This window comes from Homo sapiens, chromosome 8 (assembly GCF_000001405.40).
Source record: "Homo sapiens chromosome 8, GRCh38.p14 Primary Assembly".
Taxonomy (NCBI): Eukaryota; Metazoa; Chordata; class Mammalia; order Primates; family Hominidae; genus Homo; species Homo sapiens.
The window spans coordinates 30,980,769-31,269,126 of record NC_000008.11 but is presented as its reverse complement, the minus strand read 5'-3'; the positions used below and the strand labels follow the sequence as shown (position 1 = coordinate 31,269,126).

Below are 288,358 nucleotides of genomic sequence, written 5' to 3'. Positions count from 1 at the left end.
CAATGACTGCAGACTGCACAAACATCCCCAGGAGAAAGTGTAACTTTTGGTGGAGCATCTCCCTTCAGCCCACAACTCCCAAAAAGAGAGGGAGTTGGGAGCTGTGACCAGCCAGCACTCCCAGCAGCTGGGAAAATGAGGGCCTTGGTACAGAAGCGGGGGATCTGAAAGTGCATGCCAGCATTCACCACAGCAGCATACATTTGAGGAATGGTTAAAAAAAAATACATATATATGTATATAGTTCTTTAGAGGGTAGGAGAACAAAGAAATGCCTTTTTTTTTTTTAAAAGAAAAATTGAATTACACTCTAGCTCAAGCCAGCTAAAGCCATTTCCACAAAGTTAACAAATAAACAAATTCAGGAGATTAGGCACATAGTTCCGAAGTAGTCATTTAATAACTCCCAAGGCAGGAAACTTTCTGTGATATTGTGATTTATAATAAGAAATACACATTTGATCTTCATCTAGGTTCCAAATTTCAGAAGTGATACATGTCTTTTCGTACGTTAATGAGATGATTGATGGTGGGGGGGGACCCTTGGTAGCCTCGGGATGAGGGTTGATTGCCAGGGGAGCCAACCAAGTGATTGGAGGGTTGGAACTTTCAGCCCCACCCCTTTACCCCCAGGAGACGAGAGGAGCTGAAGGTTGAGTTGATCGCCAATCACCAATGATTTAATCAACCATGCCTATGCAATGAAGCCTCCATCAAAACCCAAAAGGGCAGGGCCAGGAGAGCTTCTGGGTTGCTGAACATATCCATATTCCGGAAGAGTGGTGCACCCCAGCTCCACGGGGACAGAAGCTCCTGTGTTCTAGACCTTCTGAACCTCTCCTATGTATCCCTTCATCTGGCTGTCCCTTTGTATCCTTTAAAATATCCTTCATAATAAATCAGCAATAGTAAGTAGAGTGTTTCCCTGAGTTTTGAGCCACTCTAGCAAGTGTAAATCCGAGGAAGGGGTGATGGGAACCTCCAATTTATAGTTAGTTGTCAGAATTTGCAATTGGCATCAGAAGTGGGAGGCAGCCTTGTGGGACAGATCCCTTAACCTGTGGTTTCTGACTCTCTAGGTAGGTAGTGTCAGAGCTGAATTACACTGTAGGACACTCAGTGTCAGAGAATCAGTTGGTGTGGAAGAAAAACCCGACACATCCAGCTCTGTGTTGAGTATGAGAGTAGCAAAAACAATCTAGTTTCTCCTGTCTCCTGGACCTTTTCTGGGTACATTCTTTCACTTCAGCTTTATGAAGAACTAGGGTATTTGGATTGCACACTGGGTGCCCTAAAAGTCCAAAGATGTCCACAGATGTATTTTGATTGGCACACAGTGTGTTTTCCAAAAATTTAATTTGTTGCAGTTAAAATCAGTAAATCTTTAAAATATGATTGTTGATTTCTCTTGAAAAATGGCAGCTCTAGGAACACTGGTCCAACAAGAGTACATTTTGAGGAGTAGGCTGCCCTCTCCCCAGTGTTATACTCAATGGCCAGCACCCAGCCAAGCTGGCCAGTCCCTGCTGGTGAAAGCTCTTTTGATTGCCCAGGGCATAACAGATCGGAGTTGGCAGAGCTTCAGGCTGCAATGAGTTTGTACCACTGAGCAGCCAAGAGCCTGGAGTATATTTTTTTTTATTTCCTAGGCTTGCAAAGCATCCCTAATAGAATTTGCAAACACTTAGATCCATCTAATTCTTTAAAACCTCTAATCTCTAAAGGCCAACCATGTAAACAGACAGAGGCTGAGACAACATGCCAAGGTTAAAAGAGAACTGATCACATTTTTGGACAGTCCACAATATCCTCCTTTAAATGTAGTAGTAAACAGAAATTATGCTGTATTCCATAATGCTGGCTTCTGGGCCAGATTTTTTTTTAATTTCCCCCAGATTATCTCCCACTCTACCATTTAGTATTAAAAGGTATGTTGTAAGAACTTTTCCATCTTAAATATGAGCATCTTTATGAAACGAGGAGTAGGACAATCCTCCTGCTCAAAAGAAGGTTGTCACTGGACGCAAAGCATGCTACGGCATTCAGATTCCTGAGATTCATAACTGTGTTGCATAATATGTACAGTTGACCAACGAATTTTGAGTGACCATGTACTCCAATAGACAGCAAGCACCTTGCCAAAAGAAAAATTTAAACGTTAAGAGCAACCACATCTAAACGACGGGGTAACCAAGTAAGAAATGGCATGCACAGATTCCCATCATTTAAGACTGGGATTGGGACGCAGCCTTATTAATGTGAACAGGGAAAATTGTGGTTACTTTTATTTCTAACAAAGTGTGTTGGGTTTTCTTCCCTCATCACAGAGAGGGACAAAGTTCAAAACCTTGACCATGGTCTGAAACACAAATCTCTTGAAATGAATAGCACTCAGAAAACAAAGAGTGGCTCACGCCTGTAATCCCAACACTTCAGGAGGCCAAGGTGGGAGGATCATTTGAGAAGAGGAGTTTCAGATCAGCCAGGGAAACATAATCAGACCCCCGTCTCTACAAAAAATTTAAAAAATTAGCAGGGCATGGTGGTGCATGCCTGTAGTCCTAGCTACTGGGGAGACTAAGACAAGAGGATCGCTTGAGCCCAGGAGTTCAAGGCTACAGTGAGCTATGATTGCACCACTGCACTCCTGGCTGGGTGACAAAGTGAGACCCTGTCTCTAAAAATAAATAAATAAAAATAAAAGAAAAAAATAAAAACAAGCCATCAGGATCTTTATATACAAACCCCAAATGGTGACTAGTAAAGTCTTCCTCCTAAGGGTCAGGTAGGTGTTTCCTAATAACCCTGTTTCTTTGGTAATAATGGATTTGGCTGATGCAAGCAGAACAAGGAGAAATATGATGTGATGCCCTGGGAAAACCAGGAAGGATCCCGACATTGGACACTTTCCAGTGGTAAGATGAATCCATCTCACTGCAGTCTTGTGGGAATGAAGTAATCAAAATTATGCTATGGCCTATTATGCATAGAATGATGAACAGATGTTTTTGATCTCCTCGGAGGAGCCAGCACATAGGAAAGGGCACACACGGCATGCAGTCATGTTTCTGCAGCCTTAATGTGCATCATCATCACCCACGGAGTCAGTCTGTCAGGGTGGGGCCCAGGAATTCACATTTTTTGGCAAACAGTGTAGGTGACTCAAATAGAGGTGGTCTGTGGACCCTGTTTGCATAAACCTTGCATATAAGTGAACCAGAAAGAACTTTCTAGAAATTGGGAGCTAAATCTCTAGAGCTTTCCTAGTGACCTGCACAGTGTCTGGAAAGCAGAGGAAGGGGATTTGAGACAAAGTGGCTTGGTTTTTTGAGACAGGGTCTGGCTCTGTTGCTCAGGCTGGAGTGCAGTGCACCATCACGGCTCACCGCAGCCTTGAACTCCCTAGCCAAAGCGATCCTCCTGCCTGGACCTCCCAAAGCAGTGGGATTACAGGCATGAGTCACCACACCCAGCCTCAAAGTAGCTCTTTTTTTTTAGAATAAAACCTAATTGGCTACATCAGCAGGAGACCAAGAAGTAAAAATTATTTTGGAAAGAGGTCTAGAGTAAGAATAATGTTGTTGGAGTTCTTGTCTCCCATCAACTCTGACAGAGTAAACTTCGACAAATCATGTTACTATTTGTGTTTCTTTGGACATGATTTTCCACATGAATAAAATGAGATTGGCCTACAATATTTAGGTGCCCCATCTTTATTTTCTATTGCTTCCTAACAAATTACCACAAAATTAATGGCTTGTGTATTAGTCCGTTCTCACACTGCTAGTAAAGACATACCAAAGACTGGGTAATTTATAACGAAAAAGAGGTTTAATGGACTCATAGTTCCACATGGCTGAGGAGGCCTCACAATCATGGCAGAAGGCGAAGCAGGAGCAAAGGCATGTCCTACATGGCAGCAGGCAAGAGAGCATGTGCAGGGGAACTGCCCTATATAAAACCATCAGATCTCGTGAGACTTATTCACTTTCACAAGAACAACACAGCAAAACCCACCCCCATGATTCAGTTACCTCCCACAGGGTCTCTCCCATGACACGTGGGGACTATGGAGCTACAATTCAATATGAGATTTGGGTGGGGACACAGCCAAACAATATCAGCTTGAAACAGCAAAAGTATATTATCTCACAGATTCTGGTGGCCAGAAGTCTGGGCTTGGCAAGGCTGGGTTATCTGCTCAGAGTCTCACTGAGCTGAAATCAAGGTGTCAGCCTGGGCTGCCAACCTGAATTCTAATCTAGAGTTCAGGGTCTTCTTCTGTTATGGACTGAATTGTGTTCCCCCAAAATCCATACATTGAAACCCCAGCTCCCAACGTAACTTTTATTTGGAGATAGGACCTACAATGAAAAGGACTGGTGTTCTTATACGAAGAGGCAGCGGCCAGATGTGATGGCTGATGTCTGTAATCCCAGCACTTTGGGAGGCTAAGGCAGGAGGATCACTTGAGGCCAGGAAGACTTTGAGGTTACAGTGACCTATGATCACACCACTACACTCCAGCCTGGGTGACAGAGTGAGACTCTGTCTCTAAATAAAACATAAATATTAATACTTTTTAGAAATAAAAATAAAAAGTGGAGGCGATGCCAAAAATAATCTCTCCCCCTTCACTCCCACATGCTACATGCAAAGGAAAGGCTGCAGGAGGGCATAGCGAGACGGTGTCTGACTGCAAGCCGGGAAGAGAAGCCTCACCAGAAATCAACACTGCCAGCACCTTGATTTTGTACTTCCAGCCTCCAGAACTGTGAATAAACAAATTCCTGTTGTCCAGGCCACCCAGTCTACGATATCTTGTTATGGAATCCCAAGCAGACTAATACATCTTTGAAGCTCACATGGTTGTGGCATAATTCAGTCCCTTGTGGCTGTAAGACTGAGGTTCTGTTTCTGTGCTGGCTGTCAGCCAGGAGCTGCCCTCAACCCCTAGAAGGCACCCACATTCCTCACCAGGGTCCCCTGCCTCTTCAAGTCAGCAATGGAGAAATTCCCACACACTGAATCCTCTTGGTGCTTCACAACTTTGTCTTCCTCTGTCTCTGACCTCTGTATCTTGATCTAGATCTAGATTTAAAAAGCTCATGTGGTTAGGTAAGTCTCACTCTGATAATCTGTCCACTTTAAGGTCAGCTGATATGGGACCTTAATTACATCTGGACATATCTCTCTAAGCAGTCCATACATTCATGTTTAATTAAACAATGGGGAAGAGGTGTGGGTGCACCAGGGTGCAGGAATCTTGGGGGCCAAGTTAGAATTCTGCCTACCATATACCTTCCAAAAAAATCAGCTAAGCTCTAATATTGTATAGTTTTATAATGTAAAGAAATTTCATTATTTTTTATTTCATTTATAATGTCATATTTCTAGCAAATCTGGACATACTATAGAGTACCACTGTAAAGTTTCTAATCTTATGTTTTTCTCCTCAAAAAAATAACATCTGTGGTCATTGGCTTTTCTAAAACTTTTTATTTTGTATTTTCTTGGGTACATAGGTGTATATATTTATGGGGTACATGAGATGTTTTGATACAGGCATGCAATGTGAAATAAACACATCATGAAGAATGGGGCATCCATCCCCCCAAGCATTTACCCTATGAGTTGCAAATAATCCCATTACACTCTTTAGGTTATTTTTAAATGTATAGCTATTATTCACTATAGTCACCCTGATGTGCTATCAGATAGGTCTTATTCATTCTTTCTAATTTTTTGTACCCATTAACCATTCCCACCTCCCCAACAGCTCTTACTATCCTTCCAGCCTCTGGTAACTATCCTACTTTCTATATCCACAAGTTCAATTGTTCTGATTTTCAGATCCCACAAATAAATGAGAACATGCGACGTTTGTCTTTCTGTGCCTGACTTATTTCACTTAATGATTTCCAGTTCCATCCATGTTGTTGCAAATGACTGGATCTCATTCATTTTTTATGCCTGAATAGTACTCCATTGTGTATATGTATCACATTTTCTTTATCCACACATCTGTTGATGGACACTTAGGTTGCTTCCAAATCTTAGCTATTGCTTTTTTATTAAAGAGGTTAACCAGAGTAGAGATTAAAGGTTAGTAGGTTTTTCTTCCCAAAACCTCAAAAATAAGCAGAGAAATACATTTGGTCTACTAATTTCCATCTTTAAAAGGATAAAACTGAAGATATTTAAAATCATTTGATCTACTAGTTTTAAAATATTTCTTTAGCTGAGGTATTCTCTAATCAAGTGAAATCCTACATAGAACCACAGATAACAATTAGGCCATTCTGCTGAAGTAAAAAATGGAGTTCCACTTGGTCCACAGTAAATATAAAAGCACATCTGTGCCTAAAAATCATTTGAAAGTCACCAATGTAATTCTACTCCCCTGCTATACTGAGACTTTCAAGTGTAGAGACAGGATATGTCTTGTCAAGAGAAGACTATATTTTAAAATCAGAGGTAAAGTCAAACCTGGAACTCAGATTTCCCAAGTCTTGATTTCATGTCCTTTACAGTCAGCATGTGTAGTAAACTCTGGATCTTTCCCTGAATCTTTTCCCCCTCCTCAGCTTCATGTATCCATCATATAATTATTGGAAAGGTATGTTAAGTCCACTTACAGGGAGAGAGCCTGGTTATTTGAACCTAATCAAGGTAGTCCCTTTACAGTTAACTGGTTAAGGTAAACCAGACCTAAGCCACTGTATAAATAGCATTCCTTGGGCCAACATGATTGTGTCAGAAATTAGCATATAACCCCATACAGGCCATTTAATCCTGAAGGGAACTTTACTGCCAAAGAAAATCCCTGGCTGAGTGCAGTGGCTCACGCCTGTAACCACAACACTTTGGTAGGCTGAGTCAGGAAGAATTATTTGAGCCCAGGAGTTTGAGACCAGCCCAGGCAACATGGTAAAACTCTTATCTCTACAAAAAATATAAAAAATTAGCTAGGCAGGGTGGCACACGCCCATAGCCCCAGTTTCCTGAGAGACTGAGGTAGGAGAATCACCTGAGCCTGGGTGGTTGAGGCTGCGGTGAGCCATGACTGCACCACTGCACTCCAGCCTGGGCAACAGACATAGACCCTCTCTAAAAAAAAAAAAGAAAAAAAAATTCCTCAGCCTCTTGAATCAGTAAAAGCCAGTCCTCACGAAGATTGATGCTGAGCTTTGAAACATCTCAGTATCTAACTGGATTAAGGTAATCAGCCCATCCTGCATATCTTCCAGAAGCAAAAGTAAATCATCATGACCTGAGAAAGACAACAATGCCCAGCCTCAACTTTTTATTATAATTTTTCATACACCACATAGAGCATTCAACCTAAATTTGCCAGACATCAAACAGACAAGAATTGTCTGTGGTTAAGAAATAAACAGACAACAGAAACAAACCTATGGAAAACCCAGATATTTTACTTGTTAGACACAAAATTTAAAATAACTGTGGTTGATATATTCAATTTAATAAGGCATGATGGAAATTCTCACAACTGAAAAGTATTTTAAAAATTGAATGAAAATTTTGAAACTGAAAACCACAATTATTTATATGACTCAACTGAAGATAGAATGACAAAAAGATAATTCATAAGAAAATATCTGGAATGGATTATAGAGAGAAAAAAACTGGAAAATACAAAAAGAGTTTAAGAAATCTAAGGAATATGATTAAAATGTATAACAAATATAATTGGGCTTCCAGGATATGAGAGAAGAATGGGAATTAAGTGATATTTTATGTCATAGTGCTAAGGATTTTCCAAAAATAATGAAAGACATCAATCCACAAATTCAAAAGGAACTATAAACCCTAAGTAGGATAAATACAAAGAAAGTCATATCTAGGTACATCAAAGTAAAACTGCTGAAAATCAAAGGAGAAAATTTTTAAAGAAACCAAAGTTTAAAACAAAATTGACTGGGTGCAGTGGCTCATACCTGTAATTCCAGGACTTTGGGAAGCCAAGTGGGTGGATCATGAGATCAAGAGATTGAGACCATCCTATCTAACATGGTGAAACCCCATCTCTACTAAAAATACAAAAAAATTAGCTGGGCATGGTGGCATGCGCCTGTAGTCCCAGCTACTCAGGAGGCTGAGGCAGGAGAATCTCTTGAACCCGGGCGGCGGAGGTGGCAGTGAGCCGAGATCGCACCACTGCTCTCCAGCCTGGGTAACAGACTGAGACTCTGTCTTAAAAAAAAAAAAAAAAAAAATTACCTTCAAAGGAAAAAACAGTAAGACTTGGGCTAACTTTTCAGAAAAAAGAATGAAAGCCAAAAGATGATGGGATATCTTCAAGTGCTCTAACATAACATTTTATACACAATAAAAATACCTTTTAAAAGTGAAATTCAATAAACTTATGCCTAAACAAATGAGAATTGAGAAATTTCACTACCAGCAGACCCATAAAACAGGAAAATAGAGAGGGAGAAAGAGTTAATTGGAAAAATATAAAACAAAGAAGATGCTAGATTTAAACACAAATATTTAAGTAGTTATACTAAATTCACTCTGACTACTCTAGGAGACAAACATTAGATATATAGATAAACATATAGATTTAAAAAACAATATAAAAAACTTATCTCTATACTCCTTATAAGAGATACATCTTAAGTATAACAACATAAAAGGCTTAAAGCAAATGTTGTAATAAGATGCACTATGCAAATATTAGTATTTGCCAAATAGTAGTAACCAAAGGAGAGTTTGTATACCTATACAAATACCATACGAAGGCGACATTCTGGCAATAAGAATAATTACAGGTGTATAATAACAAAGAGACCATTTTAGCAGGAAGTTGTAACAATTTTAAATGTGTACACACCTATTGATATAACCTAAAAATAAATAAATAAAAGCTTGACAGAACTAAAAGAAGGAAGTAGACAAATACACAATCATGATGAGATTAACATACCTTTCTGAATCGTCGATAGGACAAGCAGACAAAAAATAATCAAAGATAGAAAAGTTTGAACACAATTAAATGTATCTACTAATATAGAACACTGACCTTAGCAACCACAGAAAACTCATGGAAGACTTACCAAAATTAAACATAAGCTGGGTCATAGAGCAAGTCTCAAAAATTTCAAAGGATTAAAATCAATCAATGTGTTCTCTGGTTATAATGAAATTAAACTGGGACTCAATAACAGAAATGCAACTAGAAATTACTCACGTTTTTCAAATTAAATAACACATTTCAAAATTACCCATGAGTCAAAGAAGAAATGACAAAGTTAGAAAATACTTTTAGCTAAATTAATAATGTTCACAAAGATGCAAACAATAAAAATTGTGACAAACAGCTAAAACCATACTTAGAAAGAAATTTTTAGCCTTAAATAAATATCAGAAAATAAAAGAGACCAAAAATCAATTATCTTATCCATACAAGGACCCCAGCCATTGAACTTTAGATCCACCCTCATTTGATGTGACCTCATTTTGACTTAATTATTATATCTGCAAAGAACCTATTTCAACTAAGGTAATATTCACAGGTATGGGGGTTAAAACTTCCACATATCTTTTGGGGTAACATCATTCAACTCACAATACTTAATTGAAAATATGGCCTTTCTATCACATTTGTGTATAGATTTAATGCTCTCTCAATCAAAATTGGGGCAGATTTGCTGTGGAAATTGACAAGATGATTCTACAATTATATGGAAATAAAAGCACCAAGAATAATCAAGGCAATTTGAAAGAAAAAAAAGTCAAAGAGCTTACACACATTCTACAATATCTAAAATGAAAACATTGACATTGACAAGCATTAGCAAGAATGGAAGCAAGGGGAGCCCTCATACGCTACTGTTGGAAGGATAAATTGGAACTATCACTGTGGAAGATTGCTTGGTAGTGAGATAACACAAAGAATTGAAAAATCACGCTTCAAAGATTCAGAGATCTTACCCCACCATCAACAAATAATCACAAGGATATAGGTAATTGTGAGACACAGGAAAAGCAAGACAAGATGGTTGATTACCAATGCCACTCTCCAGTTTCTTACTTGTCATGTTAGGGGGCCTATAAGCAATGCATATGTGGCATCATGTTTACAAATAGAAGCTATTTCAGTTAAGAAACATCTATACTTCATATACTTTTTTTTTTTTTTTTTTTTTTTTTTTTTTTGTGAGACAGAGTCTCACTCTGTCGCCCAGGCTGGAGTGCAGTGGCGCGATCTCGGCTCACTGCAAGCTCCGCCTCCCGGGTTCACGCCATTCTCCTGCCTCAGCCTCCCGAGTAGCTGGGACTACAGGCGCCCGCCAACACGCCCGGCTAATTTTTTTTTGTATTTTTAGTAGAGAGGGGGTTTCACCATGTTAGCCAGGATGGCCTCGATCTCCTGGCCTTGTGATCAGCCCGCCTAGGCCTCCCAAAGTGCTGGGATTACAGGCGTGAGCCACCGCGCCCGGCCTATAGTTTATATTCTAATAATTACATTGCTTGGTTGACATTTTCCTGGAATCTATGTTCTGTAAAGACATGCATTCCAGGTACATTCACAAAAAGCAACATGAACTGTTCTAGTATATCCTGCTAAAAAGAATTCCCTAGATAACGATTCTGCCACCAGTAATTACCATTAATGTCTTTGCCAGGAGGTCTTTCATTAGTGCATTTACTAGATGATTTACCTGAGTCACTTTTCTTTTTTTCCAAGGCATCCCCAATAAAGGGAGAAAACTGATTGCAGAATTGCTGCCAACTCTTTCCTTCCCAGGTAGCATTTATGAAAGCTGAACATATGCACAACCTGAATGCTCAGTATTTCCACTCCTATATCCTATTCAACAGTAGTTAATTATATGGGCACCAAAACACATGTAGCATGCTTTATATAACAATCCCACTTGTGGTAGCCTAAACTGGAAGCAACCCAAATGTCTATCAACAATAAAAAAGAAAAATAAATTGTGGTATATTCATAGATGGAACACTAAATAGCAATGCAAATTAATGAATTATTTCTATACCTAACAACATGGATGAATCTTGAAAACACAATCTTGAGTAAAAGAAAGGAAGCATCAAAGAGTGCACACTATATTATACCATTCAAATAAAGCACCCATAAAAGGCCAAATTAAACTACGGTGTTGTAAGTCAGGTGATGGTTACTTTAAAGAGTATTAGCAAATTGTTAGGGGAATGGTAAGAGTTTCTAGGGTGCTAGTAGTATTCCATTTCTTTATATGAGTGGTAGTTACATGAGTGGAATTTCACTTTGTAACAATTTATTGACCAGTATAGATATGATTTGTGTGCTTTTCTGTATGCATTTTAACATTTAATTTTAAAGTTTGTTTCTTAAATTCCTCATTCTTCCCCAACCTGCCTGAACACCCACCATCTCATTGTGAGTAGATGATTTTGGATGCTACTTCACAGAGAAAAGAGAGGGCATTGGTAGGAATGCTTCGACTTTCTGGCTGCCTGATCTATCACTCTCCCTGCCAAACTCTTCTGCCTCTAAACCTAATCCAGCTTCCTCTCCAGGGACAGTGGAAGAACTAGACGATGCTTGCTCAAAAAAAAAAAAAAACTGCTCTCTCTGTATTCAAGGTTGCCTCCTTGGGAACTTCATGCCATGCCCTGGTCTCCTCCTCGCATCTTTTCCCACTGTTTTGTTTTTCCCAATAGCATCTACACTTATCAATTAGGAAAAACAGACTATGGTCTTAGGTCTTCCTCTTATTCTCCTTCCCCCATACAGCTTCATGAAAGACCTATCTGTGTTTGCCTTATCTATTTCATTATCTTACATTTGCTATCACATCAATGCAATCTAATTTCATTCATGCCATTCTACAAGATGTGCCCAGACCCCATTTGCTAGATTATAAAACTGGTATTTCTCATCCCTTGTTGTACTTTATTTCTATGAAGCGTTTGGCATCTTCCTCTTTAAAAGCCACTGCACATTCTTCTCTCCACATTTCTTTACTACACAGAAAGCTCACAACTAGGTTGTTTGCATGTTCAATGTCAACAGGAGAGTGTCAGCTGCTACTGTTCTCTTTTAAAGGCTACCTAATTAGTGCAGACCCACTCAGAACAATCTCCCTTTTGATTAACTCAAAGTCAACTGATTAGGAACCTCAATTACATCTGCAAAATTCTTCTACCTTTTCCATACAATGTAACATAATCAAAGGAGTGATATCACGTCATATTCGTAGATTTGCCTGCACTCAAGAGGAAGAGATTATACAAGATCATGGGTCACTGGGGGTCACCTTGAAATGCTGCCAACCACAAGGGCCATGACTGGGAAAGACCTTCTAGGGAATGAATTTTTTATGGGGAACTTGTAGAATGAATATGAGATTTCACCAGTATGATGGTTAATTTATGTGTCAGCTTGGCTGGGCTACAGTGTCCAGATAAATGGCCAAACATTATTCTGGATGTTTCTGTGGCTGTGTGTTTTTTAAGCAATTAGTATGTAAATCAGTGGACATTGAGTAAAGGAGATTATCCTCCCTAATGTGGAAGGGCATTATCCAATCATTTGAAGGCCTGAATAGAACAAGACTGACTCCCTCAAACAAGAGAGAATTCTGCAGCAGATGGCCTTCAGATGGCAAAATCAGCTCTTCCTTGGATCTCCAGCCTGTGCTGCAGATTTTGGACTTGCAAGTCTTCACAATCGCATGAGCCACTTCTTTAAAATACAGCTTTCTATATACACACATTGCTATAGCCTGATTGCTTCCTCCCAAAATGCAGAAGTTGAAACTTAATCACCAATGTGATAGTATTAAGAGGTGGGACAGAGCCCTCAGGAATGAGATTAATGATATTGTAGAAGAGGTGCAAGGGAGCTGTTTGGTCCTTTTGCTCTTCTGTCCTTTCCACCATGTGATGACATGGCATTCGTCCCTTCTGGAGGATGCAGCAGCAAGGCATCACTTTGAGAGCAGAGAGCAGCCCTCACCAGACATCAAATGTGTTGGTGCCTTGATCTTGGAACTTCCCAGCCTCCAGAACTGTGAGAAATAAATGTCTGTTCTTTATGAATTACCCAGTCTTAGGTATTTTGTTATAGCAGCACAAATGTGCTAAGACACACATCCTAGTGGTTCTGTTTCTCTGGAGAACCCTAATACAACCAGAAAATAAGTCAAGGGAAGGATTGTGGATAGAGAGAACAGCAAATTCAAATACTAGAAGGTAAAAAGAAATATGGTTCTATTGCTTATAAAACAGCAGAGTTCAGTGTGGATGAAAAATAAGCATTCTATGGGGAGCCATGCTGTTATAAGATACAGGGTTTTGTCCACAGTTCCTGGTTCAGAACTCCCATATCCCTTGTTACAGTCTTTTGTTATTATGTTGAGTGTATTAGGCCTCAGGGGCAGACCTCAGGAATCTCTTGGGCCTTCTCCTGCCTTCTTTTTCACCTGCCCCAAGGCAGGACTCTAATCTTCCCCCACCTTTCTGATTATGGGTCTTAAGACCCTTCCCTGAGAGGGTCCTTCCTCATACCCCAGGGGAAAGAATGCTGACACCATGAAGCTTCCATAAAAATCCAAGAGGACTGGGTTTGGAGAGCTTCCGGACAGCTGAACACATGTAGATTCCTGGAGGGTAGTGCCCAGGGAGGGCATGGAAGCTCCACGTTCCTTTCCCCATACCTCACCCCAGACATCTCTTCATCTATATCCTTTGTCATGTTAAAAATTGGTAAACCTAAATAAGTGTTTCCCTGAGTTCTGTGAGCCACAGCAGCAGATTAATTGAACCCAAAGAAGGGTCATGGGAACCCCAACTTTGAGCTGGTTGGTCAGAAGTTCTGGAGGCCTGGACTTGTAACTGGTGTCTGGGAGGTGGTGGGGGGCAGTCTTGGGGACTGAGTTTCCAACCAGTGAGCTCCCGACCTGTGTTGAATTGGAGGACGCCTAGCTGGTGTCCACTGCATGATGTGTGGGGAAAAACTCCCCGACATTTGGGTCATGGAAGTCGTCTTCTATTTTGATGATTGTTGTGGTAGTGGTGTGAGAGCAAAGGAAGACACAGTTTGAGAAAGGTCTTCCCTACACCTTTCTCAAACAGCAGCAAAAAGATGGGCAACATGGAGAAAACACGACTCTACTAAAAATACAAAAATTGGACGGGCATGGTGGCATGTGCCTGTAGTCCCAACTACTTAGGAACCTGAGGCAGAAGAATTTCTTGAACAGAGTGGGACTGCCAGGGAAGGGAAAGGGAGGGAATGGGAGGGGAGGGGAGGGGAGGCTACACAATTTAACCAGAGCTTAGTTATGGGGGATTTTGCCTTCAGACTAAAGAGCTTGGACTTTGTTATTTAGACCAGTGTTCCCCACCATTTGTCTCATCATGAAAAATACGGAAAATAATATTTGAGTAACAGAATGGAGAAAGCTGCTCCAGCTTCCCCAGATCCCATTCAGTTGCTCAGAGTTTGCTGAGAGGATCGTTTTCTTTCCACCCTTAACAGCCACCACAAGTCCCAAAGTGCCTTGTCACAGGGCTGGGAAGTCGTGCCTTCGGCAATGACTAGCCTTTGGATGGGAAACGTTCCCCTCAAAGCAATGCCCAGGGAGTGGGGAATGGGCAGGGGGTCAGGGAATCAAACTCTAGAAAAGAATGTGAGGGATTTTTTTAAAAATACATTCCTCAAAAGGACTCGTGGGTTTGGAAAAATTGAGAAATGTTGCATTCGATATTTTTGCAGAAATACATAAATGCTTACTCAAATCTAAGTGAGAGGGGGATAGCATCAAAGCAAGGGCAGAGGATTGAGCTCAGGAGAGCTCCTGCAGCCGCCCACCCACCGCTTCCTCCCCAAGGCCGAGCAGTGTCCCAGGCATAATGGGCGACAGTATCAGCTGCCGGTTATGGAGCTCCTACTAAGCAGTCTGCACTGGGCATAGAGCTTGATGCAAGCTTGTTGTAGCCTCCCAGCAACAACAGGAGGTAAATCATGATCGTCAGCAGCTTGTAGGTGAGGAAACTCATAAAGTAAGTTGTCCAAAAATACCAGCTAGTGAGTGACTTTGCTGGATTTAGCCTGCATTTGTCTGACCCCAGAGGTTGCATTCTTAAATCTGATGCCAGATCCCTACCAAATAATCCCAAGCACCAGCTCTGTGCCTCACAAGTCTAAAGGCTTGATGGCATCATTTCATTCATGCCTCCAGACAGCTCCATGTGTAGACAGCAGGGCTATGTTACAGTTAAGAAGACAGCACCTTCCCCAAAGATGTGAGTGCCAAAATCAGACCTCAAATTCTGATCTCCCTAAAGTCAAAGTCTGAATTATTTCCATGTTTAGAGTCTTCCTTTTGTAAGTGAGAAAAAAAATAAAAACCAAAATCTGGAGGCTACTAAGCAGACCTGGACTTGCTAATTACAAAGGTGAGAGTTTGTCCTATGTCTCCCGCCTTTCTCCACATCCTTCCTCACATTTAGCCTTTTATCTTACCCCATCCCAGACTCATTTCCTTGAAGCACCTACATGCAAAACAACTCATCTAATCCCAGCTACTCGGAAAGCTGAGGGAAGATCACTTGAGCCCAGGAGTTCAAGGCTGCAGTGAGCTATGCTTGCACCACTGCACTGTAGCCTGGGCAACAGAGTGAAACCCCACCCGTAAAAAATTAAAATTTTAAATAATCCGTCTTTTACACCTTGGTATACACTTAAGACAATACTTCACCTTTCTAGAGATATTCAATTTTAAGCCTCATTTCCAAACTGTGGAATAAACAGCCTCTCCCCCTGTTAGTTAGGGAATTTTAGGCAAAGATAGGTAGAAATTGATAAGAAAGATTCCAGAAGTTTTGCCATCGATTGTCAACTCACATTTCTCTGGCTCTCTGCAATTGGCTGTCTAATAATTTTCTAAATAAGAATACTTATTATACATAACAGAAGTTTTGTTTTGTTTCTTTTCAGGACAATTGGGAATAATGAGAAAAAAAATATTATCTAGTCTTCTGTGTTAGGGCTTCAACTCCCCCAGTATCATTGAAATAATCCTGAAACATTCACCAAAACAAAACCCTGTTACTCTGCCCTTGGACACAACTTAGGCCTGTGCTGTTTTCTACACTGGTACAACTTCTAGAAATTTTTCTAAACAGAGAAATGTTGGGTGTTCCGAGCTACATTGGAAAATATCAGCCTTCCAGAATGCTGGCATCTTCTCTTCTCGTTCTGCTTTAGAGACATCATCATCACCTTCAGCATGATTTGCCCTTACTGAGAGTCAGGCATTCAATGCACACAACCTTTCATCCTCACGCGCCAGAGCAACCTCCGGAATTACGAATTAGCTCATTTTATAACGAGGAATCTGAGACTCCTGCCTTGAGAACCTGCCCCCTCTTCCACCTCTGTCTCACCTCACTCCAGACTAAGGGGCACATTAGATACGGGGCTCTCAGGGGAAAAAGCAACTTGCCTAATTAAGGAACAAAATTTGATCACTGTAGTTATTTGGCACCTGGTTGTCTAAATGAAGCTTTATTGACTGAAATCTCAAATCAAGTGTCCTGGAGGGGGAGGGCATAAAAAGGCACTAAGCTTGTGTAAGACACACATCACACAGTAAATGCCCAAACTGATTATTCAAAACAAAGGGTAATTCTTTTTACGTTTCCATCCTCTCATTTATGCATAGAGGCTAATATTTGCTTCTATTTCCTCCTTTTTATATTCTATTATATATTTACATATTTATAGAATATATTTTTCTATTCTGTTTCCTTGTTATATTGCTTCTTTTTGATAACAATGTCAGAGAAGGAAACGTCTGGTGAGTTGGTTTGCGCATTTGTGAATTGAGCCTGCCCTCCAGTGGTGAACATAGAAACTGCAGACACACATAGGGTACGGTACGAGGTTAGGGCATGATAGTTAAGCCTGATTTTCCCAGAGCCATTTCTCCTTGTGTCTGCTAATTGCAACTTCCAGCTCCAAGACAAGAAATCATTTCTGGAAAACAGTTCCTTTAATCCCAAAGTACATTTACCTTTGACTTTGTTGAGCAGAAGAGAGAAAGCAGATGGAGAGCGGGGTTTAACGGATAGAGATGTCGGTGGAGAGAGACTCAGTGCCAAATTTTAGGTTTCCCTTTCGGCCCCAAACCCTCCTGATACGGCTTGGCTGTGTCCCCACCCAAATCTCATCCCCAATTGTAGCTGCCATAATTCCCATGTGCTGTGGGAGGAACCCGATGGGAGATAATTGAATCATGAGGGTAGTTTCCCCCATACTGTTCTCGTGGTGGCGAATAATTCTCACAAGATCTGATTTTTTAAGGGGAAACCCATTTCACTTGGTTCTCATTCTTTCTTGCCTGCTGCCATGTAAGATGTGCCTTTCCCCTTCCGCCGTGACTGAGGTCTCCCCTGCCATGTGGAGCTATGAGTCCATTAAACCTTTTTTCTTTATAAATTATCCAGTCTCAGGTATGTCTTTATTAGCAGCTTGAGAACAGACTAATAATACACCTCCCTCACTTCTGCCATCTCCATGCACTGAGGGTGTCAGCAGATGCCTGTCTGTCCAAAACTTCCACCTGCTGCCAAACTTCACCCACCGCCAACCTCCACCCACCACTGCCAGTGCTGCCCGAACAATCGTTCCCTCACTCAATTCCTTGTAAGCACACAGAGCTCAAATCCGCCAAGCTCATTATCTTTTCCCCAAAACTCATTCCTTCACTGGGGTTTGCTCTCTCAGCAAATGGCACCACCATCTGGTCACCCCATGACCTAGACATCTTCCTGTCCCACGGCGCTCCCATCTGACCGGCACGAATCCAGCCCAGGGGCCACTAGACTGTCCCCAGTTTCCCCATACCTCTCTTTTGCCACTATTAGTAAAGCCCTAAATGATCTTTCTGTCCCTATTCCTCTCCCATATGCATCCCTCACTCTGTTCTCTAGGTTGCTATCCAATCAACTTTGTGCAATCTGTGTTCCTTCTGTCTAACCATATTAGACAATGCAGCTAGGTATAATTTAAGGGGGGGAACAAAATATTTCTCACAATATGTATGAGATCAACCAAAAAAGTGAAAATGTAGATGATAGATGCATGTGTGTATGTGCGGTACATATGCACACACAGACTCACACATAGGTGCATCAGAGTGGAAAAGACCTTTCTTAACATAATACAAATACAGAAGCCATAGGAGAAGACCAATAAACTTGACTGCAGACCAATTTTAAAATTTAATAAAGAAAAATTATATAATAAAGGTATGTGAGGGATTTCTTGGCCAAATATCAGAGGATATGCCCTTTCCTTTGGTACATTTTAATATAAATATATGGCAATAAAAAAAATCAGAATTCTAAAAGGCATCAGTCAAAATCTAGTACTCAAATGATTAATATCTACTCAAATTATTATTAAGCAATAATCAGGTATCACAAAAGCTGCTTTCTCAAACTTCTGCTGAGAGGGGGTCTTTCTTTTCATCGATATGTCTGGATGATGGAGACCTCCCTCCACCCATCTTAAGAAGGACCAACGGAGAGGTTTGTCCACCACCTAAGCCCCAAGGATGAGAATGGTTTCTTCTTACCCAACAGTAAAGTTACCCAACCCCCTTTTAGATTCAAGTGGATAAGGAGGATGAGATGAAATTATAGCTCTTCTTACTAGGCTCACTTAAACCTGCCTGAGCTTTCTCTAACAGTGATATTACAGAGTAATAATTCCTCAGTGAGCAAAAGACTTTAGGAATTTGGAGTATATTTTATTCTTCTGTTATTTTCTCTTCTTATAACTTGAGTAAATTTATTTTTCAGAATGAAATTGCTCAGGTCTTGCTCTAAGAACAAAAAATGACAGTCTGTGAAGACTGTCTCTCTCTCCAGGGAAAAAAAGACTGTCAAGTGTATAATAAGGCAAAGAAATGTAAAAGGCCAATACCGTATGCCCTGGCCATGCAGGATTTTTCCAGAAAGAGTCTCCTCACACAAATACCAAATTGTCAGCTTGAATAACAACCTTTCCATGAGCCCTGAAGGCCCCAGGAGAGGTCTGACCTGACTTAACTACCTACAGACGTAACACTGAGAAGTTAAAACACAGGAGAGTGCAGAACAGGGAAACCTGTGACACCAAACTGAGAAGACAAAGCTTAGTAAAAAGCTCTGTAGGAGCCGGGGACAGGAAACTATGCCATGCTTGAGCAGTGACCTCTGGGTAACTTAACCTCTCCTGACAGAAACACTTGATCCCAACAAGATGAGCCCCTCCCTGAAAGCAGGAATGGTGGAGGAGAAATTCCCTTCATAACAGCAAAAATTACAATGGAGAAGCCTTCCCTTCACCACTACCACCAGTAGCACCTCCCAATTCACACATGCATACACAGATGCACACACACACGCACACATACACGCACACAGCCTTTCCTCTTTTACCTCAGCACCGTAACAACCAAATTCAACATGGCTTCCTCTCTCGGGGGAGGAAGCCCACAGCATGTCAAGGAACTCTTGCTTCCTCTTTCAATCGACCTCTCCATCCATACCTAACCCTGATTCCTTGGGCTCATGTGGTTGAGATTTGTGTACTTAAAGGCTCTGAAATGGCCCAAACTGAATGTTTACTAAATTAACTTCAAGGCCAAACTGCACCCTGAGCCAAAACACCCTACACCTCTTTCCCATCTCAGATCATGCCTTGCTGCATGGTCTAATCTACCTCACCAAAAAGTGTGCAAGGAACACAAAAGACATTTTTAAATCCCCAAATTCTTTAGCAACTATATAACAGAATGTACCAAATTGAAACAATATGAAGCCTTTCAAGTAGTAAATGGATAGAGAGAAATCGGGCTCCAGAAATAAGTCCTCTTATATATTATAGCTGAAAAAAATCAATCCCAAAATTTTCACCCTCTCTAAAATTCTTATTCTGCTTAGCCTTAGACAGTGAGTCTCACATTGATGCCTGGGAGGGTCAGGCCTCTGCTTCAGGAGACACAGCCTGAAATGTCACAAAATAAGCACCTTCATCACTTCCCAAGTTGAATTAACCAAACTCAAGTCTCTCCCCTTAAACTACTTATCCAAAGAATCAAAGTAAATAGAAAAATAAGACAGCAAGCCCTACCACCCCAGGCACAAACTGTAGAGAACACAAACAAATAACCAAGCCCCACCGTAGTTACTCCAAACAAATTATCTTCCCAAAATCTGGTATTTAACACAATCCAGAATCACATTAGGAGAAATATACCATAAAAAAGCTAACTGTGGCCGGGCACAGTGGCTCACATCTGTAGTGCCAGCACTTTGGGAGGCTGAGGCAGGAGGATGACTTGAGCCCAGGAGTTCAAGACCAGTCTGGACAAAATGGAGAGATCCTATCTCTACAAAAAAATTAAAAAATAAAGCTAATTGTGATGGGATGCACACCTTTTGCTAGGTAAAATAATTCACCTATACATACTGCACCCTCTCCCAGAAGGACGTTTGAAACATCTCTGCCTTCTAGCAAAATACAGATATTTTTAAGGTGGTGCCTCCAAGTCTCCCGGTCTTCTCTGAGACTTCACTCTCCCAGCAATGCCCACCTTATCTATTTTAAAGCCTTTTTTTTTTTTTTTTTTCTCGGAGACAGATCCTTGCTGTCTTGCCTAGGCTGGAGTGCAGTGGCGCAATCTCAGCTCACTGCAACCTCTGCCTCCCGAGTTCAAGCAATTCTCCCTGCCTCAGCCTCTCGAGTAGCTGGGATTACAGGCACCCACCATCACACCCAGCTATTTTTATATTTTTTAGTAGAGACAGGGTTTCGCCATGTTAGCCAGGCTGGTCTTGAACTCCTAAACTCAGGCAATCTGCCCACCTCGGCCTACCAAAGTACTGGGATTAGAGGTAATGAGCCCCCAAGCCCGGCCTATTTTAAAGCCTTTTAATGTCCAGTTTCCCTTTGAGCCTTGTGTTCATACCACCTTCATACCTAATTGGTTCAGAATTCAGACAGGGAACAGTGACATTTATAAATGGGCTGCCCTTCAAACAACAATCTATTAACCATAATAAGATCCCCCTTCCCAAGCCCCATCTGTAAAGAAACACAGATATGACATATTTCATATCTGTCTGACCTGACTTGTAAGACCTCAGCTTGTCTCCTAAGAAAATTCTTTCCTTCCTCCAGCTCAATTAACAACCTTTCCTTAGTTTTCCTTTCACTTCCCAAGTATTTCCATTCTCAAGTCAAACCCAAAGCCTCATTTTTAAACCATCCTATTTCTCCTTCAGTTTCAAGACAAACCTGATTCTTCCATTTCCTTTCATTTCCTTCTAAATTTTAGAGTAATTCAAATGAATTTATTCTCGGCAGGGCATCGTGGCTCATGCCTGTAATCCCAACACTTTGGGAGGCTGAGGAGAAAAGATTGCTTGAAGCCAGGAGTTCAAGACCAGCCTGGGCATCATAGCAAGACGTTGTCTATACAAAAAATAAAAAAATTAGGCATGGTGGCACGCATCTGTAGTCCTAGCTACTTGAGAGGCTGAGGTAGGAGAATCACTTAAGCCCAGGAGTTTGAGGCTGCAGTAAGCTATGATGGCACCACTGTACTCCAGCCTGGGCAACAGAGCAAGACTCTGCCTCTTAAAAAATTTTTTTAATTTTAAAAAATTTACTCTCATCGTCAGCATAAAAAGATGAGGTAACCCCTATACTTCAATGACCTTCAGTGACCCTTGAGTTTATAACATTTGACACAAAACAATTGTAAAATGCGATGGTAACAGTAATTAAAGGAAATATGTGGGTTGTATGAGACCCGGCATCTCAAGAGGTAGTTTTGATCCACAAATCAGTTTGTGCATATTTTTTTCCTCTAGAATTGATGGATCGCTTAAGCATATTTATACTGTCCTTCCTCAAAGGAAAGATCAGTATCTTCCTTCTTTTTTATTCCCAGCTTTAAGCATAATATCCTACATGTAGAAAAGGCTCTGTGGAGTCAAGCACAGTGGCTCATGCCTGTAATCCCAGCACTCTGGGAGGCTGAGGCAGGTGAATCACTTGAGTTCAGGAGTTCAAGACCAGCCTGGCCAACATGGCAAAACCTTGTCTCTACTAAAAATACAAAAATTAGCCAGGTATGGTGGCAGGCACCTGTAATCCCAGCTACTTGGGAGGCTGAGAGAGGAGAATTGCTTGAACCCAGAAGGCAGAGGTTGCAGTCAGCCGAGGCCGTGCCACTCTACTCCAGACTGGGTGACAGACTGAGACTCCATCTCAAAAAAAAAAAAAAAAAAAAAAAAATGCTCTGTGGACCAGGCATGGTGGCTCACAGCAAGATTACAGGTGTGAGCCACCACGCCCAGCCCACAGCACTTTGGGAGGCTGAGGTAGGAGGATCGCTTGAGTACAGAAGGTTGAGGCTGCAGTGAGCTAAGATGGTGCCACTGTGTTTCAGCCTGGGTGACAGAGCAAGGCCCTGTCTCAAAAAAAAAATAAAAAGGAAATAAGAAAGGGCTCCGTGACTTGGGAAGCACTCCTATGCCTCCTAACAACAACTAAAATCTGAGTCCTATATTCTGTTGTGACCAATTTTCCCTGCACTTGTCTCTGAGCCAAGAGAGCAGGGTCTGGTTTCTGCCTAGGCAGTAAGTGGTTGCATAACTCTGGAGGGTGCTTTCACCTCAGCAGGGCTTGCTTGCCTCAGTTATGAAATGAGTGGATGGAACTTGAACTATCTCCAACATCTCTTCCAGCTCTGTGTTGCCATAAGAATTACTCTTCCATCTTTTAAAGAAGTGGGTGTTATGTTTGGTTTTGTTTTAACAGAATCTCGCTCTGTCACCAGGCTAGAGTGCAGTGGCGAGATCTCAGCTCATTGCAACCTCTGCCTCCCGGGTTCAAGTGATTCTCCTGCCTCAGCATCCCGAGTAGCTGGGACTACAGACGTGCTGCACCAGGCCCAGCTAATTTTTGTATTTTCAGTAGAGACAGGGTTTCACCATGTTGGCCAGGCTAGTCTCTAACTCCTGACCTCAAGTGATCCACCTGTCTCGGCCTCCCAAACTGCTAGGGTTATAGGCATGAGCCACCATACCAGGCCAGAAGTGTGCATTTTGACAGTTAAGATGTTATACCTGTGGGAAGAATATAAGTCATTGTGGAACACACATAGAAGAACTAACTTGATTGTTCACGTAGAGCAGTTAGCAGAGCTTCAAAAAGTACATATGTCATTAGACAGGGAAATACTGAGTTTAAAGTAGGAAAAAGTGGTACATGAATCTACCCTTCAGTAGAATCGTCAGCAGGCAGCAGGCAGCCTGAGGCGCCCAGTGCTTCAGAAGGCTTATCCACAGAGGCAGAGGCTCTCAGGGGAAGGTAGCATGGAGACCTGGGCCATCCTCATGCTTGGCACAAGTCTACCAAGGGGCAGCCTTAGTTCTGCAAAGAAGAGGGAGTCGAACTGATTATTTACCTCTGACATGACCCAGGAAGCTAGCATTTGCAGATTCCCTTCCTTTTTTTTTTTAGATAGGTCAATAATTCTTTCATAACTGCTTTTCTGTCTTGGGTTCCTGCACTTTATTGGATCTGACTGTTGCCTTTAATAATTCAGCCCACAGTGGCATCCTCACACAGCTGGGTTCTCTCTAAGTGTTCTATAAATGGACATACTAATATCTATGGGGCTTCTCACAGCACATCTGCTTCCTTGGACTTTCAAACACCCCACCTTGGTGAGAATGCCCTCTCTTCCAATAAAGGACTAGGTGTCACGGCATTTCAAAATACAAGTCCTGGACACACACAGCACACTGTTGGTTCAGGATATCAAAGGGGCTACTGGGGAGAAAAGCTATTAGGGACAGCTGGCGGGCCTGATTCTATAAAACAGCAGGGTTAATGGCACATTTATCCAACAGCTAAGATCAGGAATTAAACCTTAATACTCTATAAGAAAAGCAAACAGAAACTCGATCAGGCTTAAAGAAAAATTGTGTATCACTGAGAAGTGAAAAATAAATCAATTCTTCAATCACATTCACAAAGTTTCCCAGGGAGAAACTCAGTGTTTTTTTGTTTTTGTGTTTTTGTTTTTGTTTTTTTAATCTATAGGCCCAAATTCTACTCACTGTACTCACCATGCACAAACACACAGACATGGACACATTCACGTACACAGAGCTACAAAATATTTAAATCCCACCAATTTCATTTACATACTTAATTATACCAATCAACATTTTAGTGCTGATAAATGCACAAAATTGTGTTTCAAATTTTTTTTATTCTATTTCTTCTTGCAACATTAAGCACACTGAATGGTGTTTTTGTTTTGTTTTGGTTTGGTTTTTTGAGACAGTCTCTCTCTGTCACTCAGGATGGAGTGCAGTGGAGTGATCACGGCTCACTGCAGCCTCCACCTCCTAGTGAGAGATGACAGCCTGCTGGCAGCCCTCGCTCACTCTTGGCGCCTCCTCGGCCTTGGCGCCCACTCTGGCCACGCTTGAGGAGCCCTTCAGCCCACCACTGCACTGTGGGAGCCCCTTTCTGGGCTGGCCAAGGCCGGAGCCGGCTCCCTCAGCTTGCGGGGAGGTGTGGAGGGAGAGGCGGGAGCGGGAACCGGGGCTGTGCGCGGCGCTTGCTGGCCAGCGTGAGTTCCGGGTGGGCGTGGGCTCGGTGGGCCCCGCACTTGGAGCTGCCGGCCGCCCGACCGGCCCTGGGCAGTGAGGGGCTTAGCACCTGGGCCAGCAGCTGCCGTGCTCGATTTCTCACTGGGCCTTAGCTGTCTCCCCATGGGGCAGGGCTGGGGACCTGCAGCCCACCATGCCTGAGCCTCCCCCACCATGCCGTGGGCTCCTGCGCGGCCCGAGCCTCCCCAACGAGCACTGCTCCCTGCTCCACAGAGCCCAGTCCTATCGACCACCCAAGGGCTGAGGAGTGCGGGCTAACGGCTGGGACTGGCAGGCAGCTCCACCTGCCACACTGGTGCGGGATCCACTGGGTGAAGCCAGCTGGGCTCCTGAGTCTAGTGGGGACTTGGAGAACCTTTATAAAGTCTAGCTAAGGGATTGTAAACACACCAGTCAGCACGCTGTGTCTAGCTCAGGGTTTGTAAATGCACCAATCGGCACTCTATATCTAGTTAATCTGGTGGGGACTTGGAGAATCTTTGTCTAGCTAAGGGATTGTGAATGCACCAATAGACACTCTGTATCTAGCTAATCTAGTGGAGAGGTGGAGAACTTTTGTGTCTAGGTCAGGGACTGTAAATGCACCAATCAGCACCCTGTCAAAATGGACCAATCAGCTCTCTGTAAAACACACCAATCGGCTCTCTGTAAAATGGACCAATCAGCAGGATGTGGGTGGGGCCAGATAAGGGAATAAAAGCAGGCTGTGCCAGCCAGAAGTGGCAACCCGCTGGGGTCTCCTTCTACACTTTGGAAGCTTTGTTCTTACGCTCTTTAAAATAAATCTTGCTGCTGCTCACTCATTGGGTCCACACTGCCTTTATGAGCTGTAGCACTCACCATGAAGGTCTGCAACTTCACTCCTGAAGCCAGCGAGACCACGAACCCACCAGAAGGAAGAAACTCTGAACACATCTGAACATCAGAAGGAACAAACTCCAGACACGCCGCCTTTAAGAACTGTAACACTCACTGCGAGGGTCCGCGGCTTTATTCTTGAAGTCAGTGAGACCAAGACCCTACCAATTCCGGACACACTAGGCTTAAGGGATCCTCCCACCTCAGCCTCCTAAGTAGCTGGGACTACCGGTGCACCACCCTACCCAGCTAATTTTTTATTTTTATACAGATGAGGCCCCACTTTGCTTCCCTGGCTGGTCTGGACCTCATGGGCTCAACAATCCTCCTACCTCAGCCTCCCAAAGTGCTAAGATGACAGGTGTGAGACATGGCGCCCAGCTGAGTGGTGTTTTTTTAACCTCACTGAATACTCAAATCATAGGTCCCTCATCTTCATCAATAAGTCAGACCACATTTTTTCCATATAACCAATAGCTCTCAATTTAGTGTCCTAGATTACTTCTTATAACCAAAAACTTCTCACCGGAAGAGGTTTTCTGTTAGCTTTAGACTTCACATAAAGTTTTCCCAAAACTCTGATGGAAGTTCCAAGACAACGTAGAAAGTGTCTTTCTCCATGTAGGAGATGGGGTCACTTGGAAAGGATACCTGTTAGATGAGAATCTTCATATTGAGGCTTTTACTGTGAGACAGGGGAAAGGAAAAATGCTAAACACAACACTCTAAGAGCCCTTCAAAGCAATAAACCCTCTAAACATAAAAAGTCACACAACCGGGCTGGGCACGGTGGCTCGCGCCTACAGTCCCAGCGCTTTGGGAGGCTGAGACAGGCAGATCACGAGGTTAGGGGTTCGAGACCAGCCTGACCAACATGGTGAAACCCCATCTCTACTAAAAATACAAAATTTAGTCAGGCGTGGTGGTGCGCACCTATAATCCCAGCTAATCAGGAGGCTGAGGCAGGAGAATCACTTGATGCTGGTAGGCAGAAGTTGCAGTGAGCCGAGATCTCGCCACTGCACTCCAGCCTGGGTGACAGAGCAAGCCTCTCTCAAATAAAGGTCACACAACCATGTGCAATAACCAGGACACACACAGGAATAATCCTACACCAACTGTTCCCAATCGCGCATCCATCCACCACCTCAACTCCTTCCTCATGTCCCATCCACTTGCAAAGACGTGACTGCCATCTGGTATGAGAAGACAATTATGATCTTGATTCCTCCTGGTACCTTCATACAGCTAGGTTCCTTCCATGTTTTCCATGAGTAACACACAGATATCCATGGAACTTGCCAGCCACTCGCAGCCAACTCCCTCAACCATTGTACATCAGTGCAAAACACTCAGGACTTGACTTCACTCACTTCCTAGTAGTCAATCACATGCTGGAGGTAGGATCTTTAAGCCTGCTTATGAAAATAACACCATGGTTTGAACTATTCTGGGCTGAGGAACCCAGGAAAAGTAATCTCTTTTGCAACTTGTTAACTGGTTAACATAAAACTTGCATTTTAGATATCATAGGATTGGGTATAAAACAATAAAGTTAATATTTAAACATTGATGCTCTTACAATCATAAGTAGTCTGACTACCTTATTTTTTTTTTAAAGTCCCCCAGGCTGGAGTGCAGTGGCACCATCATAGCTCACCACAGCCTTGAACCCCTGTCTTCAAGCAATCTTCCCACTCATACCCCAAACTAGCCAGGAGTACAGGCACATGCCACCATGCCTAACTACAGGGATTCACTACATTGCCCAGGCTGGTCTCAAATGCCTGGGCTCACGTGATCCACCCACCTCAGCTTCCCAAAGTGCTGGAATTACAGGTATGAGCCACCACGTCCACCTGTTTCTTTTCTTTTGGCTTATAAGTACACACCTTATCTTTTTACAAAACAAGTAGCAGAATAGAAGTAATTCTTAAGCTATATGTTAGTTATATCCGCATGCGTGTAAATCAAGTTACAAACAAATAATTTTAAGTGGTCTCACAAGAAGGTTTTTTTTGAAAGCAAACACCTATAATTTGTGATACAATGATGCCCCTAAATTTATACCATTGATAAATTTCTATCTTTATTTCCTAAGATATTATCTTAAAGTGAAACCTGCTTCTATCAACTAAAAAATAAGAACTAATAATGAACTAGGACCTCTGACAAGAATAGAAAATTCATCTCTCTTATCCTCCACTGCTGGCAGTCATCTCAGATAAAATGTTTTTGGATTTTAGGTGTAAGAAAATATAGGAAGGCCAAGGCAGGAGGATTGCTTGAGGCCAGGAGTTCCAGACCAGCCTGGGCAACATAGCAAGACCTTGTTTCCACAAAGAAACAATTTTTGATTAGCTAGGTATGGTGGCATGCAACTGTAGTCCCAGTTGCTCAGGAGGCTACAGCAGGAGGATCATTTGACCCAAGAAGTTCAAGGATACAGTGAGCTATGAACACACCACTGCACTCCAGCTTGGGCAACACGGCAAGACCCTGTCTCAAAAAAAAAAAGAAAGAAAGAAAAAAAGAAAAAGAAAATATATGTAACTCTACTTTTTGCAACTAAAGATACAACAGGAACTTCCCCTGGAGAGCTTCGTCACAGTAACACTCCACTAGCAGAAACGCCCACCATTCTGAGCCTCACGGAAACTGAGAAAGACCTGAAGGATAGTTCCCACCTTGTTGCTGTGAAAGGCTAAAAGAAATAAAAATAAAAAGCAAAGTTCTGGATCTCCCACCCTCACTTCTTTCTATGGCCTCTTAAAAAGAAGCTCCTTAAGACGTTTTCCCACTTTAAAACTTTTAATAGTAAATGTTATTTAAAGTTATTTTAGGCCAGGTACAGTGACTCATGCCTGTAATGCTAGCACTTTGCGGGGCTGAGGCAGTCATATCACTTGAGTTGAAGAGTTCAAGACTAGCCTGGACAACATGGCGAAACCCCATCTCTAGAGAATATACAAAAATTAGCCAGGTGTGGTGGCACGTGCCCGTAGTCCCAGCTACTTGGTAGGCTCAAGTGAGAGAATCACTTTGAGCCCAGGAGGTCAAGGCTGAGTGAGCCATGGTTGTGTCACTGCACTCCAGCCTGGGTAACAGAGCAAGACTCTACCTCAAAAAATAGTAATAAAATAAAAATAAAGCTATTTTAGAGCACTGTCAGAAGGAACAAAGCTACTGTTTTCACTGCTGCAACTTTCAGAGGCATTCGAACCAGAGCGACTCAATTTTGAGTGAGGGCTAGGAAAATGAGGCTGAGATTTGCTGGGCTGCGTTCCCAGAAAATTAGGTATTCCTAGCCTCTAGATGTTTGTGGTTAAGGGAACAAATTTATAATGTTTACTAAAACAGACCCAGACTTGGGAGTGTCCAGATATTTCGATATCTGGAGAACAAAGGCATTCCTAATTTTGCTTTAAAGATAATAATATTGATTCTTACAGAATATAGTAATTAAGAAAATTAATCCTTTATCACATCACCCTTGCAGCAGAACACATCTCTGCATATATACAAGTATTGTACCTAGGGTGGACACATTCCTCCTCTTACTTTCAGGAACGTCCTACTCTGTCTATGGAGTAGCTGTCCTTTCACCACTTTACTTCCTTAATAAACTTGCTTTTACTTTGCACTGCAGACTCGCCTTGAATTCTTTCTTGTGCAAGATCCAAGAACCTTCTCTTGGGGTCTGGATCAGGACTCCTTTCCTGTAACACAACTGCTGTTCTGAAGCAACAAGCAGGGGTAGCTGAAGGTGACCTCGAACCGTGTGTTGCTTGAGATCACAGGTTCTGGCTTTGTAAGGTATGGCATGTTAAACCTTAAAGCAGATGGCCTGGACAATGTCACATCTGCTGAAGACTTTTCCAGTCATCAGTTCAGAGACTAAAGTGTCCATCCAAGAAACGTAAGTTCCAACGCTCTTGGGAAGTGAACCTTCTGGTGACCCTGAGTGAGTGCCAAAATGGAAATTTGTTCTGCAGACAGATTCTCTTCTCATTGCTTTCCTCATGACCTTCCCAGGAAAGCGTTTGGAGTTTGGATTGATACTCACAAGCTATTGAACAATTGGTGGGTTTCAAAGATGTGGAGGTTGGTGACTTACCACTATCTGAGAGAACATTAGTCTATGCTACGTAAACACCCTGGAAAATAGGAGACATCCACAAAGAAGCCTAAGAAACAAGCAGTAAAAGGCAGAAGCCTGCTTTTCCCCAAGAAGTGGGAACTTGTTTGAAAGAGAATGAGTCGTTCAGAAATAAAGATGACTTTCAGATGGAGTCTGAGGGGTTCCCCTGGAATCTGCTTAAGAAAGCTTGAGTGCCTTAAAAGTGGCCCCAGAAAAGGGCGTGAGTCACTCATTTCTCTCATAGATTAAGCACAAGGAAAGCCCTGGCAGGCACCATTTATCATGACAAAAGGCAAGAAAGCCTCTGCTAATTACAGCCCTGGAGGGAGGCAGCACTTCCTGCCTCTACACTGGGCTGTCACACAAGTGAATCACCCTCTGCTGTAGCCACCCTGGGAAGCAGCTCAGGGCCTCCTGGAACTGCACTATCTGGAATAGCCTAAGACCAAACGGTGACTGAAGTGTGCCCCTCATATCCCCGCAAAGTGCCCTTTCCCTCCTGCTTTTGGCTCCTGAGCAGAAGAAGAACAGTAGCTCCTCTCACCTGAGATATAGAGCTTTTCTAGTTTGCCTTATTCCTAGGACATTTCTGGAAAAAAAAAAAAATAGCCTAACTTCCACCTCTATACACTTCACAAGAACAGCTCCAATCCCAATCTACTTCTCTAGCCTGGAACCCACTCCTGAATTCCCGATTCTCTCTCCTGTTTCCAAAGGCAGTCTCTTCTACATTGCTATCTGGATATCTTTTGGTGGTGGAGGGTTGTTGAGGTTTGTATGATTGTTTTGTTTTGTTTTGTTTTTGTAGAGACAGGGTCTCCCTATGTTGCCCAGGCTGGCCTCGAACTCCTGAGGCTCAAGTGATCATCCGCCTCAGCCTCCCGAAGTGCTGGGATTACAGGCATGAGCCACTGCACATGCAGTCAAAAATCCACATGTAATTTTTGACTCTCCAAAAACCTAACTACTAGTAGTCTGACTAGAAGCCTTACTAATAACATGAACAGTCCATTAACAGATTTTGTGCATTATATGTATTATATACTGTGTTCTTACAATAAAGCAAGCTAGAAAAAAGAAAATGTTACTAAGAAAATCCTAAGAAAGAGAAAATGTAATTACCATTCATTAAGTGGAAGTGGATCATCCTACAGGTCTTCACGCTCATTGTCTTCACATTGAGTATGCAGAAGAGGAAGAGGAAGAGGGGTTGGTTTTGCTGTCTCGGGGTGACAGAGGCAGAAGGAAATTCAATTATGAGTGGACCCTCACAGCTCAAACTTGTGTTGTTCAAGGGTCAACCACATATCATAAATCTGGAAGAAATTTGACACTCATGTCTACCAGGCAGGCCAGCACTTGACACCATGTTGCAGTTAGGGCCTAGGCTGGATATCTTCTACTTGTTCTATTATATTTACTCTCAATCTTTCCCCATACCAATTGAGCTCAGGAGATTGACCCCCATGAGACAACATCAATGGGATCCTTTGTCTTCTGGCTTGTGAGAGGATGTGACCAGTGGAAGGCACTCGGGAGTAATAGGGGAGAGAAATAAAAAGGGGTTTGCCACTGCATGTTCTCACTCATAAGTGGGACTTGAACTATGAAAACACATGGACACAGGGAAGGGAACATCACATACCGGGGCCTGTCGAGGGGTAGAGGGCAAGGGGAGGGAGAGCATTAGGACAAATACCGAATGCATGTGGGGTTTAAAACCTAGATTGAGGAGTTGATAGGTGCAGCAAACCACCACGGCACATGTATACCTATGTAACAAACATATACATTCAGCACATGTATCCCAGAACTTAAAGTAAAATTAAATAAAAATAAAAAAAGAAAGATGGACAAAGGGCCCTAGGCAGTTAATTAGCACAAATAAACTACACACTGCCAATAAACAGAATAAATATGAAAGAAAGAAAGAGAGACAGAGAAAAAAGAAAGAGAGAGAAAAGGTCTGTGGGGGGGGGCGGGGTGGAGCCAAGATGGCCGAATAGGAACAGCTCCAGTCTACAGCTCCCAGCGTGAGCAACGCAGAAGACGGGTGATTTCTGCATTTCCAACTGAGATACTGGGTTCATCTCACTGGGGACTGTAGGGAAGTGGATGCAGAACAGTGGGTGCAATGCACTGAGAGTAAGCCAAAGCAGGACGAGGCATCGCCTCACCCGGGAAGTGCAAGGGGTCAGGGAATTCCCTTTCCTAGTCAAAGAAAGGGGTAAGAGATGGCACCTGGAAAATCAGGTCACTCCCACCCTAATACTGTGCTTTTCTAACGGGCTTAAAAATGGCACACCAGGAGGTTATATCCTGTGCCTGGCTCAGAGGGACCTATGCCCACGGAGCCACGGAGCCATGCTCATTGCTAGCACAGCAGTCTGAGATCAAACTGCAGGGCGGCAGCAAGGCTAGGGGAGGGCGCCCACCATTTCCGAGGCTTGAGTAGGTAAACAAAGCAGCCAGGAAGCTCGAACTGGGTGGAGCCCACCGCAGCTCAAGGAGGCCTGCCTGCCTCTGTAGACTCCACCTCTGGGGGCAGGGCATAGCCAAACAAAAGGCAGCAGAATCCTCTGCAGACTTAAATGTCCCTGTCTGACAGCTTTGAAGAGAGTAGTGGTTCTCCCAGCACGCAGCTGGAGATCTGAGAATGGACAGACTGCCTCCTCAAGTGCGTCCCTGACCCCCGAGTAGCCTAACTGGGAAGCACCCCTCAGTAGGGGCAGACTGATACCTCACACAGCTGAGTACTCCTCTGAGACAAAACTTCCAGAGGAACGATCAGGCAGCAACATTTGCTGCTCACCAATATCTGCTGTTCTGCAGCCTCTGCTGCTGATACCCAAGCAAACAGGGTCTGGAGTGGACCTCCAGCAAACTCCAACAGACCTGCAGCTGAGGGTCCTGACTGTTAGAAGGAAAACTAACAAACAGAAAGGACATCCATACCGAAATCCCATCTGTACGTCACCATCATCAAAGACCAAGGGTAGATAAAACCACCAAGATGGGGAAAAAACAAAGCAGAAAACCTGGAAACTCTAAAAATCAGAGTGCCTCTCCTCCTCCAAAGGAACTCAGCTCCTCACCAGCAACGGAACAAAGCTGGATGGAGAATGACTATGACGAGTTGAGAGAAGAAGGCTTCAGACTATCAAACTACTCCGAGCTAAAGGAGGAAGTTCGAACCCATGGCAAAGAAGTTAAAAACCTTGAAAAAAGATTAGACGAATGGCTAACTAGAATAACCAATGCAGAGAAGTCCTTAAAAAACCTGATGGAGCTGAAAACCATGGCACAAGAACTACGTGATGAATGCACAAGTCTCAGCAGCTGATTCGATCAACTGGAAGAAAGGATATCAGTGATGGAAGATCAAATGAATGAAATGAAATGAGAAGAGAAGTTTAGAGAAAAAAAAATAAAAAGAAATGAACAAAGCCTCCAAGAAATATGGGACTATGTGAAAAAACCAAATCTACGTCTGATTGGTGTACCTGAAATCGACGGGGAGAATGGAACCAAGTTGGAAATCACTCCGCAGGATATTATCCAGGAGAACTTCCCCAATCTAGCAAGGCAGGCCAACATTCAGATTCAGGAAATACAGAGAACACCACAAAGATACTCCTCGAGAAAAGCAACTCCAAGACAAATAATTGTCAGATTCACCAAAGTTGAAATGAAGGAAAAAATGTTAAGGGCAGCCAGAGAGAAAGGTTGGGTTACCCACAAAGGGAAGTCCTTCAGACTAACAGCTGATCTCTCAGCAGAAACTCTACAAGCCAGAAGAGAGTGGGGGCCAATATTCAACATTCTTAAAGAAAAGAATTTTCAACCCAGATTTTCATATCCTGCCAAACTAAGCTTCATAAGTGAAGGAGAAATAAAATCCTTTACGGACAAGCAAATGCTGAGAGATTTTGTCACCACCAGGCCTGCCCTACAAGAGCTCCTGAAGGAAGCACTAAACATGGAAAGGAACAACTGGTACCAGCCACTGCAAAAACATGACAAATTGTAAAGACCATTGATGCTAGGAAGAAACTACATTCACTAATGTGCAAAATAACCAGCTAACATCATAATGACAGGATCAAATTCACACATAACAATATTAATCTTAAATGTCAATGGGCTAAATGCTCCAATTAAAAGACACAGACTGCCAGACTGGATAAAGAGTCAAGACCCATCAGTGTGCTGTATTCAGGAAACCCATCTCACGTGCAGAGACACATATAGGCTCAAAATAAAGGGATGGAGGAAGATCTACCAAGCAAATGGAAAACAAAAAAAGGCAGGGGTTGCAATCCTAGTCTCTGATAAAACAGACTTTAAACCAACAAAGATCAAAAGAGACAAAGAAGGCCATTACATGACGGTAAAGGGATCAATTCAACAAGAAGAGCTAACTATCCTAAATATATATGCACCCAATACAGGAGCACCCAAATTCATAAAGCAAGTCCTTAGAGACCTACAAAGAGACTTAGACTCCCAAGCAATAATAATGGGAGACTTTAACACCCCACTGTCAACATTAGACAGATCAATGAGACAGAAAGTTAACAAGGATATCCAGGATTTGAACTCAGCTCTGCACCAAGCGGACCTAATAGACATCTACAGAACTCTCCACCCCAAATCAATAGAATGTACATTCTTTACAGCACCACACCACACTTATTCCAAAATTGACCACATAGTTGGAAGTAAAGCACTCCTCAGCAAATGTAAAAGAACAGAAATTATAACAAACTGTCTCTCAGACCACAGTGCAATCAAACTAGAACTCAGGATTAAGAAACTCACTCAAAACCACTCAACTACATGGAAACTGAACAACCTGCTCCTGAATGACTACTGGGTACATAACGAAATGAAGGCAGAAATAAAGATGTTCTTTGAAACCAATGAGAACAAAGACACAACATACCAGAATCTCTGGGACACATTCAAAGCAGTGTGTAGAGGGAAATTTATAGCACTAAATGCCCACAAGAGAAAGCAGGAAAGATCTAAAATTGACACCCTAACATCACAATTAAAGGAACTAGAGAAGCAAGAGCAAACACATTCAAAAGCTAGCAGAAGGCAAGAAATAACTAAGATCAGAGCAGAACTGAAGGAGATAGAGACACAAAAAACCCTTCAAAAAATCAATGAATCCAGGAGCTGGTTTTTTGAAATGATCAACAAAATGGATAGACCACTAGCAAGACTAATAAAGAAGAAAAGAGAGAAGGATCAAATAGATGCAAGAAAAAATGATAAAGGGGATATCACCACCAATCCCACAGAAATACAAACTACCATCAGAGAATACTATAAACACCCCTACACAAATAAACTAGAAAATCTAGAAGAAATGGATAAATTCCTGGACACATACACACTCCCAAGACTAAACCAGGAAGAAGTTGAATCTCTGAATAGACCAGTAACAGGCTCTGAAATTGAGGCAATAATTAATAGCTTACCAACTAAAAAAAGTCCAGGACCAGATGGATTCACAGCCAAATTCCACCAGAGGTACAAGAAGGAGCTGGTACCATTCGTTCTGAAACTATTCCAATCAATAGAAAAAGAGAGAATCCTCCCTAACTCATTTTATGAGGCCAGCATCATCCAGATACCAAAGCCTGGCAGAGACACAACAAAAAAAGAGAATTTTAGGCCAATATCCCTGATGAACATCGATGCACAAATCCTCAACAAAATACTGGCAAACTGAATCCAGCAGCACATCAAAAAGCTTATCCACCATGATCAAGTGGGCTTCATCCCTGGGATGCAAGGCTGGTTCAACATACAAAAATCAATAAACATAATCTAGCATATAAACAGAACCAATGACACAAACCACATGATTGTCTCAATAGATGCAGAAAAGGCCTTTGACAAAATTCAACAATGCTTCATGCTAAAAACTCTCAATAAATTAGGTATTGATGGGATGTATCTCAAAATAATAAGAGCTATCTATGACAAACCCACAGCCAGTATCATACTGAATGGCAAAAACTGGAAGCATTCCCTTTGAAAACTGGCACAAGACAGTGATGCCCTCTCTCACCACTCCTATTCAACATAGTGTTGGAAGTTCTGGCCAGGGCAATCAGGCAGAAGAAGGAAATAAAGAGTATTCAATGAGGAAAATAGGAAGTCAAATTGTCCCTATTTGCAGATGACATGATTGTATATCTAGAAAACCCCATCCTCTCAGCCCAAAGTCTCCTTAAGCTGATAGGCAACTTCAGCAAGTCTCAGGATACAAAATCAATGTGCAAAAATCACAAGCATTCTTATACACCAAAAACAGACAAACAGAGAGCCAAATGATGAGTGAACTCCCATTCACAATTGCTTCAAAGAGAATAAAATACCTAGGAATTCAACTTACAAAGGATGTGAAAGACCTCTTCAAGGAGAACTACAAACCACTGCTTAATGAAATAAAAGAGGATACAAACCAATGGAAGAACATTCCATGCTCACAGGTAGGAAGAATCAATATTATGAAAATGGCCATACTGCCCAAGGTAATTTATAGATTCAATGCCATTCCCATCAAGCTACCAATGACTTGCTTCACAGAATTGGAAAAAACTACTTTAAAGTTCATATGGAACCAGAAAAGAGCCTGCATTGCCAAGTCAATCCTAAGCCAAAAGAACAAAGCTGGAGGCATCACACTACCTGACTTCAAACTATACTACAAGCCTACAGTAACCAAAACAGCATGGTACTGGTACCAAAACAGAGATATAGACCAATGGAACAGAACAGAGTCCTCAGAAATAATGCCACATATCTACAACTATCTGATCTTTGACAAACCTGACAAAAACAAGGAATGGGGAAAGGATTCCTATTTAACAAATGGTGCTGGGAAAACTGGCTAGCCATATATAGAAAGCTGAAACTGGATCCCTTCCTTACACCTTATACAAAAATTAATTCAAGATGGATTAAAGACTTACATGTTAGACCTAAAACCATAAAAACCCTAGAAGAAAACCTAGGCAATACCATTCAGGACATAGGCACAGGCAAGGACTTCATGTCTAAAATACCAAAAGCAATGGTAACAAAAGCCAAAATTGACAAATGGGATCTAATTAAATTAAAGAGCTTCTGCACAGCAAAAGAAACTACCATCAGAGTGAACAGACAACCTACAGAATGGAAGAAAATTTTTGCAATCCACTCACCTGACAAAGAGCTAATATCCAGAATCTACAATGAACTCCAACAAATTTACAAGAAAAAACAAACAACCCCATCAAACAGTGGGCGAAGGATATGAACAGACACTTCTCAAAAGAAGACATTTATGCAGCCAAAAGACATATGAAAAAATGCTCATCATCACTGGCCATCAGACAAATGCAAATCAAAACCACAATGAGATACCATCTCACACCAGTTAGAATGGCGATCATTAAGAAGTCAGGAAACAACAGGTGCTGGAGAGGATGTGGAGAAATAGGAACACTTTTACACTGTTGGTGGGACTGTAAACTAGTTCAACCATTGTGGAAGTCAGTGTGGCGATTCTTCAGGGATCCAGAACTAGAAATACCATTTGACCCAGCAATCCCATTACTAGGTATATACCCAAAGGATTATAAATCATGCTGCTATAAAGACACATGCACACGTATGTTTATTGCGGCACTATTCACAATAGCAAAGACTTGGAACCAACACAAATGTCCAACAATGATAGATTGGATTAAGAAAATGTGGCACATATACACCATGGAATACTATGCAGCCATAAAAAATTATGAGTTCATGTCCTTTGTAGGGACATGGATGAAGCTGGAAACCATCATTCTCAGCAAACTATCACAAGGACAAAAAACCAAACACTGCATGTTCTCACTCATAGATGGGAATTGAACAATGAGAACACATGGACACAGGAAGAGGAACATCACACACCGGGGCCTGTTGTGGGGTCAGGGGAGAGGGGAGGGATAGCATTAGGAGGTATATCTAATGTTAAATGATGAGTTAATGGGTGCAGCACACCAGCATGGCACATGTATACTTATGTAACTAACCTGCACATTGTGCACATGTACCCTAAAACTTAAGGTATAATTTAAAAAAAAAAGAAAGAGAAAAGAAAAAGTAAAAAACAAAAATGAAAATAAAAAAGGTCAAAGGGTTTGTTTTCCCTGCTACCTCCTTTGAGTAGCTTCCTCCTTCTCCCAAAGGCCAAGCTTTGACAGGCAGGTATCTGCCCAGAGCTTGCCTCTCCAGATCCAGGACCATCCTCCCATTGCCTCTTCCAGCCGGTGCTGTCAACTTCCCACAGTTACTAACCTGTAGTCCTATAATTGCATCAGCTAGCTTCCTCAAACCTTACCTGCACCTCTAGGCATAGTCCCCTATTAAATCCTCTTCCAAATAACTAGTTTGGGCATGCCATTTGTTTCTTGACAGGACCCTGACTGATAGAGTCATTGTTGCCTAGAGTGAAACTAGGAAAAAGACTTTCAAAACGGGATTCTTGGTTGAGCTTATCATACATATTTGAGAAGCTCGCAAATAACCTCCTTGTTAAACTCCTTGTTAAAAGGAAGTGGGGTTCTAGTAACCCATGGCATGTGTTGGCATCACCATTACTTAGATCATCACAGGTAGGGATGGGATGAACTGCAGGTAGGAGGCAAGTTGCTGAAAAATAAACTGTCTGGGATATATCATTGCTATGGCAACAACAGTACTTATAAAACATGTAGGGCTGATTATAAAGATTATGGGACCAGCTGGCTTTTTCTGATTTCCCTAGAGAGGATACCTAGGGGAAAGAAGAAATTGGAGTTGGTAATCATTCAACTCAAAACAAACATAGAAAACCAGGCCAGGCACAGTGGCTCACACCTGTAATCCCAACACCTTGGGAAGGCAGGAGGCTCACTTGAGCCCAGGAGTTCAAAACCAGCCTAGGCAATGTAGACCCTGGCTCTACCAAAAAAAAAAAAAAAAGTTTTTAATTAGTCAGTTATGGTGGTGCATACCTGTGGTCCCAGCTACTCAGGAGGCTGAGGTGGGAGGATTGCTTGAGCCCAAGAATTCAAGGCTGCAGTGAGCCATGATTGTACCACTGCACTCCAGCCTGGGTGACAGAATGAGATTCTGTCTCAGTAGGAAAGAAAGAAGGAAGGAAGGAAGGAAGGAAGGAAGGAAGGAAGGAAGGAAGGAAGGAAGGAAGGAAGGAAGGAAAGAAGGAAGGAAGGAAGGAAGGTAGGTAGATTGGTTAAGAGTCCTTTGTCTTACGCAGTAACAGAATAAATAGCTGAGGCCCAAGAGCAAGCCTGTTTTTAGGAGACATAGAGTTGAAAAACCCACTAAGTGGTCAGCACTGTCATGTCTGTTCACCACGATAAGGGTATTGGTTGGTGATGAAGGAGGGGAAGCCTGAGATAGGGAAGAGGTCATCTGAGCAATCAGAAATGAGGCTGAGTGTGTTGAACCCCCAGATCTTTTTGGACCTTCCTTGAAAGCGGAATCAATCCCTCTCCACTCTGAGTTTCGCTGCCTTTTTCCTGGGGCAGAAAAAAATTTTCAATGATTGTACCGGGGGTAGTTGCTTCAAAAATGAATGTTTCTTATGCTCAGGACCTGGCCAGACCCTCAACCATTCTTGTCTCCAAGTTCATGATGAGAGTTTGAGCCTAACAGAGATAGGACAAGGAAGTGCAATGTCCCCTACAGGATTCTGAAGGATATGTATGGGAGCAATTTGAAGGGCATGGCACCAGGAAACTGAAATATATAAAGCTGTTTGGACTGCATGTATTGATATGGGTATGTGTAACCCAGAATTAGAATTTAATAAACTGGCTTCAGTGCCAGGGAGTAGTGTTACCAGTCTACTGGATTGGTTAACTGAAGCCTGGACTCAAGAGTGAGAAGCAGTCAATGAGGTTAACATGCTAAAAATCCTCTGGTTTACTGTAGAAGAAGGAATCCAAAAGCTCAGTGAGGTGGAGATGTTGAAACAGATATATTATGAGCGACCTCCATAGCCACTCCTACCCTTACCCACTAGAAGGACCTGAGGACACTGCCTTCACCAAGACATTAGGAAATTAAGTAATTCATTGATGAGAGGGGAAGACATTTGTTGGTGGGAAAGGCAGTAATCGGCATCTTTTAAAGGTCTGCAGTAGCTCTTCTCCATAAGCCGATGATGATAGAGGGAAACGCTGCAGAAGAACCAACGCTCCCTGGCTTTGGTGGGGAAATGGGATCCTAGTGTACTGGAGGACAGGCAGCAACCCTGACCACCACAGGCGAGGAGGGCACAATGATCACTAAAGCCATAAGAACTAAGTTGTTATCGGAGGGTTTAGACTCGCAGGATTCCGGGGTTGTCTAATAGATCGTGGAATCCCTGTCAATGAAAGGGGTGGACAGACTACAAGGATGCTGCTTGGTAATTATAAATGGAAGAATTCCAGGTCTGCTGGGCAGACACCTCACTCTAGCTGCTGCAGCAAGGAATTCACGGCCTCTTAACTAGTTTCCACACCTAAGTGAGTTCACCTGGCCGGCCCAGTGGCTCATACTTGTAATCTCTGTGCTTTGGGAGGCCAAGGGGTAGGAGGATCCGTTGAGCCCAGGAGTTTGAGGCTGCAGTGAGCTTCGATTGCATCACTGCACTCCAGCCTGGGCAAGAGAGGGAGACCCTGACTCTAAAAAACAAATACATAGTATATACACCCAAAACCCTTTGACTGAGCAAGAACTTTGAGGAAGGATCCTGCAATGCGGCCACAGATATTCACCCTAAATCATCCCCCAGGGCTTTCCCAGAGGGTCCTACTGCCATTTAAGAGACTATCTGAATATTGGGGAAAGTGAAATACCTGACCTTCTGCGTTATTAGATATTGGCTGTGAAGACCAGAGACCCATTCTATCTACGGTCATTTCCCTAACCTCAGAATGTACAGTGGGAATAGATACATTTAGTAATTGGTAGACTCCCTACTTTGGTTCTCTGGTCAGCGAAGTGAGGGCTATTTGGGTAGGAAGGGCAGAGTAGAAACTTCTGGAACTGCTTCAGCCTTTACTGAGATAGTAAACCACAAACAATGCTACATCCCCATGATAATTGCAGCAATAATTGCCACCATCAAATATTTGAGAAATGCAGTGATAATTCTTTGATTGTTGTTTTGCTTTCAAAAAAATTATAAAAAACACATAACATAATTTACCATCTTACCCAATTTTAAGCACACAGTTCAGTCGTGTTATATATATTCACATTGTGTGATGGATCTCCAGAACATTTTCATCTTGCAAAATTCAAACTCTACACCCATAAACAACAACTCCCTATCTCCCCATTTTCCCAGCCCTTGGAAACCACCATTCTACTTTGTTTCTGTGAATTTGACTACTTTAGACACCCAGGGTGATAATTCTCAACACAACACCATTAAATGCATCTGTTTTCCCAATGCCAAAGCCAGAAAGGGCACAAAGATGACTACAGACTGTCACAAACAGTAGCAGATGGTGACGCCAACCACTGCTGCAATGCAAATGTGGTATCTTCACTAGAGAAAATTAACACAGCTCCTGGAAATTAGTGTGCACTTAGCAATTTTTTCCATCCTTATTAGCAATATAATCAGAGGTAGTTGCCTTCATATAGTAGAAAGAACAGTATACCTTTACTATCTAGCCTCAGGGCTATATATATTTATAGATAGATATAGATACCAACATTCAATAGACAGGGAATGAAAAGACACAGAAATTAAATATGAAAAATACAATTTAGTAAAAAAAGAAAGGATCCATCAGGAGATCTAAATCAGAAAAATAGAAATTCTTTGTAAAAAAAGGAAATAGAAAATAAATTATCTAAAAAGAATTTTTTAACATTCAGATTAAATAACATGAATTTCTCAATTTAAAATATCCACAATTTTTCATCCACACCGTGAATTTTTTTAGGAAAACATGCACTAAAGCACATCATCATGAAATTTCAGAAGCCTGGGGATACAGAGAAGATCTTAAAAGCCTCCAGAAGGACAAAACAGTTCAATACACAGGATTTGTAATGAGGATGGTCTCAGACGTCTCAAAATCACTGAATGCTAGAAGGTAATGGAAACTTGCCTTCAAAATTTTAAGGAAAAAAATAATTGTAATCCCTAGCCCCCAGTGTGGCTATGTTTGGAGATCCAGCCTCTAAGAAAGTAATTGAGGTTAAATGAGGTCATTTAGATAGAGCACTGATGTGATAAGATTAGTGTACTTCTAAAAAGAGACACCAGAGAGCTCACTCTTGCTCTCTGTCCCTGTGTCCACTCATGGAAGAAAGGCTTTGTGAGGACACAGCAAGAAGGCGGCCATCTGCAAGCCAGGAAGAGAGCCCTCACCAGAAACAGAATCAGCTGGAATTTTGACCTTGGACTTCCAGCCTCCAGAACTGTGAGAAAATAAATAAATGTCTGTTGTTTAAAACACCCCGTCTGTGGTATTCTGTTAAGGCAGCCCAAGCTGACTAATGCAGAGTTGAAACTCATTCAAGTGTAAGAGTAGAATAAAAATATGTTCAAACGTGGAAAATCTCAAAAAATTAACCTGTGATGTGCCCTTTTACATGAGTACCCTTTTACGAAAAGTTTCAGGGGGATGTGCTTGACCAAGTATAGCAATAAACCAAGAAAGGAGAAGGCATGGAATCCAATTCAGGAAAGAGGCAAAGGAAATTTCCACGGTGACAGTAGAAGGAAAACCAGTACTCAGACATCTTCCTGGAGAGAACTCATCCAGGTTGGGGCAGAGGAATCTGGGGCTACAGAATGAATGTCACCAGTTGGGGAAATGAAAAAAGAGAGAAAAGGGAGAGAGGAAAAAAGGGACGGTAAGAGGAAGGGAGGGAGGGAGGAAGGGCAGGCAGGCAGGCAGGCAGGCCTGCCCACTACATTTGAATGTATTGTGGGGAAATTTATATTTTAACAGATACAGTTTGGGACTAAATTAAGTAGGTAAGGCCAAGCATGGTGGCTCACACCTGTAATCCCAGCGCTTTGGGAGGCTGAGGTGGGCAGATCACTTGAGGTCAAGAGTTCAAGACCAGCCTGGCCAACATGGTGAAACCCCCTCTCTACTAAAAATACAAAAATTAGCTGGGGGTTGTGGTGGATATCTGTAATCCCAGCTACTCAGGAGGCTGAGTCAGGAGAATCTCTTGAACCCGGGAGGCAGAGGTTGCGGTGAGCCAAGATCGTGCCACTGCACTCCAGCCTGGGTAACAGAGAAAGACTCCGCCTCAAAAAAAAAAAAAAATTAAACAGGTAAATAGAAAGGTTGAAAATGTAAAATAAATAGTATACTTGATCTATAGAAAGCAAAAAGTTGAATAAAAGTAAATGGAATTATAATACACTAGAAGGCACAGCAATGGATACTATTTACATAGTCATAACAAATATTGATTTATCAAGTATCTAGTAATATTGGTAGAATAGGGTGTTACGTGTGTGGAGGGGCAGGGGGAAACTGTAAAAGTATGAAATCCTCACCTTCCATCTTGGAAATTGGTGGGAAAGAAGGAAGAAGAAATAGTGATGTCTATGCATTATTTAGAAATATGGGGGTGAACAGCAAAAAGAATAGCTAAAAGACGGAAAAAGAGAAGGTAAGGTGGAAAGCAGTTGGGACTTGCCAACTGTTTTAATTTACATACTCTGGGCTTTTTTTGTTTTTAAATGTAATAATAATTATAATAGAGCACCAAAGAAAGAGAATCTTCCTTCAGAATTATCAAACAACAATTTTTAATGGTAGAATCTAATCCTTCCTCTTTAAGTTCTAACAGGAACAACGTAGTTGATGGCAATTTTCTAAAAAGAGTAACTCTTTGAGTCCCAATGATTCTTTTACTTAAATAAGTGAGAAGTTTAGCTTTTAGGATTTTTTATTTCAGATATTAAAACATCAGCACAAACACTTGTATTTTTTTTAATGGGAAAAAAAGAAAAAGGAATTCCCTCTGGTGAATTGTATGGCTTTAATGTCACAGATCAGGAGTGACAATAATATATACTTGGCCCTGCTATATATTGCTATCAGAAGGTGTTACTCAAGATCACCTATTCCAAAACAAAATCTGAGGTTTTTGTTCCATGTCTAAAAATCCCACATTGCAAGACTATTTGGTTACTGAGAGGTATTTAATATAATCACTTCACCTTGAAGGATTCACCAAAAGCTAATATTACTTTAATTTAGATGTCTTCTTTTTCCCACTTATATTGGAAAGACTAAGGATATCATGATTATACTATATTGTATAGAAACATGGAATTAATCGTCCCATTTGTTTTTGTATTGGAAAAACACCGGCATTTTTTTATTTTATAAATAAGAATAAAACTACATCAAAATGGAATAAACAATGCGCTTCATCCATGAAAACAACTTTTCTGAATTTGACATCTGGCTATGCCCACTGCAACTATCTAATAAAGTGTATATATCTTCCCCAAATTGGAAACCTAAAACACCATCCATTGAGAATTTGTAAGAGTATAATCTCACTATTCTGTCATCCAGAATATTGATCACAAGCTCAGTATCAAAGCATGATTTCATGGGAGAGACCATTATTTCCTGATGATCAGAGAACTAGATACCAGGACCACATCACTTTTAATCCTCATAGAATGACAAACACTGAATTGTGCAGTGGCATTGTGCCAGCTGCTTGCTTTGAAAGCTATAATAAGCAGCTACACAGAAGTCCTTATAATATCCATTTAACAAACTCTTGATCAGCACGTATTTGTTATAAACCTCCTGATTCTGAAATATTTTTCTAAAAAATATATAAACAACTTGCTCTAGTATACCGTTCCTGTATTTTCCCAATGTTCTGCATGCTATGATAAATTCTTAGGCAGTAAGAGTTGGCCCAACTCATGGTACCATCCACTCTCAGCCAATGAGCTCTAGCACACCACACTGCATCATTTAGTCAATGAGGGTGCTATCTGTGTTGTTATTCCATCTACTTTGTGTTCTAATGAACGGTTTTGACTCATGACAAAAATTGTGCAAGAGGCAGCGCTCAACACTTCTGAAAGAAACAAAGGAAGACTATTATGGTGGATGTTAAAAGGGCAATTGCAGGCCAAGCATGGTGGCTTCTGCCTGTAATCCCAGTGCTGTGGGAGGATCTCGAGGCCAGGAGTTTAAGACTAGCCTGGGCAAGACAGTAAGACCCCCGCATCTTCCAAATATGTATACATATATATATATATGTATATGCATATGTGTATATATATATGTATATGCATATGTATATGTATATATATCCGGCTGCAGTGGTGTGTGCCTGTAGTCCCAGTTACTCTGGAGGCTTAGGTGAGAGGATCCCTTGAGCCTAGGAATTTGAGACTGTAGTGAGCTATGTTCACACCACTGCACTACAGCCTGTGCAACAGAAAAAGGCATTGTCTATGGGAAAAAAAAAAAAAAAAAAAACTTCATTGCATCTTAAGTGCTTTCAAAGAAACAACAACAAAAAAATAGAAAGACTGATATATAATCAGAGGTTGCTGAATGCCCTCTTACATTTGCAGTGAATTATAATCATGACCATAGGACTGACCAAAAATCATCAGCAGAGAATCAAGGCTTGTCATGGCTTCATGGCTTCCAGAAAATCTGAAGCAGCCCGATGAGCTATTGCCAGTGAATAATGGAGGGAAAAATGCATCTCCAGAGACCGTGTTATAATAATCCTGTCTGCCACTGACCAGGTTAGCGCTACCAAATTCAAAAAATTAATTTCCTACTACTCTCCAAAAGACAGATACCCAGACAGCGGTGTGAAGAGTGAATTAAGGGTGGCAAGACTGGAGGCATGATTAACAGTTTGGCTGATTTTTAAAATAGGTTTACAATAGGGCTTTTATTAATCAGGGGAGGTTAACATATGCTGCAGTAATGAACTCCAAAATCTCTGTGATTGAACAAGATAAGGATTAATTTCTCGCTCATAAAAAGTCCAAAGTGTGTTGAAGTTCACACCACTTAAAACTGATGCCTTCCAAGATCTATGCAAAGGGGAAGGAAGAGTTGGAAGACTGAAATAGATGACATCACATCCATGACATTCCAATAGCCCGTGCCCCACTGGCCTAACTAAAAAGAAGACTGGAAAATATAGTCCTCCTGTGAGCACAGGAAGGACAAATGGGGTTCGTGAGCTTCCATCAGCCTGTATCACATCGATGTTGCTGAGGACATTAACACTAAGTCAATGCACTACTCTCTTTGTAAATCTCAGTACCAGGAATGGGCAACCCACTTTTAGTAGGGGGACTTACATTTTCTTTTCCTTTTTTTTTTTTTTTTTTTTGAGAAGGAATCTCACTCTATCACCCAGGCTGGAGTGCAGTGGCACAATCTTGGCTCACTGCCACCTCCGCCTCCCAGGTTCAAGCAATTCTCGTGCCTCAGCCTCCTGAGTAGCTGGGACTATAGGCGCCCACCAGCATGCCTGGCTAATTTTTTGTATTTTAGCAGAGACAAGGTTTCACCATGTTGCCCAGGCTGGTCTCGAACTCCTGACCTCAAGTGATCTGTCTGCCTTGGCCTCCCAAAGTGCTGGGATTATAGGCCTAAGCCACCGCGCCCTGCCTGGGACATGCATTTTAATGTATAATTTTACCCCAAGAGTCCTCTTTCTCTCCCTATCTACCCCCCAATTTCTTCATAAAATGCTTTGTTCTCTTGCTCTTTATTTTTATAAAGTATTTTAAGTTCTTTGGGGATGAGGTTAAATACCAATGATTTTTTTTTTTTTAATAAGCCAAACTGTTAATCCTGCCTCCATTCTTGTCACCCTTAATCCACTCTTCATACAGCCATCTGGGTGACATTTTCTAAGAAGCACATTTTCTAGTAAGCTGTTCAGTGGGTGGCTCCCTACAAAGTACAGGATCAAGTGTCAAGTCCTCGGCATGGCATTTCCAGTCCCGGTGATCCAGCATCAGCCTCCCCTTTCCACCCTTATCTACTGTCATTCCTAATTTTGAACCCTGTGCTTCATCCATACACACTAATCTTCCCAAGTGGTCTAGAGGTTGGGATAAAAAAAATTCTTTCCTTTTTTAAATTTTTATTTTTATTTTAAGTTCTGGGGTACATGTGCAGGATTGTTACATAAACATGTGCCATGGTGGTTTGCTGTACCATCAACCCATCACCTAGGTATTACGCCCCCCATGCATTAGCTACTTTTTCTAATGCTCTTCCTCCCCCGACCCCACCCTCCAACAGGCCCCAGTGTGTGTTGTTCCCTTCCCTGTGTCCCTGTGTTCTCATTGTTCAGCTCCCACTTTTAAGTGAGAACATGCAGTGTTTGGTCTTCTGTTCCTGCGTGGGTTTGCTGAGGATAATGGCTTCCAGCTCCATCCATATCCCTGCAAAGGACATGATCTCTTTCCTTTTTATGGCTGCATAGTATCTCATGGTGTATATGTACCACCTTTTCTTTATCCAATCTATCAATTATGGGCATTGAGGTTGATTCCATGTCTTTGGTATTATGAATAGTGCTGCAATAAACACACATGTGGATGTATCTTTGTAACAGAATAAATCTTGCAGTTTCTAATCATGACATGCAGCCATACCTCCACATTTCCCCATCATAATCTCTCTCCCTGGAGTACCCCCTTCTGCTTTTTTCCAACTTCAAGACTCATATCTCTTCAAAGATTTTTTTTTCCAACCACTCTTTGCACTTTTACTACACCTCTAAGGTAGCAGCTAGCACACTCTACTGGCTATTATTTGTCTACAGACTTTTATCCCATACTAGACAGTGAGCTGCAAAGTCAATGGACAATATTGTACCCATCTTAGAGCCTAAGATTTATTAAACAAAGAAACTGTTTAATAAATGTCTGGGGAATGAATGAATGAATGAAATATAAATGAGGGGAATATACTTATAAAACCTTGAGGATAAAGTACCTGACCTGAGAATAAACCTTGAAGTAGTTGAGATTCAACCACTTGAGGTGCCATTTTGTTATTTACAATAAACCCAAAAATATAAGAGAACCATTAGGCAGTTGTTACAAGTCAGTTAATCACAATGCTTTCAATGTATGTTCTGTTTAGCTCATTAATCTTGGTAATACCATTAGAAGAAAGCGGGTGTGTGTGTGGTATTCTCCAAGGGCAGGAAGGTGGCAAAGGGAGGCGAATCCGAGAGGGTAGAGGGAGGGGAAGGGCGGAAGGAGAAAAAGGTGGGAGGAGGACCAGGTGGGAGGGTGGCGGCTCACTCAGGACCCAGCAGGGGCAGCGCGATGAGGCGGGTGGCCCTGTTCCTGAATGGCAGCCCCAAGAACGGAAGATCCTCAGGCAGATTCTAAGCCTCCTGAAGGATTGTTAGGATTCCACACAGACTGGCTGACATTAAATGTTGGAGGGGCGGTACTTTACAACTACACGGAGCACTTCAGTGAATAAAGAACCTGACAGTATGCTGGTCCACATGTTTAAGGACAAAGGTGTCTGGGGAAATAAGCAAGATCATAGAGGAGCTTTCTTAATTGACCGAAGTCCTGTGTACTTTGAACCCATTTTGAATTACTTGCTTTGTGGACAGCTCATTGTAAATAATGGCATTAATTTATTGGGTGTGTTAGAAGCAGCAAGATTTTTTGAAATTTATTCATTGATTGAACACCTAGAAGTGGCAATAAAGAATTCTCAACCACCGGAGGATCATTCACCAATACCCCGAAAGGAATTTGTCCAATTTTTGCTAGCAACTCCAACCAAGTCAGAACTGCGATGCCAGGGTTTGAACTTCAGTGGTGCTGATCTTTCTTGTTTGGACCTTCGATACATTAACTTCAAAATTGCCAGTTTAAGCCGCTGCAGTCTTGCACATGCAAATCTTTGCTGTGCAAATCTTGAACGAGCTGATCTCTCTGGATCAGTGCTTGACTGTGCAAATCTCCAGGGAGTCAAGATGCTCTGTTCTAATGCAGAAGGAGCATCCCTGAAACTGTGTAATTTTGAGGATCCTTCTGCTCTTAAAGCCAATTTAGAAGGTGCTAATCTGAAAGGTGCTGATATGGAAGGAAGTCAGATGACAGGAATTAACCTGAGAGTGGCTACCTTAAAAAAATCCAAAGTTGAAGAACTGTAACTTCAGAGGAGCAACTCTGGCAGGCACTGATTTAGAGAACTGTGATCTGTCTGGGTGTGATCTTCAAGAAGCCAACCTCAGAGGGTCCAACGTGAAGGGAGCTATATTTGAAGAGATGCTGACACCATTACACATGTCACAAAGTGTCAGATGAGAATTTTAGGGGCTGGAGGAAGATGTAGAAAATGAAAATGTTTTCCTTATCACTTTTCTTTCTCTACCCACTCAGTTGTCTAGAAGAAACAACACTGTAAGGAAATTTTTTAAAAAAACATTTAGAGGATTATGCTTGTTCTCAGCGGTACATAAGAGAAAAAACTGACCTTTTTTTCCATATTCTGATTTGTAACACAAAAGCACTCATTCAATATATGTAGGGAAACTAGATGTTTCTGCCTTTTGAACGGGGTAGGGTGGTTTACCTGGTTTTATGGCCAGGAATAGTATCTATTATGTTTGCTTTTAAATAGGCATGATGTGGAAATACCATCCTGGTTTGAGAGGCATTTGAGGATTTTAATTTATGGAAAGCACAACATATGCAATTATATTTATTGAATACCTAGATGCAGTATAGATATTTAAATTGTTAAAACTTTATGAAAACTTGAAAAACATTGTTCAGGTTCATAAATAGCTTTAGTGATGCCTCCCCTCTTTAAATACCTGTCACACCGTATGAATATGGTGAGATCAGACTCCCTAAGACTCTTTTCAGGCTCATTTTCATAATGTTTACTTTTTAGGGCAAAACAGTAGCTAAATTAAAGTAATAGCCAGTTCTTACTGATTGAGACAGAGTGGAAAGAAAGACATCATTGTACATCACTGTCATTCCAAAGGTACAGTGGAACTCCGGATGGATGAAGAACTTACCTATCACTACAACACTTATAAATGAGAATTTCTCAGAATTTCATTCTAGACAAGTTCCACGCAACACCAGACCAAGCAATTCTATCTATTTACAATATTAGCCTAGTTTTCTCATACAATCATCACAAGCATAGGAAGATACTTCAAAACCAAAAAACCAAGGTCTGTCATTAATATTCATTTAATTCAAATACCAAATAGTTTATATAGGGCCAGCTTAGAAATAGATACTAAATCCAGAGCTACTGCAATCAAAGCTTATATGAATGAAGATGGTAGAGTTGCCTGTTAAAAGGCAATGTAATATAATTGCAGCTAGAACCCCACAGTTGGGAATGAGGAATTTTAAACACATTTGATTACAGCCACCAAAAAATATATATAAAGTAAAAATAAAGGCATTTGGCTGGTCCAAGATGTAATACCAATCAGTCAGCACCTGTGATTCTTTTACTTATTTTTTAGGTTTTTTTTTTTTAAACAAATTTTAGCCTAGTTTTCTCGAGTCATTACCTCTCTGCAGCAGCAGAGGAAGGGCCTGTACCTCCCTACCAGTGACCTGGTGTCCTTATTTCTACCGCAAGAGCAGGGATATTAGCTGTGTCCAAATGGGTTCTGAATTCTACAGACTCATCAACATGAGGCAAGGAATCATTGAAAAACCCGTGTCTCCTTTGGGAGAATGACATATCTTTAGTATTTATGTAGCTTATTCTTCTATATCTACATATGCAAAGCTTTCCTTAACAGTAAAGGGTACATATGCATAGTGGGAGGAGATCAGACCTTTACAAGTGAAGGAAAGCAACTTCAGAAATGAATTATTTGCTTTGCTTTATTATTTTTACCAAGACAGAGAAGTATTGTATTGAGAAATAATCTATTTTCATAATCAATATGTGCCCAAATTATATTTAAATTATTTCACTCTATATTTTCAGGAATTATAGAATGTGTTATTTATTCACTTAAAGGTACCTCTGTAGAAATAACCTAAAACTGCAGAAGGATCTGAAAGATCTAAACATAGTGTGCTTAGAAACTACAGATTTTAGATCTAACGTATACTGCATTAATAAATGATATAAAGTGTTAAAAAAAAAAAAAAAGAAGAAGAAGAAGAAGAAAGCCAGCACCTGTTCACAGAATACTAGGTGACTGTAGCTGGTCTTGAATTCCCTAAAAAGCAGAAATCTGATTCCCAGGGCTGACCGTGAAGAATGTTACAAGGGGGGAAATGACTGTTGTCAGCATCAGATACCCCCCTGCCTTCTCACTCCCTTGTGGAATGATGCTAAATGATGCTAAGTGTTGGAGAAGGAATGCACTTGACCATCCAAGTCAGCCCAGCACTGCATTCTAGTCTCTGCCTTTCTCCAGCAACTGGCCGTGTGGGATCAAGGAGGTTACTTCTCCCTGGGCCTATTTTTCTCCCCTTAGAATGAAAGGTGCACTAGAAATCTAATTCAAAATGCCAATTTTTACAGCCACACACCCAAATCTTTCTTTGTATTCTCTTTGACAGCAGACTCCTTCCTTGTGTCTCCCTGGAGGGCATTCATTTCACACTGATTTCTTGCTTCCGTAGGTTTCTTGCCAGGTGGAGCTGAGCACATGGTTGCAATGCCTCTCTGCTTTCTGTCCACCTCCCCCAAACCCTGAGCCCCTTACTTACTCCCTTATTTAAAATCCCTTTTCACTGAATACCATGATAATCTTAGTGATCAGTTTCCATGATGAAAACAATTGCGTTCTGTTTCTTAAAGGTTTGGTCCTGTTCATTTTAAAATTTAAGTCAATATTCGATCAGGTCTCTTTCTCTCCTTTGTGGCTCCAGTGGCTGAGGGTGAGAGGGTGGGGGATGCTGTAGGGGACACAGTCTGGGGTCTGTTCTCATGCACCTCCCCTTCCCTCTTTCTCTTCCTTGTACCTGCTCCTTTGGTCTTGGGGTAAAAAGAGGAACAAGAGTGAACTTGGCATTCTCTCCCAAGGGCCATTAACTGCCCTCCTAGATCTCTGGTCTTTAGTGTCAGGTAGGCGGGTAGACACTCCACAGGCCCCTCGGAGGGAGGGCTCATTCCCAAACAGATGGTGACTCTTAGAGTGACTGGGCCAATCGCTGCTGGCTTTAATGTGCATTAATTTATGCCATAATGTAGCAGCCCAGGGCCTCTGTAGCCCCAATCTCTTCTTCCCTCATGGCCAATTCTTCAGCCAGTAGGCCCTTGTAATATCCAACTTCCGTAGTTGGCAATAACCTGAAGCCTGAGGCAAGGAAACATTGACTTCCTTCCCACCTGCCACAGATCTCTCCCCAGAAAGCCTTTGTCCTGTTCCAGTAACACAGCAGCAGCCCAGCAAGTCTGCTAGATGAGCAGATGCCCGCTTAGAGACCCTACTGTATGTTACTTAACTTGTTATTAACTGAACTGTTCATAAGAATACAAGGCAGCTCCTTCACTAATGGTTCTCTTGGGGGCTTCCCTGCCTTGGCTTTGGAAAGAAAAAATCCCCACTTTCCCTCCAGCTTGAGAAGGAAAAGAATAGCTTCACATCTCAAACACTGCTGTCCTCCAAAAGGCGGCATTCCTCTTCCCCCTCCAGGCCCTCTTCTCATATCCAGAGGAGGGGGGTCAGGTGTTGTGGGAGGCATTTGGGTCTGTTCTCTGAGTGCTTCCCAAGAAGTCCTGAGTGGTGTGGCTGGTCCAGAGCACTAATTGTCCCTCCAACTTAGAGTACAGAATGCTTGCTGTGGTTTTTCCTTATTGTGAGCCTTAGTAATAAAATTGAGAAAACAGGATCCCGTTCAGCACCCTACAGCATCTTGTTACATATTCGTGTGTGTTCATACTGCATTAATATCTGGCCAGGCCTGGCAGCTCACACTGATAATCCCAACACTTTGGGAGGCCAAGACAGGAGGATCACTTGCGGCCAGGAGTTGGAGACCAGCCTGGGCAACATAGCAAAACTCTGTCTCTACAAATTTAAAATAAATAGTGGTCCCAGCAGTAGTCCCAGCTACCCAGGAGGCTGAGGCAGGAGGACCCCTTGAGGCCAGGAGTTCAAGACTGCAGTTAACTATGACCACACCACTGCACTCCAGCCTAGGCGACAGAGTGAGACCCTGTCTCTAATAAATAAATAATTTTTACAATATTTCATTAATATCTGTCTTCCCTGCTATACTATAAGGCCATGACAACAAGACCCATGTATGTATGCTTTGCTCAAGATTGAACTCCAGCTACTTAGAATACCTGGCCAAAACAAAATTTTTTGATGTTCAATATTTATTGAATGAATGACAGAATAAAACTCCTCTTACAGTCATTTTGCCCCCATGACCACAGCTGATTGGACAAGAGCTGGGGACATGACCTAAGAAGAACCAATACATGCCAATACCAATACTATGAGCCAAGCAAATGATGTCATGAGAGAACTGGATCCAAAAGACAGGAGGACCAGACAGCCTGTACTGAGTTCTTATTGAGTATCTAGAAGGCTACATGCAGCTTGGATGGGACAGCCATGTGCATGCTAAAATAGAAAATGCTGATCTAGGGCCAGGCACAGTAGTTTCCGCCTATAATTTCAGCACTTTGGGAGGCCAAGGCAGGAGGATCACTTGAGGCCAGGAGTTCTAGACCAGGCTGGGCAACATTACAAGGCCCTGACTCTATAAAAAATAGGAAAAAAAAAAAAGATCCGGGCATGGTGGTTCATGCCTTTAACCTCAGCACTTTCGGAGGCTGAAGCAGGCGGATTGTCTGAGGTCAGGAGTTCAAGACCAGCCTGGCCAACATGACAAAACCCCATCTCTACTAAAAATACAAAAATCAGCCCGGCGCAGTAGCATCCGCCTGTAATCCCAGCCACTTGAGAAGCTGAGGCAGGAGAATCACTTGAACCCGGGAGTTGGAGGTTGCAGTGAGCCCAGATTGCACCACTGCACTCCAGCCTGGCCAACAGAGTGAGACTCTGTCTCAAAAAAAAAAAAAAAAACATCAACCAGTTGTGTTAGCACATGCCTGAGTGTAGTTTCAGCTCCTTAGGGGGCTGAGCCAGGAAGATCACTTTAGTCCATGCATTATAGGTTACAGTGAGCTATGATCATGCCACTTCACTCCAGCCTGGGTGATAGAACAAGACCCTGTCTCAAAAAAATAAAAAAGAAAAGAAAATGCCAATCATGAATCAGGGAGATTAAGAAAAGCAAAGAAAATAGACTACCTGGCTTCAGAGAAGAAGAGAGAATTCTCCTTCCTGACCCTCTAAGTTATTGGTTTTAGCATCTATGAGGCCCATACCTACTTTCTCATTTCCTGAGAGAGCCCAGTATCCTTCCAGTGATTTCTCTTTCAACCTAGTTCGATGGAACTATGGTCCTTGCAACAGATCTTGACACTGAGAAATGGTGCTCCATGTCAGTGAATTCTCTAGGTTATTGAACTTGTTATTACTTGAATTGTTTGTAATAATCTGGTCTTTGTAAATGCATCCTATAGATGTATTCTTAGAATTTGTAAAATATAATATTTTTCTTCATGACTCAGAGTCACCTGTTAAAGAAATAGTCCTTCGGTCTCCAAATTTGCTGTCAGCTGTCACTAGCAGAGCACCTTTTCTCTTAAAATTGTCCTTCTAATTCATTGCAAAGCTTTTCTTTTGAGGAACCAGCTCTGCAAGCTGATTCTACATGGGTGGAGACTCCAACAGGCCACTCTAAGGAAGGGTTTGCTTCCAAATGGATGGTGGTTCTTGGCAACATTGGGCTACCAGCTGCATGCCACAGCTTTCAAGCCACACTATCACTGTTCTAAACCATGTCTGATCACCTCCTTCTAGTCCTTCTTCCATTACAAACTTGTTACCTACATGCTCTTTTGCTTTGACTATTAAGAACTCACATACTGGCTGGGCACAGTGGCTCACGGCTGTAATCCCAGCACTTTGGGAGGTTGAGGTGGGCAGATCACTTGAGGTCAGGAGTTCGAGACTAGCCTGGCCAACATAGTGAAACCCCTAATCTACCAAAAATATTATTTTTAAAAAATTAGCCAGGTGTGGTGGCACATGCCTGTAATCCCAGCTACTTGGGAGGCTGAGGCAGGAGAATCGCTTGAACCCAGGAGGAGGAGGTAGCAGTGAGCTGAGATCATGCCACTGCACTCCAGCCTGAGTGACAGGGTGAGAATCCATCTCAAACCAAAAAAAAAGAAAAGAAAAGTATTCAAACACTGTTAAAGTTCTTTTCTTCAATATCAACCTCCTTTCAATGAAGAGTTGATCTCACTTTCCCAAGGGGCCACCTGGTTGTCTACAGAGAGCAAAGCCCAAACCCTAATGCCTCCCTTTCAGAGTCCAAGCTTGATGCCAGCTGGCCTGCCATTAGGCTGCTCAGGTCAGAGATTAATTTTCCCTCCAACCAGCATGAAACTAAGTCCACTAGACATGCTTGCTTAAAAAAAAAAAAATGAATAGAGATGCCAAATCCAAACAAATCCTCGAGCTTCTAGGGGCAAAATTAAGTCAAGCTCATTAGCAATGAACTAGGCTCATCCCAACAAGGCTCCTGTTTTCTGATGGGTAGCTTGAGGAAATAAGCTCAAGTACAGCTCAGGACCACCAGGGATAATCTGAAGGCCAGGCCAGGACCCTGACCTCTAGTGTGGTCCTAAAGTCTACACTCCTTGAAGATCCGGGATATCAGTTATCAGAACCAAGGGCTCCAGGACCCAGGGAAATTAGAGCATCAGTGGCCCATCTTAAACCCCTCCAGAAACACTTTTACCAGTGTCCACTTTCCATAGGATCCACGATAATGTGAAAACAGGGCCAGTCTCCTAGAGCGCCCACATCAGCCACCATTTTCAGCAGTGTCTGTGCACAAGCTTATATGTCTAGCTGAGCTGGATTTTCTGCTATCTAGACCATAGGGGAAAAAGTCAGGAACTCATTTCTGCCAATATCACAGCATAATCTGACCATATCAAGGGAAAGAAAATTCAGAGCCACTAATTGGAACTAAACTGGAATTCATACATATTCCCATAAACCCCCAAGTCACCAGTCTTAAATTCCATGCCATCACCCTCCAGGTCAGAACTGGCCCTGTATAAGCGGCTGGTACAGACAACCAAAAGCAAAAGAATAAGCCTCAATGTGCTCAGGACACCAGAAGACCCAGGACAATCTGAAACCTAGACATGCCAGTTTTCTGAAGTAAAATTTTGACCTTTTTCGAGGCCAAGGACAAGGCCTCATTTTGCCCCTAAGTCCCAGTCTGGAACACTGAAACAGATCAAGAGTAACTCAATGGGCCAAGAGCCAAAGTTTCTGCCTGCTATAATCTGGAAGTAGAAACCAGAGTTGCAAATTTCTCTACATATCTAGGTATTTTATAGGATAATTCTGGTAGGCTAATAGATCAGAGATATAAATGGGCATATATAGAATTTTATTGGTGTATGTAGAATTTCCTGGAGGAATTTTCCCATCAGACAAGGCTGAAAAGGATAGTGTAATTGACATGTGAACATGGCATCATGATGGATAAAAGTAGATTATGGGATCCACAAAATAGTACAACATGGGAAGAGAGCCTTCCAGAACCAAGGGTCTTGGGCCCAGAAGACAGATAGAATCAAAGGCATCAATAGGACACTTGAGAAATTAACACCAGAACCTACAGAGATGGGGTGTTGAAAAAGCCCTCCTGGAAGCCATCTGGAGCAAAGGAAGGGACACCTGTCAGGCCTGGTGTCTGCTATAGAACCCTCTACCGACTACGTAGGTCAATTTCTCCACTTAAGAACTTCTGAAAATCAGGAGTCCTCAGAAATAAAAGTGGATTAGGGCCAGGCGTGGTGTCTCATGCCTGTAATTCCAGCACTCTGGGAGGACAAGGCAGGTGGACCGCCTGAGGTCAGGAGTTTGAGACCAGCCTGGCCAACATGGTGAAACCCCGTTTCTACTAAAAATACAAAATTAGCTGGGCATGGTGGTGTGCACCTGTAATCCCAGCTACTCGGGAGACTGAGGCAGGAGAATTGCTTAAACCCAGGAGGCGGAAGTTGCAGTGAGCCAAGATCGTGCCACTGCACTCCAGCCTGAGCAACAGAGCTAGACTCCATCTCAAAAAAAAAAAATGATTAATTAATTAAAGTGGATTCATATAATAAAAAATACAGTATTAAACAAAACATGTGAGGAAATTATTAAGTCTGGGTATCACCTCTAAACCATGATCTGCTACTTATTTTACTTTAAAGTATTATATAGCATTATGTGCCAGGCACTGTTTCCAAGTGGTTTACAAATGTTAACCCATTCACTCATTAACTGTGGAAATAAACAAGACCACCCAAATGAGAAAGCAAATGTAATTCCTGTGATTTGAATGTCCCCTCCAAAACTCACGTTGAAATTGTATTGCCATTGTAACAGTGTTATGAGGTGACACCTTTAAGAGGCTGTTAAGTCATGAGGGCTCTGCCCTCCTGAATGGATTAACACCGTTATGGTGGGAGTGGGTTAGTTATCGCAGGAGTTTGGCCCCCTTTATCTGTCTCACCCTCTTTTGTCCTCCTTTGCCATGTGATGCTCTCCACTATGTTATAATGCAACAGAAAGGTCTCTCCAAGATGCGGCCCCTCAAACCTGGGCTTCCCAGCCTCCAGGACTGTGAGCCAAATAAACTTCTCTTCTTTATAAATTACACAGTCTGTGCTATTCTAACAGCAGAAAATGGACAAAGACATCTATTTATTCAAAGCTTGCTATAGCAAGGGAGTCAACCACTATCACGTGTTTTGGCAGAGACTCAAAGGCAGGCAGAAAAATGGGAAAGCTTCATAGTAGAAAGAAGGGACAGCTTCTGGTATGTTCTGATTGAAGGACGTTGGTATGGGGAAGCTGTGGGTGGGCTGACTAGGAGCAGAGCATCCTATAGGGAGCATATTTAACTTTCCCTGGTTGGTTGCATATTGGAATCAGGAACAAAAACTGGGGAAGCTGTCAGTCATTTATCAAGTCCTGGCCACTTGGGGCCAGTTGTTACAGCAGTTATTGTTTGACTTCCTGGACTGTTTGTTAGAGATTGTGGTCTGATTTCATACAAAGCTGACTTGTAGGCAGGCTAGCTTCATGGGCTTAATGGGTTGGTTTTTGGGCTAGTTGCTGCAGACCGTAAGGGTACTATTTCTGCATATGGTCTGGCCATTGTCTATTTGTACATTCAGTCTCTCATAACCCTATAAAGTACCACTACTGTTCTCATTTTACAAATGAGAGGAGTATGGCATGGAGACACAGTGACTAGCAGAGCCAGAATGCAAACTAAGGTATTCTGTCCACAGAGTCTATCCCCTTAGCCCCTGCATGAAGGTGCCTCCGATGTAGCTTGGTATTGAGTCAGTTCTGGAAATTTCTTTTCTATGAGAAAGTCTGAATCTCTGTTCTTCTACCCAGTTGTTTGGGGTTCTACCCACCCATTCTTGTAGCCCAGCCAAAGAGAATGAGAACTTGACCTTGGCATGCTAAAGCACCAGCCTGTGTAATGTATTGTAATGCCAGTAATTTATGAGACTTTTTCTGTTTGGAGGGTTTTTACTTTTGTGCATGATTGTCTTCCCTGGCAAGATTAAGAAAAGATAATTTTTACGGGTTAGGTTCCCTGGAGAGACTCTGAAACAGGGATTCACACGCAGCACATTTATTAGAGAATGCTCGTGGGATTAAGCCCTGTGAAAGGAAGGAGAAGGGACCAGGACTGAGAAAGAGAAGCTGAGCAGTGATACAGCCTCAACAAAGGCTTCAGCCCACTCCATGTATTACCAGTGGAGGGTGTCCAGGTTCTTGGCATTTTGAACAAAGAATTGGACAAAACGCACAAAGCAAGGAAAGAATGAAGCAACAAAAGCAGAGCTGTACTGAAAATGAAAGTACACTCCACTGAGGGGGAGCCGGCTCAAGAGTTCTCCTTACAGAATTTTCTGGGGTTTAAACACCCTCTAAAGGTTTCATTGGTTACTTGGTGTACACCCTAAGTAAATGAAGTAGTGGTCTGCAATCAGAGGCTGAAGTTACAAAGGTTACACCCTAAACAAGTGTCTGATTGGTTGTAGAAAGCAAGGGGGGGATGGGGGACGGGGGTAGCGACGTTGCAAAGTAAGTAGCCTCTGGTCCTTTTGTTACTTAGGTGTGGAAAGTCGGGGCTTTCCTTTTATTTCTAGGAAGTTGGCATGAATTGGCCTTGGTTTCCCTGCCTCCAGACCCTATTGTCCTGCCTCACATGGAGGCACAATAAAGCCAAAATGGACCTTCAGAATTGTCCTGCGTGGCAGCAGGAGCACCTGGCCTTAGATTCCTCCTAAGTTAGTCACTAATGCAAGCTGCCTCCACCAAGAACAGCCATGGGCAGTTTCCAGAGGGAGCTGCCAGCTGAGGGCTATCTTCTGACAACGTTACAGAAAACAGGTGTGGAGTATGTTTATGTCCTGAAAACATCATTCTCAGAAAGGAAAAGCTATAATTACTCCTCAGAAACTACAACTAATAAAAAAGAAAGCACCAGTTCCTGGCAGTGTATTTGGCAGCACTAAGACAGAGACAATCTCTGAGTGCTGATGTGGTAACCTCTGGGGAAAGTGAACCAAGAGAAGTATGAACTCCAAAATGTCAGGGGTGGTGGAGCGGCCAGTTGGCTTCTTGCCCCAGCCTCTTCCAAAGATGCCTTGGGTCCCAGTTTAATCCTCATTCACACCATAAACATGGTGATTTCCTTACAACCAGTACAAGTGCATGAGACTTGGTTCCTAAACTGGAATTAGACCAGAGCATGAGCCAATCAATAATTTTTTGTAATTTGTGTATCTTATCTGTGATCTCATTAAAGAGCCACTTTTCCACCTGCTCTGGGTTTAAATCTTGTGATCCCTGAGCCAGGGTCCTCTCCCTTGAACTCTGGCCAACTCAGGGGCAATCTGAAAAGAGGATGAATAATTTCCCTGAGAGGAAGAAGGAGGGACAAGGAAATGGCAGAAGGAAGGATGGAGTGGGGGGACTGAGAGGAGAAAAGGAAAAGAAGAACAGAAGGAAAATAAGACATTAAAAGACAATGCTTATGCAATGTTCTACCTGAACACGGGGGCAGATTAGAAGACATTTCAAGATTCTTTCGTCCTCGTAAGTCTAACAGTAAGTAGGCTCTGCAAGTAACTTCCAGTAGAGACCATATGCCTCTGTCCCCATCTACCAAGGCTGGTTGTGTATTTGGGAAACAAAGCATGTTTCTACCCACCAGTACCCTCCCACTAGAGAACACAGCAAAGCTTTATAATACTTTCTTCCTGTCCCTTTTAGCAGCTAATCTGCACAAAGATATAAATCACATGCTGATAAGAAACCCTCTCCACATAAAATAAAGAAAATGGGCCAGGCGCAGTTGTTCGCGTCTGTAATCCTGGCATTTTGAGAGGCCGAGGCAGGCAGATCATCTGAGGTCAGGAGTTCTAGACCAGCCTGACCAACATGGTGAAACCCCGTCTCTACTAAAAACACAAAAAAAATTAGCTAGGCATTGTGGTGCACGCCTGTAATCCCAGCTACTCAGGAAGATGAGGCATGAGAATCGCTTGAACCTTGGAGGCAGAGGTTGCAGTGAGCCAAGAGCGCACCACTGCACTCCAGCCTGGGCAACAGAAGAAGACTTCGTGTCAAAAAAAAAAAAAAAAGAAGAAGAAGAAAGAAAGAAAGAAAGAAAAGTAAAGTAAAAGAATAAGAAAACGGCCGGGAGACAAGCCAGAAAGAGTGATACCCCATAACAACTGAGTAGTGAAAGCTGAAAGTATTTTTCAACTCACATTGCAAGTAAGACTATGAAAAAGAATCTTCTTTTCAAGTGATTTGCTCTTTATAACAAAGTGTTAAACACACACACAGAAAATGCTTAACAGCTCAGAAAATAGCTTTGAAAGTTCATTCATATAGGAGTATTTTCATTTTCTCAAAACATTATCTATAAAAAAAACTGTATACCATTTGTTGGAGAAAACAGGCTATTTTTAAATGTTGCAGAGCCTGACATATACATCTCACTTTCTAAGTATCCTGATAGAAAATCCTTCTATTTTCTGAAAGATCCTTGCAGAATGTTAAGCATATGTTTCTTCCAAAAGCACATGATTTTGAACTTGGAATTTTTCCAGTCTCACAGGTCTTTTAGCAAAACATTCAGGTTCTCTTGGCCTCCTGCTGAGGTAGACAGCTGAAGCCTTTATAGGCTAAGGCAGGTTTTAGAAATTTGCTTTTTGCACTTACGAGACAGTTAATCCCATTATTAATTTGTAATATGTCATTCTTACACAGATTTAGCTAAAACTCAGAAAACCCGAAATTCACACACTAGAAGGATGTTATAAAGTGTACAAGAACAATTTATAACTCGTTTTATGCAACACGATAATTTCTTCCTCTTAGTTTTATTGTTTGGAGTTCAGCTTATAAAAGCTTAGAATATATGAATTCCTACAATGATTAAAAGTAACTCAGATGTGTCAAAGATTTGGCAACCAATTAAATATTACTTATTTATTCCAAGTTGTTAATTGTGGTCACCTCTGGAGAGAAGGTTTTTCATTTTCCTTTATTTTGCTGTTAAAAGTCTATTTGTTCATTTTCACCTGGCTATAAAGATAGCAAGACTGGATAATTTATAAAGGAAAAAGTTTTAATTTACTCACAGTTCCACATGGTTGGGGAGGCCTCAGGAAACTTACACGCATGGCAGAAGGCGAAGGAGAAACACATACCTTCCTCACAAGGCAACAAGAGAAAGAGTGACGGGGAAAGAGCCCCTTATAAAACCGTCAGATCTCGTGAGAACTCACTCACTATCACGAGAACAGCATGGGGGAAACCGCCCCTATGATCCAGTTACCTCCCACGAGGACCCTTCCTCCACATGTGGGGATTATGGGGATTACAATTTGCAGTGAGATTTGGGTGGGGACAGAGAGCCAAACCAAGTCAAGACCCTCTTTCCTTTTTGCAGGGGAACTTTGATTTTTCTTATTAAGCCATTGAAGTGTTATTTACATACATAAACTGGAAATTTCACTAAAGAAATTTGTAAGGTTAAAGCATTTAGCTAAGAATGTGCTCTAAGTTTTCACTGAAGGGGGAAAATATCAACAATTCATAATCCCCTTTTCTTTTAACACCATACTTTTTTTCTCTTTTCTTTTTCTTTTTTTTCCTTGAAACAGAGTCTTGCTTTGTTGCCCAGGCTGGAGTGCAGTGGTGCAATCACTGCTCACTGCACCCTCTGCCTCCCAGGCTCAGGTGACCCTCCCACCTCAGCCTCCTGAGTAGCTGGAACTACAGGCACACGACACCATGTCCGGCTAATTTTTGTATTTTTTGTAGAGATGGGGTTTCGCCATGTTGCCCAGTCTGGTCTCAAACTCCTGAGCTCATGCAATCCACCTGCCTCAGCCTCCTACCATACTTTATTTCTAACACCATCACTAAGTCTGCCTCAGCTGGGGATAATACCATCACTTTCTAAATGTAGCACATTTTGCTCCTCTTTATTTAGTGTTAGATGATAGTTATGTTGCTATTCCCCTAGACATAAAAAATGAGTTCACTTAGGCAACTCCATTTCCCAGACACCATAAAATATTACATAAGAAAAACATACTAGTTCCATCAATATTCTGGGACCCTGGGATTTCACATCATGGTGTCTCCAATTTAGCAACTTCTCCTTCTCAACAATGTCCTGAAATTTTATATGACCTATAACTTGTTCCATTTTGTGCAGTTTTATGTATCCCCTGACAGATATCCCCTGGCAGGAAGGGGCCCTCAGAATAAAATAAAGTACTGTATCACCAGGAAGGCAAGCTCTGCAGAAAACGCAGGGATAATCAGCACATGCAGTCTGTCACAGGCAGGGAGGGTAAAGAAAGAACCGTTGCTTCAACTGTGGTCCTGTCTTCTAAATGCCAGTCTCCTAGAGGTGTGGACCTTGCTGGGTGGTTTGTGATTTCAGTTCCCGAGGATGAGATTTTAATTTTCTTTTTCATCAAGTTTTGAAATGATATTGGTCCACTTTTCCCAAGAGCACAGAGACTAATATAGATGCAAAAGAGAGAACGGGGCTGGGTGTGGCAGCTCACACCTCTAATCCCAGCACTTTGAAAGGCCAAGGTGGGAGGATCACTTGAGGTCAATAGTTCAAGACCAGCCTGGACAACATAGCAAAACTCTGTCCCTAAATAAAAATTTTAAAACTGGCCAGGCACGGTTATGCACACCTGTAGTCCCGGCTACTCAGGAGGCTGAGGTAGGACGATCCCTTGAGTCCGGGAATTCCTGGCTGCAGTGAGACATGATTACACCACTGTACTCCAGCTTGGGCAAAAGAGTAAGACCAAGTTTGTTTCATTGTTAGCAAAAAACCAAAAGAGAACAGGTTTAATTTTAGTGTTAGCAAATTATCCAAGATTTGCTTAGAATAGACTTAGTGAGATTTTGGGTAGAATTTGTGCTATTCTAAACCAATACTACAACCAAGATGCTAAGACAGTTTAGAGGGGTTAAGAAGTTTCTACTTGAGTAGATCTATGAAGGCTTCATGGCGGAGGTGATGCTGGAATTTGGCCTTGAAGAGAGAGTAGGTTTCCCTCGATGGAGAGCATTCTGGGTAGACAGAGCAGCATAAACAAAGGTCAAAAATTGAGAGGCCGCGGGCACCATGGCAGGCACGTGGCTGGGTGCAAATAGACTTGACTTTCCAAACTCCTGGAAGATACAAAATATACTTCATTCACTTTTAGTAGTAAAAATAGCCTCCATGCAAAAAAATTAAAATATCTACTGTAATCCCAGCACTTTGGGAGGCTAAGGCAGGTGGATTACTTGAGGTCAGGAGTTCGAGACCAGCCTGATCAACATGGCGAATCCCCGTCTCTACTAATTCTGGCTACTCAGGAGGCCGAGACAGGAGAATCGCTTAAACCTAGAAGGTGGAGGTTACAGTGAGCCAAGATTGTGCCACCGCACTCCAGCCTGGATACGGAGTAAGACTCTGTCTAAAAAATAATAATAATAATTAAAATATCTAGTCTCTTATAACTGTAAAAGTTCTTAAACTTGGCAGGGCCAATGGCTTACACCTGTAATCCCAGCACTTTTGGAGGCTGAGGCAGGAGAATTGCTTGAGCCCAGGAGTTTGAGACCAGCCCTGAGCAACATAGCAATACCCCATCTCTACAAAAAAAAAAAAAAAAAAGGTGAGCATGGTTGTATGTGCCTGTAGTCCCAGCTACTCAGGAGGCTGAGAAGGGAGGATTGTTTGAGCCCAGGAGGTTGAGGCTGCAGTGAGCCTTGATCATGCCAAAGTTCCAAAACTTAATTTAGCCTTATATTTTTCTCCATCCCTCAATTTTTACTGGCTTCTGTTTGGAGGTGGGGAAGGAGGGTGTGGTTCCTCTGTCCCCTTCTCTCTCCCAGCCTACTTCTCCCCCACTGGGAAGCTACAGTTCCAGACCTCTCCATGGTCAGAGCCACGTGGCAGCCAGTGAGCAAGTAAGGGATTCTTGCTGGCCTAGAATTCCCACGTGGGTCTGGCTGTTCATTGCACACAGATTATGGTGGTGCTTTCCATGGGAAATTCAGAAGTTCCCATGACCTAGAGAACCTCTTACCCACTCCTCCTTCAATCCTTGGGCATCCTCTCTCTGCTGGTCAACCCTGTCCAACAGGCCCCAAGAGGACCCCATACCAGACCTCTCCCCTACTTGGCTTAAATGTGTCCACAGGAAATGACCCCACATCCCTTTCCCTGACATTCTCTAGGAAGGCAGGCCGCACCCAGCACGGCAGCCACCCTCCCTGCTGTGTCACCGGAGCAGTTCATTGGCCCTTTTCTCACCCTCTGGAGTTCCCACACAGGTGTGAGACCCCAGTCTTCTGTGTCTCCCTGCTGTGGTAAACACATTTCAAAATGATTCCATTGGCCTCATGGAAGCCGTCACAGGTTGGGGTTAGAAAACAATACCCTCTCAGCCCTTCACCAAAGGGGCCATTTATCTGTGCACATGTATCCATTGATGGATGAATAGATACAGATTATAGATGGATAAATAGGTAAAAGAAAGGACATTTACTTAAATGGGATGACACCATTTTTAACAAAACATATTTATTTAATTTCATTTGAATTTCACAGAAGGAAAATCAACTGGAATTGTGAACATCAAATCGATGTTCTTTAGATATTATTTCTTAAAATAGCCTTCAAAGGATATGAAAAAAAGATTGAGGAAAACTTAGTTTTCAGTCATTAGGGTCTTTTTTCTTACATGTTTCCATTTTAAAGAATATTAACTAATTCCCTACTATGAAAGAACACATCCTCCCGTATCCTCTCTCCAAACTCCTTAGTTTTTTTTTTTTAGATATATTGTTATTTACATTGTTTAGATTTATGGCACTTACTTCATTGTCTAATTATGACCCTTAGTGATTTTAGTAAGAGATATATATTTAAATGGACTCAATGAACCCTCAAGTCATTTTATTACAGCTTCCCTATTCATTATTTTGAATCAATTCTTATTTTTCTAGATTCATTGGCAAAAAAATTTCATGGAGGTTGTATTTTCTTCATGCTTTTATATTTATATTTTTAAGGTAACATACACCAGAAGTCTTTAGTTAAAGGACGTCTTTGGCCAGACAAGGTGGCTCACGCCTGTAATCCCAGCACTTTGGGAGGCCAAAGCGGGCAGATCACCTGAAGTCTGGAGTTCAAGACCAGACGGGCCAACATGGTGAAACCCCATCTTTACCAAAAAAAAAAAAAAAAAATTAGCTAGGTGTGGTGGTGAGTACCTATAGTCCCAGCTATTCAGGAGGCTGCAGCAGGAGAATCACTTTAACCCAGGAGGCAGAGGTTGCAGTGAGCCGAGATCGCACCACTGCACTCCAAACTGGGAGACAGAGAGAGACTCCATCTCAAAAAAAATTAATTTAATAAATAAATAAAGGACATCTTCACTGAGTATATAATCTTGAGTCAAAATGTCTCCCCTCAGAATTTCATGGACATTGGAATTTCATTCCATTGTCACGGCATTCAATATTGGGGGCAGTGGAGATGTGGGGAAAGCAGCAGGGACCAGTCTGACTTTCCCTTCTAGGTGATTGGCTTTTTCTGTTAGGATGCAAAATAGAGATAAAGAAACAGGCATAAAGTTTGTCTGAAAAGAATAATTTGAAAGCTATCACAGGTGCTGGGAAAGACAAGGGTCTTCACACTACAGCATCACCAGGGAATGGCTGTTGGTCTAGGCAGGCCCGAGGCATCCTTCACCTCTGTTCTAGGCTGTCTTCCTACAGAGGAGCAAAGTCCTGCAGAAATATCACCCCAGGGCAAGTCAGTGCCTCTCAGACCCTTCTGGCTGGTGGGGACAGCCCAGACAGAAATCTCTCCCTTTCTGAAAGTTCTAACACATGCAGACTACTGTAAATAGAATTTAAAAAGAAAATGAAGAACATTTCAATCAAGGCCTACTGAATATCTCTCAATGGGAATATCCAATTCATCAGAATGATACAGTCTTTAAACATTTGGGACAAATATCACTAAAACTAAAGCAGAAGTTTCTTTGATTCAGGCTTGATTTGAAGAAAATAATGCATATATACCCTCATGAGCCTAAAATTTACCAGTACACTTTATTCAAGGAAAAAAAATGGGGCCAGGTGTGCAGTGGCTCACGTCTGAAATCCCAACACCTTGGGAGGCTGAGGCGGGAGGATTGATTGAAGCCAGGAATTCAAGACCAGCCTGGGCAACACAGTGAGACCTTGTCTCTACAAAAAAAAATAAAGAAAATTAGCCACACATGGGTGGCGTGCACCTATAGTCCCACCTACTCAGGAGGCTGAGGTAGCAGGATCGTTTGAGCCCAGGAGTTGGAGGCTACAGTGAGTTATGATTGTCCCACTGCACTCCTGCTTGACAGAGCAAGACCATGTCTCAAAAAAGAAAAAAGAAAACAATGAGATCTAGGTAGTAGTAATTTTTAATAAGATTTATAAATTGAAATATTGTAATGAATTTCTAATGCAGCTCAAGAAAAAAATCAAGATTAAATAAAAATTGATTCAATATCTACAGTGAACAATATCTACTTATTATAAAAATAAGTCCAAGTTGGCCAGGTGCGGTGGCTCAGGCTTGTAATCTCAGCACTTTGGGAGGCCAAGGTGGGCAGATCATTTGAGGTCAGGAGTTCAAGACCAGTCTGGCCAACATGGTCAAACCCCATCTCTACTAAAAATACAAAAATTAGTTGGTGTGGTGGTGCATGCCTGTAATCCCAACTACTCAGGAAGCTGAGACATGAGAATCACTTGAACCCAGGAGGCAAAAGTTGCAGTAAGCCAAGATTGCGCCACAGCACTCTAGCCTGGGCAATAGAGTGAGACTCAGTCTCAAAAAAAAACAAAAAACAAAAAACAAAAAACAAAATCAAAGTTATTACAGTACAAGCTCTTTTACAAAAAAAGAAAAATGCTTCTTTTTGTTTTCCATGTACTTGTTTTAACCACTCAAGCTGATCCTCTCTGGAGTTACCTGTAATTCCTTGTTGTGGGTTTTCTGTTGTCAGGCCACCCTTGTCCAGTCATCTGGCCAGGAGGAAAAGGCTTTTCTTGGAGCTTTTTTCTTCTATGCGCATTGGTGACTGTAGGTTGGAGTCTTCTGCAGCTCCGTGTCCAGGATATAAGGGAGGTGATAAGGAAATCCACGGAATTCCCCACTGAGTTGTTTTCCAAGTCCTGAGGTCCCTAGGCAGTCCACCTCCTTTCACCTTTCAGAGCCTTCCGCAACTTTCTGTGCTTTGTTCAGAGTTTTTTAGTCATGAGGAAGAGGACCTGAGAAGAATGGGGTCATTCCTTCTTTGGAGCAACCAGAAGTCTGAAAATTTTTGATGTGTAAAATTTTGTTGATATGGCTTTTATATAAATAAGCATTGGTGAGAAAAAAACAATCCTGTGAGTGAAGATGCATAAAGTTAGGGAATAGCATATCATCTGCAAAATATTCCAAACAATGAATTCAAGGAATTATAAGTGAATGGAATACTACTCAGCACTATAAAGAAATTAGCTATCAAGCCATGAAAAGACATGGAGGAATCATATTACTAAGTGAAAGAAGTCAATTTCAAAAGGCTACCTACTGTATGAGTCCATCTCTATGACATCCTGGAAAAAGCAAAACAATGGAGGCAGTGAAAAGCTCAGTGGTTGCCAGGGCTTACACAGAAGGAAGGGATGAATAAGGGGAGCACAGAAGATTTTTTAAGACAGTGAAACTATCCTGTATTCTGTATGACACTATAATGGTCAATACATTTCATCATACATTTGTCAATACTCACAGAATGTAAACACCAAGAGCGAATCCTCATATAAGCTATGGAGCTTGGGAAATAACGCTGTGTTGACATAGGTTCATCGATTACAACAAACATACCAATCTGGTAGGGGATGTTGATAGGGAGTGTATTAGTCCATTCTCACACTGCTAATAAAGACATACCTGAGACTGGGTACTTTATACAGAAAAGGAGGTTTAATGGACTTACAGTTCCACATGGCTGGGGAGACCTCGCAATCATAATGGAAGATGAAGGAAGAGCAAAGGGACTTCTTACCTGGCGCCAGGCAAGAGAGGACTTGTGCAGGGGAACCCCTCTTTATAAAACCATCAGATCTCATGAGACTTATTCACTATCATGAGAACAGCATGGGAAAGATTCGCCCCCATTATCCAATTACCTCCCACTGGATCCCTCCCACAACACGTGGGAATTGTGGGAGCTACCATTCAAGATGAGATTTGGTGGGGGACACAGCCAAACAATATCAGGGAGGTTCTGCATAGGGGTACTATTTTTCTGGGCACACTCTTTACTTTCTTCTCAATTTTGCTGTGAACCTTAAACTGCTATAAAAAATAAAGTCTAGGTGTTTTTTATTTTTTATTTTTAAGTGAGCAATAAACAGATGTCAACACCAAGATGAATTAGTTACTGGAATTATATGACAAGTATTTTAAACAGATATTATAAAAGTGCTTCAACAAGTAATTACAAATTCTCTTGAAACAAGTGAAAATTTCAGCAAAAATGGAAGTCATTGAAAAATAACCAAATGGAAATTATAGAACTGAGAAATACAATAATCAAAATTAAAACTGTGTGGTTGGGCTCAATAATAGAGATGATAGAGGACAGAATCAGTGGGCTTGAAGGTAGATCAATGGAATTTACCCAATCTGAACAACAGAGAAAAGAAAGACCGAAATAAAATGAACAGAGAGTCTCAAAGACCAGTGGGACCGTAACAAAAGAGAACACGGTATCATTGGAATACTTCAGGAAGAGGAGCAAGACCATAGAACTGAAGAAATTCAGTAAAATTTGGTGGAAGACATAAACCTACAGTTTCAAAAAGTTGTGTGAACTATCATAAGCAGGATAAACTCAAAGAAATTCACACCAAGACATATCATAATTAAACTTGTAAAAACTAAAGACAAAGTCTTGAAGGCAACTAGACAGAAAACATCCATTACTTACAGGGAAATGACAGTTTGAATGAAAGTGGATTTCTCTTCTGAAACCATAAAAGACAGCAGAAAGTGGCATAACATTTTTCAAGTGCTTAGAGGAAAAAGAACTATCACTCACAAATTCCATATCAGGTGAAAATATCCTTCAGGAATGCAGGGGAAATAAAGACATTCTCAGATGAAGGAAAACTGAGAATCTGTTGCTAGTAAATCTGTCCTTAAAGAACGACTAAAGGAAGTTCTTTAAACAGAAAGGAAATGATAACAGAAGAATGCTTGAAACTTTAGAAAAGAATGAAGAACATCAAAACAGGCAAAGACAGGGGTAAACATAATAGATGATCCTATTCTCCTGAGTGTCTTAAATTATATTTGAAGGTTAAAGCCAAAATAACACTCTCTAGTGTGCTGATCAATGAATGTAGAGGGAATACTTGAGACACATGTTTTAAAAATGGGAAGAGTAAAGGAATCTAAATGGAGGTAAGTTTTCCACACTTGCCTTCAACTGGAAAAACACTGACACCAGCAGAATGTGACTCTTGACATATGTATATGGTAACACCCAGGGCAACCACTAAGAAAAGTGTACAAAGAGATGTACCCAAAATGCTACAAATAAATCAAGATGAAACCTTAAAAAATATTTAAATAATCCACCCAAAGTGAGAATAGAGGAATAAGAAACAAAGTAAACAGAAAACAAATAATAAAATGGGAGATAAGCTTTAACACATATGAAAAGACAAGCTACAAACTAGGAGAACATATTTACAAACCATGTATCCAACAAAGTACCAGTATCTAGAATATATTTCTTAAATTCTCAAAACTCAACAGTTTTTTAGAAATCCTGGGTCTTCTTTAAAGACATGAAGTATTTCACCAAGTGGATATACAGATGGCAAATAAGTACATGAAAGATATTCAACATCATTAGCACTGGTGAACTAAAAATTAAGACCACAGTGATATTGCACTACATACATATCGGATTAACTAAAATAAAAAAAATACTGAGAACATGAAATGCTGGTGAGGATGTAAAGAAACTAGATTATTCATACACTGCTAGTAGGAATACAAAATCATATAGCCACTCTGGAAAACAGTTTGGCAGTTTCTTATAAAACTAAACATACCATTGCATTCTTTGGCATTGATTCATCTCAGAGAAATGATAATATGTTCACACAAAAACCTGTACACAAATGTTCATAGCAGCTTTATTCATAATAGTTAAAAACTGGGAACAACCCTGATGTTTTCCACCAGGTGACTGATGAAACAAGCAATGCGGCATTCATACCATTGAAAACTAGGTGGCAATGAAAAGAAACAAGCTATTGATACATGCAACAACTTGGATGAAGTCTCCAGGGAATTATGCTGAGTGAAAGAGCCAATCTCAGCCGGGTGCGGTGGCTCATGCCTGTAATCCCAGCAAGTTGGGAGGCCGAGGCAGATCACCTGAGGTCAGGAGCTCGAGACCAGCTTGGCCAACATGGTGAAACCTTGTCTGTACTAAAAATACAAAAAAAAAATTAGCCGAGCGTGGTGGCAGGCACCTGTAATCCCAGCTACTTGGGAGGCTGAGGCAGGAGAATCGCTTCAACCCACAACTGGAGGCGGAGGTTGCAGTGAGCCGAGATCACACCAGTGCACTCCAGCCTGGGTGGCACAGTGAGACTCCATCTCAAAAAAACAAAGAAAAGAAAAAAAAGAAAAAAAAAACAGGAAAGAACGAATCTTAAAGATGAGAAACTGTATGATTCTGTTTACATAACATTTTTGAAACGACAAAATTGTAGAAATGGAGAACAGATTAGTGGTTGCCGGCGTGAGGGATGGGGGAGGGGAGAAGGAGGCAGGTATGGCTATAAAAGAGTAACACCAGGATCTTTGTGGTGATGAAAATGTAACTTGACTGTATCAAATGTATCAATGTCAATATCCTGGTTATTATATTTGTAAAATGCCCCCATTGGAGGAAACTGTGTAAGAGAGGACACAGGATTTGAATCTACAATTGTCTTAAAAGTAAAAGTTCAGGCTGAGCGCTGTGGCTCACACCTGTAATCCCAGAACTTTGGGAAGCTGAGGCGGGTGGATCACAAGGTCAAGAGATTGAGACCATCCTGGCCAACATGGTGAAACCTTGTCTCTAGTAAAAATACAACAATTAACTGGGCATAGTGGCACACACCTGTAGTCCCAGCTACTCAGGAGGCTGAGGCAGGAGAATCGCTTGAACCCAGGAGGCGGAGGTTGCAGTGAGCCAAGATCACGCCACTGCACTGCAGCCTGGTGACAGAGTAAGACTCCACCTCAAAAAACAAACAAAAAAAAAAAACACGATAAACAAAGTGAGACCCCTATCTCTATAAAAAAAGAAAAGACCCATGGTAGGAGTCCGAGGGCAGGAGAGGCAGAGACAGAAAGACCCAATCTTTGTACTGCCCGTAGGACAGCAAAGGTCAACCTAAGGGAAGCAAAAAGGAAGGGGATCAAAAATAACAAAAAAGAAAAAAAAAAGAAGGAAAAGAAAGAGGATCAGTAACATCTGGAAAAGACTTGACACCACATTAGAGTTTTCTGTTTTATGTCTGACTTTGGCACTTGCTTCTGCCAACAGGCTCTAATCAAACACAAACAAAATCCTCCAATTCAGAGAGGCCGGAGCTTAAGCTGATGGTAACAAGGACTCAAAGCTTGGCCCTACAAGCAACTTAGAAAACAAAATGTACAAAGAGAGAGACACAGTGCCAACCTCACTTATCGTGGGTCAAGTGGAGTTGTTGCTGTGGGAGGCTCTTAATGGGGGTGGTCCAGGCACTCAGAGCAAGAGGCATGGCATCTGCTGACCTTGGCTGCCACAATAAACATGGAAAAGAAGTCACTTGGCTCAGCTGTGAAGCTCTGGGACATTCAACTGCCTTGAGCTACAGATCTCTTGATACATCTCACAGTCAATTAGAAATTAAATGGCAAAATAAAACCACAGAAAAGATAGGCAGCCCTATTTCTCCTTTTCCTAGGACTGAAAGATTAAAACAGAGACTCATAGTTCTCTGAATCTCAAATTCTAACACTAGAAATACTGAAAATTATATACCCGTAGGATTAAACTAACAAGAGAAAGTGCCCTATTTGTGGCTTAAAAGAAGTAGACCACTGGGAAATGGAAGTATATATCCCCCTTTGAGATAACTTTTCTACAGAAAACATACAGAAACCTTCAAAATACCCTATTGCATTAACACTATAATTCAGAAGGACGTTGCATCTTAGATATAGGAGCAATTGGTTTTAGACATAAGGGAAATTGTAGGTGATATGAAATAAAATGGAAGCAGTAAATGAAGGAGTTATATATCACAGGAAAATCCTGCAGAAAATTGGCAGTCCAACTTGAGAAACTTCCCCAGAACTCAGAGGAGAAAGATATCATGATGACGGATGAAAGAAGAGATGTGAAAGGCCATATCACAGTGGCATGGACTAGTCTAGGAGTCCCTCAGGTCTGGGTTTGAATCCTGGCTCTGCCGCTTACTAAATAAGCAATCTAGGAAATTATGTAGCCTTCCTAAGCCTTATTTTCCTCATCTGTAAATCTGAATCAATAATAATAGGACAGGGGGTAGTGGTCACACCTGTAATCCCAGCACTTTGGGAAACTGAAGCAGGAAGATCACTGGAGCCCAGGAGTTTGAGGCTGCAGTGAGCTATGATTATGCCACTGCACTCCAGCCTGGGCAACAGAGCAAGATCCTGTGCCTAAAAAAAAAATAATTTTTAAAAAGAATAGTATCTGAGCAGTAGGGATTGGTGTAAGATTTAAATGACAACAACAGGGCCTGGCACTTAAAAACACTCAATAAATGTTACTGGTGATGCTGTTGTTGGTGCTGATTAAAATGATGACATGAATGACAATGAGCTTGTAAATATACTTGTAATAAGGAAAGCAGAAGGATAGAATAAAGTAGATGATGCCATAATAAATGTTTTGACTACAAGTAATAGCAAACCCACTAAAGCAACTTAACAATAAGGAAACTTGTTAACTCACACACAAAAAAGAAGTCCCAAGGGAGGGCAGCCTCTCAACCACATCAAGATCTAAATTCTTTCCATTTCTATATTCTACCAGCTCAGAGTCAGCTGCTCCCTTCAAGTTTGCCAGATGGCTTCAATAGCTACAGGCTTTATATACATCCCCCCACACCAAAATCCACACCAAGACAGGGACTTTTTCCTCACATTCCTCTTTTAGAAGCAAAGAAACCTTGACCAGAAGCACTTCTAACCTAACGGACTTCCCACGTTGTCTCATAGATCAAAATTAAGCTCCATGCTTACCCCTGAACAAAGAGAACAGAGAATCGGACTGTTGTGATGTACATTTTGCAGTCTAGGTGCTATAGCAGTTGGCATATCATTATTATTATTATTTTTATTTTTTGAGACAGAGTCTCACTCTATCGCCCAGGCTGGAGTGCAATGGCACCATCTTGGCTCACTGCAACCTCCTCCTCCTGCATTCAGGCGATTCTCCTGCCTCAGCCTCCCGTGTAGCTGGAACTACAGGCAGGAGCCACCATGCCCAGCTAATTTTTGCATTTTTAGTAGAGACGGGGGTTTGTCATGTTGGTCAGGCTGGTCTCGAACTCCTAACCTCAAGTGATCCGCCTGCCTTGGCCTCCCCAAGTGCTGGGATTACAGCTGAGGGCCACTCTGTCTGGCTGGTGTATCATGATTAACATACAAAACTAGACTTTTGGCAAGCCGTATTCTCTGGCTGCAAGGTAATGTTTACATTAGCAATGCATTCAGCCGCAAATAACAAAAAACACAGCCAGCAGCAGCTGGGCATTCATTTGACTTACATCATGATCATCAGTCTTGCTGGTACAACGATGCCATCGGGGACACAGATCCTTTCTATCTTTCTGCCCTGTCATTCTTAGCCTGTTAGATTTTATCCTTATGCTTTCCTTTTCTCGTACCTCCAGACATAACCCTTGCATGTCAGTGAGGAGGAAAGGGAAAAGGCAAATGGGTTTTCTGCTGGTAAGTCTTTGCCTTTTTGTTCAGAGGGTACTCTGTCTCCAAGGACCTGCATCTCCATCTCTCTAGACAGAGCCAGGTAACTTGCCCTAACTAGCTGCAGGAAATACTTGAGCAATTTTAGCTGGAAAACATTGAGCAGTTTTAGCCAGTAGTTTGCTGCCTTCAACAAAACCTGAGCTCAGTTACTAGAGAAAAACAGAAGAAATAGGTGAGACTTGACATCAAAAAGGAGCCTGGCACTTTTAGAAGTCAAACTTCTTGCAAATTTAAAATCAGTCTCCTTAGTAATCCCTGGATGTAAGAAGGAGTAAGAACTGTAATACCATCTATACCAATTGCAATAGTCATACTACATGCAGAAGCACATGGAAAGAATCCCACAGTACTCAGGAAAAGATTTAGGACTTTAAGAACTTTTATTATTAAGTTTTTAAAAAATGAAAATAAATTAATTGAAGAAATTAGAAAAAGAACACAAAATTAATCTATGAAAGCAGTGGTGGGAATTAGTCATGGTAAAAACAGAAAACAATTAATTGTGAAATTAAAAAGAAATAGAATTGATAAATAAATACCAAGGCTGTTCTTTGAAAAGAACAGTAAAAGACACAAATCATAGGAAAGTCTAACCAAGGAAAACTGGAATGAAATGAAAATATGATGAATGAGAAATGGAATATAATCACAGAGATAAAGGAAAATTTTCAGTTAGGAGATAATATCATTATACAATTTTTAACAATAAATGAAATGATTTTGATCGAACTAGTAATCTCTATACAGGTATAAATCATCACAACTGACTCAAGGATAAATTATTTTTCAAAACAAAAAAAAGTAGGAAATATCAATAGAGAAGAAAAAAATCTCAATTTTTTAATAGAACTGGGATAGCTATATCCCAATTTCTTTGGTTTGTACATAGGTGCATATGTATAAATATGTATGGTTTATTTGGTTTGTATATATGTATAAATATGTTCATATGTAAAATGATCATTACAAAATATATCAAAATATCACATAAATATAAATATAATTTTTAAAAATATAAATATGTGATATTTTGATATAAGCATACAAGTTGTAGTGATCAAATCAGGATAATTATGATAACCATTATCTCAAGCATTTGTCATTTCTTTGTGTGAGGAACTTCCAATTCCACTCTTTTCGTTATTTTGAAATATATAATAACCAGGCACAGTGGCTCCTGCCTGTAATCCCAGCAACTCAGGAGGCTGAGGTGGGAGGATGTCTTGAGCTCAGGAGTTCAAGACCAGCTTGGGCGAAGTAGTGAGACCTTGTATCTTAAAAAAAAAAAAAAAAAAAAATTTAATTAGCTGGGCCCACCTATAGTCCCAGCTACTTAGGAAGCTGAGGCAGGAGGATTGCTGGAGCCCAGGAGTTGAAGCCTGCAGTGAGCTATGATTGCACCACTGCACTCCTACCTGGGGGACAGAACCAGACCCTGTCTAAATAAATAAATAAATAAATTTAATTCAATACATACAATAGTAAGAGACACTTTTTTACCTATCAGCTTGGCAAAATGCAAAAAGGTGGTAACACCAAGAACTGATGAGGGTGAGGAAAAGACCACTTTCTGGAGGACAATTTGTTAGTACATATCAATAGCCATCAAATGGGAAGTTTTGACCCTGCAAGTCTATATACAGGTACTTGTACCAAGGTTTTTGTTTTTAAAAAGTATTTAAAAGGATGTCCATTGCAGCCTTGCTTCTAATAGTGAAAAGAAATAGGAAAATTCGAACTATCCAAAAATAGGACACAAGTTAGATAAAGCATGGTACATCATACAACAGAATGCTGTGTGACCATTACAAATGGCATTGGGGACATGATGAGATATCAAAACATTTTTCAAAGTTGATTTCAAAACAAAACAGCTAACGGGCGCAGTGGCTCACGCCTGTAATCCCAGCACTTTGGGAGGCCAAGGAGGGCAGATCACCCCGTCTCTACTAAAAATACAAAATTAGCTGGGCATGGTGGCGCTTGCCTGTAATCCCAGCTGCTTGGGAGGCTGAGGCGGGAGAATCACTTGAACCCGGAGGTGGAGGTTGCAGTGAGATGAGATCACGTCATTGCACTCCAGCCTGAGAGACAAGAGCAAAACTTTCTCTCAAAACAAAACAAAACAAAAAACACCAGCAAAACCCCTATTTGAAACCATGGTTAATTCTGAGTAGGCTGATTATAGAAACTCATTTTTCTAATTGAACTTTTAATTTTGTATATTGTATTTGCAACTTTTAATTTAAGGAAAATTAATGAGTACATGAATAGAAAACCCTGCTCAAAAAAAGCCTGTTGAGTCAGTTTTACAGGATGATTTGAACAATGAGAGACTCAGCATGTATTAGTCTGTTAGGGCTACCACAACGAAATACCACTGGCTGGGTGGCTTAGACAGCAGACATTTATTTTCTCACAGTTTCTAGATGCTGGAAGCCCAAGCTCAGGATGTCAGTAGGGTTGGTTTCTTCTGAGGCCTCTCTCCTTGGCTTGCAGATGGCTGTCTTCTCCCTGTGTCCTCACTCAGCCTTTCCTCTGTGTCTGTGTCTCTGTCCTAATGTCTTCTTCTAATAACACCAGGCGGGGAGTGGTGGCTCACGCCTGTAATCCCAGCACTTTGGGAGGCCAAGGCAGGCAACTCACTTGAGGTCAGGAGTTCGAGACCAGCCTGGGCAACACGATGAAACCCTGTCTCTATTTGGAAATCATCATTCTCAGTAAACTATCGCAAGAACAAAAAACCAAACACCGCATATTCTCACTCATAGGTGGGAATTGAACAATGAGAACACATGGACACAGGAAGGGGAACATCACACTCTGGGGACTGTTGTGGGTTGGGGGGAGGGGGGAGGGATAGCATTGGGAGATATACCTAATGCTAGATGACGAGTTAGTGGGTGCAGCGCACCAGCATGGCACACATATACATATGTAACTAACCTGCACGTTGTGCACATGTACCCTAAAACTTAAAGTAAAAAAATAAAATAAAATAAAAAAAGATTAAAAATAAATAAATAAAAAATAAAAACTTCAAAAAAAAATTACAAAACAATTAGCTGAATGTGGTGGCACGTGCCTGTAATCCCAGCTGCTCGGGAGGCTGAGGCAGGAGAATTGCTTGAACCTGGGAAGTGGAGGTTGCAGTGAGCCGAGGTCGTGTCACTGCACTCCAGCCTAGGTGACAGAGACTCCATCTCAAAACAAAAACAAACACAAAAACACTAGTCATACTGGATTAGGACCCACTGTAATGACGTAGTTTTATTTATTTATTTTAATTTGTAGAGATGGGATACATGTGCAATTTTGTTACATGCATAGATTGCATAGTGGTCAGGTCTAGGCTTTTAGTAATGGCCTCATCTTAATTCACTCTTTAAAGAATCTACAGTTACATCCTGAGGCACTGGGGGCTAGGACTTCAAGATCTGAACTGGGGAGAGACACAAGTCTGCCCATAACTCAGGGGTTATCCTGGGAGTGCAGTTGTCCCACCTGGGGATGGGTGGCCTGGTTCCATTCTAGGATGGTAAGCAGCATGTCACTTACCCTGAGCTTTGGAGGCGCTCTCTGCAGAAGTGCAGTTCTTTCTTCTAGGCACTTAAAAATATATATTATTATTATTTGAGACAGAGTGGAGTGCAGTAGTGCGATCTCCACTCACTGCAACCTCCACCTCCCAGGTTCAAGTGATTCTCCTCCCTCAGCCTCTGGAGTATCTGGGATTTCAGGCATGCACCACTAGGACTGGCTAATTTTTGTATGTTTTGTAGAATCAGGGTTTCGCCATGTGGGCCAGGCTGGTCTTAAACTCCTGATCTCAAGTGATCCACCCTTGCCTCAGCCTCCGATAGTGTTGGGATTACAGGCATGAGCCACTGTGTCTGGCTCTTCAAGGCACTTGGAATCCAAGTTTGAAGACTAGAGGAGGCCATGAGATTCACTGAACAAGGATTAAGCATTGCTCTCATTCTGTCTGTGAGGCTGTGGGCTGAGTTCTCTGTTGGTTAGCAGACAAGGGAATAGGGAGGAAAGTTAAAAAAAAAAAAAACCCTTTTTAGATTAGAGGGAGCCATAAAATGTTCTCACTACAGGTCAAAGGAAGTTCCAATTGAGAGCAGAGAAGTCAATTCAATTACACCCTGCACATAGGGACTGACAGATTTCGATTCCAGTTCCTGTTGCTCTATAAATGAATAAACAAATTCCAGCTTCTCGGTGGCTGGTAGAAACTGGCCCACAGTGGACATCCCTCCCGTCCCCTGCAACTCTCAACACATCAGACACATACCCGAAGCCCAGAGCCTTCTAAAGCTCTGGGGTCCTAGACTTGCATCTGTTGCCTTTAAAAGACACTATTCCTTCTACATGATGCAAAGTAGTCATTTCAGGCAAAAATATCATCCTTAACTGCACACTGCTTTAAAGGTTTTGAAATGTATTCTGAACAACAAAATCAATTATTGACAAGGCAAAGCCAGTCCTAGAACAGGAAACATTCACTTATTGACTCTTTCCCCACAAATCAATACATTCTCTCTTTCCCCCCAAAACAATGAATTTTCTCTTTCCCCACAAATCAATGAATTATCCTTATTGCATTCTGGTTTTTTTTTTTCCTGCATGTGAGCAACACAATGAATGAAGTCCACGACCTGAGAGTCAGAATTCTCTTTAACATAATAAAGGTAGAGACAGGCATCTACGAATATGATTTCCCCAAAGCCTGGAGTGTGTTTATCTGTGTGTGTATACATCTGTGCACATGTAGGTACACACGCACACACACACAAATGCTGATAACTGGAGAATTCTGCAATGGGGTGAATTTGAACAATGACTCCATGTTATCCTGGGTCTGCAGTTATTAAGGAGAGTATTTTGTTCAAGAGAGAAAAGAAGCCACTATCCTAAAGCAAGGAGATGCTAATTCTGTCCAGATTCCCAAACAAGCACTCATCTTTCTTTATCTTACTATAATGACAGCCTCACTCTGATTCACTTTCCTGTTCTTAGGAGGCAGCTCTCCTCCAGTGCGGCCTTGGAAGGAGATCCTACGGCTGCCACCAGGCGCATCGCATTCCCTCCTCTCCATCTTGATGCCGAGTCTTCCCGGGTGTGATCTGCTTATCACGCATCCCCTCTAACAGCTCTGAGACCAGCTTCCTTGACTTGCACTGTGAGACCAGTGGCTGGTCTGTTTCCGTTGAGTGGGGGCCCTCTTGACTGACACAGTTCCTTGGCCCATTCTTTCCCCTCCCCTTGAGAAGTCTACTGTCTAGGGCAGGGGTACCCAGGCCCCAGCCACAAAGCAAGAGGTGAGCGGCTTCAACTGTATTTACAGCAGTTCCCCATCCATCACATTACCACTTGAGCTCCACCCCCTGTCAGATCAGCAGCAGCGTTAGATTCTTACAGGAGCATGAGCCCTATTGTGAACTGTGTATGCGAGGGATCTAGGTTGCATGTTCCTTAAGAGAATCTAATGCCTGATGATCTGCCACTGTGTCCCATCACCCCCAGATGGGACTGTCTAGTTGCAGGAAAACAAGCTCAGGGCTCCCACTGATTAGACATTATGGTGTGTTGTATAATTATTCTATACTACAATGTAATAATAATAACAAGGTACACAATAAACGTATTATAATGCACTTGAATTATTCCAAAACCATCCCCCCCTCCCCACCCATGGTCCATGGAAAAACTGTCTCCCACAAAACCAGTCCCTGGTGCCAAAAAGGTTGGGGACCTCTGGTTTAGGGAATCAATGGAGTTCTCTCACTGAGGTTACCACAGGAGGACATCACCAAGGATGGGAGAGAGTTTCTCACAGGATAGTGCAAAGGTGGCCGTGATGGCACCCACAGGTACCTGGATCCTCCAGGGTCAGCTAGGACTGCATTTGAAGCAGCTGAACTGCTATCAACTAACTCCCTTCCCGTGTTCTAGCAGATGAGAACTGATTCCTAAATATACATGTGCACTTCTCGGGAGTCTGGAAACACTTGGGAAGGAGAATTGCAAAAAATGACAGACTTCCTGCCAGTAAGTGCTGGGGTTTCAAGCCATTGCATTGGCACCATGATCGTATTTTCTCATTTGTACTCACGACCCACGAAAGCTGCGCATGACAATGTATTCATTCATTCATTCACACGTTTGCTCACTCTACAAAGAATCACTGAGTTACTAGCATGTGCCAGAACTGATTTGTCTTAGTCTGTTTTTGCTGTTTTCATAACAAAATGCCACAGACTGGGCAATTTACAAACAACAGTAGTTTATTTCTCATAGTTCTGGAGGCTGGAGGTCCAAGATCAAGGCGCCAGTAGGTTCAGTGTCTGGTGAGGGCTGCTCTCTGCTTCCAAAATGGAGGCTTGTCGCTGTGTCCTTCAGAGGGGACACACGCTGTGTCCTCACATGGCAGAAGGGAAGGAAAGGTGAACTCTCCGTTCCTTATAGAGGACTCAAGTCCTGTTATAAGACCCTAATCCCATCCATGAGGACTCTGCCCTCATGGCCTAATTACCTTCTAAAAGGTTCTTCAACTCTTATATAGGGGATTAAGTTTCAACATACATTTTGGAAGGGACACAAACATTCAAAACATAGCAGTTATGTTCCATTCTAGGTATTCAGCTGTGAATAAGTCCAAGTCCCCACCCTCATCAAATTACATTCTAGTGGGAGAAACAGAGCTGTGCTGTCCAATACAATAGCCACCAGCCACATATGGCTATTTCTCTTTTTTTTGGACAGAGTGTCACTCTTTTGCCCAGGTTGGAGTGAAGTGGTGCAATCTCGGCTCACTGCAACCTCCACCCTCCAGGTTCAAGTGATTCTCCTGCCTCAGCCTCCCGAGTAGCTGGGATTACAGGCGCGTGCCACCACACCCGGCTAATTTTTGTATTTTTAGTAGAGATGGGGTTTCACCATGTTGGCCAGGCTGGTCCCGAACTCTTGACCTCAGGTGATCCACCCGCCTCAGCCTCCCAAAGTGCTGGGATTACAGGTGTGAGCCAAACATGTGGCTATTTCAATGTAAATTAATTTAAATTGCATTCAACTAAAATTGTAGTGTGTCAATTGCACTAGCCACATTATATAGTGCTCAATAACGACGCTATAAATACATGTGGCTCGTGGCTACCATATTGGACAGCACAGAATTATAGAACATTATCACAGAACCTCAGGACCACAGGACGTGAGAGGATAGGCTGGGATAGACGGTAGCGGCGCTGGAACCGTTTTTGGTATGGTAGTTAAGGAAGGCTTCTCTAGAGAGATGACATTTGAGTGAAGGTCTGAACTATTACACCATTAAAAAAAAATCTAATGATAACCTTAGCAAGAAATGTCAAGGACCTATATGAAAATAATGCTAAAACTTTCCTTATTGAACCGAATTTTGAAGGCCAAAGAAATCAAGAAGTGTAGCTGGTAGACCTGAAGTCTGGGCAAGGGAGAAAAATGAGTGGAAAGAAAACGAACAAGTGTGCAGGTGGGTAGCAGGATAGCAGGAAGGCCTGAGCCCCAGATCCCCACCCAGGACACCCCCTGTGCTGCTTGCTGATTCCCGATCTTGACACACCCCACTCTGGTTCAGTCAATACCTTGTTACTAGCTGGGCACGGTGGCTCACGCCTGTAATCCTAGCACTTTCGGAGGCTGAGGCGGGCAGATCATTTGAGGTCAGGAGTTCGAGACCAGCCTGGCCAACATGATGAAACCCCATCTCTACTAAAAATACAGAAATTAGCCAGGTGTGGTGGCACACGCCTGTAGTCCCAGCTACTCAGGAGGCTGAGGCAGGAGAATCGCTAGAACCCGGGAGGTAGAGGTTGCAGCGAGCCAAGATCGCGCCACTGTACTCCAAACTGGGCAACAGAGTGAGACTCCGTTTAAAAAAAAAAAAAAAAAACCTTGTTACTCCCCCGCATGCCATTCCACGCCTTTTACGCCCCTGCTCTTCTGGCCTTTCCCCTGTTCTCCATCTGGCTATTTCTTTTCTTTTTCTTTTTTCTTTTTTTTGAGGTGGAGTCTCGCTCTATCGCCCAGGCTGGAGTGCAGTGGTGTGGTCTCGGCTCACTGCAACGTCCGCCTCCCGGGTTCAAGGAATTCTCCAGTTTCAACCTCCCCAGTAGCTGGGATTACAGGCGCATGCCACCACGCCCAGCTGATTTTTTTTTTATTTTTAGTAGAGATGGGGTTTCATCATGTTGGCCATGCTGGTCTCAAACTCCTGACCTCTTCCTTTTTTCTTTCTTTTTTAAGATAGGGTCTCACTCTGTCGCCCGGGCTGGAGTGCAGCCATCACGACTCACTGCAGCCTCAACCTCTCAGGCTCAAGTGATCCTCCCACCTCAGCCTCCAGAGTAGCTGGGACTACAGGCATGCACCACCATACCCAGCTAATTTTTGTATTTTTTGTAGAGATGGGGTTTCATCATGTTGCCCCGACTGGACTCAAACTCCTGACTTTGTCAAGCGACTTGCCCGCCTCAGCCTCCCAAAGTGCTGGGATTACAGCCGTGAGCCACCATGCCTGGCGGCTATTTCTTATTTACACTCCTTAGATGGTCCAGATATCATCTTCTCAGAAGCCCTTCCTGCTCCAGCAGGCTAGGTCTGAGTTCTGTTTCCAGAAGCTGCCCTAAGCCCCAGAGCTACCAAATTTGGAGATGTGGGGGATTTGCATATTTGTCGGAAAGGGCCTCGTCTTCCCATCTATGTAACCAGAATGTCCAGCACACCACAGAGGCAGAGCTACTTTCTTCGTGCTGGTTGTCAGGTTTGCTCTTCTCCAGACCAGCTGAGGTTAGAAGCTTAAAATCGGCTGAGCTCCCCATCGTCTGTGACAGAGACATCCAATGCCCTCACCTGATTCCCCTGATTTTCACATTATTTTGTCCGCCAAAAAACCTGTATTGATAAATGGACCAAAACCAAACACAACCAAATCAAAATGCTCTTTGATTTTCCAGTGCCATAAACCCGAAATTACCAAATCTGACCAGTAGATGGTGCTCTTGAACCAAAGAGGTAAAAAGTTCAGTTCCTCTCTGTGTGAGAATGAGTCTAATTAGGGAAAAAGCCGAAAGGCTTTTGGTGGATGCTTAAAACAGTATACAATTCACGCGAGTCATTAAAAATAATAAACTGTCCCTATTAAGACCCAAAACAAAGAGAGTCTAGGGGGCTTGCCAAATCCCACCCACATCTTCTCTAAGGGTTACAGAGTTCCAGCAGCCACCGTCCTCCTTGTTCCTCTTGCAAGTTCAGCGCTTCCTCCGCATCTTAAATGTCCCTCCCCTTACTCAGTAAGCTTTGGAGGAAATTTAAAGTAATTTTTATTCTGTGACTTTCAGACTGTGATTTACCAGATAACTAATTCATGAGCCAGAATATTTCATGAACTTTCGGTTATTTGATTATTCCAGTTATGTTCTTTAAAGGTTCTGCAATGCCCATATCTTGTATCCGTTGTTCATGAAAAGCAAGCATTACTCTGGCACCTCAAGAAATCTAGCCCCGTGCCCTTAATTAAACATGAAAATTATCTAACTGCCCTTTCTTTGACCAAACCAGTAGGCAGCCTTCAGACTATAACGTGGCTTCCCGGATAGCTTTTCTATGGGCAAAGGATGAGAACAGCTGGCTTTTATTATTCCTGCGCTGTGCTAAATGCTGCACCACATTCAATTCTCCAACGACTTTAGCTAAGTTTCTATTTCCTCTTACACACAATGGTGTTAATAAAAGAGACTTACAGTGGATCGACTTGCTCAAAGTTGCAGTTACATGTGGTCAAACCCAGGCTAATTCCAGAGCTCAACCCTCACTCTCTCAGCAAGGCGTTTCCTGTCCCAAATTGAAATAGTCCAAACCCCTTCCCTGCTGTGTCCTCCTATCGCTTTACCACCATCTAAGGAAGAATGTTTCACTTTTTTTGTTCATTGCTGTATTCCAGCACCTACAACAACAGTGCCTGGCACATAGTAAGTGCTCAATAAATATTTGTTGAATATTTACTTCTGTCTCTGTCAACTTGGATAATGAGTCTGAATCTGCACCTGTAAGAAGGATCCACTTGGGGTGCTGACACCCGATTTTTAATCAAGGTCAGTAAAGGGCCACACACCGGACTGCTGTGATTTTGCCAAGTATTATCTAGAGAGACAGGCTGCTTCTCTCTGGACACCCAGCCACTGACGCTGTGCCTTTTCTGTCTGCTAATTCCATAGCGACAGCTGAGTGAATACCAACCATGTGTGACAGCAATTGTTAAATGGTCTACAGGCATTGTGTCTAATCCCAGCAACGTCTCTGCATGTTACAAACGAGGCTCAGAGTGTCTAAGTAATTTGTCCAAAGTCCCCTAGCTAGGAGATGGCAGAGCTGTGGCCTTTACTGAATGTGTGGCTGACTGCTGAGGTCCAGGGGTAGTAATAAAGGGATGCTGTGTGGGAGACCAGATACAACCTGGACATCTTAACAGAGGCCAACATGAAGGGTAACTGGTCCAAGGACCAGATGGGATTGCGGATCTCAGTGGATACCTGCCTAGGAGGCAGAGATGATGAGGGTCCCTGTGCGTCCCTAGTTGCCAAAGCTTTGACCAGAATCCCGAAGCACTTAGGCATCCCCATTCATTGATTTATTCATGTTTATTTATTCAGCAGTTATTTACTGAGTTCCTGCTGTGTGCCAGGCATTTCTCCAGGTGCTAAAGACACAGCAGTGAACAAAACAGACAAGAATCCCCGCTGTCAAGGAGCTTCCAGTCTAGTAGAGGGAGATCATCTATCAACATCATAAATAAGTATTGGAACAGGTAAGAGAGAATGGGACAAGGTATGGAGATTTTAAGTAAGTTACTCATGGTATAGTTCAATAAACTAGGAGTTGGCGGGGTTTGCCTGTGGTTATCTGGGGGAACAGCACAGCAGGTGAAAAGAGCAGTCAGGGCAAATGCATGTTACTTGGGCAGCACTAGTTGGTGAAATCACATTCTCCCCTAAGACACAGCATGCCTGGTGTCTTCCAGAAACAGTACAGGGTCTGGTATGGGTGAAGCAAAGGGAAGGACAGGGAGATGGAGTGACAGCAAGATGGTAGAAGATGAGCCCGAGAGGGACTGAGGACAGATCCCAGCAGGGCTTGCAGGCCTCTGTCGGAGCTTCAGGAGGAGGGGGAAACTTGAAGTGATCCAGCCTACCCAAAATACACCAAGATGACATTTTTTTTTTTTTTTTTTTTTTTTTTTTTTTACTATCAGGAGGAATTGGGGTTTAAAATAAGAGATTTCTGGGCAGGTATGGTGGCTCACACCTGCAATCCCGGCACTTTAGGAGGCCAAGGTGGGAGGATCACTTGAGGCCAAGAGTTCAAGACTAGCCTGGGCAGTACAGCAAGATCCTATGTCTACACAGAATTTAAAAATCAGCTAGGAGTGGTGGTATGCGCCTGTAGTCCCAGCTACTCAGGATGCTGAGATAAGAGGACTGCTTGAGCCCAGGAGTTCAAGGCTGCAGTGAGCTATGATTGTGCCACTGCAACTCCAGCTTGGGCAACAGAGCGAGACCCTATCTCTAAAAAATAAATAAAATAAAAGTGACTTCTGAGATATGGAAAGTAAAAGCAACATTTTTGAGTCGTTGAATTTGAAGCTTGTGGAATTCTATCTACCACGTACATAAAGGTAATATTTTACTTTTATTTTGCAAAATGTCTACGAGGGAAGAAAATCTTTCCCCCTACAAAATCCACACATAGCTCTGATAAGCAGTTCTAATAAGCTTGTTAGTCACGGTGTTCACTAAATAGCTTTTCGTTGTTGGGTTGTTTGGGTTTTTGTTTTGTTGCAATTTCATAAATTTAGCACCACTATGGGACGCTGGCACCAACATGTGATAAAAACATTGACTTAAGTTTCTTTTCTCATGTCTGCTTTTGCAGTTTAATAGTTTGGAATGGACACCAAATGAGTCATTAATGGATAAGTGGGGATCTCCCTCTCTGAAGAAAATGTTCATGCCTGTTATTTTGTAACAAACGAACATGGATATGAATCATGGAGAAAAACATATTGCTATGTGGCTGTTTGTCTAGACCACTGGGTCTCACCACCTGTTGAGTTGGTATTGGATCACTTGACCCCAGGAGTTTGAAACCAGCCTAGGCAACATAGTGAGACCCCGTCTCTAAAAAAAAAAAAATTGTTTTGTTTTTAATTAGCCAGGCATGGTCGTGTGCACCTGTGGTCCCAGCTACTCAGGAGGCTGAGGCAGGAAGAACATTTGAGTCCAAGAGTTTGAGACTGCAGTGAACCAAGATCATGCCACTGCACTCCAGCCTGGGTGACAGAGTGAGACCCTCTCTCCAAAAAATAAAAATAAAAAAGAGTTGGTATTGAATGAATGGTGTGTGGCTGTAGTCAGACAAACTTAGTGAGAAGATGAGGAAGGCAAAAAAACAAAAACAGTAAGCAAAAATAACGGTAAAATATATTGGTCCACTATATCAATATTGACTAAAAAAACATACATTTTTGTCTTTAAAAAGTGGAAGTAAAATTGTAAATAACAGAAAACTAGGAATTATTGTATACACAGAAAACCAGGAAGGAAACATTCAGAGAACAGTGGAAACTCGTTGAGGTCCTCGTGTCCAAGAGAACAGACAGGCCCACCTCTAATATATTTTTGGGACCCAAGACAAAGGAACAAATGGAAGCCTAAATATGAAATATATAAATATGTCAGGCTAACCCCATTTCAATACATTCTAGCCTCCTACCTAGACAAATACATAACAACCTGTAAGACCAGATTTGAATTTCAAATGCTCGGATTCCTTAGGATTCTGTCCTGTTGGTGCAGGGAGAATCAGCCCATGGACACAACCCACTCCTCCTCCTCTGGCTTCACTCTGCACCACCAAGAGGCTCCTGTGCATACGGACACTCGGCCTGGACATCAAGTCTTGTCCATAACCTCTGCAAACAACCATTCTTTGATCGTCTTTTGTTGGAGGCCGAAAGAGTGAGGGTCGTGATCAACTCAGTAAATCACTGGTGGCTGTGTAAGTAAGCAGCAAACTGTTCTCATGAAAGCAGGTTGTTAGCAAACTGACAAACTGCATCTGCCGCCCAGAAGGAATGCTGAGGGCAGTCATGCCCAGGCGCAAGTGTTTCTTGTGATCAGGCACATCTGAAGCCTGTTAGCAATAATATGAACCTGTGATCAATCCAGCAGCTGACCAATCATTACCTCCTCCTCCCTGCTCTTTCTACTCAATAAATACGAAGGGCTGTAGAAGCTCAGGGTGGCTGCCTTTGCTCATTAGAAGCAGGGAGCCCTCTTCTTCTTCCCTCGGCCCCTCTCATTAAAAGTTACTTTTGTCTTAAGTTTTCATTTCTGCATTCATCCCCCTTCATTCAGTCTCGTAGTAACTGTCACAATCTTTCAGACCAAGAAACGAACTCATCAGATGGGGAAACAAGGCCAGAAGCCCCTGCAGCCCCTGGAGGCTCACGAGTGTTTGGGCCAGGCATTCTGGGGTCCTGTGTACTGCAAGCATGGTCTAGAGGATGGAGACAGGTGTGAGCTAGTGAGCACATCCCCTGGCCCCAAGGATTCTTCATCTCATGGAAAAGGTGGAGGACGTCTTCTCTTGAAGGCTCAGCTGCTGGAGAGTTTAGCGGACGTAGGTAGTCAGGTCCATGGCAGCACCAGGATGAGCACCCACTGGTGTCATAGAGTTCTCCCAGCCTCAGTGCTGGAAAGGATTCGGTCCACCTATTCAGCTTTTCCTTGATTCTTTGGGGGCCAAGAAGATCTAACATACTCTAGGAAACCAGGACCAAAAGTTCCCTTGAGGTCCAAGAATCTCCTTAAAATCCTTCACGTTCATATCCTTGCCCTGGGGCTTTCCAGCCCTCCAGCCAGCACCCTAACATCCTGCTTGCCTGCCAGTCCTGGGCATCAAGAGATGGCTCAAGAGAGGTGTATGGAGGCTGACATTCAGAATGGAGAGAAAGCAAATGTAATGGTTGCCCATCATCCCAGAAAGCCTGGCCCACTATATATTTTTTAAAAGCAGGGCCATGTGTTGTGGCTCATGCCTGCAATCCCAGTGCTTTGGGAGGCTGAGGCCAAGAGTTTGAGACTCTTCCGGGCAACACAGGAAGACCCCATCTCTACAAAAATATTAGCTGGGTATGAAGGCACATGCCTGTCATCTCAGTACTCAGAGGCTGAGGCTAGTTGATTGCTTGAGTCCAGGAGTTTGAGACTGCAGTGAGCTATGATCACACCACTGCACTTCAGTCTAGTGAGAGTGAGACCCTGCCTCTAAAAATAAATAAACAAATAAATAGGCTGGGCATGGTGGCTCATGCCTGTAATCCCAGCTCTTTGAAAGGTCAAGGCGGGAGAATCACTTGATCCTAGGAGCTCACAACCAGCCTGGACAACATAGGAAGATCCCATCTCTATTTTTAAAAAAGTTTTTAAAATTTAAAATAATAAATGCAATATACATTTGATTTAACAGAGATTATAGAAACTTAAACAGCTGGCCCTTCCACCCTTCTAATTGAGGTGGGAGGATCACTTAATCCCAGGAGTTTGAGACCAGCCTGGGTAACAAAGGGAGTCCCTGTCTCTATTTTTTATAGAGTTCTTAAAATTTTAACTAAAAGAATAAATGCAATATATATTGATTTAAAAGACATGGAGATTATAAAAATGTAAATAGCCCTTTCCACCTTTCCAATTCCACTCCCCTAAAATAACAAATGTTAATGATTAGGAGTGTTTCAGTCCATAACTTTAAAAAAAAAAAAAGCGCAAATCTTTCACATGATCTCCTCTTTTTTTCATTCAGAGAGTCCATTTTTTCTCATATCTTATTATGTGAAGTAAATGTTTTCTTTTTTTCTTTTTTCTTTTTTTTTTTTTTGAGTCGGAGTCTCGCTCTGTTGCCCAGGCTGGAGCACAATGGCCTGATCTCAGCTCACTGCAACCTCTGCCTCCCAGGTTCAAGCGATTCTCCTGCCTCAGCCTCCTGAGTAGCTGGGATCACAGGCACACACCACCACGCCAGGCTAATTTTTGTATTTTTAGTAGAGACACAGTTTCACCATACTGGCCAGTCTGGTTTCGAACTTCTGACCTCGTGATGCACCCGCCTCGCCCTCCCAAAGTGCTGGGATTACAGGCGTAAGCCACCGCGCCCGGCTGAAGTAAATGTTTTCTTTAAAATGTTTTGTTTCTTGTAGAAAAGTTGTTTGTGGATGTTTTTTCATTGAATCTTCAGAGTAAATCTGTCCCTCTTAAGCATGAGATCTGTGTTGCATTTTCTTCCATTTATTCCATCTTTCGTGTGTCTAGCATGTTGTCTTGCATGCTACAAATGCAAATGTTTACTGAATGAAGACATAAATAAGTATAATACATACTTGTCAATTTTTAAACATTGAGTTAGAAAATAAAGCTGATTATGAGGCTAAAGTTTAATTAATTTTCTGAGACATAATTAAAGCTCTGGGTTTTAATGAATCGATATTAATAGAATATAGTAATTGTAGTAATTTAGTACTGATTAAGAGTAACCTATTAGATATCTTTCTCTTGCAAGTGAAATCTGTTTAAATACTTCTATGCAATAACAAAGTTAAACATTCATATGAAATATCTCCAATAATAAAGGCAAATACCTTTCAAATGGCAGGGTTTCTACTTAAAAATCACAAGCAGATACTAATTTTTCAATGATATATTTTACATTGGAGTCACAAGAGTAATCTGTTACTTGAGTAGGATAAATTATCTCAAGCATTACAAATGCTTAAATATCAAATATGTACTTATTAGTCCTTAATCCTAAAACATAACTACCAAAGGTTTAATTTATTCTATATTCTACTTATGTCTACATTTTCTCAAGGTTTAAACACATTTACCCAGTAAGGAAACAAGTACATTATCTCAAATGATTTAGGGATTATGTTCCCAACCAAAATCTGGTAAATAACTTTTCAGATAGCTGAGACTGCTGAAGTCAGCTACCCCATCAAGGCTATAACTAACCTTCTTCACTGTTTCTGTGGTTTTGCAATTCTTTTCCATAAGACACTTCAAGTCTATTACACTCAAAAACTACTTTGAGTTCATTCCATTGGATCGTTCATGCTCTTAATTATATGCAACCTATTTGAATAGGAAGAATCCTATATTCTTTTCTTATTCTATCTGGTAGGGCTACAGCTTTTTTGAATTCCAGGCAACAGTCAGGGCTTTGTCTGAATCTATGGTCACAGGCTACACCTGGGGAATTCGCCTTCAGCTCACCTGTTCCTGTAGTAAATATTCCGTAACGTGCCGAGGTCCTTCTGGCCCAGCTACTTGCACCTGGTGATCAGGCAGGTACAATGAGCCAGAGCCTCCAAACACACTCAGGTGGTAGGGAGCGAAACTTAGAAGATAAGTTGGTGCAAAAGTAATTGCTGTTTTTACCTTTAAAGTCCCGCCCCCGCCGGACCTGGAAAAGGATGGAGAGGGGGTCTCGTCTGACTCCGCCCCCCAAGGGGAGGGAGATTTGCCTCTGAGCATGGGAAGCATGACCAGGTTTGGATCTAGGGTGCTGGGGTCCTGGTGGAGCTCCAGTGGGCCCCCTCCCTGCACCCCTGCGATTCATCCAACCTCCCTACACCCTCAAATGACAAGTTCAGCCCCCCAAAACCCCCGGTGACGAGTCCAGCCGTGCTCCCATTCTTCACAAAGGGTGAGGACGGACTTTCAAAGACTCAGAGATCCCACGGGTGTGGGTTGGAGACCTTCCTCTACCGGTTCCCAGCTCCCTTACCTGAGCACACGACTTATGCGCCATTTAATTTTCCATAAGAAATCGCTCTCATGTACTTGTTCTGTGCCATTACTTCTAATGGCAAAAACACCAGTTACTTTTGTTACCAGTGGAGGGTGTCCAGGCTCTTGGTGTCTTGAACTAAGAACTGAACAAAATGCACAAAGCAAGGAAAGAATGAAGCAAAAAAAGCATGCATTTACTGAAAATAAAGTACCCTTCACAGGCTCCAGGACTCAAGAACCAATTAGAGGCTTAAGTGAAACAACCAATCAGAGGATGAATAAAAATTTAAATAGCCCTTCCACCCTTCCACCACTTCCACCACTTCCACCACTTTGTGAAGTCACAACAGGTACACCCTATGCAAGCATCTGATTGGTTGTGGAAAGCAACCAATCAGAGGCTAAAGTGAAGTTACAAAGTTACATTTCTATGCAGGCGACTTGGCCTGCGATCCGTCTGATTGGTTACAAAGTTACATTCCTACGCAGAAGCAACCAGAGATACTTTCAATTTTCCATGTGCCACGCAGAAAGGTGTGGGGGAGGGGCAGTTGAAAGGGAGGAGCCATCTGGTACTTTTGTTATTTAGGTCTGGAAAATTGGGGTTTTCCTTTTGATTTAGTTCTAGGAAGTCAGTGTGAATCGGCCTTAGTTTCCTTGCCTCCAGACCCTATTCTCCTGCCTCACTTTTGCACCAACCTCATACAACAACCCATACAGAACTTGAAGATCCAGGAAGCCTCTGCCTCCATCCAGGAGCCGCTTCATCCTCTACTCGGTGTAACTATCTCTGAGATTCCACATCCTTTGAGATTAAAAACACTTTACATCTTCTGGGTCTGTTGACGGGTCCTTCCACCAATCACATCGCTGTGCTTCTGTGACAACTGAACACAACTGGAAGTGAAAAACAACTCCTCATTCAAAGGGGTTTAACGTAAGTAAAGGGAAGTTAATGTCCCATGTTTCTGAAATATTCAGAGGTAGGGCTCATTTCAGGAAAGGCATGAACCAGCAGCTCAGTTGGCCACACACCTACCCCAGATCCAAACGCTGTTACTAGGGTCTAGCTCAGAAGAGGTCACAGGTGCCAATCCAATATCCAGATGGAAATTATTCTCCTTGGAACGAACCCCAACAAAAATCAAGAGTCACGAAAAATGGGGAAAGAGAGAATTTATGCTGGGAAGGCATAAAGTCCACTACAGATAACATAACAACAACAACAAAATTCTCTCTCTCCCCCTCTGGCTATGATATGGTATGAGACTATACCATATTTCATTTCAAGAATGTTCAAAGCAGCTGGGCATAGTGGTGCACGCCTATAGTCCCAGCTACTCAGGAGGCTGAAGCAGAAGTATCACATGAGCCCAGGAATTCAAGGCTATAGCATGCTATGATCATGTCTGTGAATAGCCACTGCACTCCAACCTGGGCAACACAGCAAGACCCTGACTCATTTTTTAAAAAAGGTCAAAGCAGTGCTGTTTAAAACAAAAAAACTGAAAGCAACTTTAATGTCCAACAATATGAAGTAAGGTACATAATTCATGGTACACCTTTATAATAAAACATTACATCAGCATTTCTCAATCTCTTAGGTCTGAGAACCCTTCCATACTCTTAAAAAAAAATCACTGAGGACCCCAAAGAGCTTTTATTAATATGGGTTATATCTATCACTACCACTTTAGAAATTAAAACAGACATTTAAAAATGTTTCTTGTTTTATTTAAAAATAGCAGTAGTAAACCAAGTACACATTAACATAAATACTTTTAAAAAACATATTTTTAAAAACTGAGAACAGCAGCATTGTTTACATTTTGCAAATCTCATTGTCTGGCTTAACAAAAGTGGCTGTATTCTCAGATCTACTTCTGCATTCAATCCATTTTGATATGCTGTTTTGGCTGAAGTATATGAAAAAAATCTGACTTTGCACAGGCACGTAGTTGGAAAAGAGAAGAGTATTTTAATAGCCTGTTCAGATAATGGTGGACATTGTTCTCTGAAATTTTACCAAAAAGTGGACAAGTAATAGTTTCTTAAAGATTAGTTGCAGTGTGTAATCTGAAACTATATCAATAAACTTTTTCATACTCTGTTATATTCAAATATATCAAATCCATTGGTCCATCTTGTACTCTGAACAGATCTTTTACCCAGTCATGATTTCTTTTTTTATTTTTGAGACGGAGTCTTGCTCTGTCGCCAGGCTGGGGTGCAGTGGCGCAGTCTCAGCTCACTGCAATCTCCGCCTCCTGAGTTCAAGCGATTCTCCTGCCTCAGCCTCCCGAGTAGCTGGGATTATAGGCACGCACCAACACACCCAGCTAATTTTTGTATTTTTAGTAGAGACGGGGTTTCACCATGTTGGCCAGGGTGGTCTCGATCTCCTGATCTCGTGATCCGCCCGCCTCGGCCTCCCAAAGTGCTGGGATTACAGGCGTGAGCCACCGCGCCCGGCCTCAGTCATGATTTCTTAACATCACATATTAGTCATCCAGAACATACTGATTCACTGAGTTATACGGATCTTCGAAACACAGAAAAAATCTTTATATAATATCAAAAACTCACATTTGTTAATTACTATCCATCTCATTAGAAAAGGCTTTATGTAAGGCTGTGCATGGTGGCTCACACCTGTAATCCCACTATTTTGGGGGACTGAGGCGGGAGGACTGCTTGAAAGAAAGAAAAAGAGAAAGAAAAAGAAAGAAAGAGAGAGAGAGAGAGAAAGAAAGAAAGAAAGAGAAAGAAAAAGAAAGGAGGGAGGGAGGGAGGGAGGGAGGGAGGGAGGAAGGAAGGAAGGAAGGAAGGAAGGGGAAGGGAAGGGAAGGAAGGAAAGAGAGAAAGAAGAAGAGGAAGAGGAAGAAGAAGGAGGAGGAGGAGGAAGGAAGGAAGAAGGAAGAAGGAGAAGAAGAAGAATCAGAAGAAGAATTAGTAGTAGTAGTAGTGAAAGCGAAGAGAAAGAGAAGTCTTTATGTTAAGGAAAGCTGTCAAGCTTCCAGTGGAGGAACACAACTTTTCCAAAATTATACATTTTGCTAGAAATCTCCAATTTTATCATTGGCACAACAAATACCAGTTGTTTTCCGTGAAGAGGCCAACTTAGTTCAATTTTGAGAAAATGTCTGCCAAACATCCAAATCTAATAACCAATCATCGTTTTTCATTAGTCATTCTTTTCAGTGAAAATGGCAAGCCATGAAAAAAAGCAGCAAATTCAATTGGCAACTCAAATAATCAAACAAGTGCTTCTCCTGGAGACAGCCTCGTACCTAGGCATGCAGCAGACGTGTCTGTGCGTACTTGCCACTCCATCACACAGGATATTCACAGGGTATTGCAGATGCACACACAAAAGCATGCAAATGCAGAAGCCATGGCTGGACAACAACATATCACATATTTAATAGGCGCCACTACCTTCTGGTAATGCAATGCAGAAAAATGGGAATATACGAGACTTTTATATTTTAACTAAAAACAAATGAATATAAAAAAGTCTGGTGGGATACACAAAAGAGGTTGACTGTGATTAGCTACTAGTAAAACTATGAATGATTTTTATTTTCATTTTTCTCACTTCCCTGGATTTTCTAGTTCTTCTATGACAGATATATTTGTTTCTTAACAAGTTATTTTTATTTACAAAAAAGCCAATCAAAGGCTTTGAAATGGATGGTGAACTGCTTAAAGTTAAATAATCATCGTTTACCCAACTCTGTGTCACAGTATAGGTTTTAAATTAAGTCACATGTGCTACATAAGAGAGATTAGAATCAAATTCTGACATCCTGGAAAAATAAAGGTACTTAAAATAATTAAGTAAATGAAAGCTAAAAAATATATATATAATATTCAGTATGAAAAACATTGTTTTATTACTTGAAAAATAATAGAAATTGTATATAAAATACAAAATATACACTTGCCTAGTGCAATTGGTCTCCATTTTACATTTTTTACATGTTTTTTCCCTATTTAATGGCACCCAAAATGCGGTTTCATTTTCACTGCCCTGGTCAACTAATACCATTTAACAACGTATTTAAGAACTTCTTCAAAAGACAGTAAAAACAATTTGTAAAATAACTATGCTTTCTTACATTTACAAAACAGAATTTTGATAATATATGAATATTTTATATCACATAATTACCATGTAACTACTAATCTGTTATCTATATCAAATCAGAGCACATAACATTTTCCAAATACACTGTTTTAATAAAGAGATTAGAAAACAGGACAGTAACAGTTTCTTAAAGCAATCTTACAGGAAGTCTAATTTAATATTCTGTTAGGTGATGTACTCACGTAGGCTCCCAGAAGACCCAGAAACTACATGAATTGCGGAAGGCTGATTTAAGATGCCAGTTCTTCAATAAACAGTGAACTTTGTAATTAGAATGATTTTTAAGCCAAAATACTACTCCTTACTCTTCAGAAATAAAATATAGCTATCCTCTTATAATACAGCAAGAAACATAATTGTTCTGGTAATTGCCAGCTTAACTAAAAAGACCTCCCCTTTTCGTTTTGTCCATTAATTTCTTGCTGGTATCACTTCCTTTGGCAAACCACACAGGTAATCGTCTCTTTCTCTCTGCAGATGAAGTCTGTAGGAAATAGAAAGAAAAAGAAATCAAATCTTTGTACTACTGAGAAGGGGTATTAGTTGCAAAAAAGTAACATAAGTTCCTGAATACACACCCATCCTTTCTCCCCCATCCAAACAAAATAGTGGTATCTATATAATTTATTTCTGGATCAAAAAGTAAATAAATATAAGACACACAAAATCACTACATCATTTCTTCAGGCAATTACTTGCCATCTCATCATGTAGTCTTATACACTCAACACACCTCATTCAGTAAGTAAAAATCTGGACATTATTTCAGATCTGTGTCCCATGGTGTACTTGCTTTGAGTTGACCAAAATGGTGAATTTAATGTTCTGAGGAAGGAACATGCCTGGGCATGTATACATACACAAAGAGTTATATTAGGCATGTGAAAAGAATATAGCTTCTAACATCTACAACGGTAGGTAGACAGACTGGTCCAATCAGCACCCTGTAGAGTGGCCAAGGCATAGTACGCTTAACAAACATTCGCTAAATAAATGAAAAAAATAAAAGTTTCTTGTCTCATAGACTCATCTAAGAATCACTACAGATCCACTTCCCAGAAAAAAAGAGAAACATACACGTGCACAACACTTTCACACACATTTCAGCAGCTCACGTGCCAAAGAGCCTCTAACCCTCAGGTTAAACATCCTTGAAAAAAAAATAATTTAAGGCTGGGTGAGGTGGCTCACGCCTGCAATCCCAACACTTTGGCAGGATCACTGGAGCCCAGGAGGTCAAGGCTGTAGTGAGCTATAATCACGCCACTGCACTCCAGCCTGAGCAGAGTAAGACCCTGTCTCAAAAACACACACACAGGCACACACACACACACACACAAAGGTAGTGTTTGGGTACAATACCATCTGCACATGAAAAAAAATTAAATAATTTAAGTAGCTAAGTGTTTCATAAGCCTAAAGTGTCATACACTTATGTTATCTCAGAGTACTAGATCCTCAGGATAACATGACAGAGAAATCATTCCATCATGAGTACACCCTGGAATCCAGAGTTAATTTGGTTATTATTAATAAAAGTAACTGAGGGATTTTATGAGAAGGTTGGCCTTATCTAAGGTACAAGGTGTCTGTTAGCCTAAAATACAAAAATACCATTTATTCCATTTCAATAATGAAGACTATCTAGATATTGTTCATCAGCTGCTTGCTATGTTTGATTATATTCCCTATGTTTAAAAAAGGCTTTGAAATATTTAACAGTAGGAAAACAGCAAAAGATCCTTGGCAGAAGACTCTGAAACTTTATATTTAAAAAAGGTAAAAACTTAGCTGTTCCAGCTTAAGTACAGAAATCCAGGGTAGAAAAAAGGGCTTTTCACACATCAGCAAAGGCTAAAGAAAAAACTGGCTAAGATTGCAACTTTGTTCCTAGGTACCCAATTGCAAGCAGGGAAGAGAAAATCAAAAGAACGGATGAGACTTATATACACTGTAAGATACTATGACTTAGAAATAATAAATACTGGGGATATAAGGTGGCATACAGAAAAGGCATTTTGCATCTTTCTAATGATCAGTGATGTTGAGCTTTTCTTCATATGTTTGTTGGCTACATAAATGTCTTCTTTTGAGATGTGTCTGATCAAGTCCTTTGCCCACTTTTTAATGTTTTTTTTTTTTTCTTGTAAATTTGTTTAGGTTCCTTGTAGATTCTGGATATTGGGCCTTTGTCAGATGCATAGATTGCAAAAATTTTCTCCCACTCTGCCAAAAGAGGAGTACATCTGAACAGCAATAGAGCAGAGGAAGAAACCCTAAGTCATGTTGTAGCCTAATACCATGGAGTAGCACAGACTTTGAAACCAGGCAGAACCAGGTTTGAACTTTAATTGAGCCACTTGCTAAATGTATGACCTTATTATGCGTGTTACTTAAGCTTCAACGTCTTCACAGAGAAATGGAAATAATAGTACATAACATCACTGAATTCTTTGGAGTTAAATAAGAATAAATGTAAAATAGCAAAACACATCCTGATTTCTTCTTCAAACTCATTAATTGGTAGCGAATATCATTTCAAGTCTTATCTTCTATATTTCTATAAATATGATCATCAGCATTTATAATGGAATTATAATAATGATCTTATTTCATTGGGAAAAGCGGGGAAATGCTTACTTACACTAAGTGTGTCTTTTGAGTGTCAACAATAAGTATTTGAAGTCTTCAGTATGATATCTAAGTTACCTAATAGAAACAACGCCTTCCAGTGTCTATTTCCTTCATCAGTAGAACACTAAAATTCCCAGCAACAAAATTTTAAGGGGCTCTTTACATCTTTTTAATACTCCCAACTCTGTTACCAAGCTATTACCATTAAGTTACGAATAGGAAACATCAACTCATTTGCTGATTATATGTGTACATACGGATGTAAGCAAATACAGAAATATGTAAGTTACATTCACATTTAATTTCATTTATAAACAAGATCAATCCATATATTTAGTTACCGAGCCTGATACATTTGTCATGAAAACTATTTTCATAAGTCAATTTTACCTGTGAATGAGCATCTGTAAATAAATCTTCTACAAAACAATTTGTATAAAATATTGTGTATTTTAATTTATAATCAAACTCAGCGGTCAAGCAGGAAATGTCATACATTCTCTCTTATACAGTCAAGAAAAATAAGAAGAAAAAAATGACATAGGAGGAGAGGGTACTGGGAAGAGGTGGCAGCAGCTGCAACAACAGAGCTTTTAATCTTTCTGAATTCCAGAATTAAGACAGAACTAGATAGTAAAACCCAAAATCCATTGTCGACATTTACAATAAAACCAAGTTTAAAGGTATCCTTGGGAAACTAAAACTGTAAGAATGTAGGGGCAAACCACCAACAGCAATTAAGACCTGCACAGTACTGACATCTGTACGGGAGAAAGCAGAGGCCAGCAGGGAGGTGTCTGATAACAAGAGAACCCCAAGATAGCCCACAGGCATACACTGGAAAGACAGATTAATGAGAGATTAATCTGATAATAGCATCTGAAAATGGGAGGGCTTTTGTCCAAGCCAATAGCAAGTGAGTACAAGGAATCCACAGTGGTCTCTTAGGTGAAGAGAGCAGCTGGCTACTCTGAACCCTGGGACTAGCCGAGGCTGCCTTCTAGGAGAAGGCTCCACATTCAGGAGAAACCACTGGGGTTAAATCAAAACCAAGCAGGACAGGTACAACAGAGACAAAAGGAAGAGAAAGCCCAGATAAAAATGGCAGAGTAGATCTCATAAACCAAGTTTCCATATTTTAGACATTACACAAAAACATTAGAGACAGATGTGAAATTGGGAAAGCCATCTTGAACCACGCCTTCTTTTGAAAGTACAGGAAAACTAATCTCATACGAAAATGAGCAAAAGAAAAGTATCAAGGTCAAATCTTTGACACCAGAAAGACTTGCTTAGGTACAGAATAAAACTGTAGCCTTTCCAAATGAGCTGGAAAACATTAGGAAAATTATCTAAAATACAAAAGGACATCACAAATCAAAATTAGAAAAGTTCAAAACTGAGGGGGAAAACCGAAGAAAGAATCAGAAATAAAAGAAAAAAATTATAGAAGTCTTCAGTTAATAGTGTTGCTCCTTTGGTAAAAATAAAATATGTATATATAAATAAAAAAAGAATTTTTAAATCTAAAAAACGTTTTAAAATAATTTTAAAATAAGTGAATACTAAGCTATGTGGAATACAGAAATAAATACAATTATGTTAAAAGAGAAATAGAAGGTGAAAAGGAAGAAAAAAATTTAAAGAGAAATGAAGAAATAAAAAGAATGCATGAAAAGTGAAAAATATTGAAGCTGGGTAATGAAGATCCAACATACATGTATAGCAGGAGTTCCTGAAGAAGAAATATGAAGTAATGGAATAAAACACTAAAAAGTATGATTTAAGAAAACTTTATAGAAATGAAATTTTAAAAAAACTATCATTTAAGAAAACTTTCCAGAAATAAAAGAATACTAAATATTTAAAGAATCCACCATGTACCTATGGATATTGAATCAGAATTATCAATGCCAAGACATCACCTTTCTGTTAAACAAGGACATGATTGAGCTTCCATCTTAATAACAAACACAAGAGATATAAACACAACAATACGTCAACTAATAAAAAGAATTTGTTCTAATGACTTTATCCTTTGTCATAATTATAAAATGAAATAGACTAAGGGATATAAATCAGGTCAGTAGAGAAGATGAATGTTAACATATGACAGATTCTGAAAGTAGGCCTCCAACACTCTACAGAAATCAGCTTTTCATACAGGGAGGCTAATGAAGACATATGCTTTGGATGACTTACTCACCTCTTATCTACTTCCCAGCCCCAACACCCTTGTTCCCCTAAATGGGGAAAAGGGGCCAAATAAGGTATACCTTTTAGAATCTAGCAAGCTTAGTAAAATTTCTCCCCACCCAACCCCCCCCAAAATACCCACCATTCTCTTGTTGACATGTAATGTTACTGAAATAGCGAAAAATGTTACTGAAATAGGGAAAAAGCAAAAATGGCAATATATAGTTAAAATAATATTTCACTACAAATGTGCTTCAATATTGAGAAAAAATAGTAAGTTACACCGTTTTCTATACTGACAGGTTGAAGCTGGGAAACAATAAGAGGGTCTTAGGTATCTGGTATAGATTACAGAAATAAAAGGCTGAGCATTAGAAGCTAAATTTCATTACCTCCACTCAAAATATGTTTTCTTTAATGTTCCTCTTATAGCTAGTTCAGTTATAAACAATATAAAGATTTCCAACTAATTAAGTTCCATTAGATTATCTAGGACATGACTATATATACAGACGTAACTCAAGTACAGAATTTAAAAAGATCAGTTCCCTTATTTTTAAGCAATTCAAAAAAGTAGGGGTTTAATTGCTGGACATCCTATAAAGATTACCTTAGAACTAAGTGTAATTCCTAATTCTCTAATACAAAATAATCACCACCACCTACTACCACATTGAATTTACCAACTAAGAATTGAAACAATTTTTTAGTTAATCATTTCCAAAATATTTATAATGGAGTCATATAATTTTAGACCCGGAAGATACCGAAGGTCAAATTTTCAAATTTATGCCATCATTTAATAGAGTCATATTATTAAACAATATATCTGATTGCTATTTATCTCATGCCATACACAGAGCAATTATTTTTGAAGCATTTGATTTTAATAAAACGTACCATCTAACATAATACTAAATTTGTAATCTTTCTCTCATCATGCAAAAGCACTACGAAATGCTCAGAGCCACAAGCAACAATAATCCTGGTACCTCAGATATTCAATATCATACTAACAGAGCATGAAGAATGATAGAATGATAATAAACCAGTTTGGGAGGTATTTATAATACAATTTGTTTTCACTTTCATTAACTACATAAACTGCCATATGCTTAAATCCATTAACTATACCTCCGAAAGATTTTCCAGGCTATACGGTCAATATGAGGTACAGGTAAAATTTAAGCTGACATTCTACATAATAAGCTAAACAGATGGACTAAACCTCCCTTTTACTGTCTTTTTTTTAATCACTTTTCTCAGATCATATTTATGAAAAGCAAAGGAAATGTAGCACATAGAGAAAGTAATCATATCAGAATTCATAACAGTTCAAAAAAATACAGCATTCTAGTACTAGGATATGCAAATTGAACAAACTGACACTTTATGAAAATTCTATATATAATTAATACCTCAGTATTGATGCCTACTTCTTCCTTGCTTCTCTTAGAACTTGAACAGATCTCTTCAGAACCGGGAAAACATCTCCTTTTGTTGACATCACATGAAGGTTGAAGTCCGCTGTCAGGACCATGTTTAAGGATCTCAATTGCCATGTGGATAAGGTACGTGTCAATGTTTTCAGGAACTAACATTCTGATTAGGCTAATTTTACTCATATCTGTAAACGATAAAAAAACTCCATTTCAAAATAAATTACAGAGAATATTTTAGAAAACCTATGAGCTAGAAATACTGAAATATTCTGTAGAAAGGAAGGTGGAAGGTTGCCAAAGAAAAGTTTCCTCTTTCAAATGCCTATAGCCTTACGGAATGGAAATGGAGTAAAAACTCCACTCGGGTATCACCTGAAGCCCCTGCCTCCAAGATCCAAAGTCAGGTCAGTACTATTGACACTGCATAAATTGTGTTTCAAACTGTCTTTTGTGGGCTGCCTTGAGAATCAAAACAACCATTCGTGGAATTGTTCTAAAGGAAATTGTGCTTCCAATTCCAAATATCAATTATAATTAGTTTTCTCTTAAAATAATTTATTCTGATCACTTGTTGGCCTTTTGCCTAAGATCAAGTATAAAAATAATTTATTTAAATAGAAGCTAATCGTACCTGTAAATAACATTCTAATAAAAAAGATTCTTTCAATGGCTATTATTGTAATAACAAGAGACATCAATGATTTTAAAAGCACATTAACTAGATGAGATTTCTGGGAACATATTTCTTATTTTCAGAATCAAGAAACTTTACATTTTTTGCAACTCAACAGAACTAATTCAGACTGTGTCAATTTCTTGACACCTTCTAAAATTATGTAGCACCCTCCTATAGGCAAGCCAATAATTATGTTTCAGCACTTCCTTCCAACATCACATTCTTCTGCAATGCTCCAGAGTGCGGTAAACCCAAGCAGTTTAGAACCTACTCACTCATCTTCACCTAATTTACAAAACATATCAAATATTTGACACTCAATTCAAATCAGTGATCAGAAATCAAGTATTTTTCAAATGACAACCTGAAAAGACGTTCTTTAAATTGTTAGTTTTCAGGTTTATATTTTCCTTTCTTCCAAAGATTAGCTTGCTACTCCAAGACTCCTCAAAATACTGCAGTTAAAAAGCAAAAAACAAAACAAAACAAAACAAAAAACAGGAAGAGAAAGTTACACAGCTAATAGAAACTAGGTAAGTGGGTTAACTAATTAAAGTTTCAAAATCTTAGAAAGGAAAAGATAACCTCTATACATAGTAAAATCAGCAACGTGATGATCACATCTCTCAACCAAACTAAAATTGTATTTGTCTCTTGGTCATTATATCATCCTAGTATCATCAAAATTCCCCCAATTTTACTATTTCATCATTTTTTAATGGCTCAGTATTCTGTTGTATGTATGTATCCCAATTTACTTTGAGTTCCCTTTTATTTGTCTTCAAATTTTAAAATATGTTTGGAACCACTTAGGCACATTAGTCCACGTTGTTCAACAGTAAATTTTACAAAAGCTAAACACAGATCAAGTATTTCCAGTTAAAATTTAGCATCAGAAGATTTGTTGTATATATAAAGTACATACCTGATTACAAAGGCTTATTACAGAAAAAAGTATGTAAAATATCTCATTAATAATTTTCATATTGATTACATGTTGAAATGATAAAATTTTAAATATAGTAGACTAATTAAATTATATTATCAAAATAAATTGCATCCATTTACTTTTTAAAATGTGGCTACTAGAAAATTTAAAATTGCATATGTAGCTCACATTGTATTTCTACTGACAGTGCTGTTTTAGAAAGACCATATAAATTTTCCCACACTCGAAACCAAGTAATACACAACTACATTCCATTAAATTCATTTTCTTCCATGGGTATTTAGAAATTAGATAAATAAACTATGTATGATTAATTTCTTCATACTATAAATGTAATATTTATAAACCAATTTTTTAGGGAAAAATCACACAAGCTTGAGCTATTATCATGTAATGCGCTAAACAAATTAATTTTAAAAGAAAAAGTAAGATATTTTATTCTCTTTTGAATCACTTTATTTCTAAAATTAGAATGTCTTTTGTTCATAAAATGATGATGCATAAACATCCGCTTATGGTGTTAAACCACTATTAATGATTTAAAGTTAAATGTATAAAGTTAACTTCTAGATATAAGTTAAAAATTCATATATTTTTCTAATACATTTCTATAAGTACCCTTTATATTTCTATGGTAAATTCATCCTGCGTTTTATATATATGCAAATAAGTGGCATTTAGCTTTACAGGTGCATCTTACTCTGCTCTAACTTCCCATGTAAATAAGTGCTGAAAATATCTACTGCAGAATTAATGACAACACTGGCTACACGCCTTCAGTGTTTTAAAAGAGATCATATTAACCTTACTTTTGTAGTAGATCCCTTGGAAGCCACTCTTAATTTTCCAGTTACATGCACATTAAGAATGGGGGAATAAAATTAATCAAAATACTGTCTAGGTACTTCATTCAATGCCTTAATTTATTATTTAGCATAGTTAGAATCCCAAATCCATAAACAGAGTTTAAAATTATATAAACAAGGAAAAACAAAAAGAATACAAAGGTACAAAGCTCCTTTAAATATGAACAGTTTTCCAGACAAAATCTACTTAACAAATAAGAGTATGAAATTAATAGCTATGTTTTCTCAATTCATAATTACTCTATTTTTAGGTAAATATTGTGTCATAATAAAATACAGGAAACTTCTCAATTCAGGATTGTACAAAGTTTAGATTTCAATCAAACTTGTTCTTTAAAACTCTAAATTATTGTGGCATGGCTACAGTTAAATAAAATATGAAAATAACATATCTGAATCGTTATTATAGTATGTATATCCTCATTCCTTGTTATATCATTTATAATCCAACAATGTTTTCTCCAGTAAGAGAACAAAAAGTATTTTATAAAGAAAAAATAAGAATCCAAAAGCACAATCTCACATCCAGAAATGATAGTTTAATGATTATGAGTGTACTATCAAAAGAAATAAAAGAGGGCTGGGCTCAGTGGCTCACACCTGTAATCCCAGCACTTAGGCAGGCTGAGGTGGGAGGATCGCTTAAGGCTAGGGGTTCAAGACTAGCCTGGGCAATGTAGTGAGAACTCATCTCTACAAAAATACTTAAAAATTAGCCAGGTGTGGTCCCAGCTACTTGGAAGGCTGAAGTGGAAGGCTTGCTTGAGCCCAAGAGTTCAAGGCTGCAGTAAGCTATGATTGTGCCACGGCACTCCAGCCTGGGAAACAGAGTAAGACCTTGTCTCAAAAAAAAAAAAAAAAGAGCTCATGGTTATCACAACCTTCTTAACCTCCTCTATTCTGGATTTAAAAGTAGGCTACAAAAATATACTTTTTCATATTGTATGTACAACCTACATACAGTGTATTAACCGAAGGATAAGTTTTTAGTAAGTATATCTTAAGAATTTTTCATTATTATATTCTGCTTGATTTTAATATTTCTTACTTTAAAGGTAAGGGGTATTTAAAGACACTCAATAAATAAAGATATGAAACTGATTATAAATAAGTTAATTTGTTTCACTCATCAAGTTAGAGTTTATATACCCATATCCTATATCAGGATTAGAAATTGCATATTTCTTTCTTTTAAGTTAATTGGCAGTACAACTTTAACACGAGTAAAAAGAGAAACTTGTTCAGTTATTAATCTTAGACATGGTATTAAAACAGTTTTATAACTCTCTAAGCCTCACACTCTTTCTCTCCAAAACAGGGTGGGGATAGGAAAGGGAAAGTGTAATGATTTCCAGTTTCATTTCTAAATCTAAAGTTCGATAACTTTGTGCCTACATGATTTAAAAAGCAAATTAACAGTGCTTCAATTCTTTACCATAGGCAAATAAAACAGATGCTGTCAATATGTGGCTGAATAATATAATATGAAATTTTTCTTTACCATTTCCCTCTGCCCATAATGAAGTGATGTTAGAATGTCCATTTAGGACATTCAGGAACATATGCCCAAGAATTCTTTAGTGTGAATGAGCACGCATGCGTGCGCGTGTGCACACACACACACACCCCATTACAACCTGTTTGAATTCTTAAATTGTATGCCTCTGTAAGATATATTTTGGGGAACATTCTTTCTTATATACTTATTAAGTTCATACATTCTTAAGTGCCTATTCAAAAGGACAGACTATAAAAATAATCATATTTAGAGGGTACTTTTAAGACACCATAAAATTTTACCATCTATGTCTTCAATCATCATCATCATCATCATCATATTTGCCACCACCATTTGCTATTACCAGTGTGCCAAAGCTTTCTGAACAGTATCTAATTTACAGTCATGCACCACATAATGATGTTGCAGTCAACGACGGGCAGCCAACAGGAACAAGTATCCATTAGATTATCATGGAGCTGAAAAGTTCCTACCACCTAGTGACATCATGCCATCGTAACATCACAATGCAAAGCATCACCCATGTGTTTGTGGTGGTAATGGTGTAAACAAACTCACCTTGCTGCCAGCTGTGTAAAAGTCTAGCATGTACAATTATGTACAGTATATAATACTTGAAAATGATAATAAATGACTATGTTACTATGTTTATGTGTTTGCTATACTATACATTTTATTATTTTTTAGAAGTTCACTGTAAAACACGCAGGCCCTTCTGGAGGTGTCCAGAAGAAGGCATTGTTATCACAGGAGATGACAGCCCCATGCATATGACTGCCCCTGAAGACCTGGTGGGACAAGATGTGGAGGTGGAAGATAGTGAGACTGATGATCCTGAGCCCATGTAGGCCTAGGCTGATGTGTGGGTTTTTGTCTTGGTTTTTAACAAAAAAAATGTAAAAAGTAAAAACAAATTTAACAAAATCAAAAACAGAAAAAATCTTAGAGAAGAAGGATATAAAGAAAATATATTTGTATAGCTGTACAATATGTTTGTGTTTTAAGCCAAGTGTTATTACAAAAGAGTAAAAAGATTTTAATTCATAAAGAAGAATCATTACAGTAAGCTAAGGTTAATTTATTATTGGCAAAAGAAGATAAATTTTTTAACTTTTGTTTTAGTTTCAAGGGTACATATGCAGGTACGTTATACAGTAGGTAGACTCGTATCACAGGGGTGAGTGTGGCCTAAGTGCACAGGGTTTATAAAGTCTACAGCAGTGCACAGTCCTAGGTCTTCACATTCACTCACCGCTCACTCACTGACTTACCCAGAGCAACTCCCAGGGTGCAAGCTCCATTCGTGGTAAGTGCCCTGTACAGATGTACCTTTTTATCTCTTTTTTTTTTTTTTTTTTGAGACAGAGTCTCGCTCTGTCTCCCAGGCTGAAGTGCAGTGGCACAATCTTGACTCACTGCAACCTCCACCTCCTGGGTTCAAGCAATTCTCCTGCCTCAGCCTCCTGAGTAGCTGGGATTACAGGCACCCAACACCACGCCCAGCTAATTTTTGTACTTTTAGTAGAAACGGAGTTTCATCATGTTGGCCAGGCTGGTCTTGAACTCCTGACCTCAAGTGATCTGCCTGCCTCGGCCTCCCAAAGTGCTGGGATTACAGGCGTGAGCCACCATGCCCAGCTTTTTTAAAAAATCTTTTACACTGTATTTCTACTGGGCCTTTTCTATGTTTCACTATGTTTATATATACAAATACCACTGTGTTATAATTGCCTACAGTGTTCAGTAAAGTCACATGCTGTACAGGTTTGAAGACAGGAGCTATACCGTACAGCCTAGGTGTGTAGTAGGCCATACCATCTAGGTTTGTTTAAGTCCACCCTGTGAGGTTCCCACAAAATGAAATCGCCCAACAACACATTTCTCAGAATTCATCCCCATCATCAAGCGACACATGACTATATTTCTCACAATTCTATAAGAGAGGCAATATTAACTCCCTGTCTTAGAGATGAGGAAATTGAATATTAGGGAAATTAGGTCACTTGATGGAGGTCACATAACAATGAGATGCTAGAGCCAAGGTCTAAATACAGATCTATCTATTCCCAAAGCCTTTGCTCTTACTGACTAGACCAACACCACCTGTAAGTTTCAGGATATAAAGAAGGCAGCTAAATGATAGCAAAAATGCCAACAGAAAAAAAAAAGGGGGTGGGGGGAACTGCACAAATTCTATTTTTTTTTTTTTGAGACAGAGTCTCACTCTGTTGTCCAGACTGTAGTACAATGACACAATCTTGGCTCACCACAACCTCCACCTCCCATGGGGGTTCAAGCAATTCTCCTGCCTCAGCCTCCCAAGTAGCTGGGATTACAGGTGTGTGCCACCAAGCCCAGCTAATTTTGGTATTTTTAGTAGAGACGGGGTTTCACCATGTTGGTCAGGCTCGTCTCCAACACCTGACCTCAGTGACCTGCCCGCCTCGGCCTCCCAAAGTGCTGGGATTACAGGTGTGAGCCACTGTGCCCAGCCTGCACAAATTATTTCAGAGAATATTGCCTATTACTCAATGTCTCATCGAAAGATGCAAATTGCTTTAAGCCCTGAGAGACAATACATTTCTAAAGGAAGAAAAATTCCACACGATGAGCATGAAGAAGACATCTGAGTCTTTGGCTTTCCCTAAAACGCTATCTCATTCTGCACTGGAGAAACAAAGGTTTCGACAACCATAAATCTAATCCTACAAAGTAATTACTATTTTCCTCTCTCTGCCTTGATTTCTGAAGTTAGGAAGATTAGAAGGTGACCAGGAGAGTTGGCCAGCTTTCTCATAAGATGCCTCTCTACCCTACCTTGGATGTTTTACAGCTTACTTCAGGATTTGGCTAATTTAACCTTAGCAAATGGTATTAACCAGGTTCACGAAATGCTAACTTATTAACTTACATCGTTAATTCGTAAGTATCACACAGATAAATACTCAGATTAGCATGACTACTACGTCCATTCCTTACATACAGATCTGCACGGGAAGTTATCATCAGAAAGCTAGGAAGTGATATAGAAGCAGAATTCGTTGTTAAGATACTGTCAAATATAAATTTTTCCCAATTTTTAATGCCTTTCATTTCTTCTTCTTGTTGCTCAGATGACATTAGGTAATTTTTCTCCTTTTACCCTTATTGTGTAATTAACATTTAAAGATTTTTCCAATCTTGAGTCATTCTAGCATTCCTGCACAAACTAAAACTTGTCAGGGTACAAGGTCTTTTTTTTTTTTTTTTTTTGAGACAGAGTCTCACTCTGTCACCCAGGCTGAAGTGCAGTGGCATGATCTCGGCTCACTGCAACCTCCGCCTCCCCAGTTCAAGCGATTCTCCTGCCTCAGTCTCCTGAGTAGCTGGGATTACAGGCGCATGCCACCACTGCTGGCTAATTTTTGTATTTTCAGTAGAGACAGGGTTTCACCATGTTGGCCAGGCTGGTCTTGAACTCCTGACCTCAAGTCAAGTCATCTGCCCGTCTTGGCCTCCCAAAGTGCTAGGATTATAGGCATGAGCCACAGTGCCTGGCGCAACACCTTTTTTTAATAGATATAATTTTTTGGGGGGAGGGATTTATTGTGCTTATGGGTGGCTTTGGTCTTTTAATTTTCCATCTCAGACCTTTATTTTCTGATTTTATTATAATTTTTTTAAATTATAACTTTTACTTTAGATTCAGGTAGTACATGGGCAGGTTTGTAACATTAGTATATTGCAGGATGCTGAGGTTTGAGGTACAATTGATCCCATCACCCAGATAGTGAGCATAGTACCCAACACGTAGTTTTTCAACCACTGTCCCTTCCCACCTTTTCAACCATTGTTCCTTCCCTCCCCTCAGTAGTCCCCAGCGTCTACTGTTACTTTTTTTTTTTTCTCCTTTTGAGACAGGTTCTCACTCTGGGTGTCACTCAGGCTGGAGCACAGTGGCATGATCACAGCTTATTATAACCCCAAACTCCTGAGCTCAAGCACTCCTCCTGACTCAGACTCCCAAGTAGCTGAGACTATAGGTATATGCCACCACGTCTGGCTAATTTTCTTATTTTTTGTAGAGATGGGGGTCACACTATGTTGCTCAGGCTGGTCTTGAACTCCTGAGCTCAAGCAATCCTTCCATCTAGGTCTCCCAAAGTGCTGGGATTACAGACACAAGCCACCACGCCCGGCCTGTTCTCATTTTTATATCCATATGCACCAACTTTAGCTCCTGCTTGTAAGTAAGAACATGCAGTATTTGGTTTTCTATTTCAAACATGACATTGACATAACTTATAAATAGGTTATTTATTTACTATACCTGAAGTCCCCTGGCCACTCCCCCGCATCCCTGGAACTTAGATGAGCACTACTCCAACTTGCCTCCGTGTCTGTCCTTTCCCTGTGCTTCCACCGTGATCAATGGAAGTGAAGGAGCTGTTTGTTCTTTAGACCTTCAGTCAAGTCACACTCAAGTCTAGAAATAATCCTGTCTTCTAAGTGACTTATTTTTGCTCAGATCCATTTAAGTACAGTATTGACTGTGCTTTCAGAGAGTGATCTTCCAAATTCTTGGGGGGAATTGTTCACAAGTTGTTCACAAATGGGAAAGACTTTAAGGTAGTAAAAAGTATCTTCACTGCAGCTTTGGAGATGAGGCTATTGGTATGGCCACTGCTCTATCCTAACAGTCAAAAGAAATTTATCAGATTTATTGAGTTATAAGACCCCAAGTTTGTATTTACACATCTAGGAGAGAAAATCCTCTAACGTATCTCCTATTTACTTCTGTTAAAAAAAAAAAGGATAATAATTTAAAATATTTCTACAGGGCAAGCAAAGGGGCTTGCTCTCCGCGAGCTGAGGTTCTGCAGCAAAGTGACAGGAAATCCTTCTACGTAGCGGCCCACAGAACTTGGTCTGTCCCTTCCATGTCACAGTAACTGATACCAATGACTGTGTTGATTAGAAAGGCTACTCAAGCGAAACCAATGACAAGGACTCAGAAGGATTTAGGGAAGAACTAGGAGTCAGGAAGCTACTGGGAATGAATGTGGAGAAAAATATGGTTTTTGCAAGTGATGAGATAGAAATTAGAAAAAAAATGAAAGTGCACGTTTTGGATGGTGGGGAAGTTGTAACCTTAAGCTGAAAAGGAAAATAAAAATTTCTCAGTGTATTGGCCAGGTGCCATGGCTCACACCTGTAATCGCAGCACTTTGGGAGGCTGAGGTGGGCGGATCATCAGAGGTCAGGAGTTCGAGACCTGCCTAGCCAACATGGAAAACCCTGTCTCTATCAAAAAATACAAAAAATAGCTGGGCATGGTGGCACACGCCTGTAGTCCCAGCTACTCAGGAAGCTGAGGCAAGAGAATCACTTGAACCTGGGAGATAGAGGTTGCAGCGAGCCAAGATCACGCCACTGCACTCCAGCCTAGACAAGAGAGCAAGACTCTGTCTCAAAAAACAAAACAAAACAAAAAAATTTCTCAGTATACTTTCCTCTGAGTGATAATGGGAAGAAAGATTGTTTTCCTAAAACAAGAAAAAGAATCACAAAAGTAAGGTTTTCATAATAGCATAAAGGATTAATGCTGTTAACAGTGAAAAATATAGTGGATTGCTTGTTTACTTCATCAAGTCATTAAGGGTGCAGAGCTAGGCCATGCCTCTCACCTGAGTTGACGGGAGGGTTTCGGATAACATCAGCAATAATCTTCTGAACCTCTGGAGTCAGGCCTGCTCGCTCCAAATCAAGGGGGCAGCCAGCTTTCACCGCTTGGGATAAGTGCATGCCAATTGTCATGAGAGGCAGAATCCTGCTCTCAGCTATGCTCTTCTAGAGAAAGATCAGCAAAGAACCCAGTGAGTTGTAAAAGTGTCCACTCCAGTCATGGAAATAAAATGTCCAAAACATTCAGGTAGTAAATGCTCAGTGTGAAATAAACAATGAACTAAACCTTTACTTAAGTTTTTCATTTTCAGAATTTCTTTAAAACTACCCCCATTATAGCTCTCTATAGGTTCTACTTTTTATACTTATTATACTGTATTGAATAAAACAAAATCACCCAGCTTTACCGAAGAATTCAATCCTCGCCCCTCTCTATTCACTTTAGAAAGCCGTTAGTGGCAGAGAAGTCATTCTCTGTAAGTCTAATAGTTGTCACAACCTTCTGAAAACATAGTAAACTGTAACCCAATACTATATACACTTGAAATAACACATGGTGGTTTGGTTACATGAATTTCCAAGAAGACAAATCCTAAAATGCTTAGAGATAACATAAGGCTCCAGATGCATTCTATAAAATGTTCCTGAGAAGACTCTAATAGGTGTTTGAAATTGGCTCTATTCATAAAATAATAATAACCACAGTTCCACAAGGGCTGTCAGCATTTTCCTACTATTGAACTTCACATGAACAGTGCTACATATTTATACAGTTCTTTAAACAAATGTGGCTCCAAATACATTTCAGATATTTATTAGGTAAAACATTCTTTTAAACACTCAGAAAGCTTTGTCACTCAGCTCTAACTTATTTCATGATCCTCTCTTTCAATACATTTTCAAAGTCTGAATTTAGACTGTATTTGCATAAATGTTGATACTTTCACAGAATAGAGCATTTAAGGCAATGTTTTTCATCCTTCAAAGGTAGGTTTTAAATTACTTTCATTAAATGTCTACTAGAAAAGTGTGCACCATGTGTGCATAATATCAGGGTTATTTGAAACCAGGTTTCAAATTACCTCCAACTAATTGTAGTATTGCTCCTGATTAATTAGTCCTAAGCATGTTTAATTCTGCGGTTAACTGGCAAGACCCTCTCAAACTCCTGGGAGGTAAGGATAATTATACCACCATATCACACAATAAAATACAACCAAATAATACCAAAAGACACAAATGAAGATATAACAGTCTTCACATTTTTAACCATGAATACATAAACTAACACATGAAACCCCATATTATGGCTGAGCATTAGAATACACTTAATTCAGAAAATTTGGAGCCAATAACAAATTTTCTTAGTAACTGTTTTCATTTCTACTATACATACATGGTCAAATTAGGTATATACAGGCATATTTAACATGTACATAGAAGTTATTGTTTACATAAGAAACTGAACTTAAAATTCCCATTTATTATGTGTTCTATTTCAAAAATAGTATAATGGAATTATTTGGTTTCTTGGGCAATGGCCTTTGTAAGGAACTTTAAGAAACATGACTGTCAAATTAGAGCATTTATTCAGTAAGTAAGATAAGCTATGGACTGTTTATTCTTATTTATTTTAAATGATAAAACCTGAACAAGAGGTGTGTAACACAGGCACTAGTGGATGGAACCACAGACAATAGAAAAGCAGGCATTGGACCATATCACTTGTTCCAAATCAACTTAATGTCAACAGGATGTGAACTCAAATTAAACTCAACTGTAAGCCTCATTTTGTCCCATCCCATTAAAACTTACTCTCCATTTTGTATACAAAAAACCTCAACAGCCTTAAAGATTTATCTTAGAACAATGAAGAAACATTACATATGGTCTTTTTTTTTTTTTTTTTTGGAGACCGAGTCTTGCTCGGTCGCCCAGGTTGGAATGCAGTGTCGCAATCTCAGCTCACTGCAACCTCTGCCTCCTGGGTTCATGCAAGTCCCATGTCTCCGCCTCCCAAGTATCTGGGATTACAGGCATGCGTCACTACGCCCAGCTAATTTTTGTATTTTTAGTAAAGACAGGGTCTCCCTATGTTGTCCAACTGGTCTCAAATCCCTGGCCTCAAATGATCTGCCTGCCTCAGCCTCCCGAAGTGCTGGGATTACAGGCATGAGCCACCACACCCGGCCTACGTATGGTCATTTGTTACAGCAATTAGATTGTTTTCAAAGAGCATCAAAACAGTACTAGAAGAGATAGAATGAAAAGCAAGTTTTTAAAAACATATTTCCAGTTGCTTGGCTATGCTTGCAGAGATCCAGTGTGTATTTTTTGTACACATACAAGAATATGTGACTATATAAGCATGCATATGCACACACGTTTACGTTTGTTTTTCTGTTTTGCACCTTCCTTTTTCTTAATGCATCTTGAGATTGTTTCTTAACACTGTGAATATTTATAGTTTTTAAACTGTTAGTCCCATTTTAAAATATGGCTGATGCAGTATCCCTGAGCTACAAATGTGTTTATCAGTACCCCGATACAATCTCTAGAAGATATTCATGGCCAAACTAAACTTGCTGCTATTACTTAACAGGGAGGCTTAACAGAAAAAGAAAACAACATTCTCTTTTAAAATTAAAGATAAACTGAGATTTATTGTAGGGTTGGAGGAAATTGATCCCAAGTCAGAACTTTAATACTAAAAAGCTGATAAAACACAAGTTTAAGTAAACTAAAAAAATTCCCTGTAACATGAAAGTCACACTTACCAAAGGCATCTTCTTTTCTTGGAATAAAGAGTATGTGATGGCCATAGACTGTGAAAGTGTGCATATTTTATTTTTTGCTACCAGACTCGTCTTCTGTTCTTCTTGAGGTTTTGTACTTGAAAAGAGGTCTGTCTACAGAATTTTTAATGTAGCACAAATGATCAGTAATATCAATACAATAATAGAATATATGTATGATAATTAGCCATTAAGAAAAAAATAACACAAGTTAAACCCATAAGCAACAAATAATTCCCTTTTTATGGGGAGCTCAAAAAGAAGTTGGATTTTTAACATATTGATTTTAAAAGGTAAAATAATGCTAGAGCACACAAAATTTTAATAAAATATTTGTAATAACAAACATTTCCTAGTCTTTTCTTTAACGAATAAGAAGGACTAAAAAAAGGAACTATAATGTGAACTACTCTGTCTTTAAATAAGTCCCCAATCTCCTGGAAGTGAATATTGAATGAATGAATGAATGAATGAACAGAATCACTATTCAAATTTAGGTACTATAACCACTAATATATCGTAAGGAAATATATCATAACACTCTCTCTACATATCTAATTTTAAATGATACATCCCAACTAGAAATCTAAGTATTCTATAAAATCTTAAATATGGTTCCTTAAGAAATGTTTAAAAGAAAAAATGGGAAAAACTGAAAAACAAGATTAATGAAAAAATAATGGAATCTTTTTAAAGGCTGAAATAAAGGTAAAGAGATAGAAAACTATTTTTTTAACTACACATAAAAGGTAGATGAAAACAGCATACTACAGTCATAATAAAACCTGTAACAGATGAAATTAATAATTTAAAGAAGAGCCTCGTCTCTTGATGAATGATATTGGTATCATTTTTATAGGTTATTTATCATGTGTTCTACTATATTATGTATACATATATGAGGAAATGTGTCCATGAGCTCTTCTTTTGGAAAGATTTATTTTTTGTTTCCATATTCTGTTATTAGGGAGTTTAAGAAATTTATTAGTTGAGTACTAATTTACTGCTTGGTGAGAAACATAAATGTTTCTGTTTTACTTTTTACATGCTATATATATGATGCCTAATGTTTCAATTATCTGACCCAAGGCAATAAAATGTGCTTGCCAAATACTTTGGGGGATTACATTTTACATGTGGAAGAATCTCAGAGCTAAACTCTCACATCAACACAAAAGATAATTTCAATCAAATAACCCTAGCAGTGGAGATTTCATGTTCTGAGCATACGGTGGGCCTAATAAAACAGTCCCAGGTGTTACATGTTTCTGTTTCTCTTTTACAGCTTCATAATAGCTGCATTTTGCAATTTATAGAAATCCCACCAAGACAAAATGGGTATTTACTGAGGAAGCATTGTTGGCTATTCAGACTGGTCACCCCACTATGGCAACACCATGGTCTAGGCCAGCATTTCAGTCCTCATCCTTGCAATCTCAAAAGTCTAATGTGTCTTGTTACAGGGTAGTTGGGTTTTGGGGAATAGAGCTGCACTACCCATCTATTGAGCTTGGTTTTATGTGTATGTGTGTATAAATATCAGTGTATATATTAGAAAGGAAATTCATTAATTTATGAGGCATACAACTAGACAGTTTCACTTGCCCCAACCAGTATGTTCTGTCCTATACAAGAGTTATACAGGAAGCCAGCTCACCTGAAAGTTGAGAACAAGTTTGGAATATAACAAAGACACTTTTTTTTTTTTTTTCTATCACTCAGGCTGGAGTATTGTGGCACAATGATGGCTCACTGCAGCCTCAAATCCCCGGGCTCAAGCAATCCTCCTGCCTAAGCATCCTAAATAGCTGGGATTACAGGCTAGCACCACCATGCCTGGCTAATTTTAAGAAATTGTTTTTGTAGAGGTCGGGTCTCACTATGTTTCCCAGGTTGTTTTCTAACTCCTGGCCTCAGGTAACCTGCCTGCCTTGGCCTCCCAAAGTGCTGGGATTACAGGCATGAGGGATTGCACCTTGCCATGAGGGAACTTCTGATAGTGCCTTAAGTAGTCTCTTAACAAAGATTAAGTTGAGGCATTTTCCTTGACAATTAAACTATAATATTCAAATCTAGTTAGCAAAAATGTCTTTTTATCTGAAGAGTGCTTAGGTAAGCTTTGCCAACTTTTGTCCTTATTGCCTTTTCTATTTATATCTTCCTATAATTGACCACTCATCTTTTTTTTTTTAAGGTTTATTGTGGGATATATCAAACATATACACGAGTCGAGGGAATAAGATGGGCACCACCCGGTTTCATCAACTGTCATTCATAGCCAGTATTATTTCATGAACATCCTTAGATATTTTCTAACTACCCTGTCCCTACCCCTGAATTTTTTTAAAATAAATAATATTTGTACATATTTATGCCATACATGTTCATATAGTCTTTTTTTTTTTTTGAGATGGAGTCTCGCTCTGTCGCCCAGGCTGGAGTGCAGTGGCACGATCTCGGCTTACTCCAAGCTCCGCCTCCCAGGTTCACGCCATTCTCCTGCCTCAGCCTCCCGAGTAGCTGGGACTAGAATACGATTTGATCACATTTTTGCTTACTAGAATCACATTCTTGCCCTACCTTCCTAAGAGTATTATTTCAGATTACTTTGCCAAGTATTTTGGATATCCTTAAACTCTTTAATTGTACATTTATGGATTATATCATTACTTTGTTCCAGAAATTCTCAAAATTCTCAAAAAATGTATTTATATAAAAATATTTTAGCATATTTTTCCTATTCGGCCATCTTAATGTGTTTAATATGTGTCATATTTGTAATTTTTAATGTGTATTGTGACAGCAAGAAATTTTACTTCAAAATTTAAAAAAAAAATAAAAGGCTAATGAAACTCATGAATAACAAAACTTGCTTAATAAACATTAAAGTTGTTTTTTTTTAAATAATTCATTTCAATTTGCAGAATAACCCAAGTATAATTTCTAATCACAGAAATCAGCAGTCATCTTCTCTATCCAGAAGGTTCATAAAGGTTTCATACCTATCCCTTGGGGAATTTACCTTTTCCCCTACTTCATTTTCCTCTTCTGAAGGGGAGTTAGGAGAGATCACTCATTCATTATTAAATAATATCACTAATTCATGAAAGAAGATACTACTTTCAAGTGTCCAAAGAGAGGGAACTTACTCAATTACCGCTGGTAGGTATGATATTCTTTCTCAAACTATTAAGACATTATAATTTCATTTCCAAAAACTCAGTAAGAAATAAGAATTTTCACATGATGTCTTATATAAGAGTATGAAAAAGAAAATTCAAAGTTGCCAAAGATACTCTATATCAAAAGAGGGAAATGCTACATTCAAAAAGCAGAAGGGTTTTCTACTTATAGTTAGAGAAAGATTTTTCTAAAGTAGGATCCAACTGTGCCTGCCCAAAGCTTCCAGGAGCTTCTTGGAAGTAAAAAATAATCCCTTAATATTGCCTTGAATGTGTTTAACTCTTTCAACATTTTATACTTATCCCATGTCTTCTATTTTCTAATGTCATCTGTTGTTTCCTGGATGTGGGGGAGGAAGTGTCATTTCCATTGTATAGCTGAGGAAATGGAGACCCAAGGAAATTAAAGGACATGTGCAGGTTCACCAGGTGAACAACTGTAAGGAAGAACTAAAGTCCTGATTCCGTGACTCCTAGTCTAGTAGTCTCCCCTCTACCTCCCACTGCCTCACCTTCTGCAGAGTATGCATTATAGAGTCTGCTACGTGGAGTTTAGAGAAAATCCTAAATGACATTTCTGGAAATGGTCACTTAGGGCAGAACAAGCAATAATAAAAGGATATGAAGGAAACACTATTAAAACTGAAGAGAATAATATGAAATCCACTTACTATCAAAAGACAGCATTACTGGAAGGGGAGGGAGATTAGAGAAGATGCTAAACCAAAAGAAAGTGGCTGAGCTCCTGACCAACTCATAGCAAGGATAACTTTCCAGCTTTAAATTCCAACTACCACATTTGAATGTAAAATTATAATTTATCAACCTAAAATAATGTTTCCAATTTAAAAACAAAACCTCCCAATGAAATAGAAAGACATCAGCAGCCTGGACAACTACTTTTTAGTATCATCTTTAAAAGTAGATAACTGACATGTTTTTACAACAGATTGACTGTAAAAACAATTTTAATTCATTTTCTAAGTGTCCAGTATGGAAATGCAAATAAAGTGAGCAAATGTTGCTTCTGGAGGGTACTTTTGAAATGGTTACAAAAAATGCTTATTCTCTAAGAGCTCCTGCAAACCACAGTATTTTACCTGAACACTATTTGTTTGGCAGAAATGTTTGATGACTTCCAACAGAGGGGCCAACATGGCAGCTTTGCCTTCAGAAACACCATCAATCCTTTTTACGTTTTCAACCGTAGTTGGTCTGTGTTTAACAACAACAACAACAACAACAAAAAGGTCAAGAAACCACTGAAACAGTATCACTCCAGCAATATAGCTGATGTTCAGCTTCCTAATGATTCTCTCAATAAATGTATAGTTTTTCCAACAACCAAAAACAACGTATAATACAACTAATCATGTTTTATAATTTCTTTCTTTGCTTTCCACCATTTAAAGATTTGTCTTGCCCCCATCACCACAAAAACACACTGTTAATTGGTAAACAGGACATTGTCATAAAGGAACAGGTTAACATCTCATATATTCACTTTATTACTGATTTTATTATTATTTTTATTGTCATGAAAAGGAAAAATATGAGGCTTTAACTGGGAACAACTAAGAGGCTAAGAAAATCTCAAAAGAAAGTCTCATTCATTATTTTCTTCTACAAAGTGTTTACCTGTAACAGTATATCTGCCAATTCCTTCAGACTTTTAGCTCAATATTTCTTATTGTGTCCAATATCCAAGAACCCATTCGATGCCCTCCTTCTAAAAATCTGCCTATCTAATGATTATTATTTTTCATTAAATATCTCCTCTGGGCCAGGCACTGTGGCTCACGCCTGTAATCCCAACAATTTGGGAGGCCGGGGCGGGTGGATTGCCTGAGCTCAGGAGTTCAACACCAGCCTGGACAACACAGTGAAACCTCATCTCTACTAAAATACAAAAAATTAGCCGGGGGTGGCAGCGCGCACCTGTAGTCCCAGCTATTCCGGAGGCTGAGGCAGGAGAATTGCTTGAACCCAGGAGGCGGAGGTTGCAGTGAGCCGAGATCGCGCCACTGCACTCTAGCCTAGGTGACAGAGTGAGACTCTATCACCAAAAAAAAAAAAAAAAAAAAAAAAAAAAAAAAAAAACACCTCTATTAAAGTATGGTCTTAGAATATTTATTTATTTTTATTTTTTATTTTTTTTTTAGACGGAGTCTCGCTCTGTCACCCAGGCTGGAGTGCAGTGGCGCGATCTCCGCTCACTGCAAGCTCCGCCTCCCGGGTTCACGCCATTCTCCTGCCTCAGCCGCCAGAGTAACTGGGACTACAGGCACCCGCCACCACGCCCGGCTAATTTTTTGTATTTTTAGTAGAAACGGGGTTTCACCGTGTTAGCCAGGATGGCCTCGATCTCCTAACCTCGTGATCCGCCCGCCTCGGCCTCCCAAAGTCCTGGGATTTACAAGCGTGAGCCACAGCGCCCGGCCAGAATATTTATTTTTTAACAAAAGAATTAGTGTCAGATGTAGCACTGTGTAATGTCATTAGAAAATTCTGCACTCAAGTAACATCTATTGGATGCAATTTAGTGACAGAAACAATTTTTTAAAAGGAAGTAAAAGACAAATACAATTACCAAGCAACTATTCTTGGGAAATAATTTCTTCTAAATATTTAATGATCACCTCCTGTTTATGAGGCATTGTGCTAGGTGCTACAGGAGACACACAAAAAGGTAAGGAGCTAGTATCTTTATTTGGAGTTTAAAATCTAGAAGATATAATAATACTTGTTTACCACTAATTACAAAAAAATAAAATATAGCATTGTGTGGTAAGTGCTACAGAAGCATCTTTAGAATTCATCTGAAAGTCCTCTATGAATTCAAGAGAGAGGAATTACTTTGCTGATAAGATCATGAAAGACCTTCTCATAGTCTTTACAGTAATAAAGCGAGAAATAGTAATAAAGCGAGATCTTCAAGAATTCTTAAAAGGAGTTTTGAGGAATCAAGGAAACTACAAGGAGAAGCAACACTGTAAATAAATATATGGAAGTTGAAAATGGATCTTCAACAAGTGATAAACAATCCAGGTAAGATAAACCATTTCAAATTCTGTAACTTAGAGGGAAAAGTAAGTTTAAGTTCATAAATAGAGGGCCTTGAATTCTAAGCTAGAAAAAAAACATTTAAGCAGAAGTAAGATATGATAAAGGAAGATTTAGTTTGGTACTCATATATCAGATGAAACAGAGAGAGAGAATGAAGGGTTAATAGTTAAGAGGCTTCTGCAACAGGCCAAGGGAAAACAGTCAGAATTAACGTGGTGTCATTAAGAAGGAGGAGGAAGGCATAGACAGGCAACAAGGAACCCGTTTTACAAAAGGTATGAAAAGTATTTAAATGAGAAAAAGAGGCCAGGCACAGTGGCTCACACCTGTAGTGCCAGAACTTTGGAGACTGAGGCGGGAAGATTGCTTGAGCTTAGGAGTTCAAGACCAGCCTAGGCAATATGGCAAAACCCTGTCTCTACAAAAAATACAAAAATTAGCTGAGCATGGTGGCATGTTCTGTAGTCCCAGCTACTCGGGAGGCTGAGGTGCGAGGATAGCTTGAGTCCAGGGGGTCAAGGCTGCAGTGAGCAGTGATCGCACCACTACACTCCAGCCTGGGCAACACAGTGAGACAAGTCTTCAGACAAAAAAAAAAAAAAAAATGAAGAAGAAGAAGAGGAAGACGAAGGGGTTTTATATTGGAGGAGAGAAAATTCAGATCAGAGGTTTTAAGCATTAGGAACCTCTGACTACAAATGTGATGGTAAGATAATCAAAAATAAAGAATCCAAAAAGAGGAGTTTCGGCATTTGGATAAAATGCAGGGTGGGTAAATAATGAGTTAGATTTTATAAATATTGAATATGATTGCTGAAAACGTAACTGGTTTTTATTCATACAGAAACACGGTACTAAAGCTTGGCAAAGAGATAAGCATCGCAGCAGGGGGAATCTGAGTCACCTCCCAGATGTGACAGTGGAAGCTATGGTCATATTATCAACTTAGATATATTTTCCAAATCTATTTTGTTAGAAGGAAATAAATAGAACACATGCAAAAGATAGTTTACCTCATTTTGGCCATATCCACCAGTATCTTGTTTGTTGCCAGAATAGCTGGGGGAACATCCATTTTATTGGCATGTTTCTGCCTAGCTTCTACCAATTTGCCATATAACACAATCTGAACAAAAAACAAAGAAACAACACTTTTTAAAGTGTACTTAAAAGATCTAGTCCTTTATTTTTAGAGCTTCAGATACCACATTTTTCCTTAGAATGAATATAAACTGAAATATAAACTCAGACTCTTAGCTTAAGAACAATTTTTAAAATGCTGGCAAAATACAGAATTTTAAGCATACATAGAATCATAACTATCCTATCATAAACTAATTACCTTTTTACAAAAGCCTTACCTGAGTCTCCTGCTCTTGTGCCGAAATAACAGGCTGTGAGGAACTGTAAGCTTTTTCTGGTGACTGTACCATGATACTAAAATATTTAAAAGAAAATAAATAATAAAAGCTTTTCTTTCTCCTCATTGACTTTCTATTTCATCCCCTAAATGAGAATGTCTTTCCAAATCAGTACAAACATTTATTCTTCATGATACCAGTAAGGTAATTTGTTATTTAAATGACAACAGCCTAGATTTTAAACATTTTGGATCAAATACATTCATTATAATGGTAAAGTTAAAATTGCAATTTGAGTTCATCACAAAATTGGTGTTTTAAAAAGAGCATTTGTCCCATTCTCTTCCTCAACCAACTGCTTTTGAAAGAAAATATTCTTTCATCCATACTGAAGATGACACGTTAACGTCTTTTAACTTACTGGGATACAACAGGTTTTAACCAAGGTTTCTTAACCTACTGGGAAACAATGTATGATCCTTGCTATAACATCATAGATTTTTGGCTGGTGGGGAAGAAGAAACAAGAAGAGAACAAGAAGCATTCTTAGAAATTAAAAATTTGATAACTAAAATTAAAATGTCACTAGGTAAGAGGGGATAAAAGTCAAGGAACACTCCAAATGAGTAAACAAATAATGAGAGATTGAAATAGGAAAAAAGAAAATTAGTAAAAGGAATACTCAAAACCAAGAAAATAAAACAAAGACAATCACTAACACAAGGAAAAAAATAAAGGTAGTGGTGGCCATAATAACACGGTTGGGTTAGTAGTGTGTATATAATATTTGTGTAGTTTTAATAATATAAATACAATATTATCATATTATATTAAAAATATATATAAACAAATTATTAATATGACGAAATATAATTATATTGGAGGAGGAATGAAGGAGGGGAAATCTACCATAATAGGAGATGAGTAGAAAATTTCTAAAATTGCTAAGTCAAAAAAATAGTACTCTAAGCGTGTCATTCAGAAATAAGAAGGCACACGCCAGGGAAATCAGCTGGAAGATTTGAAGATGACAGCTTCTATGAATAAGAGCAAAGTGGGTTTGGGAAGAGTGTGGGCTGGTATGCTTGTCATAAGCCACTAATTTCCAATTAACTTTTTATATCAAGTATAGGTATTATTTTAAGGAAAATTTAAATATATCTTAAAATAATATTTATTCATATATAAGCACCCTGCTCACTTCTGTACACTAAGCCCATATATTTAAATTAACTTCTGGACTACTCCACAGGTATCCCAAACTCAGTATGTCTATCACTAAACTCTTGATTTTAATAAGAATCGACTTCTTCCAAATTCCTATTAATATTGATATTCTGACCTACTCTCCTGAATCACAAATATTCTTCATGACTTCTAGAATAGTGAATATTTTCCAGAAGGTTTTCTGGAAAACCTCTTAAAAACCCATCTCTGATAATCACTATCTACAGAAGCTAAAGCATTACAAACTGTATTTCTTAAATAATAATACTTAAAAGGTTAATTTACTTCTTGATCCATGAGCTACAGAATGGATGTTAAGCGAGCAGGCATGAAAACAACGTTAGTCTCCTTGTATGTCTCCATTACGGCTCTTGGTGACTAAGTGTTGTCAATGAGCAATAACATTTTGAAAGGAATCTTTTGTCTAAGCAGGTTTCAACAATGGGCTTAAAGTATTCAGGAAACCATGCTGTAAACAGGTATCATCAAGACTTTGTTGTTACATGTATGTAGCAAAGGCAGAGTAGATATAGCATAATTCTTAAGGGCCCTAGGATTTTCAGAATGCTAATTGAGCACTGGCTTCAACTTAAAGTCACCAGCTGCATCAGCTTCTAACAAGAGAGTCAGCTTGTCCTTTGAAGCTTTGAAGCCAGGCATTGACTTCTCTCTAGCTATGAAAGTACTAGACAGCTTCTTCTTCTGGTAGAAAGCATTTGGTCTACATTCAAAGTCTGTTAGTGCAGGCACCTTCATCGATGATCTTAGCTAGATCTTCTGGATAACTTGCTACAGCTTCTATACCAGCACTTGCTGTTTCACTTTGCACTTTTATGTTATGGAGATGGCTTCTTTCCTTAAACCTCATGAACCAACCTCTGCTGGCCTCAAACTTTTATTCTGCAGCTTCCTCACCTCTCTCAGCTTTCAGAGAATTGAAGAGAGTTAGGGCTTTGCTCTGGATTAGGCTTTGGCTCAAGGGAATGTTGTGGCTGGTTTAATCTCCTATAAAGACCACTAAAACTTTCTCCATATCAGCAAAAAGCCTGCTTTGCTTTCTTATCATTGTTTTATTCACTGGGGTAGCATTTTTAATTTCCTTCAGGAACTTTTGCCTTTGCAAACTAACTGTTTGGTGCAAGGGGCCTAGCTTTTGGCCTATCTCAGCTTTCGACATGGCTTCCTCACTAAGCCTAATCACTTTTAGCTTTTGATTTAAATTGAGAGACATGTGAATCTTCCTTTCTCTTAAACACTTAGAGATGGGCCAGGCACAGCGGCTCACACCTGTAATCCCAGCACTTTGGGAGGCCAAGGCAGGCGGATCACCTGAGTTCAGGAGTTCAAGATCCACCTGACCAACACGGCAAAAACCCATCTCTACTAAAAATACAAAAATTAGCCAGACATGATCGGGGGGCGCCTGTAGTCCCAGCTACTCAGGAGGCTAAGACAGGAGAATCGCTTGAACCCGGGAGGCGAAGATTGCAGTGAGCCGAGATTGTGCTACTGCACTCCAGCCTGAACAACAGAGTGAGACTCAGTCTCGAAAAAAAAAAAAACACACTTAGAGACTATTATAGAGTTATTAATTGGCCTAATTTCAATTTTGTTGTATCTCAGGGAACAGGGAGACCCGAGGAGAGGGAGAGAAATGGTGAATGGCCAGTCAAGAACTACCAAAATATAACACAAAGACATGACAACAGAACATGCTATTGGAAAATGGGGCTAATATGACCTGTTTGACGCAGGGTTGCCACAAACCTTCAATTTATAAGAAATGCAATATCTGCAAGTCACAATAAAGCCAGGCACAATAAAACAAAGTATGCCTGTATATATTTCATACAAAGAAAAATAAATAGTGTCTTGATGCTAGAGGTAGACAAATATAGACTTGAAAGCCAGCTCGGCCATTAGCTGTATGCTCTTGAACAAGTTTGTCAACTTCTTAACCCTTGGTATCTTCAACTATAAAATGGCGATAAATAGTAACAGCTGTTAGACTCTTGTAAGAATTAAATGAGATATCACATATAAAGTTCTTAGCATTTAACATAATGCCTGACAAACAGTAATATCCAAGAAGTGTTAGCTATTAAATTAACATTATTCTTTTATAGCTCACTTTGATCATTCTAATACTGAAAAGCTTATGTTTTAAATTTAACTTCCTTTTGCCAATGAAATAGCCCAACATCTGACAGTTCTTTCTCTTTAGAAAAAAAAGTACTCATAAAGCAAGTATAGAACATAGAAATATGGAACTCTGTACCTTTTTTTAGAAATGTTACTCCCAGAAGAAATCTTATCACATGGTTTATAAGAATATAACTTCTCCAAGTTAGACTGCATTTAAACATATAAAGGTCCATTAAAAAAAGTTTCAAAAAACTTTTAAATGTGAAGAAAATAAGAAACAAAAATCTCAAAATCACAATTTTTTCTTTGCCTAATCAAGCTGTCAAATTAATCACCTGAAAATAACCTCCTAAATTATCAGTTTCTAAAGTTCTAAAGGTAGTTAGAAACGCATTCCAATGTCTTATCTCTCCCAAAACTACAGAAAATAAATCATCAAAAGAATGTTCTAAGATACAGCAAGTGCCAAAGTTATAAAAACAATTCATTTACATTCTGCATACTTCAATAAAGCAGAAAAAGTTCACCAGAAAATGTAATTCACTATGCTTGCCTATTATTCCAGTGTTCTAATTAGCTGAAGTCTGCCAGTGGATTAGTATTTAATCTGTAATAGTTATCTAAGATCTTAGGTCAAAAAAAGCAAGAAAGTACATAAGTGTGTGTGCATGTGTGTGTGTGTGAGAGAGAGAGAGAGAGAATGTGTGTGTGTGTGTGTGTGTGTGTGTGTGTCTTTAATAAGAACACTTAGGAATCAATTTTTTGATCAACTATAAGTATTATAACATGTGACTACTCTAAGCCAAATGAGTTAGCAGATAGGTTTAAAAGAACCCAAATTAATTCCTTTCTCAAATACCTCCAATTCTTTATTAGCCCCAGAAATTATATACAATAAATTTTAGTCTGTTCACATCACTTCCCTGGCCGAATTTTATGCTTTGTTATATATGCCATTTTCTCTTTAATTGGAAAGGAATTAAAATATAAAATTTTAAACAGAATTTGAATCAATAAAGAATGAAATAAATCAGAACAATTTCTTTAAAACAAACCTTCTTCTCTGTACTTAATTCAACTGGTACTTGATTATAACAATGCTCTTTGGTGCCCGAAGATACAGTTTTCGAACTAAAAAATAATAAAATTAAATTATTTCAAATGTTAAGATGCAAGTATCTAATTCATGAATCATGATACTCCATTCTCAGAAAGATGAATAAGATATTACCCTTTTAGAACTGGTGATTCTTAAAACTGATTTTTTTTTCTAGAAAAAGCTCTGGAAGCTTTAAGATGTTTGAAAGAAAAAACTCACAAGTGATCAATCACATGTAAAGGTACAAAAAAGTAAGCAACAAATGTATTCCCTTTCCACTTCTACACACCAGAAGTAAATATGATATATGGATTCCTCCGCATTGATTTCAGTACTGCTTCTTTAATCGATGAGAAAGAAGTTTTCTAAATACCATGGTCAGCTACTTCCCATCAACCAAGAAAATGTTCTGGCTGGGAGCGGTGGATCATGCCTGTAATCCCAGTAGTTTGGGAGGCTGAGGCAGGAGGATCACTTGAGCTCAGGAGTTCAAGACCAGCCTAGGAAGCACTAGAAGACCCTGTCTCTATACAAAAAATTAAAATATATTAGCTGGGCATAGTAGTGCATGTCTGTAGTCCCATCTACTCAGGTGGCTGAGGATTACTTGGGCCCACGAGATCGAGGCTGCAGTAAGCTATGATCGCACCACTGCACTCCAGCTTGAGCAACACAGAGAGACTCTGTCTCTTAAAAAAGAAAAGTGCTCTATGACTTATCCTTTCCTCACAGATCCCTTCCCCCAAACTGACTAAAATAGGCATACAAAAACAAACAGGTAATTCATTTTACTTGTGAGAGGCCTATAAACTGGTATAATTTGAATCACATAAATAGCAACAAAAAATGCAGAAGTTACAAGAAAAAAACTGAAAAATGAACCTAGGCAGAAGCAACTTCTTTGGACACAATTCTTCATTAGCTTGAAGGATGAGGCTCTGAGATTCTGTATTAGCTTTATGAAGCCAATTTCTACCCTATTAAAAGCAAAAAGGATCTTTTAATGTGGAGTGGGAAACAAAATTAAGTCAAACAGGCAGACTCCTACACCGTTTACCTTTTTCGTAAGGGCGCAAATCTTCATAAATTTGTTATACCGAGAAACTTCTACCAAGAATCCCTCAGTGATCAGCTGACGGGAAAAAGCCTTCCACCAACTCTCTGTTTGATCCTTGCCAGTGCCAAATAAACTGTGCCTGCGATATTGATCGGCAAGACGCTGAGAATTCTGAAATTAGGAATAAAATCAGTATCTAAAAATGCTAATTTAAACATATAGGTTAAGTAAAACACAGACTTGTCTATTGATTCTTTGGATTTACACTAAATTTCAACTTTAAAAACCTACAAAAATGTTATACCCATCGTGCTCATTCTGAACACTCCACTCACAAATAAATACATTATCAAAATAATGTTCCTTTTGTGTCTTAAATAATGGCAGGAAATTTCACATATAATTCAGATGCATTGCCCAGTGTATAGGTTTGGATATGTGTTTGGAACACTTAGCTTTTGTTATTTAGACCTCTTAGCAAACTCACATTATTGTTTGAAACAGTGATCAAAATCCTACAGCTCGAGACTAGAACCATGAGAATTATATAAAACGCAATGCGGCATGCCTGTAATCCTAGCACTTTGGGAGGCCAAGGCAGGCAGATCACGAGGTCAGGAGATTGAGACCATCATGGCTAACATGGTGAAACCCCGTCTCTACTAAAAATACAAAAAATTAGCCAGGTGTTGTGGCGGGCACCTGTGGTCCCAGCTGCTCGGGAGGCTGAGGCAGGAGGATGGCGTGAATCTGGGAGGCAGAGCTTGCAGTGAGCCGAGATCACGCCACTGCACTCCAGCCTGGGCAACAGAGCAAGACTCCATCTCAAAAAAACAAAACAAAACAAAACAAAAAAACGCAATGCGAACCAACAGCTATTCATCCATGAGTGCAGTGCAACAACTCACAGCTTCCAATGCATTTTTGTTTTTACTGTGCTTTTGCACATGATACACTGCAAAGTTTACTTAATCATTTACAATTTAGCTGCTTCACTGAGATATACCAGGAAAAGCAGGTGCATGCTAAACAGCTGATGGTTTTGAGGTATGTTTTCCTAAGTGAAGGGAGAATTCCTACGGGACGCTCTTCACAGCCATCAAGTTCTAGAAATATTAAGAAAGCTAGTCTGTCATATGCAATTCTGTTGTTCTCTAACAGAGAGGACTCTCCTGCTTTCACTTCATATAGAAATACTTTTTCATTCACTTTGTTCTCTTACTGCCTCTTTCATTCATCCTACACATTTAAATACTACTTTTAAATATATGTAGTATATGGGCCAGGCACAGTGGTTCATGCCTGTAATCCCAACACTTTGGGAGGATCACTTAAGCCCAGGAGTTCGAGACCATCCTGGGCAACACAGTGAGACCCACATCTCTACAAAAAATAAAAAATAAAAAATTAGCAAAGTGTGGTGGTGTGTACCTGTTGTTCCGCTACTCAGGAGGCTGAAGCAGGAGCTGAGGCAGGAGAATCGTTTGAGCTCAGGAGATCAAGACTGCAGTGAGCTATGATGACACCACTGCACTACAGACTGAGCAACAGAGTGAGACCCTGTCTCAAAAAAAAAAAAAAAAAAAAAAAAAAAAAACAAAGAAGTATACAAACATAGAGCTTTATGGCAAATTACTCTTATTTAATGTATTTGTGATGAATGTGGCCGATTGTAATTCAAGGGTCATTCTAACTTCCATCCACTATGAATTCTTCCACTGCAGAATCTGGGACAATACAAATACTAGTTCTCAAACTCCCTTTCAGCTAGGGTTCTGGGTTCTGTATATTTGCATGACAGGTATAAGCAGGAAGTGAGGCTAAGGCTACTCCTCTGCTGTTTCTGCTAGCATGCATGATTGTGGAGGTATTTAATTTTTATAAGAAAGTATTAGCAAAGAACCCAGCATACAATGATGAGCTTCGTAAGTATCAACAGGCATCCATTTTGTGGTTACAAATTACAGCAGGTTCACGTTGGTTTGCAGAGCATGCAAAGGTAGAAGCTTCCTGATTATTACAGCTTCCTACTCAATGTAGTCTGGGGTTAGGTGCTATAGTGGAAGCTTCCCAAGTTGACAGATGGCTTCTTGATCACAGAAGAGGCCACAGCTCCCTTGGTGAACTATTTTGCAGTGGAACCTTGTCAACAATATTATAAGCCATTTAATACCTAGTAATAAATACCTTTCTACTTAAATTCACTAGAATGATTATGAGCAATTTGAATTTCTATATAAAAATGCAGTATAAAATTTTAGAAAACGGTAGATTATAACTCAATATTTTTACATTTCATATATATCCTAATGAAGGTTTAATAATCAATTAAAAATCCAGGGATCAAAATTAAAAGAATATATAAAATGAGTTGCAGCAAACTTAACTAAGGCAACTATAGGGCTCTCTATTACAAACGTAATGGTTTTATTGAATTGATGAAAACATTATGATTACAGGTTTACCTTTTGGAATGTTAAAAATGCAAATACAAGCCTTCTAAAACAGAACAAGAACGACATACATAAATGTAAAGATACATTGTTTTAATATTTGAGAATCTTCCCCAGTATATGACTTGAAAACAAAAATAAATCACATCATAAATATTAATATGCTTATGTCATTTACTACTATTTCCAAGGTGTAGATTTGCCAAAAAATAGGCTAAGCAAGGGTGATCTTTCACAAAAAGGAAGCTAGGATGAAATTAGGTAAAGCAGGGTAAGTTCCCACCAGAGACAAACAGAGCAGTGCCTATACATTGGACTTAAAACATAGGCTTCTGATAGGTATAGTTAAGAGAATCTGTACCATGCTCTCCTAAATCTTAACAATAAAATAGAATAGAATTTTTTAATAGCTAAGGAATGAATTTTGGTGTCCTGATGATTATATTTATTAAAATATGATCAGAACAAGATTTAGAGAAATATAAACACCCAGGTACAATGTGGCACCTTCTACCTTGTTAACAAGTCCTGTCTGTGCTAACCCTGACTTAGGGTTGATTTGAGTAGAATGTTTAAAAGTCAAACATATGTAGCATAAACAAGTCTAGAGATCGAATGTACAACATGAGAATTACAATTAATACAACTGAACTGTATTTGGGATTCCTGCTAAATGAGTGGATTTCAGCTGCTTTTGCCACAAAAACAAAAAAATGGTTAACAATATAAGATGATGGATATGTTAATTAGTTTCATTATAGTAATCATTTTACTATAGGTAACCCATAACATCAAATTGTATACTTTAAATATACATAATATAATTTATTTTTGTAAGTAAAATAAGATAAAACATCATAGAATTTCAGAGCTGGAGGGAATGCTGGAGCTCTTTGATTTATCTTAGTCATTTTTACCCATATTGTTAACAAATTATCAGAGGTTCAAAGATGTTAAATGGTAGCCTAATGTGTCACTGTGTAGCCGTACTAAAGCTAGGACTAGAACACAGGCCTCCAGATAACTAGTTCTAATTTTTTTTTTTGGAGACAGGGTCTCTCTTTGTCACCCAAGCTGGAGTGCAGAGGTGTCATCATAGCTCACTGTAGCCTCAATCTCCTGGACTCAAGGATCCTCCCACCTCAGCGTCCCAAGCAGCTGAGACTACAGGTGTATTCCACCATGCCCGCTAATATTTTTAAAACTTTTTTTGTAGAGGTAGGGTCTCGCTATGTTGCCTAGACTGGTCTTGAACTCCTGGGGTTGAGAGATCCTCGTGCCTCGGTCTCCCAAAGTGCTGGGATTACAGGCATAAATGCTAATTTTTTCTTATTATACCACACGCATGCACAAGCACTCACACGCACCCCCTCCACACACACACCCAATATACATACATGTGGGGGCTCTTAAGCTACATTACCTGAGTTCACGTCATAGCTCTGGCAAGTTACTTATCTTCTATTTCCTCATCTAATATGCAGGTATATTCATTTTTATCTCTTGAGGATGCTGTGAAGATTAAGTCCATAACCAGGACAGAGCCTGGCTCTGTAATATTAATCTGCTTTTTATTAGTTAACAGCTGATCCTTTAACTCAACCTGAATTTCTTAATCTAAGAGTAAAAAGCATGACTTGGTATCTAGTTGGCTTTCCTTCCCTGGAACACTTGTTAATGGTACTCTACATCTGCTAGGGGTCACCTTGGTAGTAGTAGATTCTATTGCTTGCAAACTAATAACTTCAAAGGTATTAAGTTCCCTAACTAGAATCACTAGCTCTCTAAACACTAAAAATTACACTTCTGGCTTTTCCTTTCATAAGCATAAAAAAACCATTTATTAGTATGAAACAATGAGGTTTTATCTGATCAGTAGGGATTAACTGTCCCTTCCCCTCATGATCAATAACTATAAAAACTGTGTACTATTTGAATAAATTTACATTGTCTTGTTTCCATGGCAATCACCATGAAGAGGATGATATACCTTTGCTTTAAAGCAGAGTATCTTTGTTTTAAAGGAATCATATTCCCTTTTCAACTAGGAATCCAAACTAAAACAAGTAACATTAAAAAAAAAAAAAAACAGAATTAAAACAGAGTACAGTAAGAAATTTCAACAACAAATGCTTAATGATTTCTCACTCTGAACAAGGCCTCCTCTGTTAATTGTTTAAGTGTTTAGTTAATTTTGTAGGTTGTCCACTGATAAGAGTAAAAACTGCCTATGATGAAAAAGCTGCTATACAGAACATAGCTTACGGATTTGGGCATTCATTCATTCATTCATTCATTCATTCATTCATTCGAGACAGGGTATTGCTCTGTCACCCAGGCTGGAGTGCAGTGGTGTAATCATGGCTCACTGCAGTCCTGAATTCCTAGATTCAATCGATCCTCCCACCTCAACCTCCCACAAGGAGGACTACACGCACACACATCACCACTCAGCTAATTTTTAAATTTTTTTTTATAGAGACGGAGTCTCGCTATGTTGCCCAGGCTCATCTTGAACTCCTGGTCTCGAGCAATCCCCCCACCTCGGCTTCCCAAAAGTGCTGAAATTACAGGTGTGAGCTACCATGTCCATTGGGCATAAAAATACAAATTTAAAACTGTATGTTACAGCACAATAAATAGAAAAGACACTAGACTAGCAGGCAGGAAATCCATTTGCTCATCCTGACTCTGGCACAAAGTAACAGTATGACCTAGGACAGGTCATTCAGCTTTCAGTTTAACTCAATCTCAACTACAGTAAAATAAGGCAATAGGGTTAAATAGTCTTTTTACCAGTGTTAGCTCTAAGCAGGTATACTTCTGTGGGATGCCATCTCAAAAGAGAAATTTTCAGGCCGGCACAGTGGCTCATGCCTGTAATGCCAATATCTTGGGAAGCCAAGGTGGGCGGATCACTTGAGGTCAGGGGTTCAAGACCAGCCTGGGAAACATAGGGAGACCCTGTCTCTACAAAAAAGTTAGCTGGGCATGGTGGCATGCACCTGTAGTGCCACATACTCAGGAAGCCAAGGAAGTAGGATCGCTTGAACTGGAAACTTTGAGGCTGCTGTGACCTATGATCATGCCACTGTACTCCAGAGCCTGGGTGACATATCACATTCTTTCCCTTTATAAACCAGGTGGAAAAATAAGGGTCACCAAAACTGACATATCATGGAATGTGGAAATCTAACTGATCGGCTAAGTGTTAGAATAAAGAGAACTGACTGGCCAGGGTACATGACCCAACGTATCAGTTTCCGGTAAAAGCAAAGTCTTTACAACGGTATCTGACAGAGAAAAAAAGAAAAAAGAAAAAGAAGAGAGAAGAGAAGAGAAGAGAGAAGAAAAGACTTGCCACTTCTCCATATTAACTTCTTTAAAAGTCACAGTTGCTTTTTGTACTGTGAATGCCATTCTTCTCCACCATTCTTCCCTCATTCCTTCTCTGAGTGAATGTCCAAATCCACAGTATCACACCAAAATCTACTATATATTCCACAAAAATAGGAAGTTCTAGTGATACCTTCACAAAGACTCCTCTAATTTCTCTAAACACTCTCTCTCTTCAGAACTTCAACAGCATTTATATGTATTCATACGTCCCTTATCTAATTCTCTGCTACATTACACTCATTTCTTCTTAAGTAACATCTTCCATAATAGATGATGCGTCTCATCTAATTTAGCTTTGAATCCCCCCACAAAATGTAATACAGTGCCTTATACAAAAATACATGTTTAATAACTAGTGGAAAAAATAGCCATAAACTCCAACTCAAGAAATTTTAAACTCAGCCTGGCACAGTGACTCTCGGTGCTTTGGGAGGCCAAGGGTGGTGGGTATCACCTGAGAGCCCTGGAGTTTGAGACAGGCAGGGCAACATGGGGAGACCCCATACCTACAAAAAAATTAAAAAATAAAAAAAATAGCTGGGTGGGGTGGCACCTGTGGTCCCAGCTACTCTGGAGGCTGAGGTGGGAGGATTGCTTGAACCCAGGAGTTCAAGGCTGCATCAAGCTATGATCACACCACTGCATTCCAGCCTGGGCAACTCCTAAGTTCTGAAACTACAAAAAGCCCACAGCTATTGTTAAAAACACTTTAACTTTTTTTGGTGGGGGGGCTTGGGGGAGGACGGGGGTGCTTTTTCCCAGTCCCTACAGGCCAAAGAAGCTCACAGCTGCAACTTTAGAGCTTCAGAAAGTCATTGTGAACTATAATTCTATGTGCAAAATAAAACCAAAAGATGAAGTAGTGATAATTATCTCTAGGAATATATTTCATTCAGATGAAACAGTTTGTCTAGAAAACAGGATGGATAATCCTCTCCCGTTAGATAGTTTGAAAATTACAAGAGTGATTAAAACTACCAATAGTTTCAACAAATGTCTATAGTCAAATCATGTATTATCAAAACTACCGTCTAATTCTAGTGCCACGACAAGATTTGGCATTCTGCTAACGTGATCAGAAGAGAAGTTTCACTTAATCTGTCAGTTATGTAAATTAATGAGTGTGTTTTTATTTTCTAATCTATAAAATTAAGGTCATTGCATATCTTATCACATATTTATACAGAATGTTTAAAGATTTTTATACAGTAAGTTGTTCAGACAGCTAAAACGAAGTTCCTTAAGTAATAACTTCACTGTTTAATTTCTAATCAAATTTGCAGCTTCAAAACAAAATTTTAAACTCTATTCACAAACTCCTAGATAGGCTACATAACTGTTTATACTATTCAGAAAAATCTTGTGTAAGACAGAATTATATGCTGCTACTATGTTATATATTTATATACATTATCTCTTTAACTAAACTCCAATTATTCCCAGTTTAAAATGTTTATTTTACAGCTCAAAATCATGTACAAAGATATTAATTTTTCCTAAGTTGGTTAAAGGGAACATTTCACTAAATTCTCAAAGGAATTATAACGATAATTTTAAAAACAATATCCCAGGATACCAAGATCACTGAAATGGGGAGAAAAAAAAACAATGCCTTATTTTCATTGCATTTAGTGTCTACAGATTTTCATTAAGTGGTACTTTTAGAAAAGTTTTATCTAGCAAGGGTAGTGTAATATTTCACAAAGGATAGACTTCTTAATTTGAGGACTCCCAGAAGAGACTGTCAGTGTAAGTGGTCTGATTTGGTTTTTTAATAGGTGAAATCTGATCTCTCTTGTGGCCAGTTCAAGTTTGTCAAGGAGCCTACTTAGACTTATTTGTTGATACTGGATATGGCTGGATTACACCAAATTAAAACAAGAATAATTTTTATAAATTATACATTCAACTGAGATACACAGGTTCTGAAGGTGATAGAGACAGAATACATTTTCACAGATCTCAATTATATTTAAGCTGTCCCTTACAACTAAAATTCTTGTTATAAAAAATACAGTTTCACTCACAGCACCTAAAATAGTCCTTAGGCAACACTTCTACTATTAAATTTCTAATCCAACTTGTGATTTACAAACAAAATTTTAAACTCCATTTAGAATCTAAAAACATCAGTACATGAAAAATCAACAGAAGTTTTCAATATATTTCATTAAAAATATTTCACAACTAATTTAATAAATATGTTTCTTTTTTTTTTTTTATTGAGACAGAATCTTGCTCTGTCGCGCAGGCTGGAGTGCAGTGGCACAATCTCAGCTCACTGCAAGCTCCGCCTCCCACGTTCACGCCATTCTCCTGCCTCAGCCTCCAAAATGTTCCTTTCTAAAAATACAAACTCAGAAAGTATTTACATGAAGCATTCGAGTATTTCACAAATAAATGCTTACCTATTCTACATTCAATACGAGAATTTTAATCTCTATTTTAAAGTACATTTTTAATAAATATGCATATTTGCAAAGTATCCTATCTCTTGCTCTTGATTTATTCAGCCATTATCAGTGTGTAATACTTAGCTTTGCTTTATAGACTTCTAAATCAGGGGAAAAAATCATATAAAGGAAAGGACTACAGAACAAGCTCTTGGACTGCAACGGTCCTATCTTATTCACATTTGTACCCGTGGTTGTTTAGAAGAATACTGGAACATCAATCACTCCAAAAAAAAGTAACTGAATTTAATTGATTATTTATTCATTAGTAAAGGCAAAAACCACAATTTTCTTATAACTTTAAATACTTCTGATAGGAAACAGAAGGAAAAATAAATATGTCCCAAATATTGTTACTGAAATTAGACATTTAAAAAATAATCCCTATAACTAAAGTTTTCCTTGAAGAATTTAATGGTTTCCTGGACAAAAGGACAATTTTGTTCTACCTGTCCCTTGATACAATGAAAGTTAACTTTTCCTAATTATCCTAAGCAAGACTAGTCTAGGGATTCACCCAAATGCAATGTGATAAATTAACACAATGCTTCCAGACTGAGCTGCAGAGCTGAACATCGGCTTGAACATGAAAACAGCAGAAGATGCCATACACACGGGTTTTATCCAAAGTAATGAATGTAGTGTTTAACTGGAACTTAGTAAGACTCTATGAGTTCCTAGTCACCCATCTGAAGTCAAAGCTACAATCATAATACTGCAAACCTCTGAAGAAAAGTGTAATAGAAGTAAAAGAAGATCTATGAAGGGAATTCACAGATATATACTTACAGATCCTCGGAGAAATAAAATTGGAAGCCCAATTCCAAATTTTTCGCCTAAGATGTCCACAGCAGACAAAAGCTTAAATGCTTGTGGACCAAAGTCCCAGGATGTATCCTCTGAGTCATCCATGGAATAGCAATGATCCAATCTAAATAAAAATAATAACATTTGAAGAAAGCTTAGCAAAGGCATGTATCTTTAGAAATCAAAAGATTTAGCATAACAATTAGCCAAGTAAAAAATATCTCAAATGTGCCAACTGCTTCAGAAGCTATGAATAAAGTTCATTATACCCGAGTATGTAAAGTAGCTAAAATATGAAAATAAACTATTGTAGCGTAACAGATATGTTACGCTGATGGTTCTCAATCCTAGTGTCCTAGAAGCAAGTTTCATGGGAGGCACCTCAGACCACAGAAAGGAATAATGTCAATAATAGGACGAGCAAGCAGAGTTGCCATATTTATAGCTAGAACAGCTCCACTTACTTGACCAATTATATAAATATTGGACTTTAGTGTTAAAGGTGTGTTGCAAAAAAAAAAAAAAAAAAAGCCTTTCAGCTTAGAAAAAACACATCTCAGTTGCTGCCTCTTTCTTCTGCCACTCCTGGTCCTGTTTAGGGGCTCACTCATTCGGGGCAGACCTGGTACCTCTTTTGTGAAGCAGCAGCTGAGGAGACTGCCACACTCACCAGGGTCCACAAAAAGCCCAAGGAAAGTCAAGACTGAGAACAAGGATAATGTTCATTTGAAGGTTCATCTTAAACTGTGGTGCAGTTTAAGATGAACAGCCACGCACCACACCGCTTAGTAAACCAATGAAAGCCTATTGTAAGGGGCACGGTTTGCCAATGAGGCAGATCAGGTTTCAATTTGACAGGCAGCCAATCAATGAACCAGACACATCTGCACATTTGGAAGTGAGGCTTAAGACAAAACTGATGTGTTCCAGCAGCAGACATGGAGATGTCTACTAAAAGGGGGACCTGTTATTTTACTGCAGAACTCTGCTCTTCCAGACCAAGAAGACAGTCTCAATTAGAAAGCTACAATTTGGCCAGGCGCAGTGGCTCACGCCTGTAATCCCAGCACTTTGGGAGGCTGAGGCGGGTGGATCACTTGAAGTCAGGCATTCAAGACCAGCCTGGCCAACATGGTGAAAACCCATCTCTACTAAAAATACAAAAATTAGCCAGGCATGGTGGCATGCACCTGTAATCCCAGCTACTCAGAAGGCTGAGGCAGGAGAATGGCTTGAATCTGAGAGGCGGAGGTTGCAGTGAGCCAAGATTGGGCCACCACTACACTCCAGCCTGGGTGACAAGAGCAAAACTCTGTCTCAAAAAAAAAGAAAGTTGCAATTTGGTTCCACCACATCCTGACTACATAGTTTTCTCTATTCTTTCACCTTCCCCTTCCTACTCTTTTACTGCACATAAAGTAACTGGTGTATGTCCACAAGCATATTGCTTTTCTTTTCTTTCTTTTTTTAACTAAATGGCCAATAATATGTTTAGATTGACTTCGATGGAGATGGGGTGGGCAAAAGAAGCATTGGTTCTGTGAAAAGACTCCCTTTGTCCCCTAGTGGCCTGCTCATTCAGCTCTTATCTTTATACTCCAGGATGTTATTTTGCTGTCATAGTTTTAGCAAAAAACAATATAAAAATCCTTGCATACCTTGTTCAATTAGAGAATTTTAATGTTTTTCATTTATCATTGTAAAACCAAGGACAATTTTACAACTGTTTTTATGTAGCTGTTACTTGTGGGGCAATCTGTCTTTAAGTAGAAATAAATTACTCTAGTAATAATAACTCCAAGATAGTCTTCCCTTAGTCAAGTGTCTTGCTTAAATAAACTTCTTCTTTAAAATGAAAAAAAAAAAAAAACCCAAATCCTATGCTATAAATTGTTAAACGCTAACGACTGTAAAATATGACAAAAAGATTATAAACCTTTCATTTAAATAGATTTAGAAGTTAAATTCCTAAGTCACCCTTTGGGTAGATCTGAAACTATCATAAATTCAAATGAGAATTATTTAAGTAGGTTGAGAACAAAAGGACTCATTAAAGAAAATCTACTATAGAGTTCAACTACCTAATTCAATTGCTTTCCTTAGAGTAAGTATCTTTGAAATAGCAATAAGAATGCATTCAATATTCCAGATATAATAATGTTTGGGGGAAAAAAACTATGCTTAGGTTTATTCTCCTAATCTCTTTAGTGAGATGCTTAGCTGATTAATTTTCTTTTCTATTATGAGTATTTCAAGCTAATAAACTCCCACAAAGTACTATTCAATGTTGCCTCTTACCAGTTTTTTTTGTTGTTGTTATTAAAATTTTGTAGAGATGCGGTCTCGTTATGTTGCCCAGACTGGTCTTGAATCCTGGCCTCAACTGATCCTCTCTCCTCAGTCTCCCAAAGAGCTAGAATGACAGGTGTGAGCCACTGGGCCCTCTTACTAGTTTTTTTTTTTGTTTTGTTTTGTTTTTTTTTTGAGACAAGAGTGTCGCTCTGTCGCCAGGCTGGAGTGCAGTGGCCCAATCTCGGCTCACGGCAACCTCCGCCTCCCAGGTTCAAGCGATTCTCCTGCCTCAGCCTCCCAAGTAGCTGGGACTACAGGCGCGTGCCACCACGCCCAGCTGATTTTTGTATTTTTAGTAGAGACGGGGTTTCACCATGTTGGCCAGGATGGTTTCAATCTCTTGACCTCGTGATCCCCCAGCCTCGGCCTCCCAAAGTGCTGGGATTACAGGCGTGAGCCAACGCACCCAGCCTCTTACCAGTTTTAATGTATATCATTGTAACTATCCCTAAGTTCTAAAAATGTTAATGCATATTAATGTAGTTATCTGTAGGTTTAAAATTTTTTTTAATTTCCAGTTTGATTTTTTCTTTGAATATGAATTATTTAAGTGTTATTTTTAATTTCCAAATGCATGAGGATTTTGTTGTTTATCTGCTTATTTACTTCTAACTCAAGTGCATTATGGTCAGAAAATGTGGTGAGAAAACTTCCAAATTCATTGAAGAATTTTGAGACAAGCTAGTCTAGTACAGGGTCAGAAAACACTTTCTATAAAGGACCAGATAGTAAGTATTTCAGGCTTTATAGGCCATGATAGGCTTTGCAGCCAACTACTTAACTCAGGCAGCCCTACATAACACATAAACAAAAGGCATGGCTGTGTTCTGAGAAAACTTTATTTACAAAAACATTAGTCAAGCGTGATGGCTCATGCCTATAATCCCAGCACTTTAGGAGGCTGAAGTAGGAGGACTGATTGAGGCAAGGAGTTTGAAAACCAGCCTGGGCAACATACTGAGACTGTCTCTACCAAAAAAAAATTTGTTTTAATTAACTGGGTCTGGTAGTGCATGCCTGTAGCTACTTGGGAAGCTGAGGTGAGGCAAGAGAATTGCTTGAGCCCAGGAATTTGAGGTTACAGTGAGCTATGATCATACCACTGCTCTCCAGCCTGTGTGACAGCCTGTAGTGACCCTATGTCAAAAAAATAAAAAAAAATAAAACAGCATGCAGATTTGGCCTACAGGCCATAGTTTGCCAACCCATGCTCTAATACATAGTTTTTTTGTTTTTGTTTTTTAGTTTTTTTGTTTGTTCAGTTGGTTGGTTTTTTTTGAGACAGAGTCTCGCTCTGTTGCCCAGGCTGGAGTGCAGTGGCGCGATCTCGGCTCACTGCAAGCTCCGCCTCCTGGGTTCACACCATTCTCCTGCCTCAGCCTCCCGAGTAGCTGGGACTACAGGCACTCGCCACCACATCCGGCTAATTTTTTGTATTTTTAGTAGAGACGGCGTTTCATCATGTTAGCCAGGATGGTCTCGATCTCCTGACCTCGGGATCCACCCGCCTCGGCCTCCCAAAGTGCTGGGATTACAGGCATGAGCCACTGCACCCGGCCCAATACATAGTTTTTAGAAATATTCCATGTATGTTTGAGGAGTGAAGTCTTTCAGTGCTTCTCAATCAGTGTGCTACAAACAAGTGAGTTCTAAGAGTGCTGAAAGGTTAATCACTCCAGATCTTAGGGTTTTGGACAGAAACTGAACTCTGACAATTAGCCCAGTGTGTTATATACACATATCATTTGCTATGTGGGTCATGAAGTAAAAATACTTGAGATACACTGCTATAGTTGCTTGCTCTAGGGCTCCATATACTATGTATCTGATAAATCAGTATACTATGTATACTGATAAATAGTAATAAGCAAACTTATTACTATGTTGACCAAATTTTCTACAGTGTACTAATTTTTGGATTGTTTACCCTACCAATAACTTAAAATTATATCAAATTCTCCCACTTTGATGGTGGATTTGTTGATTTCTCCACCTCTTCTGTCGGCTTTGTGCTTTATGTATTTGCTGGATTTTTAAGTTTGTTTTTTTTTTTAAATAGAGATGGGGTCTTGCTATGTTGCCCAGGCTGTTCTCAAAGTCTTGGGTTCAAGCAATTCTCTTGCCTCGGCCTTCCAAAGGACTGGGACTACAGGTGTGAGCCACCATGCCCAGACTAGTTTTTATCATTATTATTATTTTTTTTATGTGAGACAGAGTCTTACTCTGATGCCCAGCCTGGAGTGTAGTGGTGCCATCATGGCTCACTGCAACTGCAGTCTCAACCTTCCAGGCTCAAGCGATCTTTCCACCTTAGCCTCCAGAGTAGCTGGGACTAGAGGCACATAATGCTATGCCTAGCTAATTTTTTTTATTTATTTTTTATTTTTGTAGAGACACAGTCTCGGTTTTTTGCCCAGACTGGTCTTAAAAATCCTGGTCTCAAGTGATCCTCCCACCTCAGCCTCCCAAAGTGCTAATACTACAAGTGTGAGCCACCGCACCAGCAAGTTACTGTTTGTTGGTTGTATTTTTTTTGTTTTTGTTTTTTTTTAAAGGTGCATAAAACAATTCTGTCTTCTTAGTGAAGAAGTATTTGTCATTACACAGAGAACAACTCCATCCCTAATAATGCTTCTTTTGTCTTACAGTAACGCAGCTATTGAACTTAGGTACGTAGCTAACCCACCAGGTAAATAATTTGTTTTTATTTTATTTTTTCAATTAACATAGGCAAATTGGTTGTATGTATGTGTAAAGTTCTACACATTTTAAGATATCCATAGATTCATCTAACTCCCATCACAATCAGGGCACGATAAATCTATCACTCCAAAATACTGCCTTGTACTATCCTTTGGAATCATACCTTCTCCCTCCCCCAATCTCTAATAACCACTGATCTTTTCTTCATCCCTCTAGTATAGTTTTATGTTTCAAAGACTATTATATAAATGGAATCATGCTATAGAATTGGTATTATTTTGTCTTCTAAATGTTTGGTAGAATTTGTCATTGAAATTCTTTGGGCTAGGGGATTTTATTTTCAGAGATTTTTAACATAGAATTCAATCCCTCTAATGGTTGTAACACTATGCAGGTTATCTAATTCACTGTAAGTTTAATTAGCTTGAGATTATCAAGAAATTGATCCATTTCATCTAAATTATTAAAGTTATGTTCTGAGTTGTTCATAGTGTTCCCTTATCATCCCTAGTAATACCTGGGAGGTCTGTAGTGAAATTCCCTCTTTCATTCCTGGTATTGGTCTTCTGTGTCTTTTCTCTTTCCGTCAGTCTTGTTAGAAGTTTATATCAATTTTGTTGATCTTTATACAGAATGAGCTTTTGAGTTGATTTTCTCTATTGTTTTCCCATTTTCTATTCACTGACAATGAATGCTGCATGCTGCTTTGTTTTTAAATTTTTTTGACATAGGGTCTCACTCTGTCACCCAGGCTGGACAGCAGTGGTATGACCATAGCTTTTCTATTCATTGACTTATGTTCTTTGTTATTTCCTTATGTTTACTTCATTTTGATTTATTTTGCTCTTATTTGCTTGTTGCTTAAGATGTAAGCTTAGGTACTGATTTGAGACCTTTCTTCTTTTATTACATAGGTATTTAATGCTATAAATTTCCTTCTCAGTATTGCATTAGCTGCATCTCACACATTTTGTATTTTCATTTCATTCAGTTCAAAACATTTTCTGATTTGCCTTGAGACTTCCTCTTTGACTCATGGATTTATTTATAAGTGTGTTATTTAATTTCTAAGGTTTAGAGACTTTTCTGTTATCTTTCTGTTATTGTTTTCTAGTTTAATTCCATTCTAGTCAAAAAATATACAAATACAAGATTCTTAAATTTGTTAAGGTTTGTTTTATGACTCTGAATATGATCCATGTTCATGAATACTGCATCTGCACTTGAATGTGTACTCTACTGTTGTTGGGTAGAATGTTCTAAAAAGGTCAATGAGATCCAGCATGCTGATAATCCTGTTCATTTCTTCTGTCTTCTTACTGATTTTTTGGTCTGTCAGTTTTATTGATTATTGAGAGATGCTGGAAGTCACCAAATGTAACTGTAGATTTCTCTATTTCTCCTTTCAGTTCTGTCAGTCTTTTTGTTAAGTAGATATATATATATATATATATATATATATTTAGGATGATGTCTTCTTGGTTGTGATGATTAATATTATGCATCAACTTGGCTAGCCTATGATGCTCAGTTGTTTGGTCAAACACTAATCTAGATGTTGCTGTAAAATATTTTGTAGACGTGATTAACATTTATAATCAGTTGACTTTAAGTAAAGGAGATTATTGTCAATAATGTGGGTGGGCCTCATCCACTCAGTGGCAGGACTAAAGGGCAAAAACTAGGTTTGCTAGAGAAGAAATTCTGCCTCAAGACTGCAACATCACCTCTTGCCTGAGTTTCCAGCCTATTGACCTGCTCTACAAATTTCAGACTTGCCAACCCCCACAATTTCGTGAGCTAATTCTTCAAAATCAGTCGCCTCATCCCTCTCTCCCCATATTTGTTCTTCCTTTCCCTCCCCATATATATATATATATATATATATATATATATCTCCATAATATCAATCGTCCTATTTCTCTGGTGAACCCTGACTGATACATTGGTGAAATGATTCTTTTACATCATATAATATCCTTCTTTATCCTGATAATATTCTTTGCTCCAAAGTGTCCATTGTCTGATATTAAAGTAACTCCAACTTCCTTTTGATTAATGTTTTCATGGAATGTAATGTTTCATTCTTTTTTAAACCTATCTATATAATTACAGTGGATTTCTTGTGGACAACGTACAGAACAGGGTCATGTTTTTAAACCAATTCTTACAATTTACGCCTTTAAATAATATTTTAGATCATTTACATTTAACATAACTATTGATATGTTTAGATTTAGGGCTACCATTTTATTGCTTTATCTATTTTTTAAGCAAAATACTTTAATATTGTTTGCTTTCTCATATCTAAACACATTCATTGTTTTGTTTAAAAAACTGAAATACTTATCATTCAACAAAAATTCAGTTAAACATGAAAAGGAAGAGAAAGAAAGACTTTTAGAATGTCCATCTATAATAAGAAATCTTTACCTGGACCTGCAATTATCACAGCATTTTTCAGTTCCCATAATTCCCAAGGAGGCTTTTTGTACTTGTTTGTCCTCAAAATGAGACAAGATGATTCTACCCAAGACAAAATTTTAAATTAAATAAAAGAACAGAAACGTATATGTTAAGTTCATTCCTGAAAATAATGAGGTAAAATCACCATTAATTGATTCACTTGGGACTTCATTATTTGACTTCAGTTTACTCAGACACAAAGAAGTTAGCCTTAAAAATTCAGCACACATGTAACAGCAACAAAATATTTTTTCAAAATACTGATAATTATTTAGCCAAATTGTTGTCTTAAAAGAGCATCATCCATAAATCCATACTATTGGCATAAAATAAATAATACATACTGTCTCCTACATCTGCTAGAATGAAGATATTTTTCCATCTTTGCCATCATCTTTAATTTGTATAATCGAAACTTCTCATTACGTATCTCAGTAAGAAGGTGCCTGTCGATTAAAAACATCACAGGAATATGTAAAACTGTATTGGCAACTTTCTTACTTTTTTTTTTACTTATTTTTTACTGTTTATTTTTCATTATCTACAAAACCCACACCCCATCAAGATAAAAAAACATTTCTAGCATCTCAGAAAGTTCTGTTGTATTCCTTTCCAGTCAATGCCCCCAACAAGAGGTAAACATTTTTCTGATTTTATAAAAATTGCTTTTGAAAAAAAATTCTTCCTGTGTCCAAGTATCAATTCTTTAGCTGCTTTGAAAAAGTATCAAAAACTCTAAGGTTTTTCATTTCAATTTACATGTCACACACTTTTTGGCTTCAAACAATGCTTCTACAATTTATTAATTTTTACCTTTTCCCAGTAAAAAGGTTATTCTTTATTTTATTTTGTATGAGAAACTAAAAGCATTGACGTAAGGAACACTGAAAGAAGCTCAAATTTGAACCTTTATCTCTATCAGCTCTTCAGGACTTCTCGCCCTCCAAAACTGTCTCTTAGTATTATGGGTTATTATGGGACACCAGTCAAGTATTAGAATTAAGTTCCTTTCTCAATCGATTATAACTGATTTGTTTGCCATATCAAATTTATTCAAAATTGTTAAATAACATTAAGGAGGTGTTTGTTTTTTAAAGTCAATGCAGCCATAATTCATCATGACTCTGTTAATTTCTAGTCTTCTGTGAAGAAAGCCCATGAATATCAAATATCAGATGATGACAATCTCCCAAATAGCTTTGCATATCTTTACAAGAACAAATGAAAGTCCATGTTAACTAGGTTTCAGATATTTCAAAAGAAAACAACGATTTACTTATAATATCTAAGGGACAGCATTAGTAAAATCCTCATCAAAATAGACTTCACTCACTAATAATTTGACTATTCAACCTTCTGACTGATTAAATACCTCTGCATAATTCTCAAGGAGTTCTGGAAAGTCTGAAGACACAAATGATCCGTTATTCAAAAACATTCTTGTCATCTGAAACGACCACCCACCATGCCCTTCCATGTAATTATCCCCAAAGTCTCTTCCAACTGTTGACTCTAGCTCCTAGGTTAACCATATACAGTTCCTCCTTATCCACAAGGGATACATTCCAAGACGTCCAGTGGATGCCTGAAGCCGCAGAATAGTACCAACCAAATCCTGTATGTATTATGTTTTTTCCTATATGTATATACCTATGAAAAAGTTTAATTTATAAATTAGGCACAGTACTCTTGTGCTTTGGGGTCATTCTTAAGTAAAATAAGCGTTACTTGAACACAAGCACTGTGATACTGCAACAAGTGACTAACAGACAGGGAGTAAATACAACGTGAATGCACCGGACAAAGGGATGATTCTAAGGGAAGTCGAGGCAGACTGAGTGGGATGGCACAAAATTTCATTACAGTACTCAAAGCCACCACTGATTTAAAATTTATAAATTGTTTATTTCTGGAATTTTCTATTTAACATTTTGGACGTGGTTGTGAGTAACTAAAACATAGAAAGTGAAAATGCAGACAAGGGGGTCCACTGTAATCTCATTCTTTCTACCTCAAGGGATAAAAATCAGTTCTTTTTTGCTTTATTTTGTTTGTTTAGTTCACCTCGTTCCCCTCCTATAGAAAAAAAAAAAAAAAAAAAAAAAAACAAGAAAAGAAATGCCCACACTCTTCAGAACTGGGTCCTTCCTTCCTTGTATTTGGTTCAGATGACCTACATTTAACTAATCTCGTCAGTGTCAGGACAAATTTGAGAAAACAAAACTACAACTCTTAACGGCAAATAAATAAATATTTATTTTTCTTTTGGGACTACAAAAATAAGTCCAGTATTCCACAGAATAAAAACAACTTGAAAATTAAAAAAATTCTAAACCATTCATGGCAATCATTTGGATCCACTGAAAGATCTACCGGACCGAGATTACTCTGCAAATTATTCTCTGTTAAAAAAAGATTACAATAACTTTGGGGTTTGACTATTTAAGGTAACAGCAAATGCAGACATTGGGACTTTGCCTGTGGTATGAATTCTGCAATTAAAAACATAAATTTACATGAAGATTACATGATGACTGGACAAGTTTCTTCTCTCAGTGATAGAATTATGGCATAAGATAGACTCTAAAAATTTTGTGAGTAACTGACCTTTCCAGGTGAGAACCAGCAACTTCATTTATTCTTAGACTTTCTAGTTTTTTCTAGAAGAGGGTTGTCACCAGGATGATACAGATCCCTCCTGAATCCTTGCTCAATTCTTTTTTATCCTGATTAATCCTATAGTTTTAGTTTCCTCAGGATTGATGCAAAGGGTAACCTGTCTATACCCAAAATTCAAGTATGGGTTTCTGGCACCACTATTTGATTTGAATCACTGTTATTTCCTGTTAAATCTTAATGAGATAACCATTTAAAATATCTTTTAAGACCCAGAGAAACAAGAATTGTATTTATTGATGAACCTTCAAATGCACAATATAAAACTGGATATTAATGTCCTCAGTACCTTTAACAAAATACACAAATAAAATCAGAACTGGTAGGAATCAACTTATGTTTGATATATTCCATATTTAATAGTAACATGTACAGCTGTGTTCTATCCCAATTATTTAAATTAGATCATAAGAAGCTTGACAGATACAACTGTCTAAAGGAAAACAAGAATTGTTATGTACAAAAAAAGGATGGTTTTGTCATCTTCTATGTTAAGAAGGAAAAGCTACTGACTACTCAGAAGGAAAATCTTAAAATTTGCATCAAACATTTTTACCTAATTAATTCCTATTCTTCTTTCAGATTTGAACTATCACTTCCACAAGGAAGCCTTATCTGACCTTTTTAACTTGGGAAATACCACACACCATTATATATTCTTACTACTCAGTGCAATTTCCCTTCATTACACTTAACACAGTTATAATTTTAAATATGTTGCATGATTCCTTTTTTACAAAATTTTGATTGTTGACATTTTCAAACACAAAAGGAGAACAGTAAAATGAAGCCTATGTATCCATAGTTATGTGATTCTCTAAAGAATTACCATTCCCATTATACTGAATTCTATGGAAGCAGGTACTTTGCTTTTCTTTACTACTATATCTCCCACACATAGCATAGTTCATGGAACACAGTGGACAATCAAAAACACATTGTTTAATGATGCATAAAAACAAAAACTGTAGTGGGAGGCACTCTCTTATCATTTTACTAAAATGAGCTAATATGTCCATTCAAGATCTCAATTTATTCAGCTACACAAAGGTGTACTCTGAAAATACTTCATCAGCTTGGCAGCCCCATTGGTTACCATGTATAGGTTTTTCTCCTGAGATTCTTTTTCCTACGGATGAAGGAACAAAGTATTGGTAAATGCTGCCCCAAAATCTTTGCAAGATAATGTTTTCCTTTACAACAAAAAATCTCATAGAACTTAAGTGCCAACAAACTACTTGTTGAGTACTTAAGTAGAAAGGTTCTCCTGCACTTAGATACTGAACACTTAATATTGACTTACGGCAGTCTGTCAGTACAGTGCAACACAATGATTCATACACAGTCAAGGAGAACTGGCATGGTCTCATGGAACTAACCAAGAAAACAAATAGTAACAAGAGTCAAATAGGGACTGAGAGAAATCCTCTGGAATAATCACCACTGTAGCATGGGAAGAAAGAATCAGTAACAAAATCAGTGGTAGTTGAAGTAACTATGGCTGAAGACATCGCAACTTGACAGGATCTGAGGAGAGGAAAAGAACCTGTTCATTAATGCACAATGGTAGGAAAGTATTCCATAGGATCTCTGTGACAGGCCCAAGTATTGTCCTGATTTAGTTAATTCCTCACACTAACTAAGGCATGCTGAAATTAGCTCATCTCCAAGTGGCAACTCTTACCACAAATGTTCTTCTTACATGTCCTCTGGATTTGGGGAGGTTTTATTTTTCTTTTTTTTTTTTTTTACTTTAAATGCACTCACAAATTACTTGGGATACTGGAAATAGCCTCAAACACTTTTGAGGTTTATATGGAAAGAAAGAAAGAAATCTGCAAGAGTAAAAACAATAAATTTTTTTTACCTATTTAAGTTAATGTCTGCAGGAGCCCAGAGGACGTGACAAGAACTTTGAAGTCCATCACGACCAGCTCTACCAATCTCCTGATAATATGATTCCATGTCCTTAGGAGCACCGTAATGAATGACTTGGCGAATGTCAGCTTTATTAATGCCCATTCCAAAAGCTATGGTAGCTATGACACACTGAGAACAAATCACAACACAGTTTGACAAACATATTTAGCAGAATGAAAACCTTACATTTATACCTTTTTGTAAGAATAATTTGTTCGTTAACTTAAGTCCCTGGCACAAAGTGGAATTCAATGTGATTTCAACCAATCATTTACAGATTATCTGCCTGATTTACAGATTAAGGACTGGTGACTAGAAATGGGATTTCTGTTCACTCTCTATAAAAAATAGTAAATAAAGTGGTCTATCTGAACTCCTATGAATACAAGACACAAAAGGGGTTCAAAATATTTATTGTGTTAAAGAAAACTTTTGCATTATAATGAAGTTTCAAGCGTCCTTACCTGATTGCAGAGTATTTTAACATTCTCTAATATTAATCTAAGATGGAAGCTTCTCATTAAAGATGGTGGGATGAAACATAATGCATTATCTCTGCATCTTTAAGAGGGTAAAATTGATAGAATGTCTCATATCTATGAATATACTGAGGTAAGTTTACACAATTGTGGGAAATTTTAGGGAAGAATTAGTGATAAGACATAGAAAATTTTTTTTTAGGTAATAACAATAAAAATACAAATAGATAAGAAAGAAAAATAGCCATAATATACTACATGGCTCAGAGATCATAAAAAGCATTTACAGAGTAATAATTATGTAAATCGTATACACTAATCTAGCCAAAATTATGACATAAACATATTAGGAGGAAAGGGGGTTAGAAATACATGGACAAGGTAAGAAAAAAGGGCAGTTAAGAATGTGAAAGAGAGCTAACCTTTCATCTTTCAGAGAGAAGAGTCGATAAATAATGCCTACGACTAATACACAAATAAACAAAAAATTAAGTAGGAGCCAGGTACATAAACTATGGCAAGATATAGTGGTAAAGTACCAAAAGAATCAGCTAAAAAGGTTGTGAATGGGAAACAGAAGTGGGAAAGACATGAGGCCTTGAAGTTTTTTACTGTAAGAACAGTAGACCTATCTGCATGCCATTTCATAAAGAAAGATTACATGCTAAGATGGACCAGGAATACGAAAGGAAGAGAAAAGAAGGAAAGAAGAAAAGAAAGGAGGGAGGAAAGGAGGAAAATGCTGAGTAAGTAAAAGAAAGTATGAGAAAGGTGAGAAAAAAGTAAATATAGGAATGAATATCATACTAAGTAAAAGCTCTGGCTGAATAAGACTCAGCAATTTTTTGATATATGTAAGAGTCAATAAGCAACACAATAATAATTCTAATTTTAATTATATGGTATTATTTTTAGGTGAGATCAACCTATTTTACAGACATGATTTTCAAACTATCCTTATAAACTCTCAGGTGTAAAGACATTTTATCAAATAATTTATTCACAACATCATTCCTAAAAAGAAAGGACTCAAGGCATCTTGAAAGGGGAAATGAAATACAAAAAGATACGAAACTAATAAAAGTGAGGATTAAAAGTAAAAATGAATGTTCAAGACTAAAAATGCCTATCTACATGCAAATGTGTTTGGATCTGGTTATAAAAATAAGAAAGAAAAGTATACTTTTTTCTAAAATTATAAAAGAAAATTTAAGATTCTAAACATCACTCAGTGTAAGACATTAAGAGCTACAGCTGTCACCTCCACTTTTAGAGCCACACTAAGGTATATAACAACTGTAAAAACACACAAAAGTGAATATCTAGAATTCTATACATTATGCACTCAGTAGGTATTCAATTCTCGGTAGCAAGTAATCAATTGCAAGAACACCTGACTATTCTACATAGATGATGAAACATACTTTCATCATCTTTACAAAGTGTTTGAGAACTTTCAATGCAAATATGAAGCTTTTGAATTCTTTATAATGGCAAAGTAGGAGTACATTGGGCCAGCTGTCAGATAAAACAAAATATCTGATATCAACGTAGGGAGAAAAAACCATATCAATTTTTAAATTTTCGTAATGTGGATAAAAATTTGTGACATCCTGCCACAGCAAGGGAGAATACCGCAACACATACATGCATATACTCTTCCAGAAATTAGGTGTAATTAATGATCATTGTGAAGTTTCCTAAGCCATATTTCAAAGCATTACTGTTTTAATGAAGCTGTGAATTGGCAGGAAAATCAGGCGCATCCAACAAAGTCTCCTGTCACAACGTAACATGAATAAAGTTTGTATTCTTTCATGTTCTGGGAGATGTTTTACTCTAAATGAATAATTACTAATACATTAAGATAGAAGAAACCATTGGTCAGTTAATGGCTTGAAGATTGATTATTAAGATTCAGTAGTACCAGTAGTAGCTAATAAATGTCATTTGACAATATTCAAGACACTGAAATAACAGAACAAAAATATAAACACTGAAGAATTTGGATAAAATTTCTATTCTAAACAGCTGTGAATGGTATTCTTATCTTTGGAAAGAAGGAAAAGAGAGACCAGATGCTTTCAGGCGGGTATGCATTACAGCATGACTATGTGTAGTGAACTTTATAGACAGTGAATATGAATCATACTTAAGCTTTTCAACAACACTGATAACAACTAGATATCAGAAAAGGAGATGGATAGAGAAGAAATGGATGACCGGTGGGACAGAAAATGCAAGAGCTGAAGTTAAATTCCTAACTTCAGGAGAGGGCTCTTCCTCGGACTTATAGTTACAGTGTGGATTTCATGTTGACAGTGTCAAGTTGTTGACTTAAACCTACTCATGTGCCTTGAACTTAAATCCTCCCAAATAAATCCTCTATGACACCCACTGAGCCAGTCCAATCAGGTCAGGAATCTCAACTGTAGAATTTCACAATAGCTGCATCGATACCCTTTCCCTTCTTCAGTTTCTCTTCTTCAAATCAATCCAACTTATTGCTGCCAGTCTAATGTTTCTATAATCCTATTATCTTATTTAAAAACACAGAGTAGTACATCAAGATGGTTTTCAAATGATTCTGCGGCACTCCAAGGATTATAAGACCCCAACAGGGAGTGTCTTCAAGGTCTAGAGACGAGACTCTTGTACCTCCTTTTCCCTCACATTAACTTCAGCCAGAGTTATTCTACTTTAATCCGTTTTACCTATTACAGAAAATTGTATCTAAACTAAAAATTCTAAGGCTAAAGTAGTCAGTGAAAACTAACAGGTATATGATACCAAGCCCAGACTGCTTCTTTGCAAGTTTTAAAGCCATCTATAACCTGGCCAACCGACCCATTCAACTGTTCTCTCAAGTCTCTAACGGTTCCACCCTGCCTCTTTGTCCATACTTTGTGCCATTCCTACCCCACATTGTCTTTCCCTCCAACCATTCCATACCAGTCACATTTCCTGAACCCAGTATGTGTTCTCATATCAAAGTGTCTTTGCACCTGCTAGTCCTTCTTCCTGGAATTCTATAACCAATTCCTTTCCCCTCATCACCTACTGGCCTGGCATACTTGAAAAACTTCTACTTACATGTTTGGACTCTAATTGAATTTTCCTGGATGGACCACCCCCATTACACAACTACCTTGACAGAGCTATTCCTCCCTCCTCTGTGCACCTAAGCACTAGGTACAGATTGCTATTTATACTAATCTGCAAGTTTGTTCTCCCACATTTATCAGAGGGACTGCTTTATGTTCAACACAAAGAAAGTATTCAATAAAGATCTGGTAAATAAACATTTGAGAAATATCCACTTCCACTATGAGCAACGGAGAGCAATGATGATTGATCCTCATACCTGAATTTCATCTCTTACAAACCTATGATGAATGTCTTTCCTTGTGCTAAAACTCATGCCCGCATGGTATGTTCCACAGGATAGATTCAGTTTCCTAAGTTCACCTGTAACTTGTTGTGTCATTTTTCTAGAAGGACAGTAGATGATTGTTGGACCTTCAAATTCCCAGTGGGAACTAAAGAAAAAGAAGAACAAAAGAGCAAACATATATACTTTATACATGCTTCAGACCCGTTTGGTTTTATCTTATTTAATTCTTCCTTTCTACCTTCTAAAGAAAAGACTAAAGGAAGAAAGCCTATCAAAAATAATGATATATTTAAGTGCATGAAAATTTAAAACATTATGGAGAATCAAATATCCAAATGAATTGTGTGAAGTCCCCAAAACTCAGTTTTGACTGTTTCAGTTCAAATTAAAGCTAAAACCAGAAACAAATTTATTTGTTTTAGCTGAAACCTTGATAAAAACTTATAAACGACAGATACAAATACTTTGGGGAATGCAAGGCACCAGATTAACAATTAGTCTGGTGAGGGTTTACAAAGGAGTGTGCATAAAACTTGTTACACTGTTCTTATTCTTGCTTATGATAATAAAGCTGAGTTTCTAAATGTTTACTAAAGCAAGAGCTTTCTTATAATATTGAAAGATTGCTTTTACAGTTCAAAGAAGTATTTACTAGTAATCTTGAGACTGAATGTTATAGAAAACATCTGTTAGAATGTATTTTGTAGAAACTTGTGCTTCTTTATTAAAAGCGTAAACGATTTCCATAGAAGTATAAACAACTTAAATGTTCAATTTCCACAGAATATTTTACTTAACGCCTAAAAATATTCATTTACATAAGTGCATTCATTTATGCTGACAATATAAAAAAGACTATACTATTTTAGATTTAGGAAAAGTTAATCAATTTCAAGTGCATATAACTTTTGATCCAATTTCAATTTTAGGATTCTAATTTACAAAAATATTTGCTTATTGGCCAAAAGATAAATGTAAACAAATATTCACTGCAACATTATAATAGTAAAAAGTCATCTAAATGTTCATCATTATCTACACTCATACTAAGAAATATTAAGCAAACATTTAAAAATTAAACATTAAAAAAATTATAAAACCTTTAAGGACTGTGGCAAAAGCCACTGAAAACTTAAGCAGAGGAAACAAGGCAATAATTTCACTACAAGAGTCATACTGAATAATCTGTTCAAATCTATTTTTGACAGCAACCAAATGGGCTTCAATATCAAAAATTCACAGTGAACTACTTAATGGAGTGAAAAATGTAAGTTTTCTTTTAGTGTATAAAAATCTTATTTTAAGGCCAGCACAGTGGCTCACGCCTGTAATCCCAGCACTTTGGGATGCCAAGGCGGGCGGATTACCTGAGCTCAGAAGTTCGAGACCAGCCTGGCCAACAAGGTGAAACCCCGTCTCTACTAAAAATACAAAAATTAGCAGGGCATGGTGGCATGCACCTGTAATCCCAGCTACCCAGGAGGCTGAGGCAGGAGAATCGCTGGAACCCAGGAGGCAGAGGCTGCAACGAGCCAAGATCCCGCCACTGCATTACAGCCTGGGCGACAGAGCAAGACTCCATGTCAAAAAAAAAAAAAAAAAAACCTTATTTTAAAAACATGTTTTCAAAGAAGAAAAAACTACTCAACAAAACCTAGATATTGTAATATCCTATATATTAAGGCTCTAATTTAAGAAAATGCAATATATGGAAAGATAGCAGATACTTTAAATGAAAAAAAATTTGCATAAATAATGGATATAGTATGCAACTATTTCTGTATCAACTTAACAACAACAAAAAACTGCAACTATATATCTGCACAGTAGTAGGGTCAGAGAAAGGAAGTCTACATAAATGCCAAAATACCAACAGTGATCACAACTGAGGTACGGAATTAGAAAATTGGAGTCCTTTTCAATTTATATGCAACAGTGTTGCTCAAATTGATATTGACTACATATCACTCTTTTTTAAAAAAGGTGGAAAATATGTAAAAATTTGAACTTATGTAACAGATAAATCAAAAGAGTAAAAATTCCTATTACAAAAGGAGCCATTATTTTGCCAAGTGATTTGCTACAGACTTTTATTTCCTCTTAATTTTCTGAGGGGAGAAAATTCTAATCTAATCTAACCACTAAATTATATGAGAGACTCATCTATCTCACTTAAATGTACTATGAATATATTATAATTAAGACTTTAACAAAATAGGGTTAGTTTAAGAAACACCTTAGCTCAATGGATAAAAATACTTGAATACTGATAAACAAATTAAAGGAATTTAGCAGAATTAAAGGAAGGGAAGAAGATGGAAATAACGGGCAATGCTCTGAAGCCTTAATTACCCTCTACCTCACTGCTCATGAAGAGGAAAGTTTCTGTTCACCTAAGATCTGTAGAAAGCATTCTGACTCTCAATGGTTTCCTGCTATCCTAAGTCTTCTTGGAGGATTAAAAATGGGTACAAAAATCTTTCTTGATCTCCTTAAAAAAAAAAATTCATATTAAATACCTAGATCTTCAATACTGTTGAATGTTACACTGAGTCTGGTCTTTATTTCCTAGTAAGGAGTTCCAGAAAGGTATTCCAGACTTAAGGATGTGTTTGCAGACAATAATTTGTAAACTGCATAGAAAGCAACAAGGGGCACTGGGGAGAGGGGTATCTGTTGGGGAAATTATAATAGTCTCGGCTAAAAAGTAACAAAGACCTCAATTAGCAGAGTCAACATGAAAAACAGAAAGAAACATTTGCATAGGATTATAAGAGGACCAGGACGTCAGAAAACCAGGAGAACAATATTACACACAAAAAAGGCAAACTGCTTTAAAAAGGAGAGTGTTATTATAAGGGAAAGTGCCATAGAGAGTGTTATTATAAGGGAAAGTACCATAGAGACTGAACAGGATCAAAGATTAGGAGGAGATAATGATCTGACTGTGGAGACTCTAACCTAGGACAAACAGCCTTCTTCAAAAGAACTTTTCCTCTTTAGGATGAAAGGGAAGTGAAACACAGTGAGTACTCACTTCAGAGAGCACTAGAATGGCCAGAACACTCAGAATATATTCGATCCATTCTTGTTTTATTCTGAATATAGGACAAGAAAGCCAGGAGCAAATCCTACATTTCAATTATTCCTTAAGGTCCTCAAGAATAACTCCAGGATTTTCTTGGCCTAGCATCAATATTCCCTTTAGAGGAAAACACCAATGATGTTCTTTAAACTCTATTTGTCTATGCTTGTTTTGTGTTTGTATTGGTAGAAGCTTTTTTTTTTTTTTTGAAACGGGGCCTTGCTCTGTCATCCAGCCTGGAGTACAGTGGTGTGATCTCAGCTCACTGCAGCCCCAACATCCTGGGCTCAAATGATCCTCCCACCTCAGCCTCCCAAATAGCTGGGACTACAGGCATGCACCACCATGCCCAGCTAATTTTTGTATTTTTTGTAGAGACAGGGATTCACCATGTTGCCCAGGCTGGTCTCGAACTCCTGGCCTCAAGTGATTCTCCAACGTCTGCCTCCCAAAGTGCTGGGATTCTGGGTGTGAGACACCATGATTGGACAAGAAGCATTTATTTTAATGTTTAAAATTATAAACTGGCCAGGCGCAGTGGCCAACACCTGTAATTCCAGCACTTTGGAAGGCCAACACAGGTGGATCACTTGAGGTCAGGAGTTCGAGATCAGCCTGGCCACCATGGTGAAACCCCGTCTCCACTAAAAAATACAAAAATTAGCCTGGCATGGTGGCGCACACCTGTAATTTCAGCTACTTGGGAGACTGAGGCAGGAGAATAGCTTGAACCCAGGAGGTGGAAGTTGTAGTGAGCCGGGATTGCGCCACTGCACTCCAGCCTGGGTGACAGAGCAAGACACTGTCTCAAATAGTAAAATAAAGGCTTATAAAAAGTAAAATATAGGCTTTTGAAAACTTCTTAACATATATATTTAAAATGCCTTTAAACAAAATAAACAGAAAAAAGTACTAATGCCAGTTTCCTCAACAATAAAATGAAAATAATACGTAACTTACTGAGCAGTTATAGGGATTAAATTAGATCATTTTATATAGAAAGCGCCTACAATAGTCCTTGGAACACAATACAGGCTCCACTGTGTTTGTAAGGTGACCTTTTCTAAGCTCCTTAAGACTGAAGTCATGTAATTAGTAAACTAGACAGAATTCAGATGAAAGAGTCATTTTATGTTTGCTTGTTTACTTATCAATCATTAAAAGTATATGTCCTAGCCAGGCATGGTGGTGCAAGACTGTAGTTCCAGCTACTTGGGAGACTGAGGCAGGAGGACTGCTTGAACCCAGGAGTTTGAGGCTGCAGTGAGTTGTGATCACACCACTGCACTCCAGCCTGGACGACAGAGAGACCCTGTCTCTATAAATAAATAAGTAAAATTTTAAAAAATAAAAATAAATAGTATATGCCCTGTTTAAGCAACAGAATGGGGTATTAAAATATTAGGAGAATTGGTTTCTGCTTTTAAAAATACACTAGTCTCAATCACTGAATTGATTATATAACATCATGCTTGACTTGAACCAAAACTAGGTGGAATTTGAAATATGTTAAATATGCATTAGAAGGAAATCGTAAATAACATAAAATACATAAGTTGTTAAAAAAAAAAAAAGGAAATCATTACCAAAATTCATCAACCATTAAATCCTTACCTTGTTTTGACAAGAAATGGCTGCAGATCCTGAAGGATATTCCCTGTTTTTCGCCTAACTTCTAAATACAGGTTTGGTCGATCAAAACCAGTACAGGTGATCTGAGGATTTCTCAGATTTAAGCAACGTACAATGTCTTCCCGGATTGAAGAACTTGCAGTAGCAGTAAGTGCAACGATTGGAACCTGAATGATGTAAAACTGATATTTTAAAAAGGAAAGAGCTCATTCATTCCCAACATGTCTATAGCTTTCTTACAAAGAGACTGGTAGGACAACAGTTTGTGGTACAATGTTAAAGACACAACTGTAAAATTTTTTTGCAAAGAAAAAATCTCCCTACTAACTTGTTTCTCAGCCTTCTGGAAACAATATTTACTTTTTAAAAATCAGAAATCATTTAAATAAAACATTAAATCCATGAGGTTTCCAAATGCCATTTACTTTGTCTTATTAAATTAAGCCTACTTGTTAGCTATCTACTTCTCCATTTATTATTTTTTAACATTACATTTGAAATGGTGCTGATATAAGCAGGGGGGTATATTATGCCTTATATTTGATTAATGTATAATTACAAATGATAAACTCTCAATTCACTGAAAATCTAACTATATAAAGCAATGGTCGTTTTTTTTTGGCCTCCTATTTTAAATATATAGGTTTATGGCTTCACAAATCTAGAAGCAAAGCTCCAATGACCCAGATAACCTCTCTTCAGTGGTACTGAGATAATCAATAACATACTATATATAGGAAATATGTATAAATGAAACGTATTATTAATTGATTGCTAGCAAAGGCTTCTTGACTGGATTGGCAGACAGAGCAGGAGACTCAGCAGTTATCAGGAAAAGCATGAATATGTCATCTTCCAGAAATTCTAAGGTACGGTAACAACATGCCTCCCCTAAAACTAGAACTCGTGTTTTTATTCTATTATAGGAAATTACACTTAACTATGGTATTATTTCATAATCAGAAAAAGTGGACTGTCTTACAGTTGTTTCTAAATTATCAGCTGTTCTATCACCAAGAATATAACTTTCTTAAAAATATTCTTTTTGGCTCGTGACAGATACAAGAAACAATATTCTCATAAAATAGCTCTTCAGATGCACTGCATCTATTATACAAACCAACCATAGCAATTATCTTGTATATAAGTGGAAATGTATGTGCAATTTACCAATTTGCAAAGAAGCACTTCTAGAATATGACTCAAAATTAAAACAAGATCAATTTATTAAAAATTATAAACTACTTTTTCAATCACTATAACTTTACTGAATTAAAAATTATCTCCAAACTTATATTTAAAAAAATCAATTAAGTTTAAGAGTAGGTTTTTTCAAATTAAAAAAATTAAATCAAAACTAATGTGATGAGATAATTGGCATCATTTTTGCATTCTTTATCCTTAAATTTTGTGACACTATTTTAAAAGGCAACCCCAAAATTAATTTCATTGATTTGTGGCTTACAATCAGATTGTTCTCTGAATTTACAGTGCCTGCCTAGCAACTTAAAGATGAACAAGCTAATCTATAAAGAGGTTGGTTTCTCTAATTAACCCCTAACATGGGTGCATCTGTGTTAACACACAGGTTTTAACAAATATAAGGCTGAGAATAAGGGAGGTTTAAAAATTAGAGGTTCTTAGAACATGCACATTCTCACACAGTAAAGCACTTTCACCGGTTAAGTGTTTTGGTTAAATAATTTATATAAATGCACTAATAAAACACTTGTTTAACCACATATTAAAAACAGTGATTTTCAGGATACAGTCCATAAGAAAACAGGGTTGGGTTTGTTTCTAAGCAATATAATGTATAAGTGAGCAGGTAATATATTTATGAAAATGAGGAAGTAAGCATGAAACATGACATATATTTAAGAAGTTAACAGAAAAACCAGGCAAAAGAATGGCAGCACAGTGAAAAAAGTCTGTTTTGGAATCAGATTGCTTGAGCTGAAATCCTGTTTTTGCCACTTACTAGATGTGAGATTTTGAGCTCTTTATTTAACTCTCTAAGCTTCAGTTTCCTCATCTATAAAATGGCTACAATAACAGTGCCAATCTCATAAAGTTGTGAATATCAAGTGAGATAAAACATGTAAAGTGCTGAACATAATGCATGAAATAAAATATAGTAAGCACTCAAAAAGTTTCAACTATCATAAATATTGTTATTAAAATAAATAAAAAGAATTCTATATAACAACTTCAGAGACATGAGTACTACTCCCAGATTTGCAACTGACATTTGCAAGGGCTCAGTTTTTTCAGCAAAAAAAATGAGATGGAGACGGCTATATGATGTGTTAGACCCTTCCAACTTAAAAATTCCCATCTTGCTACCAGAAATTCCCTATTCCAGCAATCTGGTAACAGTGAAAATCACTATAAATTTACTCTTTTGCCTCAACATTCTAGAAAGATATAGCTAAGAATGTTGCTTCTACAATTAGAAAATAAAGTATCAGACTATATTAAAAATTAATAGTACTTCGTTACTACTAAACAAGCTAGTACTTCGTTTTCATTGGATACATTTTCAGCATCATGAGTTGTCACAGCCTCTGAGCCCCTGATCTTAAGCCACAAGGGCTGAGTGTATTGTAAACTTATTCTTGCATGTTGCTGTCTGGGAATAGACCACACTACAGCTGGTAGTTCTGGGGGCGGTACTGCCGAAAGGCCTGAACACATGTATTTTGGCTGCAATTGAGGAACTTGGGATGCTGACTATTAATTTTGTATTTCAGCAACTGCCCCTTCTCCTATCCCAAAGAACCAATTACTGCCCTCTGCCTCAGCAGTACCAGTATAAGATGACATTCCAAAGACTGGAGGCAACTCAGCCTGAGTTAATTCACAAAATTGTGCCATGCTGGGGCTTGAACTTGAGCTTGGGCTTAGGCTTGGGCTCAGCTTTTGACCCTCAGGCATCTCCTTTCCCTTCCTGCCTTCCTCTCCCTTCTCCTCTGCTGCAGCATGATTTTCTTAATCTTCAGACACTCACTATTTTCATGAACAGTTACCCTCCGGCCCCACAACCAAAGACAACTCATGGCCTCCTTTGGCCCTTGTGTAACACTGCAAACCTGTGGCTTTGCAAAATGTACCCAGGTCACAAGGGGATTTTTTTTTTTAGCAATGATATCCCTTTCTGGGTCACTTTTTAAGCTTATAACCAGACTTATAATCTTAAATGTATTTTTCCTTTGATTAAGCTGCTGCTTCCTCTGTTTCACTGGATTGTGCTAGTTATCAGTGGTTCTTGGGTTCAAAGTAATAAGAATTCCAAAACTGGAAAAAAAAATAAATAAATAAAAATTAATGATAAGCTTCCACTTCAGCAATGAATAGAACCTTTTCTCTTATAAGTATGTGGTATTTTATGACATTTAAAATATATAAACTAGAGTGAAGCTTAAAAACAACACACAGGCAGGCTGAGAAAGGTGACAATACATCCTCATTTGCCAGGACATTCCCAGTTTATGCCTGCAGTCACAGCATAATTATTAATAGCTTGAACTCTTTAATTTTCAGAAGCAAACTGCTTTGGGTAATAAATTATACTGTCATTTAGTTCTTAACTCACAAAATGTATTCTTTAAGTTGACAGGTCTTAATTTCTTTTTTAACAGGCAGCAAGTTTTGCTAAATCAAACAACCAAATATAAATTAATCTTAGACATATACTTCAATGGTGTGGTGCCCACAGACTGAGAAAAGTATAAGTATCCCACCTGCTTCTAAATTCAGGTCATGTTGCTAATTCTAACTTTGTACTCCATAACATCACACATACTTCATTCATTCATGCACTCATTCTAAATAGTTACTGAGTACCTACTATGTGCTGATCTTTGTAATAGATACTGGGGAGAAAGTAATAGAAAAACCCCACATGTCTTATGGATTTCACAATTCCTCTTACTTGAAATGTAAAGAACTTTAAGACTGATGCAAAGCTTTCTGCCTGGCTGTTCTTTCTCAACACTCACTTTGTCTGATTCCTTCCAAATAGGAATCTTTGTGCCAAACAGCTTAGTGATTTCTGCTGTTTTTGAAATTACTGAAATAATATAGTGTGAAACATTCCAGGTTTATAGCAGTTGTCCTAGTATAACTGGAATCAGAACGAGAAGAAAAGCACCAAGAACAGTGAGAAAAATGATACTACTATAACCACCAGGTGGCATGTCTCACCACTTAGCTAATAAAGAGGGTTCTTGAAAACACCAGGGGAAAAACGTTTTCTCAGCCACTGCTCGGCCAACACCCTCCCCGCACTGGAGGCCCAACAGAAGGAATGTGCTTTATTAATCCTCCCAAGAAATGAAAATGATCCAATGACGTCCATGGCCAGACATAATAAAAGATTTAATTCAAGCTTAACAATGTTTAAGAACTGTATAAAATATTTAAAACTCCTTTAACACAATCCTTCTAGAATCAAAGGCCTAGGAAAGGATTACAGAAAGTAATCTTCCTAGTTTCCAAAAGCTTACTTTAAACCATTCTAAATTAATGGAAATCGGTCCTCCAGGTGCACTGTGCCTAGTGACTTTCACCACAGAAATCCCTTCTAAACATGTACTACTAACACTGTTCATCTTTTTATATTATTTGTACCACTTCATAATACCATATTTCATTTGGTGCTATTACTTCTACTGTTATAGGTATGAATCTAAACTCCTTTACTGAACTATGAGCTACCTGAGGGCAGAAATTATGTTTTATGCCTCTTTCAAATCATTTGCTTTAGAAACTAGCAGGATGTTGTATGGTGCAGCTATTTATGGCCCAACTCTATACTGCCCACTACCTGTTTTGGAAAGTCACTTTACTGATTCTCAGCTTTCTCATCATCATTCATTCATTCATTCACCCCATTATAAATTGAGCACCTCCTATAAGCCAGGTATTGTTCCAGATTTTATAAACCAAACAATCAAAAACTCCTCCCTACAAAGAATATTCTAGTGAAGAAGAACTCACAGAAAATTAACAAAATATAACACAGTAAGTTAGACAGTGATAGTGCTATTTTTAAAACAGCAAAGATTTACGAGGAATGCTGAATGATGGGGGAGGGGGAACTAATCTGATATTTCAAATATGGTGGCCCAGGAGGCCTAAATCCAAGAGATCTGAGAGAAGTATGGGAGAACATCCTATAGACAATGTGGGGGAAACGTATTCAGGGAGAGGAAGCAGCAGGCGCAAAGCCCAGGCACTGAAGCATGCCTGGAATGTCCGAAGAAAAACAAGGAGGGTGGTGTGGCTGCATCCGGTGAATGAGGAGACCAGTAGAGAATGAGATCAGAGGGAAAATGGAAGGCCAGATTACATGAGGATCGGTAACTCATCATAAGGACTTTTGCCTTTATTTAGAATGAAATGGCATGCTACTAGATGGTTCTGAGCCGAAGACATGATCTATCAGACTTCATTTTTAAAGTATCACTCTGGACGCTGTGTTGAAACAGAATGAGGGATGGGAAGAGTGAAAGCAGGAGGCCCTAAGGAGATGGTGGCCCGTACCTGGGGAATGGCAGGGATCAAGAGAGAAGTGATTTAATTCTGCATATATTCTGAAGACCTCACGAGATTTCCTTACTGTTTAAATAAACAGTGGAGTGTAAGAAAAAGAGAAAAGATTGAGGAAAATTCCAAAATTTTGGCCAATGGAGCTGCTGTTAAACAAGATGGAGGAGAGTGAGGAAAGAGCAGATCTGGAGTGCTATGCAGAAGTCAATTAGGAAGAGGTTAAGTTTGAGATACCTGTTGGTCATCTCACCAGAGGCATGTTGAGTAGTTATATAGATGTGTGCCTGTGTATACACACATATATATGTACATATATTCTATTAAATGGCTAAAATGAACTAATAGTGACAACACCAAATGCTGGCAAAGAGGCAAAAACAACTGAATCACTCATATACTGCTGATATCAGTCTATGATGGAGATAAAAATTTGGGAGTCCTCAGTATAGACTTGATATTTAAAACTGTAGGCTGGACGTGGTGGCTCACATCTGTAATCTCAGCACTTTGGCAAGCCAAGGCAGGTGGATCACCTGAGGTCAGGAGTTCGAGACCAGCCTGGCCAATATGGTGAAACCCCATCTCTACTAAAAATACAAAATTAGCTAGGCATGGTGGCACGTACCTATAATCCTAACTACTGGGGAGGCTGAGCAGAAGAATCACTTGAACCCGGGAGGCAGAGGTTGCAGTAAGGTGAGTTCACGCCATTGCACTCCAGCCTGGGCAACAAGAGTGAAACTCCATCTCAAAAATAAAAAAAATAAAATAACATAAAACTGTATGTTGGGTGAAATGACCAAGAAAATGAGTGCAAAGGTAGGTCCAAAGACTAAAGTTTCTGGAAGGCCAACATTAAAAGGTCAGGGAGATGAGAAGGAACAGGAGGCTGAGAATAAAGAGACAGTAAGGAAAGAAGAAATCCATGAGTGTGTGCTGTCCTATGTGACTACTAAAGAATTATTTCAAGAAAAAGTATGAAGATTTTAATAGCTACCTTGTTGAACCATGATACTAAAATCTGACCCAAGGCCAGCCACATCATTGGAGCTCAATTCACATGGTTTGATTTTCCCTCAATATAAACTTGCTAACTAGTATATTTAATTTATTTTTGGTTTGTTGTTTTAATATCTGCTCCAACCAAACTCTGTGAGATAAGCTAACAAAAGATACTATTTTTGAGATGCCTCTCAATTTGCTATCTATAAGCAAGATTAATGAGCAATGAAATTGAACTAGACAACCTACCAAAAGAATAACAAACAATTTCTAACACAGTTTACTCACAAAATTGTGAAATCCTGGGCTCAGAAGGCACCATTGCCTCGCTACTACCAAGAAAACTTAAACATAAGCCAACTTTATTCGTTCAAAATTAATATAACAGGCTAGAGAACCCAGAAATAGACCCACACAAATACACCCACATGACTTTCAACAAAGGGGCAAACGCAATTTAACAGGGGAAGGACAGCCTATTCAACAAAGGATCTGCTGCAATTTAATCTATTGGGAAAACAATGAACCTTGACTTAAACCTCACACCTTATACAAAATTTAACTCAAAATGGATCACAGACTTAAAACATAAAACTGTAACAATTTTAGGAAAGAACCACAGGAGAAAATCTTCAGGATCTAGGGCTAGGTGAAGAGCACAATCCATAAAAGAAAAAATGATAAACTGGATTTCACTAAAATGTTAAATATTTACTCTGTGAAAGACACGGTAAAAAGAATGAAAAGGCAAGCTACAAAGTGAAAGAAATATTTGAAACCACGTATCTGACCAAGGACTCATATCTACAATGTATTTTTTAAACTCTTAAAACTCAACAGAAAAAAACAAGCACTCCAATTATGTAAGAAATTTCACCAGAGGCAAATTAGTATATGAAAAGACGTTCACCATCATTAGCCATGAGAGAAATGCAAATTAAAAGTGAGATACCACTCGACACCTATCGAAATGGCTAAAATAAAAAACAGTTGCAACAACAAACGGTGGCAAGGATAACTAGATCATTCACACACTGCTGACAGGAATGTAGAATGCTACAGCCACTTTGGAAAACAGGTTTGTGACAATTCCTTAAAAACTAAAAATACACTCCTGGACATTTATCCCAGAGAAATGAAAACTTTTATATTTTCAGGTTGTTTAACCATTCACCCATTAAAGAATCTCTGAAGGCCGGGCGCAGTGGCTCACGCCTGTAATCCCAGCACTTTGGGAGGCCGAGGCAGGTGGATCACGAGGTCAGGAGATCGAGACCATCCTGGCTAACACGGTGAAACGCTGCCTCTACTAAAAATACAAAAAATTAGCCGGGCACAGTGGCGGGCGCCTGTAGTCTCAGCTACTCGGGAGGCTGAGGCAGGAGAATGGCGTGAACCCAGGAGGCGGAGCTTGCAGCGAGCCGAGATCGCGCCACTGCATTCCAGCCAGGGTGACAGAACCAGACTGTCTCAAAAAAAGAAAAATAAATAAAAAAAAATAAAGAACCTTTGAGATATGAACAAATGTTCATAGCATCTTTATTCATAATAGTCAAAAACTGGAAAACAACCCAAAAGTTCTTCAACAGGTGATCAGTTAAACTGTGGTACAACCATACTGTGGAATACTCTGTAATAATAAAAAGGAACAGACCACCGAAAAATAGTCATGTGGTACTTAACGGCATTTCTGTCAATGACAGAGCACATGTGGAACAGTGGTCCCATAAGATTATAATGGAGCTGAAAAATTCCTATCACCAAGTGATGTCATAGCCAGCATAATGTCTTAGCACAAGGCACTGCTCACGTTTGTGGTGATGCTGCTGTCAATAAACCTACTGCACTACCAGGCATTAAAAAGTATAGCACATACAATTATATACAGTATATAACTTGATGAATAATAAACAAGTATGTTACTGGTTTACGTATTTACCTATACCCTTTTCCATTATTTTAGAGTATACTCCTCCTACGTATTCATTTTTTAAAGTTAACTGAAAAACAGCCTCAGGCAGGTCCTTCAGGAGGTATCTAGGAGAAGGCATTGTTATCACAGATGACAGCTCCATGAGTGTTACTGCCCCTAAAGAACTTCCAGTGGGATAAGACGTGGAGGTGGAAGACAGCAACATTGATGATCCTGACCCTGTGTAGGTCTAGTCTGATATGTGTGTATTTTAGTTTTTAACAAAAAAGTTTTAAAAATAAAAATAATAAAATTTTAAAATAAAGCCTTATGGAATGCATTAATCAAGGAAGAAAAAATTTTTGTACAGCTGTACAATGTGTTCATGTTTTAATCTAAGAATTATTACAAGAGTCCAAAGTCAAAAAATGTTTTAGGTTTATGAATTAAAGTTACAGTAAACTGAGATTAATTTATTATTGAAGAAAGAAAATTTTTAAAGAAAATTTTAAAAATTTAGTGTCGCCTAAGTGTACAATATGTATAAAGTCTACAGTAGTGTACAGTAATGTCCTAGGCCTTTACATTCACTCGCCACTCCCTCACTCACTCAGAGCAACTTCCAGTCCTACAAGCTCCATTCACAGGAAGCACCCTATACAGGTATACCATCTTTTATCTTTTATACTGTATTTTTACTGTGTCTTTTCTACATTAGATAAGTTTAGATACACAAATACTTACCATTGTATTACAATTGCCTGCAATATTCATTACAGTAACATCTGTACAGGTTTACAGCCTAGGAGCAATAGGCTCTATCATATAGCCTAGGTGTGCAGTAAGCTTTATCATGTAGGTTTGTGTAAGTCCATGTTCAGACAACCACAAAATGTCCTAAGAACACATTTCTCAGAACATATCCCTGTTGTTAGGCAACACATGACCACAAACAACTTGGATAGATCTCAAGGTAGTTATGTTGAGTGAAAAAAACTAATTCCAAAAGGTGACAAATTGCATGATTCCATGTATATAACATTCTTGAAATAATATTTTAGAGATAGAGACCAGATTTGTGGTTGCCAGTGGCTAGGGCCAGGGGTGGGAAGAACAGCTCCAGGGAGCTTTGTGGTAAGGGAACATTTGGCATCCTGACTGCAGTGGTAGTTACACAAATGTACATGAGATTAAACTGTATAGAACAATACACATGCCATACAAAAGAGTACTTACAAAACTAGAGAAATAGGAATAAACTCTAGATACTGTACAAATGTCATATTCCTAGTTTTGATATTGTACTATAGTCACACAAGATGTTACTGTTCAGGAAACTGGATGAAAGGTACATAGGACCTCTATATAGGTATTTTTTTTTTTACAACTTCTTGTGAATCTACAATTTTCAAAATAAAAAATAAAACAGTGCTATTATTGTGGGTTTTTAAACCATTCATGTAAATATGCCAATCATGTAGAATATTCATGTAAAAATTCACTTTTTTTTTTTTTTTTTTTTTTTTTGAGACAGAGTTTCGCTCTTGTTGCCCAGGCTGGAGTGGAATGGCACAATCTCGGCTCACTGCAACCTCCACCTCCCGAGTTCAAGCAATTCCCCTGCCTCAGCCTCCCAAGTAGCTGGGATTACAGGCACCTGCCACCACGCCCAGCTAATTGTTGTATTTTTAGTAGAGACAGGGTTTCACCATGTTGACCAGGCTGGTCTCGAACTCCTGACCTCAGGTGATCCACCCACCTCGGCCTCCCAAAGTGCTGGGACTACAGGCGTGAGCCACCATGCCCGGCCAAAATTTGCTATTTTTTATAATTAGGGAAGAAAGGGAAATTCTAATACCAAAAGCTTTAATAAAATTTCTATAGAATAGTTCAAACTTTAGGTTTTCAATGTGATACAAGAAGGGGTAACCAGGATTTCACAGCATCCTAGAGTAAAAGGACATACGGATGAAAGATCACTGAGAAGACATTCGGACAAATATGGCCCACAGCCTGTTTTGTTATGGCCCACCAGTGAAAAATGTAACTCTTTATATTTTTAAAGGGTTACTAAAAGAAAAAACAGAGAGAGGAATATGTGATACAGACTACATGTGGCCTATAAAGCTTGAAATATTTATTATCTGGTCCTTTCAGAAAAGGTTTGTCAAGCCTTGTTCTATTATATTCCTCAATAGATTATATACCAACTTTAGCATTTTTAAAAAAATAGTTCTCTTTTTACATTATCCATTTGCTCTTTTATAGTGAAGTCTTCAGCTTCTTTACCACTCCCCAATCCTGAATGCTCTCCTTATTAAGAATGTAATTTCGGGACATCAGACTTGGCAAAGCTTACCATTGGCAGTGCTGTCTTTAGGGAGCCCAACTTCCTGAATGAATCCCTAAAATCATGCCCCCACTCAGAAATACAGTGAGCCTCATCCACAGCAATGAGCGTGATACCTGTAAAAAAAGAAAAACACATAAAGGAAAAGATAAAGCTCGAAAGGAAAAAATAAACTCATCTACATCTCCAAAGGAGAATAAATAACCAAATCAAAGTATTTGGTTCCTATAAAAACAGAAGCATAAATATCATCATATTAACACCAAAAATCATTATTGGAAATAGGGAGAGGGGAGATATATGAATAAAAGCCTTAAGAATTTTAAAAGGAAATATTTATGTATTAATCCAAACAAGACATTTATTGGATCTCAGCTTTCATCACTATTCCTTGGAGAGATGAATTGCTTACTGTGACTTTGCCTCCAAAACTATCCACCTGCATTTCTCCTTGGTAATACCTTCAATTTTATCTCATGCATTAGCTATTAAAAGAGATAAAAAGAGTCAGCAAATTTCTACTGAAATTAACTGCATCGCCATCCATGATTGATCACATATCATATTGCAAAGAGTCCTCTGAAATGCCAGTACTAGAGCACAGGAGGACAGCCACATTTTCTAATGTAAAATGGTATGGGAGGAGCTAAATCACATGATGCACAAAGTAGTAAGAAGAAATGTTATTTGTTCTTTCTTCCTGTAGTAGCCTCTCTACTCCGCCCCCATACCAGACACAAACATTGAAACGGAATCAATAGTGTGTTGTAATGCATGTCAGAAAAGGATGTTATTGTAAAATCATCCGTGACAATGTTTTCAGATTTTTCACAGTAGTAACAGTAGTGCTTTTGTCCTCAATTAACAAATTGATACTTAAGAATAATTTTTTCCCTCAATGAGTATCATCATTCTTTGATACTTCTCTGAGCATTAATAATGTTCGGACACTAGGAGGAGGATGATTAAAAAGCTCTAAAGTCAGACTGCCCAGATGCAGAACCTGGCTCCACCATCTGCCATGTGTATTACCTTAAGCAAGTTACTTAAGCTTTCCAAGTCTCAGTCCTCTCACAAGTAAAATGTGGATAATAATGGTACCTAACATTTTCTAGATGCTCTAAAAATTAAATTATATCATTCACATAAAATGCTAAAATAGGGCCTGGCACACACACACAAAAATGCTACTACTCCTATTATGGTTAATAAATATCTATTATTATCCAAACACTTTTCTAGGAATAAAAAGACTAATAAAATACAATCCATGACCTGAGGAGTTCACAATTCTAAAAGAGGAGACAGACATGCAAATAAACAATTACAATTCACTAACATTACAAGCTACAACAGTCCTAAGAGAGTGTGGAGAAGAAAGACAAAAAAAAAAAACAAACAAACAAACAAAAAAAAAACCTACTAAACATGGGGTCAAAGTCAGTTATTTGTATCAAAATTCTCTGGGTACTACTGAGTGGCTGGAAAAAATTCAATATTATCACTGTTTTGGCTTTTGAAACTAAACCTGAGTGAGTGACTGATTTTTCCTTCCTTCCTTCCTTCCTTCCTTCCTTCCTTTTCTTAGGCTAAAGTGCAGTGGCGCAATCTCGGCTCACTGCAAGCTCTGCCTCCCGGGTTCATGCCATTCTCCTGCCTTACCCTCCCCAGTAGCTGGGACTACAGGCACCCACCACCATGCCCGGCTAATTTTTTCTTTTTGTATTTTTAGTAGAGACAGGGTTTCACCATGTTCGCCAGGATGGTCTCGATCTCCTGACCTCATGATCCACCCGCCTCGGCCTCCCAAAGTGCTGGGATTACAGGTGTGAGCCACCACTCCCAGCCCCTTCCTTCCTTTCTCCCTTCCTTCCTTCTCTCTCTCTCTCTTTCTTTCTTTCATAACTAGCACTGTAACAGGTACCATGCTCAGCTCATTTTTTTTTTTCAGAGATGGGGTCTCACTGTGTTGCCCAGGCTGGTCTCGAACTCCTGGGTTCAAGCAATACTCCTACTTCAGCCCAGATTTTAAATTAAATAGGTTAAAACAGAATGATGGTCTCTTTTAAAACTTTCATTTTTTAAAAAGCTTTAGTTACAGGTTTGACAAACTAGCTTTTAATGGAGCTAAACCTTATCCCTGGAAATCAGTTTAGACAAGCTTTTGCCAACATTCACTTAAGTTAAAAGTCTGGTTGGTAAGGAGCCTCCCTATAAAACTATGTTTGCTGTTTCTGTTAAAAATCCAGACTACTTAAGTAATTTAACATTTACCTAAAAATGAGGAATCTGATTAGCTAAATGTCAGACTGCTGTACAAATAATATCCTGCGTATATTCATTTTTGCAAGCATTGTACAATTTCCCGCAACAAAAGGCAAAGGAAAATATTTCAAAAATAATTTTTATTTCATGTATCCCTTTTTATTCAACACTGAGTCAACCAGAGAACATTTTCATCCATCATAAGCAAAGTACGCTGCTCTAATAATTGCAGTGTCCATAACTCATCCATTACAAAAAAACAAAAATAGAGAGTTCTAACTACTTGTCAGAAGTATTAAGTATTTGCTTAAATACTTAAGCTTATTATTCATTTAACACTATCACAGAAACAAAGCAAATAGTAAAAACGTACCCAAACCACTATGGACATAGACCCCAGCTTTTGCAATACAACCATGAAATTTATATATAGGGTAGTTATTCTTAATCCAAAGTGAAATATTCACAATAACTTCATACAACCTATTAGGAAACATATCAAATTCATTGTCCATTAAAGGCAAAAAATACAGTATGTCAATAAGGGAGTTTAAGAGCTCATAAATGTACTCATTGCTAATATATTTAATGAAATGTTAATTGCTGCCCTCATTCTTTTGTTGGTTTTAACACATAATAAAAAAGATACAAGTTTGTTTTCATTACATTGTTGGAAAAATTATCAAATGCTTTCCTACAGTTATATGAAAGTAACCATTAAATGAGACGTTGCAATTCGAAAACCTAACCTATCTGGAATTATTTGAATACATAATTATACAAAAAGATCATATGATATTGAAAAATTAAATTTGGTTAGGCCAACTGAAGGTGGGAAATAGGGGCATTTGCAATAGAAGCCATGATTGCAATTCTTGGATAGTTAAGCCTAACCACCAAGAAGAAAAAAAAATTTTTTTTGAGGCATGGTCTCGCTCTGTTGCCCAGGATGGAGTGCAGTAGCATGATCTTGGCTCACCGCAGCCTTCATCTCCCAGGCTCAAACAATCCTCCTACCTCAGCCTCCCAAGTAGCTTGGACTATGGGCATGCACCACCAGGCTCGGCCAATTTTTTAAAAAATTATTTGTAGAGATGAGGTCTCACTATACTGAGGCTTAAAATATTTTTAAGTACAAAAAAAGTGCTATCAGCTTTTGACTAATTCTATATTTACACGTTCTAGGAAATAAACTGTGACTTATCTAAGTTTTTGGTTTTTGTAATAAATCATACTCACTAGTGGCAACTAATCAAAGGTACTGTGGTTTCCAACCCGGGCTATATATCAGAATCACCTGTGAGAAACCACCAATGCCAGGTGCCAACCCAGGCCTGTTAAATCAGAATTTTCAGAGTTGGGTGTTGGTTACCTACATTTTTTTTAAAGTTTGAAAAGTGATTCTTATGAACAAAGAGGGTACAAAACCACTACACTGACTTAATTTAGATACAGAACATGAAAAACAAGTAAATTAAAATTTCACAGAACCTAGGATTCAACATTCATTCAACAATATGTTTAAGTGCCTATATGCCAAGCACTGCACTGGGGAAACATAAATTTTAAAAAGTGATATTTTTCCCTTGAAAAGTTTATAGCCTAGCAGAAGAAAACAGATATATAAACAGGTAATTATGATAACAGAGCCTAATTTCTATAGCAAAAGGAATTATAGAGTATCATGGGATAAGATAGGTGAAACAGCAAGTTAGAGAGTCAGAGATTTCCTGGAGGAAGTAATGTTTGAAATAAACTTTAACAGAAGTGAAATCCAGTGTCCATCCATAGGTTTAACTTTAAATATTAACTCAGTAAGTATTTACAGAGATCTTTCTTTATCACTTACCAATATCAGCCTCAAGTTGCTGGAGCAGGCCCATGTTACCTGAACAGTATTCTGGAGTTACGTATACAATCCGGTATTTACCTCTGTAAAAACAAACAAAAGAAAAAAGAAAAAAAAAAAAACAGGAAGGGAAACATATTAACAATAAAGAAAACAATCATCTCAAGGAATTACAACTTAAAATCAAGATACCTTATGAAAGTTTAAATAATACTTTATGTCACGAAAATCTAAAAGAATGCTATATATATGCAGAGAATGCTTATCTCTTCAGAGAGAAAAATGAGGAAGACTCACTAAAGACTACAGATAAAAAGAAAGACCTATTGTATTTTCCAAACCCAATTCCAGTCTCTTCCTAAGGGCTGGCTAATTTCTTTTGAGTGGGATCTATGAGACATTCCTTTATCCTTAATATAAATTTCAATATACACTCATGCTAGCTTGAGTTAATTTCTATTCTGGGTAGACAGAATCCTAATTAAGACAATGTTTGTAATAAAGCTAGGTCTGGGGCAAAATATTTACAGAGTCTGCTCTCCATTCTATGAAATGAAAACCTAGATCAAGTCAAATGTAATGAAACTTAATTTTCTATATGGAAAGACTTTAAAAGCATTCACCTGTCCATTCAACAGATAAGTTTAAGTGTCTATTGTGCGCTAGGCATTGTGCTTTCACAAGGAATCAAATAGGAACAAAACAGATATGCCTTTACCTTTATGAAATTAATATTGTATTCTAATTAACATAGGAAATGGTATAAAGAATAAGCTCTGATGTCAAACAGCCCAGTTCTACTTCTTACAAGGTAAGTGATGTTAGCCAAGTTACTTTAGTATGCCTAGTTTCTTCGGTATAAAACGGTGACAATAACTATCAAGACAGCTAATTGTTTCGATATCTAGATTCAAGGTAAACTCATTCAAAATCCCAGCAGGCATATGGGTTGAAAAGGTGATGCTGACATGCTCACAGAAATACAAAGGACATAGAATAGCCAGAACAACTTTGAAAGAAAAGAGCAAAGCAAGAGGCCTTGCGCTACCTGATTTCCAGGTTTATTATAAAGCTACAGTAATCAAGACACCAATCAAGACAGACAAATAGATCCACAGAACACAGAATAGAGAGTGCAGCAATAGACCCACATATATGTAGTCAATTTATTTTTGACAAAGGTACAAAGTCAATTCAGTGTAAAAGCATAGTCTTTTTAAAAAATGGAGCTGGAACAATATGTGAAAAATACATAAACTGTAATCAATACCTCATACAATAGACAACATTTACTAAAAATGAATCGTAAATCTAAATGTAAAACTTAAAACTATAAAACTTTTAGGAGAAAACATAAAAGCAAATCTTTGTGACCTTGGGTCAAAACACTAAAAGCAAAATCCCTAAAAGAACGAATCGACAAACTGGACTTTATCAAAATGAAAAACTGCTGCTCTTCAAAAGAACTGTGTGGAAAGTATGAAAAGCCATAAACTAGGAGAAAATGTTTGCAAAGCATATATCAAATAAATAATTTATATTCAGAATATAGAAATGACTATCAAAACTCACTAAGAAAAAATAGGCAAAAGATTTGAACAGATACTCCCTCAAAGAAGATATACAGATGGCCAATAAGTGTATGAAAAATGCTCAATATAATTAGTCATTAGGGAAAAGCAAACTAAAAATACAATGAGATACTATTAGAATGGCTTAAGTTAAAGATCAGCCAGACTAAGTGATAGCAAGGATGGGGAGGAACTGGACCTCTCATACACTGCTGGTGGGAATATCCCATGATACAATCACTCTCAAAAGCTTCATAGTTTCTTAAAAAATTAGCATATAGCCCAGCAATTCCACTCTTAGGCATATATGCAAAAGCGTTGAAAATGTATGTTCATAAAAAAATTGGTACACAAATGTTCACAGCATCATTATTCATAACAGCCAAAAAGGAAACAACCCAAATGTCCATCACTGATGAATGAATTTTTAAAATGTGTATGCCCATACTATGGAATATTATTCAGTCATAAAAAAAGACCGAATGAAGTACTGATATCACTATGCTAAGTGGAAGATGCCAGACACAAAAGGCCATATAATGTATAAGTTAATTTATAGAAACATCCAGAATAGGCAAATCATAGAGACAGAAAGTAGATTAGTGGTTGGAAGTGGGCAGAACAGAGATAATAGGCCGGGCAGAGTGGCTCACGCCTGTAATCCCAGCATTTTGGAAGGCTGAGGTGGGACAATTACTTGAGCCCAGGAGTTTGAGAGCAACCTGGGCAACATAGCAAAATCTCATCTCCACTCAAAATAAAACAAATTAGCCAGGTATGGTAACATATGCCTACAGTCCCAGCTACTCAGGAGACTGAGGTGGGAGGATCAATTGAGCCCAGGAAATCAAGGATGCAGTGAACCAAGATCATGCAAGTGCACTCCAGCCCGGGAGACAGAGGGAGACCCTGACTCAAAAAAAAAAAAAAAGAAAGAAAAGAAAAGGGAAAATAGGGAATGACTCCTTAATGGGTATGGAATTTCTTTTGGGAGTTAGGAAAATGTTCTGGAATTAATTATGATGGTTATATATTATTACTATACCAAAACCCACTGGACTTTAGTAATGATTAAAATGGTAAAAGTTATGTTCTGTGAATTTTATCTCAATTAGAAAAAAGAAAGTTAAACATATATGCATCACATGTTCCAGTCATTCCGCTCCGTCATATATAATAAAATGAAAACATATGTCCATACAAAGACTTACATACGAATGTTCATAGCAGTTTTATTTGTAATAACCCAAAACTGGAAACGATCCAAATGTCTATCAGGTGAATGGATAAACAACTTGTTGGATATCCATAAAATGTAATCCACTTAACAATAAGAGGAATGAACTATTAATCACTGTAATAACATGAATGAATCTCAAAATAATTATACTGCATTATTTAAATCAGACAAAAAAGAGCACATAAAATATGAATGACTCCATGTATATAAGTTTAGAAAATGCAAACTAGTCTACAGTAACAGGAAGGAGCTCAGCAGTTACCCGGTGACTGGGGTTAAAACAAAAAGGTAAACTTTGTGGGTGATGAATATGTTCATTATCTGGATTGTGATGATGGTTTCATGAGTGCATACCTGTGTCAAAACTTATCAAATTATACATTCTCAGCATATAAAATTTATTGTAAGTCAATTACACCTCAATAAAGGTGATTTAAAATGCTTAGAAAAAAAGAAAACATGTTCACAAAAAAGATTTTTATAAGGATGTGTATAGCAGCTTTATTAGTAACAGTCCAAAACCAGAAAAATAGCCTAGGTGTCTATCAATAAGAAAATGTAAAAACAAACTGTGCTATATTCAATGAAATACAATAAAATAATAATCAGATATTAAAACAACAACAACAACAACAACTGCATCAGGTGCGGTGGTTCACGCCTGTAATCCCGGCACTTTGGAAAGCCAAGGCAGGAGGATCGCCTTCTAATTTTATCTCAGAAAAAAGAAAGTTAAACATATATCCACCACACGATCCAGTCATCCCACTCCTTGACATGTATCAATAAAATGAAACCATATGTCCATACAAAGACTTATATGTGTCTCAGCTTTATTTGTAATAATCCAAAACTGGAAACAATCCTGACGCCAGGAGTTCAAGACCAGCCTGGGCAACCAAGCAAGATCCTGTCTCTACAAAAAATTTAATAATTAGCCAGGCATGGTGGAACATACCTGCAGCCTAGCCTACTTGAGAGGCAGGAGGATAGCTTGAGCCCAGTAGTTAGAGGCTGCAGTAAGCTATGATTGCGCCACTGTACTCTAGCCTGGGTGACAGAAGGAGACCCTGACTCTGAAAAAACAAAAACAAAACAAAACAAAACAAAAAACTACTGATACATGCAACAGCATGAAAGAATCTCAGAAACATTACAGCAAATGAAAGAAGTCTTACACAAAAGAGTTAATATTGTGTGACTGCATTTATATGGCATTCTACCAAACTATGGTAGAGAAAATCGGAGCAGTGGCTTGCCTAGGATGGAGGATGGAAGGACAGACTGGGGAGGGACATGAAGAAACTTTCTAGAGTGTCAGTGATATTCTGTATCTTGTTAGAGGTTTGGTTTACATCTTTGTATGCATTTATCAAAACTCAGTAAATATATGTGTATCTCGTGTGTATGTATATACTAATATATACGTAAAGAAAGCAACTGCTTAATGGGCAGGGGTGTTCTTTTGGGAGTGATGAAAATGTTCTGAATTAGAACATGCATATATATGCATATATATTAATATATGTGTGTGTATGTATATATAAGTGTACATATGTTTGTGTGTGTGTGTACATATACACACACACACACACACACAAAATGGGTGTGTGTATGTGTATCTGAGATGACATTCTCCTTAGGAATTACATCATGATAGAATTGGTTGGGCAAGAGACCTAGAATCCAGTCCCTGCTCAGCCAGTCATTGTGTGATTTTGGGCAAATTACTTGTCTCTGAGCCTCAGTTTTCTCATCTATAAAATGAGACAAATCTTTATATTCTCCAACTTCTCTTCCAAAACCAAAATTTTTATAATTCTATGAGTACAATGCTAATCTTATAGCCCAAGAACCGAGAATAACAGATTTCTTCAAGTTTGAAGGATTTAAAAAGTAACAGTCCTGCAAAGGTACAAAAGAAAGTGCATTTTAAAATCATGGACTTTTTTTTTCATGCATTTAGTAAAATTTGTTTGTATACAAAATTCTCTCATATACCACAGACATCTGACCACATGATTAGAAATGACATAAATTACTCACAACTTCCTCAGCAACATGTAATTCACCCACGTAACAAACTTGCATATGCACCCCCATAAATCCAAAATAAAAGTTGAGGGAAAAAAATTACTCACAATTTAATATCTGTTAGAACATTTTCTGACTGTGCTGATCCAAGGAAGCAAGCTGGGATGTTGGACATTCTATAAGAAGAAAAACAAATATTCTGGCACCATGTACACATTACACATATCAATTTCACTCTTAAGTGAGAAAGAATAAAGAAATATAATAATTTATATTCCTGTTCTTTGCAATTTTCTTTTTTGTCACTTACTAACTTGATAAGCAAATTCCTTCAAGGGCCTTATCAGAATGCAAGTTTTTAAGGTGGGTCTTTGAAAGAGACTGCAAGCTCAGGGCAGCAGGGGATGACAGGGGGTAAAGGAATAGGTTGCTAGAACCTATTCCTTCTAACTGTATGTTTGTACTCATTAACCAACAGTAGGGTAACTATAGTTAACAACAACACTGTGTATTTCAAAATAACTCAAAGAAAAGATTAGAAATGTTCCCAGCACAAAGAAATGATAAATGTTCAAGTTGATGAACAAATGCCCTGATTTGATCAAGTGTATTTGATATGAGTGTATCAAAATACTACAGTACCCCATGAATATGTAAAGATATTATGTATCAATTTAAAACAGATTGCAAGCTCAGGTTGAAGAAGCTGAAAAGTGTTTCATAGATAAAAAATATACTTCCATGTATACACTTCTTATCAAGCTAAAAAGCAAGGGTAACAAAAAGAGAAAAGAATTTTGAGATATTCAATGTAAACCAGCATAAAGTAATAATGTTTTTTAAAAAAATTTTATCAGGGCCACCTGGTAGCTTTGAATTACAGAGAACACAAGAAAGAAGGTAAGCTCTTCCACTAAAGGGTCATTTATTACCAATAAAGATAAAGCAATACCTGCAGAAATGTGTTATTGTGAACTAGATTTTAACATGCATGATGGATCAGATGTTTCACCCACAGAAGAAAAAAAGAGGGTGATATTGTGGCAATGATAACATGACTTACTTAAGCTGTAGCACTTGGTCTTCCATCAGAGAAATAAGGGGAGAGATAACAAGGCCAATCTTGCCTACATAAACAGGTGGATACTGGAAGCACAAACTCTTTCCATATCCTTGAAATGAAAAAAATATAAAAATAAAATGAAAAAAATATAGAAATAAAAATAAACCTTTGATGCTTTCATTTCTTTTTACAATGTACTTATACAGATGAATGGTCAATACTAGTATGCTATCTTCCTAAAAGCTAATTGATACATAAATCTGAGCATCTGTTCTTTGTTCACTCTCTTCTATAGTTTACATCATTTGTAGTTGCATTTGTATTTTGAGAGTTTAATGAAAGATTAAGCATTTCAAACTCTTTATGTTTTATTTTTTTAAAGGATTAGGTTTTGCTTAAGTACAACTTACCAGTTGCCATGACAGCAACATTATCTCTTCTTTCTTCTAATACTGAATGAATCACTTTCCACTGAACTCTTGAAGGTGAAAAGCAAAAAGCTATTTTGTTTTATTAATAAGAAACCCAAGGTACAAATTAAAATCCATTCAATTTTTCATTTCCTCTCATAGAATTTATTTTCAAACTTCATACATAAATGCACAAACCTGGAACTTTAAAACAAACAATGCCATTTGACCAATGTCCCATTCAAGCTAACTAACAACTACCATTTGGTATATATATTAAATTTCACTACATACATCTAAAGTAAAAAACAGATTCTAAGCTTCATACTAGATATCCAAAAGAATCAATACTTTAAAATAATAAGAGAAATGCTCAGGGACAAGGACTGACTGAAAAGGGAAATAAGGGAACTCTGTGTGGTGATGATAATAATATCTCTTGATAAGAATTTGGGTTACATGGGTATGCACATGTATATTTAAAATTTGCAAATGTACACTTAAAGTTTTATATTTCCTTACGTGCAAATTTTACACCAAAGAAAAAACTGTTAAGTAAATATTTAACTCGTTAATAATTTACATGCTGAAATACTTAGGTGGAAGTGTAATGGTGTCCTCGATTGACCCTGAGATGCATTTTAAAACTGGAATGAATGAATGGATGGATAGAGACATATGAATGGATGGATATGTGATAAAGCAAGTATAGTAATGATAGTTGAATTTAGGTGGTGGGAATACAGACATGCACAGAAAAAAGTTCTTTCAACTTTACTACATCTTAGAAAATTTTCTTAATAAAATATCATGGGAAAAATCAATTGGAGAGGTGGTCTTCTGGCATGCTGTTACTGACCTATTCTTAACTAAGTGCTGGCCACAGGGTGCCCAGTTTATGACAATTCATTGATCTCTACAACATGTGCACTTTTCTGTATGTAAGACATAAATAAAAAATGTTTAAGATCAAAAGAAAAAAGGAAAGAAATACTTCAGTGGATTATATTTTAAATTCTCAGAATAGGAAAAATCCAGTCTAGATTTTCACAGGCTTATTAGTTTTATTCACATTTACTTGTTCATCTCATTCTTATTCATCTCATTTAATCCTCACAAAAATGTGCCTGTTAGATGTAAACAAATTTTGAGTACATTAAAATAGATAAGATTATCACTATTCCTCAAATTGTTGTATTAAGAACTTCTAGTACATCTGCATGTTCTGGGTAATATACACAAAACAGGCACATAGACACTCGTTTAATGAAAAACAAGTCAGTATTAAATTAACATTTATTTATAAGTATCTTTAAACTAGTTTCTACTCAGAACTGCTCAGTTAAAGGAAAACCATTTTTCCTCACTTATAAAAACAATTTGCAGAAATGAATTTTATATAAATATCACTTTGAAATAATTTTGTAGTCACACAGAAAATACAGTGTGGCATGTATAACTATAGTGAAGTTGTGCTGTTGCTGTTAAGCAGACAGGTTATTTGCCTTTTCCCTTGTTTTAAAGAGAATACTAAATATGTGATTTGATTAAATGAGATTATACTCACGGTTTAAAACTGGAATGGCCAAAGTACATCTTGAGGCAAGTAACTTGCTCTTCATTGGGTGCTGGCCACAAAAAGTCTGGAAATAAAATAAAATGTGCATTTATGTTCAAGTAGAAAAACACCACATAGAGGGAGAAAACAGTTTATTTCATTGGCTTCTTTGAAAGAATACAGTGACAGCTACCATGGGTTAATGTTTTCTATTTTTTAATTCCAATACAAACTGGTCTTCTGGGTACCATCTGTGACACTTGGATTACTTTTAAGTATTAGAATTTTGTTGTGATTCACACTTTGCCAGGACTATTAAAAAAAACTGATGTTTTAGAATCAGGAATACTTCTAAAGGCTAACATTTAGAACAAACCATGGCAAGCAATATACCAATCCAAATGTTATAATATAACCAACCTTCAATTAATGGTAATCAGAAATTACATTAGTCCCGCACTAAAAAAATCCACAGATAAAATAAAATCTTCGTTTTAGTTACCTAAAGCTAAATGTAGTTACACCAAAATTTAGTTACGAAAATCTCGTTTAGTTTAGTTACCTAAATGTCATTTAGTTAGGAAAAGTTAGTTACCCACATCTTTGGTCAAAATTCTAACTGCACAGCACAATGAAGTTATGTTAGCTCTACCCAAGTCACTTTCCCTGTCCACAGTGAGCTTGAAAGATTCCTGAGTGGCCAAGAAAGGGCAAAACAAAGAATCAAGATAATTAACCACTAAACAATAAAAGTTCATTGTTAGAGTTCTCAGCTTTAATAATTCTAAATGAGAGCTATAATGATTTGGAGAAATACAAAAAAACAAAGGGAAAGATATTTTTATCATCATAATGCTATTACTCTATTTTTCTAAGTAGTAAGATTGTGCTTTATGGAGACAAAAGCACTAAGGAGACAAAAGCTTATAAGGATCCAATAATTAACTATATGCCACAAAGTCCCTGACCTCCAAACCATCCAAAACTGGATCCTAAGTTAAAGTCAGTGGTAGGTATCACAGGTGAGTCATTTCAAACATACTTCAGTGCTTACCCTTATCATCATCTTCTTCCCCTTCATTAGCTTCATTTTCATCATCTTCTTCTTCTTCTTTAGTAGGAAGACCCAGATTTCTTTCCATTTTTAAGCATTTAGAATGAGTTGGTTCTACCGTGCCACTATTGAGGTTTTCTAAAGACTGAAAGTTTAAAAGAAATCTTAAAAGCAAAACCACTGACAGTGTCGTATCTTTTTCACCAAACACAAAAGGACTATTATTAACAGGGCCTACAATTTTGTCGAAAGCTGGCAGATGTGCAAGCCATACTACAAAAGAACATGTGTGCTCCGGTTTAAATATGTGCTCATGAATGGTTTCTAAGGCGCAAGGCCAAAGATGGAACATTTCCAGCATAAACAAGGCTCATTAATAGCATATAATAAACTGCCCCTGGGGAAAGCTATCATAAATTTTAAATTTGGATAATTTAAAACATTTTATTCTTTATTGCACCTCAATATTTTCGATTCTCAAGTAGTAAACGTGGATTTTAATGTTATTTTTGGAACAAGTTTCTCTATATCATGTGTCAGTCGCATTCTTTCTGAATAAGGCTGAAACTATGAGCAAACAATAAATGTGTTTTGGAATTGTCAAAACAACAAAAGATTCAAATCATTTTAGAAAAGGAATTTTACAAACATGAAATAAAGTTATTTGTTTTTATTTTGGCTTGACAGTATCTGACATTCTCCCCTAAATAAAGATTATCTATTTCAAGAATATTTCAAAATTGTTTCATCTATAACATTTTTTAACTATGAAGAGACAGGAAGACTTTATTAAACTACAGTTTTTACTTTCTCTTTTTATTAAATCTTTTATTTAATATTTTCATTTTGAAGGTTTTTTTTTAAAAAAAAGTATGTTCATTTCAAGCCTGAAGGCAGAAGAAAGAAGTGTTTCTGTTTGTTTTATTTTATTCAAGTCCACAAACATACTTAGAATGCATGTTTAAAATAGAGTTCTCTAATATGGGCATCCAGGTTGCCTTCTAAGAGATTTAATGTATACGTTTGTAGACGTCCACAAGTTTCCTATAAATGTACTATTGGAACAGTACTTCTCAGAGAAATGGATAATTAATAACAAAATACAATTCAGTATTTATGTTCTAGTTTTACTGTTAGCTAATATGTATTAAACACTTACTAAATGTCAGGCTCTATACTAAGCTCTTCTCAAGCAATACCTTAAATAATAATTACAACTGTTAACCGAGTATCAAAGATGCTAAGAAACTTCCCCAAAGTCACACAGATACTAACTGGAAAAGCTGGGATACAAACCTACATCTGAATTCACAATCTACTTTTTTTTTTTTAATTTTTTAATTGAGACAGGGTCTCACTCTGTCACCCAGGCTAGAGTGCAGTGGCATGGTCATGGCTAACTGCAGCCTCAACCTCCCCAGGCTCCCCAGGTGATCCTCCCACCTCAGCCTCCCAAGTAGCTGGGACTAAAGGCACATGCCACCACACCCAGCCAATTCTTGTATTTTTCTGGAGAGAGAGGGTTTTGCCATGTTGCCCAGGTTGGTCTCAAACTCCTGGAATGAAGTGATCCTCCTGCCTCGGCCTCCCAAAGTGCTGAGATTACATGAGTGAGCCACCATGCCTGGCCCTAGAATATACATTCTTACTCACTACTCATTACTTGGCCTCAAAACTAAAAAAGTCAATAAATTAATCTCATTTCATAAAAATAAAAAAATCTCATCAACCTAAAGATTAGGAATAAAAAAATGCATAATGGGGAACTTCTGTGTTTTTCTTCATTTTTTACTTAATTTAGCTACATTGGCTTTTCTTATTATACATCTTTGGTTAGTAACACCTGACAAAGAAATTAGAGGTAAAGGAATAGAAAATATATAAATTATAAACTAGTATTTTCAATCTCAATAATAAGAGTAAAACTGAACCATTTAATCCATTTGAAAATTATATAATATAAAATATCCATAGTAAATAATACCAAAGAAAGTAAAGATGATTATTGAATGTATAAAAACAAAACTTCCAAATAAAAATGGATACACATGAATTGGAAGAAAGGAAACTCAATTTCAATACTGGAGAGCCAAATCACTACCCATATTCCAGGAAAAAATTACAAGAAAGTAACACAAGAAGGAACACAGGGCTGGATGCGGCGGCTCACACCTGCAATCCCCAGCACGCTGGGAGGCTGAGGCCAGTAGATCACTTGAGCCCAGGAGTTTAAGACCATCCTGGGCAACATGGTGAAACCCCATCTCTACAAAAAATACAAAAATAAGCCGGGTATGGTGGCACACGCCTGTAATCCCAGCTACTCAGGAGGCTCATGCAGGAGAATCACTTCAGCCCTGGAGGTGAAGGTTGCAGTGAGCCAAGATGGCACCACTACACCCCAGCCTGGGTGACAGAGTGAGACCCTGTCTCAAAATAAAAAAAAAAAAAAGAAGGAACAAAGAAAGCACAATTAAAATTAGTATATTACCTCTAACCCATTATTCATAGACTACATAAAAGAAACATGAATTGGAAAATGTGAAATCTAATGTTACATAATTAGTAGCAATTTCATTGTGGTGGAACCTGGTTTAGAATTAGTTAATATTTTACTTAATTAAATGTCCTTTGGAAAGAACTTGAAGTAATGTTTTTATAATTGTAAACATACCTTAAGCATCTCCATTTCTAAATCTTCATCACTCTCAATTACATAGGACGTATCGTTTTCATTATCATTGGGAGATAAATGCTTTAAAAAAAAGTATTAAGCATTAATTTCCAATATAATTGACTTCATATCCTCTTTTCTGCAGAACAAAGCTCCTATATACTAGATATCTTTAGACAGCTTCCTCTTCCCTAATGGATATATAATATATATTTACATATTTATATGATAGATAAAAAAGGGAGAGAGAGAAGAATGAACAAAGAAACAAAGAACCAAAGAGAAAGAAAGAAATAGGAATACAAAGTTAGATAAAGAGACAAAATAAAATCCCTGCTCTAAACAAGAATACAAAATGACAAGTTCAACTCAGGTTAAACAATATCAAACTGTGTCTCCCAAACTTTTTGAGTATAAGAACTCTTCACAATGTTGAAAAATGCTGTACAAAGAACAATAGCTGTTTTTGACATCCACTGATTTTAAAAAGATTGCAAAAAACTACTGACTGTAATATCTTTAAATAAATCAGTATTTTACAAATAGCATTCTCTATATAATTGAAAAATAGTGTCAGAGATGTTATTTATTCAGTCTACTGCCAATGTTTGGGTATGAGGAAACTTTTCAATAATTTGGCAATCTCCAGGAACCAAGTGTCCAACAAGATGGGATCCCCCACAAAAATCCATAGAAAGAAAACCCTCAAAAAATGCCAAACATTTAAACAGAAAGTAGGAAAAGGAAGCACAGCCTTAATTAACCTGCAAAATTTAAGCAATAAAAAAATTGAAAATAAGCTTTTTACTAGGAAAAAAGTTCTTTTTTTAAAAAAAAGTTATTTTACTTCTTATTTAACGAATAAAGAAAACAATACTAATAATTGGTACCCAATAAAAAAATGGCAATAATTTGTGTAAAAGATGTCAGTCAAATCATGAAATCCAAGGCCAGGTGTGGTGGCTCACACCTGTAATCCCAGCACTTTGGGAGGCCAAGGCGGGTGGATTACTTGAGGTAAAGAGTTCGAGACCAGCAAGGACAACATGGTGAGACCCTGTCTCTACTAAAACTATAAAAATTAGCCGGGCATGGTGGTGCACGCCCATAATCCCAGCTACTCGGGAGGCTTATGCAGGAGGATCACTTGAGCCCAGGAGGTGAAGGTTGCAGTGAGCCGAGATGGAGCAACTGCACTCCAGCCTGGGTGATAGAGTGAGACCCTGTCTTCAAAATAAAAAATAAGAAGGAACAAGGAAAGCACATTTAAAATTAGTAAATTACCTCTAACCCATTATTTATAGACTACATGAAAGAAACATGAATTGGAAAATGTGAAATCTAATGTTACATAATTAGTAGCAATTTCATTGTGGTAGAACCTAGTTTAGAATTAGTTAATATTTTACTTAATTAAATGTCCTTTGGAAAGAACTTGAAGTAATATTTTTATAATTGTAAACATACCTTAAGCATCTCCATTTCTAAATCTTCATCACTCTCAATTACATAGGACGTATCGTTTTCATTATCATTGGGAGATAAATGCTTTAAAAAAAGTATTAAGCATTAATTTCCAATATAATTGACTTCATATCCTCTTTTCTGCAGAACAAAGCTCCTATATACTAGATATCTTTAGACAACTTCCTCTTCCCTAATGGATATATAATATATATTTACATATTTATATGATAGATAAAAAAGGGAGAGAGAGAAGAATGAACAAAGAAACAAAGAACCAAAGAGAAAGAAAGAAATAGTTAGGAATACAAAGTTAGATAAAGAGACAAAATAAAATCCCTGCTCTAAACAAGAATACAAAATGACAAGTTCAACTCAGGTTAAACAATGTCACACTGTGTCTCCCAAACTTTTTGAGTATAAGAACTCTTCACAATGTTGAAAAATGCCGTACAAAGAACAATAGTTGTTCCTTGACATCCACTGATTTAAAAAAGATTGCAAAAAACTACTATGATTGTAATATCTTTAAATAAATCAGTATTTTACAAAAAGCATTCTCTATATAATTGAAAAATAATGTCAGAGATGTTATTTATTCAGTCTATTGCCAATGTTTGGGTATGAGGAAACTTTTCAATAATTTGGCAATCTCCAGGAACCAAGTGTCCAACGAGATGGGATCCCCCACAAAAATCCATAGAAAGAAAACCCTCAAAAAATGCCAAATATTTAAACAGGAAGTAGGAAAAAGAAGTACAGCCTTAATTAACCTGCAAAATTTAAGCAATAAAAAAAATTGAAAATAAGCTTTGTACTAGGAAAAAAAGTTATTTTATTTTTTAAAAGTTCTTTTACTTCTTATTTAACGAATAAAGAAAGCAATACTAATAATTAGTACCCAATAAAAAAATGGCAATAATTGGTGTAAAAGATGTCAGTCAAATCACGAAATCCAAGGCCAGGTGCAGTGGCTCACACCTGTAATCCCAGCACTTTCTCTACTAAAAATACAAAAATTAGCCGGGTGTGGTGGCGGGCACCTGTAATCCCAGTGACTCGGGAGGCTGAGGTAGGAGAATCACTTGAACCGGGGAGGCAGAGGTTGTAGTGAGCCAAGACTGCGCCACGGCACTCCAGCTTGGGCGACAGAGATAGATTCCATCTCAAAAAAAAAAAATCATGAAATCCTGATAATCCTATAATATTATATGAAACATATCACTTAAAGTGTATACCTAATAAGAAATTCCTAGAAAATCAAAGGGAAATGCAGATGTTAGCAAAAACTGATATTTCCCAGAAGGGGAACATCTTTTATGAATGGTTGGTATGAGAATATTTTGAAAACCATTTTAAAATGAAATGCATGTTTATACTGATAAAAGTGATTACTAATAGTTACCAAAATACAGAGAATTGCTCAAATGCTAAAATTATTGTTGCCATTAGAAAAATGATGGGGAAATAACTCTAATTAAATGGTCAAATCTAATTTTTTAAACTTATTTATCGTGAAATAAAATATAAAATTTCAGAGAATATAGGCATCTTAAGTAATTTTGTAAACTAATGCAAAACAAATGAGAAATTAAGAAATCAATTTAATGAAGAAATTAAGGAAAAAATCTGACTCTGAGATGACAGTAAAACTATAGTGTCAAGCAAAAGCATCAGGAGTTTATTAGAAACTCTCTCACATGAGCAAGTAAAGAAATTCTGGGCCAGGCACAGTGACTCACACCTATAATTCCAACACTTTGGGAGGCCAAGGCAGGTGGATCACTTGAGTCCAGGAGTTGGAGACCAGTCTGGGCAACAGAGCGAAACCCCATCTCTACAAAAAATACAAAAATTAGCTGAGTGTAGTGGTGCAGGCCTGTGGTCCCAGCTACTAGGGAGGCTGAGGTGACAGGATCGCTTAAGCCCAGGAGTTGAAGACCGCAGGGGGCCAAGATCCCACCACTGCACTCCAGCTGGGGTGACACAGCAAAACCTTGTCTCAAAAAAAGAAAGAAAAAAGAAAAAAATTCTGTATAAAGAAATAAAATACACCCCCAAAAATCAAAGTCAGAAGAGTAAACACTAGTAGATATGAAGAGAATCCACAAAAAGCAGAGACATCTATTATGAAAAAAGCATACGAAATTATAAAATAGCAAACTCCTACAAATGTCTGTTGATACTATAAAATCTTTCCACTACACAATGCTGCATATCATACTAAGTCAGGAACAGCAAACTACAGCTCGCAAGCCAAATGTGGCCCACTATCTGTATTTGTAGATAAAGTTTTATTGAAAGACAGGCACATTTGTTTACATTTGTCTGTGGCTGCTTTCACACTACAATAACAGAACTGAGTTACTGCAACAGAGACTGTATGTCCCACAAAGCCTAAAATATTTACTATCTGTCTCTTTACGGGAATAAAGTCTGCCAGAACCTACTAATAACTAAAAATGTGCTTCCTCTTTATTTAGTACCTCAGTAGATTTATAAGCAATATCACTAAGATATTCTTCCTGAGACTGCTGTTCCAAAATTTGGAGTTCATGTTCTGTAATATCTAACGACATCAAACAAGCTCTTTCCATATTCTCTTTCAATTTGTTGTCTTCTACTCCATCTTCAAATCCATCTTCTTTTCGTTCCACTTTATTTCCAAGTACATCTTCTCCATCATGTTTAGCTAAATGATCAAGTGTTGGGTCCCATGTTTCATCTTCAACGTGAATTAAAACTTCATGTTCTCTAATTTGTTTCTGTTGTACTCCCCCAGTAGTTGAATCTTCAAAGGATAATAAGTTTAAATTATTGCTGGGCCTCAGTTCAGTCTCAATGTTAGTAGACCCAATTATCATCCTCCTCAGTGAATATAGATTTTCTGAAATATCCTTTAGTAAGATAGAAACCCTAAAAAAAAAATTAAGAAAGATTAATTCAACTTCAATTGCATTAACTACAAGGACAAACTGTGAAGCTTTTTAACAAGTAAAAGCTTTCTAAGCTGACCTTCACTTAAAAGATCAATAGTATTAAGGCTGTTCTTCATTCCCTAATGCCCATATATAATTACAGCTTGCAGGCTACTCTCTAGCATCAAGGCACTTCTGCACCAACAGTTGACTTGTATGTTTACTAAGAGTCAGTAGTGCTTGGTCCCAAATTTGTTTATGTCAACTATATGTTTTTTGTTGATTAATTTAATTAAATGTAAAGAAAGTTGATGATACATGACCACCAAAAAAAAAAAAACCCTATTTCATTAAATTCTAAGTTGAATACATGGAAAGATTTTGTAAATTTGTTTTTTGTTAAAAAAAAAAAGGTGTTTGATAAACTGTGATAAAAGAACCCTAAAAGTGTCAAGGAAAATCATAATGCCTAGGACTCCGCACTCAGATTGCTTCAGGTGTCTTAATTTTTCACTCTGTCTTAAAGAATTGGAAATTGTAGATGGTACATTATAGGTGTGGTTTAAACAAGAAACACTATGCAGAACTCCAAAGAGCTGGCCTGTATATAATGAAAAAGCCTTGACATATATAAAAATATTGGGAACAAACAAACATTAACACTTTAAGTTAAAAGAAAATTTGGGGCGGGCACGGTGGTTCATGCCTGTAATCCCAGCACTTTGGGAGGCTGAGGCAGGTGAATCACTTGAGGTCTGAAGTTCCAGACCAGCCTGGCCAACATGGCAAAACCCTGTCTCTACTAAAAATACAAAAATTAGCTGGGCTTGGTGGCATGCGCCTGTAATCTCAGCTACTCAGGAGGCTGAGGCAGGAGAATCCCTTGAATCCCGTAGGTAGGGGCCCCAGTGAGCTGAGCTGAGATCGTGCCATTGCACTCCAGCCTGGGCGACAAGAGCAATACTCTGTTTCAAAAAAAAAAAGAAAGAAAATTTTGATGATACCGTTTTGCCTAATTTTTTCACCTCACTGATCAATTACTAGTCTCAACTGCAACAAGTAAGATTGTTTGTGATCTAATTTGAAAATGATGCTGTTTTGCATCTCCAAAAATCTCAAAACACTACATTTTTGGAACAGAAAAAATCAATTTGCCATCAGTAGGCAAATATAACAAGTGAGAAACTATGGATAAGATGCATATAAATAAATACGAGCTGAATTTCTTAGCTCCTTAATTGCAGTTGCTAATGTATAACATTTTAACTAAGTAAGTTTAAATGACTATATTATAAACCCAATCTAGTTAGTTGGAATGGAAAACCACTGCTAGAGTGTAAAATGAGGCACAATGTCTTGTTTATTTGTTGTAGAGCTTATTAAAGTACTTCATAAAAGCAGAAATCAGTGAAAGTGAAGGGAGTATGATAGGCAGGGACATGTTTTACTCTTTCATTAGCGATTTTGTTTAGGTCTTCTAATATTTATATATTTAAAATCCATGCTTAATAAAATCTGACATGTCTTTTAAATTTTTATATTAATGACTCAAGTAAAAATTTGATCCTTCATGGGAATAAACTATCAAAAGTACTAAGTGGTTTCATGAGTTATTTCCAGTTACTTCCATCACTGAAAACACCACTCCAAAGTTGGGCTCAAGCTTACGTAGACAAAGTCTACATTAACACAAACAAAATCAAGAGCAAAATTAAATTCAAAAACTAAAAGCACACTAATGTTATCTAATTTAAACATTCTAAGATGCTATAAATCTTATAAAGAACTTTTAGCTTTATATACAGCCACTCAAATGTTAAAATTATATGCAAATAGTTTAGTAGGAACAGATATGTGATACAGTTTAACTGTTACATGGACAGGAAATGGTGTAACATACAAACACAGCAACAGTGGCACAGATTGACTATCAAGAGTGTAAGGGCTCATTTATCAGGCCCTGACATCAGGGAATATAACATGCTTTATGTAAGATAACTAATATTTACTCTAACAAATACCAACGGCTGTCCTGCCTTCTTCAGTAAGGCACAGTATACTTTTCCTTCTTTTTCAGGATTGTTATTATGCATATTAGTAGCCTGCAGACAGCCTTAGCACCCAGCAGAATGTCAAGTACATGACAGCAATAGAAGAGATATATACCGAATTTAAATCAATGACTAAGCAGTACTATACACTGCCAATACCTTCAGAGTCCACTGAAGCATAAAGCTGCTCCCTTCTGTAACAAACTTCAAACCGTTCTATTTTAAGAGTTCTTAGTTCTAATTTTTATAGTTTTGTCCACTCTTTCAGATTGTCAGCTGTCACTTCCACCTACTGTCATGTGAATATGATTACTTATTTACACCATTTTCACTTTAACTCAGTACCCAAGCTTGTCAAACTGGATCTATGAACAAAATGTGGCCTCCTGCACTCCACAGAAATGCCGAAAGTAAGCTGGAATACATGCTTATAGCATTATTTTGACTGCTCAGAGGTCTTTTTTGTTCCCTCCTGGTTCTGAGGTGTCATCTAGATACATTAGGTATTACTGTAGACTTGTTACAAAGAGCATGAAATAAGAGACTAGTTATCGTTTTCACACTAAAACTTCACAAGACCCAGTATTTCCCATTTCCAAGTTTTAAGAAAACCTATTCAGCTTCAATATGTAAAAAGTAATTATATAAATTGATAATTCTTGTCATACCCAACTAAATCAGAGTCAAGGGCCAAGGGGAAAAAAGCACTCAAGGCACATAACATTACTCTAAGAATGTAATTTTCTGCAAGCCTAGCTGCTGAAACTGCCTATTGTAACCTAAAACCTGTTTTATCTAATAGATACTGAAACAACCTGTTGTGACTCTAAGACTAGTTTTACCCACCACAGTCACTAACCCATCAGAGCTTCCAACTCCCCAAAATTTACTAGTGCCAAAGAACTTTCTGGAAAAACAATGTCACATTTTCCTTTTTCTATAACCTCCAAACTTCTCTTTGTTCTTCAGAGATACCAAGGACACCCAGTCTGTGTATATGCCTCAAATTTAATTCTTGCTTCCCAAATAAAACATGTTCAATTTAAAGATCTGTCTCTATATTTTAATTGACTTCAACAGATATTATGAAGCAAAGCATTAAGCACATGTGATTTACATCCAGTAGATATTTTAATTGCTAGTACAAAAATCTGAAATGCATGTAAAAGTCATGTAAAAGGTGGCTGCTCTAATTTCATGGAGGGAAAAATGTATACATGAGTAAGAAATGGCTTTACTAGTATCCTTCCCCATTTTAAAGTTCATCTTTCAGGCTGGGCGCGGTGGCTAACGCCTGTAATCCCAGCACTTTGGGAGGCTGAGGCGGGCAGATCACGAGGTCCGGAGATCGAGACGATCCTGGCTAACACGGTGAAACCCCGTCTCTACTAAAAATAAAAAAAAAATTAGCCAGGTGGGGTGGCGGGCGCCGGTAGTCCCAGCTACTCGGGAGGCTGAGGCAGGATAATGGTGTGAACCCGGGAGGCGGAGCTTGCAGTGACCTGAGATCATGTCACTGCACTCCAGCCTGGGCAACAAAGCGAGACTCGTCTCAAAAAAAAGAAAGTTACATCTTTCAGAAATTGTCCAAGTTGCATTAAAAATTACCAACACAAATTCTAGGGTGGCAAATTACTTTGACAAAAAAGCTAAATTTATATATCATGGTTTTAAATCTCAATCAAAATCTATCACAAATCTTACCCAGAAAAGCATACATTAACTGCACTTTTTCGAGTCAGAATTCTTTCTATTCCAAGTAAGAGAATCACATTTCTACAAAGTATTTTTTGGCCCAAAATTACATTACCACATTCTAATTGTTCATTGTTCCAGAGCATTCCTGCTTTTAGAGATTTAATAAGGAAGTCATCCTGCAATTAAGGCCAGGACAAGGTCTGATTCCAAAAAGACATAGCCCCTGTATTCCAAGGTCTATTAATCTGTATAACATTTGATCCAAATTTTTTAAGTTACCTAGTGCTTTAACCATAAAAGAATCTCTAAAATTGGAATGCCTTTTGTTCTAATAATCTATTAATTAAGTAGAATTCTTAAGTAATAATCAGATAGTAACAGAAATGAGGCTACTAAATATGACATTGCTTTTGGTCACTATAGATTTCAAGTGACCAAACTATAAATGTTATTAAATCAAAGATACTCATTAACAGAAAGAAAATGACAACTTTGAATCTTAAATATTTTCCTTAATGTATAATTTATTTTGCTTTGACAAAAAATATAATATAGATATAATTTCAAAATGTATAATATGAATACAATTTCTATTCCTTTGTTTCATAAAACATCCTACAAAGCAGACAGAAAAGGCTTAAACCTTTGGATTCACTATTCAACAACTGGAAAGATATTTCTCAAATTTATGCATCAGTCTGTGTGTGTGTATTCAAGCAAATTTCTATGAGTCAGCCTTAATGAATAGTATTCTTCACATATAGGAAAATGTGATAAAAAAATAAACAGAATTGATTTAAGTTAAAAAAAAAAAAGGTAATATTTAACCTCCGTGGGTTTTCCAATTTACTGAAAGCATGAGGAAGATGCTTAGCCAGATCCATCACTTCCTCAGAGATTGAAGTCAACTGTTTGTTCATGTCGCTAAGTAGGATTTCTTCCTCTAGGGGGAAAAAAAATCAATATTAATTTTCAAACCACAAAGCAGAGATATTCATTTAGCCACTTCATTAAATAATATTAGGGATCAAATTTTCATTTTCTTTCCTTAAATGAATTCCAACAAAAAGACCTTCTTATTCAATCCCCAAATTGCCTCAATCACTTTCCCTCTCTTTCAAATTTTTACTGTTTACATTTAAAGTAAATTCCAAATGATCTGCAGTCATCTGTACTATAACCCAGCAGTTATTCACCTAGGCAGAAGGAGAAGGTGGAAATGAGAATCTGAACCTGTCTGTACTATTGCAAAATCAGAAGTCAGTATAACACCATGTATGCTGCTACTTAATAATACTGTTTAGTAAGCACAGCCTTCTCCAACAGTCATCCCTCATTGCCTTCATTCCCAGTCAGCACCAAAATAAAATGTAAGCCCTTCCTTTTTTTTTTTTTTGAGACAGAGTCTCACTCTGTCACCCAGGCTGGAATGCAGTGGCGCAATCTCGGCTCACTGCAACCTCCACCTCCCGGCTTCAAGCTATTCTCATTCCCTAGCCCCCGGAGTAGCTGGGACTACAGGCATGTGCCACCACGACCAGCTAATTTTTTTTTTTTTTGTATTTCTAGTAGAGACAGTGTTTCGCAATGGTGGCCAGGCTGGTCTCCAACTTCTGGCCTAAGGGATCCGCCCACCTTGGCCTCCCAAAGTGCTGGGATTACAGGCATGAGCTGCCACCCCCGGCCAAAATAAAATGTAAGCCTTTCTAATCAGTGATCAACTTCCAAATTCTCAACTTCATCCTGTCTGGTACATCATTTGCCATCAACAGCACAAAGCCTGCCCTGCTTTCCCAAACACTTCCCCTGCTTAGAATTTATTCATCATCATTTCTCTTGTCCTTCAAAAGCCCATCTCCTCTGAGGCCTATGAGACAGAGCTACAAAACCTGCTATTCCTGATTACTACAGTTATCTTGTCATCTCCAAACTGCATCCTTTCATCCCTTGGAGATCTTAGTGCCTGATTCATTAACTACTTTCACTCCACTACTATTCCTTGATCACTGCCAGTGAGTTCAACATCCACAGGCCAGTTCCTTGACCCCTGCATTTCCGACAATCTTTTCTTCAACAGACCTTAGCCACTCAATTCCATAGTCATACCGTTGACCTTATAATTGCCAATAAAATCACCACTTCCAGACTACAACTGTAAGCCTTCCACCCTGAGAACACCAGCATCCCTATCTTTCCTTCCAGCATGCTTTCCCCAACAATACTTTGACACTTGCAGAACCAAATGCATTGATCCTATCACCTTTTCCTTACCTATCAACATCCCTACTCCCACTGCCCACTGAGCCTTCCATTCCTCTCTTACCCACATTACAGTAATCATTCCTTTGTATCTATACTCTCAACTCCTTTGCTCTTCCCTCCCTCCATGGTAATTACGTGGCAAAACCTCTACTCATAATAAAACCCACTTTTTTTACCTACCTGATGCCTACACCCAAGCAGTTGAATATAGTTGAAAATAAACACATCGATGATGACACAAGTTATTTTAAACTCATGACAGATTTCAAACGCACCCTCAGCAATGACTGTTAATTCTTCTACATTTCCCACTCTCAAAATGACTATTTCAAACCTCTTCCTTTCTTTGTGAACTTCTAACACCTGTTTGACCCTCCTATTACTCAGAGAACTTCACCTCTTATTTCACTAAGAAAAATGAAATAATAAGAGAATTACGTCTTCCCACTTTTCAGTTTGCTAATTATTCAGTCTTCAGATCTCTACTCCCATTTATAGCGAAATTCCTTGAAAGAGTTGTCTACACTCACTCTCTCAAATTTTCTGCTCCCATTTCCTCCCAAACCAACTGCAACTAAGCTTTTACCCAAATCAGTAGAGCAAAGCTGCTTTTGAAAAGGTTACTCTTGGGCCGGGCGCGGTGGCTCACACCTGTAATCCCAGCACTTTGGGAGGCCGAGGCGGGTGGATCACGAGGTCAGGAGATCGAGACCAACCTGGCTAACATGGTGAAACCCCGTCTCTACTAAAAATACAAAAAAAAAAAAAAATTAGCCGGGCATGGTGGCGGGCACCCGTAGTCCCAGCTACTCCGGAGGCTGAGGCAGGAGAATAGTGTGAACCTGGGAGGCGGAGCTTGCAGTGAGCAGAGATCGCGCCACTGCACTCCAGCCTGGGTGACTGAGCAAGACTCTGTCTCAAAAAAAAAAAAGAAAGAAAAGGTTACTGATGGCCTCCACACCATCAAACCTAACTGTTAGTTCTAGACTCTCATCTCACTCAACCTCCCCGAATGATTTAAAGCAACTGACAACTTCTTCCTATTCCAAACATTTTCTTCAGGTGGCTTCAGAACTAAACACCTCCTGTACTTCCCTCCTTCATTAGTGGCCCTCCCAGTCCTCTTTGCTGCTCTCTCCTCATCTTCCCAACCTCTAAATGCTGGTGTGCCCTTGAGGTCAATATCACACCTACTCTTTATTTCATTCACTCCCTATTTTATCTCATTCAGTCTCACTGCTTTAACTACCATCGGATCTGAATTACATCTCCAACCTCAACCTTGAACTTTGGGATCATATTTCCCAAATTGATCCCAAATATTGATATCTCTTGGATATCAATAATCATCTAAAACTTAGGATATCCAACACTGAAATCTAAAGTTTTCTCACCCAAACCTGTTCTTCTCATAATCTGTCCACTATAACTGACCTTTCCATTGATCAGATGATCTGACCAAAATATCTTAATGTTCTATGAATCTTTACATCTCACCCCTTACAGGGAATTCATCAGCAAATCCTTCACAATATATATCTTCCAAATACCTACAGAAGCTACGACTTCTCATCACCTCTATTGCTACCCGCCTAATCCAAACAATTATTGTCTATTGCTTGGGCTGTTACAATAGCCTCCTAACTCTCTGCCAAAATGCCCTGGGGCTAAATATTTTTCCTCTTACGACAACCAGAAAAATATTTCTAAAATAAAATTTTAATTATATCATTCTTCTGCTCCAAATCCTCTATGGGTTTCCCATCACCCATCATCGTATTTATTTTCATTAATAAGAAATGAAGTCAGATTCACAGCCTACGAGGCCCTACGTGATATGGCCCAAGCTCCTTTTCTAGCCTCATTTCCTGCCACTCTTACCCTCACTCATTTCATTCAGTTATAGGTACTGTTCCTCCAAAAGAGCCAGCCAATCACCCTAGGAGGCTTTGCACTTTCTTCCCTCTAATCCTGCTAAGCTCTTCCTTCAGATAACCACATGGCTCCCTCACTTCACCCAAAGGAAATGAAGGGGCATGGTTTGCTTGGTTTGTAAATTTTCCCGAGCAACTCTAACAGTGCCTGACACATAAGCACCCAACATATAAGTGTTATATGCATCAATAAACGTTCCCTTTCCAAACTAAGCTTCTAGAACAGTTGTTTACACATGCCTTCGTTATTTCTAAAACAACTAAAACAAGCTTCTGAGAAAATGTTGTTTTCAAGCCAGATGCAGAGGCCTGAAACCCGAGGTATTCAGGAGGCTGAGGCAGGAGGATCGCTTGAGGCCACGAGTCTGAGCCAGGCTGGGCAACATAATGAGACCCTGTCTCTGTTCCCACATTCCTCAGATCTAACCTACTCCTCTATTCACGTTAATATGACTTCCACCCACCTCATTCTCTTGCTATGGTTATAGGACCTTCATGTTACCAAAGCCCGTGGACTCTTCTCTGTTTGAATAGCATATGCTCCAAATGACCACTCCTCAAATCACTCTTTTGCTACCCAGTACAGCAAAACTATTGTTTAAAAGATTACAAATGATTGGCGCATTGCCAAATCTAATGATGAATTCTAAGTCCTCAGTTTCTCAAACTCTCAGCAGAATTTAAAACAGTTGATAGCATCCTCCTACTTAAAACATGTTCTTCACTTGGCTTTCTGCACACCACACCTCCTAATTTCCTCGATGTCTATGGCAACTCCTTTGGTGTCCCCTCCTCCACGCAAATGTTCAACACTAAGAGTTCCTCGGGATTCTCAGTCCCAACTCTCTTAACTCAAACTGTCCTCTGTGCTACAGCCAACACAACTAATTCTTGCACCACCTCCACTTTGCTGTCTTACAGGTCTCCCTCCCTTAACATACCTAAAATCAACTGTGTGACAACGCATCCCAAAATCTTGCTCTTCCTCAATGCTTTTCATCCCTGTTGCTTATGCCAACAACACAGGAATGATCCTTGACATGTGTCTTTCATCATTACCTCAAATTCCATTGGTTTATTAAATGTATTTTGAGGCTGGGCATAGTGGCTCATGCTTGCTCTATTAAATGTATTTTGAGGTCAGGTGTGGTAGCTCATGCCTATAATTCTAGCACTTTGGGAGGCTGAGGTGGGCGGAAGACTTGAGACCAGGAGTTCGAGACCAGCCTGGCCAACATGGCGAAACCACATCTCCACTAAACACACAAAAATTAGCTGGGCGTGGTGGCAGGCACCTGTAATCCCAGTTACTCAGGAGGCTGAGGCAGGATAATCACTTGAACCCAGGAGGTGGAAGCTGCGGTAAGCCAAGATCGCATCACTGCACTCCAGCCTGGGTGACAGAGTGAGACTCAAAAAAAGAAGAAAAATGAATTTTGAACCTGTCAACTTCTCTCCATTCTCAACACAATTAACCGACTCAAGTTGCCATTACTTCTCACTTGGATTATTGTCACAGCCTCCCAAAAGATATTCCTACTGTGACTCCTGCCTTCCTCCTATATCCGTTTTTTATTCTAGAGCCCAAGTTCTTATTTTTTTAATGTAATTCACTTCACTGCTGTGTTTAAAACTCTCAGTCACTTCGATTGCTCTTGGGAGGAGATATAAACTCCTTACCATGGCCCATCTGCTTTCCTTTTTCTGCTTTGCCTTCATCCGCCCAGCCCTATTCAATGTTCACTATACTGAATTACTTTCAATTACCTATAGATACCATAATTTCTCTCACCTCTGTAACTTGGCACCTGTAATTTCCTGTACCCATTCTTTCCTATACTCTTCAGCTAGCTAACTTTTTTTTTTTTTTTTTTCTGAGACAGAGTCTCGCTCTTGTGCAGGCTGGAGTGCAATGGTGCAATCTCAGCTCACTACAACCTCCACCTCCCAGATTAAAGCGATTCTCCTGCCTCAGCCTCCCAAGAAGCTGGGATTACAGGTGCCCGTCACCACACTCAGCTAATTTTTTGTATTTTTAGTAGAGATGGTGTTTCACCATTTTGGCCAGGCTGGTCTCAAACTCCTGACCTCAGGTGATCCACCCACCTCGGCCTCCCAAAGTGCTAGGATTACAGGCGTGAGCCACTGCACCTGGCCTTAGCTAACTCTTGCTCAGGTTTCAGGTCTGGCTTTTACCTGCACTTTCTCCAGGAAATATTCTAGAATATTTCCCCCAATGTGTCAGATGCCTCTCGGTGTGTCAACTACAGCACCTTGTTTTCCCATGACATAAGACTCATCTCCCTACACTGCAATTGCTTTCTTCACTCATCTATATCCCCAATAAAACTGTAGGCCCCTCAGGAAACAGAGTATGCCTGGCTTGTTCACTACGGTATTCCCATATCGTAAAATGCTCAACAATATTTAATAAATGAGTCAATGTATCTTTAACTACTATATCATTTGGTGTTTTTAGCTACCATCTTGGGAATAAGTCAATGGGGAAACAATGTGTAAATATCCTTTTATGTTCTAATCTTTTTATCCTTTAACAAGAAGAAAAAAACAGTCTAATAATAAAAAGCAAAAGAGAAAAGTGGTCATTCGAAAATATCATCCATATGTACATGAAGAAAATAAGAGAACAGTGATGCTGATACTTCTGGCTGAATAACAGAAAGGAAGGAAGGGAGGAAGGAAGGAAAAAAAGATGGTAATCTTAGTTATTAGGTTGGTGCAAAAGTAATTGTGGTTTTTGCCATTAAAAATTACCAAAACCACAATTATTTTTGCACCAACCTAATACAATTCACTGGAATCTGAGTCAAGATGTCACAATATACTCACACATATAATGTAATAAAGGGGAAAAAAAGTGAAGGTCAAATAATGTAGCATTACAATGACAAGTACACAGATACCAGGACTTCCAGTACTGTGTTATTAATATATGTTACTTTAGTGAAAAATATCATAAACATTCCTTGGAAGCATTTTCATCAAAATTGCACATGTAACAAAATTGTACATGTAACCTACATGCAATTCCACAACCATAAAGCCAAAAAATCATAACTCTCCCCTGTTGAATTTTAGTTTTATTATGAGTTAAGTAAGTTCTTATATACTGTTTCCCTAATCAGCTTAAAAAACCGATCACCTGCCTCAGTTAATTAACATACAGTCATTCCTCTGTATCCTTGAGGGATTGGTTCCAGGAACCTCCCTCCCACTGATATCAAATCCATAGATGATCAAGTCTCTTATATAAAATGCTGCAATATTTGCATATAATCTATACACATTGTCCTGTATACTTTAAATCATCTCCGGATTTCTTATAATACCTTATAAAATGCCTACGCATCACTTCATTCATATAGATTCAATGTGGTACTCCATGCAAGAAATTCAACTTTTCCTTTTTTAAAACTGTGAATTTTTTTTTTTGGCTTGAATGTTCTCAATCTGTGGTTGGTTGAATCCACAGATGCAGAACCCAGGGATATGGAGACTGACTCTAAGTTACAGCCACAAGACCTCTGACTACAGAGAACCAGCAGGCATTCATAGGAAGTGGCTCTCCAGGGAGGAGAAGTAAGAATAAAGACTCTTCTACCTTAACATATAAAGGAGGGCCTGCCACCCACAGAGGCTCAACGACAATTATAAAGAATATCATATCATTTTATATGAGGCAGTCATGCCATATTTTTAAGAGCATTTAGCAAAATGGCCTAATTTAATTAACATCTTAACAAACACAATCATTTAAAATCTCCAAAAGGAAGCTACGAGAATAGTGATAACTTTATATCAATACAGATGCTTCGAATAGTTTGTCCCTTTAAGTCTTCACAATTATTCTATAAAACGGTAAAACGGACATTATGCTAGTATCTACATTCCATGTTTGGAGAAACAGGTACATCCCAGGTCACATGGCTGGGATTCACATTGGTCTGTGCAACAAAAAGCCTGGGCTCACCCACTCTACTACGTGGCTCCTTCTGCTCTCACTGGCTTATCAAGACCTCTAAAAACAGCACTGAGGTTGGATGACATGACCATTATTTTTGGAGAAAAATGACAGAAGAAAATTAGAAATGTAAATCAGTATGTTAGAAAGCACTGTAAAATGACCAACAATATTTAATAAATGAATAAATAGATCTTTACCTACTTTATCACTTAGTGTTTATTAGCTACCATCTTGGGGATAAGCCATCTTACATGTTTTAAAGCATTATATAGAAAGCATTTTAAATACTTATAGCAAGGATGTATAATCTCCAGACTAGGAGAAAGCTGGTTGTGTCACTGCAATAAGAAAGCCACAAAGCCCCAACTCTAGAAGCCAAATACATAGCAATGCTACAAAGTAAAAGAAGTAAGGGCTGCTTTGCCACAAGTAACAAAGATGAAACACTCATCTTGGGCCCTGATGGATCCCACCCTAATGTCAGGACTGCTCAGACATTCAAGAAGTTATAGTACTAAATGCTTTGCAAATATGTGAATATTGCCTTTTTTGGAGATAAACCTCACAAAAGAGTGAATTCACATTTTATTTATGGATCTTAACATACCTTTATTTATAGCAAACCTTTGCACAGTATCATCCAAAATCTCTAAATTTCGGTAAATAATAAAACCAGCCTATAAAAAAACAGAAAAATTTAAAAAGTATGCTAAAGATCACCGAAATAAAACAGTAAGTCCCATCTTCAGAAAAATCGAAGAGAATGATTCACAAAGCACCCAAACATGGAATTCAACCTATTATGTGACACAAATATCAATATGTCCTCATTTAATAATCATACCAATTGTGAAAATTGAGAAAGGTGCCTGAGCCTTAAAAGTTTGTTTTCACTTTTTCACACTCAATATTACACACAATATCCAAATAAAATAACTTAAAATGGAATCTAACAAAATGCAATCTAGTAAGAGAAATCCTACTTAAATCAGCTGAGAATGTTAGTCTCAAGTTTGGCGGTATCTTTTAAAGGAAAATTATCATCCAATTTCCCTAACAAAAGTGAATTGTTTGCTGGTTACAATTCAAAGGAGTTTCCATTCCTTTGATAGATGCAAAGGAGAAACAATAAAATATTCATCTACAAATGAAAGCATGAGTTAGGAGAAAACAAATTCACTGTGGAATAAAATACATTTCTTAAAAAACACACAATAGTGCTATATATAAAGATAAGCCCAGATTTCACTACATACAAACATGTAAATATAAAAATATATCTAATGGCAGCAACAAGCTAAATTTGGAGGCAATTTTTCTAAAATTTCACCACATTTTATATATAAGAAATAAGGCCAGTTTTAAAATAGAAACTGTACTATAATTATTTTCATTCTGAATTGTTTATATATCAAATCCATCATCAGTACTATTTATGCTTGCTCAGCCTGGATTTATTAGCCTTTCATGTTTTCAGCAAGTTCACATTTTTTAACATACAAATTAGACATTAATTTGGCTTCATGACAATGAAAATAAACTAGCATTGAACAATCTGTTGATTGGTACTTGCTAATTAATATCGAAAATGAATAGTTTCACTAAATGTCTTCCTAAGCATTTTTCAATGCCAAATTGATATAAAATATTTTGGTAGAGTTTCTGCCACTACTATAATAAAATTTTTCTAAAGTCATTTATAATAATGTTTTTAAAACACATCACAATTTCTAAAGATCTTTAAGCACGTACATAAGCATCAGTGGCTGCATACAGTTTCTGGTCCTCAGTGAGAGGAAATTTACTCCAATTGCTACAGCGGATAGACTTGTCTTTCAGGAGCTGTTTACCTAAGAGGTGTTTAACCAGACTGTTAAGGCTCCAGGTCTCTGTGCATTTCAGCTAGAAATGATGAAAAAGCAACACAGTAAAATCAGTTCCTGTTTTCAGGTATTACCAAATGATATCAAATGAACATACCACAAATAAAATTAGGAAATGTTATACCAAAATACAACCCACAGATAGCCTTCAACAAATTCCCTGTCACTAAAAGCCTCATATGCAGTCCACATTGTAAGAATTTAATTCTAGAATTTCCCTAATGTAGGTATTAAAAATCTTGGACTTTAAAAATATTGTTCATGAAAAAAAGTTGGTTAGTAGGCTTTCTACCTCCCAGCCAAATGAATACTTGGCTAAATATGAGAATTTAATTTAAGAACTTCATTAATAAAATATGTGAAATACAGGTGATGGAATTGATAGCCAAACTTCCACTAAGAGCACCGTATCACAAGAGCTCCATTATGCTCTCCCTTAAAAAAAAAAAAATTTTTTTTTAAGTTACTGGTATACATGGATTAAAAATATACACCTAAAACACAATTTTACATTTGCAAATATATGAAAGTGAAAGAGTACCAAGAACTGGGAGGAAGGAAAAGAGAAGGCTTGCTTAAAGAAACTGTATGTAATCCCAGCACTTTGGGAGACCGAGGCAGGTGGATCATGAGGTCAGGAGATCAAGACCATCCTGGCTAACACGGTGAAACCTCGTCTCTACTAAAAAAAATACAAAAAATTAGCTGGGTGTGGTGGCACGCCTGTAGTGCCAGCTACTCGGGAGGCTGAGGCAGGAGAATCGCTTGAACCCAGGAGGCAGAGGTTTCAGTGAGCCAAGATTGCACCACTGCACTCCAGCCTGGGCGACAGAGCAAGACTCTGTCTCAAAAAGAAAAAAAGAAACTGTCTGCCGGCCAGGTGCGGTGGCTCACGCCTGCAATCTCAGCACTTTGGGAGGCCGAGGCAGGCAGATTATCTGAGGTCAGGAGTTCGAGATCAGCCTGACCAAGATGGAGAAACCCCGTCTCTACTAAAAATACAAAATTAGCTAGGCATGGTGGTGCATGCCTGTAACCCCAGCTACTCAGGAGCCTGAGGCAGGAGAACCACTTAAACCCAGGAGGTGGAGGTTGCAGTGAGCTGAGATCACACCATTCCACTCCAGCCTGGGCAACAAGAGCGAAACTCCACCTCAAAAAAAAAAAAAAAAAGAAAAGAAACTCTATGCCAAGACATGGATTAGAACTAAAGGCTTTCCATTGTGGAAAACTGTGTAGCAATTCCTCAAAGACCTAAAGAAAGAAATACCATTTGCCCCAGCAATCCCATTACTGGGTATATACCAAAAGGAATATAAATCATTCTGTTACAAAGACACATGCACGCATATGTTCACTGCAGCACTATTTAACAATAGCAAAGACATGGAATCAGCCTAAATGCCCATCAATGATAGACTGCATTAAAAAAAATGTGGTACATATACACCATGGAATACTATGCAGCCATAAAAAAAATAAATAAGATCATGTCCTTTGCAGGGACATGGATGGCACTGGAGGCCATTATCCTTAGCAAACTAACGCAGGAACAGAAAACCAAATACCATATGTTCTCACTTATAAGTGGGAGCTAAATGATAAGAAAACATGGACACACAGAGGGGAACAACACACACTGTGGGAGGTGGAGGGTGGGAGGAGGGAGGAAGAAAATCAGGAAAAATAACTAATGGGTACCAGGCTTAATACCCGGGTGATAAAATAATCTGTATGATAAACCCCCATGACACAAGTTTACCTGTGTAACAAACATGCACATGTACCCCGATCTTGAAACAAAAGTTAAAAATAAATAAATAAATAAAGGTTTTCATTAAAGAACATTCACTTGGAACTTTTTTATTGCTACAAAAACATTATATAACAAGCTTTTTCAAAAAAAAATCTAACATTCAGATAGAAAGTACATTCTGTGTAACACAAAATAATCTTCATCATGAAAATTATATATATATTGCTTTTACCTTTTTATTGGCAACATCTGTCAACTCCACAAAATTCTTCAATTTGATATCAAAGTCACGTAGAAGTTTCCACTGATCTCCTTCAATTCCTACACCTGCCTTTTTAACTGCTTTATTTTCAAGCAACATTTTTAATCCCTGGGGAAAAACTGTAACATTTTCTTGTTATTTCCATAAGTTCTGTCAAGTATGATGGATTTATGTCCTACTTCTTATACATACCATGTTTATGTGTAAATTTGTATTTAACAGTAATTTTAAATTCAGAAACACATTGACCTTGAGTATTTCTTAACTAAAGCAAACAGTCCTGATTGATAAATGACAAGAAAAAATAATCAGTTTGAATGCCACTCCTGCTAGCAATAGCAGTACATATCCTGGTCATTTAGCCTCTTAAAATTTCAGTTTTCTCTTCTCTAAAACAGAAAAAATGTCAATGCCTCACAGGTATGTTGTGAAAATTAAATAAAACAAGGAATGTGAGTGAATCAGGTAGAACATAAATACTTAAATAAATTTGAGATAATGAGAGAACGGCCAGCTAATAAAAGAACTTAATTTTATAGGGATAAAGTTGACATATTACAATTATCAGCCATATAAAAATGAAATGTAGAGATACCAACCTGACATGGAAGAAACGTGGAACAAGTAACATTTGCTCTCAGAAACACACAACTGAATTAGTGCAACTTTGCCAAGTTTCCCTCTATTGTATAATGGTGGCCACTCCATGTCAAATCCCACCACATCCCCATCTGATAGACTCATGCTAAAGTGAGAAAAATAGTGTAAATTAATTTATGTTAAAATTTTAAACTTCTGCATAACTAAAGACATAATTCAAAAATTAAAAGGCAACCACAGACTGTTCAAGTTATCTGGAGCACATACAACTGACAATGAACAGCCAGAAAATATGTAAAATTTCTTGAAAAATAAGTAAGAAAAGACAAATTATTCAGCAGAAAAATGGAGAAAAATATGAACAGGTAATTCCCAAAAGAAAATCCAAATGACCAATAAATCCAAAAGATATGGCCAGGTATGGTGGTTTACCCCTGTAATCCCAGCACTTTGGAAAGTCAAGGCAGGAGGACTGCTTGAGACTAGGAGTTTAAGACCAACCTGTGCAACACAGCATGTCTCTACAAAAAAAAAAATTAAAAATTAGCTGGGCTTGGTGGCACACACCTGTAGTCCCAGCTACTCAGGAAGCTGAGGCAGGAGGATCACTTGAGTCCAGGAGTTCGAGGTTAGCGTGAGCTATGATCGCATCACTGCACTTCAGCCTGGGTAAAAGTTCAAGACCCTGTCTCTAAGAAAAACAAAAATAAAAAATAAATTTTAAAAATCCAAAAAATATGTGAAGACACTACTTCTCACTAGAAGTCAAAGAAATGCAAACTAAGTCTACGTGATTTCACATCTATCTGATTGGTAAAAATTAAGTTTCAGAATACCACGTGTTAAGAGGATATCTATCGGTGGTTCATGTATAAATTGGTAAAATCCTTTTGGAAAAAAACTTTGACAACGACAATATCTAGTTGAAGGTGCATAAACACTATGACCTGGCAAGTTTTGTCACAAATAAATGAAACCCTCAGATGTGTACAGACATGTTTAAGAATATGCATTGCAACACTGTTCCTACTGGCAAAAATTAGAAACAAACTAAATTTCCATTAACAAGAGAATGGATTGAACCAACTGTTGCATAATGAAACATAGTAAGATATAACAGTTAAAATGGAACTACACAGATCAACAAGAAAAATTCTCAAAAACGTAGTGTTGAGTAAAAAAGACAAGTTACAGAGTACACAGTTTGTTAGCATTTTTTAAAGTTTTTAAATGGGCAAAATAACATTATATAATATTTTCAGACATAAAATTATTAAGTACTATTATAAAAAACATGTGAGCAGCCAGTGGCTCACACCTGTAATCCCAGTGCTTTAAGTAAGAGACCAAGGCAGGAGGATCACTAGAAGCCAGGAGTTCAAAACTAGCCTGGGCAACATAGTGAGACCCTGTCTTTAAAAACTATAAATAAAAAATTAGCCAGGCATGGCAGCACACACCAGTAGTTGTAGCTACTTGAGAGGCTGAGGCGAAAGGATCACTCGAGCCCATAAGGTTGAGGCTGCATTGAGTATGATCTCGCCACCGCACTCCAGCCTGGATAACAGAGCAAGACCCTGTTTTTATTAAAAAGAAAAAAAAATGCACAAAACTCATAGAAGTTATCTCAGAGGGGCACAGAGGGAGAATCAGAAAGAACAAACACGGGGCTTCAGCTGTATTTTACTGTTTCATTTCTTAATAAAGAACTGAAGAAAACAGGCCAGGCGCAGTGGTTCACGCCTGTAATCCCAGCACTTTGGGGGGCCAAGGCAGGCAGATTGCTTGAGTCCAGGAATTTGAGACCGCCTGGGCAACATGGCAAAAACCCCATCTCTATAAAAAAATATATATATAAATTATCTGGGCATGATGGTGCATGCCTGTAGTCCCAGCTACTCAGGAGGCTGAGGCAGGAGGATCACTTGAGCCCAAGAGGCGGAGGTTGCAGCGAACCAAGATCACACCACTGTCACTCCAGCACGAGCAACAGAGTGAGACCCTATTAAAAAAAAAAAAAAAAATTGAAGAAAATTAAGATTTGATAAAGTGGGAGGAATATGCATATCTATTATATTGTTATCTATTGTTGTTGATACTTGCCTATTTAATAGTTGTTAAAAATTGAAACTATATTTAAAAAATAAAAGAAACTCAGCTTCTGCTTCAGGCCAACATGATATAACAAGGGAGGCCAGACTCACCCTCCCACCACAAACAAATCTAAACTTGGACAAAACATATAAAACAACTGTTTCAGATACTAGACAACAGGCAGTACAGGACTATGATCTCTAAGGGAAGGGAAATGAAGGGTGAACCTTACAGTTGCCCCACATTCTTCCTGGGACCCATTGCAGACAACAGAACAGGGAGAAGAATCCCAAGGAGAGCACTGAGTTGGGGAGACAGAGTTCAGAGCCCTGGAAGCTGAAGGACCTGGAACTCACGGGGCAGAGTTCTGGAGAGGAGGAAGCTAGGCAGGAAAAGAGCTCCAGAAATCTCCCTAAGGGACTCCTTTGGTCTTTGCAGAATACGAAGACAAGCATGCATAGACTAAAACTCTATGGGGCTGGGCAAACAACCATAAGCTGAATGATTCTTAGGACGGACTTACACAAAGGTAAGAGGCATTAACGTTCTGAAAAGTCAGAGAAGAGATCGTTGATCACCAGAGGCAGTCTACAAAGACTCCAGAAGGGTCACATCTTATTATAGGGCTAAATTACCTTTAGACTAAAGGCAAACGTAGACTTTCCCTGATCAAGCTTGAAAACAAGCTTCAAAACATAAAGTTGATCTTCAGGTAACTTAGATGTCTGACAAAGTTCCTTTCTTTAAAGGAAAACAATAAAATCTAACATTCCACAAAGTAAGATCACAATGCCTAATTAAAAAAAAAAAAATTAACAGCTGTAGGAATAAACAGGAAAATATAACCCATAATCAGGAGAAAAATCATCCAATAGAAAGAAAAAAACCCTAGAATAATGGAATTAACAGACAAGTACATTAAAACAGCTATTAAAAATATGCTAAATATGTTCAAGAATTTTGAAAGAAACATGAATAATGAGAGCCAAAATGGAAAAAAAAATTAAGAACCAAATGGGACTTCTAGAGATAAACAAAATATGTAGTATCTAAAAAAGAAATTCACAGGATGGTATAAACAGACCAGACACTACAGAAGAAAAAAATATAAGTGAACTTGAAGACAGGAAACAAAACTATTCAAGCTATTCAAAATGAAGCACAGAAAGAAAAAAAGGAAGAAAGAAGAAAAGACTGAAAGGAAAGAGCCTCAGTGGCCTGTGACACAGTATCAAGCAATCAAACTTGTGTGTACTAAGAGTCCCAGAAAGAGAAAAGAATAACAGGATGGGAGGAAAAAGGATCTGAAGACATTTTTCAAATTTGATTAAAGGTATAAGCCCACACAGATCAAAAAAATTCAACGAACTCCAAGCCAAATAAACACCAACCACATTACACAAGGGCACATCATAATCAAATTGTTGGAAACCTGTGGTAGCAAAAATTTAAAGTGTCCAGAGGAGGGGAAAGCAAACACAAAAACTCTGCCTGCCTTTTATAAAATACATATAAGTCATCAAAACTACAATTCTTCAAGTCACTTGTGCTAATTGCCTTCAGATATGACATACTACAGCAATGCTGAAGGTAAAATGGTAGAGTTAATATGTAATCATAAACAACAGATTTTACCTCCTCTGTGAAACTAATTCAGTATAATGAGTCCCAAAGTGGCCAGATAACTGTAGTAAAAGTAAAAACACTTGAATGTTATTTCTAGCTTATATCTATACCAGTAGAAGACCATTAATAAATAGCTTAACCTACCTCTGCCTTTTGTTTGTTTGTTTGTCTGTTTGAGACAGGGTTTTGCCCTGTTGCCCAGGCTGGAGTGCAATGGTGTGATCAAGGCTCACTGCAGCCTCAACCTCTCGGGCCCAAAACCTAGGCCTCCTGAGTAGCTGGGACCACAGACACCTGGCTAATTTTTAAATTTTTTTGTAGAGATGGGGGTCTTACTATGGCTGGTCTCAAACTCCTGGGCTCAAGCAATCCTCCTGCCTTGGCCTCCCAAAGTGTAGGGGTTATAGGCATGAGCCACTGTGCCCAGCACCTCTGCTTTTTTTAACCCAATATATAACAAAATTTTTTTTTTAAAAGACAGGTATAACCACCTCGGAAAATATCTGAATGAATTCCTTATTACTTGTTTTATGCTTTGAGAGCCTTAGATTGCACTATTGCAGTCCTAATTTTACAAGGCAACCTTTAAAAGTACTAACAGACATTTCTAATGTTTTTTGTTTGTTTGTGGGGTTGTTTTTTTGGATTTTTTTTTTTTGAGACGGAGCCTCACTCTGTCGCCCAGGCTGGAGTGCAGTGATGCAATCTTGGCTCACCGCAACCTCTGCCTCCCAGGTTCAAGCGATTCTCCTGCTTCAGCCTCCTGAGTAGCTGAGACTACAGGCGCACGCCACCACACCTGGCTAATTTTTTGTATTTTTAGTAGAGACGGTGTTTCACCATGTTAGCCGGGATGGTCTCAATCTCCTGACCTTGTGATCCACCTGCCTCGGCCTCACAAAGTGCTGGGATTACAGGCCTGAGCCACCGCGCCTGGCCTCTAATGTTTAGTTAGAACATTTTTTAAGGATCATTTGCTACAACTGTTACTAATTACACACAACAGAGCCGATCATAGCCATTATTCAATATTACTATGTTGATATTTTTAATGAAATATAAAGGTGCATTTAAAGGTTAAATAATTTTTGCACTTTTTCCCTAAATTGGTAAAATAAACACAGTATGTTCAGTAGCTCTATATATAACATCTTAAGTACTGAAAGTTAAAAAACTGTCGTGCTCGCTTCAGCAGCACATATATTAAAAAAGTTAAAAAAAAACTGTCTGAAGTAATAGAAAAGCTTATGAATGAACAAACTGACAGATTACAAATTAATTCAGTGACTTTTATTTGAAATGTAAAACTTGGTGATAGTGTATACATAGAAATAATTATCTATTGAACACACCTCACCTGTAAAACTCAGTATATTCACAAACATTACCATAATAGTACCTTCTAAGGGTCCAAATTCAAATAAAATCAGGAAATTCAAATCACTTACCTAATATCTTCTGACAGGAAAGAGCAATCACTAGCATCGTAACTATACACAATGGATCCAGTGAATTCTAAGAAGGGGAGGTCATCTTCAAAAACACTCTTCCGAACACATGCCTTGAGTTTAGTAAATTTCAAAACAGGCACAAAGTTCACATCAAATAACAAATGTTCACTGAAATAATAAAGTTCACTGAAGCATTCAATTTATAGTTCTAAGTTTTATCAATTAATGTTTTATAAACTAATGAAGTCATAAAGAAAACTTAACAAAGAAAAAACCATCCCATTGTGAAATTATTTCTCCTAACAAGTTTATTTTCAAACCTCTAATCCCATTTTCATAAAAGCATTTATTTTCCTGAGTTTTTTCTCTGGTAATTATATTCGTATTACAACTGTAATAATAATGTTGCCTTAAAATGCTGAAGACCGGCTGGCAAACAAAAAATTCAACAAAGTTAATGTTGTCTAAATTATCTGAACTAGAACAAACTGGTAAAGTCAACCCGAAAAAGAGAAAATATACAGTAAGAATTCTCATTTTGTAAACCCAATTAAAGTTTATTCCAGTTTACCCTTTCAACAACTAGGTCCTGGTGCATTTAGACAACAGCAACTCTGACCTAAACAATGACTTGAAGTTTACAAGTAACAACTGACTCTTTGCACAGTCAAATATAAATTAAATTTCTCACCCAAAAGAATAGTCAATGAACAACATACCTTTCTTTCTTCTACAGCACATCTTTTATTCTGCACATTCATCCATTCAGGACATTTCCGCTGCTGTGCAGTTGTTTCCAATTTTTTTTCACTCATCTTTGAAATGTCCTATTTGCAGAGTCCAAAAAACAATGTCTTCATGGGTAAATACAAAACAATATCTGAAAGAAAACTGAGAGGTAGTACTGTCAATATGAATGAAAACCAAACATACATATTTAAAGTAAGTTATGACACCTAGGTCCAAGCATAGGTTATAAGAGCTAGAATCACAAAACAAAACAGATACAATATGCTGCATCTAATAATTATACATTTAGTATTTCTTCCTCTTAAAACAAATCAGTCATTTTAATTGACTTGTATAATTCTGGTAGTTTCGAAATTCTATTATTTTATGACTTTGAGTCTTTCTCAAGAATAACCTTACCTCACTATCAATGAAAATCCTTGGGTATATGAATCATTATGAATTCCTGACATTTTAAATTTTCTACATGATTATTCTGTCTTAAGATCTAAGTAAATTCAGCAAAACTATTAGATTTATTCACAAATCTACTCAAAGACTTAATTTTGAAGACAGATAATAGCTCTTCTATATTAAGGATTTTTATTTTGCTCCTCACCTAGTAAGTGAACAAATTTCCCTAAGAATGAGTTTTTTAGAGGATTTTTTAAAAATCTGTTAATATCTTTGAGGGCACTCCTCAATGTAAACCAAAATTCAAGTATAATTAAAGAAAATACAGTGAATAAGAATCTCTCAAACGTGGTGTGTGCATTTAAAAAAAAAAAACAGAACATATTTGTTTTGTTAATAGTAAAATGGATCCGTACCCTGATATGACTCATACTCAAATAAAATAGCCTTAGTTCAAGGCTTAGTTCTTAGCAAATTCCTCAAACTTCAACTTTAGTTCCTATTTGTAATAAGGAGGTAGCAGTTTTTTTGTTTTTTGTTTTTTGTTTTGAGACGGAGTCTTGCTGTGTCGCCCAGGCTGGAGTGCAGTGGCACGATCTCAGCTCTCTGCAAGATCTGCCTCCTGGGTTCATGCCATTCTCCTGCCTCAGCCTCCTGAGTAGCTGGGACTACAGGCGCCCGCCACCAAGCCCGGCTAATTTTTTGCATGTTTTAGTAGCGACGGGGTTTCACCATGTTAGCCAGGATGGTCTCAATCTCCTGACCTCGTGATCCGATCGCCCACCTCAGCCTCCCAAAGTGCTGGGATTACAGGCATGAGCCACCACGCCCGGCCCAGGAGGTAGCAGTTTTTAATGTAACACTGAAGAGTCTCATGATGAAACAGGATGTTAATTACATTAACTACTTATGATTTGAGGGTAGTCTGTCGTATTTGATATTTAACAATATAAATTCTGACAAAATTAAACAATATGCAGCAACTATCCCAAGCATGAATCAGAAACTGAAAATACTGATAATTTATGGAACAAAAAATTTTAAAGAATACTTTTATCAAACAAATTTTCCATATAGAACAAACTCCATCGCTATTGTACACTGGGAAGGAAAGCTGGTTTGTAACTCATTCTTTCACCACTGGGGGAGAGAGACTGCAAGATCTCCACCAAAGTTCCCAGTAAACATCCCAATGACATCAAACCAGAAGGCAGCTTACTAAGGGTCTTTATTAGTAGAAAAATACCAAACAGTCCATATCTAGAAAATGTTAGCAAGAAAGAGTTCAACTATCTAGATTGTTTATTGTTAATAAGCCTGGAATTATGGATTTATTAATTTATGCTTGAAAATGTGGGGTAGTCAAATAAACCACATAATTAATAATACAGGAGTCCCAAAATCAACACACAAATCCTTTGTGCAATGTTTTTGCACATACTGCTTAAAACTAGAGTGTTCATACAAAACTACAACGTGTCCTAATGCAAAAGAAAGGTACATTTCTGTAATTTGTTTCTCACGGTTTGGGACTCAAAAAAAGAATGTTCTACCTGCAATTGGTGCTTGCCTATATTCACAGAATCATGATCAAAGTTTGCCGATGGGTACAACTCAACTCTTGGGGTTGCCACATGCGTCATATGTAGTGAAAAAATATGTAAAATACATATGCTTTATTAATTGTAAAGCATTTTATATATGTCACTGGTTATCAATAAGTGTATATTTTGTCACAAATTCAAAATCCTTGACAGGAGAAGCCAAAAGTTGATCCCAGATTATATAAGTAAAATCAGTTCTTAATCTTAAAATATATATTTATAAAGCTGGAAAACAAATTTCTGCTATACTTAGAGTAGACCTCATTGGCAAAATGCCAGAAAACTGAGGTTTCCACAAATAACACAAACTTTATAAAAACACCTGTAGACTTCTAAAATTTTGTAAGTAATTCATTTACACTGCCAAAACAGAAATAAACTTCAATAACTCTTTCCTTCTATCTATAACACTAAAATCATTTTAATTTGAAATATGTAATTTTTTAGATGTAAATACTCTTTTGCATGCAAAATTCTATCTAGATACTTCCAGGCAAAGATTTGAACGTAAATTTGTTTACAAACCTAATATCTTTGTCAAATTTACTTGTATCTTGGGATAGATAAAAAGCACACAGAACATTAATGTTGTGGAATAATTTGCAATAGGGAAATCCTTTACCATACGTGAGGATTGTAATTCCTGACGAGGTAAAGGTTATTTTCGGTCAAATTCACAGCATAAAATAATTTTTTATTTACATATGTACTCGCTATGTCGTTGAGCATGTATGACTTTGACATGTCTTTTTCTAAAATCATGTCTTTTAGCTTCTGCACAGCAAATCAGAGTGAACAGACAACCTACAGAATGGGAGAAAATTTTTGCAATCTATCCAGCTGACAAAGGTCTATATCCAGAATCTACAAGGAACTCAAACAAATTTACAAGAAAAAAAAAACAAACAATCCCATTAAAAAGTAGGCAGAGGACATGAACAGACACTTCTCAAAAAAAGACATTTATGCAACCATCAAACATGAAAAAAAGCTCAACATCACTGATCAGTAGAGAAATACAAATCTTTTTTGTATACAAATCAAAACCACAATGATATACCCTCTCATGCCAGTCAGAATGGCGTTTATTAAAAAATCAAGAAACAACAGGTGCTGGCAAGGCTATGGAGAAATAGGAATGCTTTTACACTGTTGGTGGGAATGTAAACTAGTTCAACCATTGTGGAAGACAGTGTGGCGATTCCTCAAAGACCTAGAACCAGAAATACCATTTGACACTGCAATCCTATTACTGGGTTATACAATTATATTACTGGGTATATACCCAAAGGAATATAAATCATTTTATTATAAAGATACAAGCACACACATGTTCATGTTCACTGCAGCACTATTCACAATAGCAAAGACATGGAAAAAAACCAAATGCCCATCAATGATAGACTAGATAAAGAAAATGTGGTACATATAAAATGGAATACTATGCAGCCATAAAAAGGAACACGATCATGTACTTTGCAGGGACATGGATGGAACTGGAATCCATTATCCTCAGCAAACTAACAAAGGAACAGAAAACCAAATACCACATGTTCTCACTTATAAGTGGGAGCCGAACGATGAGAATACATGGGGAACAACACACACTGGGTCCTGGAGGAGGGACAGCATCAGGAAAAACAGCTAATGTATGCGGGGCTTAATATGTAGGTGACAGATTGATAGGTGCAGCAAACCACCATGGCACACATTTACCTATGTAGCAAACCTGCACGTCCTGCACATGTATCCTGGAACTTAAAATAAAATTAATGTTTTTAAAAAACATGTATTTTATCATTTCATAATGCTTCACATTGTACCTTTAAAGGATTTTAAACCCCCCTTTAAAATAACGTATTATGATTTGCTTTGGACTTTTCCTGAAATCTTATCTACCTACCACTATCTACAATTTTTCAACCTTTATCATTATTTTAAAGGCTGTCTGGAATTTTTGTTGTTGTTGTTTTGTTGCTTAATTTTGGTTTTGGCCAGGCACAGTGGCTCATGCCTGAAATCCTAGCACTTTGGGAGGCTGAAGCAGGAGGACTGATTGAGGGCAGGAGTTCAAGACTAACTTGGTCAACATAGTGAGATCCCATCTCTTACCAAAAAAAAATTGTTTTTTATTTTGAATGGCTTAATTGGAATATATTTGTCTTTCAGTATGGAAACGAAAATTAATCTCATTCACAGGTGGTATAAAAAGTTGTTTTCCCTTTCACCTTACTTTCATCAGTTACTTTCTTCAGTTTCCTCTTTTTCTTTTTCCATTTTTTTCTGACTTGATGAAATTATCATGCATTCCCTTTTTCCTCATTATTAACGTTAAAATGCATTGGGTTCATGCTACACTCTACTCCTGACCAAGACTTTTTAACAATATTTTCTTCGAATTCTACATAGCAACCACTACAAAAAAGCAAATGGCAAAGGAGAAGGCTTTGCTTTCATAGACTGAAAACTCCTTTTTCACCATTAACCAGTATTCCAACAACTTAATCTCTTCAAATTGTATGTATTTCAAGGGTGCAAAAATTTTTTAAGTCTAATAGCTTCTCCTTTTCTTTAATTAAGAAACATGTTAATTTATTCTGATGATTTAAGTAAGCTTTGAGTAAACGTGAACTTTTTTATATCAAGTATTTCAAAATAATACTAAAGCTTTGTCACAGACACACTGACTTTCCTCTACTAGTACTATTAATTCTTCTTTAGGATTCAAATAACACCAATTAAACATCACTTAAAAAACCATTTTAACTTCACTTTTCCAAAGCTGAATTTTTGCTCTGAATCCATAAACTCTGTCATATACCTTAATGTATTTTCCACATGATCACTGCATTTTTTTATTGAGTGAATTCAAGTGTTCAAAATGTCAGTTAAGGATACCACTTTTTGAAGCCAGTAACTACACTTCAACAAATCTGCAAAGTAAGAATCGCTCACATGGAATAATTTAAATTTTTCCTTTTCGCTTATGAACCTTCCTTTGGACTGTCCACATAATCAGTAATAAAATAGCTCACCGCATTTCTTCACCTAAAGGTGAAAAGAAGGTACTGTAGGAGCTTGGATTTAGTTAGGTTCACCATTTGAATTTTTAATGTAATCATTTAATGTGAAATTCCAAACCACAGGCAAGTTTTAATTTACAACTGCTTCTCCATGAATAAGACAACCTGTTACTTGGAATAAAGTTTTAGATTGAACTTAATGTAAAGCTTTTATATCTTCCTGTCATTACCTGTCCCAAACTTCCACTCTTTTTCCATAGTACCTTGTATGTTTCAAAGTATTCATTTATCTCTTTGAATATTTCATCCCCAGTTGGTCTGGGGACTTCTCTTTGCCAAGCAAATAGTGTCTTCCAGTTCTTCAGGGATTCTATATGGTCTTCAAACTGAGGATCGTTACAAATGTTTATGAATTCATATCTGAAATGAATGCCTTTTTGATTAAATAATCTTCTGGATTAGTGTTGTGTCTATGTCATTTGACAAATCTTCAATGTATCTTCTAATAGAATAATTGAAAATGGCAGCTCTTCAATTTCTTTTGCCTCATTGGTCCCAAACACAGTGTTCCAAACAGGCAGGAAAAAAATAGCAGCCTCAGCAACCCAGCGAGGTACCTGGGATTCATTAATTGTGCAACCCTATAACTAGCTTCTTGAGCTCAATCTGATTATCATGTTTATCAACCTCATAATAATAAATTATGACTAAATAATTAAGTATGGTACATCCATAAAACAGAACACTACACAGTCATTAAAAATAATGTTCTTATAATTATTCAAGTGAAAAAAGCAAATTAAAAAATTAAGGCGCAGTGGCTCACGTGTGTAATCCCAGTACTTTGGGAGGCCAAGGCAGGCCGATGATTTGAGGCCAGGGGTTCGAGACCAGCCTGGGCATATGGCGAAACCCCGTCTCTACTAAAAATACAAAAATTAGCTGGACATGGTGGTGCACGCCTGTAATCCCAGTTACTCAAGAGGCTGAGGCACAAGAATCACTTGAGCCCAGGAGGCAGAGGTTGCAGTGAGCTGAAATCTTGCCACTGCACTCCACCCTGGGCAACAGAGCAAGACTGTCTCAAAAAAAAAATTAGACTCTAATTGTATAAAATAAATACGCGTGTGTGTTTGTGTGTAAGTCTGGAGCAATGTATACCAAAACATTAGTGGTTATCTCACAATTGCAAATGGTTTTTCATATTGTTCTTTATACTTTTCTATATATTCCAACTTTTCTATAAGAACATGCATTCCTTTTAACAATCAGGGGACAAAAGTATGTCAATAAAATGGGAAAATAATTTTTTAATGAATAATCAAGGCTATATTTTTTCATACTATAGAACAAGGGCCAGCAATTTTTTTCTCTAAAGGGTTAGACAGTAACTATTCTAGGCCTTACAGGCCAGATGATCTTTGTCAAAACTACTCAAGTTTGTCACTATAGCAAAGAAGTCATAAACAATACTTAAGCATAACAACGTTACAATGAAATTTTACCTATAGACACTGAAACCTGGATTTATTTAAATTTCATAAAATATTATTCTTCTTTTGACTTTTCAACCACTGAAAAATGTAGAAACCATTTAGCACACAGTACAAAAACAAGCAGCAAGTCAAACATGACCCACTGGACACCTTACCAACTTTGACTACAGAACACAGATAAAATGCTCTAAAACTGAAAGTTCAAGGCTGGCGTTATTAACAACCCATTGTGGTGATTTTTAATCTCCATAATCGCATTCTAAAATATCAATAAGATATGCAACTTCTTGGTGAAGGCTTTTTGATAAGTTAGTTGCAAAATGGTCCTCATGATAGCTAAACGAGTGGACCTATTCCATAAGGTTGGTAATACTAGTCAATTAAATGCTAAGAGATTATCTGTCAAAATTGTGAACTCTGTTTTGGAAGAAATTCATCTTAAGTGATTCTATTTGACAGCATTTAGATATTGGGACAAGTTGTCTGCTGAAGTCACTTCTAGTTCATGTCAATAGAAATCACGCCAATAAGATTTTGGTTAGAACGAATTTAGAAAAATTAAGACCAATTACATTCCAAATTAGCTAAGAAAGGGTAGCTTTTTAATCACTTAACTTTTAAGCCATACTCTACTTCACTCTTGATAGAGTAGAAATTCACCTCAAGAGAACCGTATTTTCCACTTAGAATAGTGTCATCTTCTAGAAAATAGACAAATTTAACACCAGTCTCAAGAGGCCAGTCTCAAGAGAAAGTTGGGTTTTGGTGGATGAACTCAGAGATTTCTTTGTTCATAAAACCTCTAACTAGGTAAGGAAATTAATACCTACTGTTACCATGGTAACTGACTTGCCTAATTGCTTGAGGGCTAAACTGAATAAAGTATCCCACTCTTTTTAAAAAGCACTAAAAAAAAAAAATTGTCAAGTTATATGACACATACAGATAATAATCTGAAGTTCAGGAAAAAATTATTAGTTAAATAATGCAATGCTTAACTCTGTTAGCCCGTTATACTGTTTAATGTGGAAAAATTTCCACTTACTATTTAAAATGGTTCAATACTATTTTATTCAAAATATGTAAAGGTTAATGTGATGAAATACACTGTTTTATAAATACTGATTACAATAAAAATGCAAGAATATTTATAATTACTCTGAAATTTGCAAACAAAATATCCTAAAAGAACAGTTGCAATACTTAAGTAATAATTTCAATTTCTCACATTGGGCACGTATGCAAATTTTACAAATATTCATTGAATTTCACAATGTTTCTCTGAAGAAGAAAGCTGTATCTACATCACTTTGCACAAAGGAAAACTAATAAGAAAGACTAGCTGATTTTGCAAAAGTTATGCAGACTGCTCTAGTGTTGAAAATTATACTATGAAGAAGCAGGAAGTAGAGTGGAAAGAAATCTGGACTGAAAATCAAGAAACCTAGGTTCTAATGCAGCTTTGTGTCAAAAAAAAAAAAAAAAAAGTATCCAAAACTTAGAAGACAAAGAGAGGGCAGTATGTCATTTCAATGTCATATAGGAGCACAAGCTCACCCAGCGATTATCAGTATTTCATTAGGGGACATATCTTTATTTGACGGTCATTTACTAATAATTTTAAAACTCAGACTCTAATATCCACATGTTAAATAATAAATTTTGGTCTCATAAAGGTGTAACTGAATCCTGTCCAGTAAAAAAGATAACCTCAAAGTCTATGGTTTTTATTGGCCTATAACACAGCTTTGTATCTAACCTAACAATCTTATTTCCAACTTTTTCCTCCAATGTCTATATTTATCTTTGCATCTCTCTGAACCAATGTTGTCATCCTTCTGGTTCCCTCATTAACACAACACATATGACATGTGTTCGTTCTATATTTGTACAAGAATTATCTTTAAGTTATTTGGAAAATTCTGCTTTGACACTTGGTCACTTAGTATCCATGTGACCCTGGACAAGTCACTTTATTTCTCTAAATTTTCATTTCCTCATTTGTAAAATGGGATTATATTCCCATTATTATATTACTTGTCTTATGATATTATATAATTATTATATATTATAGTATTTGCTTTCTTGACCACAAGATTAATGTAAAGATAAACAGCAATACACATGATGTCACTTCTTTTAAACTATAATTACACATGAGTTGGAATGATGACAGGACTAGTGATAGGTCTTTTACTTCTATTATACCTCATTCCCTATAGTATACTGGGATCCCCTTAGAGAGGTCAGGAATCTGTAGGTACAGATAAAAATAGCAAATCCATATGAATTAGATAAGATATATAAATTCACTGACAGCTAATTAAGCACTGAAGTACTTTATAGGTAGAATATTCTTTCAAATTACAAATTCAAACAGAGAAGAGAAAATGGATTCATTTATCCAATGCTTCTTTCTGACCCATTGGACCTCACTCAAAAAAAGTACTGAATTTCAAAACCCATCTCTTTTTTTTTTTTTTTTGAGACAGAGTCTAGCTCTGTTGCTCAGTCACAGCTCACTGCAGCCTCAACCTCCCCAGGCTTAAGCAATCCTCCCACTCAGCCTCCCAAGTAGCTGGGACTACAGGCACATGCCACCATGCCCAGCTAATTTTTGTATTTTTTGTAGAAATGGAGTTTCACCATGTTGCCCAGGCTGGTCTTGAACTCCTGGCCTCAAGCAATCCTCCCTACCTCAGCCTCCCAATGTGCTGAGATTACAGGCGTGAGCTACCTTGCTGGGCCTATTTTCTTTCTTTTTTTTTTTTTTTTTTTTTTTTTTTGAGACAGAGTCTCGCACTGTCGCCCAGGCTGGAGTGCAATGGCGTGATCTCGGCTCACTGCAAGCTCTGCCTCCTGAGTTCACGCCATTCTCCTGCCTCAGCCTCCGGAGTAGCTGGGACTACAGGCACCCACCACCATGCCCGGCTCATTTTCTGTATTTTTTTTTTAGTAGAGACAGGGTTTCACCGTGTTAGCCAGGATGTTCTTTCTCTTTAACTATACTGCAGAAACTATATTTAGGAGGTTTACAACTAGTCTGACAACAGAAATTCATACACTCATCTAACTTTTCATGTGTGTGGAAAAGAATATTAAAAAAGAGATTTCAAGGATAAGTTACAAGACTGGATTAATAAGTGTTTTTCAAATATTCTGACACAGAAAGATTACAAAACCAAAGCAGCTTAAGTACTCCAGCAATTCCGTTTGGTTGTCAATACCCTAATTTTCATTAGAATCTTTGGGCTTCACCAACACAATTATGTTATTTTTACTGAGAAGCAGCTTCCAGTCAAAAAGCCTTTCATTTTTAACAGAAAGCGCAATAAACTTTTTAAAAATTCTGGGCTTGATTTCTTTTATTATATTACATATTTTCTGAAAATGTAACCTTGCACATTGAGGTTTTATACTTACGTATATACTAGTAACTAATTTATACATTTATACACACACAAGCATATATATACACACACACAGATTGTGTATCTAGATACATATACATATATACAATCTATAGTTTATTGCAGAAGATATCATTTATAAGGTATTCTCCTGTACGGTTTTTGAGAATTTCTTTCTACTTTTCAATGAACCAAAAAGAATAAGAAGGGGTAGAGGAAAACAGAGAAAAACCAAAGAATGCATGCCAAAGCCCTCATTAAATTCTCTAATTAAAGAAGCTTTCAAGACTTTCATGAATCTATTACTACATTTCTGCTAATCTTAACTTCCCTCCAAACAGACCAAGCAAACAAACCAGAAAAGCTAAATAAAACTACCCATTCACATCTAGGTTAACTGTAGTAAGACGATGTAATTTTTAAAAGTAGTAGGATGATTTTTGAGAGACTTGTTTCTTTATAGGTATCTAACAATTTTTCCTAACTGTCAAATATTATATAAAGCACAATTTTGTACTAATAAAACCAAGTGAAATAAACTGTAAATGGAATCAAACAAATAAACACAATAAAATGCCATTAATTTTAGTTAGTAACAAGGGTAAAGGATAAAAGCTACGTTCTTTGCTGTGTCATAGTGAGAAGCCACACTGCCCATAAACCAGGAACATCACTTGACCTGAACTGAATCCATGGCACAGCGAAGTGCTTTATAACTGGATTTCACTACCCAACTGAATAATTCATTATTTTTAATGAATTTCCTCTGTTCTCTAAGTAGCTATAGCCAGTCAGCTGAAATCAACCATTATAAACCGGGAAATTGCAGGGAAAGTTTTCAAGTAAGTCAATTTAAAAAGTTGCTTAGGTTGTCTATTTTTCCTTTTATATTTATTACTGTTACTTCGTATGGCCTGAAATAAAATTTTATAGGATTCATCAGTAAGTGGATGTTAACGGTTGCCTTGCTAGCATCCGTTCCACCCTAGACCCTTAATACAGTACTGATAAATTTCATTCAGGTAAAGATCAGTTACCCACAAAGCCAATGTCCAATGCGCTTTAAGGAAGGTGTCCCACTCCCAGCCCACAGTAGAGCCAGTGGTCTAAAGGTAATCCAATTTCTCTTGCTGCAATGATGATTCAGAAACTCAGCCCTGGCTGGATGTAGTGGTACGTGCCAGCAATCCCAGCACTTTGGGAGGCTAAGGCAGGAGGCTGGCTTGAGTCCAGCCTAGGCAACATGGCGAATACTATCTCTACAAAAAATACAAAAATGAGCCAGGTGCGATGGCACACATCTGTAGTCCCAGCTACTTGGGAGACTGAGGTGGGAGGATCGCTTGAGCCCAGGGATTCGAGGTTGCAGTGAGCCACGATCTTGCCACTGCACTATAGCCTGGGTGAAAGAGTGAGACCTTGCCTCAAAAAAAAAAAAAAAAAAAAAATCAGCATTGCCAGGTAGAAAGAGAAACGCATAAATTTTACAGTAAGACCAATTTAAGTATAGGGGGAAGAGGGAAAGGTAAAAGTGGAGACTGGTAAAAAAGAAACTGGAAAATTAATACACAATTCTGGAAGCAGCCATAAATTTACCTAAAGCAAATCTTACATAGTAAGTTCAAATACAGTCTTTTCGGACAGGATAAGTTTATGTAACATGAATAAGAAGAAAAATCAGCAATTTTGTGATTGTGTAATTCCTGGAAGGAAAAAAGTTATCCTCCAGTCTAATTATTTTTCTACTGTATTTCAGAGACTCTGTTTTATGAATGAACAGCAAAAGCAAGTCAGGTACCAATAGGTGATGTCTCCTGCTTCACATCAAAACTTCCAGGAGCAGCTACAAAGCTTTGATATTTTTTTCTGATGGCTTCTATTATTCTTACTACAGACTACGAAGATCTCATACCTCTATCTTCTTGGTTTCAAAGACAGCTAAAGAGAAGGTGAATTTCTGCCCTCCACTGAGGAGCTAGCCTAAAACACTAACAGTAGAAGAGATTGGAAAAATGCAGAGATGAGAACAATAGAGTCAGAAAGAAACAGAGGCTTGAAGTAGGCTCAGGAGGGAAGGTCATTTTTCTCCTTTTTTTGGAGAACATGAAATTATTCTAATTTCTTATTTCCCCATGAAGAAACTGTTCAAAAGCCATCCTCTTTCTTAATCCTCCCTCATATTAAGCATTTTATCAAAGGAAAGAAAAAAAAATCACCTTTAAAAGAGTCTGATTGCTATCACTAACCAGCTTTTACAAAAGATAAGCCTAATTTTTATCAAAGCTCCAAAGTCTCCTAAAATAAATAATTTTTCCACAGGATCTCTTTGAAGACAAGTAATTTTATCTATTTGTTTAACAGGAGCAAGTAAGGTACCAGATGCAAAATAAGGATACTCAAATTATTTTTATCCTAGGATAAATTATTATCCTATCTCATTTTTATATATAAGACAGAATCAAATACAATTATATCCAAGTCCAAATTATACAATTATATCCAAAATTTATATCCAAAATCAGTAACAGCAAAAATGACAACCTGCCTGGGAATAAACCTAACATAAAATATACAAGATCCATTTTAAAGATAACCAGCAAATTTTATTAAGACAGTTAAAAAAGGACTGGATAAGACACACTGCGTTTCGGCACAGCCAGACCCAAAACTGTAAATATATTAATTAAATCAATACACTCAAGAAGCAATACCAAGAAAAAAAGTCATCAGAATTTTTCATTGAACCACGTGAGTTTACATTAAAGTTCACTGGGAAGAGAAAATACTCAAGAGCAGCAAATTTTTTTTGAAAAACAAGACCAACAAGGAAAAACTCACCCTACTAAATATGAAACTTTTAAAACTACAGTAATTAAAATAGTGTGTGCCAGGTGAGGTGGCTCACACCTGTAATCCCAGCACTTTCGGAGGCCGAGGCGGGCAGATCACCTGAGGTCAGGAGTTCGAGACCAGCCTGGCCAACATGGTGAAACCCCATCTCTACTAAAAATACAAAAATTAGCCAGGTGTGGCAGCGAGTGCTGTAATCCCATCTACTAGGGAGGCTGAGGCAGGAGAATTGCTTGAACCTGGGAGGCGGAGGTTGCAGTGAGCAGAGATCATGCCATTGCACTCCAGCCTGGGCAATAAGAACGAGACTCCCAGTCAAAAAAAAAAAAAAAATTAGTGTGGAATTGGTGTAAAAATACAAAAACAGATCAGACATAGCATGTCTAATCCCATATAGAGAAAACCTTGAAGACTGCAGAGACTATGGAAGGTGGTGAACATGTTAATTTGTTTGACTGTAGGAATCATTTCACTACGTATATGTGTATCAAAACATCATGTTGTACACCGTAAATACATACAATAAATAAATAAAACTTGCCATGTCCAGAAATAGATCCATGTAAATATGGAAATTTGACATACGATGAAGGAGACATTTCTTATCTTTGAGAAAAAACAAGTTATTCAAGAAATGAGGCCAAAAAACTGGTTATAATTTTGAAATATCATTACCAGCAAAAATTTAAAAGATTGACCATATGCAGTAATTACGAGAGAAGAAACTGGCATCACCATTTTGAAAGATGTTTCATAGAAGGCATCAAAATTTTAAATCTGCATAACCTTCAAGTCAGTAATTACATCTATCCTATGGAAATATTTGCACATATGCACAAAGACGTATGTAAAGGATGTTCATTACATCCCTTTGTAAAAGCAAAAATATGGGAAGCAGTTATAGGGTAAATTAATAGGTAAATAAACAATGACACATCCAAAATATGGCATACTAAGCTGCCAGTAAAAGAATAAAATAGAACTATACATATTAAGATTATTCTCTAAGATAAATGCTAAGTAAAACAGAGGGAAAACGAAGTGTCAGTGGTAGTTTAAATTTCAAAATAGAAAATGAAATTGGCCGGGCACAGTGGCTCACGCCTATAATCCCAGAACTTTGGGAGGCCGAGGCAGGCGGATCACGTAGTCAAGAGTTCGAGACCAGCCTGACCACCATGGTAAAACCCCATCTCTAATAAAAATACAAAAATTAGCAGAGCATGGTGGCGGGCGCCTGTAATCCCAGCTACTCAGGAGGCTGAGGCAGGAGAATCGCTTGAACCTGGGAGGTGGAGGTTGCAGTGAGCTGAAAACGTGCCATTGCACTCCAGCCTGGGCAACAGAGTGAGACTCTATCTCAACGTCTCAAAAAAAAAAAAAAAAAAAAAAAAGAAGGTCGGGCAAGCGGCTCACGCCTGTAATCCTAGCACTTTGGGAAGCCAAGGCGGGCAGATAACAAGGTCAGGAGATTGAGACCATCCTGGCTATCATGGTGAAACCCCGTCTCTACTAAAAACACAAAAAATTAGCCGGGTGTGGCGGCGTGCACCTGTAGTCCCAGCTGCTGGGGAGGCTGAGGCAGGAGAATGGCGTGAACCTGGGAGGCGGAGCTTGCAGTGAGCCGAGATTGTGCCACTGCACTCCAGCCTGGGCGACAGAGTGAGACTCCGTCTAAAAAAAAAACAAGAAAAAAGAAAATGAAATTCTATGTATATATAAATGCAAAGAACAATCCAGGAGGACCCTCAGACAGGGTAAGTTTACATAATACAAACAAGAAGAAAAATCAGATATTTTGCAATTATGGAAGGAAATAAGTTATCTTGTAGTCCAATTATTTTTCTACTGTACTTCAATGACTCAGTTTTATGAACGAACAGCAAAAGCTGGTGAGGTACCAATTAATAGGGGCCCCTACTGGTAACTGAATGGGACTGAGGTCAGGCATATGAAGGGGGAGTTTCAATACTCGATAGTTTGTTTCTCAGTAAGCATGATCCCCCCTCCCTCACTCCCTGCCTACCTCTTTCTTGCTGAGAGTAGTATGAAGGGCTTCTGTAAGTAATAAAGTAAATAACAGTCTATATTTTTTCAAATTGGAGTCCTGAGGTTAAACATGTCTCATGGTTTTAGTAAAGTCAAGCATAGGAGGAGGAAAAAGAGGCTGATTACCTTAACACTAAGAAAGAAGACGATAATGATCCATTGTGTACAGCAAATTTCAATAGCATCCTAATCTCCATTCAGCCCTCCTCACCCCATCCCAAAATGTGTAACAGCAAAGTTTTATGGATGGAACTGACCTCATCACCAAGACTACAGGTGAAATCCAACTGTCTTAAGGAAAATCCAATTCCCCTTGCTATACAACTGATTCAAGGATAGGAGCTATGATCAGGTCTCAGTTCTCTAGCCTCCATCTCCTGGCCATAATTATTGCTTCCAAGGCAGTCCAATTGCAACAAATTTCGGGACTCTCCTCTGGTACGGGAAAGGATGCTTTTGCTCCTGCTAGATGTGGTCATGGTTGATGCAAGTAGCCATCTTACAAGCATACAAGAAACCACCCTGAAGGTGTTTTCATAGAAGAGGGCCAAGAATAAGGCCAGAAAAATAGTCGGATCCCTGAGTGAACTTGCCTGAAGGCCACTCTACCTCAGATGTCTCCATGAAACAGACCAATAAATAACCTTTTATTGCTGAAGTCAGTTTGAATGGTTTTTCCATTACTTGCAACTGAAGACACTCTTGTTGACAGGATGGGATAATTAAAATGTAAGACCACTTCTTGATCTGACTTTTTGAAGACTGAATAGAATTCCATTTTATCTATCATAATTTAACAATTCCCTATTGATGATAATTAGGTTGCTTGCGAATTTCACCAAAAATAACGTTCAATGAATACCCTTGTGGATATGTGGGTATTGTAAGGCATTCCTATCATTTCTATAGGATAGATTCCTAGATATGAAATTACTAGGTCATAGAGTACTCTACTTCTCTGCTTACCTTCTCACCAATAAATTATTCACAATAGTATGCTAACCCCAAAAGGTAAAACTAGACAAAGAAGCAGCCCACACAGAAAGCCAAGAGAAACTTCCACAGTAACAGGGTTAACCTAAAACACTGGTGAAGGATTTCAATCTGACAACTATGAAAAGGTGCTTTAAGGCACCTACTACTCCTACAAGAAGAGTCTCATCAAAGAATAGAAGTCCATGAAGGGCTGACTATTAGTTACAATATAACCACATGTAACTCAACACCTAACTTTGTGGTGTTAGATATAAATCAAATTGATGGTATTTGAGTTGAGTGTTAATGGACCATCATCATCACCATGACCATCACCATCAAAACTATAGCCATTAATATCTATATCCTACCCTTTCCCCACTACTTGTCTAGTAGATCACAAGCTTTGATGTATAATATCCAAGGGAGATAGTGCCTCCCAGTCTTCTGACCAGCCCTCCTCCAGTGATCTTGTCTGCATCCTGCTCCACCTATTTATTCCTACAAAGATACTATGTTATTACCAACGACTGAATCCTTCCATAATCTCAATTCCATATATCCCACTCTCCAACCAACACCTCCTGTTTTTCAAGTTCATTCCCTCTAGAAACTCAATTCCAACAATCTTTTCATCTAACTGGGGCTTTTAAGGGCCCTGCTACCATATCATTGTCCTCACCCCTTGGGCAGTCCTTAATTCTCTTCTTGACTAGTTTAAACTCCAAGTTAACAGCCACTTCCTTGCATACTCCCTCAAATTCATTGCCCTTCTGGCTTTATTACTATCTCCTGGCAAAACTCTAACCCCGAATAAAAAAGAACTCTTGACCTACTCTGTGCCTGTACCTATGCAGCTGAATGAATGCAGCAGGTGAAAAGCACAACCATTTTGACTGGTCTCACCTTAAATTTGTGACCACCAGCCTCAAGTGGGCCCTTACTACTTCCTGGCAATCCTACAACTTTTCCCTAATCTATTTACTATCCTCCCCTCCTAAGACTATTTTATACCTTCTCCTCTCCACTTAAACTTCATATCTCCTCCACCGATCGTCACTCTTAGCTGATGATCTTGCTTCCGATTTCACTAGAAGCAATCAAAAATGAATTTCCACAGGCTCTTACCCTGAAATCTATATCACATAATTATATTTGTACCCATATACTCTACTGTGGTGGTTAATTTTATGTGTCAATTTGAGTGGGCCATGGGGTGCCCAGATATTTGGCTAACCATTATTCTGGGTGTGTCTGTGAGGATGTTTCTGGGTGAGACTAACATTTGATTCAGTAGACTGAGTAAAGCAGATTGCCCTCCCTAATGTGGGTGGGCCTTCAATTTGTTGAAGGCCTGAATAAATAAAAAGGCTAAGTAAGGGAAGATCTGCTCCCTCTGCCTGTCTTTGAGCTGGGACATTGGTCTTCTCCTGCCTTCAGACTTGGACTCAGACTGGAACTTACACCATAGGCTCTCCTGGTTCTCAGGCCTTCACAACTGGCCTGGAACTATACCATTAGCTCCCGTGGGTATGTCTCCTGGCAGATCTTAAAACTTTTATAATCTCTTCATAGATACAGAGACAGAAATACAGATAGAGATGGACACAGAGATATAAAGATCTCCCATTGGTTCTGTTTCTCAGGAGAACTCTAATACATCTACCTTTTCTTATGTAACTATGGATGAACTATCAGTACTCCTACATCCAACCTCTCCATGTGTGCAAACCTCTCATCTACTCAAAGACATTTTCTCGAAGACATCTACTCAAAGACATTTTCCCATCTCCTACATCATCAACTTTTTCCTCTCTACTGGTCTGCCAGAAAAGACCCATCAACATATACGCAATTTTTTCCAACTAAAAAAAAGAAGAAGAAAAAAAAACTCAACTTTTGGCTAACTGCTCCATTATTATTCTCCCCTTTGTAGGAAAACTACTCAAACGAGTCATCTATAATAGCATCTCTGTTTCCACTCCTTTAATCCTCTCTTAAACCCACTGTAACCACTCCACTCCACGAAAAGGGCTCATGTCAAGGTTTCCAATGACTTTTATGTTGTCAAATCCTATAGCCAATTCTCAACGCTCATCTGAGTCAATGTACCGGCAGTAAGTGACACAATTAATCACACCCATCTTCTTGAAACATTTTATCAGGTTTCTGTGATAATTCTTGAGTCTCCATCTATATCAATCCCTTTTCAGTATAACAATCCCTTTTCAGTATACTCTGCTGCTCCTTCTTACCTCCCCAATCTCTAAACATCACAGCATTCCAGGATTCAAGTCACAGACCTCTACTCTTCTCCCTCTACACTCACTCCCTTAGAGTCTGCTGGCTTTTAAATTAGCTGTTATACACTAATGACTTCCAAAGTTATATAAACAGCCTAGACCATTCCTCTTAACTTCAAACTTTGATAGCCAATTATTTACTGGATATTTGAATCTCTAATTGGCATATTCCACTCAATAGATATAAAGTTTCCCCAAACTGCTCCTTTTGTATATTTCCCATCTTAGTAAGTCACCTTCATCTTTCTGGTTGCTCATGCCAAAAGCCTTGGATTCATCCTGACTCATCTCCTCCTTTCACATTCTGCATCTAATCTGTCAGCAAATACTGTTGGTTCTATCTTCAAAACAAAGCCAAAATTCGACCTCCTCTCACCACTTCCGCTGCTACAATGTTGGTTCAAGCCATATTACCTTTTACCTGCTTTTCCCTATGGCCTATGCTCAAAACAGTAGCAGAGTGATTCTGTTATAAGATAACACAATTTAAAGGACTATATAACATAAGTGACTGAAATTTACCCCAGAAAGGCAAGGGTGGTTCAACATAAGAAAATTAATCAATATAACACATTACATTAAGATAAGGGAGGAAAAATACATGATCATTTCAATTGACACAGAAAAGGCATTTGACAAAATCCAACACCCTTTCATGATAAAAACTCAGAAAACTAGGAATAAAAGGGTATTTCCTCAACATGATAAAGGGCATTTATGAAAACCCACAGCTAACACCATACTTAATGGTGAAAGACTGAAAGCTTTCCACCTAAGATAGGAAGCAAGACAAAGATACCCACTTTCACCACTGCTTTTCAACATCATATTGAAAGTTCTAGCCAGAGAAATTAGACATGGAAAAGAAATAAAAGGCATCCATAATGGAAAGGAAGAAGTAAAACTATCTCTATATACAGATGACATAATCCCATATAAAAATCTCAAAGAAAGCTACTAGATCTAATAAGTAAATTCAACAAAGTTTCAGAGTACAACATCAACGTTGAAATATCAGCTGTTGTTATACACCAGAAATGAACAATCTGAAAGGAAACTAAGAAAGTAACTGCATTTACAATAGCAGCTAAAAGAATAAAATACCAAGGAATAAATTTAACCAAGGAGGTGAAAAACGTGTACTCTGAAAACTACAGAATGCTGCTGAAAGAAATTAAAGAAAACACAAATAAATGGAAAGATATCCCATGTTTATGCATAGAAAGACTTAATATTGTTAAGATGTCAATACTACCCAAAGTTATCTACAGATTCAATGCAATCCCTATCAAAAGGCTTTTCTGCAGAAATGGAAAAGGTGATCCTCAAACTCATCAGAATTGCAAGGGACCCCAAATAGCCAAAATAATCTTGAAAAGAAGAACAAAGTTGGAGGACTCATGTTTCCCAATTTCTAAACTTACTACAAAGCTACTGTAATCAAAACAGTGTGGTACAGGCATAAGGACAGAAATATAAATACAATAGAATAGAATTGAGATTCCAGGAGTAAATCCATACATTTACCACCAATTGATTTTTGACAAGGGTGCCAAGTCCATTCAGTGGGGAAAGAATAGACTCTTAAACATGTGGTGCTGGGACAACTGGATCTCCATATGGAAAAGAGTGAAGTTGGACCCCTACCTCACACCATATACAAAAATAACTTAAAATGTATCACACTAATATACAAGAATTTACTTAAAACTCCAATAGAAAAAGTAAAACTATAAAACTATTAAAAGAAAACATAACAGAAAATCTTCATGGCATTGGATTTGGGAATTAGGTATGATGCCAAAAGCATAGGTAATAAAAGAAAAAACAGATAAACTGGACTCTATAAAAATTTAAAAGTGAATCAAAGAACAATATCAAAAAGTGAAGAAAACCCACAAAATGGGAGAAATTATTTGCAAATCATACACCCAATAAGGGTTTAATATTCAGAATATATAAAGATCTCCCACAATTCAACAGAAAAAAAAACTCAATTAAAAAATGGGCAAAGGACTTAATAGACAGTTCCCAAAGAAGACATATAATGGCCAATAAGCACATTAAAAGATGCTCAACATCATTAGTCATTAAAGAAATACAAAATAAAACCACAGTAAGATACCACTTCCCACCACCTACTAGGATAGCTATAATTTTTAAAAAAGGAAATTAAGTTTTGGTGAGCATATGGAGAACTGGAACACTTGTACACTGCTCCCATGGAAAAACAGTTTTAGCAGTTCCTTAAAAAGCTAAACTAAAAGCTTACCATGTGATCTAGTAAGTCCACACGTAGGTATATTCCCAAAAGAATTGAAAATAGGAACTCAAACAGATTCTTGTACACCAATGTTAATAACAGCATTATTCACAATAGCCAAAAGGTGGAAACAACCTAAGTGTCCATCAACATATGAATAAATAAATATGGCATATATATAATATAAACAAATGGAATATTATTCAGCCATAAAAAGAAATCGAGTTCTGATACATGCCACAACATGGGTGAACCTTGAAAACATTATCCTCACAAAAGACTCTGAATAGCCAAAGCAATGTTGAGCTAAAAGAACAAAGCTAGGGGCATCACACTACCTGACTTCAAAATATACTAAACTCTAGTAATTAAAACAGCACGGTACTGGCATAAAGAGACACACAGATAATAGAACAGAACAGAGACCCAAGAAATAAAACCACATATTTATAGCCAACTGATTTTTGACAAAAGAGCCAAGAACCCACAATGGGGAAAGGTCAGGCTCTTCAATAAACGGTGTTGGGAAAACTGATAACCATATGCAAAAGAATGAAAGTAGTCAATTATCTCTCACCACATACAGCATCAACTCAAAATGGACTAAAGACTTAAATGTAAGACCCCAAACCATGAAACCACTTGAAGAAAACACAGGAAAAAAGCTCCCTAACATTGGTCAGGGCTAGAGGTTCCCAACCCCAGGGCCACAGATTAGTACCAGTCCATGGCCTGTTAGGAACCAGGCCACAAAGCAGTAGGTGAGCAGCAGGCAAGCAAGCGAAGCTTCATTTTTCTTTACAGCTGCTCCCCATTCCTCACGTTACCACCTGAGCTCCACCTCCTGACACATCAACGGTGGCATTAGATTCTCATAGCAGCGCAAAACCTACTGTGAATTGCGCATGCAAGGGATCTAGGTTGTATGCTCCTTAGAAGAACCTAATGCCTTATGAACTGTCACTGTCTCCCATCACTCCCAGATAGGACCCTCAAGTTTCAGGAAAACAAGCTCAGGGCTCCCAGTGATTCTACATTATGGTGAATTGTATAATTATTTCACTATATATTACAATGTAATAATAATAGAAACAAAGTGCACAATAAATGTAATGCGCTTGAAATATCCTGAAACCATCCCCTCCCTCCTGTGGATGGAAAAATTGTCTTCGATGAAACCAGTCCTTGGTACCAAAAAGGTTGGGGACTGCTGATCTGGGCAATGATTTTTTGGATATGACTTCAAAAGCAAAGGTAACAAAAGCAAAAATAGACAAAGGGATTACATCAAAATAAAATGCTTCTCTGCACAGCAAATTCAACAGACTGAAGACAGAATCTACAGAATCGGATAAAATATTTGCAAACTATACATCTAATAAGAGGTTAATTTCCAAAATGTTTAAGGATGTCAAACAACTCAATAGCAAAAAAATAAAAAAATTAAAAAACCATATTTAAAAAATGAGCAAAAGACCTGAATAGACATTTCTCAAAAGGAGATATACAAATAACCAACAAGTATATGAAACATTGCTCATCAATAACCATCAGGGAAATGTAAATCAAAATCACAATGAGATATCACCTCACACCTGTTAGAATGGCTATTACCAAAAAGACAAAAGATAAGTGTTGGCGAGGATGTGGAGAAAAGGGAACTCCTTCCTCGCTGTTGGTGGGAATGTAAATTATTACTAACATTATGGAAATAACTCAAAATATTAAATGTAGAACTACAAGCGGGTCCAGCAAATCCACTACAGGGTATATATTCAAGGGAAATGAAATCAGTATGTCAAAGAGCTATCTGCACTTCCATGTTTCCTGCAGCACTATTCAACAATAGCCAGAATATGGAATCAAGCTAACTGTCCATCAACAGATGAGTGGATAAAGAAAATGTGATATACATATACAATGGAATAGTATTAAGCCATAATAAAGAATGAAATCCTGTCATTTGCAGCAACATGAATGGAACTGGAAGACATTCTGTTAAGTGAAATAAACCAGGCAGGGAAAGACAAATATCGCATGTTCTCACTTATATGTGGGAGCTAAAAAATTTGATGTCATTGAGGTAGTAAGTAGAATGGTGATTACCAGAGGCTGGGATGGATGGGTGGTGGGAATGAAGAGAGGCTGTTAATGAGTACAAAAATACAGTTAGATAGAAGGAATATCATAGGGTTTGAGAGCTATATAGAGACAAAAAAATAGGTAAGTGATTGCTAGGAAAGCGGGTGGGATTGAGTACTAATGGTTATGGAGATTCTCTTTTGGGTAATGAAAAAGTCCTAAAGGTAATTGTGATAAAGGTTGTACAACTCTGAAGACAAACTAAAAACCATTGTATTGCACACTTTAAATGAGTGAATCATATGATATATTAATTATATCTCAATAAAGCTGTTTAAAAAAGAATTCTGAGTGGAATTGGCCAGATACAAAAAAGACTAAGATGGCAAATTTTATGATATCTTACTCCAATTTTTTAGAAACATAATTCAGATCACGTTTCCCTAACAACTCTCCAACAGCTTCCCATCTCCCTCAGAATGAAAGCCCCAATTTTCAATATAGCCCATAAAGTCCTACACATTCTGGCCCCTTTCCCTTTCTGGCCTGACCTCTGACCTCCTCTCCGCTCTGCTCCAGCTCACTAGGCCTCTTAAGTTGCTCTCTGAACATAAAGAGGCAGGTTCCCCCAGGGCCTTTGTACTTTCTTCTCCTCCAGAGAACGTCAAGGTAAGTTCTCTCACTTCCTTGAGCTCTGGACTCAAAAATTCCCTTCTCAGCGAGGACGTCCCTGACCACTTATTGTAAAACTGCAGCTCCCTACAGCCCCCCACCCACAACACACACACACACTCTTCATCCCCCTTTCCTTTTTAATCTCTATTTTCACCTTCTGTCATCCTATAATTTTACTTTTTGCCTGTCTCTTTCCACTAAAATGTAAGCTCCAAAAGGAGAGAGATGTTTGTCTGTTTTGTTCATTGTTGGTATCTCTAGTGCCTAGAGCAGTCCTTAATAAACATTTGTTGGATTAATAAAGGGAGACCACTGTGGGGGAAAAAAAATAAAAGAAAATAAAATTTTAGCTGAAGAATGCAAGCCCCTTTAAATTATCAGGCCCAGAGAGGCATTAGAATGAAAAAACAGTCCCGTCTCACTCCCGGTCTGAGCTGGATAATTATCTCTTAAAGCCCACCTGCTATATGGGCTCTAGACTGGAACCAAGAAGCCATAAAATGCCATATGCTGGACACGATAACTCATACCCTATGAGTTACAGTGTACAGCCAATCACTAAGCAATGGTATCTCTGTAAACCAATAACAATTCCTGACCAACTTTGTCTCAGCCCACTCTTCCCCTTCGCCTTTAAAAACCTGCTTGTAACCAAGGCTGAAGGAGCACTCCCCAAGGCAACTGGGAAATGAGTCCTGGGCAGCTGTCCTCATTTTGGCTGAAGTAAACACTTTAAATTATAATTTTGTGCCCCAGCCTCTTCCTTTTAGGTAGACACCACTATTCAATGACATCAAGATCTGAACTGTCCTACTTATCCCAATATCCCACCCCTAAAAAGAAATGTACCGAACCATAAAAAGCCTGAAGTACTCCGACTTACAGACTCCTGTATTAGCATCCTAAGAATTATATTACCCTCTTCAATAGGGAGTAGTATTTTTCATATCAAACCTAGCCTGAGAACAACTGAGATTCAACTAGGAAAAAAAGAAAAGAAAATCCATTAAAGACTGAGTGATTTGAACTCAAAAATATCCATCATCACTTGCTAAATCATAGACAGCAGGTTATTTCCCTCGACTTTGCTGTGCAGACCTGTAGTGGCTCAATTTCTGCCATAATAAAGGCCGTACTAGAAAGAGCAATCCTAACTAAGCGCGCAAGGTAAACATCAAGCTGGGGCCGTCAGGGGCGGGGAAACACTTTCTGAATGGCGGAAGCTCCGAGAGACGCCTTTCCCAGCTGCTCCAGAGGGGAAAGGAAAAGGGAGAAAGTCTGTTTTTCCAGAATCTCCCAAACACAGCCCAGGGGCCTGCTCCGCGGGCCTAAGCGCCTCCACGTGTCTCAGAAGCCTAGCACTATAGATACCCCGGGGCACGGAGCTGGGAAAACGGGAATAGGAAGACACTTTACCCCGAGAAGATCCAGTCCAACAGGTCTTCTTCAGCCGGATGACTGTGGAGCGCCACCACAAGCAGGGCCTGCAACCCAGGCATCCAGGCTAGACACCAAATCAGCAAACTTTATTCCCGCGCTGCCGAGTACAAGCCGGCGCCTCCCCGGCGCACACAGTACACATCAGCTCCGGGAGACCTACCCGACCCGCCCCTCCAGCGCCGTCCCCGCCCCCGTTCCTGCCCCACCCCTTTCCCCGCCCCCGGCCCGGCTCGCCTTTCTCGCGGCGCTGCAACCCTCCCACCACAGCCCATCCAGCCCCGCCCAGCGCGCCGCGGTGCGCATGCGTGGAGGCCCTCGCTGCCGCTGAGCACCTCGGGAAGTGTAGTCTCTTCGCAGGTGCGGCTGGGCAGCTAGAGTCCTGCATCCCGGTGGAATCCGGAGAAGTGAGAACATTCCCGCCGCCCGGTCCTCATTCCCATCTTCCCACCTGTCCAGTCCCCTCGCACTCCCGCTGCACCCCACGCGCCGGGCTTCAGTCAGAGAGTGCACTGAGGAAGAGCGGAGACCCCCTCTTCCCCTCAGCAGGCTGTGCCGGGGGAGGCGGGGTCCACCGCCCGCCCCCCGCCGTCGCTCTCCCCGCCTCCCCTTCCCTCCCCTCCTGGCGGGTGCGGGGCCGGTGTCCGAAGTCAGGCGGCGGCCCCCGCAGCGGCCGCAGGAGGGGCGGCTGCGGTGGGCGCCGCGGGCGATGCCCCTGCCCGGCTGCTCCGGCGGGGGGCAGTGCGAGCGGCGGCGGCGGGGGAGGAGGCGGGGGGCGGCGGCTGCGGCGGCTGCAGCAGAGGGGCCGAGAGCTGGCGGTGGCGGCGGCGGTGGTCGTGAAGGGCATCGGCGGCGGCGGTGATGGCAGAGATGATGTGAGTGCCCGCCGGCTGGAGACCTGGGGCCGCGGAGCGCGGGACGGGCGGCGGCGGCGTGCGGGAGCGGCCCCGGGGGCGGCGGAGGGATGCGGGGAGCGCGGGCAGAGCCGGAGCGGCGGCCGCCAACCGGCCGGCAGTGGCTGGAGCCCCGCGCTGCGGCGCCGGGGGAGCCGGGCCCGGCGTGGGGGTCGCGGGCGGCGGCGGGGCGGTCAGGCCGAGGGGCGTCTGCGATTGTTCTCAACACCCCTCCCCCACCCCATCCCGTGTGTCTGTTTGTTACTTGCAGCTGAAGATGGAAAGAGCCAGGCGAAGGGGAGGCGGCGGCGGCCGCGGCCGCGGAGGCAAGAATGTAGGGGGCTCTGGCCTAAGCAAGAGTAGACTCTATCCCCAGGCCCAGCACTCCCACTACCCCCACTACGCGGCCTCAGCCACCCCTAATCAGGCCGGGGGCGCAGCCGAAATCCAGGAGCTGGCCTCCAAACGAGTGGACATCCAGAAAAAGAGGTTTTACCTAGACGTGAAGCAAAGCTCCCGGGGCCGCTTCCTAAAGATAGCCGAAGTCTGGATAGGGAGAGGCCGGCAGGACAACATCAGAAAGAGTAAACTGACCCTCTCCCTGTCTGTGGCAGCGGAGCTGAAGGACTGTCTAGGGGACTTCATCGAGCACTATGCCCACCTGGGCCTGAAAGGCCACCGGCAAGAGCATGGCCACAGCAAAGAGCAAGGCTCCAGAAGGAGGCAGAAGCACTCGGCACCCTCCCCACCAGTCTCGGTGGGGTCCGAAGAGCATCCTCACAGTGTCCTGAAAACAGACTATATCGAGAGGGACAATAGGAAATATTACCTAGACCTAAAGGAAAATCAGCGGGGTCGCTTCCTACGGATTAGACAAACCATGATGCGGGGGACTGGCATGATAGGTTATTTTGGCCACAGTTTGGGCCAAGAACAGACTATTGTCCTCCCAGCACAAGGAATGATTGAGTTTCGTGATGCCTTGGTTCAGCTGATTGAAGACTATGGCGAAGGAGACATAGAAGAACGAAGAGGTGGAGACGATGACCCGCTTGAACTCCCAGAGGGGACTTCTTTCAGAGTGGACAATAAAAGGTTCTACTTTGATGTGGGCTCTAATAAATATGGAATTTTCCTGAAGGTAAGTGAGGTGAGACCACCTTACCGTAATACTATTACTGTTCCATTCAAAGCTTGGACAAGGTTTGGGGAGAATTTTATCAAGTATGAAGAAGAGATGAGGAAAATTTGCAACAGCCATAAAGAAAAGAGAATGGATGGCAGAAAGGCCAGTGGTGAAGAACAAGAATGCCTCGACTAGAGTGAAATTGAACTCCATCAGGCAAAATTTAAAATCACAAATTGGCTAAAAGTACTGATCCATTATCCTTTGAAGAAGTTTTTCCTCTTTTTTGGCCCGTTGTTATTAGTAATACCTCTAGTAGTTGATACTTCAGGAAGTCTGATTCTCATGTTATGTTACACATAGATCACTATAATTCTTACGGGAATTCCAACCTTCCCAGAGCTAAATAGTTTAGCTGCTTCAACTGCTCCAGACTATTGAAGTATGCAAATCAGCACAAAATGTGACATTCTGACATTCTAAATACCATAACTAAGATTTACATTGCACTATGACATAATCCCGAAAAAAGATACATATACTTAAATAGAAGTGTGACTTTCCCCCAAAAGTATTTCAATTCTACTTCATTAAAAGCTGCTAAGCTTACCTGTAGGGCAGTTACCACAGAAACAGAAATTGACCTCCGGTATATATAAATATTTACTTATAAAAGTACAAGTAGACGTATATTGTCCGTTGAATAACTGAATATACCATCAAAGGATCAAATCTTATTACCTAATTAAACCTTAAAAATATAATGTCATAATATTTCTTAAGAATACTATAGTATTCTATAATTTCAAACTTTGTGGTAACCCTACATTTTATAGTTGCCATATCAAAGCCATGGGAGAGTTTTAATTCGTTATTCTAAGTTTAGTTACAATCCCTTCTTTACCTCTACTTAATGTTCCATATATTTTTATTGACTTTCCAAAGTTTCAGGAATTACTTTTATGTCACATTGAGTGGGAGGCTTCATCCAATGGCTTTGCTATGGAAATCTTGGTGGTGTAGCTTTTCATGCTAATTTAAAGATTGCAAGAGGTTTCTTCCCCAAAATATATCATGGACTCAAGGTGTTATACTTTATGCTTCTTCTTTAACACTCTTTCAGAAGGGTTGGTGTACCAATTAACTGATATAAAAATATACCTGTAATAATATATTTTAGTAGCACTTTTGCAATTGCTACCCTTAAAACCATGTCAACACTTCCAATATAATCCTGAATTTTACAGGTGTTTTAATTCTGGAGGGGGTGGGGATTTTTTTTTTCTAAAAATAATTTAGAATACAAATTTCCAGTCTGAGAAAAATATTATTTGAAGATTGGTTATAAATATATTTGAAAGGAAAATTCAGGCATTTTCCAAGGTGCTCTTTCTGACTTTACACAAGACTCACCCATTTACCTGTATTAAAAATTACTTTCCAGGAAGTGCCACAGCAATTTTTCAACACCTAAGCAATTTTTTAAACAAGTGGATATAGTGTTATATGTGTACCAACCCATCCTGTATTAATTGACTGAAATTACATCTATTCAGCTATATTTTCTTCTGAATGAAATTATTGTCTTTTATCTTGGCTTTATTCACCTCCCACACAATAAGTCCATCTAATCATATTTAAGAGCCAGAACACTGATTTCAACCCCCAAATATCACTCTCATTGATGAGAGCTGGCTGCATGGATTCAAATCAGAATGTAGCTCTTCTTTTATATGCTAAAAGTAATTTAAAATTATATCAGCGATTTTTTTCTTCCAGAGTTTTGTCCCCCAATACCTTTACGTGAGGTCACTAAGAAAACTTGATGGTATGAATTAAAAAAATTAATTTCATTGGTTTATGTTACTTAAGAACAAGCAATCAGTAACCCCGACATATATACTAGTGTTGGTTTGCAGATTGTATTTCACATTTCCTCTAGTAGCGTGAAGGAATCTCATTAGTTCATTATAATTGTGGACCATCTGGATCACTATGGAACAACTGAAGGTTAGGAGATAATGTTAGTACTAGAGCTAATAGCACATGGTGGGTGTTGAGACTCTAAAAGTAGCAAGGATTTTTAAACAGTCCTAACTGTAAAATAACTATGTAGGCTTGCTAAAAAAGTAGTTTTTGGTCTATGAAGGAATGATGTGCACTTGAATTACTGTACTACTGATTGTTATTGCTGCCCATCATAGTGCCTATTAATAATAATCAACCTGTCAGATTTTGGCAAACTGGAGCTGTGAATATTCTAGTATTTGATTGTTCCTATCGCTATTGCTATGAGTGTATACACTCTCTTAAAGTCTTCCTTTCTAAAATATTTATATCCATTAGGTCTAAATGATTTCCTTTTACCTTTTGGGTCTGATAAGATTTGGGTATGTGTCTATATCTATATATATACACACAGACATATGTATATACATGTATACATATATATGTGTGTATACATACATACAATACCATGTCAGACTTAAAGATAAATATCTTTAACTCATTGTATATAAACATTATTAAATTTAGTTTTCCATTAATTATTTAAGTAAAGAATTAGTTAAGCAGCCAGATTTTCTACTTTGTATGTATACTTCAAAGTTTTTACCATCTCAAAGCTGCAGATTAAATAGATGCATATATACTGGCAATTGAGTATACTCTAAAATTATTAAGCCTTCTGCCAGTCCTTTTGTTTCATTTTTTTCATAGTTAATCATTCAAAAATGAGATGATGCTATGACTTTTTGATACTTAAAATTCCCAAGAATTCATTAGCCGTAATTAAATATGATCCAGTTCAAAACTCTGGTCTTAGGACATGTATTGCCATGTATCTTATAAAATAAGCTACTATTCTTATCTGTGCAATATGCATTTTATTTATTGTCATTTGTAACATACATGGAGCTGCAAGTGTTCATGGTATCCTTCAAAATAACAGAATCCCTGCCTTGAAGACATTAAACTCTTAAGGCAACTGGAAGTTAGAAGTTAAAAAATGAGCATGAAAGTTAGTAACCAAAAGTACTAGTTCACTGTATAATTCTAAAACACTGATGATGTTTGCACCTAATAATCCAAGCATAATGTGGTACAGGCTCAAACTGTAGTAATATAAGCTAATAGTATGAAATTTGGAAACGGGTTCCTCTTGATAGTTGGCAGTGTGCTCCTAGCAATCGAAAGCAGCACTAATCTGTTGCTTTATGCAAAAGATGCAATGTATTATAAAGATATTAAAGTTCCTCTACATTTTATAATTTTCCTTGTTAAAGCCCCAGACTGCCATGTCCCTGAAACTTGAGTCAAACACAAGCTTATTTGCACTAAAGAGCATGGCCAAAAAAATAAATGACAGGGTGGAAAAGCTAGTTGGAACCTCTTGAAATAATTGGTTCTAATATGAGAATTTCACATTTGTCTATTTGAAAGCTGTATGGTCCAGGCAGACAATCTGTCAGTTCACTAATTTAATAATGCACTTTACCTTTTGTATATAGAAGATGTACATTTATGCCACTTGACAGGTGGGATGTGTTTCAATAACTATGTAGCTAGAATCTATAAGGTGATCCCGTGCATGCATATGTTTGTGTTGGAACTGTTGTTGTAACAGGTTTCCATTAAATCAGTGTAATGGAGAAGGGTAGAAGATGCTTTTGAAACAAATCCCAGTATATTTAACAAAGAATTTTAAAGTAGAGTTCACATTTGATGTCTTAAGAACTAGAATAAATAAAATACTATTTCTAACCCAAATTCTTATTACAGTTGAGACTATATTTAGTTGAGATTCCCCACAGTGCCCTGACAGTTAATTTGGGGAATTTGTCTAGACAAAATTTTTTTCAATCATTGTTTCATTGTTGATATGTGTTTAAGTAATGAATAAATATGCAGTACATAATATTATACTCAAATTAAAAGTGTGGTTAGCTGATGTGGCATTATTTAAAGAACATTCAGACTAAAGAAGTAAGGTTTCAAGTTAAGGAAATGCAAGGAACCTATGAACAGTCACTAACACAAATATGATATCTCAGAATTCACAGAAGTACTAACCTTCCCCAACTAAAAAGGGTATTGGGGGATTTAGTGTATCCTTCCATCTTAAAAGCTTCTTAAGATGTACATTTGAAAACTAGATAACTGTTGCTTAATAATACTTTACTGAGAAACACTGTGTACTAACAATTCATCAAGAGTGTGCTATATTTACTGAGTTCATTTTATATCTATAGATAAGAATAAATTATATAGTCATCCTACCTTAATATAATCATGTATTTATATTGTAATTTTGCAAATATTTTCCATAAAATAAACATTTATCTGAGCTGCACAATTTGAAGAGGATGAAACTGGAATATACCCTCAGATGCTCATTTTAAATAAGCAGCTACCATTGAAAGCTGATGTATGTATTATCATTCCTTTAAATTTGGGTTTATGGTATATTTTAATATTTAAATGAATAGGACTTAATTTGAATTTTAAGTGGTTTTCTGAAAATAATTTTTTCATAAGTGTGAGCTTTTTTTCCTTCTTATCTCCAAATGTTTTTCATTGGAACTATTTATGAAATCCTATTCAAAGCTTTATGTAAGGGGTTTGCTTAGTCACCACTTAGTTTGAAGTCTGTCTTTACTAAAACACCAAACATCTTTGACAACATACAAAGAGGAGTTAACATTGATTCTATGCCTACAGAATAATACAGGTGTAATATTTATCACGGCCTGAAAAGGATCTTAAATCCTTCTGAAATTTCCTTAAATATTTCTTGAATTTCAAAGAGAAATGGTGGCTAATGGCTAGCCCATCAGAGAAAAAGAATAAGTATGTTAACATGCTGTTGAAACAACTCATAGTCCACCATACTGTAGCAATGAAGTTCAGGGAAAATGTGTTTTTCCCAACTTAATATCATGTGAAAATTGGGTTTTCAGATCACAGTAACTCTGTCGTAAAGAAAATATACCCAAATTTAGTAGGTAGAGCTTAGAAAAATAATATAAGTATATATTTTCATGTATAATGGAAAAAATCCGTACTTGTTATTAATTTGACATGCTATTTTAAATCATTTAAATTTATTTTGGTAATGAGATTTTAATCAATATTTTTGAATAGGGAAAAACATACATATAGTACAAAATGGAAACAGTACAGATGGGTAGAGGGTGAAAAGTAGCAACCAATGTTAGCAATTTCTTGTGTATCCTTCTAGAGTTACTCTGCATATACAAGTATATGTGTATGTATATATATATATATATATATATATTCTTTTTAAAACATACAGATGAAAACATATTATATATACTATCTTGTACCTAGTAGATTCAATTTCAGATCTGTCATTTTAAGTGACTTTTTTTTAACTTAGATATCATACTTGAGCTAGTTAACATATCACTTAATTTGAAATATATTAACTATACCAAGGAAATATCAAGGAAATTTTGAATGAATCCCATTGGTATTTACTTAAAGTGCAAATATATGTGTATTTTAAATATACAAATATTCAGTTCATCCTACTAGTTTCCTTTCTCTCTTCCTAGCCATCTTGCCTTCCTGTATTCCCCTCACAAATATATTGGTCTTTTTCCTGAAGTAGTGCACTTCAGGAGTGCCAGGATATTAAATAATTTAACCAAGTGTTATCTTAAACCGTATTCCCTAATGAAAAACACCCATATTTAAAAGCTTTAATAAAGTATCACGTTCAGTCAATTTTTACTAATTCTGTTACTATTATCTTTATCCAAAGACCTTGCCCTTATAAGAGCAAATGAGTATTAGAACTATAGTAAAAAGGTATATTTCTGTTGAAATACTTTATTAGCATGAAGCCTTTATCTTTATGAGAAAGGTATAATGTTCATTTAGCAACCTCATCAAATCCAAGTTTAAGCAAATAGGTAACTCTAGACCCGATTGTTTAAAGCATTGATTTTTCACTGAAGGACCAAGAGTCTGTCAGTAGTCTTGGGACCAAAGGCAGTGGGATGATTTGGGGAATGAGTAAAAACTGGAGTGCTGTGAGGTTACAAGTACAGCTAAACTGTCTCTCTGGTGGAAGAATATAAAATGGTCAATATAATTTTTTAATGAAGTTAGCATTATTACTAGTCCTATAAACATAAACAAAGCTGCCTTAATAGTTTTGTGAGCACCCGTCCCCAAAAATCATAATTCTCTTTTCATTCCCATCAAGAGTGCATTTTGATATGACTTTTCTATTGACCACCAAGAAAAAATTATCTGAAAAATGAAAGATCCCATACTTGAGTCCTGAAAGATGCTATCTAATTATGAATTAAAGCAACCAGAGTAAAAGATCCAATACAATTGTAAATATCTTTAAAAATGTGGGTTGAGGAAGAAGAATTTTTTCATGGATTGGTATCCGTGAATTTTATGAACATGTCATAAGGTTTAAAAATTTAAAGCATTGCTTTAAACTTTAGAATAATAACTCTATATTTGGTAGCATAATGTCCTGTTTACAAAATGAAAGAGGTGTTGTTAAAAGATAAGATCCTCTTAAACATATTTTAAAAGCATAAAAGTTTGCTCCCTTTATTTTCATGCTGAATAATTCATTATAAAATTCATTAAAAATTCATCTTTAGGAATGAATTTTGCTTAAATTTAGGCTAAAGCATATTAATAATTTCCCATCCTTAATTGAAGAGCTTCCCATGTTGGTGCTTTCTGGTAAATTATATTTTTCAAACTTTATGTTCTTTTGAATATTTCTTATGAAAAATTACATATTTTTATTGAGGCCAGTGACATCCACCAGTAAATAAAAACATAATGAATTAGTGCTGCTATAGTGAAGTTACTTTGTGATATGAATATGAAGAAAAAAACTCATTTAAATGGAATATATACTTTCCTGTTTAATATTGTTTACTTATTTCTGATTAAGTAGCAGTTCTCTGTCTTCACATTTTACCCTCTTAAACTTAATTTTTGCAAAAAATTTTTCTATTCGGTTTTCATTTTCCTAGGGAAAGGGAAAAATTGTCCCTGATGAAAAGTGTTTATAGTATTTAAAAGAGTTGCTCAAAGTGTAAGACTGGGGAAAAAAAGCTTATGTTGTTTTTTTTGTCTTTATCAAAATAATGGTATAAATCTGATTATCTTACTTGATCTGATTAAAGTCAGGATTACTTTTATCAGAAACTTTTATATTCAAAACATATTTAGTATTTTATTTTTCTTAAAGAAAATGGTTCTCTTGGATAATACAGAAATCTTCAGGATTTTGTTGTGGATTCAATGAGGTTGTTGCCTAGAGGTGGCAAACAGAAAAGAAAAAATAGAAAAGAGAAAGACAGTGGCTGATTATTTTGCTTGTCTGTAACGAAATTCATCTAAGAGAAATAAGTCATTCTCAAAACTCAACCTCTGTTTAACCTTTAAAAGAGCATTTGAGAAAGAATAATAAGACGTAATTCTGCCAAGGTGCGGCCTGACCCTGAGTAAATCATTCAACTTCTGTTGGATGATTTCCTCATGTGAAAGATGAACAGTATTGTGCTGGAAGCTAAGGTTCCCTCCTACTCTAAATGTTTAAAATTCTGTATCAGTGGACTGTGAAAGGAAAAATAGATGGATAATACCAGAGTTGGAAAGTGTGAGAGTTTATCTGTTTACATTAAAAACAACTATAATGATGCAGCAACCTGTGATGATACCCAACGGAACAATGCAAAAAAATGTCAGTTTTATAATATGTATGTATTTCTTTAGCCACACAAAATAAAATTTTGTTTCTAGTCCTTATTAAGACCAAGTTGTTGTATACTAACTACGTAACTATCCTAAACTTTAATTTTTTAAAAGGAATATTTTTAAATATTGATTATTTCCCATCTCCTTATTATATCAAATATCTCATTATTTGGAAGGAGCATTGCTTTTTTCTGCATATTCTGTAATCATTTTTTATATTCTGCATGGCAAAGGAATTTTACAGATTAATATCACTTCCTGAAATGCCATTTTTCCTAAAATAACCATAGATCACATTGCCAAATAATACTGCAGCTGTCATGGTAGTGGTCCCTACTGTCTTCGATTCCTTTTTGTTGATCCTGTCCAATATCCTATGCTAGAAATAATGATGTCTGACAAAGACCATCAGAAAGGATACTGACCTGTGAACTGTATGGTTCTGTTTTAGAGGACTTGTAACTACTAGGGTATGCAAAGATTAAACATCTAATGGTTTGGGGGTTTTTTTTAGCCTTAAGAAACGTCAAAGGATGGTGATTGGAAAAGAGAAGAAGCAGCACACAAGGGTTTTGTCTTAGAAGCATTTATTTTATTTATTTATTTATTATTACTTTTTTTTTTTTTTGAGATGCAGTCTCACTCTATCGCCCAGGCTGGAATGCAGAGAAGCATGTATTTAAGCACCCCAGTCCTCAGCTATGCAGTGCCCCGCCACTGCCAGTGAAGAGGCTTAAAAAAGAGTGACATGTTTCTCCCTAGACCTCTCTTTTAGTGCCTATTTGTTTATCAGAGACTCCATTTAAGGGTAACTGAAGTGTATTTTCAAGTGCATATGCATGTGTATTTTGCTAATTTCAAAAGTTTCTGTGCACATAAATTCCATTACGGAAACATTCCATATGATAACTAATCTTTGCCCTGGTGGTGGTTCAAAATAGCAATTTGGTTGGTCTGTTTTCAACAAATTCTATAGAATGAATTGGCTGTTGTTAGAAAATGTTTTCTCTCTTTTCTCCTCCCTCTTCTCAAAATAGCAGATACATTTTAAATCCTTGATTGCTTCTTTTTCAGTGGTGTTTGAAATCTAAGTGGGATTTGAGAGAATAGTTTAGTTTGGCAGTTCTTTACCCTTGCCATTTTGTAGAAACTTTCCTCAGCTTCCCATCAGATATTCTAAGCAACTTTACCAAAAGAAGTCACCTACGTGCCAAAACTGCCGAGCAAAATAAAACAACAGAGCCATAGAAAATGATGTAGGAGTAAGGATAAAGATATATACAGACACCCAAATTCACAACATTCCTTATCATTTGCTAATTTACTTCAGAGACTGTTGTATTTTATTTCTTGGTTCTTCAAACTAGCAATGTGGTTTATTCCAATGATTTGTCAGTCTAGAATGTCAATAGAACAAAATCTTTTGCTGCTTAGTAAATGTTCCAAAAAGGGTATCTCATGTTATAATCAGTTGTAAAAATAGAATTCTAAAATTCCATTCATTATAATCCTCTTTCCTTCTTCCCTCCTGTACACTGTACCCTATTGGAAGTGGGTAAGGGCATTAATTTCTTTCACTATCACATGGACCCACTCCATCCTATTTATTTGTTCAGAAGACAATTGAAACATAATAGAGACCAGAGCTGCTCTTTGAAAATCTAGAAATTGCCCTGTGAGCTTGATCTATAGACTGTAAGAAAGAAGGGTTACTACTTCACTGAACTGTTCTCCACGCTCTTGCCAGATTTCTATATGACAGTTTAGGATGAATAGAAAACAGATTTGACTTGGGATGACATGAACTGAAAGGTCAGTTCCTCCAGCTTTTCAATACACAGTGCATCTTCAGAAAATATTTTTGACGAGCATGATTGACAGGTAATTTCAGAAATGAATTTAGGCTGGGTGTGGTGGCTCATGCCTGTAATCCCAGCACTTTGGGAGGCCAAGGCGGGCGGATCACTTAAGTTCAGGAGTTCAAGACCAGCCTGACCAACATGGTTAAACTCCGTCTCTACTAAAAATACCAAAATTAGCCAGGCATGGTGGCACGCTCCTGTAATCCCAGCTAGTCAGAAGGCTGAGGCAGGAGAATCGCTTGAACCTAGGAGGCGGAGGTTGCAGTGAGCTGAGATGGCACCACTGCACTCCTGCCTGGGCAACGGAGTGAGACGCCATCTCAAAAAAAAAAAAAAAAAGAAAGAAATGAATTTGGTCCCTAGAGAAGTTTCACCATGACCATTTTAAAAGAGCAGGTGGTAAGAAAAGGAAGAGTCAATTAAGATTTATTAGTAGTAATAACTATTGCTTATGGACCACCCACTGTATACTAGACATAGCTGGGCCCCTTATAGCTACTATTCCTAATCCTTATAACAACCCTATTATCCCCATTTTCATATGATTTTCCAGAGGTTTATAAACTGGTTCAGAATATCAGAACTAATGTATTTGAACCCAAATTTACACCAAAGCCAACGATTGTGCCCGTTCAGTTAGGCCAAACTGCCTTTCAGATTTCCTATGAAGCTGATCCTTCCAACTCTAATAAAGCACAGTCTACCCCCAGCCGCCACTATACATCTGCCTCAGCTTACTTGGAATTATTTTATCCAAAACCGTCCCCTATATGTGGGACTAGTCTCACCAAAGAGACACTTGGCTTATATGAGGATTCCATTGGTTAAAGTTGGTGCTAATAAATACAAGTTATTTGATCTTTAGTTTACAGATAAAACCTCTAATCTTGATCAACTATTTCCAATAAACTTTTTAAAGGGATCATAACTTTTTAAAGGGATCAGATCATAAGAATGTAGAAGAGCTTCACAGTTTCATCCCTAAGGGCAGAGAGGAGACAAATTACTATTCACCATGGGTCTACAATTTCATTTTCATGAACCAAAAACAACTGGTTACGTTATCTTAGTTTCAAAATAAATCTTATCAATATTTTTGGAAGTTTTATTGATTTCTTACAACTTTTTCCTGCCATCTTATTGATGTCTCACAACTTTTCCTGCCATACTCCTCCCTATATCATTCCACTCATTTTCATATTTAATTACCAAATTTCCTCCTCTTTCTCTTAATTCCAGTACAATAAACAGATAATTCTCCATTTACAGATACATATTTTTCCCCATTACTATAGGGCACTAATTTTCAAACTTCAGTGTGAATACAAATCATCTTGATGGTTTGTTAAACCACAGATTGCTGGCCCCAGCTCAGAGTTTCTGTTCAGTAGGACTGGTGAGGTGGGGAGAAGACCAAGAATATGCATTTCTAACAGTCCTAAGGAGAGTGGATGCTGTGATCTAGGGGGACCGCACTTTAAGAACCACACTGCTGTCAGCTGATGAGATTTTACCTTAGCTACAGAAGATAGTGATGGAAAAACTCGGTCAAAACAACTAGGGTATCTGGGTAGAAAGAAGACTGAGAGCTACTCCTTCTTCTGCCTTGACAAGCTTACAAATCTTGAAACAAGCAACTTTTTAATAAGTTGACCAGAGTTTTGTAAAAAATTATTTTCTTCCCTTTTGAATAACCTTTCTGATTCCCTCTCATTTTTCAACAGCTATCTTGAGAGAAATCTGATAGGAATTAACAGTTATGAAGCCTCATGTGAAAAGCTTAGCTTTTAAATATATGGAGACTGATGCATATTTTTAATTTATTTTGTAATTATAGTATATAAATCTTGGTAAAGAAAAGTGAACAATTTCTCTACCTAAGAATTATTAATACAAGTTTAATGACTATTAAATATTAGGACTTAAAAGACCTTGGAATTAATTTAATCCCTTAGTTTTCCATTTTGTGACATACATCATGTAGCTCAAATTGTTCATAGTTACTAGAATACGCTAAGTAAACAGAATTTAAAGGCTAGAGCTTAAATTGCTGATTATCTCAAGATATATAAATGGTGAGAAATATACTAATTTCTTCTAAAAGCATATCGCATTTTTACCATCTTCCTGTATCCTCTCTGTACGTATAGAATGGAGGAACTATATACTGTACTGTGTTTATAGTACCTTTTTTTGTCTTCAAACTCTGCCTCCCAGGTTCAAGCGATTCTCCAGCCTCAGCCTCCCGAGTAGCTGGAATTACAGGCGCGTGCCACCACGCCCAGCTAATTTTTGTATTCTTGGTAGAAACAGGGTTTTGCCATGTTGGCCAGGCTGGTCTCGAACTCCTGACCTCAGGTGATCCACCCGCCTTGGCCTCCCAAAGTGGTGGGATTATAGGCATGAGCCACCACCCCCAGCCTACAGTACTTTTCTTTAGATCAGCAATTGAACTCACTGCTTTAAAATTAGAGATATTGGGCCAGACATGGTGGCTCACGCCTGTACTCCCAGCACTTTGGGAGGCCGAGGCGGGTGGATCACAAGGTCAGGTGTTCGAGACCAGCCTGGCTAACATAGTGAAACCCCATCTCTACTAAAAATACAAAAAATTAGCCAGGCATGGGGATGACAGAGTGAGACTCCATCTCACAAAAAAAAAAGAAAAAAGAGATATTGGCTGGGCATGGTAGCTCACACCTGTAATCCCAACACTTTGGGAGGCAGAGGCAGGCAGATCATTTGAGGTCAGGAGTTCAAGATCAGCTTGACCTACATAGTGAAACCCCGTCTCTACTAAAATACAAAAATTAGCCAGGCGTGTTGGCAGGCTCCTGTAATCCCAGCAACTTGGAAGGCTGAGGCAGGAGAATCACTTGAACACAGGAAGTGGAGATTGCAGTGAGCCAAGATTGAGCCACTAGACTCCAGCCTGGGCAACAGAGCAAGACTCCCTCTAAAAAAAAAAAAAAAAAAAAAAAAATTAGAGGTGTTTCACCTGAACACTCATTGAGCCCATTTTCTATAACTAACATATTTTTAAATAATTTATTCTATGCTTGACAACCTTGTAGATATTCTGTACTATAATTAATATGTTGATCAAAATTAAAGCCATATATATATATATATATATATATATATATATATTTTTTTTTTTTTTTTTTTTTTTTTTTTTTTTTTTTTTGAGACAGAGTCTCGCTCTGTCACCCAGGCTGGAGTGCAGTGGCGCGATCTCGGCTCACTGCAAGCTCCGCCTCCCGGGTTCATGCCATTCTCCTGCCTCAGCCTCCCGAGTAGCTGGGACTACAGGCGCCCGCCACAACGCCTAATTTTTTCTATTCTTTAGTAGAGACGGGTTTTCACCATGTTAGCCAGAATGGTCTCGATCTCCTGACCTCGTGATCCGCCCGCCTCAGCCTCCCAATAATAAAACCATATTTTATGTCTAAATCTATATAATATCTATAACTATATATAAACCTTAATGCTGTCATTCTAGTGGATTACATTGTATTGAAGTATTAAATTAATTCATACATAGACATTTGGCAGTTCTGCAAGTTCATTGACTTCTCTTAACAGCTACTACCTTTGAATGATTAGCACTCCAGAACACTGAATGAGTTCCTAATTGTGAAAATGATTAACTAACTGCTGACATAACAGAGATAGTCACAAACTCAAATGGATCATTACAGGCAATGTAACTTTTTTAAAAATTCTCTATTCATTTGCATTATGGCTACAAGATAAATTTTAGATTTAAAAAAATTAAGTGTTAGAATTATACTTTGAGTAGGCTTCAGGCAGAATAAATTTATAGTAGACTTCAGCTCAACATTAGGGCAAACTTTAAGGATTGCATGACTTCTCTGCTCCTGGAATTAATTATTTAGGCACGCACTGAATGTGGGATGCATAAAGGGAATTAATAAATCAGAAAAGGTGAATTGTTATGGCTCAGATTCTTCTCCACTCTGAGGGATTCAGAATTTATTGGAAATAATCATTGGAACTTTTGCCTTCAGGCCTTCTGTTAATTTACTGGTTTGGATAAAGAAGTGTGATTTCAAATTTTCTAATATTATTGTGAAAACATATAAAGAAAAGAAATCCTTCTTCCCATCCTTTGTTATTGCAAAACAACGTAAGAACTAGGTTTTAAATTTTCATGAACTTTATTAATTAAATGACTAGTTAAATAGAATTTATGAAATTTATTCTGTAAGATTAAGTCTACCTTTTATAATCTTCAAAGAAACTTTTCACTTTCAATCTGTTTTCAAAAATATGAAGGAATAAATTTAGTATTTATAGTGCTATTTCAAAAGTACCTGCTGTCGGTTTATTTAGAATGACACAAGAGGCAATAGGGTAAATTGGAAAACCAAATTATTGGATATTATCAAATTTTTTCTTTATAAAATTCACATTAAATTCTGTTTAAAAGTCGAAACATCTATAATATCTTTCTCCATTTTTTCTTGCACTGCTAATTAAGGTGGAAAGAAGCAACATCGTTTGCTAATTTCATCTTAAATTTTTTGTTTTAGACAACAAGTTTCCAAGTAAGTTCATTATTGCTACAAATGCAATCATATCTAAATTCAGGACCTAGTGAATTCATATGAAACTCGATTCTGCCTGGTGGTGTCCACTTTTTTCTTGTCACTTCTTCTAATCATCTGTGCTTTCTTGTGATACTGTAACATTTCCAGATTTCAAGTGGGCAAATAGTAGCTTTTATGGAGAGATCTGAGTGATTTAAATGTTATCACACAAACATCTATAAACTATATTGCACATTTCTAAATATTTGGCTAAGCAAATTTTATTCCTCCAGATAAATATTACATACCCTTTATATATAATAGATAGATATAGATATAGATATATAATCTCTTATAGAGAGTATGTGTAATATATATTAAACATACATATATTGCACATGCATATATATACAATTTTTTACATATATATGTAAAAATTTTTAAAAGAGATCCCAATCCTATTCACCTTTTTCTTGTCCCTGGAGAAGTAGTGGTAAATGGGTTTCATCTCGCTTGTATTTGCAATTGATTGGCTGCCCTAAAGTGCTGTGTTTGTATCTACAGGGAGAGGGAAAAAACAGTGTTCATGCCAAATATTTGCTATTTATCATTCCTGCTTTAGAGACATAAAAGTTTTCATTGTAGCTCTAAAAATTTCTAGCTTAGCCAGATAGCTGGCAGTTGCAGCACAAACTACCATGTGACTCACCTGGAATGTGTCTCTTCTAATATGTGAAAGAGATTATTTGAAATCTCTTTCCTTTTTTCTTTTTTCTTTTGATCATCTCTCCTTTAAAAGAGCAGAGCATCTCCACTATGCCTCTGAGAAACTAGAATGATGGCCATGATGATGTCATCAAAGATACTCTTAAGTATTAAACTCTACATTTGCTTCTAATGAGTTCTAACCCCCATTAAAATGACAGCAGTTGCATCCTTTAAAATTTAGTCCAGTGATTCTCAAACACAAGTGTGCAGGTGTATTAAATAAAAATACAGGTTTGGTCCCCATCCTCAGAGATTCTGATTTGATTGGTTCAAGAGAGGGGTTCAGAAATTGGCATTTTTCATCGTCTTACTCATTCTGATACAAGTGGTCTGGAAGCCACTCTTTGTCATTCACTTAGACTGTGGACTTGCGTTCTTTCTTTTTTTTTTTTTTTTTTTTTTTTTTTTGGTTCTTGGTAGACTTGCATTCTTTCTTCCATATCGTTTTTCCAGCACAAATTGCTTAAGTTTTAAATACTGTCAGTCATGACACCATGGAATGATGATTTTTTTGGTTACAATATTAATAAGTAGTATCCAGGGCTCACTTTATTTTATTTATTTATTTATCTATCTATGTATTTATTTATCTATTTATTTATTTATTTTTGAGACAGAGTCTCACTCTGTTGCCCAGGCTGGGGTGCAGTGGTGCGATCTCAGCTCACTGCAACCTCCACCTCCCAGGTTCAAGTGATTCTCATGCCTCGGCCTCCTGAGTAGCTGGGACTGCAGGCATGTGCCACTGTGCCTGGCTAATTTTTGTATTTTTGATAGAGACAGGGTTTCACCATGTTGGCCAGGCTGGTGTCAAACTCCTAGCCTCAGCTGACCTGCCCGCCTTGGCCTCCCAAAGTGCTGGAATTACAGGTGTGAGCCACTGTGCCTGGCCTTGGTTTGTTTGTATGTTTTTGTCGTTGTTTGTTTGTTTGTTTTTGAGACAGGGTCTTGTTCTGTCACACAAGCTGGAGTGCAGTGACCCAATCACAGCTCACTGCAGCCTCGACTTGGCAGGCACAAGCAGTCCTCCCACCTCAGCCTCCCAAGTAGCTGGGACCATAGGTGCATGCCACCATGCCTGGCGAATTTTTTTTTATTTTTTGTAATGACAGCATCTCTTTATGTTGACCCAGCTGGTGTTAAAGTCCTGGGCTCAAGCATTTCTCCCACCTCAGCCTTCCAAAGTGCTGGGATTACAGGCATGAGGCACTGCACCCGGCCAGGGCTCACTTTAAACACAGAGAGGCTAAATGCATAAATCCAGGTGTTTAAGATTTTGTATGCTATCATATTGGCCAGCTTTCTGGGCAGTGATTACTGGAAATGCCAGTTTCTCACCCGCCTCCTAAACTCAAGTTCTGTCTGTCTGGTCTTACTTGACATCAGTCCACTGGTTTCATACTCCCTGGATTTCACAACCAAACATTCAGAGTCTTCAGAGCCAAGCGACTGGTCTTTCAGTCTCAAAAGTTGACCCTTTACGTCTCAAATGACATTTCTCAACCTCTTTTTTTTTTAAAATATATATGCAGTATAAACCTATCATTTATCAGGAGTAGAAAAAAATTGCCTTAGTCAATCTAGTTAATCTTTGAATGCCTCACTTCTGGTGGTGGTGTGTTTGTTTGTTTGTGTGTTTGTTTTCAATTGTGGTTAAAAAAATGCATAGCATAAAATTTACCATCTTAAGCATTTCTAAGTGTTCAGTAATGTTGTGTTCAGTAGCGTTAAGTATATTCACCTTGTCATGCAACCAATCTCCAGAACTTTTTTGTCCTGCAAAACTGAAAAGCTATATCCATTGAACAACTCCCCATCTTCCTTTCCCCCGCAAGCCTGGCAACTACCATTACACTTTCTTCTCAACCTTTTCTTTAAAATAAGCAATATGTTTTCTTAACCTTTCTCCCATCCATAATGGGTTTACAGTTATTGCTATTTAGCTCTCCAAGTATAAAGCTTATCTCCTGTATTGTTAGAATTCTCACATGCAAAAAGATTTACAATTACAAAGCAATTGTGCTAATAAGATATGCTTATAATCTTTGAGTGAAGGTATTTTATCCTGGAAGCTTTTCCACTGATTTACAGGGGGAGGTAAGCCTTTATTCCTCTTGAGACCTATGGATCTCACTTTATGCTTCCTGGCTGGTTTGGTATTTTATTTGTTTGTTGAAGGTTTAAGTTTAGAGTTACCAGGGCAATTAGGCTTAAATCCTAGAATTTCCTTGGCTTTTTCCTGTCTACATTCTAAGACTGTTTTACCATAACACTTTATAACGTAAGTAGTAGATTGGAAGTTTTTCTGGAATTTGACAAATTAGTGTTTACTAAATGATTTAATAATCTTTGCTTATTCAGTATAAAATGGTTTACCTTTAAACAGCTTTAATAGAAACACAATTTGGGAGGAAATAGGTAAAAAATAAAAATGTATTTTTCTGCAAATGAACTGTTTCAAATGTTATTTTCAAAATCTTTGGCAGTAAGAAAATACTCAACCCGAGAAATAAATTTTTTAAACTCTTATTCTGTAAAAGTTTTTCTTTTGAAACATTTCTCTTCCTCTGTTATTAAAATTTTTTTAAGAAATCAATAAAAGCTTAAAGTCTTATAAGCAATACACATCTAAATAACCAAAAATGCTATAATTATGAGTATGCTGCTTATGATCCTCCCATAGGGAAAAACATCTGTCTTTTCTTGGCCTAAATTATTTCAGAGCTAGCACAAAAACTGATTGATCATGACTCTTGGATAATGATAACTAAGTCTTCGTTTCATGAATTTAACAATTTGTATCAGTGCTACCTTATGAGTTTTTCAGAAAAATGCTATTTGTATTGAACCATTTTAAATAATTCCATAATCTGGAATAATTCAGATTTTTTTAATGATCTGCTGCAACATATTGGTATTATTGAATCTCATTTTTTCTTTGATTTCCATTATAAAATTAGAAATATTTTCTGGGAGAAAAAATACTCCTTGAGTTGAAAAGATTTAGTGAAGGAGTTGTGTTGCAGCTGATTCAGTAATGTTCCAGGCAATTAACCTTTTTTTGTTTTCAGCGCTCCTCTCACTCTTTAAGATCTTTCCTCATTGATCATCATACCACCCCAAAATCACAGAAGTTTATTTAATTCCATGCGTTCCTCAGAGCACGTGATGTCAGAACTTAACCTCCCCTCAATTTTCAGCTTCTAACCTAAGCTGGACACTAATATTTTGCCAGTAGGAACCTTTTATTTTTTGAGACAGTTTCGCTCTTGTTGCCCAGGCTGGAGTGCAGTGGCGCGACCTCGGCTCACTGCAACCTCCGCCTCCTGGGTTCAAGTGATTCTCCTGCTTCAGCCTCCTGAATAACTGGGATTACAGGCGCCCGCCACCATGCCTGGCTAATTTTGTGTTTTTAGTAGAGACGGAAGTTTCACCATGTTGGCCGGGCTAGTCTCGAACTCCTGCCTCAGGTAATCCTCCTGCCTCGTGCTTCCAAAGTGCTGGGATTACAGGCATGAGCCGCCGCGCCCGGCCAGGAACCTTTATATGGTACAATGAATTCCAGCCTGAAAATTCCCCAAGTTCTGAGCCTTTACTTCATACATATTTACCAAATATATCAATTATTATATTAAACTTAGAATGAAGAATGACTGTAAGATTTATAATGACTAAAGTTAGTTTGCATTATTTTTCTTCAAGCGTTATTAAACCGTACTCCTCTTTAAGCAAGTTTTTGGGTCACTAGGTAACTATGTGATTTGGTTTGTTGATCACCATTTATTGTTTGACTCACTTTTTCAAAGGCCCAAATATTATATTTAATGACATACCAAGCTCTAATTCAAGCAGTGCCCTCTGTTAAGGTGATTTGCATCTGACTTGAAGCATATTAAATAAAATCTACATTTTATTTGATGCAAATGTTTTATATTTATATAAAAAATTAATCTTGGGTAAACACAACTTGATTCTTAAATTAGATTCTTAATAACTCAATTCTAAATGATTACTTATTAAATTTGTCACAAAATAACTATAAAGTGAACGTGAATGCTACATTACTCAGTATATCTATGCTATAATTAATAAACTCCAAAAATTAGTTGTGTATTATTTGGACTACTATTTCAATCATTCAGAAATTTGTTTTAAAAAATCCTTGCAGTCTTGCTGCTGACTTCATAGCGTGCAGTAGTGTGATATGGAGATGATGCACTGTCTTTCAGAAGCCTTGGCTCTATGCCTTCTAGCTGGGCCTGGGGCAAGTCATTTAGCCTCTGTGGACCCCAGCTTGCTTATCCATAAATTGAGGGAATTGGATCAGAGTGATGATCTCTAAGAACCCCTTCAATTTCTGTATCCCTGAAGTCAGTGAAACTTCTCTTAAAGTTAGTTTCTACTTTCTTCTTTGGCCTTTTCTCATTTTCTTCCCACTCCCCTTGGTTTCGTCTCTCATCTGACATTTATTGACCATCCTTTCCTTCTTGGCATGGTTCATATTTAGTTATGGCCACTTTACAGTGTTGCAGTATGCTGCTTCTCTGCCTAATTTGCCCAGTTCCCATTTTTACCCTGCCATTTTAATTTTACATATAAATTATCTTGGAACTAACACAAAAACTAGTTGATCATGATATATTATATATATAATCAATAAGACTTATCTTTTGGCCCTGTACACAAAAGTTTTAAAGAGGCAATTCTTCCAGTTCCAAGAGATTTTTTTAGACACACAACCTAAAACTTGTTGGAGTATATTTTAAACTTAAGTTTCCCATTTGAAAAATCCTAACTCCTTAACTTGCATTTAAGTTTAAAAGCAGAGACAGTTTCTTCCTCTTTTGTATTCCCCTCTCCACCTTGCACTGGGCTGATTACTTAAATCATCTCTTTTCACTTAATCACCAGCATTCCTGTTCCTGTTTTGTCTTTGAAATCTTGTTGCTTCAGAATCACGGTACTTAACAGACAAATCTAAATGGCGACAATTGTTAATGAAAGCGATAGTTTTAAAACCTAACCAAAAATGCTATGTCATCTTTATTTCAAAGATGACTCACAATTAAAGGATGATTTGTTGCCTGCACACCCTAAATTTTATTTCAGAAATATTCTTTCCCTTGCTTAATGGATAAGTGATGTTGTTCCTCTACTCATTCAATGGACATTGAGTAGCTACTTTTTGCCAGGTTCTGTGCTAGGGTCTAGGGATACAATAACTTAGGAAAGACAAATATTTCACTGCCATTAGCTTTAAGTGTGCCATGTCCAAAGTTATTTGATTCAAAGCAGCTTTTGGAGCCTAATTACAGTATCATTTTGTTCATTCAACAGATATTTATTTGATTATCTGCCATGTGCTAGACAGTTTGTTGGTACATATGGAAGTGTATTTAAAGCTATCTAGTATAAAATGCTATGCATTATTTTTCCCTTATCAATTTATCCTTTAAATATGATTATCTACATACTGTCATAGTGCTCAAAATATATTTCATTGATGCAGATTTAGAGAAATACAATGATACTATTTTAAACAATAATTCTGTCTTCCTCATTCCAAATCTGCCTTGATGTCCTAGGGTGAAAATAACTATTCTGTTTCATTTCATGTGCCATTGTGTTCAAGTGGTAATGACTACCTGAGTCCTAGGTTGGAGATGATTGTGAAGCTCCATTCAGGCCCATGGTAAAAGACTGCGATGATTTCTGTATGTTGATGGGGCAGTTAGATGAGGAAAGCAAGGAGTAGCTATATACATGTCACATGTTAGCCCTTCCTGCCCCAGGCTTTTGTATTCATCATCACTAATTTTATTTCACTCTCATTGCATATTCAGTATATTCACAAATTCTTTTTCTCCTCATATGTTTGGATTGACAAAAATCCATCAGTGTTCTCAGCTATGATGACTATCTCACCAATGTCTTAGCCAACCAAATGAGATTTACTAACACCTCTGTGTCAGTAAATCCACAGTTGTAATAATTTTCACTGTAGAGACATTGCAATGAAGACAATTAATAGATAAATTCAGTTAATCATGAGTACCAAAAATTTGTCCTGAAAGTTTTCCATAACTGGTCATTAATTATGAAATATTTTCTAATTCAATTAAATATAAAAAGAATGTGTAATTTTAAATTATAATAATTTACATATACGTTAAAATCATTTTCCAAGTTCTTTTTTCTATTATACCTCATTTTACCCTGATGAAACTCCTGATTTAGATTAGTTCAATATCACTGTCCCCACTTAACAGATGAAGAAAACCAAAGCCCAGCAGGTGAAATGGTTTGCTGTAATCACTTAGCTGCCTAATAAAAATACCAGGGTTTTAACAAGCCCACTGCTCATTGAAGCCTTTTATATTAATAATAACATAGAAATTTAAAGAGGTAAACTTGAAATCAAAATTTGGCAAAATTAAGCATATATGTTTATAGCTCATTTAAAGAGTTTTTTTGAAATGCATTCTAGGTATTTTGTTGCTTTCATCACATCTTTAGGCTCAATTCTGCACTCAGTAAACTCTTGGTTTTGGCCCTGGCAGAAGGCCTAGCAACTCATTGGTGCTCATGTCTGTGCACCAGCTGCTTGCCGACCTCAGCCTCTGCCTCAAACTCTGAGCCTTTGTCCTCTGTGCTTAAGACTCCCTGCCTGAGCTTCCCACCTTAGCTAACCTTCCAGAACTTGACGTTTCCTCACCTGTTAACCCAAGTCTTGTCATGGCACCTGCTTTGCAGAATAGCCCTCTAAAAGTGATATCGTTTAGAGGATTTAAGATGTAAAACTACATTTGCATAATAAGTTTGGTTAATTAAACAGCGAGTAAATCTTTTCCCTGCATTCCATTTTTTATTATTTTTTTATTTTTTATTTTTTCAAGACAGGGTCTTGCTTTGTCACCCAGGCCGGAGTGCAGTGGTGCAGTGACGGCTCACTGCAGCCTTGACTTCTGGGGCTTAAGTGATCCTCCCGCCTCAGACTCCTGAGTAGCTGGTACTACAGGCATGCACCACCATGCCCAGCTATTTTTCCTATTTTTTGTGGACACAGGGTCTCACTATGTTCCCTAGACTGGTTTTCCCTCTACATGCTTATGAACAAGAGATAAATGACCACATGATAAGTTAGAAGCAGACTTTTTCAGAAACCTGTTTGAAAGGAATGATCCAGGTTTTATGAAATCAACTCAAGAACCCACTGTTCTTCATCTGCATCAGTACCATCATTACAGTTGTTGACAGTGAAGGCCCTAGAGCACTGCAGTATTCTCATTTGTGCATGCAAAATTTAATCACATTTATTATGTTGTATTTATTAAAGCAGAAAATCGAAATAATACATGTTAGAAATATTTCCATTTCAATAGGATTAAAAGCATACTGTTAGCTAGGAATTGCTGTTAAGTAAATGACTTCGCTCCCTGACATTCCCAGTTAACCATGGTTTTGTAGCATCACTGAGGAACTGGCAGGCTAAATTCTGAATTCTTACATGCAGACTGAATTATTCTGGTGGTTTTTGTTGTTTTGTTTTGTTTTGTTTTGTTTTGAGACAGAGTCTTACTCTGTCACCCAGGCTAGAGTGCAGTGGCACGATCTCAGCTCACTGCAACCTCCACCTCCCGGGTTCAAGTACTTCTCCCACCCTAGCCCCCCGAGTAGCTGGGACTACAGGTGTATGTCACCACGCCCAGCTAATTTTTGTATTCTTTGGAAGAGATGGGGTTTCACTGTGTTGGCCAGACTGGTCTTGAACTCCTGACCTCAAGTGATCCACCCATTTTGACCTCCCAAAGTGCTGGGATTACAAGTGTGAGCCACTGCACCTGTCCGAATTATTCTGTTTCTGTATTTATGGCCACAGAAGTTTCATATTGGCTAAATCTGCACAAATTATCATATAGTTATAAATATAAAAGTCAGATCAATATGGCTAAGATTATCACAGAGGAGCTTAATAGGAGTTCCACACTTGCCTTTTGCCGGGAGAAGAAAACAACAATGACTTTAATCCACTTCCTCTACCCCCTTAAGCAATGGCAGTAATTTCAGCTCTATTTTTAGGTATTGGATCCCCTAAAGTTATCAGGCAATCTCAGTGGCCTAGTATAAAGTGCAAACAGAACAGACCTTGGTGTCAGCCAGTCCTGGGTTCAAGTCCAAATTCTGTCATTTATTGTGAAATTTGGAGCAGTTTATGTAACTGTATAGAGTTGTGAGAATTCATTCATCATTTATTGTATATTCATCAATCACCTACTATGTGCTGGTCAATCTTTAAAGTTCAGGGAATTATATTGATAACAAAACATAAAGTTCCCTGCCCTCACAGAACCTAGAGTAAACCAGAATTCTCTTAAAAAAGTTAAATGCAACCAGGTGCAGTGGCTCACGCCTGTAATCCCAGCACTTTGGGAGGCCTTGGTGGGCCTCACTTGAGGTCAGGCATTCAAGACCAGCCTGGCCAACATGGTGAAACCCCATCTTTACTAAAAATACAAAAATTAACCAGGCGTGGTGGCACGCAGCTGTAATCCCAGCTACTCGGGAGGCTGAGTCAGGAGAATCGCTTGAACCCAGGAGGCGGAGGTTGCAGTGGCAGCGAGCCGAGATCATGCCACTGCACTCCAGGCTGGGCAACAGAGCAAGATTCCATCTCAAAAAACAGAAAGTTAAATGCCTTCAGGTACATAAGGCTGTTAACGAAATGTCACATAATCAAAGCATTTAACAAATATTAGTTAACATCATTATTAATTCTTCCCAACCCACGAAATGGATGGTTCCCTGGAAAGTATAACAACATTATGCAAAGTTCAAAGGGAGCCTCCTTTTACCATAGGAACCTTTAGGTGTAGCAGCTGCAAGGGAATTGGGCTGCTTATAATCTCATAAAACTGTTTTCAGTCAAATATAAAAGTGCACAATTGTGCAGGCAAAAATTTCTTGCACAGGAAACAAAAAGCACTAACTATAAGAGAAAAAAACAATACATTAGACTCCATCAAAATTAAAATTTCCTACTCATCCAAAGACACCATTAAGAAAATGAATAAACTATCCACAGACTGGAAAATAATTGAAGCATAGATTTATTCCTGGAGGAAATCAGAACAGCTTTGTTTTTTTCTTTTTTTAAAAAAAGAGAATCATTAGGCTGTTTGCATGATTGAGGGACCAATTGCTGCAGCGCTAAAAGTATTACATTCACCTACTTCCTAGTACCTACAGTTTTTCTCATCTAGATCTACCATCGATTTTGATGGTTTTTTGCCTGAAGGTGTCTTTGGGGGTAATATGACACCCTCATTTTACAAGAGATAGGAAAAATATTTGTATGACTTTGACATCATTTAACTAGTCTTTCAGAACTTGAACTATATTAAGTGGTACTTCCACTGTTCAGTGTCTGTTTTTCTTATTACACTGATTTTGCTTCAGAATCAGTGAGATTATATAGACGTCATTCAGAATATTTGTTTTTATCCTTCAACTCGAAGAGTTTTCTCACCTCTTTATTTTCAAGTTGAAAACATTATTATAAGAGTATGTTAGCGGGTCATTTGACTCTGAAAAAAATAGCTTTTTAAAGGTTGATCACACTTTAATCTTCAATTTCAGGATAGTAAAGAACCATTATAATTTAGGCCCCAGTGACTGTCATAAAACAGCTTTTACCAGACCACCATCTTAATACTGATATTTTCCTCTTTCATATTTGAACTATATTTTTTTCTATAATCTAGCTCTTAGAACTCTATTTTCCTTTGATACTAATGATTCCTCTTGCCCTCAGAAATGTTTACATGAAACAGCACATGACTGTCCTTTTTGTTGATCCCAAAACTTTTTATTGTTCATTCTAGAGAGGCAAATAATGTCCTTCAGTGTCACTAATTGAGTTTTTAAAAGGAAGATTTGATAGCTAAGAATCTGTTGTCTTGTATCAATTTATCATTTTTACAATTGGGTCAAGATATATTTATGCAATTTTTATGTTAATAGCATAATAGCAGTAGCAATATAATGTGTGGCTTGGGAGTTTCAGAGCTTTTTAAAAAAAACTAAGTATGTGCCTATGCTTTTCCTTTTTAACCATATTGAATGTGTAATGTTGAGTTAGAAGACACTGTGTGAGGTAAGAAATGGCAGTTCAAGGGGAACAAGAACATTCGTTTATTCAGTCAACAAATATGGATTGAGTTCCTCCCATAGGCCCAGCATTGTACTAGGGAAATTGCTCACTATTTTTATTTTTCCCCTCTAACCTAAGGTGGAGATGATAATGAATAGTAAAATTACATGTTTTAGATGTCTTTGTATGTTATAGGTGGATTTGGGACAGCAAAAGCCTTTGGTGTGTTTCACTTGGAATTACAAAAAGAAGTAAATTAGAGAAATAATTGTCTGACTTCTGATGATAGGGTGTTTTTGTTTTTGTTTTTGTTTTTGTTTTGAGACGGAGCTATTCTCTTGCCTCAGTCTCCCGAGTAGCCGGGACCACAGGCGCCCACCACCACGCCTCGCTAATTTTTATATTTTTAGTAGAGACAGGGTTTCACCATGTTGGCCATGGCTCGTCTCAATCTCCTGACCTTGTGATCCACCCTCCTCGCCCTCTCAAAGTGCTGGGATTACAGCCGTGAGCTACCACACCCAGCCTTCTGATGACAGTTTTAATTTTGTAGATGAATTTGGCATGACGTGGATGAATTCTGTCAAGGTCATTATTGTTTTCTTCTCAAAACCAATAGAATTTTCTCACTTACTTATTTTTAGAATTGTCAGGTAGTGTAATAAAGTTATTTCTGTAGGAAACTGGGAATTCATTGGCTATTTGACTCTGAATGTAACCTCTTTAAAGCTGATGAACGAGTGGCCCCTTATATTTGAAGTGGTAAGGTAGTCATAAGTTAGGCTCCCAGACACTGGCATTCAACGTGATTTTGAAGTGTGATAGACCATGTATACACTTGATTGTGCACCAAGAGGCATAAGGTAAAATCTTGTTTCCTTCCCACCTGTAAGTGTTAAGTGCATCAGTCTCCTTTCTCTACTGGTGGTGTCCTGTTGCTCCACTAGTAGCCCCTGATATAAAACCCGTGTCCTCCATAGATAATTAGTCATGAATCCCTTTCCAGGGCGTGTTGTTCTCTATGTGGTGATTTGAAGGGAGAAGTTTTGAAATGAAAAAAAAAAAAAAGAAAAAAGAAAAATGCTAAGCAATTTCTGATGCTTTAGAAGGAATGTCGTGTTTCATTACAATGCATTTTAACATTTTTATTAAGATATAATTTAATAAAATGCTCAGATCTTAGCATGTCATTCAGTCAGATTTGATGAATATGAAGACACATTTCTGTCACCCCAGAAAGTTCCCATGTACCCCTCCTCAGTCAACACTCCCCCGACCCTGACTTCCAAAAGCAACCACTGATCAGATGTCTATCACCACAGATTAGTTTTGTGTATTCTGGAATCCCCTGTTAATTGCATGTATTTTTCTTTTCTTTTCTTTTCTTTTCTTTTTTTTTTTGTTTTGGTGACAGGATCTCACTCTGTTACCCAGGCTGGAGTGCAGTGTCACAATCTCAGCTCGCTGCAACCCCCACCTCCCAGCTTTAAGCAATTCTCATGCCTCAGCCTCCCAAGTAGCTGGGACTACAGGCACATGCCACCACGCCCAGCTAACTTTTGTATTTTTTGTAGAGATGGGGTTTCACCATGTTGCCCAGGCTGGTCTCAAACTCCTGAGATCAGGTGATCTGCCCATCTCAGCCTCCCAAAGTGCTAGGATTATGGGCATAAGCCACTATGCCTGGTCTGCGTGTATTTTTCTCTGTTTGGCTTATTTCACTCAACATAATAATTTTGAGATTGTCCATGTTTTTGAGTCTGTCAGTAGAGTGTTTCTTTTATTGCCTGATGATACTTTTTTAAAACAGGCAAGAAATAAGCAGATCGTCACTGAATATCTTGATTGACACATAACTACTATTAAAATCATGGCAGCAAACCTGTAGTAAGAATGCAGGGGGAGAAAATACCCTCTTATATTAATATTAAGTGACAGTACTTCTAACATCCAAACAACTCTCCCACCTTAATTAGCGTTATATGCATCAAGAGCTACTCTTTTGGAAGACTCTAAATTACTAAAAACAGAACCTGAGTTCGCATCAGGAATTGTAATAGCCGTAAACCTATGACTGTTTCCATCGCTTTATAGTTCTGCTTTGACTTCAGAAACTAGTTTGAAAAATAATCCCATTTAAGGATATTCTTTTGTTTTGTTTTTTTTTGAGACAGAGTCTTGCTCTGTTGCCCAGTCTGGAGTGCAGTGGCACAATCTTGGCTCACTGTAACTGCAACCTCTGCCTCCCTGGTTCAAGCAATTCTCTTGCCTCAGCCTCCCTAGTAGCTGGCACCTGCCACCATGCCCAGCTAATTTGGGTTTCACCATGTTAGCCAGGCTGGTCTCGAACTCCTGACCTCAAGTGATCCACCCACCTCGGGCTTCCAAAGTTCTGGGATTACCTGCGTGAGCCACTGTGCCCAGCCAAGGATATTTTTCTTGTAGTATCTCCATTATCAAAACGTGCTGGAAAGGATGTTTTACTTGTTTATCAATATGGTGATGCCTCAGGAGCTTTTAAGCCCTCTTAAAATTATGTAATATAGACCTGATGAACTCAGTTTTATTATTAGAAACTCATTTTGATCTGTAATTCCAAGCAAATATTATATAAATGAAACAAGAGTAGATACAGTAAGAGCAGCATCCAGATTGCATTTTTCTTCTTTTGAAAGTCCTAATTAAATTGTTTGCCATGTTATGCAAAGATTCATTGAGATTCTGGGGAGTGGCAGTAAATTTAAGCAAAGATTATACTGTGATTCTGGGGAGCCATAGTAAATTGTGTATCAACAAATCTAAAGGGTGAATTTTTACTTTCTGCTTATTGTCTTTTTCAAGAAAATTCTATAGTTACCAAAAAGGTGGCTGAATTTTGACATAATAAAGGAGAAGGTTGAGCTGGCCTTTGGCTAGTCCACCCCTATTCTTACCATCTCCACCTTCAAGACTGAAATAAGGAGCTGCAGGAGCACAAAGAGATCCCAAAACATTGTCACATACCAATAGCCACTTTCTTACTTTTACAAAAAGTTAGTATGGTGTTTTTTTTGTTTTTTTGTTTTTTGGTTTTTTTTTGAGATGGAGTCTTGCTCTGTCACCCAGGCTGGATTGCAGTGGGGCGATCTCGGGTCATTGCAACCTCCACTTCCCAGGTTCAAGCGATTCTTTTGCCTCAGCCTCCCAAGTACCTGGGATTACAAGTGGGCACCACCATGCCCAGCTAATTTTTGTATTTTTAGTAGAGATAGGGTTTTGCCATGTTGGCCAGGCTGGTCTCAAACTCCTGATGTCAAGTGATCTGCCCACTGTGGCCTCCCAAAGTGCTGGGATGACAGGTGTGAGGCACTGTGCCCAGCCAGTTTTCTGTATTTGTACAATTATTCAGCCAGAAAAAAAGTAGCCATATAGTACTATAATGCTTATATCACTTCAGTGGGAAAAAAAAAATAATGGTACCCAAAAGAAATAAGAAATATAGCCTGATTAGTGAGAGAACACTGATAAAGTTTCAGATTATTCCCGTTCTTGAAATATTTCTCATTCGCTTTTCTTATTTCTTTCACCTACGACTAAAATACACGTGCTTTCCTTTTCCCCTATCATACTTACTTTTTTGTTCAGGTTCCTAAGTTGTTTTACCATCTTCATATTTCATTCTGATAATTCCAAAAATACTGAAATGAATCCTCCCTTTCACATGACCTACTTTAGTGTAGAATTTGGCCTAAGTCATTTCTCATACAAAAGCAGTTACATTTGAATTACCAAGAGAATCTTGTTGGTATAATTTAACCCAGAAGGGCAACTCACAGTGCTGTCATACTAAGCCTCAAGGATATATCTTCTCAAGATTGATAAGTGCTTTTGAGCAATCGCTCAAAAGTATGAATTGAAGTCTCTAAACAGTTCATTATCGTTTTGGTTGTAGTAATTAATTTTAATTAAACTGCCGATAATGTTTGTTCCAGATGAAAAAATGAGGATATGGTCTTTGTTCCCACTTGAATATGAACACTGCTATCCATTTAATGTTAGAAAGATAAAAGAGATCTCGGCCGGGCACGGTGGCTCACGCCTGTAATCCTAGCACTTTGGGAGGCCGAGGCAAGTGGATCACCTGAGGTCATCAGTTCGAGACCAGCCCGGCCAACGTGGTGAAACACCATCTCTACGAAAAATACAAAAATTAGCCAGGTGTGGTGGTGAGTTCCTGTAATCCCAGCTACTTGGGAGGCTGAGCCAGGAGAATCACTTGAACCCAGGAGACAGAGGTTGCAGTGAGCCGAGATCATGCCATTGCACCCCAGCCTGGGCTTCAGAGAGAGACCCTGTCTCAAGAAAAATAAAAATAAAGTAAAATATTTTACATGGTATCATTGCAAAAGAAGGAGTAATGGTGGTTTAAAGAAAACGTTTAATACAGTTATTCAAGAGTTCCAACACATCAAACTTTTGGGATTTAACTATCCTTTTTTAAAAGAAAATATATTTTGAATACTGTACAGATTCCCATCTTATCAGAGGAAGAACCAGTTAGCATAACATAGAATTTTAGGGCTAGAAGAGACTTTCAACATCATCAAGTCTTACCTCTCGGTATTCAATAGTTCAATATAATTATTATCTTTTTACAGGTCTTAGCTTTCCTGCCCTAATTTCCAAAACAATGAAGAACTAGTAGTCCCCAGATCCCCTTTGTATATATGTATAACTGCCTTTTCATTCCCTCTGATAGTCTCCATATTCATGTTAATGATTGCAGCTATGAGGATTATTTCCTTGATTCATTATGCCTGAATTAGCTTAAGAAAAGAATAGTCTACCAGAAGCACAACTTTTAATTTAAATGTTTGGCAAAGGTAAAGATGAGTAATTCAGAGTTTTAGAAGTAGTTGTAGTAATAGTCAATTGTGTCATTGGTTCTCTGGAAAACACATCATATGGATTTTGCCATAGCGATTCAGGCGTGAGTAATACTACCCTATTCAAGAGTAATACTACCCGATTCAAGAGTACCACTTCAAGAGTGAGTAATACTACCCTATTCTTTAAGACAAGTAATACTACCTACCACATTGTATGGGTGAAGCAAAAGTGGACCAGCACAGCTTTTTGTGGGGGTTAGTGGTAGGAGAGTGTTATAGTGAAGTTCTTTGTTCTGTTTTCTCAGTCTCATTTCTCATTCATTCATTAAATCAATAGATATTTATTTTGCCTGTGGTATGAGCTAACCATTTCTCTGGGTCTGGATAATATAGCAGACAACAAGATCCAGTCTTTGGCCCCAAAGAGCATACAGTACGGGTACTCACAACATGGACAATGCTAGATAACTGCCCAGAGAGCAGAGAAGCTACATGAGATCATTATAAACCTGTGCACCTGAACCACTGCACAAGCAATGCATTAACTTTGCCTTGCTCATTGGGATATGGTGAGAAATAACTGTTATAATTAGTTGTGAAGCACTTTGGAAATGAAAAGAGCTACAAAGCAACTGAATGAAAGAAAACAATATTAAATTATAGGGTAGAAATGATTCTCATAGGTATGTTCAGTATTTATGTCAACGATATAGGACTATTACCAGGGAAAAGCTATTTTAGGTAAATACAATTGCCTAGCTTTTACAAAGTCAAGAAAATACGTGTGTGTATTAACAAGATAAATTGTGGAATGTTGTATTATTTTGGGTATTATGTGAGCTAAATATAGTTGGAATATCACACATACTATGAAGTTTCTATAAATCTGCAGCTTCTATTAAGAATTTCTGTATTTCAATGTTTATCGGAAGTATTTCTCCAATATTTAAATGCTGAAACTATCCAAGACTATTATTCACAAACAACGGATTATATTTTAATACTCAGAAACTGTAGGAAGGTTTGTTAAATAAGATGAATATCCTGTGATTAACTTGCCAGTATGTTGGGTTCAGTGATTTATTATGCCTGGTCTTTTCTGATTTTAGTTAATGTTTTTAAAGTTTGTTAATTCTCTCAGAAGATGAGGATGCCAATTTATATCCCATTATACACCCTCAAAAGATGAATTTATAGAATGGGCCATGTCTTTAACATGCTTCTATATAGTCATTCTTATACCTAAGATTCAGATGCTCAAGGAAGGGACCCATTTAGACAGTTATTTAATGTTCTTTGACTATGAACTAATCCTAATTTTAATTTTAGTACTTTTATGTTCTTACCAGCTTTCACCCTAATTAAATGGGGCACTACACCGCAGAGTTTAGCCTGTGGTGTAGCAGAGCCCAGGTCATCTGTCACAGAGAATCGTAATCTTACATTCTCTCTCTCCTCTGAACAATAGAATTTTGAGGTGGGGGAGAATCTTAGTTTATAATGAGGCAACTCTAGTTTTATCACACTCAGAAACAACAAAAATATTCAAAATTTAACTTTCTGTGCATTCCATTTATTTGCAAATATATATCAGTATGATTATTACATGAGTAAGAGATCTTCATTTTTTACTGTCATCCCTGATTTGCCAAATTTGATGGAGAACCTCCACAGAGTTGCATATTATTTTATTTGTTCCACATGTTGGTGCTTTGTTCTCTACTGTCCTTTTGTCATTATATTATCTCTGAACATTTCCATTTAGTGTTTCTATTTAGAGTAAAGAAATAGAAGCATGAAAATTAATAACCCATGCATCATATTTTTTGCTGGACTTTATAGGAATGACCAGCTAAGGCTAGAAACCTCAGTGTTTAATACTGTTTTCAAAATTTGATTGTTACATATATTGTCATTTCAGTGACTGGAGACAAGATGTATATGTAGACAAATAGATAAAAACAGGGTAATTAAACCAGTGTGGTTTTTTTTTATTTTAAAGGAAAACACATACGACTTATGTACATTGCATGGCAGAGTATTACTAAAATTCGCCTAAACAAACCGTCACGATGTTTTCAGGTTTTATGGTAATGCTTTGACTATATAGTATTTGGATTTGAATCCTCATAATCACAAAGTCTCTTAGTTGTTTAAAACAAAAAACAAAGACTATACTGATTCTAGAAAGTATCATCTCCTTGATTATATTTGTGCTAAGTGTATGAATCTGTGCTATACCAGTATGAAAAAGGTAAAACTGTATATATATTTACATTTTGAAAAGTAGCATTGTGCATTTTAGAAAAATATTTGTCAACTTGTGGCACTTTGGCAAAGGAATGTGCAATTATAAAGGTTAATGCCACTTTATTTTTTTCTAATTCCCAGTAATTATTCTTACTAGGCTTTAGAGTCAAAATCAAACCCAATTTTAAGACTAGCACTTTTTTCCTACTGGTAATTCCTGTTTTTCTAATTACACAAAATGTTTAACTTAAACTATTCTTTGCAATGAGTTTTAGCTTTCCTCCTCTATCCTAATTTCAAAACCTTTAATTTAAGAACCATTTAAAATTAATCCAGTGGTAACCAGAAGAATATTTTAGGTATCATGACCACTTAATCTTGTGCCTGATTTTAGTAATTTTCTGATAAAAATAACTGAATTCCTGAAAAAGAATATTCAAACTTTTTAATTAGTTTTCATTGGTCATAAATAATTGAGTAGTTGATGTCCATATAGTCATAATTTATCTAAACTCTGGAGCTGCCAAGACAACTAAGTACACAGAAGTGCTTAAAACACACCCATATCCCCTAAAGAGAAATGACAAGACTTGGAAGCATCAGAATTCTGTATTATTATGAGTATCACATATATATATGCTATTTTATATATACATATATACCCATACACATACATTCTGTTAGGTTACCAGTATTTTACTGTCATGCACCCATGGGTAGTAGAAACAAAATAAAAATAAATATAAATGTTTAACTTTAGGTGTTGGCACCAATATAGATTATGCATAAACTGTTGCAATAAAAGATACTCATTGTGCCTGTACCTGAAAAATTTACCTTAGGTTTTCTCTGGCCTTTTTTGTTTAGGCCTGCATGATCATTTTAAATGTAAAGATAGCAGGATATATGAATGAATGGATAAAATGATGGCCCTGTTTGCCATGGGATTAACTATTCTGTTGAATTTTCTGAGGGGCATTGGCTGCTGTATATTACGCCATAAACTATATTGTTCAGAAGCAACATGAGTGTATCACAGCATTTAGAAATTATACATCCTTCGCTTTCCCCACAAAATGAATTCAGAATCGACATTCAAGTTTATAATTTTAAGCTGCTAATTATAAAAATATATTAATACCTTAGGGATTGAAGATTACATGAAATAAGAACTACAAAAGAATGCTAATTAATAACATAACTCCATATGCTATCAAACTTCTGATAGCACTGAGTTTCTTATAAAGCCTTAAAATATTTTAATGATAAATTAATTACCTGGAAAAGAAGGCACTTTATTACCTTGAACTAGCTATTCGTCTGTATAGAATATGTCAAAAATCCCTTAAATTATTCTTTATCCTTTTATAAATTTATCCTAGTTACATGTTTTTCTGAAGCCTCTTATGGTATAATGTGTTAATTCAAAAACTATTGTAACTTAACAGAAAAATTGTTACCAATATAACCAATGAACAATACAGAAATAAAACTCAAGAATAACAAAAGTATATGTGATAACAAGACTGTTAGTCTAAGTTAGTCTACAATCATTTGAGATTTTAAAATGTTGTAAAATTTGAAGGCTTTTTCATTGAACAATTTTTGGACAGTTTTTATTTTTAAATCTCACTTTTAATTGGTACTGCCTTGTCTTGAAATGTTGATCAAATGTAAAGGCAATCATAATTATTAAGCCAGTCCATTATAATTCAATTTTGTTTTAGTTGAGATTTTTTAGTGTAATTCTAAAACATTAAAACATCTGTTTGTTTCTTTTTTGCTCAAGTCAGCCATGCCTGGTGAACTATCAAATTTAAATCATCAACATGGATGTGCTGCTGTGTATAGCTGTTTCCTCTTCAGAAAATTAGTGCTTGATTTATACAAGGAATTTAGTTCAGCAGAAAAAGCATAGGATAATTTTTTCAAAAGGGTTCAACCCTCTCAAGTGAAACCTTAACATCTTTCTGACATTCATAAGGATAGGCTTTTATCCAAGAAATTTTTTCAACAGAAAATTATTTCAAAGTGGACAAACTCCACTTTCTTTTTTGCTTGAGGGGCAGTACACTTTTACAAAAACACATTTTTCTGTAAGTTTACTTATCTTTAAGTCATTCTCTGTGGTGGCCATTTTTCCATCTCTAATTTTAAATGTTTTACTAAATGTACGTGCAGTTTCATAGACAGTCTGATCATTACATGATTACAGAAAGGAGTCAAGTTTATCAGAGGTCTATCCTTGTGAAGGGGAGACCAAACACAAATTCCATGTCAGTTGTTTGGTTTGGTTCTTTGTTTTCTTTTAAAAACAAGATATATTAACCCAAAGGTGTGTTAATGTCATGGCATGAACAATCTTCAATGTAGACCTATTGAGTATTTTGTGATGCTGAGTAACAGACGTTTCTCAACTCTCTGTGATGCTAAATATTTTCCTTAGGAAGTTTTGTTTAATGTTAGATTGTTGTTCTGAAAGATGTTGGTCCTAGTGGGATTTTTTTAAACTTGGAAAACAAATAAACGCATGTATTACAAATATAGAAATGGTGAATTGTAAACTTACCATATAGTACTGATTTCTATTTTCAAAAATGTTTTGCTGTTAAATATATACAACATAAAATTGCTGCCGTACTGTAATTGAGTACTTTTTCCTAAACGACCCTGTTATCACTATTCCAGAATTAGAAGGTGGGCAGATACATGATTGATTCATGTGTCTGCATAGATGCTTCAAGGTATATTCTTCTCTTGGTGAGTAAAATTATATTTTCCTTGGCATCAATGCATTGAGATCTGAATATACCTGTATCTATCAATCCTTATTACACATTTCTTATGCAGTAGCTTCAAATAGGCCAAAATTGGCCTAGACACAACTAAAAATTGAGGGTTTGTTACATGCTTTCTAACAGAAAGGTTTTCAACGAGATTAATTATGGGTTTGTACTGTGAAAATAGTGGAACTCCCTTGAAAACTTCATGTTTGCTAAATTCAAATTAATATTTTTTCTTTAGCTCACAAATTACCCCAAATCCAGAGAGAATATCAACCTTTTTCACTGTTGTCAAATCAAGCATAAGGAACAGCCCCATGATACTACAAAAACAGTTGAGGAATAAGGAATAAATCTCTTATGTTACACCTCAGAATAAAGGCATTCGGTGAAAGAAATGAACTGAAGTTCATCATGAATGTAAGGCCTCAGTACTTGACATTCCTCCACGGAAGGGAAGACAAGTATCAACACCACTGGCATCATTTCCAAACTGATCTTATGTTGAATAATTTCCACCACATTGAAGTACCTTTCGACTCTATCCAGTTTTTGGGTTTTGTTTTTTTTAATTCATCAAGCCTTTCGTTTTCAAACCACCATTTGTCAGCCTTGAGGTAGAGAGACATATAGATTTGAAAATACTTTCTTAAGAGATCATGTAACTATATAACTCTGAATTTAAAAATTGAGGGGGGAGGGATAATTTCAACCCACTGCCTCTTACCAGAAACATTTTTTTAAATCTGTAACTGCTTTAGTGTTAACAGGGTGCAAGGTGGTTTTTGTCCCGTATTGTTCTTAAAAGGTTCTCATTTATTGTGATTGTATTGTACTGTATGAGAACAAATCATAAATTGCCTTGTATTGTTTATAATAGACCATACCACGTACTACTTCAGTTTTTATGTTCCAAGTTTTTCAGTGATGCATGTTAACAGTTAGGTCCTAAAATTCTGTGGTGCTAATTCTCCCATACCCAATGGTGCTTTTGTGGATGCTAACTGCACACATGCTGAACAAAGCTTGAAGTTTAAAACTTTCCTCCCTTCCTCTGTTTATATGAAGTAAAATGAAATAACTTGAATTTGTCTCAAAGTATCACTGACAATCTAATAAACTTGTTTATATGTGTGATTAGTTTGGATTCTTAATTATTTTAAGGAAAGCATCTCAGCTCTATTGGGCCCCAAAAGTTGATTTTGTGTTTATTTCATTATGTCATTTGTGCCCCCAAATTCGTGGTATCTTTATAAATTTCAATGCAGTTTGTCTGGCTTCCAAAATCATGTTTAGGTAGGATCTATAGAAACTAGACCTATCAGAACTGGAAATAAGTAAGTTGAGAAGATCAAAAATGTGCCAATCCAGTCTATTACAGTGCCTTTATTGTAATTTATTAATAAGGTTTTATCACCTGGTTGAGCCGGGAGATAACACTTGCACGAAAGCAAGTATGCCTTCAAAACCTTTATTGCAACTCACATGACATTGAAAAGGCCATTTCTATATGCTGATATTAAAAGTTCCACTTCTCATATATGAAAATAGGGACAAAAAAATTAATTTTGAATTTTCCAGGACAAACTGACATCATATGCCAGAATGTCATAGTAGATAAACTCATGACAATGGTTTTATTGGATTTTTATCTTCTGCATCTATATTAAATCACAACAGAAGGCCAAGTGAACCTGCTAATATCTTCATGAGGGCAGAGGGCTGTTTCTTCCAAGCCAGGGATAAATTCAATATAAAGGCACTATGTAAATTTGCATTCCGACCTTGGTACTTTGCCTAACTCAAGGGTAATGTTAAAATTTGAAAAGAAAAAATCGAAACAAATGTATTAAATCTCCTTGAGCAACAATCATTGACCATAAATAGAAGATGATCAAACCTATCAATCAGTCAAAGAATCTAGCAGGTATGATGACTGAAATGATATTCCCATACCACTATGGTTCTTTATTATATAAAGAGTTTCAGGCCCAGTAAATTTTTGCCTCAAATAGCTATTAAATTGTGTCTAACTTCTAACATCAGAAAATGAAGTTTAGAGAATAGTGCCAGTGTGAACCCTAAGCTTGCTTCTGTGACTATCTGAAATAAATGCAATATTTACTAAATCACAGCCTCTCACCAAAGATATTTCTACAATATATTTTTGTAACTACCTTAACTGTATTCCATTTTATGAAAACTGGTAAATAATAAATGTACTACAAATTAATTGCACATTTTCTTTTGGAAGAAAAATCTGTTTAATCTACATGAAAATATCTCTAATTTTACACCCACAGTCAACCAGATTTCTGTATTAATTTTCATCATTGTTTGTCCCATCAAAAAGATTATCCTGAAAAATGCATATCAGCTTTCGTTGGTAGTGGTGAAATTTTTTAAAAAACTTATCAGCCTTAAATAACATGAATATATTTTGTAAGTTTTGTTCCTCTATAAAAATAATGTAGTCCCTCTCTAAGTGAAACCATTTTTTAAATTACGTAATTATATCCATTTTCATTGCATTATTAGCATTATTTAGGTAAGTTGTCTTTTCTGTTCCTAAAACAGTAATTTTCCCTTAGAGACCTTATGCTCAAGGTGTTTTCCCTAAATCCTTATGGGAAAGCATTTTCAAAAACAGACCCAAATGTTCTCTTTCCAGTAAGGAAAATCTTTCGTAATAAATTCCATGTACACTAAAAGCATAACAGTACTTGTATTAGGGAAGTAATTTTTCTCATCAGAAATTGCTTTGAGTTTGAAAATGGCCAATAATAATAAAAAGCCAATCTGCAGTCTACATAATTTCAGATTTGTCTTCATGCGATCTTTTTAAAAAACTGTTGAAGTAGGTGCATACTGACTTGCACTAGGACTAAAGTTATTTTTCTTACCTCCTACTTTATCCTTTATCCTTGGCAGGGATTCAAGAGAGGTGAAAAGACTTTTGGAAAATAACTAAAAAGTAGTACAACACACACAAAATAAGGGAGTGGTAGTTCATAGGACTGAATAAATCATGAAATTCAGTGAATTCAGCACTACACATATTATGCCAAATTGTTCTCCTCTTACACTTTTCGCGAAGCAAATTTCCCATCATAAAAGACTTAACAAAACACTGGAACATGAAGATCAAAAGGACTGAATGAAAAGGCTGGCCCTCAGTTTTGTGCATTTGGAAGGTCAGGTTTTTTTTTAGCTAAGAAGACTTTGATGAAGGAAGAAGTAAAAAAGAAAAAGAAAAAAAGAAACTCGGTTTTGTTAGTTCATTCTGAGTGAATTCACAAGAGATTCCTTTTAAACAAGGTCATAAAGAAAACATCTTGAATATCAGATATTCAATGGAGAAACCAATTAACTTACAACAAAAAATAAATTGGTACACCCAGGGAGTGGATTGGAAAGAAGCTGTGCATGACAAGTGAACTTTGAAGTTTGCTTTTATACTTTTTGAATATTATTTCATGATAAGCTTGTATTATTTTATAATTTATAAAGTACTTTTTTTTTTAAAGGAAAGAAATCAAATGCTAGACTGACTAGAATACCTATATCAACTGGTCAGCACATTCTCTTTCCAGTAGGAAAATCTGCCTTTTCTTTCTTTTTTTGAGACAGCGTCTGACTTTGTCGCTCAGGCTGCAGTGCAATGGCAGGATCACAGCTCACTGCAGCCTCAACCTCCCAGGCTCAAGCAATCCTCCCACCTCAACCTCCCAAGTAGCTGAGACCACAGGCACGTGCCACTATGACTGGCTAATTTTTTATTTTTTGTAGAGACAGCATTTCCCTATATTGCCCAGCCTGGTCTTAAAGTCTTGGGCTTGAGCAATCCTTCCAAAGTACTGGGATTACAGGCATTGAACCACTGCACCCAGCTGGAAAATCTACTTCTAAAACCTGCTTAATGTCAGAACATTGATTGGCAAGCATAAAATCAGGTAAAGGGGAATGACTAATATTCATGAATGGCATCATGTTATGATGGGCTTCATGATACAGACCTGCCAAGAAACAGGAATAACCACATCAGCATATTGGCTCAGAGCACAGTCACCCCAAGTCAGGGATGGAAACCACTAACAAATCCTTATGCTTTAAATCTTTTTTTCTAGATTCCATGTGACCCACCATCTTTCAGTGTGAAAATTATTGCTTATATGATTAAGCCACATATTATCTTGCATTTAGTATCACTTTAGGATTTTCAATGATAGAATACTGTTTTATAAATATCATTCATCATTAAGCATTAACATTAATCATATTACATAATCATATCATTACATTAATGTATAATCATTGTTATTATTTTGCTTGTTTGTTTGTTTTTGAGAAATAGAGTCTCAGTCTATCTCCCAGGCTGGAGTGCAGTGGCATCATCATGGCTCACCGCAGCCTCAAACTCCTGGCCTCAGGCAATCCTCCTGCCTTGGCCTCCCAAAGTGCTAGGATTACAGGCATAAGCCACTGTGCCTGGCCTGTTATTTTTTATAATCATCATTAATCATTAAGTATCATTAATCATTCACTCTTATTATAAATATCATTCATCATTAACAAAAGTTTTACATACAATAGCTCTCTGACCATGACCCTTCTTAATAGAGATTTAGGGAACATCCAAATTCAGCAGAAGTGACTAATGAAAGATCAAGATGTTCCTCCTTTAACCCTCATGGTAGACCTTGCCAATAAACGATAGCAACTGGGAGCAGCTCACACCTGTAATCCCAGCATTTTAGGAGGCCGAAGCAGGCGGATTGCTTGAGCCCAGGAGTTAGAGACCAGCCTAGGCAACATGGTGAAACCCCATCTCTAGAAAAAATACAAAAATTAGCTGGGCTTGGTGGCATGCACCTGTAGTCCCAGCTACTCAGGACGCTGAGGCTGGAGGATCACTTGAGCCCAGGAGGTCGAGGCTTCAGTGGGCTGTGATCATGCTACTGCACTCCAGCCTGGGCGACAGAGCAAGACCCTGTCTTAAAAAAAAAAAAATAGGCCATAGTATTTATTTCAAATGGCCAGATACAGCTCTAGAGTCTTTCTCAACTCAGCACTCTCCTGGCAGCTGCTCCCAGTTGACTACACTTAGCATGCAAGATTGACATAGTTGCCTTTCTACCTTAGACACCCACCAGCACATATACATGCCATCTGTGTTAGTCTGGGTCCTCCAAGAAGCAGATTCCAAGGTGGAATTAGATGTGCAAGAGATTTATTAAAGGAAATGCCAGTGAGGGAAAATGGAGAAGGAGCTGGTGGAGGAGACATCAGACTCAGATGCAAGTCTGCCCCTGTGAGGAAGAGAGGAGGAAAGAGGAGGGAGGTAGAAAGGAAGTTACTTCTTAGACTGCAGCACAATTATAAGCAAGTTTCAGCCAGGCCTAGGGGGAGTCCTTGAGCCAAAGTCACTCTTCAGAAGAGGCCAGCATCTTGAGGGTTCAGCCTGCTTAATATCCCTGTCACACCCAGTTATTGGCTGGGAGCAGCCTAGGAGAAGCCCACCTGCAGGGCAAACGTGACGATAGATTTCAGAGCACCACAGCTGGATCTGTGGGCCAGTTGGGTGGAGACTTAGAGCTGTTCAGTGCCCATAGGAGTCTGTGGTGGCTATGAAAATGCATCTCTCAAATTTCCTTCTACCGGGAGCATAACTGACTCACAAGCTATTTCTGTATTCTGTGATGCTAGTCTTTGGATGGTGTGGTTTTCATGTTCTACTTACACCATCCACCTCCTTTGCTGTGAAGTGGTCCCTTAGTTGGATGCCTCTGTCTCTGCTGCCATGGCCACTCTATTGCTGTGCCCATCCTGCCAATTCTGAGGTGGCCAATGGCAGTCTGATTCAGGTCAACTGTCCGAGTCACTTTGTCAACTTGGTTGTTCAGTGCCTCTCCCATGATGGATGGCTTCTGGTGGACATTAACATGTGATACAAAACTCTTCACAGTCTGGGCTGGGTGTGGTGGCTCACATCTGTAATCATAGCACTTTGGGAGGCCAAGGCAGGTGGATCACTTGAGGCTGGGAGTTGGAGACCAGCCTGGGCAACATGGTAAAACCCCATCTCTACTAAAAATACAACAACAAAAATTAGCCAGGCGTGGTGGCGCATGTCTGTAATCCCAGCTACTTGGGAGGCTGAGGCAAGAGAATCGCTTGAATCCAAGAGGCAGAGGTTGCGGTGAATCAAGATTGCACCACTGCACTCCAGCCTGGGTTACAGAGTAAGACTCCATCTCAAAAAAAAAAAAAAGTTTTCACAGTCTGTGCCTGCTCCCATATGTGCACCCACAAGCTTCTACCCCAGGCCTCTTCGACCCTGTCTTCCAGTCCTTTTCCTCCCAGGCTTCTGGCCAGATAGCCAGACCATCGATCACTGCCCAGGAACTGTAAATATGCTTACCCAGGCCACTTCTTCCTTGCAAAGTAGATGACCAGGTACACTGCTTCCCATTGGGAAGATTCTCCCTCTCCACTGTCTTTCAAAGCCACCTCACCAATTTTCAGTTTGCATCTACATACAGACCCACCTCATCTATAAACCAAGTTCAGTCTTTTCCCTCCTCCTGTAGCTGGTCCTATGAGAACTTCCACATGGCCTTATATGTGAGAGGGGAGAGGGTGCTGATGAATCTATTGAAGGTGAAAGGAATAAGGCGGTTTGGACTGCCTATGCGATCATAGCTCACAGCAGCCTCAACCTCCTGGGCTCAAGGAATCCTCCCACCTCAGCCTCCCGAGTAGCTGGGACTGCAGGCACGCACCACCATGCCTAGCAAATTTTTTTTTAATGGAGACAGGGTCTCTCTGTATCACGCAGGCTGGTCTCAAACTCCTGCCTCAAGCGATCTTCCCACCTTGACCTTCCAACGTGCGGGTATTACAGGCATGTAATAACAGCTTCTCAAAAGGTGTGTAGCTCTCTGCAGTGGTTGGCATGATCTTCTTCTAGGATCCCAGGGGCTGCAAGGTGATTCTCTCCCTGGGGTTTGATACAAACTCTGTCTTTTCCTACTGCTTCTTTTCCCTACACTGACATTCCAAAGGCTTGGATATGCCCAGTCATGCAGACTAAGAACTAAGGCCATTTCACCTGTTGCAGTGCCCTTTCCTGCTCTGAGACCTACTCAAAGCTGGCAGTATATGTGGCACAGCAGTATTCTTATCTGTGGAATGTGTTGTCTCCTGAACCCAAAGAGGTTTGCCAGGATCCTCAGCTTACTGTATGGAGTAGGGATATAAGAGATGCCCGCTTCTTTTTTTTTTTTTTTTTTTTTTACTTTGGTGAAGATGTCCTGGCATGCCCTAATAGACCTCCTAAATAATGTCACTGAAGTGGCAGGAGGCTGAATGTTCCTAGGGTTCATTCTCAAGCCCCCACTTCCCTCAGCCTCTTTATCCCTTCCTCTGATCCTATGGACCAATGAGCAGTGTTGCTTGCACTGCAGCCTGGACCTGTTGCAGACGTCTTTCCTGCTAAAGGCAACTCAGAATTTTCCCCTTCACTATGCATTGGTCATCACTCTTCCCAGACTTCTAAGAACCACCCTCACGGTGAGTTTGCCCTGTTCCCTGGGGTCCTGGCCAACGTGTTAGATCTCAGTTTCTGAGAAATTTCCATTCCAAGCCCTTTGATCAAGCACTCTCAAAGTACAGGCCAAGGTGCCCTCCTCTGGCTCCCACTGCCTTATTCTTGTGGCTCATCTGGTGCATAGTCTCCTTTTTACTTAATCGTCCCCAGCATGTACCCACCCATGTTATGCTGGGACTGAACCTTAAGTATCAGGTGAGAGATGAGGGCACCTACTGGGAAACATGTGTTGCCTTGTGAAGGAGGGGCCTCTGCAGCATCTTCTTACACAATAGAAGCACTAGCTCTTACCAGAAAGGATGGGGCACTTGTGCAAGCCCAAAGGATTGGGAAAGAAGGTGGCAGTCTGCCTAGACAATATATTCAAGGGCCTCCATCTACATACCCTCATCCCAGTTTTCAGGGTCCCAAGTTTTCCCAGAGTCCCAGGTGTTCCCCGAAACCCCCCAGCCCCCACCGCTGGCAACCTATTCTTCACTGAATATTCAAACATCTAGGGATCTCTGCAGTTCTAACTATTTGATTTTCACCTGTTCCACTGTGTCTGCTCTCCCACACTGCAGAAGTTAAGGGCCTTCTTGTAAGATGCCAAAAAGCCTCTTGCCTCCCACACTTAGCCATTTACTGCTTGCTTAACTGCTCTCATTATCCCTTAGCTAGCAGCAATACAACTTAGCAGTAAACAGCCAACAATTCTGCTGTCTTTGAGGACATTTTTCTCTCCATAAGTTTCAAATGCTTCAATCATCACATCTGCAACATCTTTCCTCCCCACCAGGACATCTTCCCAGGTCACCATCGATGAAACCTTTCACCTTTGACTCACCACCTTATGCTACTGACTATCCACACCCCACCTATCAACCAAGTTAATATCCTCTTTGCCCACTGGAGGGTTAGTAGGTCAATTCCAAATCACAATCTTACCACCTGTTTTCTTGGATCATTCTTGATACTACTTTTGGTAGCACAGGACATCTGAGAAGCCAAAGCCAAGATAGGATTAGACACATAAGAGATGTACTGGGTCAAATGCTGGTGAGGGAAAATGGGGAGCTGGAGGAGGCTGGGTGAGACATCAGACTCCATTATGATCCCACCCCTATAAAGGAGAGAACAAAGAGCTTAGTTTGCAGCATTGCAATAAGGAAGATTCAGCAAGGCTAACAGGGAATGCTTAAGCCAAAGGTACTTTTTAGAGGAGTCCTATGTCTTCAGAAATGGGCCTGCCTTAGTATCCTGCCATGAGCAGTCAATGGGAACAGTGAAGGGGAAGTGGAGCCCTGGCCTGAACACAGGAATGGAAGTCAGAACACAGCAGTTTGTGCCTTTAGTTACTTACCCTCCCTGAAGTAGGAGATCAGAGAGGCACACTCCCAGGGCTGCCATGCCATTGCATGGAGGCATTTGAGATCACAAAGCAAATCTCGGGCATTAATGAAATGGTCAGGCTTATTTTGCTCGGTTTGAGAGGGAGATAATTTGTATTCCTATACTCAAAACTGGAGGAAAACAATCACCCTAATTAGAATTGGAACTGACCATAAGTAATAAACTTAAAAGTAATATTAAAGTATTAGTGAATACTCTTAAGCTCAATTGTCAATTTTCTATTGCAAAAAAAATCAAATACTTTAAAACTTCAGAGACTATTTTGGGAGGCTGAGATGGGAGGATACCTTGAGCCCAGCTGTTCAAGACCAGCCTGGGCAACATAGCAAAACTCTGTCTCTACAAAAAAATGAATAAATAAATTAGCTGGGTGTGGTGGCACATGCCTGTGGTCCCAGCTACTCAGGAGGCTGAGGTTAGAGCCACTTGAGCCCCCAGTGGTCAAGGCTGCCGTGAGCCATGATCGCACCACTGCACTCCAACCTGGGCAACAGAGCGAGACTCTGTTTCAAAAAGAACCAAAAAAACCCAAACTATTAATAAAGGGTATTCAATTAGGAAAAGAGGAAGTCAAATTGTCCCTGTTTGCAGATGACATGAATGTATATCTAGAAAACCCCATTGTCTCAGCCCAAAATCTCCTTAAGCTGATAAGCAACTTCAGCAAAGTCTCAGGATACAAAATCAATGTACAAAAATCACAAGCATTCTTATACACCAACAACAGACAAACAGAGAGCCAAATCATGAGTGAACTCCCATTCACAATTGCTTCAAAGAGAATAAAATACCTAGGAATCCAACTTACAAGGGATGTGAAGGACCTCTTCAAGGAGAACTACAAACCACTGCTCAAGGAAATAAAAGAGGATACAAACAAATGGAAGAACATTCCATGCTCATGGGTAGGAAGAATCAATATCGTGAAAATGGCCATACTGCCCAAGGTAATTTACAGATTCAATGCCATCCCCATCAAGCTACCAATGACTTTCTTCACAGAATTGGAAAAAACTACTTTAAAGTTCATATGGAACCAAAAAAAAGCCCGCGTCGCCAAGTCAATCCTGAGCCAAAAGAACAAAGCTGGAGGCATCACACTACCTGGCTTCAAACCATACTACAAGGCTACAGTAACCAAAACAGCATGGTACTGGTACCAAAACAGAGATATAGATCAATGGAACAGAACAGAGCCCTCAGAAATAATGCCGCATATCTACAACTATCTGATCTTCGACAAACCTGAGAAAAACAAGCAATGGGGAAAGGATTCCCTATTTAATAAATGGTGCTGGGAAAACTGGCTAGCCATATGTAGAAAGCTGAAACTGGATCCCTTCCTTAAACCTTATACAAAAATCAATTCAAGATGGATTAAAGACTTAAACGTTAGACCTAAAACCATAAAAACCCTAGAAGAAAACCTAGGCATTAGCATTCAGGACATAGACACGGGCAAGGACTTCATGTCTAAAACACCAAAAGCAATGGCAACAAAAGACAAAATAGACAAATGGGATCTAATTAAACTAAAGAGCTTCTGCACAGCAAAAGAAACTACCATCAGAGTGAACAGGCAACCTACGAAATGGGAGAAAATTTTCACAACCTACTCATCTGACAAAGGGCTAATATCCAGAATCTACAATGAACTCCAACAAATTTACAAGAAAAAAACAAACAACCCCATCAAAAAGTGGGCAAAGGACATGAACGGACACTTCTCAAAAGAAGACATTTATGCAGCCAACAGACACATGAAAAAATGCTCATCATCACTGGCCATCAGAGAAATGCAAATCAAAACCACAATGAGATACCATCTCACACCAGTTAGAATGGCAATCATAAAAAAGTCAGGAAACAACAGGTGCTGGAGAGGATGTGGAGAAATAGGAACACTTTTACACTGTTGGTGGGACTGTAAACTAGTTCAACCATTGTGGAAGTCAGTGTGGCGATTCCTCAGGGATCTAGAACTAGAAATACCATTTGACCCAGCCATCCCATTACTGGGTATATACCCAAAGGACTATAAATCATGCTGCTATAAAGACACATGCACACGTATGTTTATTGCGGCATTATTCGCAATAGCAAAGACTTGGAACCAACCCAAATGTCCAACAATGATAGACTGGATTAAGAAAATGTGGCACATACACACCATGGAATACTATGCAGCCATAAAAAATGATGAGTTCACGTCCTTTGTAGGGACATGGATGAAATTGGAAATCATCATCTCAGTAAACTATCGCAAGAACAAAAAACCAAACACCGCATATTCTCACTCATAGATGGGAATTGAACAATGAGAACACATGGACACAGGAAGGGGAACATTACACTCTGGGGACTGTTGTGGGGTGGGGGGAGGGGGGAGGGATAGCACTGGGAGATATACCTAATGCTAGATGACGAGTTAGTGGGTGCAGCGCACCAGCATGGCACATGTATACATATGTAATTAACCTGCACATTGTGCACATGTACCCTAAAACTTAAAGTATAATAATAATAATTAAAAAAAACCCAAACTATTTTAAATTACAAATATCTCACATATATATCTTATCTATTGAATGAAAACCATTTCTTTCAATATACAAAAAGCTAAGTTCGTACAAATAGAAAGTATAAAATGATTTTCACTTAAAAGATGATTTTAAAATGATTTTGATATGACATATTTAATAGCAAAACTCTACTATTCGTTTTCCACAGTTCAATGAATAGTCCTCCAAATTAATTATATACATATATTAACATATGAATATAATTAAAAAAATCTTTTTGTATGTCCAAGCATATATGTGTATGTATATCAATTAATTTGGAATATATATACATTTTGAGACAGAGTCTTGCTCTGTCACCCAGGCTGGAGTGCAGTGGCACAATTTTGGCTCACTGTAACCTCCACCTCCCAGGTTCAAGTGATTCTTCTGCCTCAGCCTCCCGAGTAGCTGGGATTGTAGGCATGTGTCACCACACCCAGCTAATTTTTCTATTTTTTTTTTTTAATAGAGATGGGTTTTTGCCATGTTGGCCAGGCTTGTCTCAAACTCATGGCCTCAAGTGATCCACCCACCTTGGCCTCCCAAAGTGCTGGGATTACAGGCATGAGCCACCACACAGGGCCTTAATTTTTAAGTAAAATTATGTTTTACTATACCTAATTATGCTATATCCATATTACTTTTCTTAACATTACAACTTTTGCTCTTCACAGCTTTTTAAAAATAATACTTAAAAAGATTGATTAGCCAGGTGTGGTGGCAGGTGCCTGTAATCCTGGCTACTCAGGAGGCTGAGGCAGGAGAATCGCTTGAACCGAGGGGACAGAGGTTGCAGTGAGCTGAGATCATGCCATTGCACTCCAGCCTGGGCAAAAATAGCGAAACTCCATCTCAAAAAAATACATATATATACAAAAACTAGCTGGGCGTGGTGGCGTGCACCTGTAATCCCAGCTACTTGGGAGGCTGAGGCAGGAGAATCACTTGAACCCGGGAGGTGGAAGTTGCAGTGAGCAGAGATCGCACCACTACACTCCAGCCTGGGTGACAGAGCTAGACTCTGTCTCAAAAAAAAAAAAAAAAAAAAAAAAGAATGGGGAAGAGATATTAAAGCAATCTCAAAAGATGAAGCAGTGATGTTGGGGAATCATCCGGCTACAGCAGATGTGTGCGCACTGATGATGTGCCTCCAGGACGAAGGACTGGGTGCTGCTCAGATGATGTGGTTGATGGATCATATTTTTAAGAACACAAACTTTGGAATTGTTTCTTTAGTTCACGGAGACTTTTTTATAAGACAGGGAAGATGTTATCGTGACCAACAGCTGCTGCTTCTCAAGAAGCACTTAGAAAGTAATTACAGGAGCAGAGATTGAAAATGAATTATTTCGTTTCCAGAAAGGGGCTTCCTCAGGAAGAGGTGAGAAACAAGTCAGGCATTTGCAGAGAAAAATAACTTGCCATTTCTTACACATGTTACTCTGTAAAGATCTGTGGCAACTAAAATTATTCTGAATGCACTTGTAGCACAACAGGGAAATGGAAGTCCAGCAAGAGGAGATGCTAAAGAATTAGCAAATCAAAAGGCCTCCAGTGGGTAATAGATACAACGATAGCTTATCCTAAAGCTGAACCTATCAATATTCAAACCTGGATCCTTGGGTTCAGGAAACCAACAGTCACACATGTACATTACAGGATCTTTCCAGTTAAAGATGTATCTCTGGAGACTGGTGACCTTACCAATGGGATCTATCTATGGTTTACTGAAAAAGAGGACCTCTTATCACATTTTTATGAAACAGGAGCTTTTCCACCTTCCAAGGGCCATAAGGAAGCTGTTTCCAGGGAAATGACCCTCAGAAACATGTGGATATTCCTCACACAGTCTTTTGCATTTTTGTCAGTCTATATGTGGTACAACATCATTCAGTATTTTTACCATTGCCTGTTTTAGGAATTGACTTGGACTTGTGAAGGTCACCATAGGAGTTCAGACTTTCTTTCATAAGTGTGCATTATTTTACATGTGTGAATCAGAATATATTTTAAAAAGCAAGAGAAATTCTGTGGATGGATTAATATTTATCACCCTTTGGGGTATTTTAAAACTCTACTGAAATGATGATTAGTAATAAAAAGAAATTGATATGTACTTCATATAACATAAAATTCGCTATTTGAAAGTATGCATTTGGTTGTTTTATTATATTCACTGTGTTGTGTAACCATCACCATATCACCTAGAATATTTTCATCCTTGCAAAAAGAAATGCCGTATCTATTAGCAATCAGTCCCAATTCTTCCTCTCACTCAGCCTCTGTCAGCCACTAATCCACTGTCTCTAGGGGTTCCCCATTCTGGACATTACATATCAACGGAATCATACAATATGTGGCTTTCTATGTCTGGCTTCTTTCAGGTTAACCCACGCTGTAGGATATACCAGTACTTCATTCCTTTTTATTCCTTTTTATTCCTTTTTATGAATAATATTCCATCATATGGCTATAGCACTTTTTGTTTATCCATTTATCAGATGGACATTTGGGTTGTTTCCACTTTTTGACTATTATGAATAATGCTGCTATGAGCATTCATGTACAAGTTTTTACATGAACATGTATTTTCAATTCTCTTGGGTATATATGATACCGAGGAGTGGAATTTCTGGGTCATATGGTAACTCTATGTTTAATTTTTGGAATAACTGTCAAACTGTTGTCTACAGTGGCTGTACCATTGTATATCTCCAGCAGCAAGCAAATTATTTATTTATTTATTTATTTATTTATTTATTTATTTATTTATTTATTTTGAGACAGGGTCTCACTCTTTCACATTGGCTGAAGTGCAGTGGCATGATCACAGATCACTGCAACCTTGACCTCTGGGGCTCAAACAATCCTCCCACCTCAGCCTCCTGAGTAGCTGGAACTACAGGCACATGCCACCATGCCCAGCTAATATTTTTTTTCTCTTGTAGAAACGGGGTTTCACCATATTGCCCATCCTGATCTTGAACTCCTGGGCTTAAGCAGTCCGCCCACTTTGACCTCCCAAAGTGCTGGGATTATAGGCATAAGCCACCACACCCGGTCTATTTCTTATATTTAAAATAACTTGGTATCTTTCTGTGTGTAGACATGAGTAAAATTCTTTTTAGTATTTTATAATTCCATCGTATGAAGGCATCAACATTTATTTAAATAATCCCCTAATAATGGGCATTGCATTGTTCACAGATTCTTACAGTGTCAACCAAGGCTATATTAAACACATTTTACACATATCTTAAGTGAAGTGTCTTGGTCATAAAAGATGCATGTTTTAATTATTTTATTGCAGCATAAATGACATACAAACCATTGTGCATATTTCAAATGTACAATTGGGTAAGTGTTGATTATGTATACAACCATGAAACCCTCACCACAATCAAAAGAATAAGCACATCCTCAGGATCTAGGAGAATTTGAAAAATAATAATAATAAAAAATATATTGATGACCCAAAAAAGTTTCCTTCCCTGGCCAGGCGCAGTGGCTCAAGCCTGTAATCCCAGCACTTTGGGAGGCCGAGGCGGGCAGGTCATGAGGTCAAGAGATCGAGACCATCCTGGCCAACCAACATGGTGAAGCCCCATCCCAGCTACTGGGGAGGCTGAGGCAGGAGAATCGCTTGAACCTGGGAGGCGGAAGTTGCAGTAAGCCGAGATCACGCCACTGCACTCCAACCCCAGCAAAAGAGCGAGACTCCGTCTCAAAAAAAAAAAAAAAAAAACTTTCCTTCCCTCTCTGACACCCATTCTGAGCCTATCACCAGGCAACCACTGACCTACTTTATATCAACATAGGTAACTTTGCATTTTCTAGAGTTTTAAATTGACTCATATAATATGTACTATTTTTTAATCTGGTTTCTTTTACTCAGCATATTTATTTTGAGATTCAGCCATATTGTTGTATGTATCAATAGTTCATTTATTTATATTATCCCATGGATATGGATATGCTGAATTTATATGGATGCTGAATGTGTTCATTTATTCATTTATTGATGAACATTTGGCTTAATTCAGTCTCTGGCTATTAAAAATAAAGCTCCTATAAAAAGTTGTATTCAAGTACTGTTATGTACATTTGCTTTCACTTCTCTTTGGTAAACACCTAGGAATAGAATGACTGGATCACATGGTAAGTATATGTTTAACTTTTTAAGAAACTCTCAAACTATTTTCCAAAGTGCTTGTTCCACTTTACATTCCCACCAGCAATCCTTCAACATCCCCACCAATACTTGGTATGGTCGGCTTTTTAAATTTTCACCATTCAGATAAGATGTTGAGGCATCTCTTGTGGTTTTAACTGACGTTTCCCTAATGACTAGGGATGTTGTGAATCTTTTCATATGCTTATTTACTATCCGTATATCTTCTTTGGCCGAGTGTCAAATCTTTGTCCATTTTTGGTTTGCCCATTTTTTGATCGCCTTGTTTGCATTTTAAGAGTTCTTTAAACAAGTTCTTATATAGGATTTGCAAACATTTTCTCCCACTCTATGGCTTGCCTTTTCATTTTTTTTTAGCAATGGCTTTCAAAGAACATTTGAATTTGATTTCATTTTGACAAAGCTCACCTTAT

The 288,358-nt window shown here is 38.3% G+C and overlaps 2 protein-coding genes, 1 long non-coding RNA gene and 3 pseudogenes across 12 annotated transcripts, besides 11 other annotated features; 4 read left to right on the top strand and 2 right to left on the bottom strand.

The window, feature by feature from the left end:
• Positions 29,602-30,224: an enhancer, noted in NCBI's record as "OCT4-NANOG-H3K27ac hESC enhancer chr8:31096419-31097041 (GRCh37/hg19 assembly coordinates)". NCBI's record gives its function as "activates a minimal SCP1, AML or CMV promoter by ChIP-STARR-seq in primed H9 embryonic stem cells {active_cell/tissue: H9 hESC(primed)}" and the evidence as "EXISTENCE:reporter gene assay evidence [ECO:0000049][PMID:30033119]".
• On the top strand, positions 47,961-49,312 carry KCTD9P6 (potassium channel tetramerization domain containing 9 pseudogene 6; annotated as a pseudogene).
• A 35,964-nt stretch (positions 49,313-85,276) lies between these two features.
• On the bottom strand, positions 85,277-92,052 carry LOC105379358 (uncharacterized). 2 transcript variants are annotated; one of them, XR_007060883.1, is made up of 2 exons: positions 91,494-92,052; positions 85,277-91,169 (listed from the first exon to the last, which is right to left on the bottom strand). It is a non-coding gene; the product is annotated as an uncharacterized LOC105379358 (long non-coding RNA). The 2 variants fall into 2 exon arrangements; XR_007060884.1 differs by having other exon boundaries at positions 85,277-91,039.
• A 936-nt stretch (positions 92,053-92,988) lies between these two features.
• On the bottom strand, positions 92,989-235,317 carry WRN (WRN RecQ like helicase). 6 transcript variants are annotated; one of them, XR_949471.4, is made up of 36 exons: positions 235,154-235,317; positions 210,584-210,755; positions 209,862-209,974; positions 204,693-204,838; positions 204,064-204,212; positions 201,945-202,094; positions 200,800-200,869; positions 192,840-192,954; positions 187,831-188,260; positions 185,348-185,428; positions 183,881-183,961; positions 181,207-181,351; positions 180,162-180,237; positions 178,595-178,662; positions 178,185-178,293; positions 177,229-177,297; positions 172,277-172,359; positions 168,172-168,278; positions 157,328-157,512; positions 152,599-152,773; positions 148,703-148,884; positions 144,504-144,605; positions 144,127-144,219; positions 136,621-136,762; positions 127,527-127,697; positions 127,352-127,446; positions 126,426-126,501; positions 125,504-125,577; positions 121,999-122,074; positions 121,651-121,763; positions 118,672-118,786; positions 114,372-114,503; positions 111,597-111,759; positions 110,240-110,602; positions 102,961-103,051; positions 102,024-102,105 (listed from the first exon to the last, which is right to left on the bottom strand). XR_949471.4 is itself a non-coding variant. In NM_000553.6 (35 exons), exons 2-35 carry the CDS (start codon positions 210,677-210,679, stop codon positions 96,025-96,027), a joined length of 4,299 nt encoding a protein of 1,432 aa, NP_000544.2. In that variant the 5' UTR covers positions 210,680-210,755; positions 235,154-235,317; the 3' UTR covers positions 92,989-96,024. The 6 variants fall into 6 exon arrangements, 3 of the variants coding, with proteins under 3 accessions (NP_000544.2, XP_011542941.1, XP_011542942.1); NM_000553.6 differs by lacking the exons at positions 102,961-103,051; positions 110,240-110,602 and adding an exon at positions 92,989-96,132 and having other exon boundaries at positions 101,897-102,105; XR_949472.4 differs by lacking the exon at positions 102,961-103,051 and having other exon boundaries at positions 102,019-102,105.
• Positions 95,879-97,078: an enhancer, noted in NCBI's record as "MED14-independent group 3 enhancer chr8:31029565-31030764 (GRCh37/hg19 assembly coordinates)". NCBI's record gives its function as "activates an origin of replication core promoter dependent on BRD2, BRD4, P300/CBP and CDK7 cofactors, and independent of MED14, by STARR-seq in HCT116 cells {active_cell/tissue: HCT116}" and the evidence as "EXISTENCE:reporter gene assay evidence [ECO:0000049][PMID:35650434]".
• Positions 137,325-137,588, top strand: SUMO2P16 (SUMO2 pseudogene 16; annotated as a pseudogene).
• Positions 211,267-211,766: an enhancer, noted in NCBI's record as "H3K4me1 hESC enhancer chr8:30914877-30915376 (GRCh37/hg19 assembly coordinates)". NCBI's record gives its function as "activates a minimal SCP1, AML or CMV promoter by ChIP-STARR-seq in naive H9 embryonic stem cells {active_cell/tissue: H9 hESC(naive)}" and the evidence as "EXISTENCE:reporter gene assay evidence [ECO:0000049][PMID:30033119]".
• Positions 211,767-212,268: an enhancer, noted in NCBI's record as "H3K4me1 hESC enhancer chr8:30914375-30914876 (GRCh37/hg19 assembly coordinates)". NCBI's record gives its function as "activates a minimal SCP1, AML or CMV promoter by ChIP-STARR-seq in naive H9 embryonic stem cells {active_cell/tissue: H9 hESC(naive)}" and the evidence as "EXISTENCE:reporter gene assay evidence [ECO:0000049][PMID:30033119]".
• Positions 234,160-234,209: an enhancer, noted in NCBI's record as "active region_27216". NCBI's record gives its function as "activates an Ori minimal core promoter by ATAC-STARR-seq in GM12878 lymphoblastoid cells {active_cell/tissue: GM12878}" and the evidence as "EXISTENCE:reporter gene assay evidence [ECO:0000049][PMID:35858748]".
• Positions 234,280-234,349: a silencer, noted in NCBI's record as "silent region_19093". NCBI's record gives its function as "represses an Ori minimal core promoter by ATAC-STARR-seq in GM12878 lymphoblastoid cells {active_cell/tissue: GM12878}" and the evidence as "EXISTENCE:reporter gene assay evidence [ECO:0000049][PMID:35858748]".
• Positions 235,043-235,564: an enhancer, noted in NCBI's record as "H3K27ac hESC enhancer chr8:30891079-30891600 (GRCh37/hg19 assembly coordinates)". NCBI's record gives its function as "activates a minimal SCP1, AML or CMV promoter by ChIP-STARR-seq in primed H9 embryonic stem cells {active_cell/tissue: H9 hESC(primed)}" and the evidence as "EXISTENCE:reporter gene assay evidence [ECO:0000049][PMID:30033119]".
• Positions 235,043-235,579: a biological region, named in NCBI's record as "H3K27ac hESC enhancer GRCh37_chr8:30891079-30891600".
• Positions 235,320-235,579: a silencer, noted in NCBI's record as "silent region_19092". NCBI's record gives its function as "represses an Ori minimal core promoter by ATAC-STARR-seq in GM12878 lymphoblastoid cells {active_cell/tissue: GM12878}" and the evidence as "EXISTENCE:reporter gene assay evidence [ECO:0000049][PMID:35858748]".
• Positions 235,740-235,789: a silencer, noted in NCBI's record as "silent region_19091". NCBI's record gives its function as "represses an Ori minimal core promoter by ATAC-STARR-seq in GM12878 lymphoblastoid cells {active_cell/tissue: GM12878}" and the evidence as "EXISTENCE:reporter gene assay evidence [ECO:0000049][PMID:35858748]".
• PURG (purine rich element binding protein G) lies at positions 235,771-273,325 on the top strand. 4 transcript variants are annotated; one of them, NM_001323312.2, is made up of 3 exons: positions 235,771-236,049; positions 236,339-237,208; positions 272,430-273,325. In NM_001323312.2, the coding sequence occupies exons 2-3, from the start codon at positions 236,345-236,347 to the stop codon at positions 272,532-272,534; spliced, it is 969 nt and encodes a 322-aa protein (NP_001310241.1). In that variant the 5' UTR covers positions 235,771-236,049; positions 236,339-236,344; the 3' UTR covers positions 272,535-273,325. The 4 variants fall into 4 exon arrangements, with proteins under 4 accessions (NP_001310241.1, NP_001015508.1, NP_001310240.1 ...); NM_001015508.3 differs by having other exon boundaries at positions 235,771-237,208; NM_001323311.2 differs by lacking the exon at positions 272,430-273,325 and having other exon boundaries at positions 236,339-238,277.
• Positions 256,958-257,158: a silencer, noted in NCBI's record as "peak6979 fragment used in MPRA reporter construct". NCBI's record gives its function as "represses an SCP1 promoter by STARR-seq MPRAs in K562 erythroleukemia cells {active_cell/tissue: K562}" and the evidence as "EXISTENCE:reporter gene assay evidence [ECO:0000049][PMID:32103011]".
• On the top strand, positions 284,806-285,857 carry LPGAT1P1 (lysophosphatidylglycerol acyltransferase 1 pseudogene 1; annotated as a pseudogene).

Excerpts from the sequence above, each read along its gene's own strand:
- WRN (NM_000553.6), bottom strand. The coding sequence starts at position 210,679 with ATGAGTGAAAAAAAATTGGAAACAACTGCACAGCAGCGGAAATGTCCT. Across the intron at positions 202,095-204,063 it reads CAGATGTTGCCAATAAAAAG|CTGAAATGCACAGAGACCTG; the intron begins GTAAAAGCAATA and ends CATCATTTCTAG. Across the intron at positions 121,764-121,998 it reads CACAAGAGCAGGAGACTCAG|ATTGTGTTATATGGCAAATT; the intron begins GTAAGGCTTTTG and ends TTTTTTGTTCAG.
- PURG (NM_013357.2), top strand. The coding sequence starts at position 236,345 with ATGGAAAGAGCCAGGCGAAGGGGAGGCGGCGGCGGCCGCGGCCGCGGA.